Source organism: Eurosta solidaginis, chromosome 1 (assembly GCF_040869045.1).
Source record: "Eurosta solidaginis isolate ZX-2024a chromosome 1, ASM4086904v1, whole genome shotgun sequence".
Taxonomy (NCBI): Eukaryota; Metazoa; Arthropoda; class Insecta; order Diptera; family Tephritidae; genus Eurosta; species Eurosta solidaginis.
Window position 1 is genome coordinate 39,847,224 of NC_090319.1, and position 288,358 is coordinate 40,135,581.

At 37.8% G+C, this 288,358-nt stretch overlaps 3 protein-coding genes and 2 long non-coding RNA genes across 25 annotated transcripts; 3 read left to right on the forward strand and 2 right to left on the reverse strand.

Annotated features, from left to right (window-relative positions):
- Nucleotides 1–2,417: 2,417 nt before the first annotated feature.
- On the reverse strand, nt 2,418–3,077 carry Uxt (Uxt prefoldin-like subunit). Its single transcript, XM_067759123.1, has 2 exons — nt 2,831–3,077; nt 2,418–2,772 (listed from the first exon to the last, which is right to left on the reverse strand). Exons 1-2 carry the CDS (start codon nt 3,009–3,011, stop codon nt 2,519–2,521), a joined length of 435 nt encoding a protein of 144 aa, XP_067615224.1. The 5' UTR covers nt 3,012–3,077; the 3' UTR covers nt 2,418–2,518.
- A 5,423-nt stretch (nt 3,078–8,500) lies between these two features.
- Nucleotides 8,501–189,285, reverse strand: plh (pasang lhamu). 18 transcript variants are annotated; one of them, XM_067787740.1, is made up of 5 exons: nt 105,466–105,488; nt 105,190–105,352; nt 104,890–105,097; nt 8,724–8,970; nt 8,501–8,526 (listed from the first exon to the last, which is right to left on the reverse strand). In XM_067787740.1, the coding sequence occupies exons 2-5, from the start codon at nt 105,345–105,347 to the stop codon at nt 8,516–8,518; spliced, it is 624 nt and encodes a 207-aa protein (XP_067643841.1). In that variant the 5' UTR covers nt 105,348–105,352; nt 105,466–105,488; the 3' UTR covers nt 8,501–8,515. The 18 variants fall into 18 exon arrangements, with proteins under 18 accessions (XP_067643841.1, XP_067643744.1, XP_067643823.1 ...); XM_067787643.1 differs by lacking the exons at nt 8,501–8,526; nt 105,466–105,488 and adding exons at nt 185,370–185,468; nt 189,209–189,259 and having other exon boundaries at nt 8,585–8,970; XM_067787722.1 differs by lacking the exons at nt 8,501–8,526; nt 105,466–105,488 and adding exons at nt 185,384–185,468; nt 188,801–189,014 and having other exon boundaries at nt 8,585–8,970.
- LOC137236509 (uncharacterized) lies at nt 10,777–14,106 on the forward strand. Its single transcript, XM_067759255.1, has 3 exons — nt 10,777–11,255; nt 11,323–11,855; nt 12,944–14,106. The coding sequence occupies exons 1-3, from the start codon at nt 10,855–10,857 to the stop codon at nt 13,777–13,779; spliced, it is 1,770 nt and encodes a 589-aa protein (XP_067615356.1). The 5' UTR covers nt 10,777–10,854; the 3' UTR covers nt 13,780–14,106.
- Nucleotides 113,726–137,585, forward strand: LOC137252279 (uncharacterized). 4 transcript variants are annotated; one of them, XR_010953498.1, is made up of 4 exons: nt 113,726–113,916; nt 131,939–132,019; nt 135,500–135,657; nt 137,342–137,585. It is a non-coding gene; the product is annotated as an uncharacterized lncRNA (long non-coding RNA). The 4 variants fall into 4 exon arrangements; XR_010953497.1 differs by lacking the exon at nt 113,726–113,916 and adding an exon at nt 131,496–131,874; XR_010953496.1 differs by lacking the exons at nt 113,726–113,916; nt 131,939–132,019 and adding an exon at nt 134,689–135,074.
- Nucleotides 189,286–231,303: 42,018 nt separating the features above from the next.
- LOC137236567 (uncharacterized) lies at nt 231,304–232,348 on the forward strand. Its single transcript, XR_010948498.1, has 2 exons — nt 231,304–231,850; nt 231,909–232,348. It is a non-coding gene; the product is annotated as an uncharacterized lncRNA (long non-coding RNA).
- The last annotated feature ends 56,010 nt before the right edge of the window (nt 232,349–288,358 follow it).

The following is a 288,358-nucleotide window of genomic DNA, read 5'->3' on the forward strand; positions in this document are numbered from 1 at the left end:
AAGCGTTCTCTGTTGATAAGTTTATTTGTCTGTTTGCTTGATTTTGATAATTTCATTTTCTCAAATGGCCAATGTACACCCCGTCCCGAACTTTTGTACTTCAGCTAGCAAGACAAACATTTACCAAAACCAAGTAAGCAAAGATTTCAATGTCTTCTTAGAATCTTCAAGGGGTTTGCAACCGTTTCGAAAGGACTTTTAAGGATATGCGGTAATACTGGATTTTTAAAGTGATTTAGGTAAATTAGGTGGACTAAACCGCAATGCAGAGATGAATTAACAGAAATCTCTTTTTTGTTCCCAGATTTATCGAAATATGCTTGGCTTCAAAAGAACAAACGAGTTTGCTGTTGTAGCACCAGGTTATGTACCTACTCCTCCAGAAGTTAGCGAAGTAATAAACTTAGACAAGTGATATGTTGCTTAAAATTACGAGAGAGTTCAGCCAGTGTCAACTGTATCGACGTCTCGATACTGAATATTTGTAAAAATGCACTTGTCACGTGGGCTGCGGAAACGAACTAAAAGGAGAAACTAGCTATTTGAACAGGGTTGGATCATAGAGAAATTGGTGTTTACGGCATTCCATCCAGCATAGTGTTGATTCTGGATAGGTATGAGATTAACCTATTACAAAATACGAATCGAAGTTGCGCCATAGGGGCGAGCCACTAGCTAGAAAATTTGCTTTCATTTTTTACAAGAATTAGGTATTTAACTCTAAGAATTTGCCTTAACAGGCAGAGCTCGGCATAAGAACTTACGGACCGTGTGAAGATAGTGTACAGGGCCTCCCTATGATTTTCTGGATAAAAAGAGCGGGGCCACATCGATAAGCTGTTTGTTTGGATGCCCAAGTTTGTGGGACATTTAACATAAACTGTTTGTTCAGCATTCTCCTTATCTCGTTAATAGGGAGCACTTTCGCCTTTATGGGGTAAATGCTGTAACAGGTTTCATCAGGACTCCGAAGGCCGCTTATCCAGAAATATGTTCTGCGTAAAAATACTATACTATACATTTTGGAGTGGTCAAGGGTAACTTTACGGTTTTTCGGCCAATTTGTGTTAAGATAGTTGGCATTGTTCCAGTGCTGTCAGCGAGAGAATCGAGGATTTTATTGCGGCTCGGTACATTGGATACAAAGCGGTTGCTACTGTCGAACGTCAGACGGCATATTTTTTGATGATTTCAAATTGAGCGAACCAAAAAAGATTGGAAAGCGTTGTAGCGCTTACTTTAGAAGCATAACTCGTCTATGGATAGGCCCAAGAAAGAGAATATCATTTTAAGTTTTCCTTGAACACAAAACCTTCGGTAAGATAGGCGAGCACGCTACCACCACGCAATAGCGCCGACAGACATGTTGTTGTTGTTGTAGCGATAAGGTTGCTCCCCGAAGGCTTTGGGGAGTGTTATCGGTTATCGATGTGATGGTCCTTTGCCGGATACAAATCCGGTGCGCTCCGGTACCATAGCACCATTAAGGTGCTAGCCCGACCATCTCGGGAACGATTTATGTGGCCACATTAAACCTTCAGGCCATTACCTCCCTCCCTACCCCCAAGTTCCATGAGGAGCTTGGGGTCGCCAGAGCCTCGTCTGTTAGTGAAACAGGATTCGCCGCGGATAGGTGAGGTTGACAATTGGGTTTGGAGAAGCTATATATTGCGCTGGCAACCTGAAAGGTTGCGCTACACAGCCCCTTGAATGTGGTATTTTAGTCGCCGCTTACGACAGGCATACCTACCGCGGGTATATTCTGATCCCCTAACCCGCTGGGGCCGACAGACATGTCTTATCGCGGGAATATACCAAGCGCCTTTGAGACGCCAGCACGAGAGATTTATTCGTATTTCATATTTCCGAATATCATATTAGGATTAGTTAAAGCTGTTTTCTTATTTTTTTTTTTTTTTCAAATAAATTCTTTGTCATGCTTAGCTAGCACGCCTATTCAAGAATTATCATAAAAGTCAGCTAGAGACAGCCTTAGGAAATTTGCTGTATAAAAAGGCCAGCAATATTCTTTGTCCTGCCCTGCTGGCCCGTCCATTCAAGAATTGTTATCAGAATCATATAAAGATAGCATTAGAAAACTAAGTGATATAAATGGCCAGGTTAACAGTAGTATTTTATGTCTCATATAGCTGGTTCTTTGACAAGAGCTGTGTTACCGGAACGTACAGGATCTATATCCGGCAAGGGACCATCAGCATCGATAACACTCCCCAAAGCCTGCGAGGAGTGTCTTTATCGTTAATACAAAAAAAAAAAAAAACAACAAAAAGACCACTTCTTCAGTTACAGGTGATGCCTGGGTTCTAATTGCAACGCACACTAGGCGATCGATTAGTCTGGTTACGATATTGTGTTTGTGTTAGTTGCCGTTGTAATGGGTAAAACAATGCAGCAGATTCTGTGTAACAATATTAAAACTATTTTAATACTTCAGGAAAACCCAAAATAATAACATAAAATCATGAAACTACTAAGCTTCTATACAAATCTCTTCAAATTAAGTATTTCTATTGGGTATTAAATTTTCCTGGTCAGCAATGCACATTAGGGCCAATTTGATATCTGAACGGATTTTAACACTTTCTTCACGCAGCACATCGCATTCTTTCGTCAATATTTTAATTTTAAAATCTAAGAACTTCAAAGCCTCTTCCAATGTGAATTGAACGAAATATCCCTTTCCAACATCAATTAAAACCATTTCTGATAGGTTATCAACTTTAGCTTCCATGAAAATATTGCCTCCTATATCTAAAGAAAAACTAAATTATTATCATAGTATTTATTATTAACCATATTAGTAGCTTACTCATTTGTGTTTTAAATGAGCCATTTGTGTTTGCGTTAAGAGTCTGCAACGTATTTTTGAGCTGTACATATTCCATGATTTCGCCATTGTAATTATTTATGTGGTGCTCCAACTGTTTTAAATCTTCTTTTAGAAAATCGTTAACAAATATTTCTAAATTCTGTGTAGTAAATAGCGACATTGTGGAAATCTGGAAGAAATCAACTTTATTTTATTATTTGTAAACAAATAAATATTTGCACACAGCTGATTTTGACGTATGCACAGGGTGGTAACGATAAAATGAAGCAGTATTGAATTTGAAATGGCACACCCATAACCAGAGGAAAGACGCTGCTCAAAGTATTGGCATACTTTTTTCTCGCCAGCGAGACTTTTGCTGTACAACAGACACCAATAATGAGCATTTGAAGAAAAATTAATAATTTTGGCAGTTTTTATAATTGTCCTCTTAATTTTTTCCCGTTTTGCTGATATATTGAAAATAACAATTATTCTAAATTAAGAAATTCATAAAAAAAAAGTGGTATAAAACCCGAAGAACGGCATCAGCGCCAAAATTAATTTTTTTGACAATACACATTTCAAAAAGCTGAATAAATGCAGATTGTATGTTTTTATGATCCGACTGATTCAAAATATTCATTGCTGATACTAAGCCCCTACATTAAGCATGTAATTTTAATAATATACATAAAATAAACAAATAAGAACAAAATTACGAGTAGTTTACAGTATAATGCTTTGGATAACCATAGCATCAATTTCTCTAGATACGAGATAAGATAATCAAGTAATTGAAAACCTGAATATCCCGGCTAAAGAACAGAACTGTAAAAAGATTGAATCAATTGAGTATGCATTCTCTCAGCATTCTTTGAAAAAAATTGTGATTTATTGGTTGCATATTATAAATCTCCATTCCTGAATGGCTCAAAATATCTTAACTCAAATCTAAAGTGTGTGTGTTATTGAGTGGTAAATATAATTCAATATAGAGTGGAAATGTAGGAACCATTTCCAATCTTTAATAAATGTAAACTTGAAATGAATGCACACTTTTTTTCCATTCAGTACTAAATACTTTTTCCCTAGGGTTCTTTTTTTGTATACTTTCATTGCCATCAGATATGTTAAATCAATTTAGGAGTTGGGTGCAAAAAAGGCGTAAAATTTATCAATAGAAATAATAGCCCCTTCTAATTATTCAAGTAGTTCAATATTTAAGAATTCATGAGCGAACATCGGATAATAATAATTGAATATTCAATCATTATTTTTGAAAAGAAAGAAAAAATTACTGGCATACTGCGATTTTAACATTTCGAATATTCAATCATTATTTTTGAAAAGAAAGAAAAATTTACTGGCATACTGCGATTTTAAGATTTCGAAAACCGCCACATAACCATCATCAGTCAATTTCGAATGTTATCAAAGGCTTCACTGATATTCGGACCGCGAATCACACGGTGAAACTGCAGTTGCCTTAAATCATCGAAATATGCCAGTAAATGTTCCTTTCTTTTCAGTTTCTCTTCAAACTACGCAAAGGCAGTCTATTGCTTTCTTGCTATATGTTAAAATGGTTCTATATGTCCTACTTATTTTGCTATTGTAGTAAAATGGATATTGTAAATGAACACATTTTGCATTGACCAAATACAGTAATTTCCCTCCCGGCAAATCCATCGGATTACAGTTTTGACAGTGTTTGACGGAATATAAATATAGGACCCGAGTGATTGAGAAGGACCATTAGGCTCTCAGCCTATTTGCATGGCATTTGTAGGTTGAATTCTATCTTACTTGAACAGATTTGTATTCAAAGTTATTTTTCTTTGCTATCAACAAAGCTACAACTACCTATAGAGCTTACTTTAAATGACTGTAATTACAAATTATTGTGTTTAGAAGAATATTTTTCTTAGGAAATAGAGAAAAGTAGTATATTGCTGTTGGAATTTGGAAACTCACAAACCATTATATATACAGTATTTGACCATAAACCGCTAGGAAGAATATATGAAGGAACGTAAAAGCTTTTATAATATATATCTTTCTATTGTTTAATCAACAATTGAGGGCGTTCGAATGTAGATTAGTACTTTTTCCTGCAAGCCTTTTATATGCCACATTGACAACACTTATTTAGAACGATGACAAGTTTCGGAACAGTGATGTTGAAATCTTTCTCATTTGCTTTTTATACCTTTCATGAAAATGAAATGGTATATTAATTTCGCCACGAAACCGAAAATTGTAAGTCCTTAAAGGAAAATAGATAGACCCAGCATTAAGTATACCGAAATAATCAGGTTGAAGAGCTGAGTTGATTTAGCCATGTCCGTCTGTCCGTCTGTCTGTTTGTATGCAAACTAGTCCCTCAATTTTTGAGATATCTTGATAAAATTTGGTGAGCGGGTGTATTTGGGTGTCTGATTAGACATTTGTCGGAACCGATCGGATCGGACCACTATAGCATATATCCTCCATACAACCGATTTTTCAGAAAAAGAGGATTTTTGTAATATCTTACCCAATTTAACAGATTGAAGCTTCAAACTTCACCATATACTTTCGTATATTGCACATATTGTTTCCTGAAAAAATTGATGAGATCGGTCGTATATATAGTATATATCCCCCACAACCGATTGTTCAGATAAGGAACTTTTCGCAATTACTGCCCTATTTTAAGAGCTAGAGGCTTCAAATTTCAACGAATGCTTACGTATATAGCATATATTATTGTCTGAAAAACTCATAAAGATCGGTGGTATATATAGTATATATATGGTGGTATATATAGTATATATATATAGTATATATATATATATATATTTTCGCAAATTTTAGTCCCATTTTAACAGCTACAAGCTTCAAATTTCACCGAATACTTACGTATATAGCATATATTGTTGTCTGAAAAAATCATTGAGATCGGTTGTTTATATAGTATATATCTCATACAACCGATTGTTCAGATAAGAAACTTTTCGCAATTTCTACCCCATTTTAACAGCTATAAGCTTCAAATTTCACCGATTGCTTACGTATATAGCATATATTGTTGTCTGAAAAAATCATAGAGATCGGTGGTATATATATTATAACCCCATATAAACTGTATTTTTTTGCCCCTTTTTTACGGCTAGAAGCTTCAGAATTCATCAAGTTTCATCAAATAGTTACGTTTACGTCAAATATTGTTGAAATACGTGATTCGTAGTCATAGTTTTTACACGCAGACCACAAAAAACCTGAAACTTTGCATCCTCACACAAAGTACCTACCTATTTTTTATTTTATATTTATCTTAAAAATCGTTTAGGTATGTAGATCTGTTCATTATATATTTCTTATCTTATACATCCGATTATTGGAGATTACGAACGGCATAAGATTATTGTTCAGCCTCATTCATGAAAGGTATGAAGTCTTCGGCACAGCCGAAGACAGTCCCGTCCTTACTTGTTTTATTATTAAATTTTTAAGAAAATTTCAATAAGAACACTTTTCCAGTTAACTTCTTTGTGCTTTATTACCATTAAAATATCGAAAAAAAATTACGAACAATAAATAAATTTGTGTGTAGATATTTTGAAGTGGCTTTAATTCAATGCAACCATGTGATATTTGAGCGGGTGTTGTGCATATACGACATTTTTCATAACTGATTGGTACTAGAAAAGTGTGTGCACAATCAGCAAAGGCTGCATTCATTTCAATGCTTATTCTGTGTTGAAAAATGTTTGTGTTTCATTCAATTACTTCATTCTTTCTTCGAATGAGTTCAAGAGTGCATTCTTATTTTCCCACTACTGAATGAAGAATGGGTTGACTTTTAAGCCACATTCCTTAACAAGGAATGAAAGAATGAAGAAACAGCATTCTTAAATTAATGATTTAAAATTTCAAATGATTGCACACTTTTACAGCTCTGCTAAAGAATAACAAGGCGCCGGGTAATAACGAACTACCAACAGAGCTGTTTACACATGGAGGCGAAGAGTTGGTAAAGAGCATGCATTATGTGCTATGCAAAATATGTTCGAAAAATCGAATGCCTTCATATTGGAATTTAAGTGTTTTCTGCCTAATTCAGAAGAAAGGCGGTCCCGAAAGCTATGCGAAGGACTATAACCCGAACTCAACGAACTATTTTAGCCTTATCAGTGCTGCTACAGACCTGGTAAATTTACTTTTCACCAGATTTTCACGATGCGCCAGCTCCTTGAGAAGAATCACGATAAGAGAATCAACACTTGCCATCTTTTAGTTGCTACAAAAGCAACTTTTGACAGCGCGACTGGAAGTTGCTTGTATGCTACTGTGTCCGAACTGCAAAGTTGATAAGGCTCCTCTAAATTATGTTAAACAACACCAGCTCCCTAAGCATTGGGAAGGACTATCCGAGCCATTTGAAAGGAAACGAGGCCTCAGACAAGGCATCTCCATCCCGTGCGATTTTTTAATATATTGCTGTAGAAGATAATTCTAGCAACAGCACATAAGCGTGATGAAACAATCTTATTATATGAGCGTACAATTACTGGTGAATACTACTGAACGGGCCGTGAGCTCTGCCTTGTCTAGATAAAGAGCCATGGTAAATGGGGACAAGAGGAAGTACATTTTTCTTTTATAAAGATAAACCCAATGGCTTATACTACAGCAGATCGTCATCCATGAAGAAATCGGCGCATTCGAGACTGCGAATGGCTTCGTCCATCTGAGAAAAAGATTTAACATCGAGAACTCAGCTTAGAAACGGAGAATAGCTCTTGCCACTAGGTACTACTTTGGACTGAGCCCTCTCTCGGCGAAGCAAAGGCATGCGCTACAAGTTGTCCTGATGTATGGATCAGAATCATAGATTTGGTCGAGAGAAGATAAGGTTGTGCTGCCTGTGATGCTTATGGCAAATACCAAAGGTAGTATAATGATGAAAAGTGTGAGTCATTTCAAAAAAGGGGTAGCATAGCCAACGTGTCATGTTACGAAACGACCAAAATCTCTCAAGTGGTTAAATGTGGGTCCATTATTGTTCAACTGCAAGAAGTCGAGACTAATTCGAGCATTGCACCTGTAAGCAAATGACTTTTCACTGAGAACCTTTTCGTGTCCGTAAAACACTCGCAGTGCTTGCCAAATCATTGCCGAGAAAAGGCCCCTCTTCAAAAACTTTATTTTTCTAAATGAAAAAACGTTTTCTAAATTTTTGTGTTGTTTTTTCCGGGACTTGAGCCCAGGATTTTCGGTGTGGTTGGCGCAGACCGCTACCACCGCACCACATGGCCGTCAAGCAGTACAATTAAAGTACTATACAGCAGATCATATTGACATGATCCACTATGAAGTTGTCATGAGCTGATGTATTAGATTTAGAAATGCGTATAATTAAATCAAGAACATATGTACATTGGGAGGTCATTAGCTAGTGATAATAATTTCTGGTTCTGAACAAGGATTAAGCTACCAAACAAGTACTAGTTCGATAGTAACTTGATTTTCTCTAGGTCAAAAATCGACAGTTTGGACTTTCATATTTAACAAATATTTGAAAAATATGCTATCTAAAATAATGAAATGCTATTAGCTTCAAAATTCATTTAATCAATATCATAAATAATGGAGCATAATTTAACTCTTCACTTTTGTTTTTAATATATTTAAATTGTTCTATCCAATTGCTGAAAATAAATAATAAAAAATAACTTTTATTAATAATAGAAACTAATCAGATTTATTTATAACTAAATTTTACAATGCATTTATTTTTTTCGGGACTTAAATTCACCAGTAAAATTATCTATTTGTTTTTTGAAATCTTTCAGAAACACATAATCCTTGTCAACTCTTTCAGTTACTAAGCTTGCTACAGAATTACCTTCAACAAGAATGGGTACGACTTTCTCACCCAAAGTCTTGAGAATTTCAGCAATTTTTAGAATTGTAGTCGGGTCTGGTAAGCCCGGAATGCCAGCTTTTTCTATTGAATTTCCTTCGATATCCTTTTTATAGTTTTCTCCACTTGAGAGTTCAACTGACCGTTTACGACGCGTCTCATTCATATCTTCAACTGTTTCATCCGATGATGACTTCGGTTGTTCTTCCGACTGGCGGGGTGCATCATCCTTCATAGACAGATAAGAAAGTTTCCAAAATTAATATTTCGAAATAATAAAATCTGAAAGCTATTACTACTTACTTCAGCTACTACTGAAATAATGATAAAACTTAGAATTAGTCCCAATACTATAACGTTTCGTGTAGAATGCATCATTTTTTAAGTAAAATGTTGTTGATAGCTTTATTGCACAAATTTAACTAACAATGTCTTGCAATCGCTTACCATTTTATACTAATTACTACTATCGCATGTCGCAAATCGCTTGCAAATTGCGTGTAGCATCATCATCCGATTTAGTAATTTGGCAATTTGCAAAAAAGTATACAGCTCATAATGTAAAAAAGAGACATATATGTTTGTATGTATTGATGAAATCTTGATATTAAACATTTAATCAATTTACGTGTATATAAAAGAAGACCTATATGAACAAGGGAGCATATTAATTTAGCGCACCATTGGAAATATTTCCTAGTATGATAATAGCCGTGTTTTTTTACACGCGTATACGTTTACGTTTGCGCGTAAAAAAATGCTTATCCTCGCTTAGATAATGCTTAGGAGGCCCATCTAGCGGCAGTGGTTAAGCAACTAGCTACAGCACAGGGTGCACCGAGAAGCGGAGACACAACCCTCTGATGGTCATAATGTATAACATATAGCTGAATCAGTTGCTATGAATTGTGGACACGCACCATTTTAAGAGGTGATACACAGAATTAGCGTAGATGTTAAACATAGACACAAATTTCAGTTACATCTGAGTATAATGCGTATTGAAATTTAGTAGTACTAATTTTATGCGTAGCAATTTCAGAGGTATATTTAAAGTTTGAGCCGTAAGCTAAATTGAGCACAATTCACAATTTTATGTAAACGGCTCTGAAGGTTCACCACCACATTTGAAAAGATTATTGTTGTCATGTGCGGTTATATCACATACAGGGCAAACATTTCGTATGTCGGGTCTGATTCTTGACATAATGAGCCCAATCACGTAATCCATCGTAGACTGATTTTTCGGGATTCGTAACATTCGAATTCGTAACATTGCTACGATGGATTGCGTGATTGGGCTGTTTGTTTGAAATATTTTTCGCGTTTCGTAAATTTTCTCCGTTGGCAAGGAGTTGTCGTAGAAAATTTCAAATACACGCCAAAAGTTTACGTTCCGAGTGAATTCAGTGATGCCACTGTACGAATTTCGAATTTACTTATTACTTTCGAAGACGTTGGGAAACACGGTCGAATTGTATGATAGCAATTTCGTAACTTTCCCGAAAAAATAGTCTACGTTGGATTGCGTGATTGGGCTGAATATAACATATTTTCGTTGACAGAGTGGTTGCCACCCTATCTAGGCTGTCGTTTCGAAAACTCCCTATATCAGATTTTTTTTTATAAACGCCCCAGCTAATTTCAAATGTATTAAATTTGGGCCTCAGGGGACTTTTGAAAAAAGTTCTGAGATAAAGCATTCTTCATTCGAATTCAGAGATAGGGCGGTTATGAAACAAATCAAATCAAATAGGCCGTTATTCGAACGTTTTCTGAGATAGTGATAAGGTGATGTTTCACTAAGCAGTCGATCTGATGCCATATTCAAATACCAAATAGAGCTATTATTACTATTTAAATTTTTGATTTGAAATTTGAAAAATAGCTATTAACAACGTTATCTGTATATTTTCATGCAATCTATCACTTCAATTTACACCACCACATCACAGAGTGCTACTTTGACCTAGAATGTGTCTCAGTGTCACCCTTTGTTCTGTTTCTATATATTTCATTGTTTTAGTAACTGAATTATCATAGCAAAACAAAGCCAATTTTTTTCGTAATGCATTTTTAAATAAACTTGTTCAATTTGAAGATATCACTAATAATGGACTCCGACGATACTTTCGACTTAGCCATTATAACTGTACTACTGAATGAGGCTCGAAAATGCCTGGATATTATAACTGGCGTTGATTCTGAAGAGGAGGAGGCTAAGCTACCGGCAGTGAAGAGAATTAAATTGGAAGGATGCAAAGAAGAATCGAATTCAGAGGCAGGGGATGATGATGAAAATGCATTTGATGATCATTACGATTATGATAATCCTGATGAAAAATTTGATCAATATATTGAAACAATGTGCCACAACGATATGGCGGAATTCAATCAAGTTGCAAGTATTTCTAAAGAAGCGTTCGATTTGCTTTTCGATTTGGTTAAACGCGATTTGCGCAGAGCTTCACACCGTGCGATGTCTCCAAAGTGTAGACTGTTTATAACACTTGTGTAAGCTAATTAGCATGTATTAAAATTTTAAATTAAACATTTTAATTCTTTATTTTTGCATTTTTAGATACTTAGCGAATGGTGGGTCTAAAAGTACCATTTCACTTGCTTTCGGGGTGCCACCTTCAACTGTGAATAAGATCCTCAGTGAAACATGTCAATCCCTTTGCAAATCACTGGCCCACAAGTATTTGCCGAATAAAAAGAGCTCAGATTGGCGTAAAATATCAGAACAATTTGAATCTGAAGGTCTATTGCCCAACTGTGTTGGAGCGATTGATTTGAGAACAATTCAATTGAGGTGCCCTAAAAAAGATTTGGTCAGTTTTTATCAGAAAAAGGGAAAGTATATATTCTCCATATTTGGAGCATGTGATGCCAAATATAAATTTACTGGTATTGATGTTGCTGTTCATCAAAATAAAGAAGTTGGTGAAGTGTGGACTACAGGCTTCGAAAGCAAAGTTATTAAAGGTTTACTGCATTTGCCGGAGAGAAAATTTCTCCCCAATAGTAATATAAGATTTCCATATTATTTCGTTGGAGATTCAACTTGTGCACTCAAACCTAATATTATGCGACCTTTTCCAGATATAAGCTGTAAGTATATAAATTAAGTTAAACTTATGTATATACATTAATAGGAGTAGTAAGGCTTAGAAACAAAATGTTTCTAATAATATTTTTATAGTTTTTTTTAGTAAATTAGATAATGGCGGCCGCGAAAATAACTTTTCCTGCAGATGCAGCACGACGCAAATCGCAAGATAAGCTCAGGTTAAACTCCTTGAGGTATATCGCGCCCTGTGTTTTTTTTTTTATTTAAATTCGAAATGAGGGTGAAATAATTACTTAACCACTTTAACAAACCTGGGCCTGTTCATGTTATTGTTTTATAAACAAAACATTAGCCAAAGTTTGGCGGCTTAATTTTACCGAAGTTCCCAGGCTTCAGTCCAGGCTAAGGTAACAAGAAGCAATTTTGTTAAAGATGAAGCGGCCACTCGACGATAACGGGGAAGCCTTATTAGTATTTCTGTCCGGAAAAGCTTATTTGAATTTCCAGCTGCCTGGGCATTTGGAATCGGCGTAAAATTGCAGGTTGGGCTAATGTCGACAAAATTTTAAAGTTACCTCGGCACAAATTAGAAGAAAAAGCCTGGTGTTGATATTAAAGTAAAATACTGAACTCCTTCCCATATTTTTTAAAAGCAATTTTTTTTATTAGAAGGTGCTGCACTGAGCTAAGATCATACCACTTTTGTAAACATTCATTACGAATGTACATATGATCCATCCGTTAAAGGGAATATCAGTGTCTGACTCCAAACACTGCTTTTTAAAGGGCTTTCATTTTCTTAATGTCTTAAATTAAGGCCAAGGCCTTAGGGGAGTGTCCATTTCGCTACAACAAAAACAAGCTCTGACCTTTGCGTATATACCCACTGATCTCTTGATTTAGGTAATCTTGCAAGCTATCGACAGTTCTGTGCGAAAAGGCGGTTATGGTGAAACGACAAACCTTGGTCGGGGGAAAACAAGAATCACTCCGGTGAGTAGCAGCTCCTGTTATGGAAAGTTTCGACAGCTCTAGTATGAAAACCAATCCGCCCATTGCCCATGCTATATATGCCCATGTGCACGTATTTCTGCAATAAATAATCAATATATTCCCTTTCATATTTTAGCGAAATACAAAAGGGACAATATCGAAACATTTAATTGGCATTTGAATCGCACATACCAAAAAATCGATAATACCTTCGGGGTAATAGCAGCACGATGGAAGATATGGACTACTCCAATGGTTATGGCTCCAAAAAAAATGGAAATCGTTGTTAAAGCTACTATATTGCTACATAATTTCGCGCTAACACATGATACAACGTCGTATATGCCATTCGGATATGTTGATCGTTACGAAGGTGATACTTTAATTAGAGGAGATTGGCGTCACGATATTGTTCCTTTAATGAAACCAAGGAAAATATATGCAAACAATTCGACGAAGGTTTGTTTTAATCTACGTAATATATTAAGCGAATATTTGGGAAGCACTGCACGTGATGTAAATTTAAAAAATGTCGATCAAAATTCATATGATCGAAATTTAGAGTGTGCAGACGCTGAAGTGACTATAGATGATAATCCGATTTCGGGTGAAATGGTTGAGGAATCTATAGAGCATGAATCGAATATAGATGACAATGCAAATTCAGCTGACTTTTCTGAGCACGCATACCCTCAAAGAATCATAAATGCCAATTCAATTTCAGAAGAATGGTCTGAGGGCGAGGAACCTGAATCTGATATAGAAGACAATCCCAATTCAGATGAAGTCTCAGAATATGAAGAACATGAAACAATTATAGATGATTGTCAGAGTTCGAGTGAATGGCTGGAGCCTGAAACGATTACCGATGAATTAACCAAGGAAATAAAGCATGAATCGGATGCATATGACAATTTCAACCCAGATGAGTCGTCTGAGCACGTAGAGCATATAACAATATTCAAGTTGTAAACTTACAAATATTAGTTGGCAAACTGAGTTGTTAAACGGAAACTTATACTAAAAACTGCGTTATTGTAGGTTTTACTACTTAAGCTACATTCATAAGCGATCCATCATAATATATAAGAGACAGAATCAAAGTTCTACATCGTTCTTGCATGCTATAATTTAAGATCTTGCCTTGTTAGGGATCTTTTTTATCGGCAGCTGGTCTATCTAAATGTGTTAAAAAACAATCTGCGGTATTTTAATAAAAAAAGTAATTATTCTTATTTTTTTTAGCTAATTAAGAAAAAAATAAATTATTTTCGGACTTTTGTTATTTCAGTAATTCCAGTTTGCATTGTATATTATTTGTTTAGTTATTTAGGGAAAACAATGCACAATATTTGCTTTTACACACAATAGCTAACCAAAAGTCTTACGAATTCTATCCGCCATAGCCCTCCACATAGCAACAAATCGAGTTATTTCTAAACATTTGAAATCGGACTTAAAAGCATTTCTGAAATTGGTATATGTATGTCTGGCTTGTGGCCTCCCACTAACTAGGTTGCTCTATTTTCATGGAAAACTGAAAAAATTCAACGTCCGTTATGGAAATATGTTCAGAGCATTGACACGGCCCACTTTCGGCTGACTTCAGAACAAATTTTGACAGCTCGAAAAGGAGCTTTCTCGGTTCTTCATAAAGATAATAAGACATATGCCGTATTACAGTGAATGTCGAAAGTCGAAGAGCTTGCGGTCATTGCAAAAATAATCCCTGTTGACATATAAATTCGCACCTCTGAAGGATGGCGTCTATTACAACTATATGTTAGCTTGAAACAAAAGAATAAATACTCTTGCCAAAATGTGCGGGTAAACGAATCCACTCCGGCCAAGAAAGTATTCCGTTGTTGGAACAAAAGAGGGGGAGACCTCACTGCGTTGGGAGACAAGTGGGTCTTCCTCCATCCTTGGTGTTCCGAATTGGCGTAACTTATTACGAAACTGCCACTTAGACAGTTAAGTGCCAATTACAGATAAGGGCGATGATGATGAAGCGGGAATAAACTTATGTATAATGGAATGCTGGTATTCTTACTAGCTTCGAATTCATCCCTGATATTACTCAATGCGCAAAGCGCTCGAAGCAGCTCGGGTCGAGAAAGTATTTCGGAAGCAAAGGAAGGAGCAGACCTCCACTGAGTTGGAAAAGATCGGTGGAGGCAGACTTGACCTCTCTCAGTGCTCGCAATTGGAGTCAGGATAGCTGGCGTTACTTGCTACCAAACGGCCAAAATTGCTTAAGCAGTTAGGAGGTCGCTAAGATTAATGGCAGCAGTTATCCAACCTAACCGGGTTAGGCTAAAGCCTGGAAACATAAACGGACCAACTCAACAACGGCCCAAAGGGGAACTGGACAAGCCTTTGCGTCAAGTTTCTAAGGAACTTAGAATATTCTCGCGGTATCCATGTGGCCTATGGGGTTCAATGTAGGGCTGTGAACTGCATCCGGATGTTTCAACTATCCGGATAAACCGGATATTCGAATAACATTTTTGGATTCACTGTTAATTGATTTAAATGCCTCACGAATTTATTGTTATTAATGTTAAATAAACATATGGTATATCAATTTGTTGCATTCACTGGATATCCAAAAATATCGGTTATTAACCGGATCTTCATAAATACGGATAGATTCACAAACTAATATTAACCGGATATCCATGCCGTCCGGATTGAATCCCTTGCCGGATACAGATCCGGTACGCTCCGATAACACAGCACCATTAAGGTGCTAAACCCGACCATCTCGGGAACGGTTTATATGGCCACATTAAACTTACAGGCCGTCCCTCCCTCCGCATCCAAAGTTCCATGAGGAGCTTGGGGTTGCCAGAGACTCGTATGTTAGTGAAACAGGATTCGCCACGGATCGGTGAGGTTGACAATTGGGATTGGAGAAGCTATATATTGCGCTGGCAACCTGAAAGGGTTGCACTACACAGCCCCTTGAATCTGGTATTTTAGTCGCCTCTTACGACAGGCTGTAGGTTATAATTAAAAATTCTGTTTTTTAAAGAACGTTATTTTGATTATATTTTATTTTGATCTTTTTTTTAATTCTTTTATTTTATCCAACTTCAAACAATGAAAATTTTTGATAATTGAAATATCAAAATTGAAAATTAAAATATTGATAAAATATTTTAAAATTACAAAGTTCAAAGTAATTAAAATACAAAGTTAAATAAAAATAATAAGAACCCTACATTACTCCCCCTTCAAGAAAATTTAACATTAAACAAATTGAACGTAATTCTCTTTTTATGTAAATCTTTGGTGTTGTTTGTGTCTGTTGTTTCAATTATTGCAGGTTTTTATCTATCAATAGGAATAGTTTTAATATTATTATCTATTTCAAGTTTAAAACATTTTTGGTGTTTTTCCACAATTTTGTAAGGTCCTTCATATGGTTGTTGTAATGAATTTTTATTAATGACTCGAACAAATGCAAATTTACAATTTTGAAGGTCTTTTGGAACGTAAACTCCAGTATCAGAATCTTTATGATGGCTTAAATTTGATCTAACATTTCGAAAATGTTCACGTAAATTACTTAAAATTTCAGTTTATGAGAAATTTTTAGCTGATGACACAACAAGTTCCCCTGGCAAACGTAAATTCTGACCGAAAACCATTTCCGCTGGTGTAGCCGAAATATCTTCTTTGTAAATAGATCGCAAACCAAGTACATATGACAGGTAACTCGTCATACCAATTATTATTATTATTATTTATTTATTATTACGGCGTTTTAAGCCTAAAATTATTACAAATTTTTAAATACATTTTAATAATAATAGGATTCTAGCGTTTGGGGTGTCGGAATGCATGAGATTCCGATCAGCACGGGAACTGGTGGTCCCAACTGGCGAGTCTTGGAGTCATATCATTGGGAGGTTGGAAGGACGTGTTCTCAATCCTGCCCTACTCCAAGACGTATGATTACCCAGTTTTATTTGTGTCCTCTCTAGCTATTATAGTAGTCTTTGTCTATGAAACCTTTCAACCATACCATTTCCCTGAGGGTGATATGTGGATGTTGTAATTTTGTGACTACCAAGTAATTTAGTTAACTCTGAAAACAATTTCGATGTAAATTGGCTACCTTGATCAGTTGTTATCTTTAACGGAACTCCAAAACGAGAAATATATTCTCTAAAAAACTTATTTGCAATTGTAGTTCCTGAAATATCTTTTAATGCATATGCTTCAGGCCAACGGGTAAATCTTTCAATAATCGTTAAAATATAGGGATGTCCTTTTGAAATACGTAATGGTCCAACTATATCTAAATGGATGTGTTCAAATCTATTCTTGGGAATTTGAATTTTGACAACAGGGGATTTTGTATGACGATAAACTTTAGACTTTTGACAATTAAGACACTCTTTTGACCAAATATTAATATCCTTATTCATATTAGGCCAAAACTATGAGCCGTCGTGTAGCTCTTGTACCCGGATGTGCTATTCCATGTAAAATATCAAATACTGTCTTTCGCAAATTACTCGGTACAAATGACCTAGGAGTTTCTCCTAAAATTTCACACCAAATATTAAAATTTAAAATGGGTATACTAATTAGTTTTAAATTTAGATATCATTTAGAATCAGATACAAGTTGATTTAAGTCATCATCTTTTTGTTGTTCAGTTTGTAAAATTTTAAAATTCAGTTCTGTATTATATATTGCATTAACCTCAAAAGTTCTAGATAGCGTATCTGCTACAACATTGGATTCTCCTTTAATGTATTGTATGTCATCAGTAAATTGTGCTATAAATTCCAAGTGTCTCGTTTGTCTAGGACTTCGTTCTGTTTTTGAATTACAGCAGTAGTCAAAGGTTTATGGTCCGTACAAACTGTAAATTGTCGTCCTTCCAAAAGATATTTAAAATGTTTTATATTTAAGTAAATCGCCAATAACTCCCTATCAAAAGCACTATATTTAATTTCAGTTGGAGAAAGTTTTTTTAGAAAAGAATGCAATGGGTTCAATTTTATTATTGTAATTTTGTTGTATAACGCCCCCAATTGCTGTGTTAGATGCACCTACTGTTAAAGATAAATTACCATCTTTGTTAAAATGATTTAACAGTATCGTAGATGCAAATTTATCTTTAATGCATTCAAAAGCTTCATTCGAATTCTCGTCCTATACCAAAGTTTTGTCACGTTTCTTACTTACTTTGTTAATTAGATCTTAAATTTTGTTTGTAAATTCTGCTAGTTTTGGAATGTATCTATGATAATAATTTAACTTAACTGATTTTGGACGTTCGAAATTACGAATAGCTGATACCTTTTCATCAGAAGGTCGAATACCTGTTTCACAAATGTTATGTCCTAAAAACTCAATACTTGGTACACCAAAAGTACATTTACTTGGTTTAATGTTTAAACCGTACTCTGTAAGGCGTTGAAAAAGGATACGTAAATCTTTCAAATGTTGTTCTTCGTCTTTACTTGCAATAAGTAAGTCGTCGATGTAAGCATATACAAAATCTTAGTCACCTACTACCTCATTTATAAATCTTTGAAAGGTTTGTGAAGAATTTCTTAGTCCGAAAGGCATTCTCATGAATTCAAACATACCGCAAGGAGTTGTAATAGCAGTTTTGTAAATATCTTCTTCAGCCATAGGAATTTGGTGATATGCCCTAACTAAATCTAATTTTGAAAATATATTTTTATTATGAAGGTTCATATTAAAATCTTGAATGTGAGGTAAGGGATAACGATCGGGAACAGTTACAATATTCAATCTTCTAAAATCACCACATGGACGCCAATCATTCAACTCTTTTTTAGATACAAGGTGAAGTGGTGATGCTACTGAAGAATTTGAAGGCCGACAAATGCCTGTTTTAACTAAGAAATCAAACTCCGTTTTCGCGACTTTGTATTTTACCGGATCTAAGCGCCTGGGCTTAGAAAATGGAAGACTACCTTCTGTTACAAGTCGATGTACTGTTGTATGTTTAACAGGTTTAGTATAATCTGGCTCTGAAATAAGTGACGGAAATAATAATAATTTTGTAAATTTATTGTCAACCACAAATAATTTAGGTAATGGAATATCACAAAAGTAAGATACTGTATTAACTGAGAGATTGGTTAATAGATCTACTAAACGTTTATGTTTAATATCTATAAAGAAGACCATATTTACAAAGAAAATCAGCGCCAATTATTGGCTTGGCTATATTCGCGATCAAAAATGTAAATGGAAATTCACGTCTTAAACCTAAATTTACGTTTAAAAGCCTTTTCCCGTAAGTGGCAATTGTTGAGCCATTAGCTGCAGTGAGCATTATGTCTGAACGTTTCGTATGAGGAAATTTAGGCGCGGGTAATACCGAAATTTCTGCTCCACTATCAATTAAAAAAATTTTGTTTGTTTTCTCTATCAAAAATAAATAAGCGACGCGTCGAAAATTCTAAATTTCCATTGTTCGTCGCTGCAACAACGGAAGAATTTAGTTTGTTGAATCTTTGTTTTTGTTATAAGAACAAGGTTGTTCACAACTTCTAGCATTATTTCCAAATTTTTAGTGAAATCTACACAACCAATTTGGATTATTACGCGAGTTAGAACGATGCCTAAAAGAATTTCTAAAATTATTCCTAGAATTAGAACGCGATCTAGATTTATTCCGATTCACTTCTGTTTTAATTTCTGCTAACTCCAAAGAAAGTTTCTGAAAACTTTCACAAATTAAAGAAGTGGTTTTAACTAAATTTTCAACAACCAAATTTTGAACTTTCGTATCTGAATTTGTATTTACGGAGAAAACTTCGTTTTTATTCATAACTTCAAAAATGTTATCTGCTAATTTTGTTAACTCATTAATATTGTCACACTTGAGCTAGCCAAAATGGCATTTAAATTTTTGGGAAGTTTTCTCAACCAAATTCTCTTTAAAATATTTTCATTAAAATTTGAACCGGCTAATAAAATTAATGACCGGTAAAACTCAGAGGGCTTTCGATCACCCATCTCAGAATCGTTTAAAATTTTATCAAGTTTCGAATTTTCGCTAAGTGAGTGTCTTTCTATCAACACTTTTTTAAGTTCAGTAAATTTGTTATTAATAGGTGGATTTTGGATAAAATCTAAAATAGTTATTATCACTTCCTGCGGAAGTGCTGTAATGATGTATTCATATTGTAACGAATTTGCTGCAAATCCTCTTATTTGCCCTTTTGCTAGGTTCGTATCGCTAAACTGTTGAATAAATAACTCCAATATTGAATAATGGAAAAATGGCCTTTATTAAAATACTTCACAATAACACTCAAACTGTGCAACGAATAGCTTAATAACCAAACTGATAGCTTAAATGAACTGACTTTCAAAATAATACTGCTATTGCTCGCTAGATACCGTCTTAGTCGTAACTGCTTGACAACTCAAATCAAACTGAATTACAGCGCCTCTACATCTGTCGCCTTTTATACTCTTTGATTTTAACATTCGCATCTTCTAGTCGCTTCCAAAATCTACTAGTCCAGCAGCTCTCAAACTTCTCAGCTGTAACTACAATTGCACAATTTTATACATCTTCTCATTGCATACTTATAGGAGTATCTCAGATATATGCATGTGTTTGCGCATTGACTCTCCGCTGCTCGTATTCGTACATGGTACATATGTGTAGACGCAATTATTTATTCGTTTATGTAGATACATGATGATTGAATTATTGATGTGCATTCACGTCACTGCTTAGCATCGGCTTAGAGCTGGCAGCACTCCTTAGTTTTGTTAATATTCGTAACAATATTTAGTGTTTTCTTGTATAATGTTTTTAGCACTAAATTGTGTTTCGGCATGAATAAACCATGCTTCCGGACAATTAGTCCAAAATTGTGGAAGTTTGACTAATGTAGCACAAATTTCAGAATTATTTTGATTTGCATATGGATTTATTAATTCTTCTTGAGAACAATTATTCTGTAAATCAATAAGCGAATCACGTATATTTTGTGTAGAAGTGTGTGTATTGTGTCGTGGAGAATGAAACATTTTAACTAAATTGAAGGAGTTTACAAATTTAGTAAAATATTAAATATCAATATTAAAAATATTTATATTTTATAATAACTGCTTAAATAAACAATATATATATATTAGGGCGGGTTGATTTAAAAATCGCTCATTGCTCTGTGAAAATCGTATTCTAGGTATCAAAATAAGAAACTTTGCCGAAGGAACCATACCTCTAAAACGAATTCTGGTCGCCCCCCCCCTCCCCCCCTTTGGGTCGACCTTTTGGGTAGGGGCAATTTCAATTCTACCTGCTGTGTCTTGTGGTGGCCTAAAAAAAAAACAACACAAGCAATTTTACGATCTGCAATTGTGTCACAGTGATACCTTCATTTTTTAAAACGGTTGAATAAAAAACCCACACAACTATGTTTACGACATGCAAATGCATCACAGTGATGCCTTGGTTTTAAAAGGGGGTTGTAAAAACGCTAATTTCTAATAATTTTTTTTAATTTCTTTTCTATTACTAAGTTAAATTAATTTTTTCATTTACATATGTTCTGACTCAATAAATTTCTAAAGAGAAAAATAAACTCCAAAAAGAAAAAAACATAGGCATTTCAAAGTGGGATTTTTCAAAATTTGCCCCTACGAGCCAAAGGTGGGGACATCAGAATTCGTTTTAGAGGTATTGTTCCTTCGGAAAAGTTTCTTATTTTGATCCCTAGAATATGATTCTCACAGAGCAATGGGCGATTTTTTTGCCTCCCACAAATCGACCCGGCCTAATATATATATATATATATATATATATATTAATTTAGAACAAACCAATCTCAAAATTCTTCCAAAATGTTTGTTATTTTTTTTCTTCCAAATTTTGTTCCCTTTTAAATTGTGTAATTGCTTTAAAATTGATTGGTGAAATTGGACAATGTATTGTGCAATGGCAAAGGATTTCAAGTATGATAGTAGTTTTTGAAAATGCACTCTGCTGCTTTCAAAAAGTTTAGTTGTGCAGTAGTCTTTCTCCCTTTATTGAAATTTTCCAATTTTCATTATACAATGTTTGGTCATTGGTGCTCCATTAAATTCATAAAAAACTACACTCAGTTGTTACTGTTATTGGTATTTTTTAGTTTTAGTTGTTGTTGCCACTGCTCCGAATTCAATTAAATACGCGTTCTATGTATGTAGGTATATGTTAATGATTGGATCGCTGATCGAAATGTTGTTGATGTTTTTAAAGTTTATATTTTTGGTATTTTTCTTTCACTTCTGGCGAAGAGAATTTGCAATAATACAACAAGTAAAGAAGTTTAAGTTCGGGTGTAACCGAACATTCCATACTCAGTTGAGAGCTATGGTGACAACATAAGGGAAAATAACCATGTAGGAAAATGAACCGAGGGAAACCCTGGAATGTATTTGTATCAAATGAAAGGCATTAAAGAGTATTTTATGAGGGAGTGGGCCATAGTTCTATAGGTGGACGTCATTTAGGGATATAGCCATAAAGGTGGACCAGCGGTGACCCTAGAATTTGTTTGTACAATATGGGTATCAAAAGAAAGGTGTTAATGAGTATTTTAAAAGGGAGTAATCCTTAGTTCCATAGGTGGACGCCGTTTCGAGATATCGCCACATAGGTGGACCAGGGGTGACCCTAGAATTTGTTTGTACAATATGGGCATCAAACGAAAGGCGTTAATGAGTATTTTAAAAGGAGGTGGGCCTTAGTTCTATAGGTGGACCCCGTTTCGAAATATCGCCATAAAGGTGGACCAGGGGTGACTCTAGAATGTGTTTGTACGATATGGGTATCAAATTAAAGGTATTAATGAGGGTTTTAAAAGGAAGTGGTGGTTGTTGAATAGGTGGTCGCATTTTCGAGATATCGCCATAAAGGTGGACCAGGGGTGACTCTAGAATTCGTTTGTGCAATATGGGTATCAAACGAAAGGAGTTAATGAGTATTTTAAAAGGGAGTGGGCCTTAGTTCTATAGGTGGACGCCTTTTCGAGGTATCGCAATAAAGGTGGACCAGGGGTGACTCTAGACATTGTTTGTACGATATGGGTATCAAATGAAAGGTATTAATGAGTATTTTTAAAAGGGAGTGGGCCTTCGTTCTATAGGTGTTCGCCTTTTCGAGATATCGCCATAAAGGTGGACCAGGGGTGACTTTAGAATATGTTTGTACGATATGGGTATCAAATGAAAGGTGTTAATGAGTATTTTAAAAGGGCGTGGGGCTTAGTTCTATAGGCGGACGCCTTTGCGAGATATCGCCATAAAGGTGGACCAGGGGTGACTCTAGAATGAGTTTGTATGATATGGGTATCAAATTAAAGGTATTAATAAGAGTTTTAAACGGGAGTGGTGGTAGTTGTATATGTGAAGGCGTTTTCCAGATATCGACAAAAATGTGGACCAGGGTGACCCAGAACACCATGTGTTGGATACCGCTAATTTATTTATATATGTAATACCTGCCAAAATTTTAAGGGTTTTTTATTTCGCCCTGCAGAACTTTTTCATTTTCTTCTACTTAATATGGTAGGTGTCACAACCATTTTACAAAGTTTTTTCTAAAGTTATATTTCGCGTCAATAAAACAATCCAATTACTTTACCATGTTTCATCCCTTTTGTCGTATTTGGTATAGAATTATGGCATTTTTTCATTTTTCGTAATTTTCGATATCGAAAAAGTGGGCGTGGTCATAGCCGGATTTCATTCATTTTTCATACCAAGATAAAGTGAGTTCAAGTAAGTACGTGAACTAAGTTCATTAAAGATATGTCGATTTATGATCAAGTTATCGTGTTAACGGCCATGCGGAACGACAGACGGACGACTGTGTATAAAAACTGGGCGTGGCATTAACCGATTTCGCCCATTTTCACAGAAAACAGTTAACGTCATAAAATCTATGCCCCTACCAAATTTCAAAAGTATTGGTTAATTTTTGTTCGACTTATGGCGTTAAAAGTATCCTAGACAAATTGAATGAAAAAGGACGGAGCCACACCCATTTTGAAATTTTCTTTTATTTTTGTATTTTGTTGCACCATATCATTACTGGAGTTGAATGTTGACATAATTTACTTATATACTGTAAAGATATTTAATTTTTTGTTAAAATTTTACTTTAAAAAAAATTTTTTTTTAAAAGTGGGCGTGGTCCTTCTCCGATTTTGCTAATTTTTATTGAGCGTACATATAGTAATAGGAGTGACGCTCCTGCCAAATTTCATCATGATATCTTCAACGACTGCCAAATTACAGCTTGCAAAACTTTTAAATTACCTTCCTTTAAAAGTGGGCGGTGCCACGCCCATTGTCCAAAATTTTACTAATTTTCTATTCTGCGTCATAAGTTCAACTCATCTACCAAGTTTCTTCGCTTTATCTGTCTTTTGTAATGAATTATCGCACTTTTTCGATTTTTCGAAATTTTCGATATCGAAAAAGTGGGCGTGGTTATAGTCCGATATCGTTCATTTTAAATAGCGATCTGAGATGAGTGCTCAGGAACCTACATACCAAATTTCATCAAAATACCTCAAAATTTACTCAAGTTATCGTGATAACGGACGGACGGACGGACGGACATGGCTCAATCAAATTTTTTTTCGATCCTGGTTATTTTGATATATGGAAGTCTATATCTGTCTCGATTCCTTTATATATGTACAACCAACCGTTATCCAATCAAAGTTAATATACTCTGTGAGCTCTGCTCAACTGAGTATAAAAACAAGTTGCTCTCCCGTTAGTTTTTTTATACTCAGTTGAGCAGAGCTCACAGAGTATATTAAGTTTGATTGGATAACGGTTGGTTGTACATATATAAAGGAATCGAGATAGATATAGACTTCCATATATCAAAATAATCAGGATCAAAAAAAAATTTGATTGAGCCATGTCCGTCCGTCCGTCCGTCCGTCCGTCCGTCCGTCCGTCCGTCCGTCCGTCCGTCCGTCCGTCCGTCCGTCCGTTAACACGATAACTTGAGTAAATTTTGAGGTATCTTGATGAAATTTGGTATGTAGGTTCCTGAGCACTCATCTCAGATCGCTATTTAAAATGAACGATATCGGACTATAACCACGCCCACTTTTTCGATATCGAAAATTTCGAAAAATCGAAAAAGTGCGATAATTCATTACAAAAGACAGATAAAGCGACGAAACTTGGCAGATGAGTTGAACTTATGACGCAAAATATAAAATTAGTAAAATTTTGGACAATGGGCGTGGCACCGCCCACTTTTTAAAGAAGGTAATTTAAAACTTTTGCAAGCTGTAATTTGGCAGTCGTTGAAGATATCATGATGTAATTTGGCAGGAACGTTACCCTTATTACTGTATGTACGCTTAATAAAAATTAGCAAAATCGGAGAAGGACCACGCCCACTTTTAAAAAAAAAATTTTTTTAAAGTAAAATTTTAACAAAAAATTTAATATCTTTACAGTATATAAGTAAATTATGTCAAGATTCAACTCCAGTAATGATATGGTGCAACAAAATACAAAAATAAAAGAAAATTTAAAAATGGGCGTGGCTCCGCCCTTTTTCATTTAATTTGTCTAGGATACTTTTAATGCCATAAATCGAACAAAAATTAACCAATCCTTTTGAAATTTGGTAGGGGCATAGATTTTATGGCTTTAACTGTTTTCTGTGAAAATGGGCGAAATCGGTTGATGCCACGCCCAGTTTTTATACACAGTCGTCCGTCTGTCCTTCCGCATGGCCGTTAACACGATAACTTGAGCAAAAATCGATATATCTTTACTAAACTCAGTTAACGTACTTATCTGAACCCACTTTACTTTGGTATGAAAAATGAACGATATCGGACTATGACCACGCCCACTTTTTCGATATCGAAAATTGCGAAAAATGAAAAAAATGCCATAATTCTATACCAAATACGAAAAAAGGGATGAAACATGGTAAGGTAATTGGATTGTTTTATTGACGCGAAATATAACTTTAGAAAAAACTTTATAAAATGGTTGTGACACCTACCATATTAAGTAGAAGAAAATGAAAAAGTTCTGCAGGGCGAAATAAAACACCCTTAAAATCTTGCCAGGTATTACATATATAAATAAATTAGCGGTATCCAACCGATAATGTTCTGGGTCACCCTGGTCCACATTTTGGTCGATATCTGGAAAACGCCTTCACATATACAACTACCACCACTCCCTTTTAAAACTCTCATCAATACCTTTATTTGATACCCATATCGTACAAACTCATTCTAGAGTCACCCCTGGTCCACCTTTATGGCGATATCTCGAAAAGGCGTCCACCTATCGAACTATGCCCTACACCCTTTTAAAATACTCATTAACACCTTTCTTTTGATACCCATATTGTACAAACAAATTCTAGGGTCACCCCTGCTCCACCTTTATGGCGATATCTCGAAACGGCGTCCACCTATGGAACTAAGGAATACTCCCTTTTAAAATACTCATTATCACCTTTCTTTTGATGCCCATATTGTACAAACAAATTCTAGGGTCACCCCTGGTCCACCTTTATGGCGATATCTCGAAAATGCGACCACCTATACAACAACCACCACTCCCTTTAAAAACCCTCATTAATACCTTTAATTTGATACCCATATCGTACAAACACATTCTAGAGTCACCCCTGGTCCACCTTTGTGGCGATATTCCGAAAAGGTGTCCACCTATAGAACTAAGCCCCACACCCTTTTAAAATACTCATTAACACCTTTCTTTTGATACCCATATTGTACCAACAAATTCTAGGGTCACCCCTGGTCCACCTTTATGGCGATATCTCGAAACGGCGTCCACCTATGGAACTAAGGATTACTCCCTTTTAAAATACTCATTAACACCTTTCTTTTGATACCCATATTGTACAAACAAATTCTAGGGTCACCCCTGGTCCACCTTTATGGCGATATCTCGAAACGGCGTCCACCTATGGAACTAAGGATTACTCCCTTTTAAAATACTCATTAATACCTTTAATTTGATATCCATATCGTACAAACGCATTCTAGAGTCACCCCTGGTCCACCTTTATGGCGATATTTCGAAAAGGCGACCACCTATACAACAACCACCACTCCCTTTTAAAATCCTCATTAATACCTTTAATTTGATATCCATATCGTACAAACACATTCTAGAGTCACCCCTGGTCCACTTTTATGGCGATATTTCGAAAAGGCGACCACCTATACAACAACCACCACTCCCTTTTAAAATCCCCATTAATACCTTTAATTTGATATCCATATCGTACAAGCACATTCTAGAGTCACCCCTGGTCCACTTTTATGGCGATATCTCGAAACGGCGTCCACCTATGGAACTAAGGAATACTCCCTTTTAAAATACTCATTATCACCTTTCTTTTGATGCCCATATTGTACAAACAAATTCTAGGGTCACCCCTGGTCCACCTTTATGGCGATATCTCGAAAATGCGACCACCTATACAACAACCACCACTCCCTTTAAAAACCCTCATTAATACCTTTAATTTGATACCCATATCGTACAAACACATTCTAGAGTCACCCCTGGTCCACCTTTGTGGCGATATTCCGAAAAGGTGTCCACCTATAGAACTAAGCCCCACACCCTTTTAAAATACTCATTAACACCTTTCTTTTGATACCCATATTGTACAAACAAATTCTAGGGTCACCCCTGGTCCACCTTTATGGCGATATCTCGAAACGGCGTCCACCTATGGAACTAAGGATTACTCCCTTTTAAAATACTCATTAACACCTTTCTTTTGATACCCATATTGTACAAACAAATTCTAGGGTCACCCCTGGTCCACCTTTATGGCGATATCTCGAAACGGCGTCCACCTATGGAACTAAGGATTACTCCCTTTTAAAATACTCATTAATACCTTTAATTTGATATCCATATCGTACAAACGCATTCTAGAGTCACCCCTGTTCCACCTTTATGGCGATATTTCGAAAAGGCGACCACCTATACAACAACCACCACTCCCTTTTAAAATCCTCATTAATACCTTTAATTTGATATCCATATCGTACAAACACATTCTAGAGTCACCCCTGGTCCACTTTTATGGCGATATTTCGAAACGGCATCCACCTATAGAACTAAGGCCCACTCCCTTTTAAAATACTCATTAACACCTTTCCTTTGATACCCATATTGTACAAACAAATTCTAGGGTCACCCCTGGTCCACCTTTATGGCGATATCTCGAAACGGCGTCCACCTATGGAACTGTGGCGGTTTACTAACTAGCCTTTTTACAATAGTCAATGAGAGTCATTTTACTTCGCGACACGATTCACATGTCATTCAATGATAAATGTCAAAATGAGTTTTATACTCTTTCTTACTTTGTTCTTTGTTCGAGCGGCCGTGACAAGCGCACGCATTCATCATAAATTTGTAAAAACTAAATCGCAAACACTGTGGTTCATCCGCGAATAAAATCAAGAAATATTTATATAAAGTTATACAGTGTGTTTCCTTGATTCGGCAGCGATAAAGCGTTTCATTAGAAACCATCATTTGTTGGAATAATTCTGCCGACAAAGAAGCCCACAGAACTAAGGATTTCTCCCTTTTAAAATACTCATTAACACCTTTCATTTGATACCCATATCATACAAACGCATTCTAGAGTCACCCCTGGTCCACCTTTATGACGATATCTCGAAACGGCGTCCACCTATAGAACTACGGCCCACTCCCTTTTAAAATACTCATTAACACCTTTCGTTTGATGCCCATATTGTGCAAACGCATTCTAGAGTCACCCCTGGTCCATCTTTACGGCGATATCTCGAAAAGGCGTCCATCTATAGAACTTAGGTCCACGCCATTTTAAAATACTCATTAATACCTTTCATTTGATACCCATATCGTACAAACGCATTCTAGAGTCAACCCTGATCCACCTTTATGGCTATATCCCTAAATGGCGTCCACCTATAGAACTATGGCCCACTCCCTCATAAAATACTCTTTAATGACTTTCATTTGATACACATGTCATACAAACACATTCCAGGGTTTCCCTCGGTTCATTTTCCTACATGGTTATTTTCCCTTATGTTGTCACCATAGCTCTCAACTGAGTATGTAATGTTCGGTTACACCCGAACTTAACCTTCCTTACTTGTTTTTTTTTAACTCTTTTTTATACTCAGTTGAGCAGAGCTCACAGAGTATATTAACTTTGATTGGATAACGGTTAGTTGTACAGGTATAAAGGAATCGAGATAGATATAGACTTCCATATATCAAAATCATCATGATCGAAAAAAAATTTGATTGAGCCATGTCCGTCCGTCCGTCTGTCTGTCCGTTAACACGATAACTTGAGTAAATTTTGAGGTATCTTTATGAAATTTGGTATGTAGGTTCCTGGGCACTCATCTCAGATCGCTATTTAAAATGAACGATATCGGACAATAACCACGCCCACTTTTTCGATATCGAAAATTTCGAAAAATCGAAAAAGTGCGATAATTCATTACCAAATACGGATTAAGCGATGAAACTTGTAAGTTAGTTGAACTTATGACGGCGAATATAAAAATAGTAAAATTTTGGACAATGGGCGTGGCACCGCCCACTTTTAAAAGAAGGTAATTTAGAAGTTTTGCAAGCTGTTATTTGGCAGTCGTTGGAGATATCATGATGAAATTTGGCAGGAACGTTACTCTTATTACTATATGTCTGCTTACTAAAAATTAGCAAAATCATAGAACGACCACGCCCACTTTAAAAAAAAAATTTTTTTTTTAATTCAAATTTTAAAAGAAAAGTTAATATCTTTACAGTATATAAGTAAATTATGCCAACATTCAACTCCAGTAATGATATGGTGCAACAAAATACAAAAATAAAAGAAAATTTCAAAATGGGCGTGGCTCCGCCCTTTTTCATTTAATTTGTCTAGGATACTTTTAATGCCATAAGTCGAACAAAAATTTACCAATCCTTGAGAAATTTGGTAGAGGTTTAGATTCTAGGACGATAACTGTTTTCTGTGAAAAAGGGCGAAATCGGTTTAAGCCGCGCCCAGTTTTTATACACAGTCGACCGTCTGTCCTTCCTCTCGGCCTTTAACACGATAACTTGAGCAAAATCGATATATCTTTACTAAACTCAGTTCACGTACTTATCTGAACTCACTTTGTATTGGTGTAAAAAATGGCCGAAATCCGACTATGACCACGCCCACTTTTTCGATATGGAAAATTACGAAAAATGAAAAAAATGCCATAATTATATACCAAATACGAAAAAAGGGTTGAAACATGGTAATTGTATAGGTATATTGACGCAAAATATAACTTTAGAAACTTGGTAAAATGGGTGTGACACCTACCATATTAAGTAGAAGAAAATGAAAAAGTTTTGCAGGGCGAAATCAAAAGCCCTAGGAATCTTGGAAAGAATACTGTTGGTGGTATTACATATATAAATAAATTAGCGGTACCCGACAGATAAAGTTCTGGATCACCCTGGTCCACATTTTGGTCGATATCTCGAAAACGCCTTCACATATACAACTAAGGCCCACTCCCTTTTAAAATACTCATTAACACCTTTCATTTGATACCCATATCGTACAAACAAATTATAGAGTCACCCCTGGTCCACCTTTATGGTGATATTTCGAAAAGGCGTCCACCTATAGAACTAAGGCCCACGTCCTTTTAAAATACTCATTAACACCTTTCATTTGATACCCATATTGTACAAACGCATTCTAGAGTCACCCCTGGTCCACGTTTATGGCGATATCCCGAAAAGGCGTCCACTCATAGAACTAGGGCCCACTTCTTTTTAAAATACTGATTAACACCTTTCATTTGATACCCATATCGTACAAAAAAATTCTAGTTACCCCTGGCCCACCTTTATGGCGATATCTCGAAAAGGCATCCACTTATGGAACTAAGGCCCACACCCTTTTAAAATACTCATTAACACCTTTCATTTGATACCCATATCGTACAAACAAATTATAGAGTCACCCCTGGTCCACCTTTATGGTGATATCTCGAAAAGGCGTCCACCTATAGAACTAAGGCCCACGCCCTTTTAAAATACTCATTAACACCTTTCATTTGATACCCATATCGTACAAACAAATTATAGAGTCACCCCTGGTCCACCTTTATGGTGATATCTCGAAAAGGCGTCCACCTATAGAACTAAGGCCCACGCCCTTTTAAAATACTCATTAACATCTTTCATTTGATACCCATATCGTACAAACAAATTCTAGAGTCACCCCTGGTCCACGTTTATGGCGATATCCCGAAAAGGCGTCCACTCATAGAACTAAGGCCCACTCCCTTTTAAAACACTTATTAACACCTTTCGTTTGATACCCATATTGTACAAACGCATTCTAGAGTCAACCCTGGTCCACTTTTATAACGATATTCCGAAAAGGCGTCCACCTATAGAACTAAGGCCCACTCCCTTTTAAAATACTCATTAACACCTTTTATTTGATACCCATATAGTACAAACATATTCTAGAGTCACCCCTGGTCCACCTTTATGGCGATATCTCGAAAAGGCGTCCACATATAAACTAAGGCCCACGCCCTCTTAAAATACTCATTAAAACCTTTCGTTTGACACCCATATTGTACAAACGCATTCTAGAGTCACCCCTGGTCCCTTTTATGGCGATATCACGAAACGGCGTCCACCTATGGAAATAAGTATCACTCCCTTTTAAAATACTCATTAACACCTTTCATTTGATACCCATATCGTACAAACAAATTCTAGAGTCAACCCTGATCCACCTTTATGGCGATATCCCTAAATGGCGTCCACCTATAGAACTATGGCCCACTCCCTCTTAAAATACTCTTTAATGCCTTTCATTTGATACACATGTCATGCAAACACATTCCATTCCATTACCCTCGGTTCATTTTCCTACATGGTTATTTTCTCTTATGTTGCCACCATAGTCTCAACTGAGTATGTAATGTTCGGTTACATCCGAACTTAACCTTCCTTACTTGTTTTTTAATATATTTTGCTCGGCGAGCAGTTACGATCAAATGTACATGCCGTTTTGTCTTCAGTAATTCAACGCACGAGAGCGTTTCCGCTGCTTTTATTTGGTTATTGCCGTTGTGTCGGTATGTGTTAGAAAATTCTTTTTCAATACTTTTTCTTTTTACGTCCACGCTGCTCTGCTTCTTTCTCCAAAGTTAGTTGGCTTGCTTTTTCTTTCGCCTTTCACGTTGTTCAAAAAAAAAAAACTGCACACCGCACAATTTTTTAAAATAGGCAGAGATCGCCAATGTGGAGATTGAAACCACTTTTTAATTTTATATATAAAGAAACTTTTATTTAATAAAGAATACGCCTAAATGTATGCGTCAATATCTTTTATTTTTCACAACAATCAAAATTTTTGAAAATTGAAAAATCAATATTGAAACTTAAAATATTGATAATACATTTAAAAATTACAAAGTTCAAAGTAACTTAAATTCAAAGTTAAATAAAAATAATAAGAACCCTACAGCCGTCCTCTGTCTGATATAAGACTATCTGAACATCCAAACCGGCATACCCAAAAATGAAAAAACCTTCTGCAAATTGTTTCAGCTTTAATATTGGCAATAGGAAAAGCCTCCGGCCATCGACTAAACCCGTCGATACAAGTGAGTAAATAACTGTATCTCTCAGATCTTGATAGAGCATCAGCGACAACGTTGTCTACTCCAGATATATGAACAATATTAGTTGAAAATTGCGAAATAAAGTCCATTTTTCTACATTGACGTGGAGATGCTTTATTTAAATTTTGTTGAAACGCATATATCAAAGGCTTGTGATCGGTAAAAATTTTAAACTCTCGACCCTCCAAGAAATATCGAAAGTATTGCAAGCAATTCCCGATCATAAGTGCCATAGTTAACTTGAGCATTGGCAAGATTGTTAGAATAAAATCCCAATGGCTGCCAATCACGATCGACGAATTGCTCTAACGATGCTCCCATACCAAAGTTGCTAGCAGCCACTTTAACTACATGGACGGCATCTGGTAGAGGAAAGGCAAGAATTGTAGCTTGATATACTTCATTCTTACTTTCTCGAAAGCGGAAACGGTTTCCGTATTCCAAGAAACAGGTCGCATGTCATTCTTTCTTGGCCCAATCAACAAATTATTTAAAGGTGCTTAAGTTTTTGCTCCATTTGATAAAAATTTTCGATAAAAATTAACCAAAGCTAAAAATTTCCTTAAATCCTTGATTGTAGTAGGTTTCTTATAATCCACAATGGCACTAACTTTTTTTTTTGCATTGGGCCAATTCCAGAAGCTGTAATTTTATGTCCTAAAAAATTTAGCTCTGTGACTCCTAATTCGCATTTTCCAGCGTTGACGATAATACCTTACATTTTAAATCGATTGAATAACTGTCTAAGATGCTTCAAGTGCTGATCAGGATCGGACGAAAAAGCCAAAACATCGTCAAGGTAAACGACAACAAAATTAAGACCTCGGACCACTTCATCCATAAAACGCGGGAAGGTTTGCGGCGCATTACATAACCCAAACGGCATTCTCATAATTTCAAATAGACCGAATGGTGTTATAACTGCAGTTTTAGGGATATCTCAGGATTTACTGGAATTTGGTAATACGCTTTCATAAGATCAAATTTTGAAAATATATTTGCACCCGCCATTTCCATAGTAAAATCACTAAGATACGGTATTGGATGCTTATCCGACACAGTAATTTTATTGAGTGCTCGGTAATCACCACATGGTCTCCAAGTACCATCAGGTACACCGTGTGTAGTGGGTTAGCCCAATTACTGCTGCTTGAACGAATAATTCCGTTATCCAAAAGACACTGAAATTCAACTTTAGTTATGGCAAGTTTTTGTGGATCTAATCTTCATGGTCGGGCCTTTACAGGGCTACCAGGCACTGTGATATGATGGAAAACTTGCTTGCATTCGGAAGTAAATGTTTGGGCAGAATACAATTCAGGATATTCTTTAAAAAGTTCATGAAACTTGCTTTCTCCTGAAATTACCTTGATAGAAAGGTTGCTTCCTTTTAAATAACTGACTGGCGTATTTAAAAACGTTACACCATCAACTAATATTTTTCTTTTAGCAGGTAGCAGGTGATAATATTTCAAAAAATCAGCTCCTATGATTGGTCTTCAAACTTCTGCCAAAATGAAATGAAAGTTTCGGCGAAGACCTAGATCAAGTTCTAATAATTTTACACCGTAGGTAGGGTTATTGTTAGCGAGTATAGTTAGCGGCATAAAGGACAAGTTTACTGGGTTGATTAGATGAATTGCAAGGGAAAACAGAAAGTTCTGCCCCTGAGTCAATTAAAAACTTGATTTTCGTCTTACGTGCAGTGATGAATAACCGACCTGATGTATTACCATCGTCATGAGTGGTCGATAGTTCTGACGAGGGCGGAGTTAGTTTTTTGAATTTTTGAAACCACATGGCTTTATACATTTAGTTGCTCTCTCAAGAAAACGCCAGTGATACCAGCATAACCCTGAATCCTTGCGGTTACGTGACTTCGAACGAGATTGAGATAAACGATGTCTAGAAGAGCTAACGCGCTCAGAAGTACGGGATCGGTTCTCGATCACTTCTACTCTCGACAGGATCGAATATAATTTTGATGACAGTTCAGAAAAATTGGAAAGTGACGATTTCTTTCTTTCTTTCTTTGCTCTAACTCAGCAATGGACAGCTGAGAAGTAGGTGAAAATGTTTCAAAAATTGTATCAGCTAATATCGAAAGCTTGTCGAACTGATTCGTCTCAGTTACCGTGAGAATACACTTGACTTTTTCAGGAAGTCTTTCCAAAAATAACATTTTTAATACATTATCACTGACCTTAGATCCAGCTAAAGCTTTCATACGATACATGAGATGTGAAGGCTTTTGGTCACCTAATTCCAAATTGTTCAGCATCTCTTTCAACTGACTCTCTTCCGATTCAGTGAAATGTTGAATAATTTTTGATTTCATCGCCTCATAACGCCCTTGTGATGGAGGGTTCTTGATAATATCTTTCACCACGTAAAGAATCGACGGGTCAAGATGGCTCAGTAGATATTCGAATTTCGTTGAGTCTTGTGCAATACTAGCAATTTTGAAACTTGATTCCACTTGTAGAAACCAGATTTCTGGTTCTTCACCCCAGAAAGGTGGTAGCTTAGGTATGCGCGAAGAAAAAATCTCTCCAGTCCATGCTAGATGCTGACGACGTCGCCACTAAATCGGATATAGCTGCTACTGGTTGATTGTTGCCAGGAGTATCCTCTCTTGTAACCAATGTCATCTCAAAAATTGGGATCGTTCAATTTCTTGATATCGGGGTTACCAAATGAGTAACATCAGTAACAATGTTGTAACATAAAATTAAAAATTTAATATTTTTTAATCAATAAAGAATATTTTTGCATTGGCAAGAACAAAAAAGAATGAACAAGTTTTTTTCAGCAAATGACAAGATTATTTTTTAAGTACAATGTGTTCTCGATAACAAATCTTCTAACAAGTAGAAACCACAAAGTAATATTAAAACAAGTGGAGACGCCACAGTTTCGTACTTATAAACAGTGACGGAGCGGTCAGAGCGCAGATTATTTCATTGACGACGGCAGGTATTTCACCTTGCTCACGTTTACCGCAAGACCCAGTTTTTCGTGCCCTAGTCCAGTTCAGGCTGATGCCTTGAATATTACCAGCATATGCCACTACGATTTAGATCAGCTACACGAACCATTTTCTCCAGTTTAATGAATATCACATTGGGTAGTTGCCTTATCTAAAGTTTCATTAAATTTCGAATGGCTCGGCGATGCCCTTTTCAATTCATTATTTGCTAAAGCCCTATAATTTTTACGGGTAACCCTGCTCTGCAGTTTAAAAAAGATGGTGCGGGTCGATATACTCTTATCTTGGGTCTTCTTCCGTATTTGGCATAACTGCTAAGTCGGCAGTAGATTAAGCTGCTCTGATGTCGCATTAAAACTTCCAGTAGTACCTTTTATGATTAAATCTTGCTATCATCTCATTCTGACTACTGTGGTAGATATTGCAATCCCAATTGTTCTTCTACATTTCCCCGTACATCGCGTTTCCAATAGTAACTGATGTGATCCGGTGTTTTTACGAGGACATCGATACCTTCCGATGGACCAGTCGCGTACCGCTAGATACCTTTCTTTGAAATGTCTCGAATATTCTATGCCTTTGCAATCGCTTTTCGTGGTGTACAGACGTTGAAACCTTACTGAGCACTTAAGCTGAGTGAGTTTGTAAAATTTTTTGCCGTGTCCATGAACGAAATTGTTTTAAGGTAAGAGTTTGATTATTTGATTAAAAAGACTTAACTCATTTGTGTACCATCAACTTTTGCTGCAGCGATAAGCATCGGTCCCTTTTGGGATAGTCTCATTAATCACGACATTTCAATTCTTGACGGTAAAGTAAAAAAAATTGTCTTCTATCTACTAAATCTAATAGAGCTCATTTCATATCATAGCAAATATATTATGTACATAAGCCGTTTATGGCATTGGCAATGTGCATCCGCGTTGCGTCCCTCATGGTAGTTTGGTATTTTTTGTGCTAAGTTTCGTTGTGACATTGAGTAAGTCAACAATTTATTGGCGATGTAAGATTAAAATTGGACCACTTGCAGCGTAACAAAGTCCATTTATGTATGAAGAATTTTTACTATGCATTACGGATACATCATTGTTCCGCGTGGTCTATTGTATGGCTATGACTATGGAAAATGTGATGTGTAATTTCTCAAATATGTTGGTACGTTTTAAGAATGCGCAAGAACTGCTTTGGATGCGACAAAGGTGTTACGCTTTATATAAACAAAGAAGTTCTGTAAAAAAGATGCATTGCACCTATGGACATACCGCACGTGTAGATCTAAACGGAGCTAAATGAAAATTATCGTCTTTTGAGATCATGCAAACTACCGGCTAATCACGAAGAGAAGAGGGAAGCAATTCCGCACGGCAGCAGTAGAGAATGAGCGATCTTCCGGCTTGCGATGAGGGTACTTCAAATTAGACGCCATAGCGAAAGTAATGGACGAAGTTAAGAAAATCGAGACAGTGTGTCAAAACCAACAGCCTTACTGAAAATGCTGGATGTAAAAAAATGCTTTTTAACTCTGTCAAGTCTTACCTGCCTGTTATGCTTGAAAAACTAGTCATAGTACTGAAATATGTGATAGATATCTTGATGGACTGCCTTAGAAACCGATATTTAACGTACGAATCGACTATGAGTTATTTTCAAGTCAGATCAGCCCAGGAATCGGTGCTACGCCCTGATCTCGTGAATGTTACTTACTATAAACTGCTCTGCTTGGACATGCCAGAAAACAGATTTCTTCATGCTTGAGGCCAGCTTAAACTATAGCAGGTAATGTACAGTAAATAGATAGATGACCTATTAAAGTCTTCGGCTGCGGACAGTAAAAACGTTGACCTCTATACTAACCCTCACAAACTTTAACATGGAAACTGGGAACTAATAAATAGAAACACGCAGCCTAGCAAAGTATTTGAGGGTAAACCTACCTTCTCGGAGCACACTCGAAGAGAGGGCCGTAACACTATAGCGGAAACGAGTAAATTCTTAGTAAGCATTGGCGAACTCGGTGGTGTAGGGGTAGCGTGCTCGCCTACCACAACATAAAAATACGTACTTTAGAAAAAAGTATTATTTTTTATTAGAAATAAGTTGCTCTAAGTGGAGTAACCCCTCAGCAATGGGCAACGAGACGGCATGTCATATGTAGGTCCCATCCCGCCAATTTGTAGGAAGGGAAGGTGATATATAGCGCCAAGTAAATTTGCTTTATAGTCAGTCCAGGAAGCTGCCTCGGATTCTATACTCTCATACGGTGCTGAAATTCGGGTTGATGCAAAGAAGCACCGTAAGTACCGAACCGCTTCTGCCTCGATCCAAGGGTGAGAGGCTTTGCCAATTGTTTCAGCTTACTGCACGGTTTTCGCAGGAGCTTTCCTGGTCTTTGCGGGCACTGCATACCGATATATATTCGCGCTGAGAAAAGGGAAGTCATTAGAACAATTTAGATTAGGACTAAGACAGAACTAGTGCTCTTCACCATTAGGACGAAAATCCCAATTTTTAACCTTCCCACTCTTGATGGCCAGGAGTTGCGTTTTTCTGATAGGGCCAAATACCTAGGAATTGTTTCAGCTTACTGCACGGTTTTCGCAGGAGCTTTCCTGGTCTTTGCGGGCACTGCATACCGATATATATTCGCGCTGAGAAAAGGGAAGTCATTAGAACAATTTAGATTAGGACTAAGACAGAACTAGTGCTCTTCACCATTAGGACGAAAATCCCAATTTTTAACCTTCCCACTCTTGATGGCCAGGAGTTGCGTTTTTCTGATAGGGCCAAATACCTAGGAGTCTTTTTAACACCAAAACTTAACTGGAGGCTTAACACAGAGCACAGAGCCAAACGAGCCTACGGGGCTATGTATGCCTGCTAATGAATACTAGGTAAAAAGTGGGGTCTGAGGCCAGACCTCATGGCATGGATGTATACGGCAGTTATTCGACCAATTCTGACATATGGGGCACTCGTATGGTGGAAGGCGGTAGAGGTGAAATACATAATTAACATAATAGGGAAAGTTCAACGATCTGCCTGCGGAGCGATCACGGAGGCAATTAGGTCGTGCCCTTTTGGAAGCTTTAAACGTGATATGCAATGTTCCACCGGTAGATCTCTTTATCAAGGAAACGGCATCTCAAGGGGTCCTAAGACTTCGGCAGTTGGGCATTTGGAGGGAGCGTACATACGGGCCAGAGACGATATCATCAAACCTGGTTGGGCAGTGTAGGGAGAGCGCCATGATTCTGGCGAGCCGGCAGATCGTTACCCTGATATGGGTGCCGGGGCATCGAAACATACAGGGTAACGAGATGGCGGATGAGCTGGCACGGCGTGGAGCGGCTCTTGATGTCTCTGGAGCGCAGGAGGTCCTTGCACCCCTGGGACTCATCAAGGGTCGCATCTCCCAGCACTGGTTGAGTGAGGCCAACAATAGGTGGAATCGGCTGCGGACCTGTAGAGTTTCCAAGAGCATGTGGCCATTATATAACGAAAAACGATCGCCAGCTGTCCTTATGATGAACAGAAGGGATATATCCAGAGTAGTTTCGGTGCTCACGGGGCATTGGACAATTGGGGTATATGCGGCACGGATGGGACTGGAACGCAATACCTCCTGTCGCAGCTGCAAGCGTCCGGAGGCGGAGGAAACGGTTGAGCATCTGCTGTGGGAATGCCCAGCACACTGTCGAAGCAGAATAAAGTTTCTTGGAAAGCCCTTTTACGAAAGCCTCCCAGAACTCAAGGATGTTAGGCCGGGAGATCTTCTCAAATTTATAAACTCCAAGGGATGGATATAGTGGGACGGGTTTCCCTGAGGCGCGTGAAAATGTTTATTAGTCTTCTTACAACACCCTCTCATTGGTTAACTCACGAGTTTGTGGTAACAAAACGGCGCATGAGCGCTAATTGGAACTCGCCACTCCAACCAACCAACCATATACGGCTTAGGCATAAAATCGACTAGAGATTTTGTCGCCATACAAGCACAGGGAAAGGCGATGAAACTCTGTCTATAGCGGTGGGCCAGTAGCACTGCGGAAAGGGAATCAGGGAATTAATTATTACCGAACTGAACCAAGAGTTGATGCGACGACATGAAGAGGTCGTTATCTACCTGAACCAATTTTCAACCGGACATAAGTAGTTACATATTCAACGCGTTAAGGGGCTTAGAATAATGTCACAGTTGACATGTCTGTGGAAAGAGGCTAATAAAATTCACAGACTAAGGCTCAAGAGATCAAAAAACATTACCAAGAAAGTCGGGCTAATTCCCGGAACGTACTGAATTCTGTTCGGCAAAAAGCTACTCACATCCGTAACACTCGCTAAGCCTGCAGGGACCATTTTGCGGTAAAAGCCACACTACCAACAACAACCTCAGAAATTACTCCACAGAATGGGCAATACGAACTTCCTTTCTTTCAGATAAATATACGACGTACGCCAAACTTTCTTCGAATGCGAGGCGGGAAAATGGTTGCCTAACCAATTAGCGTGAGTGTTGTCAATGAGCCCACGTAGCGCGCTTTTGTTTCCAAAGTAATGCTAAATGTGGGAGGCTAGGCTTCAGTAGGTAGCACTTTGAAAGAAGGAAGAAGACTTGATAAAAAATATTATTGGTACACTAACAGTTTTCGAACGTGAAAACTTGATAAGTAGTAGATTTAAGGGAAATTTGGTTGTTTTGTTCAAAAAGTTATATCTGGACTAAAGATGATGTGCTACTGAGGCAAGAGCCCTAGTGCCCTTCGGCAGTAGTAGCTATAATTCAACTATGAATATCTTATTTTTGTTCACATTATGTTTCTCATCCTGCTTAGAACGGTATTGCCTCTTACTTCGCGCCATAGTTCTTTCGCTCATATTAGGTGCAGCAAAAGGCGGGCAAGACGAGATGGCCAATATCAGAATACTATATTGGCCATGATTTGGAAGGTAACACTATGTCCGAAATAAACAATCCTTATGACCATTTGGAGCCCGATGTGCTAAAGCCAGATTCCATGTCAACCACTTAGATCAATTGGGGTTCTCGTTTTTAACCCTAATAGGAAAAGTGTTTCTCCCATGTAGTATTTAAAACGTTTTGGCATTGGCGTAAAAAAGCTTTTGCCAATTTTTAGGGAAAATAATGCTGTATTCCAAGGAGCCACAGTAAGGGCCACTGCTGTGGCGAACGGTTCTTTCCCCGTATATAATACTGGACCGCTGAGCCCGCCTTGTTGGGTAGGTGGTCGTACGACCAAGATGAATAATTTATTACCTAATTTTAATAAGGACGATGATAAGAGGAGGATTGAGTCGCAAGCCAAGGGCGGCAAATACGCATTAAGCGATGCGTCGGACCCGGGGAGCGTGTGTAGTGCTGACTCAATGAACTCCGTGTTGGAAAAGCATACAAGTGAAAACGGAGTAGTAGAGTGGAGAAGGGTACAGAGCAGAGGAAGTAAGAGAGCTCTCTCGCAGTACTCTGCAGCACTAAGAAGTGGAAATTGAGCGCTTGGAATGGGGTCATGAGGTGGTAGAAGTAGGTCGAATGACAGAAGAGGTAACGTTTGGCGGAAGGCGACATGCCTGCAGGGACCCAGTCGCAGAGCCGCGAGGCGGGGAAGTCGTATATAGAAGACATGAAAGTCATTGAATGACATTGGATGTACTCTTTAATTGTTCTGGAAGCTTCAGTCAGCAAACTACCCCTGTATCAAGATGGCCGTTTGCCATACTTCATTCTCTTATGTGGCTTCTTAGTGTGGAGTGCACTTGACAAGAACTCGTACCTACAAAAGATGTGTAAGTCACAAAGATACTAGGTAGATCCTAGAACAAATCTTAACTAGAACGTCAGAGTGACCCCTGTGTGAAAAAGACAGTTTGAAAACGGATGGTGACATTGGAAGTGGCAAAGACTAAATTTTATTGAGCCCTTACCTCGATTTCTATACTAAAATAATAAACTTGAAAAACAAGGAGCAAAGCCCGAAATGGGAACACCATCTCCTCTTTGAAAGATGCGCCCAGGAGTCCCTTGAAAGAAAGTCAGTTCTAGCTCGGCATTAATAAAAAAAACTACACTACAGGTTGAGTCTCACCACTATTTCAAGGAAGGCCACAATAGCGCCATGAAGGGAAGGCATTTTTAGCTCAGCATGAATACAAACAAGTAAGGAAATCTAATTTCGGGTGAAACCGAACATTACATACCCAGCTGTACACTTGAAATGCTGTTGCTGTTTGTATTGTGTGCTTAATAGTGTTACAAGGCCGCGCAATAATAAATCGCTCATTTACTTAATAGTGGCATAACTCAACAAACATGATTTTTGAGTTAATAACATATAAACGTACCCAATATCATGATCCATGTTGTATAAAAAAAATCTTTGTGATCAGTTAAAAATTTATCACGTGCTATAAAAATGAAAATACGCCTTTATATGCGCAACATATGGCAGATGAAATCTTTGAATGGCTCTCCTGGAAAATTGTGTTTTTTGAATTATGACACTATTGAAGTAAATGAGCGACATATACATATGGTTCTATTCTGAACAAATTTTTCTTCGAGTTATGTCTCCCGAAACAAAGAAAATTGCTTAGTCATAAAAAGGGCAGTGTCTTTCCTATTTATTGTTATAAATCCACTTTGGAAATGAAATACTATTGATATAAAGCTTTTTTTTGCAAAAATATAGCTTATCTTATTCGTTCACGACCCCTTTAAAAATCTTTTATATATAAGTTGGCGTGGTCCTTAACCGATTTCGTTAATTTTTCTTCAAAGCATTCCTTATAGTAAAGGCAATCTCTCTGCCGAATTTTGTTACGATAGGTTTAACGATTTTTGATTTATGATTAATAATATTTGTAAAATTGATTTTATCACAAGTGGGCGGTGCTACGCCCATTTAAAATTTTTTTTTTAATTTTTTCAAGAGTCTCAATATCAGTCCACACGGGCAAATTTCAACATTCTAGGTGTATTATTTACTAAATAATCAGGTTTTTTGTGTTTTCCAAAATGTTATACATATAAAAAGTGGGCGTGGTTATCATCCGTTTTCGCTCATTTTCAATACCAATCTATTGTGGGTCCAGATAAGCTCGTGTAACAAATTTGGCGAAGATATCTCAATATTTACTCATGTTATCGTATTAACGGGCAGACGGACGAATGGGCACACGGACGGACGGATGGGACTGATGATTTTGACATATGGAAGTCTATATCTATCTCGATTCCATTATACGTGTGCAACCAACCGTTATCCAATCAAAGTTATAATACCCTGGTTACAAGTACAGCTGGGTATAAAAAGCTGCACTATAAGTGGAACTTCACAAATTTAAAGGGATAACCCACATAGTGCTCATACTGATGCTGTGAAGCTAGCCTTGAGAAACGGTGAGAAACGCCTTTGTTATCATCGAGGTTCCAAAATGAAAGCAGCCACTAAGACACTAGTTCTGTTTCATGGGACTTTGGCGACAGAGCTCTTACCCACGGTACTCTAACGTGTCATGGCGTAATCCTTGCCTTGAAGGGGGCAGCACCCCAACCTTGCCAAAGCTATTGCTTAGTTTAGTACTAATGTCATCATAGAACTTTGAAAATTTTCATACTGAAACAGTCCCTCCCTCATACTTTTTCCCATCAAAAAGTGGGGGCCGCTTTTATGTTACATCTCATTTACGCTCCGTTACTTTATTATTAAATTTTCTAGGAAATGGGTTTGAATAGAACTGAACTGAATGAATGTACTCTGCCGCATGTTGAGAATAAGTGAAATTTTATGTAGAGAGGGAAATGAATAGAAAACTAATTCAACTTCGATGTATGCACAATGTTCATATAACAAAAGCGAGCCCTCTGAGCTCTGGCATATTTCAATGGAAGTTTCAAAAACAATAGATACAATCGCGCGAAACCATAGGACGCACAAACGTTTTTGACACAAAACATCATATTGTTCCCAGAGTCCGGCATCTACGGTACAAACGATACACAAAACTATCAATGAGCTCATTGTGAAGTTCTTGGGTATCTGCACCATGTGACACGGGAAAGGCAAACTTTTTATTTTGCATTTATTTTTTTTCCTCATACTTACATAAATTTGTGATTGTGCGTCATTTTCACATCTCGCTGCATCTTCTTGAACTTTGGCACACATTATTAACACACCAAAAACGAGGTATCAACATTTACTATCGTCCGGACTGTAGCTGCGACAGAGATGGTTCTTATATAAAAGTATGTAAATAAAATGGGTTGGTTGACAAAGGGCGCTGCTGACGTTTACTTTTCATATTTTTCGCAGACGGTTCTATAGCTGTCCATACGCTTTGACAAATTTATGTAAATATGTACCGTGGCACATAAGGAGTTTGATAGTAAAAGAGTCAGTAAGAAACAAATTTAAGATTGGGCTCATGCATATTAGGTTGAATTAGAGGACCTACTTGATATTATACAAAATTGTATTAAGAGTTAATGGACTGGAAATGTTTAAAATGGACTTTATCCCATATATAAAGTACTGTCTGTCCGAAATGAACTCAGTAGGCACTTCCCGCAGTCGCCAAACCCAGGCTGAATATCACACAAGTGGCAGTTGGTTTTGTTGAAACCGTAAAAATACTCTCTGAAACATGAGGGGAATGTACAGATGTTAGGTTAGGTTGAACTGGATGGTCCATGAGCACCTCACATAGACTGAATGAGTCCGTAGTGTTACCAGAAGTTTGTTTTAACGACCAAACTGAAAAGCCCTATCAAAAACCAGGACCTTTGTTATAAAATAACTCCTTTCTCTTGGCAAATACTATAAGCTTCCTAGGACTTAAGCCACTTGCTGCTTCTAGATCTGACAGCTGTATCACTCCTAATAGCTGGAGTATTAGCCTGGCAAGCGCAGGGCACGAGCACAGAAAGTGTTCGATCGTTTCCTCCTCCAACCCGCACTTCCTACATCTGCTATCACTGACCAAGCCCAATTTAAAGGCATGTCACGCCAGAAGGCAGTGTCCAGTCAGAATACCCGTCATGAGTCTACAGTCCTCTCTTTTTAATGATAGAAGCAACTTTGTTAGTCTACGGTTGTAAGACGTACACATAATCTTCGACACTTTACATCCACGCGTTTGAACCCACGCCTTGCCCGCTTGGTCGATCATATGCACCTCTCGCCTTCGCCTAATCTCGCCCAGTCTAATTGGAACGTCTACGGAGCAAGCTTCAAGGGATGCGCCCTTTTTAGCTAGTTCATCCGCTTTTTCATTTCCATCTATTCCCATATGCCCTGGGCGCCAATATAGATGTATGCTTTCCCCTGTCTCGATTCTCTCCAGAAGCTGCTTACACTCTAAAACGCATTTAGATGCTGTGCTTTGCGAGATTATTGCCTTAATTTCTACTTGACTGTCAATATAAAAGTTAACACGGTTGCAGCTTATTCTCTTCCAAGGTTTCTATTGCTTTGGTTACGGCTAATATTTCCGCTTGGAAAACGCTGCAATAATCCGGCAGCCTGTAGGATCTGTTAATTTCCGGATCAGAACAGTATACCGCAGACCCTACTCCTTCCACTACTTTGGAACTATCTGTCTACACATGTATCGCCTCGTCCGCCATTTGAGTGGTGGCCTTAAGATCTCCCGAGAAGTGCAGATAGGAAATCAGGTAGTCTGTTTGTCTTGTGATTGATGACGCTATACTACTATGACCGTATGGTCGGCTCTAAAGCTGCCAGGAGGCACCGAGCCTGGTTGAAGTTGTTAACGCTATGTTTTTTGCTACCAGGTCTACAGGTGCAATGTGCAGAATGGCATACAGTGCAGCCGTCGGGTTGCTTTCAGGGCTTCCGTAATGCTAAGCACTGATAGTAGTGGGTATGCACCCTTTAATTTTTTGAGGTAGGTTGTTTTTTGTGTGGCTTTCCACCAAACAAGAACTCCATTATAGAATAGAGCTTAAAATCGGTGCAAAAACCCAATGATAAAGAGAGGCCGATAAGCCCCACGTACACCCCAGCGTTCTTTTACATGCATAAAGTGCCGTTGTGTTGTCTATGCGACTGCCCTGCCTCGCGGCTCTGGGACTGGGTCCTTTCTGCCTCTTGAAAGCATGCTTTTCGCCTTTCTCCTCGTACCAGTTGCAGAACCGAGGGTTTCTCGCAGCAAACCTTTTGAACTGCCTTCGACCTACTTCTACCGCCTCATGCGGCCATTCCCAGCGCTCGATCTCCACTTCTCCTATGAGGCGAAACGGCGTAGACGCCAGTCCTAAACAGCTCCGCCTCATAGTCGGGCGCTATGGAGTTCGGCTAAACCCTCACACCAACGACAAGGTGCCTACCCTAGTGAGTGTTCAGATGTAGTAGGATATGATTTCAGTACACGAAAATTTGTTGACCTGTGCCGCCATTTTCTCTAATATTTCTTCTTCTTGTTCTTGTAGTAATAAGAACATCTCCTCTGGGAACTTCAGGTCACCGAGCTTCGCCTGCTAAACAAACATGATTCGACGTAAGCTGGTGAGGTTGCCAATTGAACTGGAAAATCTTTAAACTGCGCAGTGCATTCCTAAAAGCACGTCTTTACGCTATCACCACAAATACAGAAAACGATGTTATCTTTAAAGACTTTACTCTAGGTATTTTTCTCGATATAGAGGGAGCGTTTAACAAATTCTATCCGCAAGTTGAAATCGGGGCTCTACTATATATGGGGCCTGCTTGTGAAATTTTTGAATCAAGTCTTAGATGCTCCTTCTTAATACAGAAGAAGGCCTGAAGCGTCCCGCATGGAAGTATCTTACTTCCTCTGTTATGAGCCCTAGCGGTGAATAAAGTACCTCGAAACTAGAAAGGATTGGTAATTAAGTCATCGCTGCTGGTTATTAAGGCAGCTATGACAGTTTTTACAGCGTACGTTTCAAAGTAAGTTGCTCTGCCCTGGAGCTATATCGAAATTTCTCAGGCCAGTATTCTAGAGATGATTCAAAAAAATGTATGTACCCCGATAATCTCTACAACCAGATCTAGGGTCGTCTTAACGGATGGCTTCAAACTAAATGACAATTAGGTTAGCGATATCAATTCACTCTCCTTAAGTATAACCATACTGAGTCGTTGCGTCTTTCGAACCGGCAGGTCAATAAAGACCTCACATAGACTGGATGTGCTCATAGTGTTACCAGAATTTCTTTAACTACCAAACGAAACCCCCCAAAGAGGTTGAAGAACTCCATCTTCTTGGCAAATACCAGAAGCTAGGGCTTAGAGCTAAATGGTTGCTTCGAGAAATACCAACTCTGCATGCCCTAATGCCTGGAGCCTTGATCGAGCACAGAACGTACTCTGCCATTTTTTCCTGCAGTTCGCATTTCCTACATTTCCTGTTATTGACGAAGCCTAATTAAAAAGCATATGACACCAGAAGGCAGTGTCCCGTTTACATACCTTTCGTGACCCTTAAGTCTTCCCTCTTTAGAGATATGAGCAACTTTGTGAGTGTGATATCGTAGAATTTTTTAACAATATTTGAGAAATTTGCAGCCTCGCACTTCTATCCACGTCTTTGAGAACGTTACTAAGATGTACTATGCAGTGTAAACTCTTATTTTAGCTATCTAACATGAGCTCGGGAGCTCCTAAAGTATGTACCTCATGGTCTTACATGCTCTGCAATAGTCAGCCTCACCCACACGAGGTGTATCTTCATACAAATTTAAATGTTGTAGTGGAGAGGGATATGGCTTGGACCATGCAAAGGACTATCAACATCAACAATTCTCCCCACTCGCCTGGATATGGCGTCACATTGTTGTGCGCTTAAAGGGCATTTTTCAGGACTTAATCGTGCTGATGTTGTTATTGTAGCGATAAGGATACTCCCCGAAGGCCTTGAGGAGTGTTATCGATGTTGATGGTCCTTTGCCGGATGTAGATCCGGTACGTTCCGGTAACAAACATAATTGAGGTACTAGCCCGACCATTTCGGCAACGATTTGGTATGACCACATGAATCCTCCTAGGCCATACCGCCCTCCCACCCACTCGATCCATGAGGAACTTGGGTCGCCAGAGCCTCGGCTGTTTTAGAAACAGGATTGACCACGGTTAGGTAAGGTTGGATAAGCAATTTAGTATTTTAGTTGCCTCTTATGGCAGGCATATCTGCCGTGGGTATATTCTAAGCCCCCTAACCCGCTGGGGGTTAACCGTGCTGATAAGGTGGTACCCCTCTTATTTATTATCATTAAAAAAGTTTTCCAACTGGCCGGTTATGACAAGTCTGAGCTCCTTTTGGCTGTGCAATTTAGGCAACGTGTTGCTGCTTTTATGTGCTTGGAAATTACCAACTTCCTCTAGGGCGGTGTAGTGTTACTCCATATCCAGCAGTGCACATTTTTTAATGGGATTGTTCTGGCATAACGTTCAGCTTAGATTTGGAGCCTTTTGGAAAAGTTTGCTGAGTGTTGTAACTTTGCATAAAAAAAATTAGTAGAATCAAAAGAAACGGTAGCTCTAACCGAAAAAATTCGTAACCTCTACTGAATGATCGATGCAGCGTTTATTTTAAGCTATGGGCAGCCTAAGTAGACGTGTCCACTCTCATTTTGCGAAAGTTGTTGAATACGTGTTTTAAGTCGTGCTTACGAAGTTGTTCTCCTAAAATTTTATAATTGTAGCTTTTTAAGTTTCTGAGATATTACGTTGTATCTGCATTCAATACGTATTTTTTTAAATACATACCTAGAGACAAAAGGCTCCATTACTGATACTTAGCATAGAATTGGCTTGGCTTGCGAACTGTCACTTACAGTTCAGTTAAATGAACATTGCATGTTACTGATTACTCAAAACCTAACTTGACTTAGAAGTCTGTTGAATTTTGATTTTCTATGTAAGTTCTAAGTGACGTTTACATTTTGAGATGCCACTTGTTTGATTCCATTTCATTTTGACATTTTGTCATACAAATTGACATTTATTTAAAAATAAATTTCAACGCTGACTATGATGCCAGATTTTATGCACCAAGTGGAGTATAATCGTGGCTAAGTTGCCAAGTTTACGCCAAGTCAAGTCAAGTCTATGCTAAGTATCAGTAATGGGGGCTTAAGCGTGGTTAGCTAACGCTTGGAAACTGGCAGCGTCTAGCTACTATTAATGGTTGGGGTTGTTCAATTGTGCTAGTCTGGTCTTCAATAGATGCTGAAAGTCATTATAACGTTAGACCAGCTATTGGCTTTCATATCAACGTAAGTCTAAATGTTTTCACTGCACATCTCCGATTGGTAGATCCAGGTCGAAGATAGATCCTCGAATCGAGAATAGCTTTTGGAGTAAGTAATGCATCGGATTTATTTGGTAAGTCATTCGTGTTAGATATGCGTTCATGTCTTAAAAGAGTTTGTCGTGTCATCTCTCTCATATGGGCATACCGGAATTTATAGTAGTAATAAAGAAATTTCGTCGAAAAAGACACAATTAAATAATAACAAACTAACAATACTCCGCGCAATGACAACAATACTCTCACATGTGTACAAAAACAACAACAACCAAAACAGAAGCAATTTACGTCGGCCCAAACATCAAACGAGACCCAGCAGCGCCTTCATGAAGCTGCTTACATAAATAAAGGAACCCCAACTGTGTTCATCCCATTTCCAATCAACTCAAAATGCTCAATTGTATGAGTTTCTTTTTTGTTTTTAAGTTTAAAAAGACCTAACAACAAATCAACAACCAAAATGAAGACAAAAAATAAAAAAAAAACATGTCATCAAGTGCAAACGGCACAACAAAAGCAATAAAAAAGATATTACTCTACACAATTGGCCTCCACTTGAAGTATCAGCAAAAGATCGGCACTTTTCGTAATTTAAGTCTTAAAGAGAAACCGTACACTGAAAGAAAAAGACTGGTAAAATCAACCGAAATACGGGTCAATTCAACCGAAATTTCTGTTAATAATGTTTAATAATGGATACATCGCAACAAGATGTTGAATCAACTGCGGCCAAATTGTTGATTCGTAATTGACCGTTTTAGTAGTCAAATGAACAAAAAAAGTTTTTGCGACAGCTTTGTACGAAAGTACCTCTATGTTGCGGCATTTGCAAGGCAGATGAGTTTTCACTGAGATATTTTCATGGCAGAAATGCACTCGGAGTGCTTGCCGAACAGTGCCGAGGGCGACCCCGCTTAGGAAAACTGTCTTCTAATTGAAAAACCTTATTTCTAAAATTTGTATGTTGCTTTTCCCGGGGTGCGAGCCCATGGCATACGGTGTGGCAGGCGGAGCACGCTACCATCACACTACGGTGGCACTTACTAAATAAATAAATGTAAGGCGCGATAACCTCCGAAGAGATCTAAGGCCGAGCTTCTCTTCCAATTTGCGTCGTGCTCCTCTTGATTTTCCCTACAAATTGGCCGGATGGGACACCTACATGTTTTATGCCGACTCCGAACGGCATCTGCAAGGCAGATGATTTTTCACTGAGAGCTTTTCATGGCAGAAATACACCCGGAGCGCTTGCCAAACACTGCCGAGGGGCGACCCCGCTTAGGAAAACTTTCTTCTAATTGAAAAACCTTATTTCTAAAATTTGTATGTTGCTTTGCCCGGGGTGCGAACCCATGGCATACGGTGTGGCAGGCGGAGCCCGCTACCATCACACCACGGTGGCACTTACTAACCAAACGTCAATTGGGCTACATCAAATATGCTGGCACACATTAAACATTATACACTTTATTACTTTGTTTTATTAAACGCACTTTCATCAAATTTTATATTTTATAATTTATTTAATTTATAGTTTTGAACTTCGGCTTGCAAACAAAAATTAAAATAGTAGTCACAAAACTGACTCTCAATTCTTTCAGTTGCAGCTCAGCTCATTCTCAATTTCTTCTCTCGCATGTAGTTGCCACACTTGATTATTTCGAACAAAACTTGTATAAATGCTTGACATAACATTTTAAATAGAGAACTTGTAAGTTATAGAAAAGTAAAGAATCAAATTGCAGGAAGGTAATTCACCACTAGAGTAACTTTACATGTAATTCGGCAAGTTTAATTTTCGTAACACTTTAAGTTGAAACGATTCCAAAACCACTCAAACTTTTATTTTGTGGGAAACATCAACATTAAAAAAGGATGTCTTTTTATTATCTTCTTAGATTCGTTCGCGTGAGTGAAAATTCATAAAAACTTGAACAAAATGTTACTAACTTTGGAAAAATCCTGTTCCTTCAAACAAAACTTTTGCAACAAGAGGTCACAATTTTGCATTTCGCTTGGACGAGAAGCTGCAAAATTGTACCCGATAGATATGTGTCCCGGTATCTCATAATTTTTGCACAGTAAATTCAAAAAAGTGGTTTTTCGTTTTGTATTGATAACTGAAAAACTAGTTTTTTGTTGTTTTCCTATTTTGTGTGTTTTTTCGATTTGGTGGTTTTCTTAATTTGGTGTTTTTTTTTAACAAGTGGCACCATCGTCGTAAGTACAAAGTAGAGTGCGCAGTGAGCGTAAAATTCTATTTGAAATTTGACTGTTGATTGCTGTTGAAATGACTTGTAAGATCAGTTGTGTTAACAGAAAAATCAGTTAGATTGACCAGGAAGCTGTCAATTTTACAGAATTTTGTTAACTTAAGAGCGACAATTTCTCTTCTGTTGAAATTACTAAACTAATTTGTTCGTTTGACAAAGAACTCGATAGAATTAACCATAATTCGATCAATTTCACCGAATCTCCTTTAAGGCATGAACAACAGAACCAATTTGTTGATTTAGTAGCACCATTTCTTTAAGTGTATGGACGGACATTGGTGCTTACGAGCTGAGTTGACTGTCGATATTTGAGTGCACCATGGCACAGCTCCTTTTAATTTTTCACCGTTTTTATGCAGTCAGTTTTGAATAGTAACCGGGAACATATGGCCAGGTATGGCATAAGTGCGGAGCGAAAAGACTAAGAGAATGTGTCCCCGTGCGCCAAAGTACATATAGATATTTTATAAAATTAAGCTGTAAATACAGCAGCACGGTAAAGCAACCCCAACACTAGTGAACCAGTCGAAGAAGACAGAAAATTATGGATCCGTTCTATCAATTGTGCCGAATTGAGTATACGGTAGCTGATCGGCCCGTCATTAAATTTTGCCCCCCTACATGAGCGGCGAACTCAAAAGCCAATGGTAGCTAAACGTTGCTGGGGCTGTGGTGTGAAATACACTTGTTTTATGCAGTTATGAACGTATTTATGTGCAGACAAATAAGCAGTAAATTTCACAAAAGAGGAATAGCACTTGCTTTTGGGGGAAGACAATCTAATTCTTTTACTTTGAACGCAAAGACGTGGAGTTAAAGTTTCGCACAATCTTCAAGAAATTTGGGTTTGGCCGCCCAAAAACAAAGGAACGCAAATAGTTTGGTATCTAGTTCTTCCAACGCAGTGCGGGCCTCCCACTTCCTCTCTGCTACTAAAGGCGGCTGTCAAAAATATGTAGTTTCTTCTTTTCCTGAGCATATTCTTTATTTCGCATAGCATTACTCAGCATAGCCGCTGTGTTGTCATTCGCAGGAATATATATATAAAACTCAAATAGTTCCCGCAGGGGACCATCAATTTTTATTCCAAGTATATTTGCGAACACTTCTAGAGCCTCAGCATTCCTAGGCTGACGCTGTTGTTTGGTTTAAGGCTGGTTCTCAAATTATTCATGTTCTGAGTCAACTTTATTCTCTTACCTGTATCTCATGAGTGCATCTTTAGGCATTACACCACTGAAGGCAAGTAGGAATTTACTCCCAACTGCTCCGCAAGAGCATTGCCCAAACTCCTTGTGGAAGGTTACTCCCCAAAAACCCTGTGCCTACTTTGTCTTTCGCTGTAAAAACAAGGGAAATTAAAGATGGCGAGCTAAGCGGGCTCCAATTCGGCGAGATAGTTTGATACCTCTAGCTGGCTCTTGCATAAATGCTTCTTGAAACCGTAATGTCCAATCAATATCTGAAAGAGATGGCAGTTCATCGTGCTTGACCTTTCGATTTTATTGGTGCTATAGGTGATCGCTCAATATCATTGTCGTATAGATAGGCTACTTCGCTTGCCAGAAGATCAACATACAAGGATTTTATGGTTGTTGTTGTTGTAGCGATAAAGACACTCCCGAAGGTTTTGGGGAGCGTTATCGATGTTGATGGCCTTTTGCCGGGTATAGATCCTGTATGTGCCAGTAACAAGCACCATAAAAGTACTAGCCGACCATCTCGAGAACGATTGACCACATTGAACAATTCGCGCGCTCACTGGTAGATTCATATTTTGGTTACCGTTATACAACGCATTCCTGGGAGCACCATTGTCCATCTCATGTAGCACGAAAAGACCTCGATTTCAGAGAAGCAATACTCATATTAACTGCCTGTTCAGATATTCTTGTCCAGAGCAGTACATCTGCGAAGCAAGTGTTCAAAATTCATCCCTACTTTTCCGACAAAATTTATTATTTGAAACAACCATGCGTTCTTCGTGTAGTCTTATGAGACAGTGTACCGTTAATACCCCAATCAATGGGCCTAAGGTTCAGTGACACAAGCTCCGTCGGTCGGGCTGGTATGTGCACGCATCAAGAGAAGGAGCGATATTACTCGGTCCGCTCAGTGACATACCTTGTTATCTCATCAGCAACACATTTCCCAGATACAATACTGGTACTTGGGGCCCACATCACTTATACTAACTAAGCGATTGTCTGCATCTTATTGCTCCGTCGTAGGGCGTGCTCCTGCTCTGAAGAGCCTTAATTACTGCTTGACTGTCAGAGCAACATTCCTTCTAACTGTTAGTGCGGCCTGCTAGACGCTCGAACCTTATACTTATGGAAAGTGAGAAATTTTGCGATTGTGTGTGGATGCAGAGTCTATAGTAGGGATGATGCATAACAGAGTCCCGACTTAAACAATACCGAAATATGCTTAGGGACATAATCCAGACACTAACATAATCCGGCCAAGCAAAATCCCAAAACGACCAAAATCCCGGCTATTCATGATCACGACAAGGCGAAACCCGGGAAAATCATGACTAAATAAATCATTATTTTGAAAAGTTTGACTGGATTGCCTCCTTTCTGAATTCAGAGTTGCAGTGATTTTGCATTCTCCAGATATTACCTTCTGACAATTTTGATCTGTCCGGATTGTGTCCTTTCGAAAGTTTCGAAAATTGGTCTGATTATGTCTTGTAGTATCAGTAGCGATATCATCCTATTTATGTTTTATGTCTCTCTGGGAATCTCATGGATAACTAATTGTCTTGAGAGAGGGATGGACCAAGTAGTATAATATTGATACGGAAGTTTTAGGATGTGGTCGGCAGAGTGCTGGTATAACCAAATCTGATGTCACTACAGCGCAAGACTTCATGCGTTCTAAATGCATGCCGTCTAAGGTGGTTCGTAAAGGGCAGATTCAGTTGACTTGTTCTACTTGATTCGGAAGGTTTGGTGGCTCATTACTAATTGCGCGAGACCCTTAGGTATGAAACGTTGGCCTGCAAAAGCTTCATGTGTAAATTTTAATGATTTGTAGCTCAGCAACCTTCCGTACATGAGCTAATCTTAATTCAAATCATATCAAAGGTCCATTGAAACGCGCAGTACATATCCATTTTGAAACAAATCACCCACAAATAAAACCCCGTTTTGGTCTAATCCGCTCAATCTAGTACTGTTCTCGGTCTTGTGCTTCCCCTGTTGTTGCGGTTTACTTATACTCACATTCAGAGCCTCATACCATTTCCTTAATACGAATTATTTTAGCTTCTGCATGTCATGCACGTTTCATTAATTTTTCTCGACAAAAGTCAACGGCAATAAAAAATCGTTGCTTACATTATGACGATATTAAAAAAAAGAAAAAATGTTTATTTTAGCTTTAATGACCAAAATGTAAGCTGGTGGTGTCGAAAGATACAGAATATAGATAACATTTAAAGCTACCCTCATGTAAAGCAAATGAACCCCGTCTTCTTCGATCTCCATGGTGATGCAACCGAAAATCATTAGCAACGGCACAACATGCGTCCACGTCCGCTAGAGATATGTAATTGTAATAACAAAAACAAAAAAATATTCAAGTTTGCTGTCGTCACACCACACTCCCTCATCAGCCCCGCCCCACATTGAACGCTGAGTTATCAAATTCCAAACTTCTACCTGAAATTAAAGCATTGTTAAGTTAACGTACATAATTAATAAGTTTTGTACTTATGCCGGCACGTGCTCACACTCTTCCCTGCCCTGGCATTATGCCGACTTTCAAAGCATACAAATATTCAAATGCTCATTTACATCACCCCTAGTGATACGTGATAGAATTGTGGCATATTTTTGTTGGTATGAGGATTTGCTTTGATGCACACAATTATTAGATTAATTTGAATTTAGCAAGTAATTCTGCCTCTTTCTCCTTGATTAGAACCATGGGTGTGTGTATATCAGAGAACTGCATGCGTGATTGTTATCCAGTTGTAAATAAGAAAGCGCCAGTTGGAAATAAGATTTGTAAACTACACCATTTTCAGATTAAAATGCTAAACCTTCAATTAAAAATCAGATTATTCAGTTTAAAATGGGAAAATTTCAATTAAAAATCAGACTTTGCAACTTAAAATGAGAAAGCTTCATTTAAAAACGAGAATTTTCAATTTTAAAATTGGATTGTTCACTTGAAAATGAGAATAATTCGAGTCAAAATAAGAAAAAACTCATTTATTTTGTTTTAAAATGAGAATATAATATCGTATGTGCTTAAGTTTTAAATAAAAACAACTATGCACAACAGCACCTCTTTAATGAAAAATACATCAAGTAGGCAACAAAAATTCAGAGTTACCTTTGAAAAATATGACAGGAAACGAAAATAATAATATTATTAATCGAGTAAAACAGAGCAGCAGTAATAATGCAGTTTCAGGACAATGTGCTATTTGCGTTGAAAAAATGGATAGAAGAGCGATTTCGCGTAGTCTGCCATGTAAGCAGGGATGACAAAATGTGCCCAATTTGTCGCCAAGAACTAGACTGTATGGTCAAATGTAGGCAAGCTAAAATCTTTGTATACCCATATTTATATACATACATATAATTTTTCAGATACCGAAGAATGTTCTATAAAAGTTTATAAGAAAAACTCAGACCGAAACAGAGTTGTGATCACTTCTGCACGTGGGAAAGACTGGGTGTGTCTCGCAGCACAATTAGGTGTCTCGTACAAAACTTCTTGGGGCTGCGTCCAGACTTTAGCACCAAACACACAAACCCAAACTTCTTTCTCGGTCGATGTCATGGTATAGTGGTTAGAGCAGAACTGCAGTATTACCCTTACTGCAATTTAGACGCGAGTTTGCGTTGAGTCTAACGTGTTCCTGGCTCTTTCAACGTTTAGCAATTACCTTGACGGTAAATTGTACACACGAAAAGCTGTACACCAAGAGCCAATAAAAATGAACAGTAGGGAAACAGATAGTTTTCATCGACGAAACGAATATTAATTTATTTTGTCGTCATACCAAAGGTCGCTCCAAAGTAGGACACCGTGCAATTCAGCAACTTCCTGCAGAAAGAGGGCTAAATATTTATCTCGTTGGAGCTATTTCTGCATCTGGTGTTGTTGCAATGGATAGGCAGGGGGTCCGTTTAGAAAAGAGACTTGTGGCGCATGGATAGCTAATGTGTTACAGCGAAGAGAAAGGCAAGGCAACAACTTAGCAGACTTAGTCATAATTTGCGACAATTCTCTATGTCACTCTACAATAGAGAACGTTCTAGCTAACCATTCAGGTGGACGATCGCAGATGTTACGCCTTGGCTCTTATTCGCCCATGACGAACCCAATTGAAACCATTTGGGCTAAGATAAAAACATACATATTTGACTTCAATTTTGCCGCATGCTTTTACCCAGATGTATTCTAATGTTTGGGTTTCTTTGGATCAAAATATACATCAAACGTTGTCTTTTGCGTCAAAACGGCTTGTCATACGACCTCAAATATGTAGGCTAGCCGTCCACTTTGACAGCGAATACCGACAATTGACCACTGATATAGAAAATTTGATATGGAAACTGAAATGAAACGTGAGGTGAAATAATTGAACGCAATATCAGGTTGGTAATTATCCCACACTACTTCGTCGACCTTGAATCAGTTATGTGACATAATAGAAACGCATTTGAAGTTTAGAAGTGGCTGTCGTGTCTGTTCGTGCAGTTTTTGATGTCAGCCCTTTTGGTTTAATCAAAACGACCATTAATAATTTCCTCGATCACTATTGGTGGTAACGCTTCTGACTTGACGTTTGCCAGTTTTCATGCACTTAAACGAGAGGTCCAGCCTAAGCAAATCAATTAAGTTAATACTCGCCAACACTAGATTTGTGTGCTTGTAAACGGCGTAAAACAATAATATAAATATTCACTTGATGAGTAAGAAAATGCTGCACATTGACTTCACTTATGCTGTTCTCTGGTGCATAAATTTTTCATTTTTTTCTATGACACCATAGCATTTGTATGATAATCCCAGAGAAAAGGTTGTGAGGTTCGATTTTTTCTCAAGCCATAATTTATAGTCGAACCATGACGAAATATATTTTCGCCAAGTATGCTCCTAATTATAGTGCCAGCTGACATTTGGATGAAATATATCTAACATGATAAGGAGTAAGAAAATATATTAGCTCAAGTTTAAGCAAAGTGTGGTATTAAGAGTAAGCGTATCACAAAAGTAATCAATTAATCTCAATTTAAGTAAGTTAGTAGATCCTCAGATTTGTATTCCTCTATCTCATCTGCTTTTCCTTCCCATTGTAGCGAAATACGATAAGGTATACCATAACAAGGACGTACACAGATCCTCTGAAAAATAAAGTCCATCCCTGCAGCATTAGCTCAGCGGTCATCTCTTTACCTGTTGTTGTTGTTGATGGAGCGATAAAGACACTCCCTGAATATTTTGGAGAGTGTTATCGATGCTGATTGTCCTTTGCCGGATATAGATCCGGTATGTTCCGGTGCAACGCCAACCATCGCGGTAACGGGTTAATATGGCCACAAGTACATTCCGGTCTACCATTGCTTAAGGGTACGGCTGCTGGGAAAACTTTTTTAAACATTTCCTATTTGTGATATTACCATTCCGCAATATAACCAAGGACCTCTGACATCCAAACCAGCGACTCTTTTCTGCATAACATACGCCAAGTTTTTTTCAAACCATTTAATAATTCATTTTAATGGCAGTGAGGAAGGTGAGAAACCTATTTATGATTTTAAATCATGTCAACATCACAATCGTTTTCTTTGTCTAGTCAAACTGTAACTAGAATTTCTCCTCTTCATACAGACCTAGAATTATTGACGATACTTTGAATCAAGTCATATAATCACTCTGTATTTTAGAGATTCGGAAAGAGAATGTCACCTTGACGGAATAGATTAGTAGATGCATTAGTTATACGGGTAGTATTTTGAGTTTTAGTTGTAGCCACTTCCTGCACTTTCAGTAGGCTACACTCCTACATATGCCTTTGCAGTCGGCCTTCCGGTTTTCTAATTCAGAGACAGCTAAAACAGCGTTGCACTTTTGTTCGTTGGCTCTGCAATGTATCCAGCCGATTAAGATTTTGCCTTTTTTCGCTGAATCACATTGTTTGCCCTTGTAGGTTTGTTGTGAGCACAGTCCATATCCGGTACCGTCAACTTTTTGAGCTTGGAGAGCTGCTATTTATTATTCATCAACCTCTGCTACTGTGCTTTCTATGGCTTCTCTTAATTGGCAGCTCCAGCGCTCTATTTCTATATGTACGATACCCGATTGGGTTTTTAGCACTAATCGCACCACCGTACTTGTCTGGTCGGGCCGAAGCCATGGGGGTAGCTTTTGTGTTGCATCGAGTTTACAACAAAAGTTGCAGCAGAGCTACTAATTTAAGCCATTTTTTCCCTAGTGGCTTGGAAAAAGATTGGTTTCTTATCGGGTTAAAGCCGTGCTTAGGCTTCTAACGCTTTACCGCGTATCAAGACTCCAACTGTTTAGACTGGGACCCTCTTACTTTTTCGCCCCAGTTCATCACTCTCTCCAGTATATGAAGCTCTTATAGAGCTTATGTAGTTGACCGCTTGTTCGAGCTTGATGGCAATTTCCTAAATTTAGGATGACCTCCATACCACGTATTCCACCAGCTCATCCTGATTCGTCTCATCGAGGATTGTATATAACAGTAAGACTTTTAGCGTTTGTGTTTAACTCATAGCAGGTATCCTTTCTGACGATCGGGTGCCTTGTGAAGACATTACCTACAGTGCCGCTCTCTGACGATTTATAAAACCGGCGATCCCTGCCCTTTAATCCTTTTTTTGAGTATCGCTTCATTGCCTCTTTCTTTCTACTTTTCAAAATTGTCCAGTTTCGATAGGGAAACGGAATTGGGACTAATGGAACCGATACTTACCTGCAAAGAAACTAAAAAAGGGTTAAAAAGTACTGGATCTTGATTCCAAATTAAAGAAATCGCCTACTTTTTACATATGGAGAGGCCGGTTATTGTCAGAAATTTTATTGATCGAACTAAAGATAAATTATATCCCAGATCAGGGTCGAAGAAAGTGGTTTATTTAGAGTTTGACTAACGTTTATGAGTTCTTAACTACTTACTAAGAAGGAATATTCTGACTTTTGCAAACTTTGTCTGATCGTTCAAACCAGGCTCGTCGATAGGGGGAGGGGGGAATGGGGGGATTTCCCCGGGCCGGGGTTTCTCAGGGGGCCCGCGATTTAGAGGTACTAAGACATTTTCTTTAATTCAGGAGAGTCCTTCGTTATCCCATGTGCAAATTTTAAGCCGAATTTCAAAAGCAACGAATATTGGTAATGATTTTTGCCTGGGCCAGAGGAGACAATACAAATATCAAATAAAATGTATGTTAAGTAATGTAAAGTTTTCGTGGCGACACTAATGAAGGTTCATCATCAAAATTCTTCCAACAATACCACCAACTCTGTATCAAAGTCCAGATTATTTAAACGACTTCGATATCGGTACCGTGAATAATGGGTTTTTGTGATCTGAAGAAATCAACGAAATAATTCGTCGAGGTCATCAAAAGTGTCTTGTTATTTTTCCACGTGATTGTCATGACGGGCATTTCCTACCTCGTTGTTAAACAGAATCTTACCAAATGGAGATAAAGTAGAGCGTGACTGGTTATTGTGGAGTGCCAGTAGCAATGCTTTTTATTGCTTACCATGTCGTCTATTAAGCACCAATACTTTTAATCGACCTAAAATTTGTTCTGCGGATATTCGAAATTCCAGGTATGGAAGAAGCTATACGATAAACTGCCATCACACGAATATACTCAAGATCACATTAAATGTTATATTCAATGGCGATCTTTACAAAATTTAATTCAAAAGGAGGCTACAATTGATACACTTATCAATGACCAGCTAATCACTGAAACTCAAAAGTGGAAAGAAATTTTATATAGGATTTTGGACCCTATTAAATTTCATAGGCGGAAATATATATCTTGGTCAACGAAACTATGGACATTTTTCGGGCATCTAAGATCTCATAAGCCAATATGATCTGATACTTAGAGATCATTTGGAGAAAGTTAGGATTTCACAACAGCAGCACAAACGTTTACAAGTTCACTATCTTTCCCCAGACATTCAGAACGAGTTTATAGAAATTTGTGCAAAGCACGTGAGGGAAACTATATTAGATCAAGGCAAGGAAACCAAGTATTTTGATATTATCGTTGATGCTATGCCCGATGTTAGTCACGTTGACTACGTTCATTTTGCGCTAACTCCATTTCAATTCGAAAGCAACAAATTTTATAATTCAAGAAATTCATGGAACTTTGCAAGTCCATGTACAATGGCTCAACATTCTAGGTCACTTCTTTCCTATGGAAAACTATACTAAACTCTTTTTATACTGACTTTGCGAAGACAAAGCTAAATTTGATTTAACCTGATTATCATTGAATGTCCTGCATACTTATTAGTATCGAGGTTAGACATATCCCTATTCGATTTCGGGTCTATTAAATTAAACGGCTTTAACGGTTAGGGCCACCTAACATTTAAGGTTTGCATCACTTTGGCCGTCACATATGTCTTAATGCAAACAACTTTTCTTTACAACATTCTTACAAACTATGTCCGCCTAAATCCGCTTTAACTACCTATTCGTTTATGTTGCGAGATTTAAATATTTTTTTAAGAACGAAATTAAGTAAATTTTCTTTAAGTAAGTATGTTCATGTGTAATTAATAGGTTGTGCACAGCGAATTTTTACAAAACGTTTGCTAATAACTTTTAAACAGAATTGAATGATTATTATCCGCCACCGGATTACGATCAAAACGCGTTTTCAGGTACTCCTTTGACAATTTTTGTGGTATTGTAAGATTGTCAAGTAAAAAATTACCATTTTTTATACGTGGAGTCAAGTAACCACGGTTGTAAGGAAACAGGGTGAACTTTTAAAACTTCTAAACAATTTCTTCATAGCGCCAATCAATGCGTTTTTTCATGCGGATAACCTGCCCATGCTTATTTTAGCTGAAAACTGTGTTTAATATGTCTATGACAGACCAAAATTTTAAATCCCATTTTTAATTTAGGCAAGATTTTAACCAAAGGCTATTTTAGTCAGCCACTATGATTACGGGCCATTAGCTGTAGCAGAAGTCAATCTAACCAACTCATGTTTCACTAATGGCTAATTACGCGTAGCCTGCATATTTTTATAGAAACGTGGGGTAAAACCCACGGGCAGAAGCTAGTTTCATCTATAAAACTAACATTTGTACATCGTTAGAAGCACAAGAACGTACTCTATTGAATGAAAATTTATCGAAGTATAAACAGAGGGAAAGTTATATACCAGTATACGTCTCCGGTGAGGAAAAGGGGGCCAAACCCCTTAGCCGGGACTTTGAGGGCGTATTCGAAATTCCAAAAGTGCAGATTTTCTTTACTCTACTAGACGTAAAACTTGATGTCTCGCAAATAATTCATTTTCAATATCATACCCGTACTTATGCTATAGCGTTTTAAAAAGATATTTCACATTTCGAAAATCTAAGGGTATTGGGTCTTTATTTCTCCTTCTGTTTTTCATTTAAGGAATGTAAAATCTCCCCTTAGCTTCGTTAAGTTTTGCATACTTTCACAAGCATTAAAAAATTATTTCTATTTCTTGTCTCGTCCGAACCGCATTATATATGGGTTTCCATTTTTGAGGTGCCCACAATTTCTGCTTCAAATATTGTAAATTCCGCTCAGTCCGCTGCTCATCTTCTCATTTATGCAGGTTGAAATGCGTGCGAATGTTATTTCCGTTACCATGGAGTTGCCCATTTGTATTTGCGAAGTTGAATTGGGTTATTAAGTTGGCACGTGTAAAATGAATGTATTTTTTAAGAAAAGTACACGTAATAAGTTTTGTTTCCAAACTGCTTATATTCCATCGTACACTGCGACAAAACCAGAGTTGGGAGTAGTGCACTAAATTTTGAGCAACAACACTGCTCGAACTTAAGTGGGCTGACATAATCAAAATCTGGCAATTAGTCTTAATGAGACGCCCGCACGAATAAAATACAAAATAAAACTATTGCTATATACTATACTTATATAGAACACAAGACCCACTACATAGGTCAAAATTTAATTAGGACACAGACACAAAATTTAATTAGGACACGAGACACTGGCCGCTTGGCGTGCATGCTGAGATACAGCAATTTCTGATATCAAATAAATTTAAATGTTTAAAAAGAGGTGCATAGTTTAATATAATAAAATTAGTTAAATAATTTATAGATCACGTCGTTTAGGTCTTTCTTATTTGTGGGCAAAAATATAGCTCAACTCTCGCTGCTTGTTCATCTCTCCTCCCTGTCACCAGTTTGCTTCTTTCGCTGCTAACTAACAGAGATGCCATACTCCTTTCCATAGGAGTAGGGTCTGCTGTAAACTGTGCTGGTCCGGAAAAAACGGATCCTACAAGCTGCAAGGTCACTGTAGCGTTTTTTCAAGTAGTAGTTTCAATAGCTTAAACTGCAGCCGCGTCAACTTTTATACCGACAGCCAAGAGTCGGGACGAGGAAAAACATACATTTATATTGGGTCCGAGGGCATAAGGGAATAGATGGGAATAAAAAAGCGGATTCACAAGCTAAAGGGGATGCATCCAAATCTTACATAACCATCCATGTCAATGTAATGTTGTGTCTTTTTTCTGTTAATGGAACTATTTAAAGATCATTTCAAAAAAAAGTATTTCAGGGGAATATTGGGGCCTACCTTTTTAAGAAATCCATTATTCCTTCTAATTATAACTGTGTGGTCATTTTCGCGGCTGCCATAATTTCGTGATTTGTTGGGACTTTTCAAAGATTATCTTCTGGATGGTCTCGGTACTATTTTCATGGTCATATATTAGAATATGTTACTAGTTTTATGTTGTATTTTATACGAGCGGACATCTTATTAACACTTAACGCAAGATCTTGATTATGTCAGCCCACATAAGTTCGAGCAGTGTAGTTGTTCAAATTTTGTGTACTGCTCCCAACTGTGATTTTGTCGCAGTGTACGATGGAATATTAGCAGTTTGGAAACAGATAAAACAAATTACGTGTACTTTTCTTTAAAAATACATTCATTTTACACGTGCCAACTTAATAACCCAATTCAACTTCGCAAATACATATGGGCAACTCCATTGTAACGGGCGCAACAGTCAATGAATAAACCTATAAAAAGAGGAAAACGCCGTTCTAAAATCCAGAACCACCGGACTCAATTCAAGCTTCTCATATTCTTCCTTTTTTGTTTTTGAATACGACCAGTTCTTATAGCAACAATATTGTTCTTGAACTGACACTATTTTCTTGAAAGGAGAACGGCTGGTATTAAAATTTGATCAAATGTTCTATAAATAAGGCCAATGTTCTTAAATTAGGTACAATGTCATTTTTTAATAAAAAAAAATAACTGGCTACCTATTAAACAATTATAATCTCAACAATGATCAAGCACAAACCGTTCTTGAATTGAGAAAAAAAAAAAACAGTTAGGTTAGGTTGAATTGGCCGGTCAATAAAGACCTCACATAGATTGAATGTGTCCATAGTGTTACCAGAATTTGTTTGAGGACCAAACGGATGAACCCCAATCAGGGGCCAGGACATATGTTATGGAATAACTCCGTCCTCTTGGCAAATACTAGCAGTTTTCTAGGACCCAGCTTAATTGCTGCCTCAAGAACTGGCAACTCTGCCCCCGCTAATAGCTGGAGCCTTGACCTGGCCTGCACAGGTCATGAATACAGAACGTGCTCAACCTTTTATTTCTGCAGCTCACAGGTAAATCGACTACAAATTTTCTCGAAGGGTGAGAACGAAAAATGAGCACAGGAGGTTCGCAAATCAACTCCAAACTGGTCATAAAATACGAACGGTGTGCTTTAAAAAACTGTTCTTAAAACAAGCCCATCGGTCACGACTTTGTCAACGAATATTCTTAATTTTGAACTGGTTTAGGTCTAGTCCAGTAAACAAAATCTGCATACCTGAAACTTCGAATGCGCCCTCAACGTCCGGGTTAAGGGGTCAAAAACACCCTTTTCATAAGCAGAAACGTATACTGGCATATAATTATCGCTCCGTTTATTCCTCGATACATTTCTAGATCATTCAATAGAGTACGTTCTCGTACTTCTAACGATGTACAAATGTTAGTTTTATAAAAGAAATAGAGCAAAAGTACAAAATAAATCAAAACTTTAAAGAGGCCATATATAATTTTGCGTTCAAAAACTCAAGCATTTTTGGTCTATCTGCATACATTTTAATAAGCTTTTTCCGTCTAATTCTGCCCTCTCCCCTCTACACTTTTTCCTAATCTTTGTATTCGCTCCTCCCTCCGTATTTTTCGCATCATCTATCACCATCTTCGTCTCATTCTATCTCTTTCTCAGTCTTTTCCTTCTCTCTTTTCTCTTCTCTCAAGTTTTTCTCATTCTTGGTGGTATGTATTTTGTTCCAGTCCTATTCCGAGTCTCAGTCCCAGTCCCACTCCGAGTCTCAGTTTCAGCCTCAGTCCCAGTCCTAGTCCTAATCACAGTCCCAGTCCGTCTCTGGTCTACTTCCCTGAAAAAAGCATCGTAAATACTAATATAGGCAAATTTATATACCAAATTTCAGGTAAATCGTATAGGACGTATGTAAATAGGTATGTGGGTATTATTAATTCATGTCTTTATTTCGGCTTCGCGTGCATATTTATCAGTTTTGCCAGGTTGATGCGACTAAATCGAATATCACAATGAAAATTACTTTAAAGCTCTCAGCAACAGCTTTCATTTGATATCCATAATACACACACATTCTAGGGGTATCCGGGTACATGTTTTGGACTATATCTCGAGATCCTAGTCACCCAGCGGTGTAAAACTTACTCTGTACTAAAGCACACATCAACAGCTTCAATTTGATACCCATAATGTAAAAACACATTCTAGGTGTATCCGGGTCCACGTTTTGGCCTATATCTCGAGACCCTAGTCACCCAGCGGCATAAAGCTTACTCTGTACTAAAGCACACATCAACAGCTTCAATTTGATATCCATAATTTAAAAACACATCCTAGTGTTACCCTTATCCACGTTTCTGCCTATATATCGAGACCCTGGTCACCAATAGGTATGAAAACTACCCTTTACTAAAGCACTCATCAACAGCTTTCATTTGATATCCATATTGTATAAACACATTCTAGGGGTGCCCGGGTCCACGTTTTGGCCTATATCTCAAAACCCTAGTCACCAATAGGTATGAAAACTACCCTTTACTAAAGCACTCATCAACAGATTTCATTTGATATACATATTGTATAAACACATTTTAGGGGTGCCCGGTCCACGTTTTGGCCTAAATCTCGAGACTGTAGTCACCCAGGGGTACGAAAAATACCCAGTATCAAAGTACTCATAAACAGCTTCCATTTGACACCAATACTCTACAAACATATCCCAGGATTACCAAGGGCCACGTTGTTTTGATCTCAAGACCCTAGCCAGAACGGGATAAAAAGTATCCCATGTCCGTTCTCTGGTTCTGAGCTACCTCTCCACCAATTTTCAGCCAAATCGGTTCATCCGTTCTTGAGTTATGAGTAGCGTAACTAACACCACTTTCTTTTCTAAAAAAAAAATCATAACTCAAGAATGGCTAAACCGATTTGGGATTTCAAAATCAACTAACCATCATCTCTCCTTCCTGTATCTTTCCTAAAAATTTCATGGCAATCTTTCTATCCGTTCTCGAGTTATGGAGTGACAATCAAAATGTACACTTATTTTTATATATATATAGATAGATGTAGATGTATTGAAATTTGGATAAGATATTCCCATTTAACCATTTCTAGTCGACATATACGTATGCATATATATTTTTTTATTCTTTTTTTTTCAAGCAGATAAGATTCACAAGAAAAATGCAAGCTTGTACTGCTTTCTTTTGTGTCTTCATATGAAATTGTTGGATAGACCATAAAACCTACATTAATCTTTAAAATTCATATCTTGTTGAAATCAAAACCTGTTTTAGATTTTCCTCAGATAATCCTTTGCATATATAAATTAAAAAAGAGATACAACAATTTAAATTTTCGTCATATTTTTTAAGATTTTTCTAACATTAGCAAGAATTAATTAACAGTTTATACACTGGTTAAGAGCGCAAAATACCCTCTTTCTGAGAACCAGGGTTGATTTTTATTTGAATGAATCACGAATCCAAAAAAAAAATGTATTTTTTATTTGAAAATGTTTTCCAATCAAAGATATTTTTTATCTTTTATTTGATTCGGCCTCCAAATAAAAAATACTTTTTATTTGCTATTTCGTTCTTTAGGGAAATCAAAGACAATTTTTGTTTCCGATTTGGGTCACTATCTGAATGAAAGATACCTTATGTTCCTTACTTGATACGTGTTACAAAATGTTGAATGTTTCGCGAGATTTTGAGGCAAAAACCAACAGGTCAGGAAAAGCAACATAAACTGAAAACTCCCCATTTCACCAATGCTCTACGGAACAAAATTATCAATTCATATACGAGATGCCATAACTCGTCATATGGCGCAGTAGGGGACTGTCGAAAGGAACAAAACTCTGTTCGTATACCCAGTTAAAGTGTCCTCATTTCTACTAAGAGGATACCGCTTCTTACCCGAAAAAATCCTTCAAAAAGAACTGGGGATTAGTGTCGTATATTATCCGTAGAATGAACAATACATACTAAAGAATTCTAGTATAGTCTGGTTGATGAAAACATGTTTTGTTAACACGGATTAATTATTATTAAATAATATAGTCTATGAGTAAATATTTATGATTTTTCAAACAGTTTTGAAAAGACTCTTTTTTCAAACTGTGCATCTGCCAGCCGGTTGTACTTTGGTAAATCTAATAACGTTGCAAACGAGAATAACCGTTCAACCGGCGCTGAGGAAGATAAATCTGTGTTATATTTATTTTATTAAAGGTGCATATGCTTTATATGGGGGAATCATAATGTGAGCGTAATGTAAAGATATAAGCGGAGGAAAGAAATTGAACTCGGATTCGGGTCTGCAAATGGGCCTTTTGCCATTTCGAAAGACATGTTTAAAGTGTCAGTTGAAAGCACTGCGAGGGGACAGAATAGGAAGTAGTAGACAATTATTTTATACGCTTCCCAAAGAAGTAAAAGCCAAACTTATAACTTTTTATTCGGCATAGTCTCCAAATGATTCTGAAGCCGTCCCGAAATAATCCCTACAATAATCCAGAGCGACCTGAAAGTTGTTCCGAATTTGTTCTGATGGGGTACCGAAACGGTGCCAACGTAGTCCCAAAAAGCTGCAGGAATATATGATACATTTTCATCAATTCACAATTTGATCGGAGTACGTCACACCTTTAAGGATGGACAAAGCAAGGATGTGTATCAAGTAAAAAGCATAAGGTATCTTTCATTTACATAGCGACCCAAATCGGAAACAAAAACTGTCTTTGATTTCCCTAAAGAACCAAATACAAATAAAAAGTATTTTTTATTTGGACGCCGAGTAAATAAAAAATAAAAAGTATCTTTGATTCGCTTGAAGAATCAAATAACAAATAAAAAGTATTTTTTATTTGAACGCCGAGTAAATAAAAAATAAAAAGTATCTTTGATTCGTCGGAGGAATCATATAACAAATAAAAAATATTTTTTATTTGAACGCCGAGTAAATAAAAAATAAAAAGTATCTTTGATTCGTCTGAAGAAACAAATAACAAATAAAGAATATTTTTTATTTGGATGCCGAATCAAATAAAAAATAAAAATTACCTTTGATTTGAAGTTGGATTTTAAATCAAAAATTATTTACAATCACGCAACCCTGCTGAGAACATATAAGTTTTGTTCGTTGGATAAACTTAAATAAAATTATAGGCCAATATATGGTTCAACTGATGATTACCTCTCTAATGGCCTGACACATTTTAGGCACTAATAAAAAATGTTACCCGAACTTTTCGGAAAATTTTTAGTAAACAGATCATTTAACCTCTGAAAGCTTTTTTAATTTCAAAGCAGGATCAATTTATAAAACCTCCGTTCTCCAAGTTTTTTTAATGCTAAATAAAAGTCTAGACAAAATTTTACTAAAAAAAATATATATATATATAGATCTGGGTTTCACAGCGCAACAATGTTAAGAAAGGACGTTATATTTTGTTACTAAAACATTCCAATTCGCAAAACCGATGAAGCCTTTCTTTGAAATCATGTTTGTCTGTCCAGGATGAGGAAAAGAATAAACTATTTGACTTCCACATCATACAAATATTTGACCATTAATCCCAAGTGATAGAAATAAAGTCTGACAACTTTTGATTTTCGGTTCGTAATGGCCATTATTTGGGATTCGCCCACATATAAACAAATAATTGCAAAGAAATTTTCTTTTGAAAAAGGATAGCAAAATGTTTTGTCAAAGCGGTGCTGATTTCATTTCGCAAGAATATAAAACAATATATTTTAATTTGTTGTTTTGATAGGGAGAGCAAAATATGTTTGTTCAGCTAATTAAAATAAACAAAAAACAAGTAACGGTGTCTAAGTTTGGGTGAAACCGAATATTATATACTCAGCGTGAGTTTGAATTGTAGGTACAGTTCATTTCAGATAAATTACTTTTTGGAACTTTCTTACGAGGGATTTATTTTTTTGCAGCTCTTGAAATGTTTTGTAATGCAAGATCGGAATAAGAGCGTGGCACCGTCCGTTAAAAAAGTTTCTCCTAATTTCCTCTTACAATAAAACTAGGCATGTGAAATATCATTGATACAAAACTATTTTTCGCTAAGATATTGCTTATTTTTCTAGTCTACGACCCTTTTTAACTTCTTTTATATAAAAGTGGGCGTGGTCTTTAACCGATCCCGTCCCTTTTTACTAGAAATATTTCCTGCTCTAACCAAAATATGTGTACCCTATCTTATTACGATCCGTTAATGTTTCTTCGAGCTTTGGATCCGATTATGATTTATGATTAATAAAATTTGTAAAATTGATTTCTTGCGCTGATTAAATATAGTTGGTAATGAGGAATGGAAGTAGCAATTTATCAGTCAAACAAACCACAGCTAAATGGTTAGCGCAGCGTGCCTAAAGCGTACTGATGATGAAGGCTTAGCACCCTTCGAAATGGCAGGTTGTCTGAAAAATTTTCTACTTACTATTTCAAAAACAAAATACAATTTTTCAATTATAGAAAAATTTAAAAAAGAAACAACAATAATTATTATTAAAAAAAATAATTGTTCTGGCCTTGAGCTCGACTCAAACCTTCAATCCTTTATCAATAAGCCTATAAAACAAAAACAATTTTTAAAATTGATTTCACAACAAATGGGCCCATTTCAAATTGCACCCCCATTTTAAATTTTTTTAAATTTTTATCAATAGTCCTTATATCAGTCCACACTAGAGATGTACGCCGCCGATAAACGCCGCCGCCGCCGATTTGCGACGTTTTTCGCACGCCGCCGCCGAATGTCAAAAATATCGGCGCGGCGGCGGCGTTCGGCGCGTTACTATATTTTCTACTCTGTTAAGACTGTTTAGGCCATTTATTGTTCATCTCGAAAATTGGTCCGATATGGTCGAAAGGGGTATTAAGAGATGTGCATCACTGCCAGTTATAAAAATCCAATTGCGAAATTTAACAATTTCTAACCGTTCAAAAGTTATTTGAGAAAACAGGCGATTTCAATGCCAACTTAATACGGATTTCGCATCACCGAATTCACCTAGTTATTAAAACGAAACACTTAAAGAAAAGTTATATGATAAATTTAGTGCTCACTTCGCATAATTTTTTCGAAAACTTAATAAGGTACAATGAATTTAAATAAAATGTCCCAAGTCGAACATATTTTCAAATTGCCCTCAAGTTGTTAAAAACGCAAGTTACCCGAAAAAGGTGCCGATTGGCTGAAAGAATAAGCGAAATCAGTGATGCAAAATCCTTTAGTAGGCTCCAGTGGTTTAAATTCTCCTTTGAAATGATTCTCAGCTCACACTTAAGTTGCATATACCTTCAACACGTATGAGACGGGTTTAAAAAATCACTTTATTCGCTTAACTATGAAATAGCCTCTGAAACCTTAATTTTGATTTTCACACTTCATCATTCAAAGCCCAAGTTTGACACTTCCTAAAGTTGGCGGCTGTATCCCCCACTAGTCCCTTGGAGTGAGTCACATTGGATATAACCTATCAACCATGTTTAAATATGACCACCACGTGACGGCTGCTGTTACAAATGTGAATACGTAGGCACATTTTTTAACCAGGTTAGGCCTTGTCCTTCACAAGAACACTCAAAGTGGTGAAGCAAAATCTTTCTCAAGACAGTCGAACAAATGACGGTGTGTTGTACTACCCTAACGTAGGGGATAATCAAAATAGCCTGAAAACTGAAGGCGGTCATCCATAATGAGATCTTATATCATAAGGCCGGAAACAAAGACTATTGAAGTCAATGTATCGAACACAAACGTCTGCAAATTTTGGTCGGCATTTTAAAATTTTTATCCACGGTCCTTGTAAAGTTTCAATTAGGTAGATGCGCCAAGGATTATACGATTTTCTTCCATGTGTTACGCAATGATATCCACTTTTGACTGCTTATGATATCGAGAGCGGCATCCTTGGCCGAATAGTTACTTCCTAATGTTTCAAGGTGTTTTTTGGTGTAGCTCGGAAGTTTAGCGCGACAAAAACATCCGTCACAAAGCCTTCGGAGCTACACTTAGAGCTTCTAGGAAAGTGACGTCGACGAAGGTATGAGTTCGAAGTCGCAGTCCTATAGCTTCTGTGCCGGCATATGGTATAAGGGCCAGGATGCGTGTTAGTGACTGGTGGTCGGGATTGCTACTGTTCGCAAGTCGGGAATTGTAGCCCTTAAAAACAGCCGAAAAAGCTGAAGGCGCCCTTTGGCGCGATCAACAATAAGCCAGCATTAATGTCAAACTTTAAAACTATGCCACGAGAGTCATGACTATTAATAGAAAATTAATAGCAACCGTAAGTCGCCTTTGTGCGTGACCAGCATGTAGCCACAAATGATTTTAAGAAATCGTGCCGACGCCGGGTATTAGAGTTAGCCCAGAACATCTCCTTCGGTGAAACTACGCTACAAAAGTGTGACCATTTTAAGTATTTCTCCCTCTCTCCGCAAGGAGCTACTCTCAAAATTGTTTGAAAGATCCGCGAGATTTTGAGGCAATTCCGAAAGGGCCAAAACTTCGATGTCTTTGAATACATATAAACAAAACCTCTCCAAATATTATTTTTTTTTAATTTTCGCTTTACAACCTGCCAGATACTCATTCGCAAGTTAATGATATTGTTCCAGATCGTCAAACATACCATTGACGTCAGCAGTATGTTTCCATATTCATTAGTTGTGGACAATGTGATTATTATTACTATTAATAGGTCTGGAAGCACTGCGACCTTTGTGCAGATCTATTGTGCAAGACCTTTCAGCCTAATTTTGTATCTGGAGGCTCTTGATGTATCTAAGTACCTCTTCAGATTTTTTACTCCATATCATATAGGGATTAAGAGTCCCACCACCTAGATGGGATAGTCTCAGCCTAGCTAGAGCGACGCATTCGCAGAGAATGTGAACCGGCGTTTCATCATCCAGCTCACAGAAACGACAAATTTGGGTATCAGATAGATTTAATTTACTTAGGTGATATCGTAGACCGCAGTGTCCCGTGTAGTACCCAGTAAGAGTTCTTAGGTCCTCTCTGCTTAGGTTAATGAGTTTGGCTGATACTTTCGTTGCCGGAAGTATAAACAGTTTGGCCTGCTTTTTCCCTGGGCAATCAATCCAGTGACGTCTGAATTGTTTAGTTTCCCAGTTACTTATAGTTTCCCTGGTGTGTGCTTTTGTGAGTCCACAAAAGGGCTCTGGACCATAGCACCCTGCTTTGCTAGGTAATCTGCATGTTCATTACCTTCATGTCCCTGATGTCCGGGAACCCATCCCAACAAAACCTTGTTTTTGGCTCCCAGGGCATTAAGGATTTCAGTGCATTCATCCACCAGCTTAGGTGTAACTATGCAAGGCACACAGTGCCGCCTGGCTGTCCGGCATAATGTAGATGCTCTTCGATGTTGAGCCTCTCCGCAGACATTCTCTACCACAGACCTCTATTGCATGAATTTCTGCTTGAAATATGGTGGGGTAACATCCCATTGGTATAGATTTTTTGAAGTTTGGCCCATAGATGCCAGCTCCCGTTCTTCCGTCGTCGAATTTTGATCCATCCGTGTACCAGACCTCTGAGTCAGGGTCGTTATAAGGATTCCTTATTTCCCAGTGGGTCCTGTCCACAATGGACACTTCAAAGTTCCGTGAAATTCTGAGCTTAGGGGACATTACGTCAGGCAGTTGTAATGAGGGATTTCCTATGAATTTTCTTATTACTTTCATATGCCCTATCATATTTCCTTCCTTCAACTCAGAAATATTTGGAAGTCTTAGTGCACCTAGTGTTGCCTCTTTCTCTATCAGAGTAGGGTGGGGAGGCATTCCCATTAAAGCACTAAGTGCGTCAGCAGGGGCGGTTCTCATTGCACCCGTTATGCCAACGCAAACTAATCGATGCAGTTTGCTTAGTTTAGCCGTTGCCTTTCTTTGCGTGGGCTTCTGCCACCAAACTAGAGAAGCATATGTGACTATTGGCCTTACGACATTATTAAGTGTCCAAAGTACCATTTTTGGACAAATCAATGTGATATTCTGAAGTCCAGCCATTCAATTCAGAGGTTTACGCCGATCACTTTGTCGGCGCGCCGGCATATAATAGAGCCTACGCCGCCGCCGCCGATTAAGTGACCGGCGTAAACCTCTAGTCCACAGATCAGATTTTGTGTTTTCTAAAATGTTCTATATGTGAAAAGTGGGCGTGGTTACCATCCAATTTTCCTCATTTTTAATAGAGATGGAAGATGAGCGCCAAGGAACCCGTATACCAGATTTCAATATTTTATTCTCAATATTCACTCAAGTTATCGTGTGCACCGCCAGGCGGACGGATCGACGGATAGCTAAATCAATTCCTTTTTCATCTTGAGCATTTTAAAATATGGAAGCCTATATTTATCTCGTTTCGTTTATACCGTTACGATGGACCGTTATGTTACCAAAGTTAATATACTCTGTGTGCAAAGCACGCTGGGTATAAAAAGTTTGAAATTGTATAGCTTTAACTTAAATTTATATGTATTTTTGTTATTTCAAATACCTGAAATCAAATTTTTTATTTACACGCCTCAGTTAGGTATAAATAGCGCCCGCAAAATCAATTTCGGTGTACTTTATACTTAAAAAGTGGTAGAAAACGTTTAAAACTAAAATGCATCTAAGCAATAATTTCGCGCTGCAATTTGTCCTGCTTAGCTGCTTATTGACCTGTACGAATGCGCAATTTCGCATGATAAATGGTGAAAATATAAGAATAGAGAGAAGCCCACATTCGATTGCTATATTTAATATATTTCCTATTGAAGAATATATTTGCGTTGGTGCCTTAGTCAATCTGAACTCTGTGGTTACAGTTGCGCATTGCGTAAAAGATTTTGATCGGCGGAATCTCTTCGTTGTAGCTGGTGTTGCCGATCTACGCCAAAGAAACACAGAAAGAGCACAACGTCGTAATGTGCGGCGTATATATTGTGATGATGATTATGTTGAAGAAACACGATTTATGGATGTAGCTGTGCTTAAATTGGATAGTTCCTTTCAAGATAATGATGCAGTAAAACCAATATTGCTTTGCGATGCTGAATTATTACCGTACATGCCAATGCAAGTTAGTGGATGGGGTACGTTAGTTGCAGACAGTTTCATTGGTTCTCCGCTTCTAAAAATTAAGTCCGTGCAAATATCAAACAAACAACAATGTAGGATTGCATATGCGAATAGACCAATACCGATAATTTTTACAGAAACAATCATGTGTGCTGGATGTAGTGGAGAAGATGTGTGTTTTGGAGATTCTGGAGCAGCAGGCGTTGTGTATGGAAAACTTTGTGCGGTGGTACAAGGTGGTTGTTTGGCCTCCGGTTTGCCGAGTTTATTTACTGATGTAACAAATGCAAGAGTTCTAAACTTTATAACATCCAGGATGAATAGACCATGAGGTGAAAATAAATTTGCGGAATAACGATACCATAGCCAACCTATTAGTTTTGGGTTCTCCGCCGTATCCATAATCTATAAATTTTGCGTTGAGGAATTTATTCACATTTTGGGGATTGTATATTTCGTTTTGAAATTATTTTTTGCATTTTCTATCTTATGAAATTAGGTTAGTTAGTTGTATTCCTAGATAGAATTGAACATCTATTTGACAATCGCAAATTAGGTTAAGGCACCAATAAACGATGTCAATATATATTTATCTATGATTAAATGAAAATATGTTAACGAATTGGGTGTTATGAATATGGTAACTTTTCCAGGGCCTTTAAATAGGCGATATTTTAACAAAATAGGATCTTACTCATTAGCATTGCTAAAGTGACATGTGCCGATTGCAGAAAAAAATTCAATAAAATTAAGTGGCACACAATTTTTCCAATGGCCTGACATTGTTGATGTTGAAATGTACACTTTGTACCTAATGGAGACTTGTGTCAATAATATTAACTAGTATCGCCTGTGGTCAAAATTCGACCAGTTTGTATTTTTTTCAATTTTCGATTCAGTCAAGTTGCATTTAAATAATAATAAACTAAGTTGAAATAAAAGAATATATATGGTCACTTGAATAAATGTTTATTACAATTATTGGTTCTTTATTAAAAAATTGAAAAAATGTGACAGAGTTTGAAATGAATTTGAAAATTTTAAAAATTGAAACTCGCCTCAATGATTGCTTGTTCCTCCGCTTCCCAAGGCAGTCGGTTCTATGTACCGGAGCGACTCGGGATTTTTCCCGACCAAGGACTGTCAGATGAAGCGGCTTTGGGAGTGTTTGAGAGAAAAGTTCTTCGAAAGATTTATGGACCTCTACGCGTTGGCGATGGCGAGTACCGAAGAAGATTTAATGATGAGCTGTACGAGCTATACGCAGACATCAACATAGTCCAGCGAATTAAAACGCAGCGGCTGCGCTGGCTAGGCCATGTTATGCGAATGAAAGATGATGATCCGGCCAAGAAAGTGTTTCTATCGGAACCCGCCTATGGAAGCAGAGGTAGAGGGCGGCCCCCACTCCGTTGGAAGGACCAGGTGGAAAACGATTTAAACTCCCTTGGTGTGACCAATTGGCGCCGGTTGGCGGAGCGAAGGAGCGACGGGCGCGCCTTGTTGGACGGCCATAACCGTTTAGACGGTTAAGCGCCAATTAAGTAAGTAAGTAAGGACTGTCATTTCAGTGTGACCCCATTTAATTTGTTTCGTCCCTCCCACAAATTGTCATCCTCCCAGCAGCTCCTTGCAGCAGGACTGCTACATATTCTCTTACTCCGGGAAGGTATCGAACCCAATCCGGGTCCGTCTCCTCACCCCGGTCCTGAGAAATGGTTTTGCTGCATTTGCCAGAAAAGAATCTTTTTAGGACGGTCATACTCTATTCAGTGTGTCTCGTGCAAGGGATGGTTGCATCGGACAGGTTGTTCTGGGCTTGATCCCAAAACCCGACGTCCACGTAACTTTTATAAATCTTTTGTGGCTCCTTGCTGCTCACGCCCAAGGGCGTCCCGTAGTCTACGCCTAATCGTATCCCCACTACCTTCCAGCAGCTTCGCTGCTCAGCAAGCCACAACAAGTACCCGCTGCTGCTCATACCACTCATAACTACTACCTTCGTAGTAGAGCTGGTAGCAATGCTGAGCATCAGCCCCTGCCCCCGTCTTCTTCTCCTCCCCTCTTTTCTGGCAGCAATCGTGCAGGTCAGGGAAACAGACTCTTAGTCCCTGCCTCCGTTTGCACCGTCTGCCAGCACAGAATATATAGGTTTGCGACATCCGCTCAATGCAGCTCCTGCCTTGGGTGGTGCCACTTTCCTAGATATTCTGGTCTCCGCGACGGCAACCCCTCGACGGGTTTCATCGCGCCATGTTGCCAGGTCGCAAACCCAAATCATCCGGGTACCCCAATGCTTGCCCAAGGGCGCCCAGTCCCAAGGCCACAACAGCAATTGCGTCCTGGCCTTCCACAACCTAGGCGTAGTCACCCCTCACTTACCCCTAGAGTGGCGGCGTCACCCCTCATGCACTTCAGAATTCTGCAGTTCAACTGTAATGGACTAACTGGGAAGATTACGGAGATAGTCGATTTCATGAAGCGGCACAACATCCGCATTGCTGCGATTCAAGAGACTAAACTCACAGCAAGATCTGCATTGCAGACCTGCTCTGGTTATAATGTCCACAGGAAAGACCGCGAGAGCGGAAATGGAGGCGGCCTCGCGTTTATTATACACCACTCTGTGCAATATCATATATTTGATCCTGGCATCGACCGCAGTGACAATGTCTTAGAACGTCAAGGCCTATCTGTCCGGTCAGGCGATGCAAATCTAGAAATCATCAACATCTACATCCCTCCTGTCACCTGTTGCCCCAGTGGATACCGCCCTAATATCGAGGCCTTACTCACTGGCAACAATCGCATTATCTTAGGCGATTTCAATGCCCATCACGACCTATGGCATTCAAACTTGCGGGCGGACAGTAGGGGTGAGATGTTGGCGGATCAAATAGACGAAACGACGTTCTGCACAATTAACGGAGACGCCCCCACACGTATGGTAGGAAGCTGTCATAGCTCGCCAGATATCTCAATCGTGAGCGCAGAACTCGTAAACTGCGTCAACTGGCAGCCGATGGTAACATTGGCATCCGACCACCTGCCCATACTTATTTCGTTCGAGCGTACCGCCGACTTCATCGTCACCGAAAAACGCACTTTCATAAACTTCAAAAAAGGAAAGTGGGAAGAATATAAATATGCAACAGACAGCAGCTTTGCTGCCCTCCCTATCCCGACTGATGCCCGCCAAGGGGAGCGTGCCTTCCGTAAGGTCATTGAATCCGCCTCGGCACATTTCATTCCCGCCGGGAGAATTCCCGAAATCCGGCCCACTTCCCGGCGGAGGCCGCGAGCTTAGCGAGGGAACGCGACCTTATAAGACAGCTTGATCCAGGCGACCCCCAAATAAGGGATATAAACCAACGCATCAGATTGCTTGTGGACGAACACAAGCGGGCGAAATGGGAAGAGCACCTAAGAGGTTGTAACCTCTCTACCGGTGTAGGTAAACTTTGGTCCACCGTAAAGTCCCTATCGAATCCGACTAAGCACAAAGACAAAGTTTCCATCGCCTTTGGCGATAAGGTGCTGTCGGATGCGAAAAAATGCGCGAGCGCTTTCTGCCGACAATATATAATGCATCCTACGGTCGACAAAGATAGACGGAGAGCCAATAGACGTGCACATAAACACAAACTCAGCGCGTCACCAATTACCATCACCGCTAGAGAGGTTGAGGACGCCATTGGTCGCGCTAAATCATCCAAAGCAGTGGGCCCAGACGGCATAGCCATGCCGATGCTTAAAAACCTAGGGAAAGAGGGTTTCAAATATTTAGCGCATGTCTTCAACCTGTCTCTTTCCACCTTTGTCATACCCGAGAAATGGAAAATGGCCAAGGTGGTCCCGCTACTAAAGCCTGGGAAACCAGCTAACGTAGGTGAGTCATATCGTCCGATATCTCTCCTATCGCCAGTGGCAAAGACGCTTGAAGCCATTTTGCTCCCTCATTTCCAAGCACATTTGCAGCTAGCCCCTCATCAGCATGGCTTCAGAAAACTCCATAGCACTACCTCCGCGCTAAATGTCATTAGCACCCAGATAAATTCCGGTTTGAATCAATATCCCCACCATAGAACAGTACTCGTAGCGTTAGACCTATCAAAAGCTTTTGATACGGTCAACCATGGCTCGTTACTGGAAGACCTGGAAGGGTCTACCCTTCCCCCATGTCTTAAAAGGTGGACCGCAAATTATCTGGGTGGTCGGCAGGCATCGGTGCAATTCAGAAACGAAACATCAAAACAAAGGAGAATTAAACAAGGGGTGCCACAGGGTGGTGTCCTATCCCCGCTTTTGTTTAATTTCTACATATCTAAGCTACCTTCACCACCGGAAGGAGTCACAATCGTTTCCTATGCCGATGACTGCACAATAATGGCCACAGGCCCAGGGCCAAAGATCGATGAGCTATGCAATAAAATAAACGGCTATCTCCCTGATCTCTCCAGTTTTTTCGCCTCGCGAAACCTGTCATTGTCACCGACTAAATCTTCCGCGACCTTATTTACAACATGGACGCCCCAAATGTCGACCATATTGAACATCCACGTCGATGGCACTACGCTACCGACTGTCCTACACCCCAAAATCTTGGGTGTGACGTTTGATCAGGATCTACATTTTGGTGCGCACGCAACCGCAATTGTTCCAAGAATTCAGAGCCGTAATAAAATCCTCAAATCCCTTGCTGGCAGTACCTGGGGAAAAGATAAAGAAACGCTCTTGACCACATACAAAGCAATTAGCCAGCCGATTACGTGCTACGCGTCACCCATATGGTCGCCAAGCCTAAAAACCACCCACTGGAAGAAACTACAGGCCTGCCAAAATACTGCTCTCAAAATCGCCACGGGCTGTCTTCTTATGTCCCCAGAACACCATCTGCATAATGAGGCGAGAATACTCCCCATCAGGGAGAGAAATGAGATGCTGACCAAACAGTTTCTGTTGAATACCCAGAAACCTGGGCATCCCAACAGACATCTGATTGACGAACCAGCACCGCCTAGGGGCCTAAGGAGTCATCTCCGTAAGCATTTTGAGGAAATACGGCACCTGAGAACCCAGCCGTATGAAGCGGAAAAACACAAGCAGGTCCTTGGTGAACTCCATAGACAGGCGTCGGACCTTTATGTCGGGAATTGCCCGGTGAATCCAGTACTTGAAGAAAAATATCCAGAACTCGCAGAAGAGGAACGCATACTCCCCAGGGAAACGCGTGTCACTCTTGCTCAACTTCGTTCTGGATACTGTAACAGGTTAAACTCTTACCTATCCAGAATCAACCCCGACATAAAAAATGTATGCCCTGCTTGCAATGTGTCCCCACATGACACCAACCATCTCTTTAATTGTAATGTGGAACCAACGCCTCTAACACCCCTTTCCTTATGGTCCACCCCTGTTGAAACGGCAAGTTTCCTTGGACTCCCGTTAGAGGATATTGATGACAATTTGTGATCGGTCGCGGCTATTAGGTGGGGCGAGCATTGCTACAACAACAACAACATTGCTTGTTCCTCTATTTATATCTTTTCTGTTCATGAAAATTTCAGTATCCGCTCACTCGATTACATCAAAGTCTGTACAGTGTAATACTATTGAAGTAGATTGTTCTATATTCCCACAATTCGGCCATCCTGCTATGCATTCGTCTCGAATGCGTCATGATCGTCATCGTATTCACTTGCCCATGGTTTCATGTATTCTGCACACGTTGTGGTTTACTTCGAGCCTTCACCTTCACCAATGCGAACAACGTCGTATGTGTCATTTAGTTTAACTTTGGTAACACGGTAGGGCCCCAAAAATTTTGGTTTCAATTTAAGGCCACCACCGAATTGCTTGCGTTTTATTGCTACCATTTCACCGATTTTGTAGATTTTCGATGGTTTACGTCGATGATTAAATGACCTTTTATTCTCATTTTGAATTTTATAGATTTGATCCTTTGCCGCCTTTCGTATAGCCTCACGTTCAGCGTCAAAACTTTCAATAAATTCGTCTTCTATTAGCTGTCTGATATTGTGATCGTTCTTTGTACGCATTTTGATACCCACCATAAGTTCGAAGGGTGTTTTATTTATGCTTCTAACGTACGTAGAATTAACTGCTTGCTGTTCGTCACCAACGAAACGATACCACTTTGTTGGGTCTTCCACGCTAAGTTTTGCCAAAATATTAATTATTGTCGCATTCAACCTTTCCACCTGACCATTTGCACGAGACAGACCGGTTGTTACTTGAAAATGTTTGATATTTTCTACTTCACAGTAATTTTTAAATTCGTCAGAGGTAAAAGCTGAGCCACGATCAGATATAATCCGTACAGGATTACCAAAGACAATACTTTGCATTTGCAGCTTTGAAACAACTTCTTTAGCAGATGTCGTCTTGGTAGGATAAAGCCACGCGAATTTCGTAAACGAGTCAATGACAGCCAAAATGTGCTTATACTGCTTATTTGTTGACTCCAACGGCCCAAGGAAATCAATATGATACGTTTGTAATGGATGTTCTCCCTTATCTAAAGGATGAAGCTCGCCTTCTTGCTTACCACCCTTTCGATTTCCAACTATACAAGGAATACAGTTCGCGATGTGTATTTGTATCTTACCATCGAGCTGAGGTATAAAAAATTCTTTATTCACAAGCTCCTTGGTTTTCTTTAATGCAAAATGACCTCTATCGTGCGCCAGTTTAATAACTTCTCTCTCCATTGCTTTTGGAACCACTAGCAACTCGTCGTCTTCTATAATCTTATACAATATGTTATTTTTCAAACAGTACCCATTGTATGATGGTTTATCCTTTAGTAACTCTCTTATGGTTTGTAGTTCTACATCTTGTGATTGCGCCCGTTGAATCTTAGTTAAAATATTATTATCATGTATTGTCATAACTGGATGCCTGCTTAATGCGTCAGCGTGTCGGATTTGCGAGCCCGACCTATGTTCTACTATGAAGTCGTACTCTTCTAAAAACAAAATCCATCTCGCTACTCTAGTGCTAAGGTCTTTTTTCTCTAGGGTTTTGGTAAATGCCTTACAGTCAGTCACTAGCTTGAATCGCAAACCGAGTAAGTAAACTCTAAATTTTTTCATAGCTTCAATAACAGCTAAAACTTCTAGTTCGTAACTAGTAAGTTTTCTCTCAGCATCCGTCGTTTTCTTACTCATATAATATACGGTTTGCAGTTGCTTGTCATCTGGTGATCTCTGCAACAGTACGGCTCCATAACCATCGATTGAGGTATCTGTGTGAACTTCTGTTTCGTAATGCTGGTTGAAAATTCTTAAAACAGGTCGTGTGCTTAAAACTTCCTTTAACGAATTAAATGCTTTTAGCTGTTCCTATTTTATTTCAAATTTCGTATTTAACTTTCGTAAATCCGTCAGTGGTTTTGCGATTACTGAAAAATTGGGTATAAATTTCCGAAAGTAACTTGCTAGTCCGATAAAACTTTCTATCTCTTTTAAATTTTTAGGCATATTGTACTTCATCAAAGCTTCAACTTTACGCGGAGATGGTGAAATTTGTTGGTTTTCTATTGTATGCCCCAAGAATTCTATTTTAGTTTTAAGAAAATGACATTTTTAACGTTAATTTGGAGTCCATAGTCTCTGCATAGGTTTAAAACTTCTTCTAAATGTTCTAATGCTTCATTTTCGTTACTAGAAGGAATTATTATGTTATCTATATATGGCAAAGCTATACCACGTCGCGTAAAATCTCTAAAAATTGCATTTATGTGCCTTTGAAATACACTTGGCGCATTTGAAAGACCAAAAGGAACTTTTAAAAACTGGTACTGTCCGCTATGGGTGACGAATGAAGTGTATTTACGACTATTAGGTGCTACATCGACATGAAAAAATCCATTTTTCAAGCCTATTGTACTAAAAATCTTTGTATTCTGTAGCCTATCAAGTTGATCTTCAATAAGCGGAAGAGGAAAACGGTCTCTTACGGTAACTTTGTTGATTTTTCGGTAGTCCACACATAGTCTTGGAGTACCATCGCGTTTTCGTATAAGAACAACTGGGCTACTAAACTCTGAATCAGACTCCTCTATGATACCATCTTTCAGCCACTGGTCAACTTGATCATCAACTATCAATCTTTCACTTAACGGCAATCTTCGAGGTGTACATGAAATTGGTGTTTCATCTTTTAGCACAATACTTAATTGCACGCTTGTCGATTTACATTGTCTAGTTTTAAAAATTTTGACAAGATCTCTTACCTTCTGTTTGGCATTTTTACTAACTGACTCTTCAACATTTATACAGTCATCATCTTGGTAAATTTCAATATTCAAAACAGATGCATTTTCATTATTATCACGTAGTTTTTTGATTGCAAAACCGGAAGGATTAATTGTAAGCTCGGCTTGTAAGCAAATGTCCGTACCAATTATAACGTCTACGCTTAAACATTCTCCACCACTCGAAAAAGTAAATTGTATAACTCGCCATCAACTGTTATTGTTTTCGTTAGCTCACCTAATGGTTTACAATTATTGTTTTTACCAAACCCGGTTAACACTACATTTGACTCGACCATGCGTGGTTTATTTAAAGCATTATATACTTCAATTGACACAATGTTAACTTTACTGCCTGTATCAAAAAGCGAATAACAATTTACACTTTCAATGGATATATATTTTTTCGTAACTTCATCGTTGCTTTTACTAACAACATTCACACTTTTTGTAGAGTCACTGTTAGATTTTTCTGGGCAATTCTTTGCAATATGACCAAATTTCTGACACTGAAAACATTTGGCTCCCTTGCTTTTGTTTTTATATTCAATTGATTTGTGCCCTTTCATTCCACAGTTAAAACACATAATGTCACTTTTATATTCTTCTCAAGACCATTTGATTTCTTTTCATAGTCATTTTTAACACTCTCTTTTATTTGCAATTGTTTATTTTTCTCACGCATTGTTTCATAACATTTTAATTTAAGTTTAAAGTCTTGTACATTTACCGCGCCATACAATATAGTTTTATTAACATTTATATCTTTGATTCCATCTATCACATATTGAATCAATGCACACTCTTCTACGTTACCACGCGATGCTAAGTCTTTCATATGAAAGAAATATTCATACACATTTTCGTCTTTATTTTGTTTTCTTTCAATTAGGAGTTTATGCAACTGCGCACTATTGGTTACCGATTTAAATTCGCACAACAAACTGTTTTTTAATTTCTGCCAAAAGGTTATTCCCCTTTCCGTCGATATAAAGAGCTTTGCCAACCCTTTAAGCGATTTTTTGGCAAAAATAAATTTCTGGAAGTCGTCCCAGTACATCAACGCTGCCGTTTCCACAAATTCTTCTACCCAAGTCTCAACGCACAATTTTTCAGACCCGTCAAATGATTTTATACTATCTTCAACATCGCGAAAGTTAATTGCAAAACGAGGCACAAAATGTGTCATTGCATTACCTCTAGCCATCTCATTATTTTCGTTAGCTACATTTACACTTGTTTGCTTATTTCCGTTGGCGTTATAGTTTCCGGTAATATCCGAAAAGCCTACCGCGCCTGCTACGTCATTATTATTTGTCTCTTCGACACCATTACAAGACAAATAGCAATCGTCATTTCTCTGCTGTGGCACATTCGCTCGATCCGCTCGTCGATTTACATCGCTGTTATTGATTTGGCTTACAGCACCGCTTGAACCGTCAATTGTTCTCACGCCGCCACCGTCGCCACGTTCATCATCGTCTTCAACATCGTCATCGTCTTCGTCGTTTGAAATAGCATACAGCAAATGGCCTTTTCGCAAATTTTTAAAAATATGAAATTTTAAGTTTTCTTCTCTATAATTCAATCTTAAGACGTTACATATTGCAGCAAGATCGCTTTCGCTTAGATTAGCATCGATGTATTTTATTTTATTTTCATATTCCGCGGTGTTTTCGTCAAATTCGAATCCTACAAACTCGCGTAATCGTTGTCGATTGTTTCGGTCACCTTCGAACTCAAACACGTATTTGTGCAGCGCCGCTATGCACTCTGTCTTACTGCGTTTTAAATTTTCGCGAACTTCCGGAATCGCACCTAACGACATGGTAATCTGCGACATTTCTTGTATATAGCTTTATTTTTTAGGTTGAGCCCCCAATATATGGTCACTTGAATAAATGTTTATTACAATTATTGGTTTTTTATTAAAAAATTGAAAAAATGTGACAGAGTTTGAAATGAATTTGAAAATTTTAAAAATTGAAACTCGCCTCAATGATTGCTTGTTCCTCTATTTATATCTTTTATGTTCATGAAAATTTCAGTATCCGCTCACTCGATTACATCAAAGTCTGTACAGTGTAATACTATTGAAGTAGATTGTTCTATATTCCCACATATATAACAAAATTTAATGTTATATTTTTGTAGCAAATTTATTATTTTTTGTTCAGTATAAGACGTAGTTTATCTAAAATGAGGATCAAATCTGCAAATGCAAAAACATTTTGGGGAAAATTTGCTATTAATTGTTATAAATAAATTTAGTTAGTTTCAACAAAAGTTAACTCAATATTTGTGATTTCATGTTTTTTTGAAAGCAACTAAAATAAAAAACAAAGAATCTGTTAAATAAAGACCTATGCATTTACGTGTAAGTAAAATTTGTCAAAAAAAAAAATGGGCCGGTTAAGTTATTACTTCTATTAAGGTTTTTTTGTGCGCTAACAATTATTTAGAACAACTTTGTAAGGATTTTGGTGCAGACCAATATAGGTAAGTGGCAACAGTGGGAAACAATATTTTATTTGAACTGAAATGAGTGAGGCAGTAGTTCTCTCACCGTTTGGCGCGTACGAATATGTACATATGTAGATGAAACATTTGAGCAACGCGACAATGCAGCTTTTGGAATTTCGAATTCAGGGGGATTTGTGAACATAATGGGTCCTACAGACAGTGCGCGAACTTTTAAAAAGAGAATGTTGGTAGACGAAAAATTAAAATAGTGGTAGAAGTTGGTAGATTTTTTTTTCCAAGAAAACAATAGCTACAGTTTATATTTGTACAAAACAATTCATAATTTATTGTTAAACAAATAAAGAACATTTCACGGAAATAACACTTTTAAAAAAACATGTAAACAAAACAAAAAAAATGTAAAACTGCCTATATAATACTTGCTTTTTTCCTGTATTTCGAGCTTGAAATACTGACGAAAATTTACCGCAACGTCTAATTACAACAACAATTTTCCAATGTACCAAAAATACTGCCACAAAAGAACCGACTTCGGCATATCGTTTACTTAAAAGTTTGTTTATTTTCGTTGAAAATTATTCACAAAAGACGGATGAAAATAGCGCAGGAAAATATTTGCGTGCTCATTTACTACATTTATTTTATAAACAAATTTATTTATTGTTTGAATTTGTGCACAAATTTTTCAGAATTGGTTAGTGTCACCTCTTATTGTTATTTGGGTGTGCTCGGCAATTAAATACGTTTACCTACTCTGCAAAAATCGTTGGATCATGTGGTCCACTGGAGTACTTACCATTGTACTCCACTGTAATGCAGCAATGGCCCAACTCATATTTCTTCATGAACATATTGTAAGCCGATCATTGCTCGTTTTTAACGATTGTAATCACTACACGATGTTTATTGGACTGTGGGTACTCCATGGATTAATCTGATGTAATGCGGAGCTGGATTATATGGTCCAGTCCTAGGACATCGCAATGTTAATTGGACCATATTTTTTGTATGAATTGTGGTTAATTTTGGAGCAATCGGTTGGTCTATAGCGAGTACTCCATACATGCATGCATGGAGTACTCGCGAGTTTTGCAGGGTACTGATCGCAGTATTTTGTTTCAATGCCAATATATTGAAATGTTGGTAGAGTTTTGGGCTTTGGTGGTAGAAGTGGTAGAAAATGAAAATGGGCCAAAAAGTTGGTACATCTACCAATAAAGTGGTAAAGTCCGTGCACTGCCTACAGATGGCAATTTCGATATTTGCACAGATTTTCGAATTTACAAAAAACTTTTTCTATTAATTATAAACAAATAGAGTAATATTTGTTAACAAAAATAGGCCTATGTATTGCGACTGATCCATACGAATCGATTTATATAACTTTTATATGATTTTACGTACGCTAATTATGCGAAAAAGCCTGTCAGTTGATTGTGTGGAAATTTTGTTAGCGTATTAATATATAGATTATCCTTCTGAAAAAAACAAAAAACAATCGTCTGTGCTTCCGATGGCTTGGCACTAAGCATTAATTTCGCCAAGGAAATTCGATACGTGCATATATGTATGTGTATGTAATCAAATTAACTAGTATGAATTCCAAACCAACTAGTCTAGTCTTTGTCTTTTACCCATATAAGCATGGTGTTTATACATGGAGCTTTCCTACGAGAGGTCAGTTATCAAATTTGGGGCAGTAATATCCTACCAGTCTCAAAGTTCTTATCAGGGACCCAAACTGTCATTCCTTTTATAGTAAAAGTCCTTCGGAAAATATTATTTACGTATTTTAAATTTTTTAGCTAGAAAGAAACTATTAAATCCGGACTTTTATTTTTTTAACGACAGAATAAAAGTCCTGGCCTATAACTATGGCACGGCTCATCCAAATAGAACGAATTTTTTTTTTCATACAGAATCTTTCTTGTTCCACCACAAATCCGTGTATCAAATTTTAACGCAATATCTTAAACTTTGTGGCCCAAAATCATGTTAGAAACAAACATTTTGAAGTGTCCCTACGGGTTTCAAATTCAGATACATTGATGAATCGACTGGTAAAAATTTTGTTGCGTTTGGATAAACCGTTCCATAGTTAAGGGGCTGGACTTTTATAATAACTTCTTTCGGGCTAAACAATTTAAAGTCTGGAAATAGTTTTTTCTGAAGGACTTTTATTATAAAAGAAATAACAGTTTGGGTCCCTGATAAGAACTTTTCAATCCCTCTATCTCGTTGTTCCTGTTCTTATGTAAGTTCCAGCTGGTAGACCCCTCTTTAGCGAGCGCACTGACTGCGTACTAGCATCGCTATTCGCGTCTGAATCATCGCTTATGGCGATTTCTTCTTCGCCGGCTTGCAACGCCACCACCCTTTCCTTCTCATCCTTACTTTCTTTGGAAGTTTTTGAGTTTCGCTTGGTCGTGCTAAAATCTGCCTGTCAAGGCGAGCTCAGCGGTCTAATGTTAAAAATGAGGATAAAAACTGTCCGCCACAATAACGCCCCTTGCTGTGGTTAGGCCATCATTACTTCCCAACGTGGCCCGGTATCGGGAAGGCTCTGTTCAAATACAGCCGAAAATACCCACTGGCTGCAGTTTATCCAATAGGCAAGGTCCACATAACACCCTGGATTAGTGAGTGGAAAGGTGTGCTGCGCAAAATTTTTTGGATCCCACCCGCCGTTTCAGAAATACCCGGGTCGATGTTGGAGGACGGAGAATGGAGAATGCCTGGAAATAATATCACAAACTTCTGAGAAACAAAGAGTATGTGTACACAAGTATTTAGGAATTCATCACAGGCACCATGGTAGAAGTTCAAATAGAAAACAACATTTGGCATTTCAAGAACTTTGTTGAAAATTTAACAAAGATATGTTTAAGAACATGAAGTACAATATAATAGTTGCGTTCCAATGAAACCTGCTCCAGATACCGATAAAAATTTAACATGCAACTGCAACAACAACGCTGCGATCCTGATATCTATTTGGAACAATTTTGAATCAAAAGGGTGACCTATTGATTTGGTTTTTTTGTGTAAAATGTTTGGCAGCATATCCTCTGTACTTGGTAGCACTTACAGACATACGCACTAGGGCATCCGATATTTAACAATGTTTTTCCACTAGACAACCCATACATTTCTGAAAGCAAATTATAAAGGCCATGAAATAATTACATTATATTCATTTTAAATCACGATATACACAACAATATAATTTGCAATTATTGCTTCTTGCAGAAAGCTCCTGACAGAAGTAAAATATTTACTATCAGCCTCGGGACGATAATTATTTAGTTAAAACGCTTCTTTTGGTAGCTCTCCCGACTTTTGGACGTGTTTTAACTGCCGACGGCCGCCGTGGTGTGATGGTAGTGTTCCCCGCCTACCACACCGGAGATCCTTGGTTCACGCCTCGGGCAAAGCAACATCAAAATTTAGTAACAAGTTGTTTTCAATTAGAAAACAAATTTCTAAGCGGGGTTGCTCATCGGCAACCACTCCCAGGGTATTTCTGCCATGAAAAGCTTCTCAGTAAAAACTCATCTGTTTTGCAGATTCCGTTCGGAGTCGGCATAAAATATTATAGATCCCGTCCCGCCAGTTTTTAGGAAAAATTAAAAGAGCAAGACGTAAATTGGAAGAGAAGCTCGGCCTAAAATCTGTATACACATTAGTTGAGGCTGCCAACTCTCACTAGTAATGATCCGGATCGTTCCAATGAGATTTGATCGTGATCCCGAGCTGAATGGCTCATTGAAATGCTCTAAATAACTTTGAGTTTTTGTTTTTAATGAAAACTGAAACCACGTAAGTTACTGCTGCTGGTATATAAAATTTACATATCGTTAGCTTAATGTGAAAATGTGCTAAGTCACTTTTTTTGAAAAATTGTATTTTAATGCAGTTTTAAAACTGAATTCAAAATACATCGATCATAAGAAACAATATTTTAATTTTCAATTTTTACGTGCTGTTTGCAATGATGTGTAAATGTGATAAGTCGTCAACTGTTTAAAAAAAATCTAAGTCAATCAGTCAATAATATCAATCTGAATTAGTAGTCATTTCTTTGTGCGCGCATTTTATTTACTTATTTAATTCATTCAGTCTAAAAGTACATGCTTTGTTGTTGTTGTTGTATTAACGATAAAGACACTCCCCGAAGGCTTTGGGCCAATGTTGATGGTCCTTTGCCGCATATAGATCCAGTACGTTCCGGTAACAAAGCACTATTAAGGTACAAGTCCGACCATCTGGGGAACGATTTATATGACCACATTCAACCTTTTAGGCCATCCCGTCCTCCCCACCCCCTACTTCCATGAGGAACTTGGGGTCGACAGAGCCTCGGCTGTCAATGAAACAGAATTCGCCACGGATAGGTGAAGTTGGCAATTGGGTTGGAGAAGCTATATATTGCGCTGGGAACCCCTTGAGGGGGTTGCCTACACAACCTCTTGAAATTGGTTTCACCCAATTCACATGCCTTTGGTGTTTGATAAAAGCTTTGCGCTTACCATAATCTACTTCAATTCTTACAAGGCGATAACTACATGCTTTGTTATAGACTAGTTAAAAATAGAAAAAAATTCAGCTTAAAATTATAAAAGCTGTATTAAAAATCAATAACACTACTGAATCGATTTGCCAGATGTATAGTCCTAGTTATAGGTTCATTCATAGCATAATTCGTCGTATTATTTATTTAGATAAAGAATCTATTATGCCGAAGATCACGCAGTGGAATATATGGAATGAAAAAATTAGATAAATCAGAGCAATTGGTGCTAAAATTTATTACATTATAGGCAAGCATGAGTGAGATTCAAGTTGTTCTGTCATGCAAAGCCTGAAGACCAAGCAATTTGCACCTGCTGGTATATGATGGGAGGCCAGTGAAGCATACTTACTTACTTAATTGGCGCTTAACCGTCTAAACGGTTATGGCCGTCCAACAAGGCGCGCCAGTCGCTCCTTCACTCCGTCAACCGGCGCCAATTGCTCACACCAAGGGAGTTTAAATCGTTTTCCACCTTGTCATTCCAACGGAGTGGGGGCCGCCCTCCACCTCTGCTTCCATAGGCGGGTTCCGATAGACACACTTTCTTGTCCGGAGCATCATCATTCATTCGCATAACATGGCCTAGCCAGCGCAGCCGCTGCGTTTTAATTCGCTGGACTATGTTGATGTCTGCGTATAGCTCGTACAGCTCATCATTAAATCTTCTTCGGTAATCGCCATCGCCAACGCGTAGAGGTCCATAAATCTTTCGAAGAACTTTTCTCTCGAACACTCCCAAAGCCGCTTCATCTGCTGTTGTCATGGTTCATGCTTCTGCCCCATACAGCAGAACGGGTACTTTAAGTGACTTGTAGAGTATAATTTTCGTTCGCCGAGAGAGGACTTTACTTTTCAATTGCCTACCTAGTCCAAAGTAGCATTTATTGGCAAAATTGATTCTTCGCTGGATTTCAGTGCTGATGTTGTTGCTAGTGTAGATGCTGGTTCCCAAATAAACGAAGTCTTTTACTATTTCGAAATTATGGCTGCCAACAGTAGCGTGGTTGCCAAGGCGCGTATGCGCTGACTCTTTGCTCGATGACTGCAGGTACTTCGTTTTGTCCTCATTCACCATCAAACCCAGGCCAGTGAAGCATACGTAAGCAATTTTTGTAAAACAATTTGAACTCTCTCGATTTTATAGGAGTTATATTCATAGAAAGATTCCATATTATTGAGCAATATTCAATACCACTTCTGACCAAGGATATATAAAGTGCCTTCAACGTCATAGGGTTCTTAAAGTCACTGGTGTTACGTCTACTGAACCCAAGCATTGCAACAAATTATGAAACAACGAAGCCAATGGTACTAGAAAAAGAGAGTTTGGAGTTAAAAATTACACTCAAGTCCTTACTCTCTTGACAACGATTAAGAGATTTAGTATTTAGTTTGTAGATAAAGTATGTGGCAGTTGTCTTTTTGAAATAATACACAACAGAGCATTTGTTTGAATTTAAATATAATTTATTGTCTGCGCACCATCCGACAAAAGAGTCCAGATCAGAACCGTTAGAAATAGTTTGACAAATAAATAGTATTTTTTGTGAAATATATAGTTTTAGTGTTTCAGTTCAACCATTAAAGGTGAGGAGTGATGTGAAAACATATTGAGTAAAAAGTGCCAAGTCAGGAGAAAAAATTTGTTATGAGTGCGGAAATTGTGCTAAGTCATAAAATAGCTGCTGGGTTGGCATACATGATTTTTATTTATCTTTTTCATAGCTTCTACACTCGAAAGCATTGCAATTAAGGTATCCTTATTAACAGTTTTGAAAAAAGAAGGTTATTTCAAAAGTTATTCATTTTTTTCGTCTCCTGTAAAATTCGTAAAAGTTGACTTAGCACATTTTCACATTAAGCTAACGATATGTATTCCTATTTTGTATTTGAGTGGCATATTTTGTTAAACGAGAGCAAAGAGACACTTCAGCTGAAAGAAGTATGAAATATAAATAGAATATAATTAGAAGAGGAAAGAGAAAAGAAATGAAAGTCACAATAGCATCAACAACCTGCTTCTCTGGAAATTTGATTGGGTTTAGGTTGGGTCGAACTAAAATAAATAAAATTGGAAGGCGCGATAGCCTGCAAAGAGATTTTAGGCCGAGCGTCTCTTCCAATTTGCGTTGTGCTCTTTTTTAATTTTTCCTATAAATTGGCGGGACGGAACCTGCATATTTTATGTCGACACCGAACGGCATCTGCAAGGCAGATGAATTTTCACTGAGAAGCTTTTCGTGGCAGAAATACAATCGGAGTATTTGCCAAACCACTGCCGAGGGCAACCCCGCTTAGAAAAACTTTTTCTAACAACGACGACGCCAGTTGGATCGAATTGGTGCTTCATAATCTATTTACAGCCAATTGCTCTGTATAGTCTAAAGGCGAACTTACATAAACGCTTTGATCGAATGGCTTTGCTTTGAGGCGACCCAAATGTATATGTAAATCCGCCTTAAGGCTGGTACTGCTGACAAATTCCGTGCGCTCATACCAGCGCCCTTGCCAAAATCAACGCATTGTGTTAACGCAATTGCAATAGGTGTTCTTTTGATGGTGCTCAACAATGTCATTGCTGTCATTCCCGCCGGCGGTTAGAAGACGATTTGCGAAACGATAAAATGAAATTTGTTCTGAATATCGAGAAAAGGGTTAGGGTTACCAGAGCACGTTTGACGACCAAATAGAAGAGCCCCAATCAAGTGCCAGGAAATATGTTATAGAATAACTCCGTCCAAATAACTCCGTGGCAAATGCTAGCAGTTTTCTAGGACCCAACTTAATTGCTGCCTCGAGATCTGGCCACTCTGCGGCCCCTGTTTCCTGGAGCCTTGACCTGGTGAGCGGAGGACACAGGACACGGACACAGAACGTGCTCAACCGTTTCTTTCTGCAGTTCACACTTCCTGCACTTGCTGCTACTGACGAAGCCTAACTTATAAGCATGTGACGCCAGAAGGCAGTGTCCAGTCTTCTCTCTTCAGAGATATGAGCCACTTTGTGAGTCTAATATCGTAGACTTTGCACATGATCTTAGAAATTTTGCAGCCCCTTGCTTTTGTCCACGCCTTTCCTGCTTGATGGATCATATGCAACTCCTGTCTCCTTTAGATTTTTCACACATGGATTGGGACGTCTATCGTCGACTCAATGAGTGTTGCACCCTCCTTTGCCAACTCATCGGCCGTTTCGTTACCTTCTTTTCCTTTATGACCGGTAACCCAGTAAAGAAGTATGGTCCGGCCTGAGTGAAGTTTTTCCAATGCTTCTTTGTATTCCAGAACACCTCTTGATGAAGTACTGTGTGAGATTATTGCCTTAATCGCAGCCTGACTATCAATATATATATTGTCGCGACTGCGGCTTAAGCACGCTTCCTCCAGAATATCTGCTGCTTTCTTCACTGCTATAATTTCCGCATGAAAAATGCTGCAGTAATCTGTCAGGATCTACTTATTTCTGGGTCGACACAGTAAACAGCAGACCCAACCCCTTCCATTAATTTTGAACCATCCGTATACACGTGTATACTATGTTCTGCCATGTCTGCATCCCGGCACCAAACTGCCGGCTCAGTTGTGGCCTCAATCTCTCTTAGGAAGCCCAGGCACGGGACCATTTATTCCGACCGGTATTAGATGGCGCTATACTGTTGTGGCCATAAGGCCTGAACTCAAGCTGCCCCAGGCCTTAAGCCTTGTTGCAGTTGCTAACGCTATGTTTTTGGCCGTTAGGTCTGCAGGCGGGATGTGTGGAATGGCATGCCATGCTGCTGTCGGGGTAGTTTTTAAGGTTCGGGTTATGCTTATCATTGATACTGTAATAAATTTAATACAATACCGAGTGAAAAGCACTCCTAATCTGTATAGTGCTTGTTCTCCTTTAAGTAATTGTCAGCACCTGTATAGTATCTTGTTCGTTTTCTGTCATATATTATTAATTTTTTTAGATGTTAGAATTGTAACGTGATTGTTTGGACATTTAATTTTAAAATAAATTTACATTCGGGAGAAGATTATATTTTCAGGTGTGGTGTTCGAAAAAAAACTTCGACCACGCAATCCGACAGAACTATCAGCTTAAAATTGACGCGAATCCAGATAATGGCTGCATGATTAGAATTAGGCAATTAGTCCGGATTTTTATTTTTTAAGGACGAATAAAATCCAGCCCCTTAACTATGGAACGGCCCATCCAAAGACAACAAAATTTTTACCAATCGATACACCTAAGTACCTTCTTGTTGCCCTGTAGGCATTCTTCTTCGTACCAATTGGTTTCAGTTGAATGAGACGTTCCTCCACATGGGTGAACGACAACACTTATCGACGAAGTCTCTTTCCCACCAAGAATTTGACACAGGAACTGCGTTTATTTGCATGAACTCTCCAGTAAATGTCACAATTCTTTACAGTCTTCTTCCATATATCGTCCATCGCATCTCTTGGATATCGGTGATGTCATCTTTTTCCTTCACTAGGACAACAACCAGCCGGGAATGGGCACCAGGGGCATTAAAGCAACGCACGTTACCGGTGCATGCCCTCAAGTCATACACCTTTAAATGTTTGCAAGGTTAGTCATCACAAAACTGTTGGCTTATTATCCGAGGCTTGCTTTTTCTTTTAGAGCGTGGTTTTACGTGACGGGTGCCAAGCCCTGCACACAACCCTCTTAGCGTGGATGATAGTATTACTATTCACGTCTGTAAAGCGAGCCGATCAAAGGCCTACGGCCACTGGCACCTTCTGGTGGTCGGACTCTGCCGATAGAATCTCACAGCTAGCGCTTACACCCATTATGTCGGAGTGGTCTAGCCAGGTTGTCGCCTCCTCACAATGGCTCACTACTTAACGTATGTTCAGTAGCGTCTCAGATGGTACTTGCTGCCAAATGGCCGGAAGGCCACCGCATGTAAAAGAATTGTATACCATATATGACTTTTTTATTCCTTCGACATTATTTAGGTCGGTAAATGATTTTAAGTTTCGATATATCGAACGCATTTTTGCTCCGCTGCCAATATTTCTTCAGCCAGTATTCCCTGCAAAGGAAGGACACATTTTCACTCTACACTTACGGTTCCAAAACGGATCGCCAATAGCTATAATCACTATTGGCGATATTCTACCAGAGGTGATTGTCATTCAAAAGAATCGAATGAAGGAAAATCGCCAAACACTGATATCATATTTGGATTGCAATAGCTATAGCTATTAGCGATTTGTCAAAAGCGGCGATGCAATCACCAATAGCGAAGTATCGTTCCATCACTAATTTCCACCATGTTTATACTCAGTTGAGCAGAGCTCACAGAGTATATTAAGTTTGATTGGATAACGGTTGGTTGTACATATATAAAGGAATCGAGATAGATATAGACTTCCATATATCAAAATAATCAGGATCGAAAAAAAATTTGATTGAGCCATGTCCGTCCGTCCGTCCGTCCGTCCGTTAACACGATAACTTGAGTAAATTTTGAGGTATCATGATGAAATTTGGTATGTAGGTTCCTGAGTACTCATCTTAGATCGCTATATAAAATGAACGATATCGGACTATAACCACGCCCACTTTTTCGATATCGAAAATTTCGAAAAACCGAAAAATTACGATAATTCATTACAAAAGACAGCTAAAGCGACGAAACTTGGTAGATGAGTTGAATTTATGACGAGCAATAGAAAATTAGTAAAATTTTGTACAATGGGCGTGGCACCGCCCACTTTTAAAAGAAGGTAATTTAAAACTTTTGCAAGCTGTAATTTGGCAGTCGTTGAAGATATTATGATGAAATTTGGCAGGAACGTTACTCCTATTACTATATGTACGCTTAATAAAAATCAGCAAAATCGGAGAAGGACCACGCCCACTTTTAAAAAAAAATTTTTTTTTTAAGTAAAATTTTAACAAAAAATTTAATATCTTTACAGTATATAAGTAAATTATGTCAACATTCAAACCCAGCAATGATATGGTGCAACAAAATACAAAAATAAAAGAAAATTTCAAAATGGGCGTGGCTCCGCCCTTTTTAATTTAATTTGTCTAGGATACTTTTAACGCCATAAGTCGAACAAAAATTAACCAATCCTTTTGAAATTTAGTAGGGGCATAGATTTTATGACATTAAATGTTTTCTGTGAAAATGGGCGAAATCGGTTGATGCCACGCCCAGTTTTTATACACAGTCGTCCGTCTGTCCTTCCGCATGGCCTTTAACACGATAACTTGAGCAAAAATCGACATATCTTTACTGAACTTAGTTCACGTGCTTACTTGAACTCACTTTATCTTGGTATGAAAAATGAACGAAATCCGACTATGACCACGCCCACTTTTTCGATATCGAAAATTACGAAAAATGAAAAAATGCCATAATTCTATACCAAATACGAAAAAAGGGATGAAACATGGTAAGGTAATTGGAGTGTTTTATTGACGCGAAATATAACTTTAGAAAAAACTTTATAAAATGGTTGTGACACCTACCATATTAAGTAGAAGAAAATGAAAAGGTTCTGCAGGGCGAAATAAAAAACCCTTAAAATCTTGGCAGGTATTACATATATAAATAAATTAGCGGTATCCAACAGATGATGTTCTGGGTCACCCTGGTCCACATTTTGGTCGATATCTGGAAAACGCCTTCACACCACTCCCTTTTACAACTCTCATTAATACCTTTAATTTGATACCCATATCGTACAAACTCATTCTAGAGTCACCCCTGCTCCACCTTTATGGCGATATCTCGAAACGGCGTCCACCTATGGAACTAAGGATTACTCCCTTTTAAAATACTCATTAACACCTTTATTTTGATACCCATATTGTACAAAAATTCTAGGGTCACCCCTGCTCCACCTTTATGCCGATATCACGAAACGGCGTCCACCTATGGAACTGAGGATTACTCCCTTTTAAAATACTCATTATCACCTTTCTTTTGATACCCATATTGTACAAACAAATTCTAGGGTCACCCCTGGTCCACCTTTATGGCGATATCTCGAAAATGCGACCACCTATACAACAACCACCACTCCCTTTTAAAACCCTCATTAATACCTTTAATTTGATACCCATATCGTACAAACACATTCTAGAGCCAACCCTTGTCCACCTTTTTGGCGATATTTCGAAACGGCGTCCACCTATAGAACTAAGGCTCACTCCCTTTTAAAATACTCATTAACACCATTCGTTTGATGCCCATATTGTACAAACAAATTCTGGGGTCACCCCTGGTCCACCTTTATGGCGATATCTCGAAACGGCGTCCACCTATAAAACTAAGGCCCACTCCCTTTTAAAATACGCATTAACACCTTTCATTTGATGCCCATATTGTACAAACAAATTCTAGGGTCACCCCTGGTCCACCTTTATGGCGATATCCTGAAACGGCGTCCACCTATGGAACTAAGGATTACTCCCTTTTAAAATAATCATTAACACCTTTCTTTTGATACCCATATTGTACAAACAAATTCTAGGGTCACCCCTGGTCCACCTTTATGGCGCTATCTCGAAACGGCGTCCACCTATGGAACTAAGGATTACTCCCTTTTAAAATACTCATTAACACCTTTCATTTGATACCCATATCGTACAAACACATTCTAGAGTCACCCCTGGTCCACCTTTATGGCGATATCTCGAAAAGGCGACCACCTATACAACAACCACCACTCCCTTTTAAACCCCTCATTAATACCTTTAATTTGATACCCATGTCGTGCAAACACATTCTAGAGTCACCCCTTGTCCACCTTTTTGGCGATATTTCGAAACGGCGTCCACCTATAGAACTAAGGCCCACTCCCTTTTAAAATACTCATTAACACCATTCGTTTGATGCCCATATTGTACAAACAAATTCTGGGGTCACCCCTGGTCCACCTTTGTGGCGATATCTCGAAACGGCGTCCACCTATGGAACTAAGGATTACTCCCTTTTAAAATACTCATTAACACCTTTCATTTCCCTGATCCACCTTTATAGCTATATCCCTAAATGGCGTCCACCTATAGAACTATGGCCCACTCCCTCATAAAATACTCTTTAATGCCTTTCATTTGATACACATTCCAGGGTTTCCCTCGGTTCATTTTCCTACATGGTTATTTTCCCTTATGTTGTCACCATAGCTCTCAACTGAGTATGTAATGTTTGGTTACACCCGAACTTAACCTTCCTTACTTGTTTTAGTTTGATTTCGATGGTCGTACAGTAACGAAGTGTCGGAAGCGCTCTTATAACAGAGTACCAAAGAGTGCGTGTGACACGTGCTCACCGTTCAAACATTGAAATCTAAATAAATAATTGATTTTGCTTTCGTGCACGTTACGCGTTCGTGTATACTTGTATATATTCACAATTTGGTAACCGTGTAAATGTAGTGGTGCCCACCGCTGATAATGATTCATGAATGAGACGTCATTAATTGAAGTTAATCAAATGTATTAACGTATTTTTTATAGGAGGCCGTAAGTTGCTTAGTCCCGGGCCCGGATTTTCTCTCTAGGGCCCTGGTTCAAACCATATACATATTTCATATTCAGATTAAAGAAGCAAGAGTTGCATGATGATTACATTATCGCCCAATACACTAAGAAAGTTGCCCTTATCATTGAAAAGAGGGGACTATAGACTCATGATAGTTAATCTGACTGGACATTACCTTCTGGCGTCACATGCTTCTAAATTGGGCCTTGTAAGTGATAGCAAAGCTATGAATCCAGCTATTACAAGTGGCACAACTATCGGATCTAGAAGAAGCAAGCAACTTAGGTACTATTGTTTTTGATAGGTTCTTTCAGTTTGGTCGTTGAGCAAACCTCTGATAATACTATGGACTCGTTCAGTCCATGTGATGTCGTCACGTACCAAGAAATTCAACCTAACCTCCTAACCTTATGTTAAAACGCTTAGCTAAAGCGAAGTTTCATTGATCTACATCCCTATCTACTTCCAACTTTTTAATTTTTTTTGCAAATCTATGCATTATTCATAACACATCATTTAAAAGTAAATATTTCTTCTATATTGAATGCTAATTTATAAATAATTATTACAACTTCAACTAAATTTTCGTTACATTCATTAGCATTTACATTCGTTGATTTGCTATGCAATCGAGTTGATCCCATCGGCGGTTCAATGTGTCAAATGATAATGCAAATCGACAGACGGATGTTCAAACTCGACATGAGGTATTTCCAAATATTTTACATATGTCAAAAATGTTGTCCAGCACATACTAAAGAATGATGTGAATACTACTTGGTTTTTTGGTGACACAAATGCGAAATTCACCGTTTGCACGCATGGCCAATAAATTATGCCAACTTTGTAAGCTTCGAGAAATTTATCACTAACCTGCAACAATAAAATAGATAAAACAGAATTTGAGGGCATTAATCTATAAATACACAAAGGCATACGACGACGAATGTATGTATGTACATAATAATCATAAAAATAAATAAACATTAATTACCAAATGGAAACATGTGCAACTAAACTTTGCCATATTAAGCTAATTAAAAAATTTTTATTTGCTTAAAGGATTAATGGTCAATGGGCCTAAATTTGCATCTGCTTTTAGCTATGGTGTGAAATATTACTTGCGTTTTTATACTCAGCTGAGCAGAGCTAACAGAGTATATTAACTTTGTTAGCATAACGGCAATCCGTAACGGCATAAACTAATCGAGATAGATATAGACTTCTATATATCAAAATGATCTGGGCGAAAAAAGAAATTTATTTAGCCATGTCCGTCCGTCCGTCCGTAAACACGATAACTTGAGTAAATTTTGAGGTATCTTGATGAAATTTGGTATGTGCGTTCCTGGGCACTCATCTCAGATCGCTACTTAAAATGAAAGAAATCGGACCATAACCACGCCCACTTTTTCGATATCGAAAATTTCGAAAAACCGAAAAAGTGCGATAATCCATTACCAAAGACGGCTAAAGCCGTGAAGCTTGGTAGGTGGGTTGACCTTATGACGCAGAATAGAAAATTATTAAAATTTTGGACAATGGGCGTGGCGTCGCCCACTTTTGAAAGAAGGTAATTTTAAAGTTTTGCAAGCCGTAATTTGGCAACCGTTAAAGATAACATGATGAAATTTGGCAGGGACGTTACTACTATTACTATATATGTGCTAAATAAAAATCAGCAAAATCGGATGAAGAACACGTCCACTTAAAAAAAAAAATTTTTGTTTAAGTCAAATTTTAACAAAAAATTTATGATCTTTACTGTATATAAGTAAATTATGTCAACATTCAACTCCATTAATTATATGGTGCACCAAAATACAAAAATAAAAGAAAATTTCAAAATGGGCGTAGCTCCGCCCTTTTTCATTTAATTTGTCTAGAATACGTTTAATCCCATAAGTCGAACAAAAATTAACCAATCCCTGTGAAATTTGGTAGGAGCATATATTCTATGACGATAATTGTTTCCTGTGAAAATAGGCCAAATCGGTTAAAGCCACGCCCAGTTTTTATACACAGTCGACCGTCTGTCCTTCCCCTCGGCCCTTAACACGATAACTTGAGCAACAATCGATATATCTTTACTAAACTTAGTTCACGTACTTATCTCAACTCACTTTATCTTGGCATAAAAAATGGCCGAAATCCGACTATGGCCACGCCCACTTTTTCGATATTGAAAATTACAAATAATGAAAAAAATGCCATAATTCTATACCAAATATGAAAAAAGGGATGAAACATTGTAATTCGATTGGTTTATTGACGCAAAATATAACCTTAGAAAAAACTTTGTAAAATGGGTGTGACACCTCCCATATTAAGTAGAATAAAATGAAAAAGTTCTACAGGGCGAAATCAAAAGCCCTTGGAATCTTGGCAGGAATACTGTTCGTGGTATTGCATATATAAATAAATTAGCGGCACCCGACAGATGATATTCTGGGTCACCCTGGTCCACATTTTGGTCGATATCTCGAAAACGCCGTGACATGTATAACTAAGGTTCACTCCCTCTTAAAACCCCCATTAACACCTTTCGTTTGGTACCCATATCGTACAAACACATTCTACAATCACCCCTGGTCCACCTTTATGGCGATATCTCGAAAAGGCGTACCTATAGAACTAAGGCCCACTCCCTTTAAAAATATTCATTAACACTTTTTATTTGATACCAATACAAACACATTCCAGGGTTACCCTAGGTTCATTTTCCTACATGGTGATTTTCCCTTATTTTGTCTCCAAAGCTCTCAGCTGAGTATGTATGTTCGGTTTCAGCCGAAATTAGCCTTCCTTGCTTGTTTTACGTGTATATACATATGCACTTAAACTTTTAGGGCATTTCATTGAGCCATCCAGCTCTGGATCATGATCAAATATTATTGAAACGATCCGGATCAGTACTATGAGAGTTGGCAGCACTCAAATAATAGTTTAGCTTTTCTATCATGATTTAAAATGTATACATTGTAATTATTTCATGACCTTAATAATTTGTTTTCAGACTTAAAGTAAATATGTTGTCGAGTGGAAAAAATTTGTTAAATTTCGGATGCCCTAGTGCATATGTCTGTAAGTGCTACCAAGTACAGAGGGTATGCTGTTAAAAGTTTTCCCTAAAAACCAAATCAGCAGAGCCACCCTGTTGATCTGAAATTGATCCAGCTCGATATCAGGATCTCAGCGTTGTTGTTGCATTTGCATATTAAATTTTTTTGGTATCTGGATCAGATTTTATTGGAACACAGTTTTTATATGGACTGCCAAGTGCATAACTTTATCTACACTTAAGAAATTGTTGCGCATAAAATTAGTACTGATAAATTTCAGTATGCATTATGCTCAGATGCAACTGAAATGTGTCTCTCCATTTTATCCCTACACTATTTTCCACTTCTATGACCGACGGCGGCCACTGTGGTGTGATGTTAGCGTGCTCCGCCTACCACACCGAAGATCCCACACCGAAGATTCACGCCCCGGGCAAAGCAACAATAAGAACAAGTTTTTTCAATTAGAAGAAAATTTTTCTAAGCGGGGTCGCCCCTCGGCAGTATTTGGCAAGCACTCCGAGTGTATTTCTGTCACGAAAAGCATCTCAGTGAAAACTCATATGCCCTGCAGATGCCGTTCGGAGTCGGCATAAAAACAAATAGGTGCCATCCCACCAATTCATAGAGAAAATTAAAAAAAAAGGAGCACGACGCAAATTGGACGAGAAGCTCGGCCTAAAATCTCTTCGGAGGTTATCGCATCTTACATTTATTTATTAATTTTTTACGACCGAAAAGTGTGTATGTCCACGATTTAGCTATAGGTTATAGACTATGACCAACAGCGCAAAGTATTACTTCGTCATACATAATCTGTCTCTTAGACTGATAGAAAATACCAGGTGTTAATCATCCAATTATGCCCAATATTATGGGATATGTCTAGGATACGACTAAACGGTTTAAAACCCGACCTAATACCCGACGTATACTGTAACATATCAGGAAGGAATAGTGGAAGGACTTAGACAATCGCAGGGAAGTTACAATCTATACAGCCGTTTAGCAAATTGTTTACTGGGAGCTAGGCTAAAGCTCTGCAGGTCAGGCAATTTCATCGACTTTGTAGCTCATGCAGAACTTCGAAGCGGTAACGGATTACATAAATGCTTTGGTCGCGTTGCTTCGCTTTGACAATTTGACATCGCTATACGATAATGATCAAACATCTTGACAGTTTCTTCGCAGTGAAGCGACTGGATTCGCAAGCACAGTAATATTAGAGGGGGCATTCGCTGACGTGGTAGTCTTGAAAGGTTTCAAAATGGAAGTAAAATAACCGCGAAAGGTAAGGAAGCGTAGTCCACGCTCTACACTTCCTTGAAGTCGATTCACCGTTTCCTTTGCCGATGTCTAGTACTGCAAACAAAGCGAATGTTCTTTCGATATTCTGGAGAAATTAGAAGAGATGATCCTTCACTCCCATTTAAGTTCATATTGTGCAAAGCAATTGGCATTAAAGAGGTTAAGCAGCAACTATTTTATTCAGTTGTATGTTTTTCGAAGATTTCAACGTGACGGCTATAAAGAATTTACAGGGCGTTCCTTGGCTACCCTTCACACACAGATTGATGTGCTGCAAATGAACGTTAACTAACGTCACTACTGGGTAAAAACCAAGATTGGGGCTCAATTTTATCACCGAAGTTGCACTCCTACCGAGAGGAGGAGATTTTGCGCGGCATACTATAACTGAGAGACCCAAAAAAGGGACATAAACATGAATCTTAAACGACTTGTAAACTAACACAAACGAACCAACCCAGAGGTGGCGCAGGATGGCGTCCCGTGCCCATATTGTTTTAATCTATCGAGTCTCCCTTTCCCACTAAAAGGAGTTACCATTGTTTCCTACGCCGACGACTGCACGATGATGGCAACAGGTCCTGGTACTTCCATTGATGAGTTTTGCTGCAAAATTAACAACTATCTACTCATCTTTTTATTTATTTCGCCTCTTGAAATTTGGCACTATCACCAAATCTCGGAAATATTGGACCTCCACGTTGATAGCATGGGTGCACATAGCTACCCATAAAGGAGTTGGCCAGCCACTTGTGTACTATGCATTTCCGATATGGTCGCCGAGTTTAAAAGAAACAAAGTGGAGGAAACTGTAGGTCTGTCAAGACAGCGCGCTCAGAACAGCCACGGGATGTCTTCTTATATCGACAGAATATCATTACACAGTGAAGAGGGAATACTCCCCATAAAGGAGAGAACAAACTGCTAAAGAACCATAATCTTTAATTGGCGCTTAATAGCCTAAGCGACTTTGGAATCTATTAGCTATGCCTGTTTCGCGATAACTAACGCCAATTGGAAGCAACATGGGAGGTGAAGTCTTCCTCCACCTGCCTCTCCCAACTCAGTGGCGTTCTCTCCCTTCCTCTGTTTCCAAACTGCGGTATCGACTGAAACAATTCCTTGGCCGGAATTTCTTCGTTCATTTGCATAACATGCCCTAGCAAGCGAAGCTTTGGGTTTTTATTGCTGAAGAACTAATTTCTATTAAATATGCATAAATCTAAGCATCCTAACTTACTTACTATAGGGACATAAGGAGTCATCTTCGCAAGTACTATGACGAAGTTCGGCACGCAAGAACTCAGCCGTTTGAACCAGATGAGCAAAAACAGGTCCTCAGACTCATCCACGATGTGTTGACAAATGCCAGTATCAACGTCGATATATGCAATGTATATTCTACATGTAATGTGGCTCCACATGACACCAACCATCTTTTCAATTGCAATGTAGAACCAAAGCCTCTAACACCTAAGCCTGTTTGGATCAATCCTATTGAAATTGCTAGTTTCATTGGACTTTCGATGACAACTTGTGAATGATCGCATCTATTGGAGGAGGCGATGCAGTGCTACAAGAAAAAGCCAATCATCTTAACATCTCTAAAAGTACATACATATGGTTCAACCTTGTTGAAACTGCCATTTTTCTTGGACTTCCATTAGAAGATGCGGTGAAGCATTGCTAATAAGGCAGGGACATTCGCTCTACCCTGTCATAAAATGTTGTTGTTGACAGGGCCTGCCAATAGACGATCTTGGAAATGTCGGCTGAGCAGAGTTATAACAACAGAAGTTGATATTATACTCATTTCTGGCAAATAGCCTGGTGCTTTTTAAGAAGCTAGACAGCAAATTTCACTCTAAAACATAGAGCAAGAAAGTTGCAAGAGATTGTGCGATTGATTTACAGGACATAGGTCATGGGAAGAGTACATGCCAGACATTGCTACAGATTTACACATCTAATTCGAAGGCGGACGATAGTGCACACTTTTTCCATTAGCTCAGCTTTCCGTTTATCGTGAATCCATTCTAGCCCTTCATTAAAAAAGGATGTTGTTGTAATTATTATTATTTTTTTTTTGATTGGGTCATTATGCACTGTTTGCTGTTTTCTGTGATTGTGAAACGTGACTAACATCCTAATCTACCCTATTCCAATTGCAAAGCATATCAGACCCAAGGGAATTGTATAAAAAATTGCATTGAGTTATTTCCTTTCCAACTGATTGCCATAGGCAAGCACGACTACTTCTATATGTATATGAATCTCAAATGGATCAAGTGACAATAATGTCATTAAACAAAACAACCCCAAACCTCACTTACAAAAAAAAAAAAAAAAACAGTCCCATTAACGCAACAACAATCACATCATAACTTAGCGGCTACAAAAATGACACTTTAGATTTATTCATTTACAGCTTGTTGTCAATCTACCAAAATGAGTTCACAGCTGACTATTGTTTTCTTTGCATTGGTCTTGACGCTACATTAGAAATACCTAACATATGATGCATTTGTGTCAAAGCCGTTTTCCATTCTTACTTACCTCCTTCTTAGCTTGCTGAAAACTCCCACCATCCATGAGATTCATAAAAAAGAGGAAACTACTTATCGCAAACGGATCGTAGGCCACTTGCTCGGTAAGGGCTTTGCAAAGTGATGACCTAATGTCGGTGCGGGGCCACATGATGCCGGCCAAACGTATCCACACGTAAATTGTTGGGCCCATAAAAAGAGCTCCAAATAAACTGAACCTGTTTTAAAAGCGAAATGTGGAGTTATGAGCTTACAAAATGATAGATATGTAGGTATGTGAATAAGAAAGTACTGTGGTTTGTAAACTCACCTGAGGCATTTCATCCAATCATAATCATGGTATGTGCGTTTCTCAATTATAGTCTGTTCGATGAGACAACCGCAGGGCCATAGCGTGCCATACGACAACATGCCACGCACGACTTTGTATCGACTTGTAAATTCTATTAATTGACGAAACATTTTCATGGAACCTGTGTGATGGAAAGGAGGAGATTATTCGAACGTACTTTTCAAAGTATAAATGCTGTGGATTTAGCAAATTTTAAATACTTTTGTGCCGTCAATGAACGAAATGTGTACTCACTACTTTTTATACTCAGCTGAGCAGAGAACACAGAGTATATTAATTTTGTTCGCATAACGGCACCCCGTAACGACATAAACTAATGGAGATACGTATCGTCTTTTATATATCAAAATGATTTGAGCGAAAAAAGAAATTGATTTAGCCATGTACGTCCGTCTGTCGGGAAATACGATAACTTGAGTAAATTTTGAGGTATCTTAATGAAATTTGGTATTTAAGTTCCTGGGCACTCATCTCAGATCGCTATTTAAAATGAACGACATCGGACTATAACCACACCCACTTTTTCGATATCGAAAATTTCGAAAAGCCGAAAAAATGCGATAATTCATTACCAAAGACGGATAAAGCGATGAAACTTGGTAGGTGCGTTGACCTTATGATGCAGAATAGAAAACTAGTAAAATTTTGGACAATGGGCGTGGTAAGATAATTTAAAAGTTTTGCAAGCTGTAATTTGGCAGTCGTCGAAGGTATCATGCTGAAATTTGGCGGGAACGTTGCTCCTATTACTATATGTGTGCAAAATAAAAATTAGCAAAATCGGATTACGAACAAGCCCACTTTTTAAAAAAAAATTTTAAAGTCAAATTTTAACAAAAAATTGAATATCTTTACAGTATATAAGCAAAGAGAGTAGATTAATAAGAGGGAGCATTGAAGAGTCGTTCATTCTCCACAAAGTGGGACGGCTACACCAGGAATACACCATACGTTTTGCTCCTGCTTCGTTTTCACCATCTGGATTAAAAAAGTCATGAGCCTGGGCATTCGCGCAATTTTAGTGATGTAAATTGCATGGCGCCAGCGCACATGCGGTGCCAGCTCAATGGTAACTCATTGACGCAATGATTCCAAGCGAATTTTTGACGCTACTTAGTAGTGAGTGTGTAGTACATTTCACTTGCGCTATTGAGTGAAACGACTTTTGTGTGTCAGGCACGAGTTTGGTGTTATTTGCGCTACTCGCAATGATGACACTGAGCTGATGACGGTAGCGCTGATAGTTCAGCTTTTGAATCAGAGAAAGAATTGATGACCCGTGTAAATTATTATGGCTTTGGCAATTATTGGCTGTGACTTTGAACTAAATAAATGTTGCGGCCATAACAAGCAGAGTCATTTTTGAGTTTTATATTTTAGATTTAATGCACAATTAATATGGGATGTTTGAGCAGCCAAATAATAACAGTAGTATTGCTGAAGTGCTGCCTAGTTGATGGAATGTCGCTAATTTCCTAGCGATGATCAATAGATTGTCAACATTTCATTCAACGAACGCGCGAAATTGCCACATCTGCTCAAATGTTGCTGAAGAACGTTATCCGCTGTCATAAAAAGTAACACTGCTGCAGCTCGAACACACCCTATATCGAGAAGGTAACAAATAGACAACTTAGCTTTTTTTTACAAATCGCTTGGCTGAGATTTTCATTTGTTGATTTAACTTAAGCTGTTATGCCAATATTTTTCAGCCAGCTTATTTTCAAATAGGTAATTTTTCCAAAAGCAAAATAAATTACAGAGTTATACAGCCTTAAAAAGTCAGCTATGTTGAGGCAGGCAGCATAGCAAAAGGTATGATGAATTCCTCGTACAGCCGTCCCACAATTTCCACAAAACTTTAGAACTCTATAATGTACCATCTTATATTTAGAGAGTCTTTGCCCTGGTCCACATTTTGGTCGATATCTCGAACACGTCTTCACATATGCAACTAAGGGCCACTCTCTTTTAAAGCCCTCATTCATACCTTTAATTTGATGTACACATTATACGGTCACCCATGGTCCACCTTTATGGCGATATCTCGCAAAGGCGTCCACCTATAGAGCTAAGGCCCACTCCCATTTAAATTACTAATTACCACCGTTCATTTGATACCCAATTCCTACAAACACATTCTAGAGTCACTCCTGGTCCACCTTTATGGCGATATCTCGCAAAGGCGTCCACCTATAGAGCTAAGGTGCACTCCCATTTAAAATACTCATTACCACCTTTCATTTGATACCCATATCGTACAAACACATTCTAGAGTCACCCCTGGTCCACCTTTATGCCGATGTCTCGAAAAGGCGTCCACCTATAGAGCTAAGGTGCACTCCCATTTAAAATACTCATTAACACCTTTCTTTTGATACCCATATTGTACAAACAAATTCTAGGGTCACCCCTGGTCCACCTTTATGGCGCTATCTCGAAAAGGCGTCCACCTATAGAGCTAAGGCCTACTCCCATTTAAATTACTAATTACCACCGTTCATTTGATACCCAATTCCTACAAACACATTCTAGAGTCACCCCTGGTCCACCTTTATGGCGATATCTCGCAAAGGCGTCCACCTATAGAGCTAAGGTGCACTCCCATTTAAAATACTCATTACCACCTTTCATTTGATACCGATATCGTACAAACACATTCTAGAGTCACCCCTGGTCCACCTTTATGCCGATGTCTCGAAAAGGCGTCCACCTATAGAGCTAAGGTGCACTCCCATTTAAAATACTCATTACCACTTTTCATTCGATACCCATATCATACAAACATATTCTAGAGTCCCCCCTGGTCCACCTTTATGCCGATTTCTCGAAATATAGAACCATGGCCCACTCCCTCTTATAATACTCTTTAATACCTTCCATATGATAGCCATGTCATACAAACACATTCCAGGGTTACCCCAGGTTCATTTTCCTACATGGTGATTTTCCCTTATTTTGTCTCCAAAGCTCTCAGCTGAGTATGTAATGTTCGGTTACACCCGAACTTAGTCTTCCTTACTTGTTGTAATTAAGTTAAGATTTGAATTTACTGTATGATAGATAAGCACACCTCCCACTACACCGCGGGGAGCGAAAACAATAGGAATATTTTAAGGCAAGATGTAGCCTACTTTTCCGTAAGCGAGGCGGTTTTTGGGCTCTAAGGTATGCGATGATAACATGGAGTGAGATTTTGGTGTCCAGGTGAGGGCATCGTAACATACAGAGAAGAGTAACATGCAGGAGGTCCTTATACATACTCCTGAGGCACTCAAGGGTCGAGTCGCTAGGCACTGGCTTAGCTAGGCTAACAATCGATGGGAACAATTGCAGTCCTGAAGAGTTTCTAAGAGCGTATGGTTATCGTACGATGTAAAGCTATATTTATCCATTCCTGAGGTGAACTGAGGGAATATGGACACTGAACCATTCTAGTTTATTCCGCACGGATGCGTTTGGAGCACAACCGGGGTTGTTAGAAACGAAGGAGCTTCTACTAAGCGACTGGTCAAGTAGCATTCGACAGTAAAATAATGAAGTTGCTTTGCAAATATTTTTTTGAAAGCCTTCCGGAGCTCAAGGATGTTAGACCTGGGAAGCTTCTCAAAGAAATGGATAACGTAGGGTGAATTCTCACCCAAAATAGTATTCATTAAAGTTGGCCTATCTACGTTGATAGCCAGTCAAATTTTTTTGCCTTTCCATTTAGGATAGAGACGGCAAAACATACTTTTAAGATCAATAACACCAATATTATCTCACGTTTGGGAGTACGTATATATGTAGTGTATAGACTTGAGTCGCGTGTTCAAAGAGCGCGATAGAGCTTTTCAACGCAACAAACATCTAGTTTTAAGCCTTCAGTACGAGACCTTGAAGAGAGATGTTTCTATTTCTACGAATTTTGGCATTATCATTGATCAAATATGCGGCAATTCTATCCACGTCGTGAAAGGAGTAGATGGCACAACTACGGCAATGGCCCACCGACTATCAGAAACACAATTATATTACGAGTGACGTTCAAAATTATCTCTTCATCATCTTAAGTATGGGAATATACTGATTTTAAGAACTTTAAGCGTTCTATATGAAGAAGCGCGAGGCGACCCTCAGTCTTAGCAACTAGAGGTTTACGCCCATCACTTTATCGGCGGCGGCGGCGTAGGCTCTATTATATACCGTCGGCGGCGGCGTGGGCGTCGTGGGGGGCGCGCCGGCGTACGCCGGTATCCTTACTTTAAAAAGCTTGATTTTTCTATTTAAAAAAATAGTATTTAGGAAAGGTTTTGTTTGTATGTATTTAATGAAATCAACGTGTTGGCAATTTCGGAAAGATCCGGGGTTTTTGCCTCAAGATCTCGCAGACCTTTCAAAATTTTTCAGGAGTAACTCCTTGCGGAGGGATTGCCCCTCCTTCACTTACTCCAGAGAGGCTTCGAGCCTAACCCAAGTCTTTCGAATTGGTAGTGCTGCGTCTGCTGAAAAGAAATAGAGATACATAAAATAGCCACACTTTTGTTTGCATATCTCGTGCAAAGCGTAGTTTCGCCTAGGGTTAACTCCTAATAATCGTCGCGAACACAATTTCTTAAAATCATTTGTGGCTCCTTTGCGGTCACGCACAAAGGCGACTTACGGTTGCTATTAAGGGTCTATTAATACTCATGACTCCCGTGGCACAGGGCGCCTCCAGTTTTTCGGCTGTTTTTAAAAGCTACAATTCCCGATGTGCGAACAATAGCAATCCCGACCACCAGTCACTACCACGCCTCCTGACCTTCACATCATATGCCAGCTATAGGACTGCGACTTCGAACTCATACCTTCGTCGACGTCACTTTCCTAGAAGCTCTAGGTGTAGCTCCGAAGACTTTCCAACGGATGCTTTTGTCGCGCTATGCTGCCGAGCTACACCAGAGAAACGCCTTGAAATGTTAGGGAGTGTATATTCGGCCAAGGATGCCGCCTTCGAAATCATAAGCAGTCTAAGTGGATGTCATTGCGTAATGGGTGAAAATCGTATAATCTTCGGCGCATCTACATAATTAAAATTTTACAAGGACCTTGGATACAATTTTTAAAATGCAGACGAAAGTTTGCAGACGTTTGTGTTCACATCATTTATTTCAATAGTCTTCGTTAAATCAATAATATTTTAGAATGAAAGTCGACCGATTTTAAGGTGAAAGATGTTTACTGCTCTTTTCCGGCCTTATGATATAAGAGCTCATTATGGATGACCGCGTAGCTTCAGTTTTCCGACTAGTTCGACTGTCCACTACGTTAGGGTAATAGCAAACACAGTCATTAGTTCGACTGTCTTGGGAAAGCTTTTGCTTCACCACTATGAGTGTTCTTGCGAAGGACAAAGCCTGACCTGGTAAATATATGTGCTTACGTATTCACATTTGTAAAAGGAACCGTAACGTGTAGGTGATATTTAAACTTGGTTGATAAGCTATAATCAATGTGATTCACTCCAAGGAACTAGTTTTGGATAGGGCCGCCAACTTAATAAATGTTAAACCGGGAGACTTTGGTGTTGAAGGATGAAGTGTGAAAACCAAAATTAACATTTCAGGCGCTATTTTATAGTTTCGCAAATAAACGATAGATTTTTGAATGTAAGCCCAAATGATTTTTCAAAACCTTCTCATTCGTACATATATCCTCAACTTAAGTATGAGGTAAGAATCAGTTCAAAGCTGTGTTTATCCCCCTAGAACCTACTAAAGGATTTTGCATCACTGATTTGGCTTATTCTTTCATCCAATCGCAATATACAATTTTTTTAAAAAATCGGCACCTTTTTTGCTTTTTTAACAACTTGAGGGCAATTTGAAAACAATTTGAAACGCCTTGGGTCATTTTATTTGAATTCTTTGTTCATTATTAATTTTTTGAAAAAAATATGCAAAGTGAGCATATAAATCTCTACTATATATTTGTGAAAGTATGTCTGTATGTATGTTTGGACTTGCAGCCTAAACCGCAGAATGGAATCGAACGAAATTTTGCCATGACATACCCTGAGTGCGTCAATCTATGGCAGGCTATACAAAAAAGTTTTCGACAAGGGGGCGTCGCAACTCCAATACAACTGGAATTTTTCGTAGTCAATATATCTGAAAGTATTAAGGCAAGACGACTGAAATTAGGTGAGTGGTTATATGGGACCAATCCATACCCCCTCCAGAAAAACTGGGTATAACGAAAAAGGGGCGTGGCACCTCCCATACAACTGGAATTTTTCGTTGTCAATATATCTGAAAGTATTACAGCCAGACGACTGAAATTAGGGGAGGAGGTATATAAGACTAATCCCTACCCCCTCGGGAAAAATTGGGGATAGCGAAAAAGGGGCGTGGCATCTCCCATACAAATGGGGGTTGGAATTAGTCTAATATATTAGTCTATATAGTACTGCTTTTATTTATCCCCGAACGACGTCGGGTACTCTGCTAGTTTATTATATAACTTTTCTTTTAGTGTTTTGGTTTAATAACTTGGTGAAATGGGTGATGCAAAGTCCGTGTTAAGCTGACATCGAAAACGCTTGTTTTTTAAATAACTTTTGAACAGTCAGAAAGAGTTATATTTCGAAATTAGTTTCTTATAACTGATAGTGATGCGCATCTGTTGATACCACTTTCGACCATATCCGAAATGAACAATAAATGGCCTAAACAGTCTTAAGCGAGTAGAAAATATAGTAACGCGCCGGACGCCGCCGCCGCGCCGATATTTTTGACATTCGGCGGCGGCGTGCGAAAAACGACCCTAATCGGCGGCGGCGGCGGCGTTTATCGGCGGCGTATATCTCTATTAGCAACAGTCTCGTCCGATGAATTCCGCTATCTGAGATGAATACCCGCTGATGCCCTGTGCCTTATCCATATATATTAGGAAACTCTTTGTCGACGATCCATGTTATCTGAGACAAATACCCGAGGAAGCCCTCCTTATCCAAACATAGCCGAAAAATTCCTTTGCTAAGTCATACCTGTTGAAGTTCACTATCTGAGTCAAATATCGAGACATTCAAGAGGTTGTGCGGCGTACTACAATGATAGTATGTGAAAGGTCGGACCCAACCACAACATTAAGCAGATGTACTGATTCAGCAAAAACATTAATTTCTATGCCATTTGCAGCATAAAAAATAAAATAACTCAGTATCATATATCAATTTGTCGATCCTAAAGAGTCATAGGTAGGCATTTGGTATGAGGACTTAGATCATTGCAAAATTTGACTGATTTGATTCGCACTGCTTGGCAGGCACATAGGAAAACGATAAACAATTCGACATTGAAAATTTGCTGTGAGTAGCTTTCGATACTGCAACAGGTAGAACCCTCAAGTGGGGGAAAGAAGCAACGGTAGGCGGAGAACTTCAAGATTCGGAAAGATGATGGAAGAAGGCCCAATTCATAAGTATTGAATAGGGAAAGTCATAAGAATAGCGATGACTACAGCACGTCGAGAACTGCGAGGCAGAGTGAGAGGAGAATAGGGACAGCACAGCATTTCCACACATAGAAATGAGCATTGTGGAAGTAATTGAGAAGCCAGTGGGAGATAACTGCTTTACGTGGACTCGAAACTGCATTAGGAATAGACCAAAGGCTAGGAAGAGCCATTTCCGGAGGGCCACATGAAGCGAAGAGGCAATGGAAGAAAACCCAATTCAGAAGTCGAATCGAGAGCTGCAATTAGAGAGTGACAGCACATTATTTTCGCTTATAGAAAAAAGAGATGAGGAAGTCATTGAGAAGCCAGTGAAAGATAATCGCTTTACGTGGTCCCAGTAGGCTTCGAGCCTCGATACTAAGTCAAGCAATCTATCCACAATAAAATAAAATAAAAAAATAAATAAATGTAAGGCGCGATAACCTCCGAAGAGATCTAAGGCCGAGCTTCTCTTCCAATTTGCGTCGTGCTCCTATTGATTTTTCCTACAAATCGGCCGGACGGGACCTACATGTTTTATGCCGACTCCGAACGGCATCTGCAAGGCAGATGAGTTTTCACTGAGAGCTTTTCATGGCAGAAATACACCCGGAGCGCTTGCCAAACACTGGCGAGGGGCGACACCGCTTAGAAAAATTTTCTTCTAATTGAAAAACCTTATTTCTAAAATTTTGATGTTGCTTTGCCCGGGGTGTGAACCCAGGGCATACGGTGTGGTAGGCGGAGCACGCTACCATCACACCATGGTGGCCGCCATGGCATCCATTAATTCATCATCATTAAATAGATATATCGAATTATCTAACCGTGGCCGAGACACATATGAATGTCGGAACCATTTTTGGTACCCACATTAGTTCGATGCAATCGAATTAGATTTTGTGAGTCTGAAAAAAAAAAATAATTACTAAAATACACATGTGTGCCGTGCCACTTGCAAACATTGAGACCAATAAAATATTCAATGGGCAGACGTTTACTAGAGACTACGGGAAAGGGTAGGAGGGCAACTGCTCGCCTGCTGCGGGCTAAACATTTTTGTTTTTTGTCGTCAAAAATAGTGACAGTAAAGGTGGCAAGCGTCAAAGCAAAAGAGGTAGCAAGTGGCAAAATGCCCCTAATCAGCAAACAAGTGTGCTGCTAACGAATCTTTTCTTTTAAGTTAATTCAACGAACATATGGCGAGACATGAAATGAAGAGCGACGGTAAGACGAGTAAGGGAAAAGTGTTCACATCAACTGTTGGGATAGTAATTTGGGATGATACGATGCGGCAGAAACCAAAAAACAAGTAAGGGTGTCTAAGTTCGGATGTAACCGAATATTATATACTCAGCGTGATTTTCAATTGTACAGTTTATTTCAGGTAAATTACTTTTTCGAGTTTTGTTGCAAGGGTTTTATTTTTTTGATGCTCTAGAAATGTTATGTAATGCTTGATCAAAATTGGGGCGTGGCACCGCCCATTTAAAAAAAATGTCCCCCAATTTCCTCTTACCATAAAACTTGCTCAGTGAAATATAATGATGCAAAACTATTTTTTGCTAAGATATAGCTTATTATTCTAGTCGACGACCCTTTAAAACATTTCTTTAACCGATCCCGTTCCTTTCTAGTAGAAATATTTCCTGCTATAAGGAAAATATGTGTACCCAATCTTATTACGATACATTAATTTTTCTTCGAGTTATGGTCCCCGATATATACAAAATTGCTTAGTCATAAAAGGGGCGGTGCCACGGCCATTTTCAAAGCTTTTTTCTCCTATTCCTTGTTATAATTCCACTTGGGAAAAGAAATTCCGCTGATACAAAGCTCTTTTTTTGCAAAGATATAGCTTATTTTATTCGTCCACGATCCTTTTAAAAATCTCTTATATAAAAGTGGGCGTGGTCCTTGACCGACTTCGTTAATTTTTCTTCGAAAAATTCCATAGTGAAGGCAGCCTCTGCCGAGTTTTGTTTTGATAGGTTTAACGGTTTTTTATTGATGATTCATAATATTTGTAAAACTGACTTTATCAAAAGTGGGCGGTGCCACGCCCATTGTCAACATTTTTTTTTCATATTTTTATCAAGATTCTCAATATCAGTCCACCCATCAAATTTCAACACTCTAGGTGTATTATTTACTAGATAATCAGGTTTTTTATGTTTTCCAAAAGGTTATATCTAATATATAAAATTCTTCTGTCACGGTTTTAGAGGCTGAACTCCTCCAAAACGGCTTAACCGATTCTCATGAAATTTTGTGAGCATATTGGGTAGGTCTGAGAATCGGTCAACGTCTACCTTTTTTTCGCTACGTGTCTAGGGTCTTGAGATCAAAACCTGGACCCGGGTACCCCTAGAATGTGTTTATACAATATGGACATCGAATGAAAGCTGTTGATGAGTGCTATAGTACAGGATAATTTTCATACAACTTGGAGGCTAGGGTATCGAGATATAGCCCAAAATGTGGACCCGGGTACCCCTAGAATGTGTTTATACAATATGGATATCAAATGAAAGCTGTTGATGAGTGCTATAGTACAGGATAATTTTCATACAACTTGGAGCCTAGGGTCTCGAAATATAGCCCAAAACGTGGACCCGGGTACCCCTAGAATGTGTTTATACAATATGGATATCAAATGAAAGCTGTTGATGAGTGCTATAGTACAGGATAATTTTCATACAACTGGGAGGCTAGGGTCTCGAGATATAGCCCAAAACGTGAACCCGGGTACCCCTAGAATGTGTTTTTACATTATGGATATCAAATTGAAGCTGTTGATGTGTGCTTTAGTACAGAGTAAATTTTATACCGCTGGGTGATTAGGGTCTCGAGTTGTAGGCCAAAACGTGGACCCGGATACACCTAGAATGTGTCTATACAATATGGATATCAGATGAAAGCTGTTGAAGAATGCTATAGAACAGGATAATTTTCATACAACTGGGAGGCTAGGGTCTCGAGATATAGCCCAAAACGTGAACCCGTGTACCCCTAGAATGTGTTTTTACATTATGGGTATCAAATTGAAGCTGCTGATGTGTGCTTTAGTACAGAGTAAATTTAATGCCCCTGGGCGACTAGGGTCTCGAGATATAGGCCAAAACGTGGACCCGGGTACCCCTAGAATGTGTTTATACAATATGGATAACAAATGAAAGCTGTTGGTGAGTGATTTAGTAGAGGATAATTTTCATACCCGTGGGTGAATAGGGTATGAAGATATAGGCCAAACGTGGGCCCGTGACCGCCTAGACAATGTTTTTACATTGTGGGTATCAAATTGAAGCTGTTGATGAGTGTTTTAGTACAGGGTAATTTTCATACAATTGGAGGCTAGGGTCTCGAAATATAGCCCAAAAAGTGGACCCGGGTACCCCTAGAATGTGTTTATACAATATGGATATCAAATGAAAGCTGTTAATGAGTGCTATAGTACAGGATAATTTTCATACAACTGGGAGGCTAGGGTCTCGAGATATAGCCCAAAACGTGAACCCGGGTACCCCTAGAATGTGTTTTTACATTATGGATATCAAATTGAAGCTGTTGATGTGTGCTTTAGTACAGAGTAAATTTTATACCGCTGGGTGATTAGGGTCTCGAGTTGTAGGCCAAAACGTGGACCCGGATACACCTAGAATGTGTTTATACAATATGGATATCAAATGAAAGCTGTTGAAGAGTGCTATAGAACAGGATAATTTTCATACAACTGGGAGGCTAGGGTCTCGAGATATAGCCCAAAACGTGAACCCGTGTACCCCTAGAATGTGTTTTTACATTATGGGTATCAAATTGAAGCTGCTGATGTGTGCTTTAGTACAGAGTAAATTTAATGCCCCTGGGCGACTAGGGTCTCGAGATATAGGCCAAAACGTGGACCCGGGTACCCCTAGAATGTGTTTATACAATATGGATAACAAATGAAAGCTGTTGGTGAGTGATTTAGTAGAGGATAATTTTCATACCCGTGGGTGAATAGGGTATGAAGATATAGGCCAAACGTGGGCCCGTGACCGCCTAGACAATGTTTTTACATTGTGGGTATCAAATTGAAGCTGTTGATGAGTGTTTTAGTACAGGGTAATTTTCATACAATTGGAGGCTAGGGTCTCGAGATATAGCCCAAAAAGTGGACCCGGGTACCCCTAGAATGTGTTTATACAATATGGATATCAAATGAAAGCTGTTGATGAGTGCTATAGTACAGGATAAGTTTCATACAACTGGGAGGCTAGGGTCTCGAGATATAGCCCAAAACGTGAACCCGGGTACCCCTAGAATGTGTTTTTTACATTATGGGTATCAAATTGAAGCTGTTGATGTGTGCTTTAGTACAGAGTAAATTTTATGCCGCTGGGTGACTAGGGTCTCGAGATGTAGGCCAAAACGTGGACCCGGATACACCTAGAATGTGTTTATACAATATGGATATCAAATGAAAGCTGTTGAAGAGTGCTATAGTACAGGATAATTTTCATACAACTGGGAGGCTAGGGTCTCGAGATATAGCCCAAAACGTGAACCCGGGTACCCCTAGAATGTGTTTTTACATTATGGGTATCAAATTGAAGCTGTTGATGTGTGCTATAATACAGAGTAAGTTTTACACCACTGAGTGACTAGGGTCACGAGATATAGGCCAAAACATGGACCCGGATACCCCTAGAATGTGCGTGTATTATGGATATCAAATGAAAGCTGTTCCTGAGAGCTCTAAAGTTCATTGTGATATTCGATTTAGTCGCATCAAACAGGCAAAACTGATAAATATGCATGCGAAGCCGAAATAAAGACAAGAATTAATAATACCCACTTACCTATTTACATACGTCCTATTCGATTTGCCTGAAATTTCGTATATAAATTTGCCTATATTAGTATTTACGATGCCTATATTAGTATTTACGGACTGAGACTGAGACTCGAGGTGGGACTGGAACAAAATGCATACCACCCTCTGGGACTGGCAATAAGAGATGAAGAAGAGAGAAGGAGACTGAGAAAGAGATAGAATGAGACGAAGATGGAGATGAAGCGAAAAAGACGGAGGGAGGAGTGAATAAAAAGATTAGGAAAAGTGTAGAGGGGTAGGGCAGAGATAGGCGGAAAAAAGCTTATTAAAATGTATGCAGATATCCAAATTTAGGGCAGAACAACGTCTGCCTGGTCTGCTAGTATATAATAAAAAGCGAGCGTGGTTATCATCAGATTTCGCTCATTTTAAATAGTGATGGGAGATGAGTGCCAAGGAACCCAAATAACAAATTTCAATAAGATATCTCAATATTTACTCAAGTCGTGAGCACAGACAGACGGACGGTGGGATAGACTGACGGACATTGATAAATCAATTCCTTTTTTTCATCCTAAGCATTTTGATATATGGAAATCAATATATATCTCGATTTGTTTATGCCGTTACGATCAACAGTTATGTTACCAAAGTTAATATACTCTGTGTGCAAAGCACGCTGAGTATAAAAACCTACAAAAACAATAAGAACAGAGAAGTTAAACAATCAAGCAAAACTCAGAACTGTTTTGAGTGTGACATTGTTGTTGTGCGCATTTACCGTTCCCTTGAGGATGTGAAGTTGGCGAGTCAAAAGAGCGTTCGCATGGTCGTTGATACTCGTGCAAGGGGGAAAACAGCTGCCGACCGTCCGTGTTTTTTTCGCCTGTTTTTGGAACCTTAGCCGCTGCGGTCGTCGTCGCTTTTGCGGTTTTGTGTGGCAAAAGATGTCGAGGCAGTTCGAACTAATTTGTTGCGATGACTTGAAAAAAAAATAAAAGAAAACACAGTAGCAAAAAGGGCAACAAAGAAGAATATAGAAAGTGGTAAGAGAAAAAAAAAAGCGGTGAGAAGTTGTGAGCCGAGTCAACAGAAAATATATAATCAGGCAAAAATAACCGCAACACGTATAATTGAATGGTATACTTGCTCAAAGGGTCGAAGGGACATAACTAGCAGCAAATGTAATGAGTCGATGGCACTGTGGGATGATTGTTATAATTCTTTGCTATAAAATTAATGAAGGCACAATGTTACCGAAGCTATAACCAGATACGAGCATAATACAGTGGTCACCAAAATTAAAACTGTGGCTGAGTTGGTAAGACTAAAGTGATGGTAGTGGTTTAGTTGTCGATTAACTTGCAGTTAAGCAAGACATATGCACGCACATTTGTTGACGCCCAAAAAATAATTCGCAAATATATTATAAAAATATTAAGGCAGTTCAAAGCTTTGTGAATTTTCTGACAGTTGCGAAAAATATCCACATACCTTGGCACCTTGGTACTGTGAGTCCGGGGCTTTAGTCTAAGCCCTCGGTCGGGCAAATATTCGGGCGCTATGAAGCTCGTAACAGCGACAAAGAGCCTGTCCTAACCAGGATTTTGCATAATTATACCTTTCATGAACATGAAATGGTATATTAACTTTGGTCCGATGATTGTAACGTTGAGAAATATAGAAGATAGACTCACAATTAAGTATACCGAGTTGATCAGGGCGACGAACTGGGTTGATATAGCCATGCCCGCCTGTCCGTCCGTCTGTATGTTTGAACGCAAATTTTGAGATATCTCAATGAAATTTGGCACCAGGATGTATTTTTGTATTATATTAGACATTTGTCGGATCCGGTAGGATCGGACCACTATAACATATATCTCCCATACAACCGATCGTTCAGATAAGACGATTTTGGTCATTCCTGCCGCAATTTAGAAAGTATAAACTTGAAACTTGGTGATATATATTTCAATGTATCATAGAAGATTTTCTGAAAAAATAACTTTGATCGGAGCTATATACAGTATATATCCCTTACAACCGATCGTTCAGATAGAACGATTTTTGGCAATTTCTCCCTTAATTTCCAATATAAAACGTTAAACTTGGTGATATTTATTCTAATATATCATAGAAGATTTCATGTAAAAATATTTCGATCGGAGCTATATATAATATATATCCCATACAACCGATCGTCCAGATAGAAAGATTTTTAGCCATTTCTCACTCAATTTCCCATATAAAAACGTTAAACTTGGTGATATTTATTCCAATATATCATAGAAGATTTCCTGAAAAAATCACTTTGATCGGAGCTATATGTATATAGTATATACCTATCCCATACAACCGATCGTTAAGATAGAAAGATTTTTGGTCATTCCTCCCTAAGTTTCCAATATAAAAACGTGAAACATTGTGATATATATTCTAACATATCATATAAGATTTCCTGCAAAAATCATTTCGATCGGAGCTATATAATATATATCCCATACAACCGATCGTTCAGATAAGGGGGTTTTTTGCCTTTTTTTTATATTTATCTTAAAATCGTTTAGGAATGTACATCTGTTCACTATATATTTCTTATCTTATAAAGCGCATTATTTGGAGATTACAATTGGGATAAGATTATTGTTCAGCCCCATTCATGAAAGGTATGAAGTCTTCGGCACAGCCGAAGACAGTCCCGTCCTTACTTGTTTTTTTTTTTTTTTTTGCAGTTGCTTTCAGACAGCCGTGTTTTTACAATTTGGTGAAACGAGAAACGGTATTTCAAGAGGCACGGCTCGCCTAAGGGAATGAATTTCGACTCAAGCAATTAATTTCCTATTTTTTACGCCTTCTTTCCCACTGTGCATCAGCCGGCGCGATATGGTTGCACAGCATTGGTAATCGGAATGGACTGAAGTAAAGGTGGTTACGAATTTTGTACGTAATTTAATGGGATTGTAAATAATTGCGTAAGTTCATATCAGGTCCCTGCTGCTAGCTGAAGCCACTACCGCCGCGTCACTTGCGTTTGTGTGAGTGATTCGTAGCGCGCATAAGCTAATGGTAGAACGTTGCAAGTCAATTGCCATTTGCGCCGCTTGGGCTCTTACGTCCCTTTCCCTTCCCAATATCATATTAGTATAATTTACTTAAATTCCGTGTATGTACCTACTAAGTATGCAATAATCCATTTGTTTTCAAATTCATTTCGTTACGTTTCGTGCTTATCGCTGCACGTTCTTACAATTGTTGATTAAGAGCGTTTCGTCTATTTTGAAACATTTGTACCTACCTATCTTTGTTTTTTTTTTCCTTTTTTACTGATACCCATATCTTGATGATGATATACCCCTTTCTCAATGGTAATGCAGTAATACTCAACGGACAGCCCAACAGCGATGGATGGATGTTTCCAATGACGTTGAAATGTAACGTTATGAAATGGTTTGGCGGTCAGGCACGTTCTTGCGCATTTGTATGTGTCGTTATGTTTGTATGGTCTTTTGTTGTCTATTCACGGACAGTTGCCTCAATTCTCGGCACAGCTCTTTCGTTGATTTGACGTTCTTTGATACCGTGTGACAAATAGACTTGACGTGTGTTGCAATTACTATTGAACGAGGCAAACATTTTACCTAAATACATACAGAAGGTTTGAAAAACTAAAGCATTATAGAGCAGAAGAGGGAGGCTTCGACAGGTTAAAAGAAAATTCTGTTTTTAGAGGAACTGGAGTAACAAGCAGATATTTTCTTTCATAGTTATTGATTTTCGAATTTCTTATGAGAGTGCCAAGAAAAAGCAGTGGCGTCGTGAGGGAGTGGGAAGGGGGGCATCCTCCCCCGGGTGCTACTCATAGGGGGCGCCAAATGGTCCGCAAAGCAGAACTTCCTGGATAATTTGTATTTTTATTATAACTGATTTCTGGAACAAATTTTCTATACTAAAAAATGCATGCATATATCTGCAACACTTGCGACAGGTTGTGGAATAATTAAAGGCATACATCTTTTTTTCTCACTGTCAACATTACGATGGGAATTATTAAAAAATGCCTTAACAAAAACTGTCAAACGTAAATCTGAAACACGATGGAGCGCCAGAAGACAAGCGGTTAGCGTTATGGTCAAAGGTATAGAAACTGTAGTAGAACACTTAGCAGAGGACAAGTGACACCAGAGGCGAAGCTGTAATTCTGTTGCAAAATATATTAAGTTTTAGTTTCATAACATTAGTTCATTTCTGGTATGAAATCTAAAGAAGGATTGTTAGTGTGTAGCTCAGCTTACAAGAACCTGGGATGAATTTTAGAGAAGCGTATCATGATCTTAAATCATTATCGACTGAACTATCCAAAATTCGAGACACTCTCTATGAAGAAGCAATAGAAAAAGCGGAGTCTCTTTGTGAAAAATGGGATATTGATATAGTAAAACGTGTGAGTAGGCGCCACAAAATGCCCGGAGAATCGGCTAGGGATGTTGGTCTTTCCGCAGAATATTAAATTTCTCGCGTTATGAAAAGTATTATCGATCCAATGAGAAATACGTACAAGATTTACACGACTAAATAACCTTAGTTTTAGATTGGATTTCTCTTAGACGTTGGAAATTGGTTAAACAAGGATAATAACGACTTAAAAAGAAATTGTAAGAACTTGGTTGAATTTTATAATACAGATTTCGATGAAACAGAACTTTTTATCGAAATATGTGACTTCAAAATGTTACTTCGCAGTAGAAAAGAAATTGAACTTAAAACTCCGTTGAATTACTTACTTTTATAATCTCGTATGGAGACGATGTTTTTCCAAACTTGCGAGTGGCGCTTCAAATACTCTTGACTATCTCAGTACCTATCAATTGCAAGCTGCGAACGTTCATTCAGCAAATTACATATTTACAATCAACGATGGGGCGCCAAAACAATATTTTATCCCGGCCGCAAGAAAACCTCACTACGCCACTGAGAAAAATCACTCTCGTATGAAGCTCAGGCACTTGTGTATGATAAAAAAAAATTACACTAACAATTTTACAACTAAAAATTATTCAAAAATACTATTATAGCACTGAAAAAATAAAATAGATACATAATTGACCGCGGAGCTGAAATATATGGGGCATATGACCCAAGAGTATAAGCAAAACTGTACCAAAAGAAAACAAGTAAGGAAGGCTAAGTTCGGGTGTAAACGAACATTACATACTCAGCTGAGAGCTTTGGAGGCAAAATAATGGAAAATCACCATGTAGGAAAATGAACCTAGGGTAACCCTGGAATGTGTTGGTATGACATGTGTATCAAATTGAAGGTATTAAAAAGTATTTTAAGAGGGATTGGGCCAGAGTTCTATTGGTGGACGCCTTTTCGAGATGTCGCCATAAAGGTGGACCAGGCGTCTCTCTAGAATGTGTTTGTACGATATGGGTATCAAATTAAAGGTATTAATGGGGGTTTAAAAGGGAGTGTCCCTTAGTTTTATATGTGAAGGCGTTTTGAGATATCGACCAAAATGTGGACCAGGGTGACCCAGAACATCATCTGTCGGGTACCGCTAATTTATTTATAACAGTATTCCTGCCATAATTCCAAGGGGTTTTGATTTTGGCATGCAGAACTTTTTCATTTTCTTCTACTTAATATAGTAGGTGTCACACCCATTTTACACAGTTTTTTCTAAAGTTATATTTGGCTTCAAAAAAACAATCCAATCACCATGTTTCATCCCTTTTTCGTATTTAGTATAGAATTATGGCATTTTATTCAGTTTTCGAAATTTTCGATATCGAAAAAGTGGGCGTGGTCATAGTTGGATTTCGCGCATTTTTAATACCAAGATAAAGGGAGTTCAGATAAGTACGTGAACTAAGTTCAGTAAAGATATACCCATTTTTGCTGAAGTTATCGCGTTAACGGCCGACTGTATATAAAAACTGGGCGTGGCTTGAACCGATCCCGGCCTTTTTCACAGAAAACAGCTACCGCCATAGAAGATATGCCCTTACCAAATTTCACAAGGATTAGTAAATTTTTGTTCGACTTATGCCATTAAAAGTATTCTAGACAAATTAAATGAAAAAGGGCGGAGCCACGCCCATTTTGAAATTTTCTTTTATTTTTGTATTTTGTTGCACCATATCATTACTGGAATCAAATGTTGACATAATTTACTTATCTAATATATAAAATTCTTCTGTCACGGTTTTAGAGGCTGAACTCCTCCGAAACGGCTCAACCGATTCTCATGAAATCTTGTGAGCATATTGGGTAGGTCTGAGAATCGGCCAACGTCTACCTCTTTTTTCGCTACGTGCCTAGGGTCTTGAGATCAAAACGTGGACCCGGGTACCCTTAGAATGTATTTATACTATATGGATATCAAATGAAAGCTGTTTATGAGTGCTATAGTACAGGATAATTTTCATACAACTGGGAGGCTAGGGTCTCGAGATATAGCCCAAAACGTGGACCCGGGTACCCCTAGAATGTGTTTATACATTATGGATATCAAATGAAAACTGTTGATGAGTGCTATAGTACAAGATAATTTTCATACAACTGGGAGGCTAGGGTCTCGAGATATAGCCCAAAACGTGGACCCGGATATACCTATAATGTGTTTTTATATTATGGGTACCAAATTGAAGCTGCTGATGTATGCTATAATACAGAGTAAGTTTTACACCGCTGAGTGACTAGGGTCTCGATATATAGGCCAAGACATGAACCCGGATACCCCTAGAATGTGTGTGGATTATGGATATTAAATGAAATCTGTTGCTGAGAGCTCTAAAGTTCATTGTGATATTCCATTTAGTCGCATCAACCTGGCAAAACTAATAAATATGCATGCGAAGCCGAAATAAAGACAAGAATTAATAATACCCACATACCTATTTACGTATGTTCTGTTCGATTTGCCTGAAATTTCGTATATAAATTTGCCTATATTAGTATTTACGATGCTTTTTTCCGGGAAGTATACCAGAGACGGACTGGAACTGGGATTAGGACCAGGACTGGGACGGAGATTCGCTGCGGGACTGGAACAAAATACATTCCACCCTCTGGGACTGGCAATAAGAGATAACGAAGAAGGAGAAAAACTTGAGAGAAGAGAAAAGAGAGAAGGAGACTGAGAAAGAGATAGAATGAGACGAAGATGAAGATGAAGCGAAAAAGACGGAGGGAGGAGTGAATAAAAAGATTAGGAAAAAGTGTAGAGGGGTAGGACAGAGTTAGACGGAAAAAGCTTATTAAAATGTATGCAGATAGGCCAAATTTAGGGCAGAACAACGTCTGCCGGGTCTGGTAGTATAATGTAAAGATATTAAATTTTTTGTTAAAATTTGACTTTTAATATTTTTTTTTTAAAAGTGGGCCCGTTCGGCATCCGATTTATCAAATTTTTATTTAGCACACATATAGTAATAGGAGTAACGTTCCTGCCAAATTTCATCATGATATCTTCAACGACTGCCAAATTAAAGCTTGCAAACCTTTAAATTACATTCTTTTAAAAGCAGGCGGTGCCACGCCCATAGTCCAAAATTGTACTAATTTTCTGTTCTGCGTCTAGGGTCAACCCACCTACCATGTTTCATCGCTTTATCCGTCTTTGGTAATGAATTATCGCACTTTTTCGGTTTTTCGAAATTTTCGATATCGAAGAAGTGGTCGTGATTAAGTCCAATTTCGTTCGTTTTAAATAGCGATCTGAGATGAGTGCCCAGGAACTTACATATCAAATTTCATTAAGATACCTCGAAATTTACTCAAGTTATCGTGTTTACGGACGGACGGACGGATATGGCTAAATGAATTTCTTTTTTCGCCCTGTCTATAACTATCTGGATTAGTTTATGCCGTTACGGATTACCGTTATGCGAACAAAATTACTATACTCTATGAGCTCTGCTCAGCTGAGTATAATGAGCATATTCTAACTTCATATGATATTAATTAGTTATCCTCAAGGAAAGTCAGTAACTAGTGATACAAAAATTCTGGTTTGGAACTAGACCTAGAGTGACAAATAGTTCTTTAGTAGCTAGATTTTCATTTATAAAATCGACAGTTTGGTTTTTTATACTTCGTATTCATCATACACATATGTATTTGGGAAATATGCCACTAACAAATAAACTGATACTCGCTTTAAAGAGCTGCGACTGCATATGATTATGCCTTTTTCTCAACGCTATTCCAGTAGTTCGAAACTATCGAAAAATGCGATAATATTGTAACGAATTTACTGCAATTCCGCTTATTTCAAATCTTCTACTAAGGTTAGAATAACTAAACTGTTGAATAAATAACACCACTATTCAGTAATGCAAAATGGTCTTTATTAAAGTACTTCACAATAAAAAACTCTACTATTACTCGACAGATAGCGTGCTTAAACTGATTCTCGCGCCTCTACTGTTGTCACCTTTTATACTGTCTGATTTCCTCGTTGCATACTTCTAGGCTTTTCCATTCCAGAACTTACTAGTTAGTTATCAGCTACAAAATCACCAGCCACAACTACGTTTATAGCTTCTCATATGCACGTGAGTAATGCTTGCCCAAATTATTGCCCTCTCTTGTGAGCACCTCAGATAAGATATATGCATGTGTTTGTGCGTTGCTTCTCCGCTGCGTGTACGTACATATGTGTAGACATAATGAATGAATTATTGATTTGCATCAAGTCACTGCTTAGCATCGGCTTAGAGATGATTGTATCCCTTAGTGCTGCTAATATTCGTTACAATATCATACAAGAAGCAACATGTATAATTAGTTGGTAAAATTGGGCGCTATTCTATTGGCTAGTAGCTTAAGCTCTTCAAACTTACATACGCCTTTTTGTGTCTACTTTATATTTGAAAAGACGCTCGACGTCGACTCGAAGTACTCTCAGAGAGCTGTTACCTGACTCAATGTAGGGACGTCGAATCGTGCGAGCATCTAATCTAGTTTGATTGATATTTTTATATTTATACATGGAGCTGGGTATGAACCTATTCCAGACACTGGCGAAGTGCCTATTTTGAAAATTCGAATGCCATTATTTTGGTATGGAGATGTTTTATATTTAATTATAATGACCTTTAGAGCTTTGAGATTGAGTTGTAGCCCCTTAAAGTTTGCTTCTAGTTTTTAAAACTACAAAACTTTGATTGGCTAACGGTTGGTTGTACAGGTATAAAGAAATTGAGATAGATATAGACGAAAAAAAAATTAAGCCATGTCCGTCCGTCTGTCCATCCGTTAACACGATAACTTGAGGAAACATTGTGATATCTTCACCAAATTCGATACACGGGCTTATCTGGACCTAGAATGAATTGGTTTTAAAAATGTTCGAAATCGGATGATAACAACGCCCACTTTTTACTATAAAGAATTAACGAAGAAAAATTAACCAAATCGGCTAAGAACCACGCCCGTTTTTATATAAAAGATTTTTTAAAAAGGGTCGTGGATGAATAATATAAGTTATATCTTTGCAAAAAAGAGCCTTTTATTAATGGTGTTTCTTTCCCAAGTGGAATTATAACAATAAAAAGCAAAAAATTCAAATTATTAAAATGGGCGTAGCACCGCCCTTTTTCACCAAGCAATTTTCTATGTTTCAGGAGCCATAACTCGAAGAAAAATTAACGGATCATAATAAGATTGGGTACATATATTTTCCTTATAGCAGGAAATATTTCCAGTAAAAATGGACGGTATCGCTTAAAGACCACGCCCACTTTTTTATATAGAGGTTGTTTTAAAGGGTCGTAAGAATAATAAGCTTCTTATATCTTTGCGAAAAATAGTTTTGTACAAATGCTATTTCACTAACCATGTTTTATTGTAGGGGGAAATTGGGAGACATTTTTTTTAATGGCCGGCGCCACGCCCATATTCCGATCAAGCATTACACAACATTTCTAGAGCCTCAAAAAAAAAAACAATAAATAAATCCCTTGTAACAAAATTCTAAAAACTGAACAATTGAAACTCGGGCTGAGTTCATAATGTTCTGTTACACCCGAAATTAAACACCCTTTCTTTTAATTTGTATGTATATTTTTTTTAAAGAATGCGTTGCAGATACTTCTTAGTGATAACCTGTTTCCAATACCAATAGCTGATAAACACGTTGCCAAATTATTTAGGTCTTTACCTATGTAGCTACCTTATATAAGGCTTATTTCAAATGCCCAGAAAGCTTATGGCATTAGGCCTTAATTCTATAAGAAATAATATTTGTATGGCGTATTCCTTATAGTACTTCTTATTTTTCTGTACTTAAAACGTTTACCTGAAAGAAAACCTTATACATCGAGCACAATAACCTAATTATAATGTTTATGAGCCAGGTGGCATAAGGAATAGTTTGCCATAAGAAAAAAAAAACAGTTTTCTTAAAAATATTATGAAAATTTATCGACTAAAGCTGGGTTACATTTATTACGAATCCTTTAAGTTTAGGCAACATTTATTATTATACTCAGCTGAGCAGAGCGCAAAGATTACATTAATTTTGTTTGCATAACGGTACCCCGTAAAAGCATAAACTAATCTAGATAGATATAGATTTCTATATATCTGGGCGAAAAAAGAAATTTATTTAGCTATGTCCGTCCGTCCGTAAACACGATAATTAGAGTAAATTTTGAGGTATCTTGATGAAATTTGGGTTCCTGGGCACTCAGCTCAGATCGCTATTTAAAATGAACGAAATCGGACCATAACCACGCCCACTTTTTCGATATCGAAAATTTCGAAAAACCGAAAAAGTGCGTTAATTCATTATCAAAGACGGATAAAGCGATGAAACTGGGTAGGTGGGTTGACCCTATGACGCAGAATAGAAAATTAGTAAAATTTTGGACAATGGGTGTGGTACCGCTAACTTTTAAAAGAAGGTAATTTAAAACTTTTGCAAGCTGTAATTTGGCAGTCGTTGAAGATATCAGGATGAAATTTGGCAGGAACGTTACTCCTATTACCATATGTGTTATAAATAAAAATTTGCAAAATCGGTGGACGAACACGCCCACTTTATAAAAAAAAATTTTAAAAGTCAAATTTTTACAAAAATTTGAATATCTTTACAGTATTATATACTGTAAATTATGCCAAAATACAAAAATAAAAGAAAATTTCAAAATGGGCGTGGCTCCGCCCTTTTTCATTTAATTTGTTTAGAATACTTTTAATGCCATAAGTCGAACAAAAATTTACCAATCCTTCTGAAATTTGGTAAGGGCATAGCTTTTATGACGTTAACTGCTCTCTGTGAAAATGGGCGAAATGGGTTGAAGCCACGCCCAGTTTTTATACACAGTCGACCGTCTGTTCTTCCGCTCGGCCGTTAACACGATAACTCGAGCAAAACACCAAATATATTTTTACTAAACTTAGTACACGTACTTATTTGAACTCACTTTATCTTGGTATTAAAAATGGGCGCAATTTTGTCTCCAAAGCTCTCAGCTGAGTATATAATGTTCGGTTACACCCGAACTTAGCCTCTCTTACTTATTTTTATACCTTTCATGAAAATGAAATGTATATTAATTTCGTCACGAAACCCAAAATTGTAAGTCCTTAAAGGAAAATAGATAGACCCACCATTAAGTATACCGAAATAATCAGGTTGAAGAGCTGAGTTGATTTAGCCATGTCCGTCTGTCCGCTCTCCGTCTGTCTGTTTGTATGCAAACTATTCCCTCAATTTTTGAGATATCTTGATAAAATTTGGTGAGCGGGTGTATTTGGGTGTCCGATTAGATCTTTGTCGGAACCGGCCGGATCGGACCACTATAGCATATATCCTCCATACAACCGATTTCATTTCATTTCATTTTCATTTCATTTATTAATCATTTTCTTAATGCTATGTACATATTTTAAATTTCCATATTGTATTCAACACATTAACTATAACATAGCTTAAGAAAGGTAGATGGCAATTATTATTTTAAGAATTAAAATAGTACTAATGCCATTTTCAATAATTATATATTGTTTTTGTTTTTGTGTGGGGTGTACATTAAATATTTACTAATACTAAAAAATTTTATTAAAAAAGAACTTCAGGTAAAATTATTTTTATATTTTTAATTTTTTATAATATCGCCCTTTGTTTGTTTGTGATATATTGTTGTGTCAAAAACTCATAGAGATCGGTGATATATATAATATATATATGATGGTATATATAGTATTTATATTGTATATATATTTTTTTTTTGCGATTTCGGCCCCATTTTAACAGCTAGAAGCTTCAAATTTCACCAAATGCTTACGTGTATAGCATATATTGATGTCTGAAAAAATCATTGAGATCGGTGTTATACATAGTATATATCTCATACCACCGATTGTTCAGATAAGAAACTTTGCGCAATTTCTGCCCCGTTTTAACAGCTAGAAGCTTCAAATTTCACCAAATGCTTACGTGTATAGTTTATATTGTTGTCTGAAAAAATTGTTGAGATCGGTGGTATATATAGTATATATCTCATACAACCGATTGTTCAGATAAGAAACTGTGCGCAATTTCTGCCATGTTTTATCAGCTAGAAGCTTCAAATTTCACCAAATGCTTACGTATATAGCATATATTGTTGTCTGAAAAAATCTTAGAGATCGGTGGTATATATATTATATACCCCATATAAACTGTATTTTTTTGCCCCTTTTTTACGGCTAGAAGCTTCAAAATTCATAACATTTCATCATATAGTTACGTTTACGTCATATATTGTTGAAATACGTGATTCGTAGTAATAGCTTTTACACGCAGACCACAAAAAACCTGAAACTTTGCATCCTCACAAAAAGTACCTACCTATTTTTTATTTTATATTTATCTTAAAAATCGTTTAGGTATGTAGATCTGTTCACTAGATATTTCTTATCTTATACATCCGATTATTCGGAGATTACGAACGGGATAAGATTATTGTTCAGCCCCATTCATGAAAGGTATGAAGTCTTCGGCATAGCCGAAGACAGTCCCGTCCTTACTTGTTTTGTTTTGGTTTACCATCCCTAAGGTAGTAGTGCAAATAAGCCTTAAATAGCGTTACTATAAGGCGCATCACGGACTCTTTTTACCTTCTTCTGAGGTTTATCTATCAGCAGTGAAACCAATATTCCTCATTGCTTACTGCTTAGGCCAGTTTTTGCTGGGTATGTATGTAGGTTCGTATGTACATATGTTTGAAAATGCAAATACGTACTGCATAGGAAATGCAAACAATGCAAAACAATATAGAATATGCACAAAAAAGTGTGAACAGCAAAAAAACGAATTCACAAGAAATAAATAGCATTCATTTACATACATCCAGATCTATGTATGTATGTAACATGAATGTACGAAAATATCAAAATTGTTTCGGCTTAAATACGTACCTTACATATACATATGTATGTACATATCGCTCATTTACTTCAATAGTGTCATAACTCAAAAAACATGAATTTTGAGTTAATAACATATAAACGTACCCAATAACATGATCTATGTTGTATAAAAAACTCTGTGTGATCCGTTAAAAATTTACCACGTGCTATACAAATGAAAATATGCCTTTATATGCGTAACATATGGCAGTTAAAATCTTTGAATGGCTCTTCTGGAAAATTATGTTTTTTGAAGTATTACACTATTGAAGTAACTGAGCGATATGTATGTGAACATATTCCCAGTAAACGAAGTAGATTGGCACATTTTTTGCATTTCTCTTTAGGTTAGGTTAAACGGGCCGGTCCATGAGGACCTCACGAATGAGTCCGTAGTGTTTTTAGAATTTTGTTTAAAGACCAAATTGAAAAACTCTATCAAAAACCATGACCTATGTTATAAAATAACTCCGTCCTCTTGGCAAATACTAGAAGCTTCCTAGGACCTAATTAAATACGGAAGAAGTGATTATATTTTATCCCACCTGTTCACAAAATTAACCAAGCCTGCCTTATGGCGCCTAGCCAAGGTTATAGTCAAGTGTGTCACTTTTGCAACTAATCAATTACCCCGTACTATTCTTACTGGGAGCGTACATATTTTGGGAGCAAAAAAAGCATCTATTAAAAAAAGCTTAATTACTAAACAAAGAATGTTAAAAGCAAACTGCGCAAAAATCATTAAATGAAATTTATTGTAATATTAACAAATGTATTTACATTGATTATTTATTGTTTGTTTAAAATTTGTAATGTCATTACTCATTAACCTCACCCCACCGCGCGTACGTTTATTACCCTCAGTCATATCATACTAGTACGTACAAAAAAGCATAAAGAACCAAAGGCCACAGAGTACGAGTAACATTCCCAAAAAAAAACACCCGAAAAGTAGATTAAAAGTAAAAGAAAAACAATAATTTAAATGAAAAGTAAATAATTAATGAGTTGACTTTTAATTTATAGGCCGCCAAGTAATTGCTACTCTAGGCGAAACGGCGGGAACAGAGGCGTCTCTATAAAATTATTGTGGGAAGCAGTAAAATTGTAAGTTACAAAAACACACACAACAACACACACAAAAAAAAGTAAGCAAAGCTAAGTTCGGGTGTAACCGAACATTACATACTCAGCTGAGAGCTTTGGAGACAAAATAAGGGAAAATCACCATTTAGCAAAATGAACCTAGGGTAACCCTGGAATGTGTTTGTATGACATGTGTATCAAATGAATGGTGTTAATGATTATTTAAAACGTAGTGGGCATTAGTTCTATAGGTGGACGCCTTTTCGTGATATCGCAATAAGGGTGGACCAGGTGTGACTCTAGAGTGTGTTTGTACGATACGGGTATCAAATGAAAGGTGGTAATGAGTATTTTAAATGGGAGTGGGCCTTAGCTCTATAGGTGGACGCCTATTCGAGATATCGCCATAAAGGTGGACCAGGGGTGACTATATAATGTGTACATCTAAATAAAGGTATTAATGAGGGCTTTAAAAGAGAGCGGCCCTAAGTTTCATATGTGAAGACGTGTTCGAGATATCGGCCAAAATGTGGACCAGGGTGACCCACAGCATCTTCTGTGGGGTACCGCTAATTTATTTATATATGTCATACCACGAACAGTATTCCTTCCAAGATTCCAAGGGCTTTTGATTTCGCCCTGCAAAACTTTTTCATTTTCTTCTACTTAATATGGTAGGTGTCACACCCATTTTAAAAGTTTTTTCTAAAGTTATATTTTGCGTCAAAAAACCAATCCAATTACCATGTTTCACTTCTTTTTTCATATTTGGTACAGAATTATGGCATTTTTTTCATTTTTCGTAATTTTCGATATCGGAAAAGTGGGCGTGGTCATAGTCGGATTTCGGCCATATTTTATACCAAGATAAAGTGAGTTCAGATAAGTACGTGAACTAAGTTTAGTTAAGATATATCGTTTTTTGCGCAAGTTATCGTGTTAACGGCCGAGCGGAAGGACAGACGGTCGACTGTGTATAAAAATTGGGCGTGGCTTCAACCGTTTTCGCCCTTTTTCACAGAAAACAGTTATCGTCATAGAATATATGTCCCTACCAAATTTCACAAGGATTGGTAAATTTTTGTTCGACTTATGGCATTAAAAGTATTCTAGACGAATTAAATGAAAAAGGGCGGAGTTACGCCCATTTTGAAATTTTCTTTTATCTTTGTATTTTGTTGCACCATATCATTACTGGAGTCGAATGTTGACATAATTTACTTTTATACTGTAAAGATATTAAATTTTTTGTTAAAATTCGACTTTAAAAAAAATTTTTTTTTAAAAGTGGGCGTGTTCGTCGTCCGATTTCGCTAATTTTTATTTAGCACACATATAGTAATAGGAGCCTACCAAATTTCATCATGATATCTTTAACGACTAATTTGGCAGCTTGCAAAATTTTTAAATTACCTTCTTTTAAAAGTGGGCGGTGCCACGCCCATTGTCCAAAATTTTTGTAATTTTCTATTTTGCGTCATAAGGTCAATGCACCTACCAAGTTTCATCGCTTTATCCGTCCTTGGTAATGAATTATCGGACTTTTTCGGTTTTTCGAAATTTTCGATATCGAAAAAATGGGCGTGGTTGTAGTCTGATTTCGCTCATTTTAAATGGCGATCTGAGATGGAAGGAACCAGGAACCTACATACCAAATTTCATCAAGATACCTCAAAATTTACTCAAGTTATCGTGTTTACAGACGGACGGGCATGGCTAAATGAATTTCTTTTTTCACCCAGATCATTTTGATATATAGAAGTCTATATCTATCCCGACTAGTTTATGCCGTTACGGATTGCCGTTATGCGAACAAAGTTAATATACTCTGTGAGCTCTGCTCAGCTGAGTATAAAAAGTAAGAAAGTCTAAGTTCGAGTGAAACTGAACATTACATATACAGCTGTGCACTTCAAACGCTGTTGTTGTTTGCTTTGTGTGGTTAATAGTGTTATAAGGCTGCGCAATAATACTTATGTATATGGTTTTATTCTGAACTCATTTGTTGCTCTTAGCTCAACCATACCACTACTGAGCTAGAATATCAGTCAAATGTATGGAATGAGTTATTGCAAACTTTGGGAAGGTTAGACCTTTAGGAAAAGTGGGCGTGGTCTTTAACCGATTGATTATCTTCACTCCGTCTATATAATCTGACATGGATACTGTCTCTGCCAAATTTCAGTGAAATATCTTTAACGGCTTTTGATTTACGGGCTGTTAAACTCCCAAATTTTCTTCTTCTAAATGTGGGTGGGGCCACGCTCATACACGCCGGCGTGGTTATCGTCCGATTTCGCTAATTTTCGGCACAAATTTATTCTGGGTCCAGATAAGTCTGTATACCGAATTTTGTGAAGATATCTCAATATTTGCTCAAGTTATCGTGTTAACGGAGAGACGGACGGACATGCCTTAATCAAATTTTCTTTCGATACTAATGATTTTAATATGTGCAGGTCTATGTCTATCTCAATTCCTTTATACCTTTACAACCAACCGTTATACAAGCAGTGCAGCTGGGTATAAAAAACGCTGTATCGAAACAGAACAATGTCAGTAATACAAATATGATTTGTTTGCACAAATATTGAAAGACAAGATTTTGTTGTTATTCATACTACCAGGTACAGAGTGTGGGGGTGTTGATTCACGTTGTCCAATTTCGAAAAGTGAAAAAAAAAAAAACACCTTCAATAAGTGGAAACAACGACAATGCCCACATGAGCAATTAAATAAATTTTACTGTATCAGCTGTGCAATAATTTTTAAGCAGAATATAAAAGCAATACAAATATTCTCACAGTCTTAGACATAACAAGAAACAGTTTTTTTTTTTAACAAACAAAAAAAAATTTGAAATATCGTAAATTAAATAAAGTAAAAATTTGCCTGTACGTAAAAAAATTGTATTACATTTGTTTGCTGTTGATTTTTTGCTCAGTATTCAAAGTGTAGGAAAAGAAATGTATATGAATTGGTATATTTTTATTTGCGCAGAGTTCGTGTTTAATTTTAGTTGTCATATTTCATTGCGCAATTGACAACAGCCGCATTTACGCCACAATAACAAAAGGTTAGATAGCAAATATAAACGAGAGCTTACGACCTCTTCTCGACAACAAGCGAGAATTTCGAGACTCGAGAAATCGAGATCTTGGCTTCTCGCGAGATTCTCAAATCTCGAAATACTCGTAAAGATCACGAGATTCTCGAGTCTCCGAGATTCTCGAATCTCGAAATTCTCGTTAAGCTCGAGAGCTTCTCGACATAGAATTTAGCCGCTGTAATAGTATTATATGTACTCTGTTGGTTTTTTCTTGGGATTTTTTTCACTTTATTGCGTTGGCTATGACATTTCAATCAACTCGTACGGGTACAATTTTTTTATAACATTTTTATTTTCCAACTCAGAGGCATAATTCATACCTACATACTTATCCATTTTTTAGAATAACGCGTACAATATTTAATATTTAATAATATTTACAATGCCTACAGAAAGAAGCTGGGTATGGCAGTATGCAACAAAGACGAATAATGGGGCCAATTGCTATCTGTACAATGCAGCCCATTGCCTGTAAAGGAAGTAGCACAACAAGAATTATACGGCATATTCAAAGTATTGACAAAATTTCAAGCGATTTTAGCCGAGATGGGTAAGTTTTCTAGAAAGGGTGTTGTTGGAACTCTTGATTATAATATGTACATACATACATATTGTAACGAATTTACTTGCAAATCCTCTTATTTGCAATCCTCTGCTAAGTTCGAATCACTAAACTGTTGAATAAATAACCACAATATTGAATAATGGAAAATGGCCTTTATTAAAGTACTTCACAATAACACTTATAAGCTGGAGACATTGGTGCTTTATCGGTAACCGTATCGGTAACCTTTTAACAGCTGATTCGACCAACCTCATGAGAATCAATGCAATCGATTATTGGTGCCGCTAAAGTCGTAACCGTATCGTAGCCAACCAATTGGGTTTTGGTTTACCGTCGTAACGATAAACAGCTGATTACGTTAGGGATACGGATACAGCGATACGACATACGGCACCAATGACTCCAGCTATACTTTGCTACTCGCTGGCTTAATAACCAAACTGACTGATAACTCAAATGAAACTCTACTATTGGCCGCCAGATCGCGTGCTTAATCAAACTGATTGATAGCTCAACTCAAACTGAATTACTTCTTACTCGCTTGCGCCACTTTTATAGTTTACGCTGCATACTTCTAGGCCCTTCGATTTCCACAACTTACTAGTTATTTTCGGCTACAAAATCGCCAGCCACAACTACGTGCACAATTTATTGCTCTCTCTTCCCTTCAAAAAACGCGAGTGCTCTATAAATAATGTAAGGATTACTCCTTTGGGAGTATAGGACTGCTCCAAATCTAATCTGTATTCATACAAAAAATGTGCTCCAATTAACATTGCGATGTCCTAGGAGAGGGGTAGGTGATCCCACTCTCGCTTTGTTTATGAGTATTCCATAGAGTACATACGTGAGAGTACTTTCCAAAGTACTTTCACTGTAGTACTCCATGGAGCACCCACAGAGGATCATATGCCAAAGTACTAAAGAGGAATTATGTCGGAAAGAATTATCGAAGTGAATTTAATTTAAAATGGAAGTAAATGAAGAGGGGCAATACAACTTTTATATTTTATACTACGAATATTCTTATGTTATTTAGCATTTGCGTGAATAAAGAAACTAATATTTCTCTATACATACTTTAGTATGTATACATAAAACCAGTGCGCTGTTGCATTTTATCAGAGTTGCCAATGTAAAATTTTATTATTAGTTATTTGCATGCAATATTTTACTTTTGGCAACTCTGTTCGATCGTCATCGTGTCGTGATCACTGTCGTTAAAAACGAGCAATGATCGGCTGATGGTGGTCCGCAAACGCATTGCAAAGGAGTATTGTTAGAGTACTCCAACATGAAGAAAATGGAACACGTAATCCTACAATTTTTGCAGGGTTGTGACAACTCAGATAAGATATATGCATGTGTTTGTGCATTACCGCTCCGCTGCTCGTATACGTACATATGTGTAGACGCAATTATTTATTCGTTTATGTAGATACATAATGATTGAATTATTGATGTGAATGTTTGTAGTTTACAGTCTCTCACGCATCCATAGGCGTATAAGTAAATGCATCTGTGTGTGACATCTCCCGGCTGCCTTATATATGTGTATACATGATTTGATTAATGACGTAAATTCTGCTTATCGTGGCCTTAGCATCGCCTTAGTGATGGTATAACTTAGCGATGCTAATATCCGTGACAATATTTTTATTATCACTAGCCACAAATCGAATACCCGAGCAGTGCCTTACAAAAAAAAACCAAAAGAACACATTCCCAGTGAAAAAATGGAGCATATACACGGTGCAGAGGCTAAGCTTATAGTACGTAACCAACTACCTAATTCATTTGGGTCGAGCACTTGATTTGAAAAATTTATGAAAGTGGCGGTGCCCAGCTACAAAAAATATATTGACTAAAATTTAAAACAAATAACATACATATTAATAATCTAAAACTAATAACCCATATGTGGTGCATTCCATTTTTTAATTGCTAAATAAATGAACTCTGTTTATTACTTGTCTCGGAAATGCTTGCGAGAATAACGATACCCGAGATTGAAACGAGAACTCGAGTTCTAGAGTCTCGAACATCTTCTCGTTTCTCGATAGATTCCAGCTCTCGAGTCCCGAAATTCTCGATTCGTGAGTTCGAGAAGAAATCATAATATATAATTCTGTCAATTCAGCAAATAAGATAAATGTCGAGAATCTTGCGAGCCTTACGAGTATTTCGAGATTCGAGAATCTCGCTAGAAGGCGACACTCGCGAGAAATCTCGTCTCGAACAAGTTCGAGAAATCGTATGCTCTAATATAAACAATTACAATTTCATTGTCGCGCAACCGCCTTGAAACCCATTGAATGATTTCAATAAATAAAAAATAATCGAATAAATACGTATGCCATTATTCACAAAAATTAAATAGGATTTTAAAGCTCTTATAATGGAAAATTTGCATGTCAGGAATGTAACTTTAAAATTCTTCAAAAATCTATTGTACATTGTGGATAAAACAAGTGTGATATCTTATCCGTCAACTGCCTGACAGGATGTTCAATATGGCTACGTTTTTAGCGTTTTGGCAGGATGTTCAATATGGCGGCGCATAGGTCCGGCTATCTTCAGCGGGTGATAGAAAGAGATACAGAATGAGGTGATCGGTTCTATTTATAATTTTGACGTCTATGCAGAAGTTATCATTCTAGTCTTTTATCCATAATGATTTTGTTATATCAATACCCACTTCTTCATAAAAAAAACGATTTATGAAGAATTTTAAAATGACATTCTTATCGTGCTAATTTAAAATGTTAAGACCTTAATGAATCTTTTTAAACGGTTTTATTTAGCTTGACTCGACAGGCCGGCCGCACGGCTGCACATGCATGAATAGAAATCGAGCTATAAAAAAAGTCGCCGCTAGATGGCGCAAGGATCGAGATATTAAAAAAAATCCTATTTGTGGTCCGATTGGGCTCATGTTTGGAACGCATAATACATACATGAATAGGAAGCGAGTTATGAAAAAAAGCGCCGCTAGGTGGCGAAGGATCGAGATATTCGAAAACAATGTATTTGTGGTCCGATTGGGCTCATATTGGGAACACATAATACATACATGAATAGAAAGCGAGTTATGAAAAAAAATCGCCGCTAGGTGGCCCAAGGATCGAGATATTAAAAAAAAACGGTTTGGTGGTGCGATTTGGCTCATATTTGGAACAAATATTACATACAGTCCGGTAGAAGTGACATCAAAATATTTTGTAGTTCGAGGAGGGACAAGCATACGTGGAGCAGAGTCGAGTAAAGTCTTTGGAAGGATTATGTATTGAGGACTTAGATTGAAACAAATTGTCAAGAAAGAGTCCGTGTAATAATGAGGCAGTAAATGAACTAAAAACTTGAAAATTAAAAAAAAATTTAAGTTAAACGGTTTTATTGAAAACAGTACTTACATGAAGTAATAATAATACTAAAAGCTAGAAAATAATAGGTAGGCCCTAGGTACAAGTCATCACACTCCTCATCAATCTAGGACGTTGATCAGACAATTAAATAAAAGCGTTGGACGCGTCAAATTTCTATTGATAGTCATATATAAGACCAACTGAACCTTAATAAGGTTATGCTACGCCTCACATTTTTAAAAATTTCACACGTCCAACGCTTTTATTTAATTGTCTGATCAACGCCCTACATTGATGAAGAGCTAGTCACCACACTCTACCTAGGACCTACCTAATTATTTTCTAACTTTTAGTATTATTATTACTTCATGTAAATATTGTTTTCAATAAAATCGTTTAACTTGAAATTTTTTTTAAATTATTTTATTTATTCCAATAATTTTTATGATAATTATTGTTCATTTTAGGTGATTTGCAACAGATGGCGCAACGCTGATAAAATGTAAATCGATCTATCTGCGCATCTATGGCGGGTGTCTGAAAAATGGCTACAATAGGGGAGTTGAGAAGTTTGTGGAAATGGTCTATATATAACAGACGCCCGCTTACAGCCGTATCATGTACTAAACAGACGCCGCCGATGAAATTCCCCAGCTATCCCTTAAACCTATTATGTAAAATTGGCCTAGCCAGGTTGTCAGCTTCTCACATTTTTTATCAGATAACAAATAATTAAGGCACAAAAAACTTTAAAGAAGAACGGACTCTTTAGATGTCTTCATTTTTCTTAAAATTGGATGCATAGATGTTTCAAGAATGCAATTTAAAGCTTGAAGTCAATAGTTTCTGGCTACGAAAACGCAAAACTTTCAACTGAATATGGATAGAACAATCAATATTCGATTATTTCACATTCTTTTAAACGGGTTTCAAATTATCCGAAATAGTTAAATTTTATAAAAATCGGTTTTAAATTATGAAAAAAAAGCCGTATAAGCTATTAAAAAAAATGAAGCAATTATAGTGAACGAAGTTTGTTATGTTCGATGCAGATACTATATATTAATGTGCTAACAAACTGTGACATAGTTTATCTTTTTTGGAATTTTGTGCATTTTTGAAGTTTAAAATTCAAACATAAAGTTCCCATTGAAAATCATGTTTTGGTAAAAGTAAATCCAAGTGAAAACCATTTGAATTTTATTTTTATTCGACATTGCTATAGTTGGAATTTACCTTGGTTTGGCTAAAACTCAAGAATTGGCAATCTGTCTTATATGTCGGTTTTATCAAAGAAAAAAGCTATTCCTGTTCCTGAAATCTGAGAAAGAAAAGTAAGAGTTTTGAAAATCGGTTGAAAATATAGATATTTTTAGTTCTTTTGCAGTGAACTATAACGCTATGACAAACCGATCAGAGATATGGTTGCCGCTCTAAATGGGCTAAGCATTAAACAGATACTGTTTTATCATACAATGAAGTTTATTAGAAACATGGTTTTGTGCCGCGTAGATCAACCACTACCAACTTGCTAGAGTTCACTTCTTTTGTAATGGATAGATTTTTAAACAATAGGCAAACGGATGTGACCTATACGGACTTCAGTAAAGCGTCTGACTCTGTCAATCACGAGCTTTTAGTTTACAAACTTGATTTACTAGGTTTTCCGAAGCATTTACTTGTATGGGTCGAAAGCTATCTCGCGCATCGCACTCAACAAGTTGTGTTTAAAAACAGTCTTTCAATGCTGTTTGATGTAACATCTGGTGTACCTCAAGGTAGTCATTTGGGTCCATCACTTTTTACCTTGTTTATAAATGACTTACCACAAACTCTTATACATTCCCGAACTCTTATGTATGCGGATGATGTTAAACTTTGCCACTCATACTTGCCTTCGGAGTTTTCCCGCGTGGAGTTTCTTCAGGCAGACTTGGATTCATTTCAATGCTGGTGTACTGCAAGTCTACTAGTTTTGAACTGCTCGAAGTGTAAACTAATGAAATTTCACCGAGTAAAGCCAAGTTTGACATCGTATACGCTAAACAGCACGCCTTTGGAGCGTATATCTATTATAAGTGATCTGGGCGTTCTTTTTGGGGCAAAACTGACTTTCAGTACGCATATTTCATCAATGGTAAGCAAAGCAACGGGTATACTCGGTTTCGTGAAACGATGGGCTAAGGAGTTTAATGATCCGCATCTGACTAAGACGCTCTACACATCGTTGGTATGACCAATCTTATAGTATTTTTCGCGTGTCTGGTGCCCAGGGTATCAAAACTCTATAAAGCGTATTGAGTCGGTACAGAAGCAATTCATTATATTTGCACTACGTGGTCTTAACTGGGATTCAAGTGTGCATTTGCCACCATATAGAAATATACTTTTCCTTATTAATCTGCCAACTTTAGAAAATCAAAGAACTGTACTAGGGGTAATGTTCATTCATAAGCTCATTATGGGCGAGATTGACTCCTCTGATCTTGTTAGTCGACTAAATTTTGCTGTGCCTGGTAGAACGTCCGTGCACTTTGTGCCTTTTAATTTACCACTTTGCAGGCAAAATTTTGCCAAAAATAATCCAATGCGTAACTGGTGTTCGCACTACAAGAATTTGTATAACTGCATCAGCTTTGAATGTTCGTTTACCGCGTTGCATAATTCATTACTCTCACGTCTGGCCTGATATTTTGTACTTTCTTTCATATGTATGGTTGAATTTAATATATACATCTGTTATTTAATTATTTTTAATTGTAACATTAATTTATGTTAATATTATCTTAGTAGTCCACCGCTTTGTGTCTGTGTCGACTTAAATCCAAATAAATAAATAAAATAAATAATAGAAGGAAACTTGCCTGATTATTTGAAAAGTAACATAAAATATGTAAGAAATATTCATTCCGTAAATACAAGAAGGAGTGATTTTAATTTACCAGTTTATAGAACAGAAGCAGACAAATGTAATTTGTACTATAAAGGACTAAAATTCTACAATGAATTACCAAATGAAGTAAAATCTAATAACATAAAGGAATTTAAACACAAATTGTTCAATTACTGTAGAACACTGCCATTCTAGTGCAAGGTGGGCAAACTTTCGAATCACCAATAGCATATCATTGCATACATCCCAAGTACTCTACGCTGGCACTAGGAAGCTTTCCCACGTATGCAAAAAATAGCCGAAGCTCATACTGTAACGCATCACTCAACCTAATAAGTGCATCGCCGTTCAGATGTTGCCTTCGCACTTTAAATACTGTAACGATTTTACTGAGATTCCTCTTATTTCCCACCTTCTACTAACGTTCGAATCACTAAACTGTTGAATAAATAACTCCACTATTCAATAATGCAAAATGGCCTTTATTAAAGTACCTCACAATAACACTTCCACTTCTCGACAGATAGCGTGCTTAAATCAAACTGAATCCATGATTGCTTAGATTGCGCTCTTTTATACTCTTCGATTTCCTCGTTCCATACTTCTAGGCGCTTCCAGAATTTACTTAGTTACCAGCTATAAAATTATAACTGCAGATGGACGTGTATAGCTTCTCATATGCGCGTGTATATGTGAGTGATACTTGCACAAATAATTGCCTACTTTTGGGAATATCTCCGATAAATGCATGTGTTTGTGCGTTGCTCTCCGCTGCTTGTATGGACATATGTGTAGACATAATGATTAATTTGGTTATGTGCATACAAGTCACTGCTTAATATCGGCTTAGAGATGATAGTATCCCTTAGTGTTGCTACTATTCGTCACTATACGTTAACAGCGTCAGATACAACTGGTACAATCCTTGCGTTGGTGATAGTCCCGGTCAAAAAAATGTATTTATATACATACCTATGGACGCAAAGAACATAGCGTTAACAACTGCAACGAAGTTAGTGCCTCAAAACAGCTTCAGCGTAGGCCGAAGTAGTAAAGCGTCATCAATTATATGACGAACAGACTACCTGATTCCCTATCTGTGCTTCAAAGGAGCCCCTGAATCCATAATAGATGTGGATGGTTGGCGCAAGGAAATGCCATGGACGAGGCGATACATGTGTGTACGGATAGTAGGGTAGGTAGGTAGGTAGTAGGAAGGAGTAGGGTTCGCTGTATACTGTGCTGATCCGGAAATAAACATATCCTACAAGCTGCCAGATCACTATAGCGTTTTCCAAGCGGAAGTATTAGCCATAACCGAAGCAGAAGAAACACTGGAAGAGAATAGCTTAAGCTGCAGCCGTGTTATCATTTTTTATGAACAGCCAAGTAGCAATTAATAGCGTTTTCCTTTCTGAAAAAAATTGTTGCCTAAGTAAATGGTAAAGCCTTAGTAGTGTTACTCCTACCCCAGAAAATTGTCAACATTTATAGTGCATACAAAGAACATTTCATCTCACCACATTCACTCGTATCACAAATCACACAAGAAGATTGCGCATTGCGCATGTAAACATTAGATCATCTCTTTTTTGTGGGCAATTCTTAAGTCATCTTCCTTTAGCTCTTGTTTTTTTTCTCTCTTTCTTTCATTCGCTTAAACAGTCAACTGTGACGTAGAAGCGCAGAACGAAGCAATTTTGAACTCGTGAATGCGCAATCTGGTAGGTGATCTGCACTCATATTAACAGAGTATATGTGGAACTCAAGAGTGAATTTAGAGTTCCACAGAGTTGCACTGACACACCGCCATTTTATACAGGGTAAAAAAAAAAAGTGTAACGCTTTTGCGTTGCGAGCAGGCAATAATTTTCACAAAAGAACGAAATACCCCGTAAAGGCGTTGCCTGTTTTTTAGAATAGAACAACAACCCTTGCGTGGCGTACAAAAATCGTAACACTATAGCCAGAAAAGAAAACGCTATAAGGCAATAATCTCGCATGGCACAGCAACTAAAAGTGTGTTAGAGTGTAAGCAGTCCCTGGAAAGAATAGGGGCGGGAAAGGCATACATCTATATTGAGTCCCAGGGCATATGGGAATAAATGGCAATGATAATCGGATGAACTAGCCAAAAAGGGCGCATCCCTTGAAGCTTGCTCCGTGAACATACAAACTAGATTGGGCGAGATTAAGAGAAGGCGAGAGGTGCACATGATCGACCAAGCGGTGAAAGGCGTGGGTTAAAGCGCGGGGCTGTAAAGTGTCGAAGATTATGTGTAGGTCTTACAGCCTTAGACTAATAAAGTTGCTTCGATCATTACAAAGAGAGGACTGTAGACTCATTACGGATATTCTGACTGCACACTCCTTTCTGGCGTCACATGCCTTTGAATTAGGCTAGGTCAGTGATAGCAGATGTGGCATAAGTCCTGGAAAGCTTCTAGTATTTGCCAAGAGGACGGATTTATTTTATAACTTAGGTCCTGCTGGTTTTTGATAGGGGTTTTCAGTTTGGTTGTTAAATAAACTTCTGGTAACACTACGGGCTCATTCAGTATATGTGAAGTCCTCATGGACCGGTCAGTTCAACCTAACCAAACCATACCTATGGACTCTACATATACGAAAATATAAGAGCATGTATATAAATAGTTAGTACATATGTATATAAACCCATTAATTGGAATCATTCATAACAATACCTACATACAGCGTATGAGTGAATTCAAATGTGTTAAAGTAATGCTTATTTTGCATTTGCATAAGGCAACAAGCCGAGAGTGCTTTATTGCTCAACAATTTACAAATCATATACATACGTACATACATACATACGAACAAATAACCAAGGTTATATTCATCGCAGCGAGAACTTAAAGCCCCGTCACATAAGCAATTTTTCACATAGATGCGTTTTATCTTATCCATCACACTTTGCAACAGCCTGCTGGGTACTGGACCAAACTCACTTTTTTGTAGAGATTGAGGCTTAAGTAGACAAAGAACTATCTCCGTTTTTCGAAGTTAGCCTCCAAAAATATATATATATCGGATTTCGAAGTTCGAAATTTTATTTTTTATGTTAAATAAGTAAAAATGTGGTCGTGGTCCGCCTTTTTCTTCTATTTGAATGGACGAATTGTTTTTTTGAAAAATTTTGTATAACAGCTGTTATACAAGGCGAAAAGTCAGAACTTCGAAAATATGAAAAACCTGATATTTCCGAATTTTCGCAACCCTTGTCAAAAATCTTAGTATTGCTGTGAAGGTGGTTAAATGGCATTTATTTTGATATGTATATTTTTAAAGAAAAATTTGGCAAAGCCGCTGTTTAAGCGAAAAAATGCGTTTTTTACCATACATTTATCTTAACCAACACTATTTCTAGCTGGTAAGACTATTGAATATTAAATAAATCATAAAATTGCATTAAATATGCTATTTTCAAATCAAAGCACTGCGTTTTTATACTTTTGAGCTCTTCAGTACTTATGTCCACTGTGCTCCCCAACAAATTATGACGATCACCTATGCCATAATTTAAATGTGTGTAAAAACGACAACTAAAACAGTCCCTACATAAAAATTTTTATTTTTAAAGCTTGGCTACACAGTAGAACTGCAGTTAAACTTGTGTTTTGTTAAGCTAAATTTATTAAAAGGTATAGATATGTGACCCGGTCTATGAAAAGGTTCCAAGGTTTTCCACTTTTTTTCTGGTTTCGATAGTTTTTGAGACGCTCTTTCACGTGGTGAAAACTAGAAAGTCCTAACTTGCTTAGAAGCGTACTAAAAATGGAGAGAAAAAAGAGCACAAATGAAAGACGATGAAGCCTTTGGTTCCTTCGATGCCACTTTGGTGGCTGGTGAAGCATCCTCAAATTTTTTCGATGGCAATGGAGCCAAAATATCGGTCAGAAACTGGTTTGTGCTTTGCCTTTTGGGCATGACTGTTCATAATGCAAAAGAAAAACTACTAAGAAACTGAAGAAATGCATTGTTTATCTTTAACAGCTGTTTCTCGCAACATATTTTTTGAGTCATAAGCCACCTTTTCATAGGCCGGGACACATATTGCAAATGATTTTACATATTGTTTGAAACCAGATTATTTTCTTAATCTACACCGTTAAGGCCTTGGTTTCCTCAGAAATCTTTAGCCACCAACATATATCAGTTATCATGGCGTCTAGCTTTTTGCCTTTGCATCGATTTCCATTGGTAAAGCTGTTTGGTGGAAGCGTTCTTCCTGTTCATCGGATTAGGTAGAAAGTTGTCTCTCTAACCAGTCGAGATGAGCATGCATCAAATACACTTTTAAAGACATATGCATGTGTGCTTTGAAAAGCTTCCACTAGGTTGTTGACATACTCTCGAAATTTGTCATAATGCTGATTAATGGCTCGGACCGTTAAAAATACCTAAAAATACTAGACATTCGAAAGATGATAAAAAGCGAAGGTTTCACTAAAACCTTAGATACTAATGCTGCGATTGCTCGGGGTACTGTTAAGATCTCAAAAGTATAAAAACGCAGTGATTTGATAGCATATTTAATGCAAGTTTATGATTTATTAATTATTCAATAGTTTTACCAGCTGGAAATTGTGTTGGTTAAAGTAAAAATTTGGTAAAAAAAGGAATTTTTTCGCTTAAACAGGGGTTGTGCCAAATTTTTTTTCATAAAGATTAAAGATATGCATATCAAAATAGAGGCCATTTAACCACCTTCACAGAAATATTAAGATTTTTTATATGGGTTGCGAAAATTCGGAAATATCAGATTTTTCATATTTTCGAAGTTTTGACTTTTCACCTCGTATATCTGCTGTTATACTAAATTTCTCAAAAAAAGAATTCAGACCTTCAAATAAGGAAAAAACGAACCACGACCACACTTTTACTTTTTTAATTTGCTAAACGCGTTAACAAAAAAAATAAAATTTCGAAATGTAGAATTTCGAAATTCGAAAACCGATATCTATTTTTTGGAGGCTAAATTAGGAAAACGGAGATAGTACTTTTTATACTTCAGTCTCAATCTCCTCAAAAAAGTTGGTTTGGTCCAATACCTAGAAAAAAAGTTGATTTTGTCGCATAGTGTTATGAGTAGATTGCACGTATTTTTATTGAGAACGGTAGATTGGGCGATACTGACGCCATCTAACATGAAAAAGTAGCCAACTTGCAACTTTTGTTGGAAGCTAAAAATAATAAGAAGAATTTGACATTTGCTTTGGCTAAGGGTGCTGGCACACTTTGAAAGTGAAATTATCTTTCCCACTCGTTGATAACTTTTCTAACATTTTAAACAATGAATACGACACAAAATATATTAGCAAGTATTGTTGTTGTATAGAGAGAATGTTTATAACAGTGCTTAGCGAAATTTTGTATGTAAATTGGCAAGGCGAAATAAACTTCGATTGCCAAGTCTGAAGTTCCTTCATATTTATAAACGCAACATCTTGGATGATCGTGGCGATGCTACTGGAAGACATACATAAGCTTGTGTTAAACGCATATACATGCAAAATTTTATTGTGCCGCGGCCTTTAATGAGTTTCAACAAAGACCAGCAGATTCCAAACAATAAAAATACCCAAAAAATGCCTCAAAGCGTGTGCAAATTGCAATTTATTTAGTTGCGAATTTTTGTTTAAATTTACATTTGAATTTCACAAACATAAATATTATTGGAATTACAAAAATTTTCAAATTAATTCCAGACACGAATTCATTCAACTACTACGTTCTTTATACCCCGCATACAACCCCCCCCCCCCCCCCCCCCCCCCCCCCCCCCCTCACACAGTCCAGCGTAATGAGCTCATGATAATAATGGTATGCACAAAGGGCGTATACTCTCTAGGGCTGTCTGTTAATTTATTATTGATAACAGACAAAATTATGGATAAGAAACGTTGAAGGGCGGCAGCTGTGAATGAACAAACACGTTTCCCATTCATTTCGATTTAAATTGATTGAAATAAATCATGCACAATGACACGTGATTTAATTTTAGAATAAATCATTCAAACGTACTTCCCGCTTTTTGTTTGACTTAAGGTATCTACGTATGTATATATATATATATATATGTATATGTGAAAAGACAGTGGTGGTTCCATCGAGGGGTGGTTGGGGAGCTGGGAGCTTTAGAATAAATCATTCAAATGTACTTCCCGCTTTTTGTTTGAGTTAATGTATTGTCACGGATATTAGCATCACTAAATTATCCCATCACTAAGGCGATGCTAAGGCCATGCCAAGCAGTATTTACGTTAATAATTAAATCAAGTATACACATATATAAGGCAGCCCAGAGAGATGTCACACACAGATGCATTTACTTATATGCCTATGTGCGCCCGAGAGACTGTAAACTACAAACATTCACATCAATAATTCAATCTTGATGTATCTACATAAACGAATAAATAATTGCGTCTACACATATGTACGTATACGAGCAGCGGAGCGGCAATGCACAAACACATGCATATATCTTATCTCAGTGGTCACAAGAGAGGGCAATAATTTGTGCACGTAGTTGTGGCTGGCAATTTTGTAGCCGAAACAACTAGTAACTTCTGGAAATCGAAGAGCCTAGAAGTATGCAGCGTAAACTATAAAAGCGGTGCAGGCGAGTAAGAAGTAATTCAGTTTGATTTGAGTTGTCAAGCAGTTGCGATTAAGACGATATCTAGCGAGCAATAGCAGTATTATTTTGAATAGTAGAGTTTCATTGAGCTATCAATCAGTGTGGTTATTAAGCAAGCTATTCGTTGCACAGTTTGAGTGTATTGTGAAGTACTTTAATAAAGGCCATTTTGCATTATTACAAATTGGAGTTATTTATTCAACAGTTTAGTGATTCGAACTTAGCAGAGGATTGCAAATAAGAGGATTTGCAAGCAAATTCGTTACAATTGGTGTCAGAAGAGGAATTGTTGAATAAATTCTAGAGGACAACAAGGACATGGCAAAGTTAAGTGAATTGAAGATCCCGCAACTGAAGAAGGAGTTGGAGAGCCGTGGATTGAATACAAGCGGCGTTAAACTCGAACTTCAGGCACGGCTACGAGAAGCAATGGAAGCAGAAGGAATTGATGTGGAAGAGCATGTCTTTCATCTTGATGGCGAGGAGACAACAAAAATTGAAGAGAAGAACGAAACATCGCAGACGGTTACCAGTACAGACTTGAACCTGATTTTAGCTGCAATATCTGCTCAAACATCGACAGTGTCATCTCAACTGGCGGAACAGAAGACATATATGGCATCACAACTAGAATCGCAGGAGACACTTTTAACATCCAAGATGGAAGCACAAGAGGCACGTATAACAGAAATGTCATCACAAATATCCACAAATATGTCATCACAGCTGGAAGAACAAAAGACATATATGGCAACCCAACTGAAAGAACAAGAGACACGCATAACAGTACAACTAGAAGCACAAGAGGCGCGTATATCATCAAAACTCGAAGCGCGCATGGACGAAAAAATAATGCAGTTTGAACAAAAATTCGAGGCAGAGGTGGATGCGTTGAGAGGTCGTATACAGGAATTGCAACTTAATCGGCCGGCTGCTTCAGCGAGTAATACAAAGGTAAAAACTCCATCTTTTGACGGTTCTGTTCCTTTCCAGGTCTTCAAGCTTCAGTTTGAGAAGACCGCAGCAGTGAACAACTGGAATGCGGAAGATAAAGTTGCTGCATTGTTCGTGGCATTGAAGGGGCCAGCAGCGGAAATCCTACAGACGATTCCCGAAGGAGAGCGGAACAATTATGAAGCATTGATGGCTGCTGTAGAACGACGTTATGGAAGCGAGCATAGAAAACAGATATTCCAAATTGAGTTGCAAAACCGCTACCAAAAAGCAAATGAGACATTGCAGGAGTTTGCTTCAGATGTTGAAAGGTTGGCTCATCTCGCAAATGCGGACGCACCCGTGGAATACACCGAGAGGGTAAAAATCCAGAGTTTTATAAATGGCATACGAGACGTGGAAACGAAGCGAGCTACATACGCGAACCCAAAACTGACATTTGCTGAAACGGTATCACATGCATTGACTCAGGAAACTGCCTCCCTATTAAGTAAACCAGCATATAAGGCTCATCGTGTAGAAGTAGAAAGGCCAGAATGGGTAGACACAATTTTGGAAGCACTGAAGGGATCACAACAGAAAAATGCCGGAGTTATTAAATGTTTCAAGTGCGGCAACCCAGGTCATATTGCACGACATTGCAGCACCGGTCCCAATAGCTCCAACAATGTGGGTGGCCGTAAACGCAGAGCTGAAGGAGATGAGCAAATCTCCAAGTCCACTCAATCGTTAAACTAAAGCGAGTCAGCCGCAAGGGGCGTCAGCTGGCTCCCTCAATTGAATGCCCCATAATCTCTATCTCACAAATTGGAAGAAGGTCAAACAATCTTACTGTCGGAGGACATGTGGATGGAAAGGAACGTTTACTGACTGTAGATACGGGTGCATCTCATTCCATCATTCGAGCGGATTTAGTCAACAAGAAGATAACACCATTGCATGGAGCAAGATTGCGTACAGCCACTGGAGAAGACAGCACGGTTCTAGGAGAAGTATCATGTGAAGTCGCAATTGGGAACGTCACGGTAGTACACAATTTTATAGTGGCAGAGATTGTTGATGAAATCATAATTGGAGTGGACTTCTTAATCGACCAGGGCATCAAGATCGACATGCAAAGCGAGACGATGCGATATAAGAACATGGATGTACCACTTAATTTCGGCTACGAGAGAGGCTACAGCAGTAAACGAGTGCTGGTGGAAGAGAGTCAGCGAATACCACCAAAATCCGAAGCAGTCATCTGGGCAAAGGTTGATGGAGATTGTGGGACAAACAAATTGTGGGTTGTCGAAGCAGCAAACAAATCAGCACTGAACATACTTGTAGGAAAAACCCTGGCTATGACAAAACAAGATGGACGTGTTCCGGTAAGAGTACTCAATGAGTTCAATTCACCACTCAAACTGACTAAAGGAGCTATTTTGGGAAGATGCCAAGAGGCTGAAGTAGTTATTAACTGTGAACAGCTCCAGGAACACATTTCAGCTAGTAATACTAACCTTTCAAATGACATCACGGCATGGACGCAGGGGCTGGAGGAAGCATATCAGAGTAAGGCAAAACAACTGCTCCTAAAGTACGCGAACATATTTGACCAGGATGGTTCTAAACCAGGCCGCACCAACGTTGTGAAACATCAAATTGACACTGGAGATGCGAGGCCGATCCGTCAAGCTCCACGTAGTGTTCCACTGGCGAAGCGGCAAGTTGTGAGTCAAATTATACAAGAAATGAGCGACAGCGGCGTCATCGAACCATCAGCTAGTCCCTGGAGCTCACCGGTAGTACTTGTAAAGAAGAAGGATGGAAAAATGAGGTTTTGCGTGGACTACCGGAAGTTGAATGACGTTACGAAAAAGGATAGCTACCCATTGCCAAGAATTGACGACACTCTGGACTCGCTCTCTGGTACGAAATGGTTTTCCACACTGGACTTGAAAAGCGGCTACTGGCAAGTGGAGGTAAAGGAGGAAGACAAAGAGAAAACAGCCTTCAGCGTCGGAGATGGTCTTTGGCAATTTACAGTGATGCCTTTTGGACTTTGTAATGCACCAGCTACTTTTGAGAGACTCATGGACCAGGTACTGAAAGGACTACATTGGAAAACATGCTTGGTGTACCTGGACGACATCATCGTATTGGGCAAGAACTTTGATGAACATCTTAAGAACTTGGAGGAAGTTTTCCAGAGAATAGCTGGCGCTGGTCTGAAGTTAAGTCCCAAAAAGTGTGCGCTGTTTAAAAAGGAAGTCAATTATTTGGGTCACAAGGTAACGACAGAGGGTATCTGCACTGCGAACGAAAAAATAGAGGCTGTAAAGGATTGGCCAAGACCACAGAACCTACATGAATTGAGAAGTTTTCTTGGGCTGTGCACATATTACCGCCGATTTGTACCAAATTTTTCCAGTGTAGCCCATAGCCTCCATGAGCTTACAAGAAAAAACAAAGCTTTTGAATGGAAGAAGGAGCAAGAAGTGGCTTTCCAAACATTGAAGGAGCGTTTGTGCACTGCCCCAATGTTAGCATATCCGATTCCAGGAGCAACATTTATTCTGGATACAGATGCGAGTGGATATGCTATAGGAGGCGTTTTATCACAACTGGTCGATGGACAGGAGAAGGTAGTTGCATATTACAGCCGTTCGATTGGAAAACCAGAGAGGAACTACTGTGTTACGCGGAGAGAGCTGTTGGCATTGGTAGACTGCATTAAACATTTTCACAAATACTTCTACGGCCAGCGATTCCGTGTCAGGACAGATCACGCAGCGTTGAAATGGCTTCTGCAGTTCCGTAATCCGGAAGGACAATTGGCACGGTGGATCGAGCGACTACAAAGCTACGACTTTTCCATTGAGCATCGAAAAGGTAGTACCCATGGAAATGCTGATGCAATGTCACGAAGACCATGTAGTTTGGAATGCAAGCACTGTTCAAAAGCCGAGGCTAAAGAAGACATTATAGATGTCCGGCTAATGAATATAACATGTACAGATGAATGGGACAAGGAACAGCTAAGAAAGTGCCAGCTAGAAGATGCAGATCTGTCACGTGTTATGCAAGGGCTCGAACGAAATGAAAGACCAAACAGAGAAGAGATGTCAGCAGAGAGTCCCATTGCGAAGTCATATTGGGCACAGTGGAACAGTTTAGAATTAATATCCGGTTGCCTTCATCGAGTATGGGAGAGTGAGGATGGTAAATACAAGAATAAACTGATAGTTGTTCCCAGAAAGAGGATTCCTGATGTGCTCAGCGAGCTGCATAATGGTCCAAGCGGAGGTCATCTTGGAATCACGAAGACGCTCGAGAAGATTAAACAGAGATTCTATTGGGTTGGTTGCCGTCAGTCGGTCACTGAGTGGATTGCGAACTGCGAGGTTTGCAGCAGAGCGAAAGGGCCCAGAACACGAAGTCATGGCCAGATGAAGCAATATAACTCAGGTGCGCCATTTGAAAGGATCGCTATGGATGTCGCCGGTCCATTTCCTACTAGCAACGGCGGAAACAAATATGTACTGGTAGTTATGGATTATTTCAGCAAATGGCCAGAGGTATACCCAATCCCAAATCAAGAAGCGGAAACGGTAGCAGAAGTGTTTATAAACAATTGGGTTGCAAGGTATGGTGTACCAATGGAGTTACATTCTGACCAAGGCAGGAATTTCGAATCAGCTGTGTTCCAGGAAATGTGTAAGTCATTGGGCATTCGAAAAACACGGACAACTGCATTGCATCCTCAATCCGATGGTATGGTAGAACGATTCAATAGAACATTGGAGGAGCACTTAAGGAAAGTAGTGGACAAGTACCATAAAGAATGGGATACCCGCATACCATTATTCTTGATGGCTTACCGATCAGCAGTGCATGAGACAACGGGCCAAACCCCTGCAAAAGTAATTTTTGGCAATGACCTTAGACTGCCAGCTGATTTGAAGTTTGGGATAGATGCCAATGCGGAGAGAAATGTCAGGAAATCCACTAGTGATTTGGAAGAAGAGCTAAGAGAAATACATGATCTAATAAGGCAACGAACAAAGATTATGAGTGACAAGATGAAAGCCAGATACGATAAAGCAATTAATTCAGAAGGTTTTCAGGAAGGAGATTTGGTGCTGTTATACAACCCACAACGTAAAAAAGGTTTGTCCCCGAAATTGCAGTGTAATTGGGAAGGCCCATACAAAGTTGTAAAACGGATCAACGATGTAGTGTACCGCATACAGACCATCGGTAAACCACGAACCAAAATGAAGGTGGTCCATTTGGAAAGGCTAGCAACATTTAGATCGAAAGATTTGTCTGATCGGGACGATCAGACTTAGGTGGAGGGCAGTGTCACGGATATTAGCATCACTAAATTATCCCATCACTAAGGCGATGCTAAGGCCATGCCAAGCAGTATTTACGTTAATAATTAAATCAAGTATACACATATATAAGGCAGCCCAGAGAGATGTCACACACAGATGCATTTACTTATATGCCTATGTGCGCCCGAGAGACTGTAAACTACAAACATTCACATCAATAATTCAATCTTGATGTATCTACATAAACGAATAAATAATTGCGTCTACACATATGTACGTATACGAGCAGCGGAGCGGCAATGCACAAACACATGCATATATCTTATCTCAGTGGTCACAAGAGAGGGCAATAATTTGTGCACGTAGTTGTGGCTGGAAATTTTGTAGCCGAAACAACTAGTAACTTCTGGAAATCGAAGAGCCTAGAAGTATGCAGCGTAAACTATAAAAGCGGTGCAGGCGAGTAAGAAGTAATTCAGTTTGATTTGAGTTGTCAAGCAGTTGCGATTAAGACGATATCTAGCGAGCAATAGCAGTATTATTTTGAATAGTAGAGGTTCATTGAGCTATCAATCAGTGTGGTTATTAAGCAAGCTATTCGTTGCACAGTTTGAGTGTATTGTGAAGTACTTTAATAAAGGCCATTTTGCATTATTACAAATTGGAGTTATTTATTCAACAGTTTAGTGATTCGAACTTAGCAGAGGATTGCAAATAAGAGGATTTGCAAGCAAATTCGTTACAGTATCTTCGCATGTATGTATGTATATTTGAATAAACACTGGCGCTTCATTGCAGGGCTGGGGGAGGGGGGGGGGCTGGGGAGAGTTCCACCCCCAAAGCCATCGTAACTTTACAAATCTATGACCAGATGTCAATTGTCCCCTTAAATTTTATTTTTACTCCAAAATGGAAATGGTTTTTTGCCACAGGATTTTCTTTCTCAAAATTAAGGCGAATTCAGTAGCAGGTTTTGCTATCCCAACAACCGATTGCTTCTTCTTGATTATTTTCCATACAACACCATGTAGGTACAACAGTATGTCAGTTAATCGAAATCTATGAAAATTTTCTTCTGACTTGAAATTCTTCTGGAGGACGAATTGGTTGAATTCGCTTATATGGATTCGCCTTGTTCAAAGTAATACTAAAAATTTGATTAAAAAAAAAAAAAAACAAGTAAGGAAGGTTAAGTTCGGGTGTAACCGAACATTACATACTCAGTTGAGAGCTATGGTGACAACATAAGGGAAAATAACCATGTAGGAAAATCAACCGAGGGTAACCCTGGAATGTGTTTGTATGACATGTGTATCAAATGAAAGGTATTAAAGAGTATTTTAGGAGGAGTGGGCCATAGTTCTATAGGTGGACGCCATTTAGGGATATCGCCATAAAGGTGGATCAGGGTTGACTCTAGAATTTGTTTGTACGATATGGGTATCAAATGAAAGGGGTTAATGAGTATTTTAAAAGGGAGTGATCGTTAGTTCCATAGGTTGACGCCTTTTCGAGATATCGCTATTAACCCTAGACTAGTAAACATATTTTTTTGAATGGTAAACATAGCCTGTGAGGCGCATTTTATAAAAACGCATTATATCGCCTTTATAAAAACAAAGCTTTATTAAAACAAAAGCAAAAATATATTCCTTATATCTTTCGTAACAAAAATAAACAAAAAACAATTCATTTTCTTAATCTAAAAAATATTGTATAGTCGTATAAGTAGATCACATTTTTTAAGTGGTGGTATACAGAGATCGTTTGGAAAAAAAAACACAATACTTCCATTCGAGAAAATTGTGTAAATCTTCTCTGGCTTATAGATATTATATCAATTTTACATCCTAAATAATAATATGAACTTCTATGTAAGAACAAATTGTGCACAGTAAAAAAAAATTGTGTGTTTTTTTCACCTAGTTTTTCCGTCACATTGCCAACAGTTCGGTGATCTGTGCTCTAAACAGTAAGTTTTTTTGCATTTTGCGCAGTAATATACACTCATACGCTTCAACTTCAGATCACAGAAATCGCATCTTGATCTTTTACCCTCTTTTATTCCATCGTCTGAATCTGCTACGTAAGTGGGGTCAGCCAAACTGTCATCCGAATCGAAATCTACTTCTAAGTCGTCCTCCAACTCACTTCCATCTAGCGATATCGCCTCCAGCCATTTTATTAGTTGCGCTTCAGAAGTAGCCATCTCTAAAAGTATAAAATTATATACAAGCCCTAACTTTTAGCCACAAAAAAAAAAATAGGCAAATAAAAACCTACAAAAAAATTACCTTTATTGCTAAAGAGTGCCTCGCAGGCGACGCATATACATATGTTTCAGCAGCGCAACGGAGCAAAAGCAAAAAACTACTTCAAACAAGTTCGTTCAACACTTAACTGTTTTGGCACGAACGCATGCTTGCTTGGAATCAGCGATTCGGAAATATCGAAAAAAAATAATATTTATGCGCCTGATAGCCGATGTTTACCGTTCTAGGGTTAAGGTGGACCAAAGGTGACTCTAGAATGCGTTTGTACGATATGGGTATCAAATTAAAGGTATTAATGAGAGTTTTAAAAGGGAGTGGTGGTAGTTGTATAGGTGGTCGCCTTTTCGAGATATCGCCATAAAGGTGGACCAGGGGTGACTCTAGAATGCGTTTTTACAATATGGGTATCAAACGAAAGGCGTTAATGAGTATTTTAAAAGAGAGTGGGCCTTAGTTCTATAGGTGGACGCCTTTTCGAGATATCGCCATAAAGGTGGACCAGGAGTGACTCTAGACTTTGTTTGTACGATATAGGTATCAAATAAAAGGTGTTAATGAGTCTTTTTAAAAGGGAGTGGGCCTTAGTTCTATAGGTGGTCGCCTTTTCGAGATATCGCCATAAAGGTGGACCAGGGGTGACTCTAGAATATGTTCGTACGATATGGGTATCAAATGAAAGGTGTTAAGGAGTATTTTAAGAGGGCGTTTGTACAATATGGGTATCAAACGAAAGGCGTTAATGAGTATTTTAAAAGATAGTGGGCCTTAGTTCTAAAGGTGGACGCCTTTTCGAGATATCGCCATAAAGGTGGACCAGGGGTGACTCTAGACTTTGTTTTTACGATATAGGTATCAAATAAAAGGTGTTAATAAGTATTTTTAAAAGGGAGTGGGCCTTAGTTCTATAGGTGGACGCCTTTTTGAGATGTTGTCATAAAGGTGGACCAGGGGTGACTCTATCAAATTAAAGGTATTAATGAGGGTTTTAAAAGGGAGTGGTGGTAGTTGTATATGTGAAGCCCTTTTCCAGATATCGACCAAAATGTGGACCAGGGTCACTCAGAACTTCACCTTTCGGGTACCGCTAGTTTATTTATATATGTAATACCACGAACAGTATTCCTGCCAAGATTTCAAGGGTTTTTTATTTCGCCCTGCAGAACTTTTTCATTTTATTCTAATTAATATGGTAGGTGTCACACCCATTTTAAAAAATTTTTTTCTAAAGTTATATTTTGCATCAATAAACCAATCCAAATACCATGTTTCATCCCTTTTTTCGTATTTGGTATAGAATTATGGCATTTTTTCATTTTTCGTAATTTTCGATAACGAAAAAGTGGGCGTGGTCATAGTCAGATTTCGGTCAGTTTTTATACCAATACAAAGTGAGTTCAGATAAATACGTGAACTGAGTTTAGTAAAGATATATCGACTTTTGCTCAAGTTATCGTGTTAACGGTCGAGCGGAAGGACAGACGGTCGACTGTGTATAAAAACTGGGCGTGGCTTCAGCCGATTTCGCCCTTTTTCACAGAAATAAGTTATTGTCCCAGAGTCTATGCCCCTACCAAATTTCAAAAGGATTGGTTAATTTTTGTTCGACTTATGGCGTTAAAAGTATCCTAGACAAATTAAATGAAAAAGGGCGGAGCCACGCCCATTTTGAAATTTTCTTTTATTTTTGCATTTTGTTGCACCATATCATTACTGGAGTTGAATGTTGACATAATTTACTTATATACTGTAAAGATATTAAATTTTTTGTTAAAAGTTGACTTCAAAAAAAATTTTTTTTAAGTGGGCGTGGTCGTTCTCCGATTTTGCTAATTTTTATTAAGCATACATATAGTAATAGGTGTAACGTTCTTGCCAAATTTCATCGTGATATCCTTAACGACTGTCAAATTACAGCTTGCAAAACTTTGAAAAAACCTTCTTTTAAAAGCGGGCGGTGCCAAGCCCATTGTCCAAAATTTTACTAATTTTCGATTCTGCATCATAAGTTCAACCCACCTACCAAGTTTCATCGCTTTATCCGACTTTGGTAATGAATTATTGCGATTTTTCGATTTTTCGAAATTTTCGATACCGAAAAGTGGGCGTAGCTATAGTCCGATTTCGTTCATTTTAAATAGCTATCTGAGATGAGTGCTCAGGAACCTACATACCAAATTTCATCAAGATACCTCAAAATTTACTCAAGCTATCGTGTTAACGGACGGACGGACGGACGGACATGGCTCAATCAAATTTTTTTCGATCCTGATGATTTTGATATATAGAAGTCTATATCTATCTCGATTCCTTTATACCTATACAACCTACCGTTATCCAGTCAAAGTTAATATACTCTGTGAGCTCTGCTCAACAGAGTATACAAAAACTATCTAATATGCATGGCATTTTTTTTTTGAATATTATAAAAAATCTTTTAAAAAATTTACGAAACAAATTCTATTGACTATTGTAAAAGTCCCTTAAATATTCACGTTCTGAGGAATTAACACACACTGCCCATCATGCGAAAGAGTTATGTCACCATATCTCCAATCCTAATACGGAGCGAGAAGTACCAGGATTGGTGACGTATACCAAAATGGAATGGTCAATAAAAACATTTGCCAAGCTCAAATTGCCAGGTACAATGGGATATTCCCTGATATGCTGCCTATGGCCGGTGGAACGATTATAGAATGTGTTAGAATAATCTTTGAGGGTTGCATAAAACTGAACCACGTTCCGCAATCTTGGCGAATAGCTCGAGTAGTCTTCATACCGAAAGCGGGAAAAGCCAATCACCCGCACCCAAAAGACTACAGGCCTATTAATTTGACATAGTTTCTGTTTAAACTCTAGAGAGATTAATAGATGTGTATATAAAATCAAATATGAACGAGGAATTCTTCTCTTTAACACAACATGCTTGCACCAAAAGCAAGTCAGTCGATACTGCATTGTATAGGGTGGGCATGAATATAGATAAAGCCCTGGAACACCAGTACTATGTGCAAGGTGTTTCTCTGGACAAAGCCGGAGCTTTCAATAATGTCTCGAAAAGAGTAATAACAGACAGTCCCAACTCGATTGAAGTTCATCCAGCTTTAGCAAATTGGATTGGCTCCATTTTAAGCTGTAGAATGATCACATCGCAATGGGGTTTGTGCAAGGTAACGAAATCTGTAAACAGAGGAACGCCGCAGGGTTGGGGTTTATCACCAATACTGTGGACGCTGGTTATAAACCAATTGCTTAGGCGGTTCGACGGAGGACCAGTCAAACTTACGGCATATGCAGATGACATTTCAGTCATCATAAGTGGCAAAGTTCTAACAACAATTAGCTCTCTGATGGGTCAGGCACTTCGGCATGTACATGCCTGGGCATATGGAGTCGGGTTAACCGCCAACGCGGAAAAACAGATCTAGTATTATTTACAAGGAAGTATAAGGTCCCTAATTGGACTAAGCCTAAGCTTGGAAGGGTAACCCTGCTAGAAAAGTGTAGAAGTTATACTTACTAGATAGTAAGTTGTCGTGGAAACTCCATGTGGAAGAGAGAGCGAAGAAAGCCTCCGCGGCACTTTATGCATACAAGAGGATGCTAGGATGCATGTGAGGCCTATCACCTAAACTCGCTCATTGGGTGTTTACTACAAATGTAAAACCTATACCTTACAATGGAGTTCTTGTTTGGTGAACAGCCGCACAAAAAAGTGCGTTTACCAAAGAGTTTGCAGAGTATCAATGATAAGCATAACGGGAGCCCTAAATACTACCCCGACAGCAGCACAACACGCCATTCTACACATCCCGCATGTAGACCTAATGACCAAAAACATCGCTTTACCAACTACAAAAACGCCTAAGACCTGGGGCAGCCATATGACCATAGCAGTATAGCGCCATCTAATATCGGGCAAACGGAATATATGCTTCCGTACCCGAGCTTCGAAAGAGATCTTGGGGCCACAATTCAGCCGGAGGGTTGGTGCCACGGCGCAGAAATGGCAGAAAATACTATACATGTGTATATGGATGGTTCCAAATTAATAGAAGGGGTCGATGGCCGATGAGTTGGCAAAGGCGGGGCAACGAAGAGTTTGTAAAAAGCAGGCATCACCTCCAGATTTGAAATTAAGTGTTAGGTTAGGTTGAACTGGCCGGTCCATGAGGACCCCACATAGAGTGAATAAGTCCGTATTATTACCAAAAGTTTTTTTTTAACGACCAAACTGAAAAACCCTATCAAAAACCAGGACCTTTGTTATAAAATAACTCCTTCCTCTTGGCAAATACTAGAAGCATCCTAGGACTTACGCCAATTGCTGCTGCTAGATCTGACAGCTGTATCACTCCTAATAGATGGAGTCTTATCCTGGCAAGCGCAGGGCACGAGCACAGAACGTGCTCGATCGTTTCCTCCTCCAGCCCGCACTTCCTACATCTGCATTCACTGACCAAGCCTAATTTAAAGGCATGTGACGCCAGAAGGCAGTGTCCAGTCAGAATACTCGTCATGAGAATACAGTCCTCTCTTTTTAATGATAGAAGCAACTTTGTTAATCTAAGGTTGTAGAACCTACACATAATCTTCGACACTTTACAACCCCGCGCTTGAACCCATGCCTTCTCTGCTTGGTCGATAATGTGCACCTCCCGCCTTCGTTTAATCTCGCCCAGTCTAATTGGGGCGTCTACGGAGCAAGCTTCAAGGGATGCGCCCTTTTTAGCTAGTTCATCCTCTTTTTCATTCCCATCTTTTCTCATAGGCCCTGGGACCCAATATAGATGTACGCTTCTCCCTTTCCCGATTCTCTCCAGGGGCTGCTTACACTCTAACACGCATTTAGATGCTGTGCTTTGCGGGATAATTGCCTTAATTGCTGCTTGACTGTCAATATAAAAGTTAACACGATTGCAGTTTGGGCTATTTTCTTCCAGGGTTTCAACTGCTTTGGTTACTGCCACTATTTCCGATTGGAAAACGCTACAGTAACCCGGTAGTCTATAGGATCTGTTTATTTCCGTATCAGCACAGTATACCACAGACCCTACTCCTTCCACTACTTTGGAATCATCTGTGTACACATGTATCGCCTCGTCCGCCATTTGAGCACCCTTGCGCCAAGCGTCCACCTCTATTGTGGCCTTAAGATAGCCCTCGAAGAGCAGATAGGGAATCAGGTAGTCTGTTCGTCTTGTGATACTACTATGGCCGTGTGGTCGGCGCTCAAGCTGCCCCGAAGCACCGAGCCTGGTTGCAGTTGTTAACGTTATGTTCATTCCTACCAGGGCTATAGGTGGAATGTGCAGAATGGCATACATTGCAGCTGTCGGGGTTGTTTTCAGGGCTCCCGTAATGCTAAGTATTGATAGTCTGCATACCCCCTCTAATTTTTTGAGGTAGATTGCTTTTTGTGTGGCTTTGGACCAAACAAGAACTCCATAGTATAGAATAGGGCTTTCAATCGCTGTAAAAACGCAATGAGAAAGAGAGGGCGGTAAGCCCCACGTACAACCCACCATTCTTTTGCATGCATAAAGTGCCGTTGAAGTCTTCTTCACCCTCTCCTCCACGTTGAGCTTCAATTACAGCTTACTGTCTAGAATGGTCCCTAGATATTTTGTACAAGGTTTCTCCTGTAGTGGTCACCCCTCCCAACTTAGACCTGATCCTTGAACCTCTTTGTTAACAAGACCATATCCGTCTTATCTGCGTTGACTTTCAACCCGACATTTGATGCTCACTTATGAATATCCCGAAGCGCCAGATCCATGAAAGAGCTAATCGTTGGAAGGCACTTTCCACTTATGACAATTGCAACGTCATCTGCGTAAGCCGTAAATTTTACGGGTCCCTCATCGAATCGCATGAGCAGTTGGTTGTTGACCAGCGTCCACAGCAGAGGTGATAGCACCCCTCCCTCGGCGTTCCCCTGTCCACTGATTTCGTGGCCTCGTACAATCCCAATTGTGACGTAAACTTCTTGCAATTTAACATGCAGCTGATCCATCTCGTTAACGCTGGATATACTTTAATGTAATTAAGACCATCCATAATCGCCCATTTAGAAACATTATTGAAAGCCCAGACAATGTCTTAGAAGACATCTAGAGCATATTCCTTATATTCCAAGGCTTTCTCTATGCTTATACCCTATGCAATGCGGTGTCTGTCGACTTGCCTTTGGTGTACGCATGTTGTATCGTGGAGAGCAGCTTTTCATCCACATTGGACTTTATGTACACATCTATCAGCCTCTCAAAGTTTTGAGCAGAAATGATGTTAAGCTAATGGGTATATAGTCTTTGGGATATACGTGACCGATCTTCCCCGCCTTTGGTAGGAAATCTACACGAGCAGTTCTCCAAGAGTGCGGTACATGATTCAGTCTTATGCACCCATCGAATATTATTTTAAGCCATTCCACGACCGCCCTACTTGAGACTTGTAGCATGGCCGGGAATATACCATCTGGGCCCGGCGATTTAAACTTAGAAAATGTCTTCACTGCCCACTCTATCTTGGTATCGGTCACCAAACCCGGCACTACTAGCTCCGTGAACGAAGTGTGAGTGATGTCTGTTGGCTCTTCTAAACCATCTCCCGATGGGAAATGTGTACCGAGAAGCACCTCAAAGGATTCCTCACTATTACGTGACCATTCCCCGTTCTCTTTCTTTATTAGTCCCTGGACTGTTTCCCCTTCCTAGGACTTTTCTCAACCGTGCTGTTTAGCTGGAGTACTCTATGTTCGTACAGAAACTTTTCCATTAGATTCCCTTCGCCCTGGAAATTTCATGCATGTAGATACTAAGTAGATCCCTGTACTCGTCCCGATACGCTTCTCTTTCCGCGGTCTTTGCTAGATTAAACATTTCTTTTGCCTGTATTCTTAGAAGATCCAGCTCCACCATGGCGGCTTTGCTTTTGCTCTTAATCTTCGTAGAGGGCAATCTTTATTATATGCAGTCATAAGCGTCCTTGTTAGGAATTCATTGTTGTTGTTGTTGTTGTAGCAGTGCTTCGCCCCATCCAATAGGTGCGACCGATCACAAATTGTCTTAAATATCCTCCAACGGGAGTCCAAAGAAACTTGCTGTTTCAAGAGGAGTGGACCATAATGAGAGGGGTGTTACAGGCGTTGGTTCCACATTACAATTAAAGAGATGGTTGGTGTCATGTGGGGACACATACATGTGGGGCATACATTTTGTATGTCGCGGTTGATTCTGGATAGGTAAGAGTTTAACCTGTTACTGTATCCAGATCAAAGTTGAGCTAGAGTGACTCGTGTTTCCCTGGGGACTGTGTGTTCCTCTTCCGCAAGTTTTGGGTACTGTTATTTGAGTACTAAATTCACCGGGCAATTCCCGGAATAAAGGTCCGACGCCTCTTTGTGGAGTTCACTGAGGACCTGCTTGTGTTTTTTGGCTTCATACGGCTGAGTTCTCAGGTGCCGTATTTCCTCACAATGCTTATGGAGATGACTCCTTAAGCCGCTGGGTGATGTTGGCTCATCAATCAGATATCTGTAGGGATACCCAGGTTTCTGGGTATTCAACGGGAACTGTTTGGTTAGCATCTCATTTCTCTCCCTGATGGAGAGTATTCGCGCCTCATTATGTAGATGGTGCTCTGTGTACATAAGAAGACAGCCCGTGGCGATTCTGATAGCAGTATTTTGGCAGGCCTGTAGCTTCTTCCAGTGAGTAGTTTTAAGGCTTGGCGACCATATAGGGGACGCGTAGCATGCAATCGGCTGGCCAATTGCTTTGTATGTGGTAATGAGCGTTTCTTTATATTTTCCCCAAGTACTGTCAGCAAGAGATTTGAGGATTTTATGACGGCTTTGGATTTTCGGTACAATTGCGGCTGCATGCTCCCAAAATGTAGATCCTGATCAAACGTCAAACCCAAAATTTTGGGGTGTAGGACAGTCGGTAGCGTAGTGCTATCGACGTGGATGTTCAAAATGGTCGATATTTGGGACGTCCATGTTGTAAATAAGGTCGCGGAGGATTTAATTGGTGATAATACCAGGTTTCGTGCGGCGAAAATACTGGAGAGATCAGGGAGGTAGCCGTTTATTCTGTTGCAAAGCACATCGATCTGTGGGCCTGGCCCTGTGGCCATTATTGTGCAGTCATAGACGTAGGAAACGATAGTAACTCCTTCTGGTGGCGAATGTAGCTTTGATATGTAGAAATTAAATAAGAGTGGGGATAAGACACCACCCTGTGGCACCCCTTGTTTAATTCTTCTTGGTTTTGATGTTTCGTTTCTAAATTGCACCGATGCCTGCCGACCACCCGGATAATTTGCGGTCCACATTTTAAGATGTGGGGAAGGGTAGATCCTTCCCGGTCTTGCAGTAACGCGCCATGGTTGACCGTATCAAAAGCTTTTGATAGATCTAGCGCAACGAGTACTGTTCTACGGTGGGGGTTTTGATTTAAACCGAAATTTATCTGGGTACGAATGGCATCTAGCGCGGGGGTGGTGCTATGGAGTTTTCTAAAGCCATGTTGATGATAAGCTAGCTGCGAATTTGCTTTGAAGTAGGGGAGCAAAATGGCTTCAAGCGTCTTGGCTACTGGCGATAGGAGAGATATCGGGCTCTCCTATGTTAGCTGGTTTCCCAGGTTTTAGTAGCGGGACCACCTTGGCCATTTTCCATTTTTCGGGATGACAAAGTTGGAAAGAGACAGGTTGAAGACATGCGCTAAATATTTGAAACCCTCTTTCCCTAGACTTTTAAGCATCGGCATGGCTATGTCGTCTGGGCCCAGAGATTTGGATGGGTTAGCATGACCGATGGCATCCTCAACCTCTTTGGCGGTGATGGTAGATGGAGGCGCGCTGAATTTATGTTTACGCGCGTGTCTGTTGGCCCTCCGTCTATCTTTTTCGACCGCAGAATGCATTATATATTGTCGGCAGAAAGCGCTCGCGCATTTTTTCGCATCCGACAGCACTTTATCGCCAAAGGCGATGGAAATTTTGTTACTGTGCTTAGACGGATTCTATAGGGACTTTTCGGTGAACCAAAGCTTACCTACACCGGTAGAGAGGTTACAACCGCTTAGGTGCTCCTCCCATTTCGCCCGCTTGTGTTCATCCCTTATTTTGGGTTCGCCGGGATCGAGATGTCTTATAAGGTCACGTTCTTTCGCTAAATTTGCGGCCTCCGCCGGAAATTGAGGCCGAATTTCGGGAATTCTACCGGCGGGAATGAAGCGAGCCGAGGCGGATTCAATGACCTTGCGGAAAGCACGCTCCCCTTGGCGAGCATCAGTCGGGATAGGGAGTGCAGCAAAGCGGTTGTCTGTAAAGGATTTGTATTCGTCCCACTTTCCCTTTTTAAAGTTTCTGAAAGTGCGTTTTTCTGTGACTATGAAGTCGGGTGCGCGCACGAGCGAAATAAGTATAGGCAGGTGTTCGGATGCCAATGTTACCATCGGCTGCCGGTTAACGCAGTTTACGAGTCCTGCGCTCACGATTGATATATCCGGGAAACTGTGACAGCTTCATACCATACGTGTGGGGGCTTCCCCGTTTTTTGTGCAGAAAGGCGTTTCTTCTATTTGATCCGCCAAAATCTCACACCTACTGTCTGCCTGCAAGTTTGAATGCCATAAATCGTGATGGGCATTGAAATCGCCTAAGATAATGCGATTATTGCCAGTGAGTAATGCGCTGATGTTAGGGCGGTATCCACTGGGGCAAAAGGTGGCAGGAGGGATGTAGATTTGATGATTTCAAGGTTTGCATCGCCTGACCGGACAGATAAGCCTTGACGTTCTAAGACACTGTCCCTGCGGTCGATGTCGGAAGCAAATAAATGATATTGCACTGAGTGGTGTAAGATAAACGCGAGGCCGCCTCCATTTCCACTCTCACTATTTTTTTTGTGGACATTATACCCAAAACAGGTCTGCAGATCAGAACATCTAGGAAAGTGGCACAGTCTAAGACAGGAGCTGCATTGGGCGGATGTCGCAAACATATATATTCTGTGCTGGCAAACGGTGCAAACAGAGGTAGGGACTAAGAGTGTGTTTCCCTGACCTACACGATTGCCGGCGGACAAGAGGGGGAATAGACGGGGGCAGGGGCTGATGCTCAGCATTGCTACCGACTCTACTATGGAGATAGTAGTTATGAGTGTTTGCAGCCGTTTGAGTTGGTGGCGCCGTGGTGCGCGAGCAGCAGCGGGTACTTGTTGTGGCTTGCTAAGCAGCGATTTATAAAGTTATGTGGACGTCGGGTTTTGGGATCAAGCCCAGAACAACCTGTCCGATGCAATCATCCCTTACAAGAGACACGCTGACAAGAGTATGACCGTCCTAAAAATATCCTTTTCCTGCAGATGAAGCAAAACCATTTCTCAGAACCGGGGTCAGGAGACGGACCCGGATTAGGTTCGATACCTTCCCGGAGCAAGAGAATATGGAGCACTCCCGCTGCAAGGAGCTGCTGGGAGGATGACAATTTGTGGGAGGGACGCAACAAATTAAATGGGGTTACACTGAAATGACAGTCCTTGGTCGGGAAAAAATCCCGAGTTGCTGCGGTACATAGAACCGACTGCTTTGGGAAGAGTTAGGAATTTATTCGACTCCTCCAGTTCCTCCAAATTGGCAACCTTTTTGGGTTGTCCCAGTTTTGTTTCTACCTGTTTCTGGAATTTAGTCCAGTTCGTTGACCTAGGGTTTCTGAAGGTTCCTCCCTTCTCTGCCCTCCTTAGAGGGATGCTAAAGCTGATATACGCATGGTCGGAGAAAGATGGCCTATAAAGAACCATCCGATCATACCTTGATATATCCCCTTCGGAGCTCAGTGTAATATCCAAAACATTGCTGGATGTTGGGCCAATGTATGTAGGGACATTTCCCCTGTTGGCTATCTGCAAATTGGTTTACAGGATGTAACAAAATAGAGATTCGCCTCTCTCGTTCGTATCTGCTCCTCCCCACGCATTGTGGTGCGCATTTGCATCCGCGCCTATGACCAACCGACATTTGCGCCCTTCGTCCTGTACTGGCAACTTGCACTGCATCCGTGGAATCTCCACTGGATGGGCTATGTAGCAGGATGCCAGGATACATGTCTGCTTATTCCTTTGCTCAACGGCCACCACTACGAGGTCCTCAGTAGCGTAGTTAGGCAGCATATATGAATGCAGCTGTTTCCTTACCATTACTACAGCTCGCACCCGTCCTTCCGTTTGCGCAAAGTAAACGCCAAATCTGCGCGCGCTAAGTCCAGAAACCTTTCCTCCTGACGAGAGCCACGGCTCCTGGATCAGCGCCACGTCAAACGAACCCTCCTCAAGGGTTAGGAGGAGTTCGCTCGAGGCGACTTTTTTGTGTTGGAGGTTTATCTGTAGGACTCCCAGCAACATTGCGCTGTTTGTCCCCCTCCAGCACCTTCGTCGTGACGTCATCGTCCTCCCCTTGCCCTTTTGGTTTAGAGTGTTCGAAGCCCGCTTCAGCCTCCTGTAATAGTTTTGTTTTGTGTGTGCGACTCACAGCACCATCTGGCTGTTGGTCCTCTTCTAACACCTTCGTGGTGACGTCGGCTACCTCCACCTGTCTTTTTCCCCTTAGGCTTTTGAGGTCTTTTCGACTTCGCCCACTTCTAGCGTGTTAGGATTTTTATCCTCGGGACTTCTTTTGCTGAGTCGCATATAAATTTTGCCTGTACCAAAGGAAATTTTCCAAACTGCGTGTACAATATATAATCCGCCTGCTTGTTTATTTGGAAGATGTAGAACTAACCTTCCTCCGCAGGCCGAGATACAGTATGTACTTTCCAATCCTGTGTCGGTATGTTCGGATTCTGATTCTGCAGAAGTCGCAGTGTATCCTCCGACTTCATCGCGCATGGTATCCATACCTTAACTTTTGGTACCGTGGGGATTTGCGCTTTATCCACCACCTCAAGCCGCACGTTCGTGCCTTGCCTTTGGAGGTTTGGAACCTCTTCGTCCAGCCACCGCAAGCTCGCGATATTGTCGCACGCTATCATCTTAGCGTTATCCCCCTTTGGGTTATCTCCTATTTCCGCAGTTGGAACTTCCCTCTGACTCGCAGATTTCGAGGTAGTTGCTACCTGACTAAAGGGGCCCATCTGTCTTACAGCTTTGGGTCTACTTGTCTGGTCTATGCGACTGCCCTGCCTCGCGGCTCTCGGACTGGGTCCTTTCTGCCTCTTGAAGGTAGGCTTGTCACCTTCCGCCGAACGTTGCTTCTTCATTCTGCCATTCGACGCTTATTCCTCCTCGTACCGGTTGCAGAATCGAGGGTTTCCCGCAGAAAACCTTTTGAATTTCATTCGACCTACTTGTACCGTCTCATTGGCCCATTACAAACGCTCGATCTCATGTTGGGTCGACCACTGCTCCCAGGCGTTGGACAATTCTTGGTGCTGCACGGTACTGCGAGAGAGCTCTTATACTTCCTCCGCTCCATACCCTTCTCCACTCTTCTACTCCGTTTTCATTTGTGTGCTTTTCCAACACGGAGTTCATTGAATCAGCACTACTCTCGCTCCCCGAGTCCGACGCATCGCTTAATGAGTATTTTGCATCCTTGGGTTGCGACTCTATTATTCATACACCTAAGCGTGTATAAATGTACATAAGCGTGTACCTAAATAAATATTCGCATTATTTGTTTTCACGCTAAATAAAATTTAATGAGTTGCTCTGCACTTGCTAGCAAAAATGGGAAAAACCGGTAAGAATGTCTAAGTTCGGGTGTAACTGAACATTATATACTCAGCGTGAGCTTCAGTTGAACAGTTCATTTCAGATAAATTACTTTTCCACATAGCACGTGGCACAACCCGTCTCCCCATTTCCTCTTACAATAAAATTGAAATATCATTGATACAAAACTATTTTCCGCTAAGATATAGTTTATTATTCTAGTCTACGACCCGTTTAAACATCTTTTATATAAAAGTGGCTGTCGTTGTGCTCTATTTTAAAACCAGAAGTTTATACAAGAGTTAAATTCTTAAAATATTTTGTTGTTTTGGTAAGAAGTTAATCGCTTTTTTTATTTCTTTTACATATATTAAGTCGGTTGAATGTTTGTTCGCATATTCAATACAAATCTTGCAATCGATTTTTGAAAAACTTTTCATTGAGCTACAAACGTGAACTTCACACATGGTTTAAGCCACTGAAACAATGCAACCAAAGGGAAAAAATTCCGTTAGGTTGCGCAGGGATCGAAATAATTAAATGAGAATTTGGAAAATTTAAACCGGCTTTTAAGTGACTTCTCGATGAGCTAGAAACTTGAAATTTCGAACTTATTTCGAGATATTTAGAAATCTTGTCCGAATTTGGAAAATTTTTCGGTTGAGTTTTAAATAGCTTCCATATGAGCTAGAGACCTGAAACTTTGAATAAAGCTTAAAGCCCAATGAAGATTCAATACCTAGCATTCAAAATTCGACGTAATGTGCCAGGGATAGAGATACTTAGAGATGGAACTAAACAAATTTTCTATTCGTTGCGCTGGGACTGAAATATCTACATTATTTTAATTGATGGTATACTTTCATGAATTATAAATTTTATTAAAGCAGCGTAAATCTGCACAGTGGTTAGTTATAGAATTGATTCCGAGCCGACATCTTTAATTCGGTAATCGAAAGTTTCTCCTTGTCAATAGCTTCCGTGTATATAGAGATCATTATTTAACTAGATCCAGTATTATCATAACAAACGATTGGCGGGGTGCCCTATGAGACATATGTATAATAATGGGAAGAAATATCGTACAACTGCATTTTAAAATAAAATTATCAGTCTCTCTGAAGAAGATTTTAAAGCGTCGAAATGCGTAAAAGATGTAAACTTAACTTTGTCTTATCATTTCTCGCCGTAAAGCTCCATCAAAGCAAAAATTTATTCCAAGTAATAATTTCTTCTCGCTTTAATGCATTTACCACTCTGCTTACCTACAAGTGTACTAAATACATCAATGTTGCAGAACTCATTGTGATATTTATTCTACTCCTTTTGGTCTCTATAGTACGTTTAATGATTTCAAGTCTCTAACTCCCCGTGAAGCTACTTATAAAATTTAACGCACGATTCCAACTTATGAACTCTCTAATTATTTCCAAATAATTCTAAATGTCGAAAGAACTTTGTTATTACCGTGATCCATGCGCCACCTAGTGGAATTTTTTCTGCTTTTGTTGCATAGTCTCGGTATCTGAACTATGTGCGAGGTTTTTAGTTTGTAGCTCAATGGAAAGTTTTTTGGAACTTCATCGCAGGATTCCCCCGTTTGGGAAGACAATTCTAAATATTCGATCTAACAATTTACAAATTCGAACAAGTTTTTCAAATATCACATTACCTGCGCCACCTGGCGAAAGTTCTCCCCTCCTCTTGCACTCTCATTACTCTAAAAGCCGCCTTATCTAATGTTGAGTTCTGAATTAAAATCCAAGTTTCATATTTCGAGCCACAAAGGAAGTTTCTCAAAAATCCAATGCACGGTTCACTAATTTTGTATTGTAACTCGCTGACAAACGTAACACGAAATTAGTAGGATAGAAGTCATAAAAAGCCGATTGTGGAGGCTGACCAATGTAGTTTTATCCAGACAAGCAAATGACTGTCTCTCGCCTAAAACTGAATTTGCCTCACGATTTTTTAATGGGAAGAGAGATGCCTATTTGCAAGAAAAAACGAGAGGAAGAACGGCGTGAGTACGAGGAGCTTCGACGCTTTCTGATAGGAATAATGCCCAAAAATTCTACCAAAAAATCTGGTGGATGACGGAAGGTATCAAGACCGGGGCAAATTCCTGCAGGAACGACAATGGCGACCTGGTAACTGACGTACAGAGTTTGCTTTAGTTGCTCATTGCTGGCTAGCGAGGCAGAAGACGAACCTTATACCTCAATCGCCGATGATGGAAAACTCGTTCCGGCACCCGACTTTGACGAAGTGAGGATTGCAATATCCCTACTAAAAAATTACAAGATGGCAGGTAATGACGGAATACAGGCCGAGCTGTTTAAACACGGTGGCGAACAGCTGATAAAAAGCAGGCATCACCTCCAAATTGGAAATTAAATGTACTCTACCCAATCCACAAGAAGGGCGATCCCGCACCGAGCCAATACCGCGGAGTCAGCGTGTTTTGCGAAAGAATGAAGCCTATAGTCAACAAATTGATTGGACCTTATTAGTGCGGCTTCAGACCTGGTAAATCGATCAAATCATCACGATGCACCAGATCCTGGAGAGAATCGACTCTCACCATCTTTTTGTCGACTTCAAAGCAACAGTTGACAGCCCGAAAAGAAGCTGCTTGTATGCTGCTTTGTCTGAATTTAAGTTCCCTGCAATGTTACTAAGGCTATGCCAAATGACGTTGAGCAACACCTGCAGCTCCGTAAGGATTGATAACGACCTCTCCGAGGCATTCGAAACCAAACGAGGCTTCAGACAAGGCAGCTCCCTTTCGTGCGATTTCTTGATCATAATGCTGGAGAAGATAATCCTAGCAGCAGAGCTAGAATATGATGGTACACTCTATTATAAGAGCGTATAATTACTGACGTATGCTGATGATATTTATATTGAAGCGAAAAAAGTGGGCCTTGCGGTAAATGAGGACAAGATAAAGTACTTGCTGTCGTCCAAGAAAGAATCTTAACATTCGTGCCTTGGCAGCCACGTCACAGCTGACGGATACAAATTCGAAACTGTTAGTGATTTTGTCTATTTGGGAACCAGAATTAACAGCAAAAATATCTCGGCACAGAAATCAAATGGAGAATAACTCTTACCAAGAAGTTTTACTTTGGACTGAGAAGGCAATTAAAAATTAAAGTCTTGATGTATGGCTCGGAATCATGGACGGTGTCGAGAGAAGATGATTTATGGTCCTGTCCGCGATGCTGACGGCGAGTATTCGAGGAGGTATAATGAGCTGTACGGAGGTATAGCTATAATGCAGCAAATAACAACCCAAAGGCTTCCCTGGCTAGATCATATTATGCGAATGGACGAAGATGCCACGGTTAAGAAAGTATTTCAGTCGACATCGCAGTTGGGAAGCAAAAAAAGGGGAGAGCTCCACTAAGTCCCTTGTAGCTCCCAACTGGCGTCAGTTATTGCGAAACAGGGAAAGCTGGCGTGACATGTTTCGAAATGGGCAAAAGCGCTTAGGCGGTTAAGCGCCAATTAATGATGATAACTGACTATTGTTTGCCAAAAAAATTAAAAAAATGCTATTGGTGAAGAAATTGAGACTTCTACTTTTATAAAAGAGCTCAGATTATAAAAAATAATCCAAAAAAAAAAGCTTATATGTCAATGCGTCGACATTGGTTTTGGACCCATAGTGTCGCAAGCAAAGTTGCACCCAATGGTTCGTAGAGAATTTTACGCATATGCGATTATTCCTTGTTTTCGAAGCCCCAAGAATGGACCCGCTCTATTATTCATACACCTAAGCGTGCACCTAAATAAATATTCGTATTTTTTGTTTTCATGCTACATAAAATTTAATGAGTTGCTCTACACTTGCTAGCAAAAATGGGAAAAACAAGTAAGGATATCTAAGTACGAACATTATATACTCAGCGTGAGCTTTAATTGTACAGTTCATTTCAGATAAATTACTTTTCCATATAGCACGTGGCACCGTAAAAAATATGTCTCCGCATTTCCTCTTACAATAAAATTTGGTAAGTAAAATATCATTTATGCAAAACTATTTTTTGCTAAGTTATTCTAGTCTACGACCCTTTTAAACTTCTTTTATATAAAAGAGGCCATGGTCTTTACCTGATCCCGTCCATTTTTACTCATGTTTTTAGAAATTTCACGCGCCCAACGCTTTTATTTATTTTTGTGATCAACGCCCAAGATTGATGAGGACCTACCTAAATATTTTCTATTTTTATACTCAGTTGAGCAGAGCTCACAGAGTATATTAACTTTGATTGGATAACGGTTGGTTGTACATATATAAAGGAATCGAAATAGATATAGACTTCCATATATCAAAATCATCAGGATCGAAAAAAAATTTGATTGAGCCATGTCCGTCCGTCCGTCTGTCCTTTAACACCATAACTTGAGCAAATTTTGAGGTATCTTGATGAAATTTGGTACGTAGGTTCCTGATCACTTATCTCAGATCGCTATTTAAAATGAACAATATCGGACTATAACCACGCCCACTTTTTCGATATCGAAAATTTCGACAAACCGAAAAAGTGCGATAATTCATTACCAAAGACGGATAAAGCGATGAAACGTGCCAGATGAGTTGAACTGATGACGCTGAATAGAAAACTAGTAAAATTTTGGAAAATGGGCGTGTCACCGCCCACTTTTAAAAGAAGGTAATTTAAAATGTTTGCAAGCTGTAATTTGGCAGTCGTTGAAGATATCATGATGAAATTTGGCAGGAACGTTACTCCTATTACTATATGTATGCTTAATAAAAATTAGCAAAATCGGAGAAGGACCACTCCCACTTGAAAAAAAAAAAATTTTTAAGTCAAATTAAAAAAAAATGTAATATCTTCATAGTATATAAGTAAATTATGTCAACATTCAACACCAGTAATGTATGGTGCAACAAAGTACAAAAATAAAAGAAAATTTCAAAATGGGCGTGGCTCCGCCCTTTTTCATTTAATTTGTCTAGGATACTTTTAATGCCATAAGTCGAACAAAAATGCACGAATCCTTGTGAAATTTGGTGGTGGCTTAGATTCTAGGACGATAACTATTTTCTGTGAAAAAGGGCGAAATCGGTTGGAGCCACGCCCAGTTTTTATACACAGTCGACCGTCTGTCCTTCCGCTCGGCCGTTAACATGATAACTTGAGCAAAAATCGATATATCTTTACTAAACTCAGTTCACATACTTCCCTGAACTCACTTTGTATTGGTATAAAAAATAGCCGAAATCCGAATATGACCACGCCCAAAAAATTGCCATAATTGTATACCAAATACGAAAAAAGGGATGAAACGTGGTAATTGTATTAGTCTATTGACGCAAAATATAACTTTAGAAAAAAACTTTGTAAATGGGTGTGACACCTACCATATTAAGTAGAAGAAAATGAAAAAGTTCTGCAGGGCGAAATCGAAAGCCCTTAGAATCATGGCAGAAATACTGTTCGTGGTATTACATATATAAATAAATTAGCGGTACGCGACAAATGATTTTCTGGGTCACCCTGGTCCAAATTTTGGTCGACATCTCGAAAACGCCTTCACATATACAACTACCACCACTCCCTTTTAAAACCCTCATTAATAACTTTAATTTGATACCCATATCGTACAAACAAATTCTAGAGTCACCGCTGGTCCACTTTTATGGCGATATCTCGAAAACGCGTCCACCTATAGCACTAAGGCCCATTCCCTTTTAAAATATTCATTAACACCTTTCGTTTGATACCCATATTGTACAAACAAATTCTAGAGTCACCCCTGGTCCACCTTTATGGTGATATCTCGTAAACGCGTCCATCTATAGAACTAAGGCCAACTCCCTTTTAAAATACCCATTAAAACCTTTCATTTGATACCCATATCATACAAACAAATTCTAGAGTCAGCCCTGGTCCAGCTTTATGGCGATATCTCGAAAAGGCGTCCACCTATAGAACTAAGGCCCACTCCCTTTTAAAATACCCATTAAAACCTTTCATTTGATATCCATATCATACAAACAAATTCTAGAGTCAGCCCTGGTCCACCTTTATGGCGATATCCTTAAATGGCGTCCACCTATAGAAATATGGCCCACTCCCTCTTAAAATGCTCTTTAATACCTTCCATTTGATACCCATATCTTAGAAACAAATTCTAGAGTCACCCCTGGTCCAGCTTTATGGCGATATCTCGAAAAGGCGTCCACTTCTAGAACTAAGGCCCACTCCCTTTTAAAATACCCATTAATACCTTTCATTTGATACCCATATCATACAAACAAATTCTAGAGTCACCCCTGGTCCAGCTTTATGGCGGTATCTCGAAAAGGAGTCCATGTATGATACAAACAATGTATTTTTTTGCACCTTTTTTATTTTGCATCAAATTTAATTAGATTCACAAGCCATAAGTTTCAATTGGTCCGGGATTTGAGTTTGAATGCAAAGGCGCGTATTTCATCTGCGTTGTAAACATTTATTAGTTTTACTATTTTCTCACTTTCACGTTTACCGGAAGTTGTTTAAGACGAAGATGTTTAATGTTTACGCTAAGATTTCTAACTAAAAGAAATTGACAAAATTTTCATTTTCAATGTCAATGACAGCACAAAAATGCAAAGAGAGCGAAATTCTTAGTAATTAACTAAACGATAAATAGTTTTCCCAATGCGATGTAATGAGTTTTCGCACATTTTATTTTTTATTATAATTATTCAGACTGTATGGTTAGAGACATATGTATGTATTTGTGTATGCAAAGTTAGGGCGTCTGAGATTTTTTTTAAGATTAATTTTTTTGTTTTTCGTTACGGCGACAAATGGTTGGTTGGTTGGTTGGAGTGGCGAGTCCCAATTGACTCCAATTAGCGCTCATGCGCCGTTTTGATACCACAAACTCGTGAGTTAACCAACGAAAGGGTGTTGTAAGAATACTAATGAATATTTTCACGTGCCTCAGGGAAGAACTCGTCCTCCTATGTCCATCCCGTGGAGTTTATGAATTTGAGAAGCTCTCCCGCCCTAACATCCTTGAGTTCTGGGAGGCTTTCGAAAAAGGGCTCTCCAAGAAACTTTATTCTGCTTCGACAGTGTGCTGGGCGTTCGCACAGCAGATTTTCAACCGTTTCCTCCGCCTCCGGACGATTGCAGCTGCGACAGGAGGTATTGTGTTCCAGTCCCATCCATGCCGCATGTACCCCAATTGTCCAATGCCCCGTGAGCACTGCAACTACTCTGGATATATCCCTTCTGTTCATCTTAAGGACAGCTCCCGATCGTTTTTCGTTATATAGTGGCCACATGCTCTTGGAAACTCTACAGGTCCGCAGTCGATTCCACCTACTGCTGGCCTCCCCCAACCAGTGCTGGGAGATGCGACCCTTGATGAGTCCCAGGGGTGCAAGGTCCTCCTTCGCTCCTGAGACATGAGGAGCCGCTCCACGCCGTGCCAGCTCATCCGGCATCTCGTTACCCTGTATGTTTCGATGCGCCGGCACCCATATCAGGGTAAAGATCTGCCGGCTCGCCAGAATCAATTGTGTAGTTTGTGTCGAAGACTTCCTTTGGACATATGTAGTCCGTTTTTGCCAGAATTCGGGAGTCGTTAATATTGAGCATGATACGGCTGTGCCCGTATGTACGCTCCCTCCAAAGGCCCATTGAAATTTCCCTAGCATGTCAGTTATGTATTTCACCTCTACCGCCTTCCACCATACGAGTGCCCCATATGTCAGAATTGGTCGAATAACTGTCTTATACATCCAGGCCATGCAGTCTGGCCTCAGACCCTACTTTTTACCTTCCATTCCTTTGCAGGCATACATAGGCTCGTTTAACTCTGTGTCTGTGTTAAGCCTCCAGTTCAGCTTTGGTGTTAAAAAGACTGCTAGATATTTGGCCCTATCAGAAAGACTTAACTCCTGGCCATCAAGAGTGGGAAGGTTAAAACTTGGGATTTTCGTCCTAGTGGTGAAGAGCACTAGTTCCGTCTTTGAGGGGTTAACGCCTAGTCCGGCGGTCTCCGCCCAACTGCTCAGCTTTCTCAGTGATCCCTGCATGATCCCACTAATCACATTGGGACACAGACCAGATACCAGTATTACTACGTCATCCGCGTAGGCCACCACTTTAACCCCATCCTTGTTGAGTTGACGAAGTACGTTGTCTATAACGGCGACAAATATCCAATTAAAAATTGTATTGCCTCAAATTATCCTACGCGGAATTAATATTTTATTTTCCGTAAAGAGTTTTATCTATTGCCTCAGAGATCGTAAAAGTTATAAAATATTTTCATAAAAAAAAGCTTTTTAATAACAATTTTTTTAGTTTTTTATTTCGCTGAGAAACTAACAATTATCATTTGAGTTCTTTATTTCGCTCGGAAGAAGAAACAATTTTGCCAGATTTTTTGTTTTGCTCGGAGAATAACAGTTATTCATTAAATTTTTTGTTAATTTTGTAAAAAAAAATTTTTTTCAAGATTTTTATTTTGTTCGAAAAATAAAAGTAATTTTTTGAGACTTTTACTTCGTACTCAGGAAAATAAAAGTTACTTTATTGAGGTTTTATTTCGCTTCAAAAATAAAATTTTTCACTTAATATTAGAGCTTACGATTTCTCGAACTTGTTCGAGACGAGATTTCTCGCGAGTCTCGCCTTCTCGCGAGATTCTCGAATATCGAAATACTCGTAAGGCTCACGAGATTCTCGACATTCAGCTTATTCGCCGAATTGACAGTATTATATATTATAATTTTTTCTCGAACACACGAATCGAGAATTTCGGGACTCGAGAGCTCGAATCTCGCGAGAAATGAGAAGATGTTCGAGGCGCGAAAACTCCAGTTCTCGTTCCAATCTCGGGTATTGTTATTCTCGCAAGTATCTCCGAGACAAGTAATAAGCAGTATTCATTTATTTATCAATTAGAAAATAGAATGCAACACATAACACATAGCTTTGGTGATTCGACGGGCGAATAATTTTTGTTATTATATTATTTTTTATTTAAGTGGGCTGTATATTATTTTATTTAGAGAGAGGTCGCTATGCGCCTGTTACACCTTGTATGTATTCATTGGGGGCGAGCACTGGGGGCTCCAAGGTATTGTCTGCGGGTTGAGCCCCTTGTTTTGCTTTGAAAAACCTCCTTGGGATAAAAAATTTAAACTATGTCTTTAGAATATTTCACTAACCAGTTGAGAATTACAAGCACACTCAATGGCTAATGAAACAAACGAACGAAAAATGTTCATAGTTTAAGTCACTTAAACAATAACATTTGATAAATATGCATATATATATGTATAAAGCTTTTTGTAAAATGGGTTTGTAATATGGGTTATTAATTTTAGATTATTAATATATATATAATTTGTATTAAATTTTAGTCAATATATTTTTTGTAGCTGGGCACCGCCACTTCCATAAATTTTTCAAATCCTGTGCTCGACCCAAATGAATTAGGCAGTTGTTTACGTACTACAGGCTTAGCTTCTGCACCGTGTATATGCTCAATTTTTTCACTGGGAATCAGTGGCGGATCTAGGGGGGAACTATGGGGGCTAAAGCCCCCCCTCCGTTCGAACTAAGTCATTACGTGCAAGGTTGAGGTATCATACGTGCGAGTTACGTGCAATTGCACGTAACGGCATACTGAGGACACACGTGGTTTTAAATTTTGTATGCCAAAAATTGTCTACTGTGAATATTTTTACCGAATGCATCTCGCATTTTTTACAGAAATTGAATTAAACTCACTTTCTTACGGTTAGGAAGCTCTGAAAGTTGAAATAAGTGGCATAGACGGCTCTACTCGTTGAAAACTTAACAGCATATTGTCAGCCCCGTCTTTACTTGTTATTATTCTATTTATATTTTTTAATAATAAAAATAAGTAAGTAATAAGTAAGCAGTAATTACTTTGTTCCGCCAAATATAAGAAAAACTCACTTTCATCGCTTTTTTCATTTTCGAAGTTTTCTGCTGTTGCTAGCACTTGCTTTTTTATTAAATATCTAATAAAAAAATTCTTTACAGGCGTTTTATGCAAAATATTTCCTTGCCTTTTCATTTCTACGTTGTGTAAGTGATGACACTTGACAATCCATTAATGTTTTATTATGGCCCACTCCCTCTTAAAATGCTCTTTAATACCTTCCTTTTGATACCCATATCATACAAACAAATTCTAGAGTCACCCCTGGTCCAGCTTTATGGCGATATCTCGAAAAGGCGTCCACCTATAGAACTAAGACCCACTCCCTTTTAAAATATCCATTAAAACCTTTCATTTGATACCCATATCATACAAACAAATTCTAGAGTCAGCCCTGGTCCAGCTTTATGGTGATATCTCGAAAAGGCGTCCACCTATAGAACTAACGCCCACTCCCTTTTAAAATATCCATTAAAACCTTTCATTTGATACCCATATCATACAAACAAATTCTAGAGTCACCCCTGGTCCAGCTTTATGGCGATATCTCGAAAAGGCGTCCACCTATAGAACTAACGCCCACTCCCTTTTAAAATATCCATTAAAACCTTTCATTTGATACCCATATCATACAAACAAATTCTAGAGTCAGCCCTGGTCCAGCTTTATGGCGATATCTCGAAAAGGCGTCCACCTATAGAACTAACGCCCACTCCCTTTTAAAATATCCATTAAAACCTTTCATTTGATACCCATATCATACAAACAAATTCTAGAGTCAGCCCTGGTCCACCTTTATGGCGATATCCTTAAATGGCGTCCAACTATAGAAATATGGCCCACTCCCTCTTAAAATGCTCTTTAATACCTTCCATTTTATACCCATATCTTAGAAACAAATTCTAGAGTCACCCATGGTCCAGCTTTATGGCGGTATCTCGAAAAGGAGTCCACCAATAGAACTAAGGCCCACCCCCTTTTAAAATACTCATTAACACCTTTCATTTGATACCCATATCGTAGAAACAAATTCTAGAGTCACCCCTGGTCCAGCTTTATGGCGATGTCTCGAAAAGGCGTCCACCTATAGAACTAAGGCCCACTCCCTTTTAAAATACCCATTAAAACCTTTCATTTGATACCCATATCATACAAACAAATTCTAGAGTCACACATGGTCCAGCTTTATGGCGGTATCTCGAAAAGGAGTCCACCAATAGAACTAAGGCCCACGCCCTTTTAAAATACTCATTAACACCTTTCATTTGATACCCATATCGTAGAAACAAATTCTAGAGTCACCCGTGGCCCACCCTTATGGCGATATCTCGAAAAGGCGTCCACCTATAGAACTATGGCCCACTCCCTTTTAAAATAATCTTTAATACATTTCATTTGATAGCCATACCTTACAAACACATTCCAGGGTTACCCTAGGTTCATTTTCCTACATGGTGATTTTCCCTTATTTTGTCTCCATGGCTCTCAACTGAGTATGTAATGTTCGGTTACACCCGAACTTAGCCTTCCTTACTTGTTTTAAATTATTTTATTTTGTTTTTTAAACTATATTTATTTCTAGAAACATTTTCACAGATGTGAGTTTTTTCCTATTTCTTGTTATAATTTCACTTGGAAAAGAAATATAATTCATATAAAGCTATTTTTTGCAAAGATATAGTTTATTTGATTGGTGCACGACCCCTTTAAAAATCTTTTATATAAAATCCGCGTGGTCCTTAACTGATTTCGTTAATTTTTCTTTGAAGTATTCCTTAAAGAATAGGCAAGCTTTCTGCCGATTTTTTATACTCAGTTGAGCAGAGCTCACAGAGTATATTAAGTTTGATTGGATAACGGTTGGTTGTACATATATAAAGGAATCGAGATAGATATAGACTTCCATATATCAAAATAATCAGGATCCAAAAAAAATGTGATTGAGCCATGTCCGTCCGTCCGTCCGTCCGTCCGTCCGTCCGTCCGTTAACACGATAACTTGAGTAAATTTTGAGGTATCTTGATGAAATTTGGTATGTAGGTTCCTGAGCACTCATCTCAGATCGCTATTTAAAATGAACAATATCGGACTATAACCACGCCCACTTTTTCGATATCGAAAATTTCGAAAAACCGAAAAAATGCGATAATTCATTGCCAAAGGCGGTTAAAGCGATGAAACTTGGTAGATGGGTTGACGTTATGACGCAGAATAGAAAACTAGTAAGAGTTTGGACAATGGGCGTGGCACCGCCCACTTTTACAAGAAGGTAATTTAAAAGTTTTGCAAGCTGTAATTTGGCAGTCGTTGAAGATATCATGATGAAATTTGGCAGGAACGTTACTACTATTACTATATATGTGCTAAATAAAAATTAGCAAAATTGGATGAAGAACACGCCCACTTTTTAAAAAAAATTTTTTTTAAATTCAAATTTTAACAAAAAATTTAATATCTTTACTGTATATAAGTAAATTAAGTCAAAATTCAACTCCAGTAATGATATGATGCAACAAAATACAAAAATTAAAGAAAATTTCAAAATGGGCGTGGCTCCGCCCATTTTCATTTAGTGTGTCTAGAATACTTTTAATGCCATAAGTCGAACAAAAATTTACCAATCCTTTTGAAATTTGGTAGGAGCATAGATTCTATGACGTTAACTGTTCTCTGTGAAAATGGGCGAAATCGGTGGAAGCCACGCCCAGTTTTTATACACAGTCCACCGTCTGTCCTTCCGCTCGGCCGTTAACACAATAACTTGAGCAAAAACCGATATATCTTTACTAAACTTAGCCCACGTACTTATCCGAACTCACTTTATCTTGGTATAAAAAATGGCCGAAATCCGACCATAACCACGCCCACTTTATCGATATCGAAAATTACGAAAAATTAAAAAAATGCCATAATTCTATACCAAATACGAAAAAAGGGATGAAACATGGTAACTGGATTGGTTTATTGACGCAAAATATAACTTTGGAAAAAACTTTGTAAAATGGGTGTGACACCTACCATATTAAGTAGAAGAAAATGAAAAAGTTCTACAAGGCGAAATCAACAGCCCTTGGAATCTTGGCAGGAATACTGTTAGTGTTATTGAATATATAAATAAATTAGCAGTACCCGACAGATGATTTTCTGGATCACCTGATCCACATTTGGTCGATATCGCGAGAACGCCTTCACATATATATCTAAGGGCCACTCGCTTTTAAAACCCTCATTAATACCTTTAATTTGATATCCATATCGTACAAACACATTCTAGAGTCAACCCTGGCCCACCCTAATGGCGGTATCTCGAAAAGGCGTGCACCTATAGACCTAATGCCCACTCCCTCTTAAAATGCTCAGTAACACCTTTCGTTTGATACCCATTTCGTAAAAACATTCTAAGTCACCCCTGGCCCACCCTAATGGCGATATCTCGAAAAGGCGTCCACCTATAGACCTAATGTCCACTCCCTCTTAAAATGCTCAGTAACACCTTTCCTTTGATACCCATATCGTACAAACATTCTAGAGTCACCCCTGGCCCACCCTAATGGCGATATCTCGAAAAGGCGTCCACCTATAGACCTAATGCCCACTCCCTCTTAAAATGCTCAGTAACACCTTTCGTTTGATACCATATCGTACAAACATTCTAGAGTCACCCCTGGCCCACCCTAATGGCGATATCTCGAAAAGGCGTCCACCTATAGACCTAACGCCCACTCCCTCTTAAAATGCTCAGTAACACCTTTCGTTTGATACCCATATCGTACAAACATTCTAGAGTCACCCTTAGTCAACCTTTATGGCGATATCTCGAAAAGGCGTCCACCTATGGTCCTAATGCCCACTCCCTCTTAAAATGCTCAGTAACACCTTTCGTTTGATACCCATATCGTACAAACATTCTAGAGTCACCCCTGGCCCACCCTAATGGTGATATCTCGAAAAGGCGTCCACCTATAGACCTAGTGCCCACTCCCTCTTAAAATGCTCAGTAACACCTTTCGTTTGATACCCATATCGTACAAACATTCTAGAGTCACCCTTGGTCCACCTTTATGGCGATATCTCGAAAAGGCGTCCACCTATAGAACTAAGGATTACTCCCTTTTAAAATACTCATTACCACCTTTCATTTGATACCCATATCGTACAAACACATTCCAGAGTCACCCTGGCCCACCCTAATGGCGATATCTCGAAAAGGCGCCCACCTATAAACCTAATGCCCACTTTCTCTTAAAATGCTCAGTAACACCTTTCGTTTGATACCCATATCGTACAAACATTCTAGAGTCACCCCTGGCCCACCCTAATGGTGATATCTCGAAAAGGCGTCCACCTATAGACCTAGTGCCCACTCCCTCTTAAAATGCTCAGTAACACCTTTCGTTTGATACCCATATCGTACAAACATTCTAGAGTCACCCTTGGTCCACCTTTATGGCGATATCTCGAAAAGGCGTCCACCTATAGAACTGAGGATTACTCCCTTTTAAAATACTCATTACCACCTTTCATTTGATACCCATATCGTACAAACACATTCTAGAGTCACCCTGGCCCACCCTAATGGCGATATCTCGAAAAGGCGCCCACCTATAAACCTAATGCCCACTTTCTCTTAAAATGCTCAGTAACACCTTTCGTTTGATACCCATATCGTACAAACATTCTAGAGTCACCCCTGGCCCACCCTAATGGTGATATCTCGAAAAGGCGTCCACCTATAGACCTAGTGCCCACTCCCTCTTAAAATGCTCAGTAACACCTTTCGTTTGATACCCATATCGTACAAACATTCTAGAGTCACCCTTGGTCCACCTTTATGGCGATATCTCGAAAAGGCGTCCACCTATAGAACTAAGGATTACTCCCTTTTAAAATACTCATTACCACCTTTCATTTGATACCCATATCGTACAAACACATTCCAGAGTCACCCCTGGCCCACCCTAATGGCGATATCTCGAAAAGGCGTCCACCTATGGTCCTAATGCCCACTCCCTCTTAAAATGCTCAGTAACACCTTTCGTTTGATACCCATATCGTACAAACACATTCTAGAGTCACCCCTGGCCCACCCTAATGGCGACATTTCGAAAAGGTGTCCACCTATAGACCTAATGCCCACTCCCTCTTAAAACGCTCAGTAACACCTTTCATTTGATTCCCATATCGTACAACTAGAGACACCCCTGGTCCACCTTTATGGCGATATCTCGAAACGGCGTCCACCTAGGGAACTAAGGATCACTCCTTTTCAAAATACTCATTAACAGCTTTCATTTGATACACATATCGTACAAACACATTCTAGAGTCAGCCCTGGTCCACCTTTATGGCGATATCCCTAAATGGCGTCCATCCATAGAACTATGGCCTACTCTCTCTTAAAATACTCTTTAATACCTTCCATTTGATACACATGTCATACAACCACATTCCAGGGTTACCCTAGGTTCATTTTCCTACATGGTGATTTTCCTTATTTTGTCTCCATAGCTCTCAACTGAGTATGTAATGTTCGGTTACACCCGAACTTAGCCTTCCTTACTTGTTTTATTATAGGCTTAACGGTTCTTATTTATGATTCGATTTCTTTTCTACACAAAAATGTCGCCACTTTCAGGGGCAAACATTTTTAAGATTCTCACTTCGCCCTGTGAAATTGTAGCCAGTTAAGATGTTCAGTGCCAGCCTGCATGACTTGAAAAGAACAAAATTTTAACAATTTTTACAAAAAAATGCAGTTCGTGTGGTTGTTCGCTGTCAACTGTGATCGCAAATTGCCTTTGAGTGAGGCATGGGGCTTCAGCTTCGTGTGATTCATCAGCTAATTGACATGGCTGTTTTCTGCATCGTCAATGGCAGCGAGAGCAAGTAATGTTGCATTTTTGGCTATTTTTAGGGGTAGGTTGTTGAGAAAAGATAATGACACCCTCTATTGAGGCTAAACTGATTTTACAACAGAAGGCGACATTTTCGTGTAGATAAGAAATCACCAATAGTTATTGTAAAATTGATTTTATCACAAGTGGGCGGTACCACGCCCATTTTCAAAAATTTTTCCAAATTTTTATCAAGAGACAAGAGTCAAACTTTAAATTATAGGTGTATTATTTACTAAGTAATCGTTTTTTTTTGTGTTTTCCAAAATGTTATATATATAAAAAGTGGAGTGGTTATCATCCGATTTCGTCCATTTTCAATAGCAATATATTCTGGGTCCAGATAAGCCTGTATACCGAATTTGGTGAAGATATCTCAATAGTTGCGCATGTTATCGTGTTAACGGAAAGTTTTTTTCCAATACTGATTATTTTGATACGTGGAAGTCTATATATAGATATATCTATGTGTGTCGATTCCTTTATACCTGTAGATACAACCAGCCGTTATGTTACCCAAGTTAATAATCAAAATCACGCTGAGTATAAACACACAAAAGCCAGAATTGTCAATAACGATTTCCGAAAATACACATAAAACATATTTATATGATAACATACAAATGTAACATATTTATGCAATTAACGTTATTTACCAATAACTAATTACACAATTAATCGGATAAAACATCCATTTAATTCATGTTTAATGACGCTGCACACATTGGCTGGTGTCGAGTGTCGTAGGCGTATTCCTAATTATAAAAAAAAAAAATTATTATCACATTTGGATGTTTGTCTGTATGTGCTTAACATACATACATACAGTCTTGTGCAAAACAAAAGAAAAAAAATTCAATGCAGATATATGATGGGCTTCACGCTAATAAATTTAAAGCAACTTTTTTTTTTTTTAATATGCAATAATCATTGACGGGTCAACTATATATAAAATATTTACTAACTCAATGCAGTTACAAGTGAGCACAACAACAAAAATGTGTATTTTGCCTAGCATAGAGCTGCGTAAAACTAAAGCAACAAACCCCTATTTTGGAAACGAACCTTTCTCTCTTAGTTGGTTAGTGTAGTTCCAACCTTATGGTACGATTGGGCTTCGAGTAGAGTGATACTCAGGGAGTAGCTATAATAAGCTTTAACTGGGAATATTCCTTTTTAAAACCCCGATGAGGGTCTCAAAGGTATTCAAGGCATCTTCTGGGTCAACAAATAAGAGACTATAAGCCCGTTGATTTCTTAATGATAATTTATTACTTAAACAATTAAACAATTCTTGCATGGCGCATAATCCACTGCTGCTTCAAATTGATTTTGTTTTAAATCTTATTATACCCAGCTGTACTTGTACAGTATTATAACTTTGATTGGATAACGGTTGGTTGTACAGGAATAAAGAAGTCGAGGTATATACAGATTTCCATAAATCAAAATCATTAGTACGTATCGAAAAAAAAAAATTGATTAATTGTCCGTCCGTCCGACTGTTAACACGATAAGGTGAGCAAATATTTTGCTATCTTCACCAAATCCGTATACGGGCTTATCTGGACCCAGAATAGATTGGTATTGAAAATAAGCGAAAACAGACGATAACCACGCCCACTTTTTCGATATCGAAATTTAGAAAAAATGATGTAATTCAAAAACGATTTCCGCAAAGCTAATGAAATTTGGTGGGTGGATTGGTTTTATGACGCAAAACATAAATCACAAAAAAAAGTTGGAGCATGGTCCAGATTAAGAAGAAGAATATTTGGAAGTGTAACAACCCGTAAATCAGAAGTTGTTAAATATATTACACTGAAATTTGGCAGAGACCTATCCCTTTGCAAATTATACAGACTGAGTGAAGATAATCAAAATATGTAGATTAAATATGTAGATAAAAGGCCCACTTTTCCTAAATGTCTAACCATTACAAAGTTTGCAATAACTTTATGCTATTTAACTACATTTGACTAATATTCTACCTTAGTAGCGGTATTTTTGAGCTAAGAACAAAACTTAAACAAATTTTATTATTATAATTTGTTGTGTTCAAGACCAATTTTATTATTTTTGTAAAAATTATATTTTACAAGTTATATTATATTAAGTAATTATACATAGAAAACGAGTAGATTAAAAAAACAAGGTTCATAGACCGTATAGCCGTCTATTTCAAAACCCATGACGGTTTATCATCAGCGATTCACGCATTGAAGGCTTGACGTTTTAACGCATCAGGCCATCAATGCACTTTTTGCAAGTTTCTATTTATAACTCGTTTTCTACTCTTTGTTGTTTATATTATTTACCACCGTCAATTGAGTACGCTATTATCTCTTTTGACGGGGATTTTTTTTGCAGTCCATATGGTTTTCCTTCAAGCTCTTGCTTTTGTTAGGATTCCAGGGTGCTTTTTCCGTAGACTGAAAGTATTGTGACCAATATTAGCAACACTAAGGGATACTATCATTTCTAAGCCGATACTAAGCAGTGACTTGTATGCACATGACCAAATCTATCATTATGTCTACACATATGTACGTACACGCAGCTGAGAGAAACAAAAACATGCATAAATCTTATCTGAGATGCTTACAAAAGTATGCAATCATTTGTGCAAGTATCACTCACGTATACACGCGCATATGAGAAGCTATAAACGTAGTTATAGCTGGTAATTTTATAGGGGTGACTAACTAGTAAATTCTAGAAATAGAGACGCCTAGAAATATGTCAACGAGGAAACCGAACAGTTTAAAAGCAGTACCAGCTGAGGCACGACCATTCAGTTTGATTTAAGCACGCTATCTGTCGAGCAGTAGAAGTGTTATTAAATAAAGGCTATTTTGCCTTACTGAAGTGGAGTGGACCAATAAAACCAAAACATAACATTATATACTTTCAGTCTACGGAAAAATCACCCTGGAATCCTAACAAAAGCATGAGCTTGAAGGAAACTCATATGGGCTGCAACAAAAATCCCCGTCTAAAGAGATAATAGCACCTGATTGGCGCACTCAATTTACGGTGGTAAAGAATATAAACAACAAAGAGTAGAAAACGAGTTATAAAGAGAAACTTGCAAAAAGTGCATTGATGGCCAGATGCGTTAAAACGTCAAGCCTTCAATGTGTGAATCGCTGATGATAAACCGTCATTGGTTTTGAAATAGTCGGTTATACGGTCTATGAAGTTTGTTTTTCTAATCTACTCGTACAAATTAATATAATAATTAATTATTTACAGACTAATAAAACCAAAACATAACATTAAACAAATTTTGAAAATGGGCGCGACCCGCCCCTTTTTTGCTGCGCTTTCCAAAATACTTTTAATGACATAAATCGAACAAAAATTCCCCAATCCGCACGAAATTGGAAATAAAAATTTTTTTCATAGCTACAACTGTTAAAATGCATTTTTACGCGCTCAAGTTCATCAGTGGCAGCTTCTGTATACTTTTTGCTTATTTTGAACGAAAATGAGTTCAGAATAGAACCATATATGTATTATTGCGCAGACTTATAACACTATTAACCACACAAAGCAAACAACAACAGCATTTCAAGTGCACAGCTGGATATGTAATGTTTGGTTTCACCCGAACTTAGACAATCTTAGTTGTTTTTATAATAAAATTGGGGAGTGATATAATTTTTTTCTTATAGAAGGGTCACTCAAAGGCAGAACACCTAGTTGGTATCATTATTTGCCTACCCCCGGCAATAACTATTACATATGTATTTTGAGAAAAACAAATACGTTGCCCTAAGTCTATCAGCGTGAAAAATGCAGCACATTATATATCAATATTGAATTTGTGGCTTTTGTTTTGCACAACACTGTATGTCTGTTTGTATGTCCCATAATGACCAAAAACGAATGCGCAATCCATCAAATATCGCATAAGTTGGTAATTAAGAAAAAAAAAAAACAAAACAAAAAACAACAAGAACAAAAAATCATCAACGAGCCGATTTCAATGAAATATGCATCGAGAATTGATGGTCAATTAGTCGTATTTGCGTCAGAGGTCATTAGTCGTGGCCGTTGTCAAAGCAAAGTATTACATATTTACAGTTTTCATAACGATTTGTCTGCTGATAAATTAAAGCAAGGTGGCGCAGCACGGGTCAGCTGATTTGTACTTTTTTTATTTGATTTGATACATCAACTTCCGGCGCAGTACTATTTTGACATGAGTCCATCGAATTTACAAAAACAAAGGAACTTTTATTTATTTTATTTGTAGGTATGTCCCCATGCTGCCACCTTGTTTGGTTCCTCCATGGTACGAGCTCATCAAGAAAACTTACCCAATTTTTTTGTATTATTGATGTATTTTTTTTGCACTTTTTTTATTTTGCATCAAATTTAATTAGATTCACAAGCCATAAGTTTCAATTGGTCCGGGATTTGAGTTTGAATGCAAAGGCGCTTATTTCATCTGCGTTGTAAACATTTATTAGTTTTACTATTTTCTCACTTTCACGTTTATCGAAAGTTGTTTAAGACGAAGATGTTTAATGTTTACGCTAAGATTTCTAACTAAAAGAAATTGATAAAATTTTCATTTTCAATGTCAATGACAGTACAAAAATGCAAAGAGAGCGAAATTCTCAGTAATTAAATAAACGATAAATAGTTTTCCCAATGTGATGTAATGATTTTTCGCACATTTTATTTCTTATTATAATTATTCAGACTTTGTGGTTAGAGACATATGTATGTATTTGTGTATGTAAAGTTAGGGCGTCTGAGATTTTGTTTAAGATAAATTTTTTTTGTTTTTCGTTCAGGCGACAAATATCTAGTAAAAAAATGTATTGCGTCAAATTATTCTACGCGGAATTAATATTTTATTTTCTGTAAAAAGTTTTATCTATTGCCTCACAGATCGTAAGAGTTATAAAATATTTTCATAAAAAAAAAGCTTTTTAATAACAATTTTTTTAGTTTTTTATTACGCTGAGAAATTAACAATTATCATTTGAGTTCTTTATTTCGCTCGGAAGAAGAAACAATTTTTTTCAGATTTTTTGTTTTGCTCGGAGAAAAACAGTTATTCTTAAAATTTTTTGTTAATTTTGTAAAAAAAAATTTTTCAAGATTTTTATTTTGTTCGAAAAATAAAAGTAATTTTTTGAGACTTTTACTTCGTACTTAGGAAAATAAAACTTACTTTATTGAGGTTTTATTTCGCTTGAAAAATAAAAATTGTCACTTAATATTAGAGCTTACGATTTCTCGAACTTGTTCGAGACGAGATTTCTCGCGAGTCTCGCCTTCTCGCGAGATTCTCGAATCTCGAAATACTCGTAAGGCTCACGAGGTTCTCGACATTCAGCTTATTCGCTGAATTGACAGTATTATATATTATGATTTCTTTCCGAACTCACGAATCGAGAATTTCGGGACTCGAGAGCTCGAATCTAGCGAGAAACGAGAAGATGTTCGAGACTCTAGAACTCGAGTTCTCGTTTCAATCTCGGATATCGTTATTCTCGCAAGCATTTCCGAGACAAGTAATACGCAGAATTCATTTATTTATCAATTAAAAAATGGAATGCAACACATATGGGTTATTAGTTTTAGATTATTAATATGTATGTTATTTGTATTAAATTTTGGTTAATATATTTTTATTAGCTGGGCATCGCCACTTCCATAAATTTTTCAAATCCTGTGCTCGACCCAAATGAATTAGGCAGTTGGTTACGTACTATAAGCTTAGCTTCTGCACCGTGTATATGCTCCATTTTTCACTGGGAATGTGTTCTTTTGTTGTTTTTTTATAAGGCACTGCTCGGGTATTAGATTTGTGGCTAGTGATAATAAAAATATGTATGTATGTACATATTATAATCATGAGTTCCAACAATACCCTTTCTAGAAAACTTACCCATCTTGGCTAAAATCGCTTGAAATTTTGTGAATACTTTGAATATGCCGTATAATTCTTGTTGTGCTATTTCCTTTAGAGGCAATGGGCTGCATTGCACAGACAGCAATTGGCCCCAGTATTCGTTTTTGTTGCATACTGCTTCTTTCTGTAGGCATTGTAAATATTATTAAATATTAAATATTGTACGCGTTATTCTAAAAAATGGATAGGTATCTAGGTATGAATTATGCCTCTGAGTTGGAAAATAAAAATGTTATAAAAAAATTGTACACGTACGAGTTGATTGAAATGTCATAGCCAACGCAATAAAGTGAAAAAAATCCCAAGTAAAACAAGTAAGGAAGGTTAAGTTCGGGTGTAACCGAACATTACATACTCAGTTGAGAGCTATGGTGACAAAATAAAGGAAAATCACCATGTAGGAAAATGAACCGAGGAAAACCCTGGAATGTGTTTGTGTGACATGTCTATCAAGCGAAAGGCACTAAAGAGTATTTTATGAGGGAGTGGGCCATAGTTCTATAGGTGGAAGCCGTTTCGAAATATCGCCATAAAGGTGGACCAGGGGTGACTCTAGAATTTTTTTGCACGATATGGGTATCAAATGAAAGGTGTTAATGAATATTTTAAAAGGGAGTAATCCTTAGTTCCATAGGTGGACGCCGTTTCGAGATATCGCCATAAAGGTGGACCAGGGGTGACCCTAGAATTTGTTTGTACGATATGGGTATCAAATTAAAGGTATTAATGAGGGTTTTAAAAGGGAGTGGTGGTAGTTGTTTAGGTGGTCGCCTTTCAAGAGATATCGCCATAAAGGTGGACCAGGGGTGACTCTAGAATGCGTTTGTACAATATGGGTATCAAACGAAAGGTGTTAATGAGTATTTTAAAAGGGGGTGGGCCTTAGTTCTATAGGTGGAAGCCGTTTCGAAATATCGCCATAAAGGTGGACCAGGGGTGACTCTAGAATGTGTTTGTACGATATGGGTATAAAATTAAAGGTATTAATGAGGGTTTTAAAAGGGAGTGGTGGTAGTTGTACAGGTGGTCGCCTTTTCGAGATATCGCCATAAAGGTGGACCAGGGGTGACTCTAGAATGCGTTTGTACAATATGGTTATCAAATGAAAGGTGTTAATGAGTATTTTAAAAGGGTGGGGCTTAGTTCTATAGGTGGACGCCTTTTCGAGATATCGCCATAAAAGTGGATCAGGGGTGACTCTAGAATGTGTTTGTACGATATTGGTATCAAATTAAAGGTATTAATGAGAGTTTTAAAAGGGAGTGGTGGTAGTTGTATATGTAAAGGCATTTTCCAGATATCGACCAAAATGTGGACCAGGGTGACCCAGAACTTCATCTGTTGGATACCGCTAATTTATTTATATATGTAATACCTGCCAAGATTTCAAGGGTATTTTATTTCGCACTGCAGAACTTTTTCATTTTCTTCTACTTAATATGGTAGGTGTCACAACCATTTTACAAAGTTTTTTCTAAAGTTATATTTCGCGTCAACAAACCAATCCAATTACCTCACCATGTTTCATCCCTTTTTTCGTATTTGGTATAGAATTATGGCATTTTTTCATTTTTCGTAATTTTCGATATCGAAAAAGTGGGCGTGGTCATAGTCGGATTTCGTTCATTTTTGATACCAAGATAAAGTGAGTTCAGAAAAGTACGTGAACTAAGTTCAGTAAAGATATATCGATTTTTGCTCAAGTTATCGTGTTAAGGGCCATGCGGAAGGACAGACGGACGACTGTGTATAAAAACTGGGCGTGGCTTCAACCGATTTCGCCCGTTTTCACAGAAAGCAGTTAGCGTCATAAAGTCTATGCCCCTACCAAATTTCAAAAGGTTTGGTAAATTTTTGTTCGACTTATGGCATTAAAAGTATCCTAGACAAATTAAATGAAAAAGGGCGGAGCCACACCCATTTTGAAATTTTCTTTTATTTTTGTATTTTGTTACACCATATAATTACTGGAGTTGAATGTTGACATAATTTACTTATATACTGTAAAAATATTAAATTTTTTGTTAAAATTTTACTTAAAAAAAAAAGTTCTGTTAAAGTGGGCGTGGTTCTTCTCCGATTTTGCTAATTTTTATTAAGCGTACATACAGTAATAGAAGTAACGTTCCTGCCAAATTTCATCATGATATCTTCAACGACTGCCAAATTACAGCTTGCAAAACTTTTAAATTACCTTCTTTTAAAAGTGGGCGGTGCCACGCCCATTGTCCAAAATTTTACTAATTTTCGATTCTGCGTCATAAGTTCAACCCTCCTACCAAGTTTCAACGCTTTGCCTGTCTTTGGTAATGAATTATCGCACTTTTCCGATTTTTCGAAATTTTCGATATCGAAAAAGTGGGCGTGGTTATAGTCCGATATAGTTCATTTTAAATAGCGATCTGAGATGAGTGCTCAGGAACCTAGATACCAAATTTCATCAAGATACCTCAAAATTTACTCAAGTTATCGTGTTAACGGACGGACGGACGGATGGACGGACGGACATGGCTCAATAAATTTTTTTTTTTTATCCTGATGAAGAATTTTGGAAAGAATAACAAAAAAGTTTTGTTTTGTTTTGTTCTTAACTCAACCATACCACTATTGATGTCGAATATCAGTCAAATGTAGTTCAATACCATATAGTTATTGCAAACTTTGTTATGAAAAGTGGGCGTGGTATTTAATATATTTTATTTTATTGTCTTCACTCAGTCTATATAATTTGGCAAGGATAGTGCCTCTGCAAAATTTCTATGTAAAAGCTTTAACGACTTTTAATTTATGGCTTGTTAAACTTCCAAATTTTCTTCTTCTAAATGTGGGTTGTGCCACGCCGATATTTCTAAATTTTTTGGAACTTATGTTTTGCGTCACAAAACCACACACCAAATTTCATTAGCTTAGCGATATTCGTTTTTGTATTATCTCATTTTTTGCATTTTCATAAATTTTCGATATCGCAAAAGTGGGCGTGGTTATCATCCGATTTCGCACATTTCCAATACCAGTTTATTCTCCAGTTAAGCCCGTATTCCGAATTTGGTGAAGATAACTCAATATTTGTTCAAGTTATCGTGGTAACAGATGGACGAACGGACAGACGGGCGCGGCTTAATTTTGATATAAGGAAGTCTATATCTATCTCGATTCCTTTATACCTATACAACCAACCGTTATCCAATCAAAGTTATAATACCCTGTGCACAAGTTCAGCTGGGTATAAAAACATTTACAGGCAAATTCGTAAACTCTGGCTTAGGTTTACATATTTATGTTTGTATGTGCTTTCTTTTCAGTTTCTCTTAAATAAAAATAATAATTGAATATTCAATTATTATAAGCCGGTGTAAAGCTCATGATTTCTTAAACACTAAGTAAATATTGAACACACCATTAAAAAAACAAACATACATTTTTTTTTTACTTATCTTGTTTTGTTGATTTTCCGACAGGGTGGATAAATGATGTATATTGGAACGATTTTCCGTCATCCCTTGTCAAATTTGGTTTTGAGGCAAACCGCTTTCGGCGTTGTGCCATCATCAGTGTCGATTTTCGTTTTCCTTTCTCTTTTTTTACTTTTTTATTTCACTCAGAAAATAACAGTTAATTTTTCAGTTTTTAAATTCGCATTTTTCTGAGTTTTTTAATTCGTTAAAAATCGAACAGTTATTTTTGCGTTTTTTTACTTCGCTCTGAAGGAAGTTTTTTCCAGTTTTTTTATTTCGCCCGCAAGGTAACAGTTGTTTTTAATCTTTTCTCTTTTGCTCATAAAATTACAGTTATTCTCTGATTTTCTTAATTCGCCAGAAAAAAAATAACTTTTTCCAATTTTTTTTTTCTCACTCAAGGCGAATTCAGTTCAGTGTAGATTCGCCTTGATTTCAGTTTTCCTAGTTTTTTTTTTAACATTTTTCCTTATTGAATTTCTTATTTCAATTATCATTAAATTTTTTTCTTTTTTGCTGATGAACTTTTATTTTCCAACAAAGGTGTCTTCCAGTTAGGACTGCATATACATTTAACGGCTTTCTAATGCATATATGACACTACTTTATTCATGTATTTTTTCTTAAATTTTTTGTCGTGTGTGTAGACTGTATTGCAAAAAACCAACTGAATACAAGAAAAACACAACCTAGTTCATCTAAAACAAACGAGCCAGTTTGCATTTCGATAGGTTTTTTTGGCATTACGGCGTTTTTATACTCAGTTGAGCAGAGCTCACAGAGTATATTAACTTTGATTGGATAACGGTTGGTTGTACAGGTATAAAGGAATCGAGATAGATATAGACTTCCGTATATCAAAATCATCAGCATCGAAAAAAAATTTGATTGAGCCATGTCCGTCCGTCCGTCTGTCCGTTGACACGATAACTTGAGTAAATTTTGAGGTATCTTGATGAAATTTGGTATGTAGGTTCATGGGCAGTCATCTCAGACCGCTATTTAAAATGAACGATATCGGACTATGACAACGCCCACTTTTTCGATATCGAAAATTTCGAAAAACCGAAAAAGTGCGATAATTCGTTACCAAAGACGGATAAAGCGATGAAACTTGGTAGGTGAGTTGAACTTATAGCGCAAAATAGAAAATTACTAAAATTTTGAACAATGGGCGTGGCACCGCCCACTTTTGAAAGAAGGTAATATAAAAGTTTTGCAAGCTGTAATTTGGCAGTCGTTGAAGATATCATGATTAAATTTGTCAGGAACGTTGCTCCTATTACTATATGTATGCTTAATAAAAATTAGCAAAATCGGAGAACGACCACGCCCACTTAAAAAAAATTTTTTTTAAAGTCAAATTTTAACAAAAAATTTAATATCTTTTCAGTATATAAGTCAATTATGTCAACATTCAACTCCAGTAATGATATGGTGCAACAAAATACAAAAATAAAAGAAAATTTCAAAATGGGCGTGGCTCCGCCCTTTTTCATTTAATTTGTCTAGGATACTTTTAATGCCATAAATCGAACAAAAATTTACCAATCCTTGTGAAATTTGGTAGCGGCTTAGATTCTAGGACGATTACTGTTTTCGGTTGAAGCCACGCCCAGTTTTTATACACAGTCGACCGTCTGTCCTTCTGCTCGGCCGTTGATACGATAGCTTCACGTAAGAGAACGAGAACGAAAATCGACACTGATGATGTCACAACGCCGAAACCGGTTTGTCTCAAAACCAAATTTGACAAGGGATGACGGAAAATCGTTCCAATATACATCATTTATCCACCCTGTCGGAAAATCAACCAAACAAGATAAGTTAGTTCACGTACTTATCTGAACTCACTTTATCTTGGTATAAAAAAGGCCCAAAATCCGACTATGACCACGCCCACTTTTTCTATATCGAAAATTACGAAAAATGAAAAAAATGCCATAATTCTATACCAAATACGAAAAAAGGGATGAAACATGGTAATTGGATTGGTTTATTGACGCAAAATATAACTTTAGAAAAAAACTTTGTAAAATGTCTGTGACACCTACCATATTAAGTAGAAGAAAATGAAAAGGTTCTGCAAGGCGAATTCAAAAGCCCTTGGAATCTTGGAAGCAATACTGTTCGTGGTATTACATATATAAATAAATTAGCGGTACCCGACAGATGATGTTCTGGGTCAAACTGCTCCACATTTCGTTCTCTATCTCGAAAACGCCTTCACATATCCCACTACCACCACTCCCTTTTAAAACCGTCATTAATACCTTTATTTGATACCCATATCGTACAAACAAATTCTAGTGTCAGCCCTGGTCCACCTTTATGGTGATATCCCTAAATGGCGTCCACCTGTAGAACTATGGCCCACTCCCTCTTAAAATACTCTTTAATACCTTCCATTTGATACACATGTCATACAAACACATTCCAGGGTTACCATAGGTTAATTTTCCTTCATGATGATTTTCCCTTATTTTGTCTCCATATCTCTCAACTGAGCATGTAATGTTCGGTTACACCCGAACTTAACCTTCCTTCCAAATGAAAATTTTATTTTCATTTTGGAAATTTTTTACACAAATATGTAACCATGATTCAATAACTAGAGGTTTGTTTTCCAATGATGACAGAGATTTGTCACTTCCAAATTTAAAAATCTGGACGGCTTGCTTTTACGAAGTAAAAAGTACCCTTAGAAAAGTATCCTTAGTAGCATATTGGTAGTGATATAAATTTGTAAATGGAAACATGTTTTGGGGGAAACAATTCATTTTCTACTAAATATTTCATAAAGAGTTATGTTGGTTTGGTCGTTCCTTCAGAATTTGTTTGAAGGATGCCGTACGTTAGAATTTTATTCAAAATAACACTATCTCAAAATTTGTTTCAAAATCTCGCTATCTGAGTATAAGTTCAATGCATTCTGACACACGTGGGATTAAATGAAAAGCATTCTGAGATTAGGTGTTTTTCAATCGAATTCTAATATAGGGCGATTTTGTGACAAATGCTGAATTGGGAAATTTTTAAAAAATATTTTGAGATAGGACGATCTTGAACAGGCAGCGAAATGTCGCGATACTCGACTCAGCAGCCGCATTGAACTGACAAAGAAAAATAAAAGAAAATGGCTTATTGTTATAATACTTTATACTCCGGCCTTGACTTTGACAGAAGAGTTAACCGTTTTTGCCGTCCTGCTACACAGGGACTATTCACCTTTTTATTCTGAAATTTCGGTGAGCTCTTTTCAGTTGTTGAAATCTTATTCTGTGTACTTTCTTGTATTTCGGCCTTTTAGTTAATATATTCAAGGTATGTTTGAGCTCTAGGCCAATATATACATACATATGTTTATTAAAAGACAGCAAATGTGTTTAAACAATATATATATATATTTGTCGAATGGTTTGTCTTGCCGATATTTCGTTTCAATCTGGTCGACTGGTGCAGTCATTAGTTCCCGAAGATGACTTCAGATTGAAGTCGAAATATCTGCAAGACAAACCATTCAACAAATATATATATATATTGTTTAAACACATTTGCTGTCTTTTAATAAACATATGTATGTATATATTGGCCTACAGCTCAAACATACCTTGAAAAAAAAATTTTTTTGTTAAAAACTGAAGGACAAATTTGAAACATTTTTATGAGGATGTATTTGAACATAAAATCAGATAAACTTATGATTTGTGTGAAGGAGTGTGGCTCTACCCACTTATGATTAAATATTTTGTCTTAGTACCACAAATATAAATATCCACCAAACTTGACCATTAAATAAAAAATAAATGTAAGGCGCGATAACCTCCGAAGAGATCTAAGGCCGAGCTTCTCTTCCAATTTGCGTCGTGCTCCTCTTGATTGGGCAGTCATCTCAGACCGCTATTTAAAATGAACGATATCGGACTATGACAACGCCCACTTTTTCGATATCGAAAATTTCGAAAAACCGAAAAAGTGCGATAATTCGTTACCAAAGACGGATAAAGCGATGAAACTTGGTAGGTGAGTTGAACTTATAGCGCAAAATAGAAAATTACTAAAATTTTGAACAATGGGCGTGGCACCGCCCACTTTTGAAAGAAGGTAATATAAAAGTTTTGCAAGCTGTAATTTGGCAGTCGTTGAAGATATCATGATTAAATTTGTCAGGAACGTTGCTCCTATTACTATATGTATGCTTAATAAAAATTAGCAAAATCGGAGAACGACCACGCCCACTTAAAAAAAATTTTTTTTAAAGTCAAATTTTAACAAAAAATTTAATATCTTTTCAGTATATAAGTCAATTATGTCAACATTCAACTCCAGTAATGATATGGTGCAACAAAATACAAAAATAAAAGAAAATTTCAAAATGGGCGTGGCTCCGCCCTTTTTCATTTAATTTGTCTAGGATACTTTTAATGCCATAAATCGAACAAAAATTTACCAATCCTTGTGAAATTTGGTAGCGGCTTAGATTCTAGGACGATTACTGTTTTCGGTTGAAGCCACGCCCAGTTTTTATACACAGTCGACCGTCTGTCCTTCTGCTCGGCCGTTGATACGATAGCTTCACGTAAGAGAACGAGAACGAAAATCGACACTGATGATGTCACAACGCCGAAACCGGTTTGTCTCAAAACCAAATTTGACAAGGGATGACGGAAAATCGTTCCAATATACATCATTTATCCACCCTGTCGGAAAATCAACCAAACAAGATAAGTTAGTTCACGTACTTATCTGAACTCACTTTATCTTGGTATAAAAAAGGCCCAAAATCCGACTATGACCACGCCCACTTTTTCTATATCGAAAATTACGAAAAATGAAAAAAATGCCATAATTCTATACCAAATACGAAAAAAGGGATGAAACATGGTAATTGGATTGGTTTATTGACGCAAAATATAACTTTAGAAAAAAACTTTGTAAAATGTCTGTGACACCTACCATATTAAGTAGAAGAAAATGAAAAGGTTCTGCAAGGCGAATTCAAAAGCCCTTGGAATCTTGGAAGCAATACTGTTCGTGGTATTACATATATAAATAAATTAGCGGTACCCGACAGATGATGTTCTGGGTCAAACTGCTCCACATTTCGTTCTCTATCTCGAAAACGCCTTCACATATCCCACTACCACCACTCCCTTTTAAAACCGTCATTAATACCTTTATTTGATACCCATATCGTACAAACAAATTCTAGTGTCAGCCCTGGTCCACCTTTATGGTGATATCCCTAAATGGCGTCCACCTGTAGAACTATGGCCCACTCCCTCTTAAAATACTCTTTAATACCTTCCATTTGATACACATGTCATACAAACACATTCCAGGGTTACCATAGGTTAATTTTCCTTCATGATGATTTTCCCTTATTTTGTCTCCATATCTCTCAACTGAGCATGTAATGTTCGGTTACACCCGAACTTAACCTTCCTTCCAAATGAAAATTTTATTTTCATTTTGGAAATTTTTTACACAAATATGTAACCATGATTCAATAACTAGAGGTTTGTTTTCCAATGATGACAGAGATTTGTCACTTCCAAATTTAAAAATCTGGACGGCTTGCTTTTACGAAGTAAAAAGTACCCTTAGAAAAGTATCCTTAGTAGCATATTGGTAGTGATATAAATTTGTAAATGGAAACATGTTTTGGGGGAAACAATTAATTTTCTACTAAATATTTCATAAAGAGTTATGTTGGTTTGGTCGTTCCTTCAGAATTTGTTTGAAGGATGCCGTACGTTAGAATTTTATTCAAAATAACATTATCTCAAAATTTGTTTCAAAATCTCGCTATCTGAGTATAAGTTCAATGCATTCTGACACACGTGGGATTAAATGAAAAGCATTCTGAGATTAGGTGTTTTTCAATCGAATTCTAATATAGGGCGATTTTGTGACAAATGCTGAATTGGGAAATTTTTAAAAAATATTTTGAGATAGGACGATCTTGAACAGGCAGCGAAATGTCGCGATACTCGACTCAGCAGCCGCATTGAACTGACAAAGAAAAATAAAAGAAAATGGCTTATTGTTATAATACTTTATACTCCGGCCTTGACTTTGACAGAAGAGTTAACCGTTTTTGCCGTCCTGCTACACAGGGACTATTCACCTTTTTATTCTGAAATTTCGGTGAGCTCTTTTCAGTTGTTGAAATCTTATTCTGTGTACTTTCTTGTATTTCGGCCTTTTAGTTAATATATTCAAGGTATGTTTGAGCTCTAGGCCAATATATACATACATATGTTTATTAAAAGACAGCAAATGTGTTTAAACAATATATATATATATTTGTCGAATGGTTTGTCTTGCCGATATTTCGTTTCAATCTGGTCGACTGGTGCAGTCATTAGTTCCCGAAGATGACTTCAGATTGAAGTCGAAATATCTGCAAGACAAACCATTCAACAAATATATATATATATTGTTTAAACACATTTGCTGTCTTTTAATAAACATATGTATGTATATATTGGCCTACAGCTCAAACATACCTTGAAAAAAAAATTTTTTTGTTAAAAACTGAAGGACAAATTTGAAACATTTTTATGAGGATGTATTTGAACATAAAATCAGATAAACTTATGATTTGTGTGAAGGAGTGTGGCTCTACCCACTTATGATTAAATATTTTGTCTTAGTACCACAAATATAAATATCCACCAAACTTGACCATTAAATAAAAAATAAATGTAAGGCGCGATAACCTCCGAAGAGATCTAAGGCCGAGCTTCTCTTCCAATTTGCGTCGTGCTCCTCTTGATTTTCCCAACAAATTGGCCGGACGGGACCTACATGTTTTATGCCGACTCCGAACGGCATCTGCAAAGCAGATGAGTTTTCACTGAGAGCTTTTTCATGGCAGAAATACACCCGGAGTGCTTGCCAAACACTGCCGAGGGGCGACCCCGCTTAGAAAAATGTTCTTCTAATTGAAAAATCTTATTTCTAAAATTTTGATGTTGCTTTGCCCGGGAGTTGAACCCAGGGCATACAGTGTGATAGGCGGAGCACGCTACCATCACACCACGGTGGCCGCCATTTTGACCATTGTTAGAAGAAAATCATGCTTTATGGTAATAACATTCCCGTCTTCGATTTCAATTATTGTTGGTTCCAATTTTGGGATTTGATTTTTTATATCACACACTGTAGCTTTTATGAGTTCCGAAGACTCCTCATATTTAAATAACATCGGCCGGCACAATTTAACTGTTGGCAGCCGTGGACTTTTCCAATATTCTGAAGATTCATCTTTTAAACGGAGGGGAACAATAGAAGCCATAAACATGTTACCATCTGTAATTGTTCCATCGTCTACATTTATTCGTTGTTTATATGCGCTTTGTCCTGATGATCCATCACAGCCCCATTTATTTATCAATGTTAGGCTTTTTGGCGGTGATTTCAACTTTTCTTGAGAAAAACTTTTCAAGAGTCGCATAGACGTATGATCCATTAAGTTTGGGAGCTCAACTTCAGCTGATACTTCGGTTATCTTGGCTCTTGGAGGAACTGCTGCTTTCTTGGCTTGTGTGATTTGTTTGTATCCAGGGAAAAGATCGGCATTATGTCGCAATAATGACTCACGCAATACATTATATTTATCCTTCGATAATCCGAGTTCTATAAACAGCGCCAAAGACTCTTCACGAGTGTATCTCCTAGGTAGCGCATTTGGGAGTGTGGGAAAGCTGTTTTTGATCCTTCTCAGTCGCACTGGACTTGCTAACGCAACTGCTCCTATGATATGAGACTTGGCGTTTTCTTCATCCTTTTTATATTTAATAGCCAATGTTTCTGAAAGATGAGTCGTGGCGATAGTTCTAGTATAATCTGCCAGCTTCCTTTTCCTTGTGTAGGTCGAACATTCTTCTATGTGATTTGTTGGTCTTCCTCTAGTTCGATTTGTCGATGTGCTAAGCATTTCTTCGTCCAAAAAACGTTTTCCAGCTAGCCAGCTTTCATGCTTACTTATAAACCTTGAAGTAGAACGACCGACTGCTTGCCATTTTCTTTGTATTGGAATGTAGAGGAAGCCAATTTTTTCTTTCAAGTCTTCGTCTTCTTTGTTGCATGCTTCATTTGGTAATTCTGTCATAATAGCCTCAACGAAGTTCGCTTTTGTCTTTGAAGCTTTGAACATCTTAAATAGTTTGGAGTTTTCTAGAGACATATTAAAATTTGCCATCGAGTATATCTTACTAAAAAACAAGTAAGGACGGGACTGTCTTCGGCTATGCCGAAGACTTCATAACTTTCATGAATGGGGCTGAACAATAAACTTATCCCGTTCGAAATCTCCGAATAATCGGATGTATAAGATAAGAAATATCTAGTGAACAGATCTACAGACCTAAACGATTTTTAAGATAAATATAAAATAAAAAATAGGTAGGTACTTTGTGTGAGGATGCAAAGTTTCAGGTTTTTTGTGGTCTGCGTGTAAAAACTATGACTACGAATAACGTATTTCAACAATATATGACGTAAACGTAACTATTTGATGAAATGTTTTGAATTTTGAAGCTTCTAGCCGTAAAAAAGGGGCAAAAAAATATACAGTTTATATGGGGTATATAATATATGTACCACCGATCTCTATGATGACAACAATATATGCTATATACGTAAACATTTGGTGAAATTTGAAGCTTCTAGCTGTTAAAATGGGGAAGAAATTGCGCAAAGTTTCTTATCTGAACAATCGGTTGTATGAGATATATACTATATATACAACCGATCTCTATGATTTTTTCAGACAACAATATATGCTATATACGTAAGCAATCGTTGAATTTTGAAGCTTCTAGCCGAAAAAAAGGGGCAAAAAAATATACAGTTTATATGGGGTATATAATATATGTACCACCGATCTCTACGATGACAACAATATATGCTATATACGTAAACATTTGGTGAAATTTGAAGCTTCTAGCTGTTAAAATGGGGTAGAAATTGCGAAAAGTTTCTTATCTGAACAATCGGTTGTATGAGATATATACTATATATACAAACGATTTCTATGATTTTTTCAGACAACAATATATACTATATACGTAAGTATTCGGTGAAATTTGAAGCTTCTAGCTGTTAAAATGGGGCTAAAATTTGCGAAAAAAAAATATATATACTATATATATATACTATATATACCACCATATATATACTATATATACCACCGATCTTTATGATTTTTTCAGACAACAATATATGCTATATACGTAAGCAATCGTTGAATTTTGAAGCTTCTAGCCGAAAAAAAGGGGCAAAAAAATATACAGTTTATATGGGGTATATAATATATGTACCACCGATCTCTATGATGACAACAATATATGCTATATACGTAAGCATTCGTTGAAATTTGAAGCCTCTAGCTCTTAAAATAGGGCAGTAATTACGAAAAGTTCCTTATCTGAACAATCGGTTGTGGGGGATATATACTATATATACGACCGATCTCATCAATTTTTTCAGGCAACAATATGTGCAATATACGAAAGTATATGGTGAAGTTTGAAGCTTCAATCTGTTAAACTGGGTAAGATATTACAAAAATCCTCTTTTTCTGAAAAATCGGTTGTATGAGATATATACTATATATACAACCGATCTCTATGATTTTTTCAGACAACAATATATGCTATATACGTAAGCAATCGTTGAATTTTGAAGCTTCTAGCCGAAAAAAAGGGGCAAAAAAATATACAGTTTATATGGGGTATATAATATATGTACCACCGATCTCTATGATGACAACAATATATGCTATATACGTAAGCATTCGTTGAAATTTGAAGCCTCTAGCTCTTAAAATAGGGCAGTAATTACGAAAAGTTCCTTATCTGAACAATCGGTTGTGGGGGATATATACTATATATACGACCGATCTCATCAATTTTTTCAGGCAACAATATGTGCAATATACGAAAGTATATGGTGAAGTTTGAAGCTTCAATCTGTTAAACTGGGTAAGATATTACAAAAATCCTCTTTTTCTGAAAAATCGGTTGTATGGAGGATATATGCTATAGTGGTCCGATCCGGTCGGTTCCGACAAATGTCTAATCGGACACCCAAGTACACCCGCTCACCAAATTTTATCAAGATATCTCAAAAATTGAGGGACTAGTTTGCATACAAACAGATAGACGGACAGACGGACATGGCTAAATCAACTCAGCTCTTCAACCTGATCGGTATACTTAATGGTGGGTCTATCTATTTTCCTTTAAGGACTTACAATTTTGGGTTTCGTGACGAAATTAATATACCATTTCATTTTCATGAAAGGTATAAATATGGGAGCTATATTTTTGTTTATTTAAATAAACAGAATACTTTATTCTATAGAGTCCTGATTTTGGGCGATGTATGAAACATTGCTTTATATACTCAAATTATGGAAATGAATTCAAGGTATATTATGCAGCTTTTAACCGAAAAATTTGGTTTTATTAACAAATTCCAACAACAAAAGTGACTGTACTAAATTCGCCACCTTCTTACCTATACCTGCTCAGGCGTGTATTTATACACAAGGTTGCTTCACTTTATTTGATGTAAAAAGTGAAATCGCAGCTGGACGCAAGTATACCTTATGAATTCATGTAACTGAATATTTAGCAAATACCTACTGTAAATTTCACGGATACCTTTTTTGTCCTTTTTTTATTTTCCATCACAGTTCGAAAAAGGTCCTAAAAATAGGCTTTTCGAAAAACACGTAGATTTGACAACTTTTATAAAAAAACAAATTTTATGTTTTGCTTCAACCTAGAATTAAATATGTTTTTGTTATAATACAAGAAAGCAGCAGCAGGCCGTTTTATTTAGAGACAAAACAATTTTTAAACAAAAAAGAACAAAAACCACACATTTTTCTAAGTGTTAAAAAGTAATCAACTTTGAGGGGCTCTACCTCCTAAAATATCATTTCCTGTTTAATAAGAGTTATAGATTCGTAATCCTTGGAAAATTCTCTATTAAATACATGTATTAGGTTTATCGAACGCTTTATGAAATGTTTGATTTTTGCCAGGCTTTTCGGGCAGAGGCGCCATAGTGCGACGACGCAATGAGGTGTCCTCATTATTTATATACATACGTAAACTTCAATTCTACATTATTTGTTTGAAAATTCACAAATCCCCCACTTGGCATTCATCTATATTATGTACTATCTATATATCACATTGCTTAAATGCTCGTGTTGGTTCATGGTTAATGCCAAATGTATGAGACCGCCGCACAGTGGTCTGGATTTGGCTTTCAGTTAGACTTAGGGAAATGAAAAAAATATTTGTTAATAACACAAACACTTTGATGGGGATCGATTTTAAATGTCATTACATGACGTTTTTATATATGAATATTTTTTCATAAAGTCTTAAAAAAAAAGTTATAGCAAATAAAAAAATTTATGTATGAGAAAAATCACATATTTACCGTTAACTCAGTTTCCTCACATTTCCTCAAACCTTGATTAATTTATTTATATAGTAAGGGTTATATACTATGCAATGTACTCTTTTTCATGGTTCGAAAAACTTCGCGTTTTTTTTATTTATTTATTTTTTTTTTTTTTTATTTTTTTTTAGTATTGCGAATCACTTTTCAATTTGGGTAGAATTTTAAAACAAAAATTATTTTTTTTTGTTTTTTAGTTTTTTTTTTTGTTGTTTTTTATTTTAGTATTGCGAATCACTTTTAATTCTGGGTAATATTTAAAACAAAAATATTTCATAATTCATATTATACATTTAATTTTTATACTCAGTTGAGCAGAGCTCACAGAGTATATTAAGTTTGATTGGATAACGGTTGGTTGTACATATATAAAGGAATCGAGATAGATATAGACTTCCATATATCAAAATAATCAGGATCCAAAAAAAATGTGATTGAGCCATGTCCGTCCGTCCGTCCGTCCGTCCGTCCGTCCGTCCGTCCGTCCGTCCGTCCGTCCGTCCGTTAACACGATAACTTGAGTAAATTTTGAGGTATCTTGATGAAATTTGGTATGTAGGTTCCTGAGCACTCATCTCAGATCGCTATTTAAAATGAACAATATCGGACTATAACCACGCCCACTTTTTCGATATCGAAAATTTCGAAAAACCGAAAAAATGCGATAATTCATTGCCAAAGGCGGTTAAAGCGATGAAACTTGGTAGATGGGTTGACGTTATGACGCAGAATAGAAAACTAGTAAGAGTTTGGACAATGGGCGTGGCACCGCCCACTTTTACAAGAAGGTAATTTAAAAGTTTTGCAAGCTGTAATTTGGCAGTCGTTGAAGATATCATGATGAAATTTGGCAGGAACGTTACTACTATTACTATATATGTGCTAAATAAAAATTAGCAAAATTGGATGAAGAACACGCCCACTTTTTAAAAAAATTTTTTTTTAAATTCAAATTTTAACAAAAAATTTAATATCTTTACTGTATATAAGTAAATTAAGTCAAAATTCAACTCCAGTAATGATATGATGCAACAAAATACAAAAATTAAAGAAAATTTCAAAATGGGCGTGGCTCCGCCCATTTTCATTTAGTGTGTCTAGAATACTTTTAATGCCATAAGTCGAACAAAAATTTACCAATCCTTTTGAAATTTGGTAGGAGCATAGATTCTATGACGTTAACTGTTCTCTGTGAAAATGGGCGAAATCGGTGGAAGCCACGCCCAGTTTTTATACACAGTCCACCGTCTGTCCTTCCGCTCGGCCGTTAACACAATAACTTGAGCAAAAACCGATATATCTTTACTAAACTTAGCCCACGTACTTATCCGAACTCACTTTATCTTGGTATAAAAAATGGCCGAAATCCGACCATAACCACGCCCACTTTATCGATATCGAAAATTACGAAAAATTAAAAAAATGCCATAATTCTATACCAAATACGAAAAAAGGGATGAAACATGGTAACTGGATTGGTTTATTGACGCAAAATATAACTTTGGAAAAAACTTTGTAAAATGGGTGTGACACCTACCATATTAAGTAGAAGAAAATGAAAAAGTTCTACAAGGCGAAATCAACAGCCCTTGGAATCTTGGCAGGAATACTGTTAGTGTTATTGAATATATAAATAAATTAGCAGTACCCGACAGATGATTTTCTGGATCACCTGATCCACATTTGGTCGATATCGCGAGAACGCCTTCACATATATATCTAAGGGCCACTCGCTTTTAAAACCCTCATTAATACCTTTAATTTGATATCCATATCGTACAAACACATTCTAGAGTCAACCCTGGCCCACCCTAATGGCGGTATCTCGAAAAGGCGTGCACCTATAGACCTAATGCCCACTCCCTCTTAAAATGCTCAGTAACACCTTTCGTTTGATACCCATTTCGTAAAAACATTCTAAGTCACCCCTGGCCCACCCTAATGGCGATATCTCGAAAAGGCGTCCACCTATAGACCTAATGTCCACTCCCTCTTAAAATGCTCAGTAACACCTTTCCTTTGATACCCATATCGTACAAACATTCTAGAGTCACCCCTGGCCCACCCTAATGGCGATATCTCGAAAAGGCGTCCACCTATAGACCTAATGCCCACTCCCTCTTAAAATGCTCAGTAACACCTTTCGTTTGATACCATATCGTACAAACATTCTAGAGTCACCCCTGGCCCACCCTAATGGCGATATCTCGAAAAGGCGTCCACCTATAGACCTAACGCCCACTCCCTCTTAAAATGCTCAGTAACACCTTTCGTTTGATACCCATATCGTACAAACATTCTAGAGTCACCCTTAGTCAACCTTTATGGCGATATCTCGAAAAGGCGTCCACCTATGGTCCTAATGCCCACTCCCTCTTAAAATGCTCAGTAACACCTTTCGTTTGATACCCATATCGTACAAACATTCTAGAGTCACCCCTGGCCCACCCTAATGGTGATATCTCGAAAAGGCGTCCACCTATAGACCTAGTGCCCACTCCCTCTTAAAATGCTCAGTAACACCTTTCGTTTGATACCCATATCGTACAAACATTCTAGAGTCACCCTTGGTCCACCTTTATGGCGATATCTCGAAAAGGCGTCCACCTATAGAACTAAGGATTACTCCCTTTTAAAATACTCATTACCACCTTTCATTTGATACCCATATCGTACAAACACATTCCAGAGTCACCCTGGCCCACCCTAATGGCGATATCTCGAAAAGGCGCCCACCTATAAACCTAATGCCCACTTTCTCTTAAAATGCTCAGTAACACCTTTCGTTTGATACCCATATCGTACAAACATTCTAGAGTCACCCCTGGCCCACCCTAATGGTGATATCTCGAAAAGGCGTCCACCTATAGACCTAGTGCCCACTCCCTCTTAAAATGCTCAGTAACACCTTTCGTTTGATACCCATATCGTACAAACATTCTAGAGTCACCCTTGGTCCACCTTTATGGCGATATCTCGAAAAGGCGTCCACCTATAGAACTGAGGATTACTCCCTTTTAAAATACTCATTACCACCTTTCATTTGATACCCATATCGTACAAACACATTCTAGAGTCACCCTGGCCCACCCTAATGGCGATATCTCGAAAAGGCGCCCACCTATAAACCTAATGCCCACTTTCTCTTAAAATGCTCAGTAACACCTTTCGTTTGATACCCATATCGTACAAACATTCTAGAGTCACCCCTGGCCCACCCTAATGGTGATATCTCGAAAAGGCGTCCACCTATAGACCTAGTGCCCACTCCCTCTTAAAATGCTCAGTAACACCTTTCGTTTGATACCCATATCGTACAAACATTCTAGAGTCACCCTTGGTCCACCTTTATGGCGATATCTCGAAAAGGCGTCCACCTATAGAACTAAGGATTACTCCCTTTTAAAATACTCATTACCACCTTTCATTTGATACCCATATCGTACAAACACATTCCAGAGTCACCCCTGGCCCACCCTAATGGCGATATCTCGAAAAGGCGTCCACCTATGGTCCTAATGCCCACTCCCTCTTAAAATGCTCAGTAACACCTTTCGTTTGATACCCATATCGTACAAACACATTCTAGAGTCACCCCTGGCCCACCCTAATGGCGACATTTCGAAAAGGTGTCCACCTATAGACCTAATGCCCACTCCCTCTTAAAACGCTCAGTAACACCTTTCATTTGATTCCCATATCGTACAACTAGAGACACCCCTGGTCCACCTTTATGGCGATATCTCGAAACGGCGTCCACCTAGGGAACTAAGGATCACTCCTTTTCAAAATACTCATTAACAGCTTTCATTTGATACACATATCGTACAAACACATTCTAGAGTCAGCCCTGGTCCACCTTTATGGCGATATCCCTAAATGGCGTCCATCCATAGAACTATGGCCTACTCTCTCTTAAAATACTCTTTAATACCTTCCATTTGATACACATGTCATACAACCACATTCCAGGGTTACCCTAGGTTCATTTTCCTACATGGTGATTTTCCTTATTTTGTCTCCATAGCTCTCAACTGAGTATGTAATGTTCGGTTACACCCGAACTTAGCCTTCCTTACTTGTTTTATATTGAATTTACATTTAACTATCCAAAAAAGGTTCGAATCAAAAATTTAGCTATTCCATCTTGTTCGTTATTATACTCAGTTGAGCAGAGCTCACAGAGTATATTAAGTTTGATTGGATAACGGTTGGTTGTACATATATAAAGGAATCGAGATAGATATAGACTTCCATATATCAAAATAATCAGGATCAAAAAAAAATTTGATTGAGCCATGTCCGTCCGTCCGTCCGTCCGTCCGTCCGTCCGTCCGTCCGTCCGTCCGTCCGTCCGTCCGTTAACACGATAACTTGAGTAAATTTTGAGGTATCTTGATGAAATTTGGTATGTAGGTTCCTGAGCACTCATCTCAGATCGCTATTTAAAATGAACGATATCGGACTATAACCACGCCCACTTTTTCGATATCGAAAATTTCGAAAAATCGAAAAAGTGCGATAATTCATTACAAAAGACAGATAAAGCGACGAAACTTGGCAGATGAGTTGAACTTATGACGCAAAATATAAAATTAGTAAAATTTTGGACAATGGGCGTGGCACCGCCCACTTTTTAAAGAAGGTAATTTAAAACTTTTGCAAGCTGTAATTTGGCAGTCGTTGAAGATATCATGATGTAATTTGGCAGGAACGTTACCCTTATTACTGTATGTACGCTTAATAAAAATTAGCAAAATCGGAGAAGGACCACGCCCACTTTTAAAAAAAAAATTTTTTTAAAGTAAAATTTTAACAAAAAATTTAATATCTTTACAGTATATAAGTAAATTATGTCAAGATTCAACTCCAGTAATGATATGGTGCAACAAAATACAAAAATAAAAGAAAATTTAAAAATGGGCGTGGCTCCGCCCTTTTTCATTTAATTTGTCTAGGATACTTTTAATGCCATAAATCGAACAAAAATTAACCAATCCTTTTGAAATTTGGTAGGGGCATAGATTTTATGGCTTTAACTGTTTTCTGTGAAAATGGGCGAAATCGGTTGATGCCACGCCCAGTTTTTATACACAGTCGTCCGTCTGTCCTTCCGCATGGCCGTTAACACGATAACTTGAGCAAAAATCGATATATCTTTACTAAACTCAGTTAACGTACTTATCTGAACCCACTTTACTTTGGTATGAAAAATGAACGATATCGGACTATGACCACGCCCACTTTTTCGATATCGAAAATTGCGAAAAATGAAAAAAATGCCATAATTCTATACCAAATACGAAAAAAGGGATGAAACATGGTAAGGTAATTGGATTGTTTTATTGACGCGAAATATAACTTTAGAAAAAACTTTATAAAATGGTTGTGACACCTACCATATTAAGTAGAAGAAAATGAAAAAGTTCTGCAGGGCGAAATAAAACACCCTTAAAATCTTGCCAGGTATTACATATATAAATAAATTAGCGGTATCCAACCGATAATGTTCTGGGTCACCCTGGTCCACATTTTGGTCGATATCTGGAAAACGCCTTCACATATACAACTACCACCACTCCCTTTTAAAACTCTCATCAATACCTTTATTTGATACCCATATCGTACAAACTCATTCTAGAGTCACCCCTGGTCCACCTTTATGGCGATATCTCGAAAAGGCGTCCACCTATCGAACTATGCCCTACACCCTTTTAAAATACTCATTAACACCTTTCTTTTGATACCCATATTGTACAAACAAATTCTAGGGTCACCCCTGCTCCACCTTTATGGCGATATCTCGAAACGGCGTCCACCTATGGAACTAAGGAATACTCCCTTTTAAAATACTCATTATCACCTTTCTTTTGATGCCCATATTGTACAAACAAATTCTAGGGTCACCCCTGGTCCACCTTTATGGCGATATCTCGAAAATGCGACCACCTATACAACAACCACCACTCCCTTTAAAAACCCTCATTAATACCTTTAATTTGATACCCATATCGTACAAACACATTCTAGAGTCACCCCTGGTCCACCTTTGTGGCGATATTCCGAAAAGGTGTCCACCTATAGAACTAAGCCCCACACCCTTTTAAAATACTCATTAACACCTTTCTTTTGATACCCATATTGTACCAACAAATTCTAGGGTCACCCCTGGTCCACCTTTATGGCGATATCTCGAAACGGCGTCCACCTATGGAACTAAGGATTACTCCCTTTTAAAATACTCATTAACACCTTTCTTTTGATACCCATATTGTACAAACAAATTCTAGGGTCACCCCTGGTCCACCTTTATGGCGATATCTCGAAACGGCGTCCACCTATGGAACTAAGGATTACTCCCTTTTAAAATACTCATTAATACCTTTAATTTGATATCCATATCGTACAAACGCATTCTAGAGTCACCCCTGGTCCACCTTTATGGCGATATTTCGAAAAGGCGACCACCTATACAACAACCACCACTCCCTTTTAAAATCCTCATTAATACCTTTAATTTGATATCCATATCGTACAAACACATTCTAGAGTCACCCCTGGTCCACTTTTATGGCGATATTTCGAAAAGGCGACCACCTATACAACAACCACCACTCCCTTTTAAAATCCCCATTAATACCTTTAATTTGATATCCATATCGTACAAGCACATTCTAGAGTCACCCCTGGTCCACTTTTATGGCGATATCTCGAAACGGCGTCCACCTATGGAACTAAGGAATACTCCCTTTTAAAATACTCATTATCACCTTTCTTTTGATGCCCATATTGTACAAACAAATTCTAGGGTCACCCCTGGTCCACCTTTATGGCGATATCTCGAAAATGCGACCACCTATACAACAACCACCACTCCCTTTAAAAACCCTCATTAATACCTTTAATTTGATACCCATATCGTACAAACACATTCTAGAGTCACCCCTGGTCCACCTTTGTGGCGATATTCCGAAAAGGTGTCCACCTATAGAACTAAGCCCCACACCCTTTTAAAATACTCATTAACACCTTTCTTTTGATACCCATATTGTACAAACAAATTCTAGGGTCACCCCTGGTCCACCTTTATGGCGATATCTCGAAACGGCGTCCACCTATGGAACTAAGGATTACTCCCTTTTAAAATACTCATTAACACCTTTCTTTTGATACCCATATTGTACAAACAAATTCTAGGGTCACCCCTGGTCCACCTTTATGGCGATATCTCGAAACGGCGTCCACCTATGGAACTAAGGATTACTCCCTTTTAAAATACTCATTAATACCTTTAATTTGATATCCATATCGTACAAACGCATTCTAGAGTCACCCCTGTTCCACCTTTATGGCGATATTTCGAAAAGGCGACCACCTATACAACAACCACCACTCCCTTTTAAAATCCTCATTAATACCTTTAATTTGATATCCATATCGTACAAACACATTCTAGAGTCACCCCTGGTCCACTTTTATGGCGATATTTCGAAACGGCATCCACCTATAGAACTAAGGCCCACTCCCTTTTAAAATACTCATTAACACCTTTCCTTTGATACCCATATTGTACAAACAAATTCTAGGGTCACCCCTGGTCCACCTTTATGGCGATATCTCGAAACGGCGTCCACCTATGGAACTGTGGCGGTTTACTAACTAGCCTTTTTACAATAGTCAATGAGAGTCATTTTACTTCGCGACACGATTCACATGTCATTCAATGATAAATGTCAAAATGAGTTTTATACTCTTTCTTACTTTGTTCTTTGTTCGAGCGGCCGTGACAAGCGCACGCATTCATCATAAATTTGTAAAAACTAAATCGCAAACACTGTGGTTCATCCGCGAATAAAATCAAGAAATATTTATATAAAGTTATACAGTGTGTTTCCTTGATTCGGCAGCGATAAAGCGTTTCATTAGAAACCATCATTTGTTGGAATAATTCTGCCGACAAAGAAGCCCACAGAACTAAGGATTTCTCCCTTTTAAAATACTCATTAACACCTTTCATTTGATACCCATATCATACAAACGCATTCTAGAGTCACCCCTGGTCCACCTTTATGACGATATCTCGAAACGGCGTCCACCTATAGAACTACGGCCCACTCCCTTTTAAAATACTCATTAACACCTTTCGTTTGATGCCCATATTGTGCAAACGCATTCTAGAGTCACCCCTGGTCCATCTTTACGGCGATATCTCGAAAAGGCGTCCATCTATAGAACTTAGGTCCACGCCATTTTAAAATACTCATTAATACCTTTCATTTGATACCCATATCGTACAAACGCATTCTAGAGTCAACCCTGATCCACCTTTATGGCTATATCCCTAAATGGCGTCCACCTATAGAACTATGGCCCACTCCCTCATAAAATACTCTTTAATGACTTTCATTTGATACACATGTCATACAAACACATTCCAGGGTTTCCCTCGGTTCATTTTCCTACATGGTTATTTTCCCTTATGTTGTCACCATAGCTCTCAACTGAGTATGTAATGTTCGGTTACACCCGAACTTAACCTTCCTTACTTGTTTTTTTTTGTTTATATGATGCTTACTATTCCAACTTGTTCGTTAGTACCAAAAAAGTAATTAAAAGCAAAAATTATTCGATCTGTCAATAGTTCATGAAATCTCCAAATGTACATATAGGTATATGACCAGAAAAAAAAAACAACTAAAAAAAAAAACAATTTTTATTATTTTACGTAAATGTTGCGTTTCATATTAGCATGTATATTCGTACCCAATTAAAACTGAGAAACTAAAATATGTAGTTTTCTGTATCATAGCCGAGGTTTTGTGGTAGGAGTAGTAGAGATTTCACTTATTCGGACATTTCCTCATGCTTACTAGGTAATTCCGATCTCCTCGATGAAATAAATGGGACAGAAGTAACTAACAAATTATTTAAAATGTCCTCATTTGTGGCTATGCGGCTAATTTTTCTTGCATGGTCACGACGATATGCTCTAAAATCCTTATTTCTGGATTCAGCGGCTTCTTCGGACAACTTTCCAATAGGAATGGAACCAAAATGCTCTATTATTGAAGCTCCGTGTACTAAAATTTTATGCACACTTGAAGGCATGTAATACCATTCATATAGTTCGACGTAAACTCGAATGGTTTCTCTGGTGTACAGGTTGAACTTTTGTAAATCTATTGGATACCCACATGAAAGTGCCCCTAATATTGTAGGGCATTTTTGAATGAGATTTTCACCAACACCAGTTATAGAGGCGATAGTTTTAATGTCAGCGAAAAATCTTCTAGCGGTATTTCCATCATTCGTTGCACTGTGTCCTTGCTTTACCACGTCTACCAATAAACCAGCCTGATTTCTGAAAGAATCCTGTACTGCTCTCCGCTTTTCTTACAATTTAGATTTATTATCTCCGTTCGCTATCCATGATCTAAATTCTAATCGGTAAGATATATGAAGAATACACTCCATAAACCGAATTCTGGCATGCAGAGTTGACATGCCATATTTGTAAATGTCAGTATCAACGTCTATTTTAAAAATTAAAGTGAGGTCATTCAACTCTTTTGGTGTAGCCTTACATATGTCACAACGTTGCGTGGACTTTAACTTTTTCACATTTTGTTTCCGTTAAATTGTCGTTTTCGAATTGAATCGCACTCATTTCTTGAGTGATAGTATATTTTTTTTCTTCAATAATTTTCTTAACTTTTGTTTCATGGCCTACTATGAACTCTTTGTAACCTTTTTTTATAGCAAGTAAATCTAAGCGTCACTTTGATTTTATGACCAACTATTGACTCTGTATAACCTCTAAGATTCGTCGAAATTTCGCGAATTTTTCACACATTTTTAAAATAAAATTTAAAGCTTCTGGGTTAGACCTTAATACATATTTTTATTGAGAAATAGTAAAAATTATTTTAGTGAAGCGAAAATTGCTGGAGATTGGAGAAAATACCTAGATGTACACATATGCTCATTAGGGTAGGTCGTTATGAAACCCGGTTACTAAAAGTGTCATAACTTGTTTAAATTAGGTTTTAGGAAAAATTTTTTTATAACAATAAATTATGGAAAAAGATTACAGAATACGAAAATGTACATTTAAAGTCCTAAGTCCCAATTTTTCAATTTAGGTCCACTGTGCGCCGTAGTGTAATGATAGCGTGCTCCGCCTACCACACCGAAGATTCTGAGTTCACGCCCTGGGAAAAGCAACATCAAAATTTTAGAAACAGATTTATTCAATTAGAAAAACATTTTTCAAAGCGGGCCGCCCCTCGGCAGTGTCTGGCAAGCACTCCGAGTGTATTTCTGCCATGAAAAGCTCTTAGTTAAAACTCATCTGCCCTGCAGATGCCGTTCGTAGTCGGCATAAAACAAGTAGGTCCCATCCCGCCAATTTGTAGGAAAAATTAAAAGGGGAACGATGCAAGTCGGCCTCAAATCTCTTCGAAAGTTATCGCGCCTTACATTTATTTATTTATAAATATATGAGAATTCGCCTTTCTTTTACCTAAATGAGGACCAGCGAAATTTGTATGTCCATATGTGGGTTTGGACAAAGAATGTGATCATATAATTACAGTTCAAGATCATATAATTTGCCATTCAAGTTAACGGGGTATAGGATCAGTTTTGCGTTCCATACCAGAATAGGTGTTGTGCGAGCGTCATCTCCGAGCCAATGGTTGCACAGTTTCCATCCTTTTAAGAGTGGGAGCAGACCAGTTCCTCTAAGAATATAATCTATTTAACGCCAACTACCATTGAAGAGTACCCCCACTAAATTACCATCGAAGCCCTTTTAAAGTGTAATTCCGAGGTATTTAATCCCGTCAAACAGTAATTTCAAGTGAAAAAAAAACAACAATTCGAGTATGTTGAAGAGGTAGTTTTTATTGCAATTCTATATACATACTTGTATACATATATTTATTTATTTATTTGAATGAATGTCATTAGGTGAGTACCATAAAGAATTGAGTTTATGAACTTGAAGGTAAGCAACCCTCAAGGGAACAATATGAATGCAGTAAATGCGATGTGTGCTCCCCAAACTGAAAAATCATAAAAAGATATTTTATTATTTTTATGACATCACATAAAATCATACATACTAATCTACTGTTGTTAGCTTATAATGTATAGTTGTATAGTTGTTGAAAATTGTATACATTACTAGCGCCCAGGGATCTACATGGGCCGCTATGTAGAAAGCCACTTACAATAAATAAATGAATAAATACAAGACGCGATAAACTCCGAGGTGATTTTAGGCCGAGGTTCTTTTCCAATTTGCGTCACGTGCTTCTTTTAATTTTTCCTAAAATTTGGCGGGACGGGGCCTACATGTTTTATGTTGACTCCGGACGGCAACTGCAAGGTAGATGACTTTTCACTGAGAAGCTTCTCATGTCGGAAATACACCCGCAGTGCATGCCAAATACTGCCGAGGGGTGACCCCGCTTTGACAATTTTTCTTTTAATTGAAAAAAACTTGCTTCTAAAATTTTGATGTTGCCTTGCCCGGGGAGTGAACCCAGGATCTTCGGTGTGGATGGTGGAGCACGCTACCATCACACCACGGCGGCCGCTTCCATATTTAAGGTGATATAGCCATACAAAGACATTCAATCATCCCGTCTAATAAATGAAACGCACTTTATATTCAATTTGGTATGTAGGAAAATATTTTGCAAATGGGTTGCCTGGCAAGGATATTTTTAATTAATTTTTGAAAAGTTTCATTTGTTTTCAATTTTGCACCCATCTGTTCAAAGAACAAATTATAGACCAATCGAAAGTATAAAGCCTATGGAGTAGAGATATACGCCGCCGCCGCCGATTTTAGTCGTTTTTCGCACGCCGCCGCCGAATGTCAAAAATATCGGCGCTGCGGCGGCGGCGGCGGCGTCCGGCGCGTTACTGTATTTTCTACTCGTTTAATACTGTTTATGCCATTTATTGTTCATGTCGAAATTTGGTCGGATATGGCGAAAGTTGTATCAACGGATGCGCATCAGTGCCAGTTATAAGAAACAAATTGCAAAAATTAACTCTTTCTAACTGTTCAAAAGTTATTAAAAACAAGTTGGAATAGTAAGCATCATATAAACAAAAAAAAACAAGTAAGGAAGGTTAAGTTCGGGTGTAACCGAACATTACATACTCAGTTGAGAGCTATGGTGACAACATAAGGGAAAATAACCATGTAGGAAAATGAACCGAGGGAAACCCTGGAATGTGTTTGTATGACATGTGTATCAAATGAAAGTCATTAAAGAGTATTTTATGAGGGAGTGGGCCATAGTTCTATAGGTGGACGCCATTTAGGGATATAGCCATAAAGGTGGATCAGGGTTGACTCTAGAATGCGTTTGTACGATATGGGTATCAAATGAAAGGTATTAATGAGTATTTTAAAATGGCGTGGACCTAAGTTCTATAGATGGACGCCTTTTCGAGATATCGCCGTAAAGATGGACCAGGGGTGACTCTAGAATGCGTTTGCACAATATGGGCATCAAACGAAAGGTGTTAATGAGTATTTTAAAAGGGAGTGGGCCGTAGTTCTATAGGTGGACGCCGTTTCGAGATATCGTCATAAAGGTGGACCAGGGGTGACTCTAGAATGCGTTTGTATGATATGGGTATCAAATGAAAGGTGTTAATGAGTATTTTAAAAGGGAGAAATCCTTAGTTCTGTGGGCTTCTTTGTCGGCAGAATTATTCCAACAAATGATGGTTTCTAATGAAACGCTTTATCGCTGCCGAATCAAGGAAACACACTGTATAACTTTATATAAATATTTCTTGATTTTATTCGCGGATGAACCACAGTGTTTGCGATTTAGTTTTTACAAATTTATGATGAATGCGTGCGCTTGTCACGGCCGCTCGAACAAAGAACAAAGTAAGAAAGAGTATAAAACTCATTTTGACATTTATCATTGAATGACATGTGAATCGTGTCGCGAAGTAAAATGACTCTCATTGACTATTGTAAAAAGGCTAGTTAGTAAACCGCCACAGTTCCATAGGTGGACGCCGTTTCGAGATATCGCCATAAAGGTGGACCAGGGGTGACCCTAGAATTTGTTTGTACAATATGGGTATCAAAGGAAAGGTGTTAATGAGTATTTTAAAAGGGAGTGGGCCTTAGTTCTATAGGTGGATGCCGTTTCGAAATATCGCCATAAAAGTGGACCAGGGGTGACTCTAGAATGTGTTTGTACGATATGGATATCAAATTAAAGGTATTAATGAGGATTTTAAAAGGGAGTGGTGGTTGTTGTATAGGTGGTCGCCTTTTCGAAATATCGCCATAAAGGTGGAACAGGGGTGACTCTAGAATGCGTTTGTACGATATGGATATCAAATTAAAGGTATTAATGAGTATTTTAAAAGGGAGTAATCCTTAGTTCCATAGGTGGACGCCGTTTCGAGATATCGCCATAAAGGTGGACCAGGGGTGACCCTAGAATTTGTTTGTACAATATGGGTATCAAAAGAAAGGTGTTAATGAGTATTTTAAAAGGGAGTAATCCTTAGTTCCATAGGTGGACGCCGTTTCGAGATATCGCCATAAAGGTGGACCAGGGGTGACCCTAGAATTTGTTTGTACAATATGGGTATCAAAAGAAAGGTGTTAATGAGTATTTTAAAAGGGTGTGGGGCTTAGTTCTATAGGTGGACACCTTTTCGGAATATCGCCACAAAGGTGGACCAGGGGTGACTCTAGAATGTGTTTGTACGATATGGGTATCAAATTAAAGGTATTAATGAGGGTTTTTAAAGGGAGTGGTGGTTGTTGTATAGGTGGTCGCATTTTCGAGATATCGCCATAAAGGTGGACCAGGGGTGACCCTAGAATTTGTTTGTACAATATGGGCATCAAAAGAAAGGTGATAATGAGTATTTTAAAAGGGAGTATTCCTTAGTTCCATAGGTGGACGCCGTTTCGAGATATCGCCATAAAAGTGGACCAGGGGTGACTCTAGAATGTGCTTGTACGATATGGATATCAAATTAAAGGTATTAATGGGGATTTTAAAAGGGAGTGGTGGTTGTTGTATAGGTGGTCGCCTTTTCGAAATATCGCCATAAAAGTGGACCAGGGGTGACTCTAGAATGTGTTTGTACGATATGGATATCAAATTAAAGGTATTAATGAGGATTTTAAAAGGGAGTGGTGGTTGTTGTATAGGTGGTCGCCTTTTCGAAATATCGCCATAAAGGTGGACCAGGGGTGACTCTAGAATGCGTTTGTACGATATGGATATCAAATTAAAGGTATTAATGAGTATTTTAAAAGGGAGTAATCCTTAGTTCCATAGGTGGACGCCGTTTCGAGATATCGCCATAAAGGTGGACCAGGGGTGACCCTAGAATTTGTTTGTACAATATGGGTATCAAAAGAAAGGTGTTAATGAGTATTTTAAAAGGGAGTAATCCTTAGTTCCATAGGTGGACGCCGTTTCGAGATATCGCCATAAAGGTGGACCAGGGGTGACCCTAGAATTTGTTGGTACAATATGGGTATCAAAAGAAAGGTGTTAATGAGTATTTTAAAAGGGTGTGGGGCTTAGTTCTATAGGTGGACACCTTTTCGGAATATCGCCACAAAGGTGGACCAGGGGTGACTCTAGAATGTGTTTGTACGATATGGGTATCAAATTAAAGGTATTAATGAGGGTTTTTAAAGGGAGTGGTGGTTGTTGTATAGGTGGTCGCATTTTCGAGATATCGCCATAAAGGTGGACCAGGGGTGACCCTAGAATTTGTTTGTACAATATGGGCATCAAAAGAAAGGTGATAATGAGTATTTTAAAAGGGAGTATTCCTTAGTTCCATAGGTGGACGCCGTTTCGAGATATCGCCATAAAGGTGGAGCAGGGGTGACCCTAGAATTTGTTTGTACAATATGGGTATCAAAAGAAAGGTGTTAATGAGTATTTTAAAAGGGTGTAGGGCATAGTTCGATAGGTGGACGCCTTTTCGAGATATCGCCATAAAGGTGGACCAGGGGTGACTCTAGAATGAGTTTGTACGATATGGGTATCAAATAAAGGTATTGATGAGAGTTTTAAAAGGGAGTGGTGGTAGTTGTATATGTGAAGGCGTTTTCCAGATATCGACCAAAATGTGGACCAGGGTGACCCAGAACATTATCGGTTGGATACCGCTAATTTATTTATATATGTAATACCTGGCAAGATTTTAAGGGTGTTTTATTTCGCCCTGCAGAACTTTTTCATTTTCTTCTACTTAATATGGTAGGTGTCACAACCATTTTATAAAGTTTTTTCTAAAGTTATATTTCGCGTCAATAAAACAATCCAATTACCTTACCATGTTTCATCCCTTTTTTCGTATTTGGTATAGAATTATGGCATTTTTTTCATTTTTCGCAATTTTCGATATCGAAAAAGTGGGCGTGGTCATAGTCCGATATCGTTCATTTTTCATACCAAAGTAAAGTGGGTTCAGATAAGTACGTTAACTGAGTTTAGTAAAGATATATCGATTTTTGCTCAAGTTATCGTGTTAACGGCCATGCGGAAGGACAGACGGACGACTGTGTATAAAAACTGGGCGTGGCATCAACCGATTTCGCCCATTTTCACAGAAAACAGTTAAAGCCATAAAATCTATGCCCCTACCAAATTTCAAAAGGATTGGTTAATTTTTGTTCGATTTATGGCATTAAAAGTATCCTAGACAAATTAAATGAAAAAGGGCGGAGCCACGCCCATTTTTAAATTTTCTTTTATTTTTGTATTTTGTTGCACCATATCATTACTGGAGTTGAATCTTGACATAATTTACTTATATACTGTAAAGATATTAAATTTTTTGTTAAAATTTTACTTTAAAAAAATTTTTTTTTTAAAAGTGGGCGTGGTCCTTCTCCGATTTTGCTAATTTTTATTAAGCGTACATACAGTAATAAGGGTAACGTTCCTGCCAAATTACATCATGATATCTTCAACGACTGCCAAATTACAGCTTGCAAAAGTTTTAAATTACCTTCTTTAAAAAGTGGGCGGTGCCACGCCCATTGTCCAAAATTTTACTAATTTTATATTTTGCGTCATAAGTTCAACTCATCTGCCAAGTTTCGTCGCTTTATCTGTCTTTTGTAATGAATTATCGCACTTTTTCGATTTTTCGAAATTTTCGATATCGAAAAAGTGGGCGTGGTTATAGTCCGATATCGTTCATTTTAAATAGCGATCTGAGATGAGTGCTCAGGAACCTACATACCAAATTTCATCAAGATACCTCAAAATTTACTCAAGTTATCGTGTTAACGGACGGACGGACGGACGGACGGACGGACGGACGGACGGACGGACGGACGGACGGACGGACATGGCTCAATCAAATTTTTTTTTGATCCTGATTATTTTGATATATGGAAGTCTATATCTATCTCGATTCCTTTATATATGTACAACCAACCGTTATCCAATCAAACTTAATATACTCTGTGAGCTCTGCTCAACTGAGTATAAAAAGGTGCTTTCGACACACGGACTTTGCATCACCCAATTCACCAAGTTATAGAAACAAAACACTAAAAGAGAAGTTTTATAATATATTGATATTGATAGACACTCTGGAGCTAAGGAACGAATATGCAATAGCTAACACAACAGAACTAATAGAGAGACTCGAGACCGTAGAGCTAACAAGAAACAGCAAATTGGTATCTTTTGACATAAAAGATCTATACCCATCTATACCACTATCGGAGACTTTGGACATAGTTAGCTCAACAATAGTTCATAACACAAAAAACAAAGTGAAAAGTATGCAAATCACAAATACGCTAAGAACCACTTTACGTCAAAACTATTTTAAATTCAACAATAAAATATATAGACAAACAAACGTTCTTGGAATGGGAAGCCCCACATCAGCAATTCTTATGGAAGCGTTCATGCAAAATCTGGAAGAAAAGTACATACAGGAGCTGAAGTCCAAATTAGGCGTGTCATTTTATGCTAGATACGTGGATGACATAATATGCGTTTTAACTACTAATAACGAAGAGCTCGTACTGGAGTACCTCAACAAACAGCACGGCAATATAAAATTTACAATGGAAACCGAAAAAGACGGAGGAATCAACTATCTAGACCTCACGATAAATATTGATAAAGAAGCCAAAAGATTTAACTATGACCTATATAGAAAGTCAACGGCCACCGACACAATAATACACAATACCTCAAATCACCCTCAACATCATAAAAATGCAGCATTAAGGCACTTGGTAGAACACCTCTTACACAAGAGGCATATAAGAGAGAACTTGAGGTCATATATAATATCGCTGCAAACAACGGATATAAAAAAGCACTAGTAGATAAGCTCAGAAGGACAAATGGAGAACCAAAAAGAAATAATGAAAAAGAAAATAATAGCTGGACGACTATGACATATACTGGAAAAGCAACATATAAATTGGCAAATTTCTTTAAAAAATACAACATTAACACAGCATTCAAAACATCGAACAATCTAGGGCGAAAACTAAAAACTAACATTAACTCAGAGGATCCGTTTAGCAGCCACGGCGTATACAAGCTTACCTGCGGATGCCAGCATAGTTACATAGGACAAACAGGACGGCAAATAAGAACGAGGTTCAGAGAACATATTAGAGATTACAACAAAAAATACGGAATCCAAACATTATACCCGAGTCTAACTTCGCGAATCACATGGTCGAGAATGAATGTTCCCCAGCAAACATCAATAAAACAGTTAGGGTTCTTCACATACAAGAAAAGGGCCGACGTCTCAACGTACTCGAAAACATGGAAATCTACAAACAGAAAACATTCGACGGTAGAATAATAAACGAACAGATAAACACCATTTCTGACACAATATTCGAGCCTTTAAAACTTGTTTACAGGAAACAACTTAATCACACAGGTACAACAGACAAACGCACAACAACAAATAAACACAAAACAATTAACACACCAAAACAAAAAACCGACAAAGAAGGTCAAACGACTAAAATCACAGATTTCTACCTACCCCAGTCAGCCACACAAATCGATTAGTAAACCACCCTCGGTTCTGAACGAACACACAGCACATACACATAACTAAATATACACAAGCATCAATTTGACAATACCTGCTCATATACCTACGAACTATAAATACAGGACAAATGACAACAACAGATCAGAACGAAAATCGACACTGATGATGGCACAACGTCGAAACCGGTTTGTCTCAAAACCAATTTTGACAAGGGATGACGGAAAATCGTTCCAATACACATCATTTATCCACCCTGTCGGAAAATCAACCAAACAAGATAAGTCATATATTTATATGTTCACTTTGCATGTTTCCATTGCGATTGGATGAAGGAATAAGCGAAATCAGTGATGCAAAATCCTTTAGTAAATTCTAGGGGCATAAAAACTCCTTTGAAATGATTCTTACCTCATACTTAAGTTGAGGATATATGTACATATGAGAAGAATTTGAAAAATTACTTGGGCTTACATTTAAACACCTGTTGTTTATTTGCGAAACTATACAATAACGTCTGAAATGTTAATTTTGATTTTCACACTTCATCCTTCAACACCCAAATCTCCCGCTTTGACATTTCCTAAAGTTGGCGGCCCTATCCAAAACTAGTCCTTGGAGTGAGTCACATTCTTTATAGCCTACCAACGAAGTTTAAATGTAACCTACGCGTTACGGCTCCTTTTACAAATGTGAATACGTAGGCACATATATTTTCCAGGTGAGGCTTTGTCCTTCTCAAGAACACTCAAAGTGGCGAAGCAAAAGCTTTCCCAAGACAGCGAACTAATGACTGTGTGTGCTATTACCCTAACGTAGTGGACAGTCGAACTAGTCTGAAAACTGAAGCTACGCGGTCATCCATTCTAAAATATCGTTTTGATTTAACGAAGACTGATACTAATTTGATTAATCTGATGCTAAATAAATAAAGCCACAACAACAATAAAGCAGGCAGGCACTTGTATCTATATAAACGAATCAATCATTATGTCCACACATATGTACGTACACGTAGCAGAGAGAGGCGCACAAACACATGCATATATCTTATCTGAGATACTCCCAAAAGTAGGCAATAATATGTGGAAGAATCACTCACATATACACGCGCATGGGCTATGCGAGAAGCTATAAAAATCGTGAATCTGTAGTTATAGCTGAGAAATTTATAGCTGGTAAACATATAGTAAATTCTAGAAACAGAAACGCCTAGAAATGTGTCAACGAGGAAACCAAAGAATATAAAAGCAGCAGCTGAGGCACGACGAATCAGTTTGATTTAAGCGCGCTATCTCTTGAGCAGTAGAAGTGTTATTGTGAAGTACTTTAATAAAGGCCATTTTGCATTACTGAATGTTGGAGTTTTTTATTCAACAGTTTAATGATTCGAACGTTAGTAGAAGGTTGCAAATAAGAGGAATTGCACTAAATTCGTTACAATATTTATATTTCATATTAACGAACTGCGAGAACCACGGAGCTGTAGCAATTCCATGCCATTACTACGCGGGTATGGGATTCACCATGCTATTTTATATGAGCAAATTTTCTTACCAAGTGGTGAATCCCACGCTTACTTCAATGTTCTTTGTTTAGAGGGATGGTGAATAACCTACAGCGGCTCAAGAACGCATGTAACTTCACTCTGTTTGTGTATACAACGAACGTAGAAGTTAGGCTTTTATCGCTAAATGTTGCATAATTTTCTGCGCACTTGATTTTGTTTTACAGATTTTTGGCGATAGAATTTTAGCTAAGCGAAAGTTGGAATTTTATTTTAAAACAGATTTAACCCACAGAGCAGAGATCTGGAATGAGTAGTTGTAAACTGAACGCGACATGGGCAAAGTCACAACAAAATATGATTTTAAGTTAGCTAACACTGTTTGAAACAATTTTATATGTGCTCTCTGTCAAAAATGCTTCAACTAACTTAGCCACATTTTATTTCGATTTTCGAAGGCTTTGGGGAGTGTTACCGATGTTGATGGCCCTTTGTCGGATATAGATCTGGTACGTTCCTGTAACAAAGCACTATTAAGGTACTACTAGCTCGACCATCTCGGGAACCATTTATATGACCACATTAAACCTTCTAGGCCATCCCGCCTTCCCCACCCCCTAGTTCCATGAGGAACTTGAGTTAGCCAGCGCCTCAGCTGTCAATGAAACATGATTCGCCACGGTTAGATGAGTTGACAATTGGGTTAGAGAATCTATATATTGTGCTGGCAACCCCTTGAAATTGGATTTACCCAATTGAGACATGCTTTTGGTGTATGATAAATGCTTTTCGCTGACTATAATCTACTTCAATTCTTACATGTCGATAACTACATGCTTTCTTACAGACTAGTTAAAAATAGAAAACAATTCAAGCTTAAACTTATATAAGCTGTTATTAAAATTAATAACACTACTGAATTGATTTGCTAGATGTATATTCCTAGTTATAGGTTCATTCATAGCATAATTCGTTTTATGCGTTATTTCGATAAATAATCTATTATGCCGAAGATCACGCAGCGGAATATATGGAATGAACAAAGTAGATAAATTAGAGCAATTTATGCTCAAGTTTATTACATTATAGGCAAGCATGAGTGAAATAAAAGTTCTTCTGTCATGCCAAGCCTGAAGACCAAGCAACTTGTGACTGCTGTTATATGATGGGACGCCGTCTTGCCATTGAAGCATACGCAAAGCAATTTTGTAAAAATTTTTGGAACTTTCTTAATTTTATAGGAGTTAGATTCATAGAAAGGATTCCATATTTTTGAGCAATATTCAATACCATTCCTGACCAAGGATATATAAAGTCATAGGGTCCTTAAAGTAACTGGTGTTAGGTCTACTGAACCCAAACATTGCAACAAATTTTGAAACAACGAAATCAATGTGACTAGAAAAAGAGAGTTTGGAGTAAAAAATTACAACCAAATCTTTACTCTCTTGACAACGGTTAAGAGATTTAGCATTTAGTTTGTAGATAAAGTATGTGGCAGTTGTCTTTATGGAATAAGACACAACACAGCATTTGTTTGAATTTAAAAATAAGTTATTGTCCACTCACCATCCGGCAAAAGAGTCCAGATCAGAACCTTTGAAAATAAAATAAATAAATAAATGTAAGGCGCGATAACCTACGTAGAGATTTTAGGCCGAGCTTCTCTTCCAATTTAAGACGTGCTCCTTTTTTTTAATTTTTCCTACAAATTGGCGGGACGGGACCTACTTGTTTTATGCCGACTCCGAACGGCATCTGCAGGGCAGATGAGTTTTCACTGAGAGCTTTTCATGGCAGAAATACACTTGGAGTGCTTGCCAAACACTGCCGAGTGGCGACCCCGCTTAGAAATATTTTCTTCTAATTAAAAAACCTTATTTGTAAAATTTTGATGTTGCTTTAACCGGGGTGTGAAGCCAGGGCATTCGGCGTGGTAGGCGGAGCACGCTACCATCACACCACTGTGGTCGCCAATAGTCAGAAACAGTTTGACAAATAAATAGTGTTCTTTGTGAAATATATATTTTTAGTGTTATATTTCAATCATTAAAGGGGAGGAGTGATGGGGAAACATATTGAGTAAAAAGTTCTTAGTCAGGAGAAAAAATTTGTTTTGACTAAGGAAATTGTGCTAAGTCATAAAATAGCTGCTGGGTTGGCATACATGATTTTTATTTATCTTTTTCAAAGCTTCTTCACTCAAAAGTATTGCAACTAAGGTATCCTTATTCACAGTTTTGAAAAAAAAGGTTATTTCAAAAATTATTCAGTTTTTTTCGTCTCCTTTAAAATCCGTAAAAAGTGACTTAGCACATTTTCACATTAAACTAACGATATGTATATATGTATATATGACGACCAGAAATAGATAAATGGGAATATGTTATATGCATGTTGAAATGCGTACGAATGCTGCGTCCGTAACCCAGGACTTGCCCATATGTATTAGCGAAGTTGAATAGTGTTATTAAGGTGGCACGTGTACAATGAATTTATTTTTAATGAAAAGTACACGTAATTCGTTTTATCTGTTTCCAAGCTGCTAATATTCCATCATACACTGCGAAAAAACCAGAGTTGGGAGCAGTGCACTCAATTTTGAGCAATAACACTGCTCGAACTTAAGTGGGTTGAAATAATCAAGATCTTGCGTTAAGTGTTAATAAGGCGTTCGCTCGAATAAAATACAACATAAAACTATTACCATATGCTAAGATATGATCATGAAAACAGTACCGAGACCATCCAGAAAATAATCGTTGAATAGTCCCAACAAATCACGAAATGTTCGCAGGCGCGGGAATAACCACACATTGATAATTAGAAGGAATGCTTCCTTGAAATACTTTTTTTGAAATTATCTTGAAATAGTTTCGTTAATATTCATATTATGTATTTGTTAATGTAACCGGAGCATTAAGATTAAATTGTGCTAAAGATACAAAATTGCATTGATATGAGTGGTTAGGTTAGTTTGGGATGCGCCCCTTTTAGATAAAGCAAAGAACGAAGCAAACTGATCATATATTGGTATATCGCAAATGTTGTATTTTCTTTGTGCGGACTGGCCCGTGTGTATTGGCTTGATTTACGAATACGTGAAAGATGAACCGACGTTTAAATCCATAACAAATTAACATCTCATTAATATTTAAGGCAAGATCTTGATTATGTCAGCCAACTTAAGGTCGAGCAGTGTAGTTTTTCAAAAATTAGTGCACTGCACCCAACTCTGGTTTTGTCGCAGTGTACGATGGAATATTACCAGCTTGGAAACAGAAAAAACTAGTTACGTGTACTTCTCTTAAAAATACATTTATTGTACACATGTCAATTTAATAAGACACACACTTCGCAAATACATGTGGGCAACTCCATGGTAATGGACGCAATTATTCGCACGCAATTCAACTTGCATAAAAGAGAACATGAGCAGCGGGCTAAGCGGATATTACAATATTTGAATCAAAAATTGTGGGTACCTCAAAAATGGGAGTACATATATATATGACCATATATAATGAGGTTCGGACGAGACAAGAAATAGAAATAATTTTTAATGCTTGTGAAAGTATGCAAAACTTAGCGAAGCCAAGAGAAGATTTTACATTCCTTAAATGAGAAACAGAAGGTGAAATATAGACCCAATGCCAGTAGATTTTCAAAATCTGAAATTTCTTTTTAAAATACTGGATATAAGCATAAGTACGGTTATGGATGCGAAATAATTTAGGGTACAGTGTTTTCTCAATTCAAGGTTTTCATGTTCTTACTTTTTTGTTCTTGAAAAACGAACGGCCAGTTCTTAGAACAACAATCTTGTACTTGAGCTGACACCATTTTCTTGAAAATAAACGGCTGGTCTTAAAATATTACAAATGTTACATAAATGAAGCCAATGTTCATAAATTAAGCACAATGTTCTTTTTTGTCATGAATAAAAAATTATTATTAATAAAAAACAAAATAATTAGGTACCTATTAAAAAAATTACCTTCCAATCAATGATCAAGCACAAACCGTTCTTGAATTGAGAACGAAAATAGTTAAACTGACTAACTGACTGACTCGCAGTGTGAGAACGAAAAATTAGCACAGAAGGTTCGCACATCAATACCAAATAAAATACGAACGGTGTGCTTGAAAAAACTGTTCTTAAAACAAGCCCATCGGTCACGACTTTGTCAACGAATATTCTTAATTTTGAACTGGTTTCATTCGTTGAAGAACGATGAATGAGTGTATGACATTGAAAATATATTCTTTGTGAGACATACCTCAATTTTAGGTCCAGTCTTGGTTCAGTAAAGAAAATCTACTTACATACCTGGAATTTCGAATACGCCTTCAAAATCCGGGTTAAGGGTTAAAAACCCCACTTTTCATAAGCAGAGACGTATACTGGTATATAACTTACCCTTTGTTCATTCTTCGATACATTTTTAGATCATTCAATAGAGTACATTCTCGTGCTTCTAACGATGTGCAAATGTTAGTTTTATAAAAGAAATAGAGCAAAAGTACAAAATAAATCAAAACCTTAAAGAGGCCATATATAATTTTGTTGACAACGCTTGATTACTAGCGAAATAACAAGGATAAGGGCAGGACTTCCGTTTAAAGTATTTTTAATGCTAAATAAAAGTCCAGACAAAATGTTATTAGAAGAAAAAATATAGATATGGGTTGAACAGCGCAACAATGTTAAAAAATGACGTTATATTTTGTTAGTAAAACATTCAAATTCGCTAAACCGGTGAAGCCTTTGTTTGAAATCATGTCTGTCTGTCCAGGATCAGGGGAAAGAATAAACAATTTGATTTCCACATCATACACATATTTGACTACTAATCCCAAGTGATAGAAATAAAGTCTGACCACTTTTGATTTTCAGTTCGTAATAGACATTATTTGGGATTCGCCCACATATAAACAAACAAGTCCAAGATAATTTTCTTTTGAAAAAGTATAGCAAAATACTTTGTTAAAGGGGTGCTGATTTCATTTCGCTAGAATATCAAACAATACATTTTAATTTGTTGTTCTGATAGAGCAAAATCTGTATGTTCAGCTCATTAAACTAAACAAAAAACATGTAAGGCTGTCTAAGTTTGGGTGTAACCGAATATTATATACTCAGAGGGAATTGTACAGTTCATTTCAGATAAATTACTTTTTCGAATTTTGTTAAGAGGTATTTTTATTTTTTTTTTTTGAGACTCCAGAAATGTTTTGGAATGCTTGTGTGTGTACCCAATCTTATTACGATCCGCTAATTTTTCTTCGAGTTAATGCTCCCGAAACATAGAAAAGTGTTTGGTCGTTATTTTTGTTATAATTCCACTTGGGAAATGAATCACCATTGATATAAAGCTATTTTTGCAAAGATATAGCTAATTTATTCATCCACGACCCATCCACCGATTTCGTAAACCTTTCTTCCAAGCCTTCTTTATAGTAAAGACAATCTCTCTGTCGAATTTTGTTATGATAGGTTTAACGGTTTTTGATTTATGATTAAAAATATTTGTAAGGGCGGTGTCACGCCCTTTGTCAAAAACATTTTTTAATTTTTATCAAGAGTCAATATCAGTCCCTACATCAAATTTCAACAATCTAGATGAATTATTTACTAAATAATCAGGTTTCTGTGTTTTCCATAATGTTATATATGTAAAATGTGGGCGTGGATACCATTCAATTTCCCTCATTTTTAATAGAGATGGGAGATGAGCGGTAAGGAACCCGCTTATCAAATTTCAATATTTTATTCTCAATATTTACTCAAGTTATCGTGTGCACCGACAGATGGAGGGACATGGCTAAATCAATTCCTTTTTTCATCCTGAGCATTTTGATATATGGAAGCCTATGTTTATCTCGATTCGTTTATGCCGTTACGATGAACCGTTATGTTACTAAAGTTATAACACTCTGTGTGCATAGCACGCGGAGTATAATAATATTGACGTTGTATAGCTTTACCTTAAATTTGTATGTATTTTTGTTATATCAAATTCCTAAAATCTTGATTAAAAGTGTTTTGTTTATTTTTTATTCACACGACTCAATTTGGTATAAATAGCGCCCACAAAATTTATCTCAACGTGGTAGAAAATGTTTTAAATTAAAATGAAACCACGCAACCATTCGACGCAGCTATTTGTCCTGCTTAGCTGCTTTCATATTGAATAAGGAACCAACGCACACATAGTCGCCTTCAGGAAATATTACTACCAAATATGGGCTGTCCTCTATTCTTATACTTAGTCCGTTTGCAACGCGAAATTGACGCATACGAATGCGCATACGAATGTGCAATTTCGCGTTGTAAATGGCCTAAATATAAGAATAGAGGAAAGCCCATATTTGGTAGTAATATTTCATGAAGGCGACTATGTTTGCGTTGGATCCTTAATCAATATGAACTCTGTGGCTACAGTTGCGCATTGCGTAGTAACGGCAGAACGGGGCAAACTCATCGTTGTAGCTGGTGTTACCAATGTACGTCAAAGAAACACAGGAAGAGGGAAGCGTCGCAGAGTTCATCGTATACATCATGATTGTGATAGCTGTGGTTAAAGTGGATAGATCTTTTGAAGAGAATAATGCACTAAAATCAATATTATTTTGCGGTTATCAATTAGTACCGTGCACGACGTTGAGGATGAGGTATGAAAACTCAAACTAGTATGGTTCATTCTTATCATCCCAAAGCTACGTTTTTAAGACACGCTAGAATTTAAGACTGCATATGCGAGGGTATATTCGTTATATTAGCAGAAACAATTATTTGTGCTGGATGTGGTGAAGAAGATGTGTGTTTTGGAGATTCTGGAGCAGGTGGCGTTCTGAATAGCCAACTATGTATGGTGGTACAAGGTGGTTGAAGGGACCCCCATTTGCCGGGTACATATACGGATGTAACAAATGAAAGAGTTCGAAACTTTATAACATCCAGGATGTAACTGGAGGGTGCTATAAATCGACTTTTGCGTGGAATATCACCCTAACTCGACTGAACGCGAACATTTTGAGATAAGGCGTTTTCGAAACAGCAGTTGAGATATGCTGATATTCCGCTCAGCAGTCGAAATGGCGATATTTTTTTATTGTATCATGTATAAATAAATTATTGTGATTGTGAGTAAATAAATGTTTTTTATTGTATGCAATGTCTTTCTCTTTTTCTGCGTCTCTTTCCCCTCTCCGTCTTTTCCCTCACTTCTTTTCCTCTCTATCTATCCGTATCTCCGTATCTTCGTATAAATCTACATCTTTCTCCTTCCCTCTTCTCTCTAGTTATTCTTGTTCTTTTCCATTTTTTTCCCAGTCCAAGTACCGCCTTAAATCCACCCAATACCATTCGGTGCCTAATGCAAATCCCGAAAAAAGTGCATAAATATTAATGTAGGCAAGGGGCTACCTATATGCCCAATTTCAGGTAAATCGGACCAAGAACAGAATTTGTTTGAAAAGCAGGGACCGCTTCCTTCCCGAAAAAAAAACTTCACAGCAACTTCACGGTGTGCAAATATGATTGAAATCGGTTGAGTATCTTAGGAGTCCATCGCGGAGAAACAACGTGACACGAAATTTATATATATTAAAACTACAATTGGGAAATAATTATTTTGGTGCTATCAAAAGCGTTTTGGTTCGTTTTTTGGTACGAAAAAAAATATGTGAGCGGCAGCACTGGCTGCATAGGAAAAATTTAAATTTACTTTACTTCTTAGCATATACGAAATGGAGAAATGTTGCATATACGAAAGGGTTGTACGAGCGGTTATATTAGTTTAATTAGCTAGAACATTAAGTACTTGGGCGACCGAGCTTTGCTCGGCAATCTTCGTTCTAAATGTCATCAAACTCTAATTTTTTATATGTACATATATTATATATTTTTACTTACCAATATTTTATTTCCTCAAAATAGATTTTAAAAAACATATCAAACACTAACCGTAAAATGAACTGGAATGAAAAATTTGAAATGGCTAATTCCAGCCTATAGTATAAGGGATTGTTATGACAATTAGTGAAATCGGAAACTAAGTTATTTAGGTCGAGTATCTTCATGCGCACAATTATTAATTTCAAACATTTTTTTAGTTATACACTATGAAAGTCTCACAATTTTATTACATTCCAAAAACTTGTAAATTTCACGAATGACAACTATCAGTTAGTTTAGTTAAATGTCAACTTACTTCCCTAAGCGCCATCTGTTGGTAAGTAGTTAAATGGTTAGATGTCGTTTTCACATTGAACATATGCCTCTAGTGTTCAACGGTAGCAAATTACCATGGTGAGATATCTTTTTGCTATGGTGAGAAATCCTTCTAACAGTAATCAGTGAGAAATTGCAATTATTCATTTCATATTTGCCAAAAATATGCATTTAAATGTATTTTGCTAGAATTTGGCACGGTGCCTTGATATTGCATTTCAATTTTATTAGCGTATGTGGAATTAAGAAAATTAAGTCGAATTATGCGTAAGATTTTTTTACGAAGATTTTTAACTTTATTGTTCTCCTTTAAAGCTTTCATAGAACATGAGTAAGTAGAGTACTATTTCGTCTAACTACCCCAACCCTAAATGGCAACCCTACTCAAAAATGTCCCTATTGTAATGCGGAGTGAAATACCTTTAATTTGATACCCATATCCGCATATCTAATGCAATTTTTTTTAATTTCGGATAGGTGGCAACCCTACTGAAAAATGTCAATATTGTAATACGGAGTAAAATACCTTTCGTTTGATACCCATATCGGCATATCCCCTGAAATTTTTTTAAATTTCTAATAGGTGGCACCCCTACTCAAAAATGTCCCTATTGTAATGCGGAGTGAAATACCTTTCGTTTGATACCCATATCCGCATATCTCATGCAATTTTTTTAAATTTCGAATAGGTGGCAACCCTACTGAAAAATGTCAATATTGTAATACGGAGTGAAATACCTTTCGTTTGATACCCATATCGGCATATCTCATGCAATTTTTTTAAATTTCGAATAGGTGGCAACCCTAAATGGCAACCCTACTCAAAAATATCCCTATTGCAATGCGGATTGAAATACCTTTCGTTTGATACCCATATCGGCATATCTCATGCAATTTTTTTTTAATTTCGAAGAGGTGGCAACCCTACTCTAAAATATCCTTATTGTAATGCGGAGTGAAATACCTGTCGTTTGATACCATATCGGCATTAGAGATATACGCCGCCGATAAACGCCGCCGCCGCCGCCGATTTTTGTCGTTTTTGACACGCCGCCGCTGAATGTCAAAAATATAGGCGCGGCTGCGGCGTCCGGCGCGTTACTATATTTTCTACTCGTTTAGGACTGTATAGGCCATTTATTGTTCATGTCGAAAATTGGTCGGATATGAGCTAAAGTGGTATCAACGGAAGCGCATCACTGCGAAACTAATTGCGAAATTTAACTCTTTCTAACTGTTTAAAAGTTTTCTTTCAATTTCAATGTATTAATTTAAGTGTCAATTTTATATATGTATGTAAACATGTATAAAATATTGTGATTTGAAAGAAAATGAATAAATCTAATCTATTTAAAAGAAGGGGTGCTTTCGATGTCAGCTTAAGACGGACTTTGCATCACTTAATTCACCAAGTTATTAAAACAAAACACTAAAAGAAAAGTTATATGATAAATTTATATTCTCACTTTGCATATTTTTTTTTTTTTTTTCAAAAAATTAATAATGAACAATGAATTCAAATAAAACAAGTAAGGAAGGCTAAGTTCGGGTGTAACCGAACATTACATACTCAGTTGAGAGCTATGGAGACAAAATAAGGAAAATCACCATGTAGGAAAATGAACCTAGGGTAACCTTGGAATGTGGTTGTATGACATGTGTATCAAATGGAAGGTATTAAAGAGTATTTTAAGAGAGAGTAGGCCATAGTTCTATGGATGGACGCCATTTAGGAATATCGCCATAAAGGTGGACCAGGGCTGACTCTAGAATTTGTTTGTACGATATGGGTATCAAATGAAAGGTGTTACTGAGCATTTTAAGAGGGAGTGGGCCTTAGGTCTATCGGTGAACGCCCTTTCGAGATATCGCCATTAAGGTGGACCAGGGGTGACTCTAGAATGTGTTTGTACGATATGGGTATCAAATGAAAGGTGGTAATGAGTATTTTAAAAGGGAATGGGCTTTAGTTCTATAGGTGAACGCCTTTTCGAGAAATCGCCATAAAGGTGGACCAGGGGTGACTCTAGAATATGTTTGTACGATATGGGTATCAAAGGAAAGCTGTTAATGAGTATTTTGAAAAGGAGTGATCCTTAGTCCATAGGTGGCCGCCGTTTCGAGATATCGCCATAAAGGTGGACCAGGGGTGTCTCTAGAATGTGTTTGTACGATATGGGAATCAAATGAAAGGTGTTACTGAGCATTTTAAGAGGGAGTGGGCATTAGGTCTATAGGTGGACGCCTTTTCGAGATATTGCCATTAGGGTGGGCCAGGGGTGACTCTAGAATGTTTGTACGATATGGGTATAAAACGAAAAGTGTTACTGAGCATTTTAAGAGGGAGTGGGCAATAGGTCTATAGGTGGACGCCTTTTCGAAATGTCGCCATTAGGGTGGGCCAGGGGTGACTCTAGAATGTGTTTGTATGATATGGGTATCAAATGAAAGATGGTAATGAGTATCTTAAAAGGGAGTAATCCTTAGTTCTATAGGTGGACGCCTTTTCGATATATCGCCATAAAGGTGGACCAAGGGTGACTCTAGAATGTTTGTACGATATGGGTATCAAACGAAAGGTGTTACTGAGCATTTTAAGAGGGAGTGGGCATTAGGTCTATAAGTGGACGCCTTTTCGAGATATCGTCATTAGGGTGGGCCAGGGGTGACTCTAGAATGTGTTTGTACGATATGGGTATCAAACGAAAGGTGTTACTGAGCATTTTAAGAGGGAGTGGGCATTAGGTCTATAGGTGGACGTCTTTTCGAGATATCGCCATTAGTGTGGGCCAGGGGTGACTCTATAATGTTTGTGCGATATGGGTATCAAACGAAAGGTGTTACTGAGCATTTTAAGAGGGAGTGGGCATTAGGTCTATAGGTGGACGCCTTTTCGAGATATCGCCATTAGGGTGGGCCAGGGGTGACTCTAGAATGTGTTTGTACGATATGGGTATCAAATGAAAGGTGGTAATGAGTATTTTAAAAGGGAGTAATCCTTAGTTCTATATGTGGACGCCTTTTCGAGATATCGCCATAAAGGTGGACCAAGGGTGACTCTAGAATGTTTGTACGATATGGGTATCAAACGAAAGGTGTTACTGAGCATTTTAAGAGGGAGTGGGCATTAGGTGTATAGGTGGACGCCTTTTCGAGATATCGCCATAAAGGTGGACCAAGGGTGACTCTAGAATGTTTGTACGATATGGGTATCAAACGAAAGGTGTGACTGAGCATTTTAAGAGGGAGTGGGCATTAGGTCTATAGGTGGACGCCTTTTCGAGATATCGCCATTAGGGTGGGCCAGGGGGACTCTAGAATGTTTGTACGATATGGGTATCAAACGAAATGTGTTACTGAGCATTTTAAGAGGGAGTGGGCATTAGGTCTATAGGTGGCCTTTTCGAGACATCGCCAATAGGGTGGGCCAGGGGTGACTCTAGAATGTTTGTACGATATGGGTATCAAACGAAAGGTGTTACTGAGCATTTTAAGAGGGAGTGGACATTAGGTCTATAGGTGGACGCCTTTTCGAGATATCGCCATTAGGGTGGGCCAGAGGTGACTCTAGAATGTTTGTACGATATGGGTATCAAACGAAAGGTGTTACTGAGCATTTTAAGAGGGAGTGGGCATTAGGTCTATAGGTGGACGCCTTTTCGAGATATCGCCATTAGGGTGGGCCAGGGGTGACTCTAGAATGTGTTTGTACGATATGGATATCAAATTAAAGGTATTAATGACGGTTTTAAAAGCGAGTGGCCCTTAGATGTATATGTGAAGGTGTTCTCAGGATATCGACCAAAATGTGGACCAGGTGATCCAGAAAATCATCTGTCGGGTACTGCTAATTTATTTATATATGCAATACCACTAACAGTATTCCTGCCAAGATTCCAAGGGCTGTTGATTTTGCCTTGTAGAACTTTTTCATTTTCTTCTGCTTAATATGGTAGGTGTCACACCCATTTTACAAAATTTTTTCCAAAGTTATATTTTGCGTCAATAAACCAATCCAGTTACCATGTTTCATCCCTTTTTTCGTATTTGGTATAGAATTATGGCATTTTTTTCATTTTTCGTAATTTTCGATATCGATAAAGTGGGCGTGGTTATGGTCGGATTTCGGCTATTTTTTATACCGAGATAAAGTGAGTTCAGATAAGTAGGTGGGCTAAGTTTAGTAAAGATATATCGGTTTTTGCTCAAGTTATTGTGTTAACAGCCGAGCGGAAGGACAGACGGTGGACTGTGTATAAAAACTGGGCGTGGCTTCCACCGATTTCGGCCATTTTCACAGAGAACAGTTATCGTCATAGAATCTATGTACCTACCAAATTTGAGAAGGATTGGTAAATTTTTGTTCGACTTATGGCATTAAAAGTATTCTAGACAAACTAAATGAAAATGGGCGGAGCCACGCCCATTTTGAAATTTTCTTTTATTTTTGTATTTTGTTGCATCATATCATTACAGGAGTTGAATTTTGACTTAATTTACTTATATACAGTAAAGATATTAAATTTTTTGTTAAAATTTGAATTAAAAAATTTTTTTTTTTAAAAAGTGGGCGTGTTCTTCATCCAATTTTGCTAATTTTTATTTAGCACATATATAGTAATAGTAGCAGCGTTCCTGCCAAATTTCATCATGATATCTTCAACGACTGCCAAATTACAGCTTGCAAAACTTTTAAATTACCTTCTTGTAAAAGTGGGCGGTGCCACGCCCATTGTCCAAAATCTTACTAATTTTCTATTCTGCGTCATAACGTCAACCCATCTGCCAAGTTTCATCGCTTTAATTGCCTTTGGCAATGAATTATCGCATTTTTTCGGTTTTTCGAAATTTTCGATATCGAAAAAGTGGGCGTGGTTATAGTCCGATATCGTTCATTTTAAATAGCGATCTGAGATGAGTGCCCAGGAATCTACATACCAAATTTCATCAAGATAGCTCAAAATTTACTCAAGTTATCGTGTTAACGGACGGACGGACGGACGGACGGACGGACGGACGGACGGACATGGCTCAATCAAATTTTTTTTCGATCCTGATTATTTTGATATATGGCAGTCTATATCTATCTCGATTCCTTTATATATGTACAACCAACCGTTATCCAATCAAACTTAATATACTCTGTGAGCTCTGCTCAACTGAGTATAATGACCCGATGCGAAAATGTTTTCATTGTAAAAAGTTGTTAAAAAAAAAGCAAATTACCCAAAAAAATGCCGATTTTTTTAAAAAGTTTATATTGCGATTGGCTGAAAGAATAAGCGAAGTCAATAATGCAAAATCCTTTATCCTTAATCCTGATTCTTACCTCATACTTAAGTTGAGGATATATTTACGTATGAGAAGGGTTTGAAAAATCACTTAGGCTTACATTTAAACACCTCTTGTTTATTGCGAAACTATACAATAGCGTCTGAAATGTTAATTTTGATTTTCACACTTCATCCTTCAACACCAAAGTCTCCCGGTTTAACATTTACTAAAGTTGGCGGCCCTATCCAAAACTAGTTCCTTGGAGTGAATCACATTGATTATAGCTTATCAACCAAATTTATATATCACCTGCACGTTACGGCTCCTTTTACAAATGTGAATACGTAGGCACATATATTTACCAGGTGAGGCTTTGTCCTTCGCAAGAAGAAGCTCAAAGTGGCGAAGCAAAAGCTTTCCCAAGACAGTCGAACCCTAACGTAGTGAACAGTCGAACTAGTCTGAAGGCTGAAGCTATGCGGTCATCCATAATGAGCTCTTATATCAAAAGGCCGGAAAACAGCAGTTAACATCTTTCAACTTAAAATCGGTCGACTTTCATTCTTAAATATCGTTTTGATTTAACGAAGACTATTGAAATCAATGCTGTGAACACAAACGACTGCAAACTTTAGTCTACATTTTAAAAATTTTATCCAGGGTCCTTGTAAAATTTTAATTATGTAGATACGCCGACGATTATACGATTCTCACCCATGAGTTACGCAATGACATCCACTTAGACTGCTTATGATTTCGAGGGCGACATCCTTGGCGGAATAGTCACTCCCTAACGTTTCAAGGTGTTTCTCTGGTGTAGCTGGGCAGCATAGCGCGACAAAAACATCCGTTAGAAAGTCTTCGGGGCAATACCTATAGCGTCTAGGAAAGTGACATCAACGAAGGTATGAGACCGAAATCGCAGTCCTATAGCTTCTGTGCTGGCATATGTTGTGAGGGCAGGAGGCGTGCTACCGCCTGGTGGTCGGTATTGCTACTGTTCGCACATCGGGAGTTGTAGCTCTTAAAAACAGCCGAAAAAACTGGAGGCGCCCTGTGCCACGAGAGTCATGAGTATTAATAGACCATTAATAGCAACCGTAAGTCGCCTTTGTGCGTGAAATCCAAGAAGCCACAAATGATGGGGATGAGTGCAGAATTGATTGAAGCTTTTTATGAGAAAAAAATGGCGAAATTTGAAAAATCTCGAAAAACTGAAAAATTAAAAAAAAAAACTAAAAATTTTTTGGTATTTTTTCCGAAAAGTACATTTAAAAACAAATTTAAAAAAAAAAGATCCTAAGCGGTCAATTTTTGAAAAAGTTATAGCATTTTGAAAACAAAAACGGTGTGTTTTTAAAAATTCATAACTTTTTTTGAGTTGGATGAAAAAATTTGAAAAAATTCTGAAAAACGTCTTTCGTAAGCTAGAAAAAGAAAAACACCTTTAAGCCAATTCTAAAGCGGTTGGATTCAAAATTGGTCGAAATGGGATGGAATACCCCATATATATAGATTAAGTAAAAATATGTTTATGAATATGGCAAGTTTTCAAAGGCCTTTAAAGAGGCGATATTTTAGCGAAATAGGATTTTACCTTGTCAAATACTTTGCGCGATTTACCTCCAAGGAAATTTAAGCGTAAACTTCGCTTCCGATTTGCGTTGTGCTTCTTTTTAGTTTCTGCTACAAGTTCTAAGGATGGGATCTAGATGTATAATGCCGACAGAAATACACTCGGGGTGTTTGCAAAACCTTAACCGTCCTTCTATTTCGTGGTTTCCCAATTGTTTGCATGCGATAGACGACATTACTGATCCGCTTCACAATTTTGTACGGGCCTTCCCAACAGAAATTTGGATGGAACACCTTTACGCCGGTGAGCGCTGTATAACAGTACCAAATGTCCCTCCAAGAAACCTTCCGAAATGTTGTTCTCGTCGTAGCTGTGTTCCATCTAACTACTCATTATTCTAGTTTGTTGCCTCACACTCTGTTGTTTGGCCACTGGACTACTTCGAAGAGCTTGAGCTTGACGTTTCTTGACGTTCTGACGTTTCCCTACAGTAGTGTGCCCTGGCATTCTTTCTGGGAAACTCTTTCCTTCGTTTTAGTGCGTCCTTTAGGATTTGTCAATGCCATTGCTTTTCTCGGAGGTGCCTTCGGTTTTGATTCGTTTCGCGTTCGTTCCATCAATCTTTGCCCGATCTACTGCCTTTGATTTTGGTGGTCTTCGTCGAATCTCCTCCACCAGTACTCTCTTACTGCAAACCCTTTCTCCAAGCTGAAGTTAAGTGGTACATCTTTGTTTTTGTAGCGCATAATCCTTCTTTGCATGTCGATTCTGATGCCATGGTCAACTAAGAAGTCCACTCCCAATATGGCTTCATCAACAATTTCTGCCACAACGATTTTGTGCAGAGCCGAGACCTTCCAAATTAAGACTTCATATACCACTTCTCCCTGGACTTGGTTATACTTGCCAGTAACCGTACTCAACCTTGTTCCAGGTAATGGCATTACTCTCCTGTTGCCCAAATCATATCGGATTAAGGAATGAGATGCGTCCGTATCTACCGTCAGTACATGCTCCTTGCCGTCTACATTTCCTCTAATGGTAAGACTGCTCGATTATCTTCCGATTTGTGATACAGATATCACAGGGCGTTCAATAGCTGGAGCAAGTTCTCGATCTTTATATCTGGCTCGCTCTTGCTCATCTCCTCCAGCTTTGTACTTAAGACCACCCATGCTGTTAAAACCACTAGGATCAAGATCGCAATGACGTGCAATGTGACCGCGCTTCCCGCATTTGATAACGCTTTCACTCCGCTTTTGCGATGCTTTCAGTGCCTCCAGTGTTCACCCAGTCTGGCCTTTCTATTCCCACACGGAGTACTTTAGAAGCTGGCTTACATTGAAGCGATGCTGTTTCCTGAATCAGAGCATACCGTTTCTGTGAATGTTGGTTTTGGATTCGCATATGTAGTTCGTTCCCTTTCGACATCCCGTATTCCATTTATAAACCTTTGAACTTTAATCCTCTCTGTGTATTCCACGGGTGCGTCTGCATTTGCGAGATGAGCCAATCTTTCAACATCCGATGCAAACTCCTGCAAAGTCTCATTCGCTTTTTGGTAGCGGTTTTGCAACTCAATTTGGTATATCTGTTTTCCATGATCGCTTCCATAACGTCTCTCGACAGCGGCCATAAATGCTTCATAACTGTTCCGTTCGCCCTCTGGGATAGTCTGTAAGATTTCAGCTGCAGGCCCTTTCAATAACACAAACGGTGCAGCAACTTTATCTTCAGCATTCCAGTTGTTCACTGCTGCGGTCTTCTCAAATAGTAGCTTAAAGACCTGGAAAGGAACAGAACCGCCAAAAGATGGAGTTTTTACCTTCGTATTACTCGCTGATGCAGCCGGGCGATTAAGTTGCAACTCCTGGATACGTCCTCTCAAAGCATCCGCCTCGGTCTCGATTTTTTCCTCAAACTGCATTATTTTCTTGTCCATCGCGTTTAAAGCTTTGATGATATATGCGGCTCTTGTGATTCGAGTTGTACTGTTATGCGAGTCTCTTGTTCTTTCTGTTGTGTTTCCATCTTGGTTGTTATACGAGTCTACCGCGATTCCAGTTGAGATGCCATATATGTTCTTCCAGTTGAGATATTATACGTGCTCCTGCGATTTAAGTTGGGATGACATGTTTTTGGATATTTGTGATGACATTCTTGTCGATATCTGTGATAACAAAGCTAATTTCGCATTAGACACACCGCTTGCGACTGGATTCGGACTTCCGTTCTTCTCTTTCAATTTTGTTAATTTCTCGTTTCCATTGGGATGGAAGACATACTCGTACACATTAATTCTTTCCAACTCCATAACCTCTCGTTTTATTCAATCCACGGTTCTCCAATTCCTTTTTTTAGTTGCTGGATCTTCAATTTACTTAACTTTGCCATGTTCTAGTTATACAACTCGAAATCTTTGGAATTTATTCTGACACCAATTGTAACGAATTCTAAAAAATTCCTGGTAATTATACAACTTCTGCTAACGTTTCAATCACTAAACTGCCGAATAAATAATTCCAATATTCAGTATTGCAAAATGGTCTTTAATAGACTCCTTTGGGATTAGTACAATTGTACTTCACAATTAACTTCACTTCACAACTAATAGCGTGTTTAGATAAAACTGATTAGTTATTCCTCAACTTTGTGCTGCTTTAACACTCTCTGTTGCCTCGTTCGCATATTTCTCCTAAGGTCTAGACGTTTCACCTTCTAGAACAGTTGTATCTCATGCCTGGTTACTTAGCTATATATATGTATGTGTGAGTAACAACTTCTTCTCTTAGCTGATGACTACATATGTGTATGTGAGATATTCTTCGTCGCCTTCTATGTACGCAAGTGGTGCCTGCTTTAATGTGTACATGTACATAAGAGTGGCTGCTTGCTGTTTTTGTTGTTGTGATTGTTTACTAACAGCATAGTGATGCTAATATTCGCCACAATATTTTCTATCATCGTGCCTGTAAGTTAGTGGCTTTATTCGAGCCATAGATGAAGAGTTCCAATCAAAAACGTTCGTCTGCGGTTTCAATATCATTAAACCTAGGGACACATTAAGCCCATTTTTAGTAATATATGGGGAAATGCGCGAAACTTTGGTTTTTTTGGAGAAAACAATTTTTTTTTGAAACATGGTAACACGCAAATATCTTCTTGTTAGGAACATTGAGGGGTAAATTGGAGTTATAGTGCATCGCCGTTACTCGTCTTACATAATGCCTCAAAAAGATATAGTCAAAAGATCGAGCAAAAATATATAAATTGAGGTCGCAATGTTAAATATACATTTATTTCAACACTTCTGTACCGATTATATCGAAATTTTAATAAAAAATATGGAAATATATGCAGCTGTTAATTGTGTAAAATTTTTTTGATATACGAGACCCGGTTTTGTAGATAGATATCGGTAAAAATATAAAACCGAATAACCGCCAAATATTTTTTACTGCAAAGTTTGCAACACATTTGTTTTAACACCTTTCTACCGATTCTTTTGAAACTTTAAAAGATATAGATATGCGAACAAAGTATGTTTAGCTAAAAAAGTTTTAATACTCGAGATCCGGTTTTGGAGATATTTATAAAAATATAAACCTGGAAAACCTTAAATTTGTTTACTTATTTAAACACTTCTTAACCGATTGTGTTAAAATTTTATCAAGATGTACATATCCAAGTGGGGTATATTTGGGTAAAATTTTGTTGATACCCGAAACCCGGTTTTAGAGATATCGACAAAAATATGAAACCGGGTAACCGTCAAATAATTTTTACCTGCAATATGGATATCAAACAAAAGGTATTTTGAAGACATCTAAATTACTGTAGTTGTCATATCGATATTCCCACATCTTAAGGCTATTACATGAAAAAAGTAATGTAAGCACAGAACTTCATTAAAACATTAATATTGTACACAGAGCAAAGTTAATTGATTTTTTTTTATAATATAATTTTTGTACCAAATTTGTGTTTCTTTTCATTTACTTTTAAATGAAACCTGGTTTAAAAAAAAATGTCTACACTTTTTGACGATTGCCAATTTGTGTCGAAAATTTCGTATATTTGCCCAATGTACAAACATCAATAACTTTCCTTGCGTGAATATTCCAAGATGAGGCAATTGATGGTATACTACTACGGTGTAGAGGAAAAATTAACAAACGGGTATGAAGTGATACAAGTAAAATTGTAGCTGTGCCCACAAAAAGCATGCACCTGAAAAAAATTTACGCAACCAAGCGCTTCCACTTTTCTGCCTCTAACTTCAAAACTAAAACGGGCACATCGGAATTTGAAGCCCCAGGTATTTTTGATCCCTGATAGGCTATTATCGTGTATAATCCAAATTTCAATACTCAGTTGCCTCAAAAAGCTATAAGCAAAAAACTGTCAATATTGAAAATGACAACAAAAAAAGTATCGCTAATTTGATTGATGATAGTTTGGAGTATTGGAGGGGCACATTATTTTTGCTCATACTTTTAGAATCTCCGTCCCAAAAACAACATTCAGTTTAAATTCCATAGCGTTTCAGCGATGCCTCAAAATGTTATCGAAAAAATTAAAAAAAAAACAAAAATCAAGTGTATCGCTTGAAAAAGTGTAAAAATCGACGTTTTTTACGTTTCGAAGTTCTGCGAAAACTTATTATCAACTCTCTTGATTTTTAAAATCATCAGATCGGATAGTCAAAAAAAAAAAAAATAAAAAAAAATAAATGTAAGGCGCGATAACCTCCGAAGAGATCTAAGGCCGAGCTTCTCTTCCAATTTGCGTCGTGCTCCTCTTGATTTTTCCCTACAAATCGGCCGGACGGGACCTACATGTTTTATGCCGACTCCGAACGGCATCTGCAAGGCAGATGAGTTTTCACTGAGAGCTTTTCATGGCAGAAATACAATCGGAGCGCTTGCCAGACACTGCCGAGGGGCGACCCCGCTTAGAAAAATTTTCTTCTAATTGAAAAATCTTATTTCTAAAATTTGGTTGTTGCTTTGCCCGGGAGTTGAACCCAGGGCATACGGTGTGATAGGCGGAGCACGCTACCATCACACCACGGTGGCCGCAAAAGGTCAAAAGGTCAAATTTAATGTCCTTGTACTTTTTTCTGGCCTTAAATTTTTTACCCGTGTGTAAAACCCGAGTATCCAAAAAAGTAAAAGTTTTTGGGATTTGCCCATATGCATAAATAAATAAAAACAAATGCAAAGCGCGATGACCTCCGAAGAGATTTAGGCCGAGTTTCTCTTCCAGTCTCACTAAAATGCTTTTCATGGCGAGTGTTTGCCATATCACTTTTTTGCTGTTGACAAAACTTGTTTCTAAATTTTTGATATTTGCTTAGTTTGATTCATTATTAGCTAAGTCCGCTTATAACAGATCAGCGGAAGCATATATTGCGGTGTAATACATATGTACATTGAACAATGTAAAATTGTTTGTATGCCCGCTGTACTTGTACACAGGGTATTATAACTTTGATTGGCTAACGCTTGGTTGTACAGGTATAAAGGAATCGATATAGATATAGACTTCCGTATATCAAAATCATCAGTATCGAAATAAAATTTGATTGAGCCATGTCCGTCCATCCGGCTGTCTGTCTGTCCGTTAACGCGATAACTTGAGTAAATATTGAGATATCTTTACCAAATTTGGTACACGAGCTTATCTGGACCCAGAATAGATTGGTATTGAAAATGAGAGAAATCGGATGATAACCATGCTCACTTTTTATACACATAACATTTTGGAAAACACAAAAAACCTGATTACTTAGTAAATAATACACCTAGAAAGTTGTAATTTGACGTGTGAATTGATATTGACATTGGCACTTGATAAAAGTTTGAAAATTTTTTTTAAAATGGGCGCGGCACCGCCCATGTGTGATAAAATCAATTTTACAAATATTATTAATCATAAATCAAAAATCGTTAAACCTATCGTAACAAAATTCGGCAGAGAGGTTGCCTTTACTATAAGGAATGCTTTGAAGAAAAATTAACGAAATCGGTTAAGGATCACGCCCACTTTTATATAAAAGATTTTTAAAAGGGTCGTGGACGAATAAAATAAACTATATCTTTGCAAAAAAGAGCTTTATATAAATGGTTTTTCATTTCCCAAGTGCATTTAATATTTCTAGAAAAATAGACGAGATCGGTTAAAGATCACGCCCACTTTTATATAAAAGATAAAAAATAATAAGTTAAATCATAGCGAAAAATAGTTTTGTACCAATCGTATTTTTATTGTTCTGTTATATGTTCATTTTATAATAAACAGTAGGAAAATTCCCAATATCTGAAGGAAAACAGCATTGTTACCCGCTCAAGGCATTGGTGTTCGCCTCTGTATCCTTTTTGCTTCTTTTAAACGAAAATGAGTTCAGAATAGAGCCATATATGTATTATTACGCAGACTTATAACACTATTAATCACACAAAGCAAACAAAAACAGCATTTAAAGTGTACAGCTGGGTCTTGATTTTATTATTATTGTTTTCGAATATACTCAGCTGAGCAGAGCTCATAGAGTATGTTAATTTTTTTCGCATATCGGTAACCCGTAACGGCATAAACTAATCGAGATAGATATAGACTTCTATATATCAAAATGATCTGGGCGAAAAAAGAAATTCATTTAGCCATGTCCGTCCGTCTGTCCGTAAACACGATAACTTGAGTAAATTTTGAGGTATCTTAATGAAATTTGGTATGTAGGTTCCTGGGCACTCATCTCAGATCGCTATTTAAAATGAACGATATCGGACAATAACCACGCCCACTTTTTCGATATCGAAAATTTCGAAAAATCGAAAAAGTGCGATAATTCTTTACCAAAGATAGATGAAGCGATGAAACTTGGTAGGTGGGTTGACCTTATGATGCAGAATAGAAAATTTGTAAAATTTTGGACAATGGGCGAGGCACCGCCCACTTTTAAAAGAAGGTAATTTAAAAGTTTTTCAAGCTGTAATTTGGCAGCTGAGTATGTAATGTTCGGTTACACCCGAAATTTGGCTTCCTTATTTGTTTTCAACGATTTTTGGTTCCAAATGAAAACATGGTGTGGCAACCGTGCTCGTTACCGACAGGCTTGTTTTAAGAAGAGTTTTTCCAAGCCTACCGTTCGTATTTTATGATCAGTTTGGTATTGATGTGCGAACCTTCTGTGGTCATTTCAAGCACTATTTGTGCTTGATGTAAGATATTTTGTTCTCACGCTTCGAGAACGATTTGTAGTCGATTCAACAGTTTTCGTTCTTAATCCACGAATTATGCTCGGTCATTGGTGGGGTTGGGAAGGTAATTTTTTCAATAGGTACCCATTTATTTTTTTTATGAATAATAATTTTTTTGTCATTAATAAATAACATATGTAAATAACAAAAAAATTAATTAAATTAAAATCCAAATGCATAATATACATTATTTCACATATTTCTCTTGTTGAGAAATTATTCTTATTTGATGATGTAATCTGCATATATACTTAAAATATTTCATAACAAGTTTGAGAATTACCTGTGCATATATGAATGGAAAATCGAATTCAACGAAAAATAAGAGTTAAATTCCAATTAGACTGGGCGATATTAAGTGAAGGCGAGATGTGCACATGATCGGCCAAGCGGGCAGGGTGTGGGTTCAGGCGCGGGGCTGTAAAGTGTAGAAGATTATGTGTAGATTTACAACCTTAGACTAACAAAGTTGCTTCTATCATTAAAAAGAGAGGACTGTAGACTCATAACGGGTATTCTGACTGGTCACCGCCTTCTGGCATCACATGCCTTTAAATTAGGCTCGGTCAGTGATAGCAGATGTAATAAGTACAGGCTGCAGGAGGAAACGATCGAGCAATTTCTGTGCTCGTGTCCTACGCTTGCCAAGCTAAGGATCCAGCTATTAGGAGTGATACAGCTGTCAGATCTAGAAGCAGCAAGTGGCTTAAGTCCTAGGAAGCTTCAAGTATTTGCCAAGAGGACGGAGTTCTTTTATAACATAGGTCATGGTTTTTGATAGGGGTTTTCAGTTTGGTCGTTAAAACAAACTTCGGTAACAATACGGACTCATTCAGTCTATGTGAGGTCCTCATGGACCGGCCAATTCAACCTAACCTAAGAGTTAAATTCTTTTTTCTTTAACTTAATTTAAGAACATTGTTTTCATGAATAGAACATTTTTTCATATTTTAAGACCAGTAGTTATCTTTTCAAGAAAATGGTGTGAGTACAAGGTTGTTGTTTTAAGAACGGATTCGTTTTTCAAAAAGTAAGAGCACGAAAACCTTGCATTGAGTACGGCGTTGCTGGATTTTAGAACGGCGTTTTTCTCTTAGTGAACGTTTCTTTATTATAATTCTAATGTAGTTTTCTAGTCCATCTCTAATCGAGAAATATCAATAAAATATGACACTATGGCAGCATTGCCAACAAACAAGTCCAATTTTCACAGCCATTCTGCAACAGATGTCGCAGTGTTGTGAATATCAATTGGCACGAACCAGAATAGAAGTAGGATTAATGAAGACAAACAAAAAACCGCTGTGATGGCTAAATGGTTATAGCAGCGGCGCCTAAACGTTGCCGATGAAGGAATTTAGCAGTTCCCGAAATGGATCTATACAACGAGCTTTGGCAGTTGTCTAAATTTTTTCTTTCTTCTATTCTAATTTAAAAATTTTTTCAATTAAGAAAAAATTTATCATAACAATAATAATGATAAAAAATTATTGTTGGGCCTTGAGCTCGATTCGAACCCGCGATCTCAAAATGTTTTTAGTAAAAAATAAAAAAATAAAATGAGATTTGTCTTATAATGACGTATTTAAGCACTAAATAAGATAAACTAATAATTTTGATAAGATAGCGAGGCACTTCCCACTTATGATAAAAAGTTGTATCTAAGTAGACACGTAATCAATAACTACCAAAATCGATAGATTTTAAAGGGCAATACTCTTATAAAACTCAAATTTTCGTTTTTGGTGCCACAATAACAAGGTGCTTCAAAATTCATAGTAAAATTTTACATGTTTTTTTTAATTTACAACCCAAATATGTATTTTATTAATAACCAAAAGTTATTGAAAGTGGTTCAATGAAATTTTATTTGAGCTCAAGATTAACAGCCAACGAATTTTGGAAAAGGGGAGTGGCACTGCCCATTTATGCTAAAAAGTTTGATCTTAGTAACCGCTTTACCAATTTGTACCAAACTCGATAGACGTGTTAATTTCTATAAAAATTTAATACTCGTTTGAAGGCGAAATGCCTAAGCTTTAAAATAAATTTGGTAAACTTTAGAGAAATGCAATAACGAAAAGTATATATTTATAAATTACTAAATTAATTAATTCTTTTATTTGAAATAAAAAATTATCTTGTAACAAAATTGATTAGTAAATCTGTTTTTCATTGTTGTGATAAGAAGTGAGAAACTTATTTTATCTTAACATAGTTTTATCTTAACAAAGCAACCATTTCTGAGCATCTGTAAGATCTTTTTGTGTTCTTACATACCTCATAGATGATATGACTGGATCAGAAGAGATAGCTAACATGTTGAAAAAGTCTTCGTTTTGTCTAACTCCTGATACTTTGCAGGTGTTCATACATCTATATCTTTTGTAGTCCTTCTTCTTAGATTCTTGAGCTTCTTCAGACAGTTCTCCTAATGGTAAGCACTGGTACTCTATTAAATCTTTCCATGTGCTAAAATTTTATGTACCGTTGGTGTAAGTTTCTTCTCAGGATACTTTTGATGCAGCATCTCTGTAGTTTTAGATGCATATTCTCCAAATTTGGGTCCATTAACTGGTTCATGGCAGTTTAAAATATTTAAAATTACTCCCAATCTTTTCACAATATCTCTATCAACTCCTGTTATGCGAGCAGTCACTTCATCGCTTTCAAAAAATCTTCTTGAGGAGTTACCATCATTTGTATTTCCGTATAAATACTTTGGATAGTCAATTCTAAGGCCAATCTCTTTATAGAATGCATCCTGAATTATTTTTTTTCTCCTGTTTTGTTTCTCCTTACATGTTGTATTTTCGTCGAAAACTTCTCCTTGTTGTGGTAGTGTATAAGCCAACTTCAAAACAAATTCCATTCGTCTTATCCTAGCATGTAAAGGAGATATTCCATACTCATAATTTAGTTCGTAAATTATTGAATCATCAAGATTTTCAAAGTCCTTTTGGCTCTTCTTACAAATTGAACATTTCATTTTAGATGTCGTATTTGTTATTAAGTTCAAAACTTTTCCATCGATCATTGTTAGAAGAAAATCATGCTTTATTGTAATAACATTCCTCTCTTCAATTTCAATTAATGTTGGTTCTAATTTGGCAATTTGATTTTTTATATCACTCACTGTAGGTTTTATGAGTTTCGAAGACTCCTTCTCGTGTTTAAATAATATCGGGCGGCACAATATTGTTGATAACGGACGTGGATTTTTCCAATATTCTGAAGCTTCATCTATTAGTCGTAATGGAATAATAGAAGCCATAAACATATTACTATCTGTAATTGGGTCATCGTCTACATTTATTCTTTGTTTAATTGCGCTTTGTCCTGATGATCCATCACAGCCCCACTTAGTTATCAATGCTAGCTCCTTTGGCAGCGATTTCAACTTTTCTTCAGTAAAACTTTGAAGGAGTCATGTAGACGTTTTGTAGCTCAATTTCAGCTGATGCTTCGGTTATTTTGGGACTTAGAGGAACTGCTTCTTTCTTGGCTTGAGTAATTTTTTTGTATCCAGGTAAAATATCGGCATTACGTTGCAGTAATGACTTACGCAATATAATATATTTTTTCTTCGTTAAACCGAGATCTATAAACAGCGCCAAAGCTTCTTGGGGAGTGTATTTCCTAGGTAGCGCATTTGGTGGTGTAGGAATGCTGTTTGTGATCCTCATCAGTCGCACTGGACTTGCTACCGCAACTGCTTCTCTTATATGAGACTTCACGTTTTCTTCGTCTTTTTTATATTTAATAGCCAGTGCTTATGAAAGTTGAGTCGTAGCCATAGCTTTTGTGGTGTCAGGTAGCTTCCTTTTCCTTGCGTAGGTAGAACACTCTTCTATGGGTTTTGTTGGTCTCCCTCTAGTTGGATTGATTGACGTGCTAGGCGTTTCTTCGTCCAAAAAAGTTTTGTCAGCTAGCCACTTTTCATGCTTACTTAGTAATTTTGAATTGTTACGATAGACGTCCTTCCATTTTCTTTCTATCATAATGTATTGTAAACCAGTTTTTTCTTCCAGGCCTTCCTTTTCTTTAATGCTTTTTCTAATTCTCTCATAATTCTCTCATAATAGCCTCAACGAAGTCCCGTCTTGACTTTGTAGATTTAAACACCGCAAATAGTTTCGAGTTTTCTAGATACACATTAGAATTGGCTTCGAGTGTATCTGACTAAATACTAAACTGTGAACTATATTTAAAAATACTATTCACTTTATTTAAGTAAACAGAATACTTAGTTCCTGAATCTCCAAACGACGAATGATAATGTGCATTGTATGATGGATAGCTTTATATACCTACTCAAATTATTAAAATTAATTTCAGGTGTACAATTCGTAACTAAAAAGACGTATGTTGTTAACAAGTTCCAATAACAAAAACGACCTTACGGCCGTACTGAATTATATATACCTGCTGAGGCGCGTATTTATGCCCAAGGTTGTTTAACTTTATTTGATGTAAAAAGTGAAGTTGCAGCTGGGGACAGGTAGACTTTATGAATTTAGGTAACTGAATATTTCACAAATAACTACTGTTAATTTGACGGAGCACATATTTTAACATTTTTTTATTTTTTCCATCAAAGTTTTAAAAAGGGCCTAAAAATAGGCATTTCGAAAAACATGTATATCCGCCAACTTGTACCAAAAAAAAAAAACAATTTTTTTGTTTCAATCCTAAATTAAATTATCTTTAATAGCTATACAAGAAAGCTACAACCGGCTGCCCTCTTTACTCACAAAACCATTTTAAATACAACGAAAAAGAAGAAAAAATTCAAATTTTTCCCAATGTTGAAAATTGGTCAACTTTGAGCGGCTCTACCTGGTAAACTATAATTTTCTGTGAAAAAAGTTGTATATTCTTTATCCCAGGAAAATTCTCTATTAGAAACATGTATTAGATTTAGCGAACGCTTTCATAATTTTCTTAATTTTTGCAATGCTCTAACGGCAGAGGCGCCACTGTGCGTCCGAAGACAAACAAACATTTATATAGACCACCCTTACTCCCATTCTTACTCTCACTCTTGCTCTCTTGACTTTTCCGTCTTCCTTCTAAATTCCTACATTTTTCCTTCCCATTTCTTCTGTTTTCCATTCTCTTTTCTTTCATCTCCTTATTTCCAATGTGAAGATATATCGAATGTGGCTTTTCTTCGCACATCACATTACCACGATAGTACAAAAGTGGCAAAATAATACCAAAAATTTTCCTTCCCTACTACTTTGACATTCATGACTGGATTATAAGGGCCGTCAAATTGTTATTTTTGTACTACTGGCTTCATCTGTCTGGTTTTATTACGTCATGGGTTAGGCTTTAAGTTATTATAAGAAACCATTCAAGGTTCGAATCGAGCTCAAGGCCAGAACAATAATTTTTTTCTAATGATAATTATTGTTATTTTTTAATTTTTCTAAATTTGAAAAATTGTATTTTGTTTTTGGAATAGTAAGTAGAAAATTTTTCAGACAACCTGCCATAGCTGCGCAGATAGATCCATCTATTGTTCTGGCCTTGAGCTCGATTCGATAAAAACAAAAACAATTATTATAAGAAACCTTTGAAACATATTCGTATCAAGTGTAAAATCTTCTAACCCATTAAAAGTTATTGATATAATAAAACAATGAAACTGTAATTTATTTTAAGTAGTTAAATCACCTTTGAACTTTTTATACTCAGCTGAGCAGAGCTACGGTAATCCGTAATGGCATAAACTAATTGCGATAGATATAGACTTTTATATACCAAAATGATCTGGGCGAAAAAAAGAAATTCATTTAGCCATGTCCGTCCGTCCGTCCGTCCGTCCGTCTGTAAACACCATAACTTGAGTAAATTTTAAGGTATCTTGATGAAATTTGGTATGTGGGTTCCTGAGCGCTCATCTCAGATCGCTATTTAAAATGAACGAAATCCGACTACAACCACGCCCACTTTTTCGATATCGAAAATTTCGAAAAATCTATAAAGTGCGATAATTCATTACCAAAGACGGCTAAAGCGATGAAACTTGGTAGGTGAGTTGAACTTATGACGCAGAATAGAAAATTAGTAAAATTTTGGACAATGGGCGTGGCACCGCCCACTTTTAAGGGAAATTAATTTAAAAGTTTTGCAGCCTATAATTTGGCAGTCATTGAAGATATCATGATGAAATTTGGCAGGAACATTACTCCTATTACTATATGTACGCTTAATAAAAATTAGCAAAATCGGATGACGAACACGCCCACTTTAAAAAAAAATTTTTTAAATTCAAATTTTAACAAAAATTTAATACCTTTACAGTATATAAGTCAATTATGTCAACATTCAACTCCAGTAATGATATGGTGCAACAAAATACAAAAATAAAAGAAAATTTCAGATTGGTCGTGGCTCCGTCCTTTTTCATTTAATTCGTCTAGAATACTTTTAATGGCATAAGTCGAACAAAAATTTACCAATCTTTGTGAAATTTGGTACGGGCATAGATTCTATGACGATAATTGTTTTCCGTGAAAATAGGCGAAATCGGTTGAAGCCACGCCCAGTTTTTATACACAGTCAACCGTCTGTCCTTCCGCTCGGCCGTTAACACGATGAAAAAAAATCGATATATATTTACTAAACTTAGTTCACGTACTTATCTGAACTCACTTTATCTTGGTATAAAAAATGGCCGAAATCCGTCCATGACCACGGCCAATTTTTCGATATCGAAAATTACGAAAAATGAAAAAATGCCATAATTTTATACCAAATATGAAAAAAGAGATTAAACATGGCAATTGGATTGGATTGGTTTATTGACGCAAAATATAACTTTACAAAAAACTTTGTAAAATGGGTGTGACATCTACCATATTAAGTAGAAGAAAATGAAAAAGTTCTGCAGGGCGAAATCAAAAGCCCTTGGAATCTTGGCAGGAATACTGTTCATGGTATTACATATATAAATAAATTAGCGGTACCCGACAGATGATGTTCTGGGTCACCCTTGTCCACATTTTGGTCGATATCTGGAAAACGCCTTCACATATACAACTAAGGGCCACTCCCTTTTAAAACCCTCATTAATACCTTTAATTTGATACCCATATCGAACAAACACATTCTAGAGTCCACCCCTATGGTGATATCTCGAAAAGGCGTCCACCTATAGAACTAAGGCCTACTCCCTTTTAAAATACTCTTTAATACCTTCCATTTGAAACCCATGCCGTACAAACACATTCCAGGGTTACCCTAGGTTCATTTTGCTAAATGGTCATTTTCCCTTATTTTGTCTCCAAAGCTCTCAGCTGAGTATGTAATGTTCGGTTACACTCGAACTTAGCCTTCCTTACTTGTTTTTTTTATTTTTTAATTTTTTTTTGATATTTAATTTACTTCATTGCGCGTATATATTAATACTGGATGAAGGTCGAATAAGATTCGAATTATTTGGCCAGCTCGAAAGCTACAACGCCATCGTCAATTCTTTAATGTACTTTTATAATTGTAGTTTCAATTTTCTTAGTTAAGGAAATTTCGAGAATTTCCTTCTATATGAATTGTATTGTTTTCCATATGTGGCTAGATGCCGTGTTTTTTCAACGAATTTTTGATTCCTGTTAGGAATGCAAGAATATCCGCTTAACTACGGCCAGAGAGGTATCGCATCTCCTAACTCCGCCAAAATGCCCGAGGGGAACACCGAAGCCAACCTTGAGGCCTATTTTAATTTTCCACTCAACGCAAAAAAGCCCGAAAATTGACTTTGAGCCGAGGATGACACAGCACGACCACTCACGCGAAAAGACAAGATCGGAATCTTTGAGCTTTTGGAAAATGGTTTTTTCCTCGAAATTCTACCTTAAGAATACACAAAGTAGGTTAATGAAATGTTCATTGCAGTCTGACGAGAATTATGCCCACTACACTGCGTACCGGTTGTACTTGACCTGTTGGAGAGGCTTTGTTCAATTGACTGTAATGACGTTATTTTTACATTCAAAAATTAGAAAAATTTTTAATAAACATACCAATGTATACTTATTGCAGCAATTGTTATGAATTTGCTCAAAATTCCTTTAAAAATGTCCCTAATATATGCAATGTGTTTTGATCATGAAGGTGGCCTAACCTCTTAACTAATTGCATCTAATTACGTCTTAACTAATTGCACCTAATTACGTTTTAATTGTAAATTTCTCTTAGAAAATAAAAAATAAATATCTATCACGATTTACCTTCCAAGAGATTTAGGCCGAGCTTCTCTTCCAATTTGAGTGGCGCTCCTTCATCATTTTCCAAAAATGGCATCTGCAGGTTAGATGAATCTTCACTGATAAGCTTTTCATGGCTGAAATACACTCGGGGTGTTTTCCAAATCACTTCCTTGGGACGACCGCGAATATAAAAACTTTTTTTTCCAAATTATTGATGTCATTTTGTTCAGGAGTTGAACTCAGGACTCTCGAGGTGATAAGCGGACCACGCTACCACCACACCATCCACCAATTGAAAACTGTTGTTAGAGTTATAATAGAACTTTAAGCCTTTTCTCGAGATAGAGAACAAAGTTCCCTTCTTGTCGGGCATGATATAATTCTCGACAGTTTCGCAAATCGTCTTCTAATTTTCAGTGGGAATGGCAGCAAACACATTATTGAGTACCATCGAAATACCACCTAGTGCAATTGCGTTAACACAATGCGCTGATTCTGGCTATGGCGCTGCACAGTGTTTCGTGTAGAACAAGCTAGCTGGACAAAAACAAAGTTCTTATTCCAAGAAAAGTGTAATGAGAAATGAAAGAAAACAAACAAAATAATGGAATTTTTGCTTTTTTTTGATATTTTTGCTCATATACATATATTGAGTAATTGAAGTAAGAAGGCAGGTGTGGCCGTAAAATGCATTGATTAATTTGCAAAATTCTTGTTGAATATTAAGCTTCATATTTCTTTTAAGTGAACACTTTTATATAATTTTTTTGATGGATTCTAAGCTCTAAGGTAATTAAATTTTTTAATAGTAATTATTTCGCAATTAGAGTATTTTAAATATATTTAACATTCCGTTATTAAGAAGAAAAGGTATTTCTTCTCTATATTTTTAACTTTAGGGACAAAAAGTTACATACATCCGCGAACATCCGGGCTAAATTTTACATATGTTATAGTAGCAAGTATTCTCTAATAGTCGAAAGAAAAAACCATTGCGAACTCTTTGCACATCTATTTTAATTTTTTTTTTTTTGTAGATTTAGTTATCTCTACATATAAAATAGCAGGTATGTACGTACCAGCTCCGACGAGATATTTGAACCTTTAAAGCTGATCTACAAACGGCAAGACCAATTCCCAGGTACAGGGAACAAACACGTAGCCATAAAACACACAAAAATAAACGCGCAAGGTCAACAAGGGCACATCAAAAGCAAAAAGGCGAAGATCACTGACTTCAACCTGCCACAACCTACCGCACCAGTCACCAAGGCATAAAAACAGGTACATACAAAGCAATCCTAATGCAGGTATAACCACACAGGAACGCTACACAAAACAACCCCATTTGGTAGCATCTACGCCAATACCTGAATGTAATATAAAACTTGGATTGATAGTAGATAAACCAAAACCAGGTTTCGGCAATACTAATGACGGCAACATTGCTCGTAGGTTTTTCGAAAATTCTGAGGCTGGTGCTGAGATTACGGGACTGGATATTACGCCCATCAAAAGATTCGACACTCTCCTTCACGCATTAGCATCTGGGTACAATATAAATATCCAAAGATTTGAAAAGCTTGCGGTCGAGACTAAAAAACTATACATAGATCTCTATCCATGGTTTAATATACCTGTTACAGTTCATAAAATCTTAGTGCATAGTACTGATATTATAAAATCAGCAATTTTACCTATTGGTCAACTTCCTGAGGAAGCACAGGAAGCCCGTAACAAAGATTTGAGACGATTCAGGGATGATAACATACAAAACCAGTTGCGTGAAGCCACGAATAGAGATCTTATGAATATGTTGCTTATAGCATCGGATCTTTTAGTTAACAGTTTTAGGGAGATACCTAAGAAAAATTTAAAAGTCTGACTTCAGAAGTCCTAAACTTACTGTCCCCCGATAATGTTGAGGAGTCAATAAATACCCCAGTTGTTTCAAGCTTTCACAGTAGTGTTGCTGATGCTCATGACTATGCCACAAGTGACTCAACGAATGAAAGTGATGATAGCGAATAATAACATAATTATAAAAGATAAACTACTCTATAACTTTTTCTTGGATCAGGTTTTATTTAATTTAAATCTATTGTTTTTGTACTTTGTATGATACTTTACTTTTAAGTTTTTGTAATAAGTAATTTTCACATAATTAATTTAATTATTTACATTGTTATTATTATTATTGTAATTCACTTTTACATTCCTGACTGGTACTATAAAATAATTTTGTAAAAATTGTAGTGCCAGGATAAATACTCAAATAAATACAAAATATGTATGTACATATGTACAGTCACTCACATAAATAAGTAGACACCCTTTTTGCACAATTGTTACAATTTTCGCTTTCGCAAATTTATTTTAACTAATTCCCATTTGTCACGATCTATAACAAAAACTAAATTATATTTAAAAAATGCTTGAAAAATTCGACGAATTTTCATAAAAAGTTTAAATTTTTTTTCCGAATTTTTAGAATTTTTTAGAGTATTGAGATTTGTAGTCCATTCAATTTAAGTACAATAAAGTAATATTCTTAAGTCCTTTAAATTTTTTTTGGATCTATGTCACTTATTCACATGAGTTACTGTATATGAGTTACTGTATATGAAATAAGCAAATGTATGCATATGAAGTAAAATTTTGGAAAAAAATAAAAAAAAAGAACATATGGCTAAAAAAAATGACGTAGTTGTAATAAATGACTGCATATGAAACGGAAAATCTCATAAAATAATTTTGTCCAGCTAGCTTGTTCTACACGAAACACTGTGCGCTGGTATGAGCGCAAGAAGTTTGTCAGCAGTATACAGCCCTAAGGCGGATTGCATATATATTTGGGTAGCTTCAAAGCGAATCAACGCGATCAAAGCATTTATGTTAGTTCGCCTTTAGAGGATACATAGCAATTCTCTTCGGAGGCTATCACGCCTTGCAATTTTATTTATTTTAGTTCCACCCACCCTAAACCCAACCAAACTTGCAAATAAAGAGGTTGTTGCAGCTACTATGACTTTCACTTCTTTTTTTCTTTCCCTTCTAATTATATTCAATTTATGTTTTATACTTTTTCAGCTGAAGTCTCTCTTTGCACTCGTTAAACAAAATACACAATAGGAATACATAAATTTTATATACAAGCAGGAATAACTTACGTGGCTTCACTTTTCATTAAAAAAACTCAATGTTATTTAGGGCGTTCCACCGAGCCATCCAGCTCTGGATCACTATCAAATCTCATAAGAACGATCCGTGCCAGTACTATGAGAATTGGCAGCACTCAACTAATGTGCACCCTATGTACCTGCTAATTTCAAAGTTACCATATCGAATCGCTCCATAAAATTTCACTTAAAAAATTAAAAACAAATTATCAAACTACTTAATAACTACCCTACACCTTGAGCCTAAAGACGTCAGCTACCATACGCATGTTTTCTACTTGTAGTTTTTGTCTTTGTCTTTTCTATTGCAGAGTAATGAAGGATCGAACTTACTTAATTGTCGCTTAATCGTTTAAGCAGTAATGGCCGTCACTTCTTCGCTCTGCCAACTGGCGCCAATTGGCCACACCACTTGGTACTTAATCCTTAATACCAGCCATAAGTATGGCATCCATAAAATGCATATCGCTATCACCGCGCTTAATGCAATGAACACCCTTATAAATTGCGAACTGAACCACCAAACTCCATCATAAGACTGTGCTCGTGGCGCTTGACCTGTCGAAAAGGGGTTGGCAAGCGTCGGCTCAATTTAAGAGCGAAACCTAGAAACGAAATGGTGGTGAAGGGTGTCTTGATATGTATAAATTAAATATAATCGGGGATAGGCCACCACCAGTCACCACCGCTTGTTTAATGCTCCTAGGTTTCTAGGTTTCGCTCTTAAATTGAGCTGACGCTTGCCAGCCCCTTACATAATCTGTGGTCAATATTTTTAGGCAAGTGGTGAGCTTTCTATGTCTGGGAGTAGTGCGCGGTGGTTGACTACCTATCCAAAATCAACCCCGACATACAAAATGTATGCCCCGCTAGCAATGTGTCCCCACATGACACCAACCATCTCTTTAATTGTAATGTGGAACCAACGCCTCTAACATCCCTTTCCTTATGGTCCACCCCTGTTGAAACAGCAAGTTTCCTTGGACTCCCGTTAGAGGATATTGATGACAATTTGTGATCGGTCGCGGCTGTTAGGTGGGGCGAAGCATTGCTACAACAACAACAACAACCATAACGAGATAACAACATTTTTTTTTGTTTTTCCTTCGCGCGATCTGAAACTATTGCCGACCAAGTCCACGGCAACTCTGTTTTAGACTTTTAAGGAACAGATGACGTAAATATTTGACATTCACGTCGATGGCGTAACGCTACCGTCTGTCCGTCACCCAAAGATCTTAGGGGTGACATTCGATAACATTCCCACCTTCAATACGCTTGTTTCCGAAATAGCATCTAAAGTACAAAGCCACAACAAAATCCTCAATTCGGTTGCAGGCAGCACAACTCACAAAGCAATTAGTCGACTTCTCATTTGATACGTGTCACCGGATTTGTCGCCTGACTTTAAAATAACACACTGGAAAGGTGGTGAAGTTCATGAGATCGTCTAAAAACGGGCACAAAACGATGTACTTAATTACAAAATACATTGAAAATATTGATCACAAATAAAAAGATGAGATTAAATAAATAAATAAATGAAATTAAATAAATAAAGTAAGGCCCGATAGGCTCCGAAGAGATTTTAGGCCGAGCTTCACTTCCAATTTGCTCCTCTTAATTTTTCCTACATATTGGCGGGACGGAACTTCCTTGTTTTATGCCGACTCCGCACGGCATCTGCAAGACAGATGAGTTTTTACTGAGAAGCTTTTCATGGCAGAAATACACTCGGATTCTTTGCCAAACACTGCTGAGTCGCGACCCCGTTTAGAAAAATTTGTTTCCAATTGACAAAAGTTGTTTCTAAAATTTTGATGTTGCTTTGCGCGGGGTGTGAACCGAGGATCTTCGGTGTGGTAGGCGGGGCACGCTACCATCACACCACGGCGACCGCCGGCAGCTAAAGCACGTGCCAAAATGTCGGGAGAGCTACCAAGAGAAGCGTTTTTAAGTAAATAATTATCGTCCCGAGGCTGATAGTACAAATTCTACCTCTGTCAGCATCTTTGCGAAAGAAGCAATTGCACATTGTATTGTTGTGTATATCATGATTTAAAATGTAATTATTTCATGGCCTTAATAATTTGCTTCAGAATTTAGGTAAAAATGTATGGCTTGTCGAGTGGAAAAACTTTTGTTAAATAACGTATGCCCTAGTGCATATGTCTGTAAGTGCTACCAAGTACAGATGATATGCTGTCAAAAATTTTACACAAAAAGCCAAACCAACAGGCCACCCTGTTGATCCAGATAGATAACAAGATCACAGCGTTGTTGTTGCATTTGCATGTTAAATTTTTATAGGTCTCTGGATCAGGTTTCATTGGAACGCAACTATTATTATTATTACAAAGTTCTATGAAATGCCAAATGTTGTTTTGCATTCATGGTGCCTGTGATGAATTCCTAAACACTTGTGTACACATATTCTTTGTTTCTTAGAAGTTTGTGATATTATATTTAGGTATTCTCCATCCGCCAACAATCCATCATTCATCGCCGCAATAAAATTCTAGTTGGAGCGATTTGAATGGAGTTAAGTGCTAACTTATACTTATACTTACTTAGCCATATGTCTCCATTTCTTTTAGAAGTCCGAACAAAAGTCCAGCCCCTGGAACGGCTCCTCCAAACGAAACAAACTTTCTACCAAACGATTCACCTAAGTATCTGAATTTGAAACCCGTAAGGGCCCTTCAAAATTTTTTTCTAACATGTTTATCGGGCATAAAGTTTAAGATATTGCGTTAAATCTTGATACAAAAAAGATTCTGTATGAAAAAATGAAATTGTTCCATTTAGATGAGCCGTTCCATAGTTATATGGCAGGACTTTTATTCTGTCCTTAAAAAATAAAAGTACGGATTTAATAATTTCTTTCGGGCTAAAAATTTAAAATCCGGAAATAATTTTTTCTGAACGACTTTTATTATAAAAGGAATAACAGTTTAGGTTTCTGATAAGAACTTTGAGACTGGTAGTATATTACTGCCCAAATTTGACAACTGACCTCTCATAGAAAAAGTCCATGTATAAATACCATGCTTATGTGGGTAAAAGACAAAGACTAGACTAGTTGATTTGAGATTGATACTAGTTAATTTGATTGCATACAATCTTTGTACGTATCGAATTTCCTTGGCGAAATTTATGCTTGGTACCAGCCTATCGCAAGCACAGACGATTGTTTTCTTTTTCAGAAGGATAACTAATGTTATTGACACATGTCTCAATTGCGTACAAAGTGTATATTTCAACATCAACACTGTCGGGCCATTGAACAAATTGTTTACCACTTAATTTTATTGAATTTTTTTCTGTAATAGGCACTGTGTTACTTTAGCAATGCTAATGAGTAAGATCCTATTTTGGTAAAATATAGCCTATTTAAAGGCCCTGGAATACTTGCCTTATTCATATATCCCAATTCGTAAACATATTTTCATTTAATCATAGATAAATGTATATTGACATCGTTTATTGGTGCCTTAACCTAAAAGATGTACATATATGTAACTTCGTAAGATAGAAAATGCAAAAAAATTTCAAAACGAAATACACAATCCCCAAAATGTGAAAAAATTTACCAGCGCCAAAATTTATAGATTATGGATATGGCGTTATGACTAAGGCGTTATTCTTCACTTGACTTGACTTCAATAACCGATCAGATTGTCTACATAGAATTTGTTGGATCAGCTGTTTTACACCGAGTTATTTCGCAATATTCTTTTTATCTTATGATCTATTCAGGGAACTTTAAAGTTGTGTTCAAAGTTTGGGTCCACAACTTAAGACATTTTCGTCACACATTCATTGCATACAATAAAAAATATTTATTTACTGACAATCCTAATAATTTATTTGTACATGATACAACAACAAAATATCGGCATTAAACTGCTGAGCGGAATATCACCATATCTCAACTGGTGTTTCGAAAACGCCCTATCTTCTAGTGTTTCGCATTTTGCCGCTCAGTCGAGTTAGGGTGATATTCTACTCAACAGTTAATTTATAACGACACCATTCAGTTACATCCTGGATGTTACAAAGTTTCGAACTCTTTCATTTGTTACATCTGTATATAAACCCGGAATATTGCGGTAGCGACAACCACCTTGTACCACCGCACAAAGACGTCTATTCAGAACGCCTGCTGCTCCAGAATCTCCAAAACACACATCTTCTCCACTACGTCCAGCACAAATAATTGTTTCTGCTAAATTTATCGGTATTGGTATATTCGCATATGCAGTCTTACATTGCTGCGTGTTTGCTATTTGCACGGATTTAGTTTTGAAAAGAGGAGAAGTAGTTCTACTGTTTACTTCTAACCAACCCCATCCGCTAATTTGTATCCTTAAGCCCGGTACTAATCGATAATCGCAAAGTAATATTGGTTTTACTGCATTATTCTCTTGAAAGGATCTATCAACTTTAACCACAGCTACATCCATAAATCGTGTTTGTTCGTCATAATCACAATCATAATATACATTCTCTACATTGCGTTGTTGCCCTCTTCCTGTTGCACGTACATTGGTTACACCAGATAGAACGACGAGATTCCGCCCATCTATATTTATTACGCATTGCGCAGCTGTAACCAGCGATTTAATACTGACTAAGGAACCAACGCAAATATAGTCGCCTTCATTAAGAATTGCTACTGAATGTGGGCTATTCTTTATATTTATATTTTGGCCATTTATTATGCGAAATTGCGCATTCGTATAGGTTAATAAGCAGATAAGCAAGACAAATGGCAGCACGAAATTATTGCCTAGATGCATTTTAATTTAAAACTTTTTCTACCACTTTTTAAGTATAAAGTACATCGAGGTAAATTTTTTAGGCGCTATTTATACCTAACTGAGTTGTGTGAATAAAAAATAAACAAACTTTTTATTCAAGAACTCAGGAATTTGATACATATGGGCAAATCCCAAAACTTACATTTTTGGATACTCGGGTTTTACACACGGGCAAAAAACTTAAATCCACAAACAAGTACAAGTACATTAAGTTTGACCTTTTGACTATCCGATCTGATGATTCTAAAAATTAAGAAAGTTGATAGTAAGTTTTTGCAGAACTTCGAAACGTAAAAAACGTCGATTTTTCCACTTTTTCAAGCGATACCTGTGATTTTTTTTGAATTTTTTCGATAAAATTTTGAGGCATCGCTGACACGCTATGGAATTTAAACTGAATGTTGTTTTTGAGACGGAGATTCTAAAAGTATGAGCAAAAATAATGTGCCCCTCAAATACTCAAAACTATCATCAATCAAAGTAGCGTTACTTTTTTTTTTTTGTCATTGTCAATATTGACAGTTTTTTGCTTATAGCTTTTTGAGGCAACTGAGTATTGAAATTTGGATTATGCACGATAACAGCCTATCAGGGATCAAAAATACCTGTGGCTTCAAATTCGATGTGCCCGTTTTAGTTTTGAAGGTAGAGGCAGAAAAGTGGAAGCGCTTGGTTTAGTAAATTTTTTTCAGGAGCATGTTTTTTGTGGACACAGCTACAATTTTACTTGTATCACTTCATACCCGTTTGTTAATTTTTCCTCTAAACCACAGTAGTATACCATCAATTGCCTCATCTTGGAATATTCACGCAAGGAAAGTTATTGATGTTTGTACATGGGGCAAATATACGAAATTTCCGACAAAAATTGGCAATCGTCAAAAAGTGTAGAATTTTTTTTTTTTTTTTTAACCAGGTTTTATTTTAAAAGTAAATAAAAAGAAACACAAATTTGGTACAAAAATTAAAAAAAAAAATTTTTTTTTCTACACGTTTTGACGATTGCCAATTTTTGGCGAAAATTTCGTATATTTGCCCCATGTACAAACATCAATAACTATCCTTGTGTGAATATTCTAAGATGAGCCAATTGATGGTATACTACTGTGATGTAGAAAAAAAACCCGTTGCAAAAAGAGCTAAAAGTGTATGTTTATTTTTCAATGTAAGTTTTCACATTTATTTCAAATTAAACCTTAACAATGTTATAAAAAAGGTACAGTAAACTAAAAAAAAAGAATAAGGTACAAAAGAGGTATATAAATAATACTGCTTCTATTGTTCATTTTATATTTTTTATTAACAAAAATACGTTTTTTTTAACTTTTGTTTTGCCATTTGGCGGTAAGGTATCGTTAAAAAGTAAGAAGTATTTTTCACACTACTACAACGACGGCACGGCTATAGGCTCGCCAAACATACGACTTGCCAAAATGTTGGCCAATGAAAATTAATTAAAATTTTTTATCAATTTTTAACGTCCTACGGGTGTACGAATCACCATTAAAATACACGTGTGCGATATTCATGTTTATATTGGGACGAGATATATTTGAAGGGCCTTAGACTTCAAAATCTATGATTTCGTCCTCAGAAGATAAATTATTATTTTTGCTACACTCATAAATATGTTTTGTGTTCATTAATTTTAAGAAATCGTTGTTTATTTCAAAGTCAAGACAGCATTTATTCAGCCGTTTAAGACCATTTCTTATTGTCAGCAACGAATTCAACATAACTAAACTCATTTTGATTCTGTATTTGCTTTTAATCAAACTGATGTTTGAAAACATTCTTGCAACTTCAGAATTACTTAGTGGCAGCACAAAATGGACAAGCTTTTGGAATTATACTGTTTAACATTAAACCAAAAACTTAATGTTGAAGTCACATTTTTCCAATTTTGGAGATAGATATTTTTCCACTGCATTTGTAAAATCGTTATTTCATCACTGATATACTTGTTTTTTTTTCATTTGTGAAATATGAAAACCTTTGAGGTTTTATAATTCTCAATGTGTTTTCAACCGAAAAGAAATATGTTTTGCTAAGCTTTTCTATATTGTGACCAGGGCGAAGAGAAACTAATGGAAAAGTTTCTGTACGGACATAGAGTGCTCCAGCGAAACAATACGGTTGAAAAAAGTCCTAGCAAAGGGAAACATAGTCCTGGGCCTAATAAAGAAAGAGAACGGGGAATGGTCACGTAATAGTGAGGAATCCCTTGAGGTGCTTCTCGATACACATTTCCCATCGGGAGACGGTTTAGAGGAGCCAGCAGACATCACTCACACTTCGATCACGGAGCTAGTAGTGCCGGGCTTGGTGACCGATACCAAGATCGAGTGGGCAGTGAAGACGTTTTCTAAGTTTAAATCGCCGGGCCCAGATGGTATATTCCCGGCCATGCTACAAGTCTCAAGTAGGGCGGTCGTAGAATGGCTTAAAATAATATTCGATGGGTGCATACGACTGAATCATGTACCGCACTCTTGGAGAACAGCTCGTGTAGCTTTTCTACCAAAGGCGGGGAAGATCGGTCACGTGTATCCCAAAGACTATAGACCAATTAGCTTAACATCATTTCTGCTCAAAACCTTTGAGAGGCTGATAGATGTGTACATAAAGTCCAACGTGGATGAAAAGCTGCTCTCCATAACACAGCATGCGTACACCAAAGGCAAGTCGGTAGACACCGCATTGCATAGGGTGGTAATAAGCATAGAAAAATCCCTGGAATATAAGGAGTATCCTCTAGGAGTCTTCTTGGACATTGCCGGGGCTTTCAATAATGTTGCAAAATGGGCGATTATGGATGGTCTTAATTACATTAAAGTACATCCTGCCTTAATCAGATGGATCGGCTGCATGTTAAATTGCAGAAAGATTACATCCCAATGGGGATTGTACGAGGCCACGAAATCAATGGACAGGGGCACGCCGCAAGGAGGGGTGCTATCACCTCTGCTGTGGACGCTGGTCATCAACCAACTGCTCAGGCAATTCGATGAGGGACCCGTAAAATTTACGGCTTACGCAGATGACGTTGCAATTGTCATAAGTGGAAAGTGCCTTCCAACGATTAGTTCTTTGATGGATCGGGCGCTTCGCGATATTCATACCTGGGCATCTAATGTCGGATTGAAAGTCAATGCGGAGAAGACGGATATGGTCTTATTTACAAAGAGGTACAAGGTTCCAAATTGAACCAGGCCTAAGTTAGGAGGGGTGATCTTACAGGAGAAACCTTGCACAAAATATTTAGGAATCTTCCTAGACAGTAAGCTGCCATGGAAGCTCAACGTGGAGGAGAGGGTCAAGAAGGCCTCAACGGCACTCTATGCATGTAAAAGAATGCTGGGGTGTACGTGGGGCCTATCTCCCTCTCTTTCTCATTGGGTTTTTACAGCGATTGTAAGCCCTATTCTTTACTATGGAGTTCTTGTCTGGTGGAAAGCCACACAAAAAACAACATACCTCAAAAAATTAGAGGGGGTGTGCAGACTATCGATGTTTAGCATTACGGGAGCCCTGAAAACAACCCCGACGGCTGCACTGTATGCCATTTTGCACATCCCACCTGTAGACCTGGTAGCAAAGATCAAAGCGTTAACGACCGCAACCAGGCTCGGTGCTTCGGGGCAGCTTTAGCGCCGACCATATGGCCATAGTAGTATAGCGTCATCAATCACAAGACGAACAGATTACATGATTCCCTATCTGCGCTTCGACGGAGATCTTAAGGCCACAATAGAGGTGGACGGTTGGCGCAAGGGTGCGCAAATGGCGGACGAGGCGATACATGTGTACACCGATGGTTCCAAAGTAGTGGAAGGAGTAGGGTCTGCGGTATACTGCGCTGATCCGGAAATAAGCAGATCCTACAGGCTGCCGGATTACTGTAGCGTTTTCCAAGCGGAAATATTAGCCGTAACCAAAGCAGTAGAAACCCTGGAAGAGAATAGCTTAAGCTGCAACCGTGTTAACTTTTATATTGACAGTCAAGCAGCAATTAAGGCAATAATCTCGCATAGCACAGCATCTAAATGCGTGTTAGAGTGTAAGCAGTCTCTGGAGAGAATCGGGACAGGGAGAAGCATACATCTATATTGGGTTCCAGGGCATATGGGAATAGATGGGAATGAAAAAGCGGACGAACTAGCTAAAAAGGGCGCATCCCTTGAAGCTTGCTCCGTAGATGTCCCAATTAGATTGGGCGATATTAAGCGAAGTCGAGAGGTGCACATGATCGACCAAGCGGGAAAGGCGTGGGTTCAAGCGCGGGGCTGTAAAGTGTCGAAGATTATGTGTAGGTCTTACAACCTTAGACTAACACAGTTGCTCCTGTCATTAAAAAGAGAGGACTGTAGACACATGACGGGTATTCTGACTGGATACTGCCTGCTGGCGTCACATGCCTTTAAACTAGGCTTGGTCAGCGATAGCAGATGTAGGAAGTGCGGGTTGGAGGAGGAACCGATCGAGCACATTCTGTGCTCGTGCCCTGCACTTGCCAGGCTAAGACTCCAGTTATTAGGAGTGATACAGCTGTCAGATCTAGAAGCAGCAAGTGGCTTAAGTCCTAGGAAGATTCTAGTATTTGCCAAGAGGACGGAGTTATTTTATAACATAAGTCCTGGTTTTTGATAGGATTTTTCAGTTTGGTCGTTAAAACAAACTTCTGGTAACACTACGGACTCAATCAGTCTATGTGAGGTCCTCATGGACCGGCCAGTTCAACCTACCTACCTACCTACCTCCGCATCACTTGCTGATTCACCGACCGCTCTTCAATTATGGGCATAGACAGTTCCTTGGCGAGCTGGCGAAGAAATCTCTTACGCTTCGCATTGGTGCATCTGATGTTGGGATTATTCTCATAATATATGATGTACGCTGCCAATGCGGTCAAATCAATCATATTGAAGAATAGGGACAACGGCTAATGCTTTGTCATCCTTTGGCAAGTATATTCTCCAAGCAATTGGTCCATCACGTCCACTCCTCCTATTGTCTTGTTATAAAACTCGATTATTTCTGGTTTGCCGCTTTCGCCAATGTGATCATCGTCATGCATTGATGATAGAAATATTACTGCCTTGTTTTTTTTCGGCACATAGGAGCAAATGGATATGTTGGGCCTAAAACCGAATGTACTTAACCTCTCTGCACGATCTTTGTATGCCAACATCTCCTTTGGTATGTAGGGCTTATTTTTCCGCAGAGTTCCAATTGTCGTCAAATTCATGGATGACAAGCTTTCTAATATATTTAGGGATGTAAAAAAATTGTCCAGCGTTATATTTCGGCCGGTTCCATGAAAGCGGCTTATTAAATCCTTGACCACGCGTTCACCCTGGTTAGTTTCCCGTCCCGTAGGTGCTTGGCCAGTATATATTTGTCCATGCAGTGGATATGCGTTTTTGGCATCACATACCCACCACACTTTGATGCCATATTTTGCCGGTTTCGATGGGATGTATTGCGTGAAACGGGTGCGGCCACGATATAAATATATGTTTATAACTACTTAAAATGTTTGTAAGACAGTCAGCTACAACATTGCATTAAAAAAAATAACTTGTTTCTCAGAAAAAATTAGAAAAAACGGGTAAAACAGGCTACTGGCCACACCTGTACCCGGGTATAAGAAGTCGTAGTAAAAGTTGGGTATAAGTCCTAGGGCTAAAAGATGGTATATTTTGTCTATAATTATTAAAGTTACGACTTTGATTTTGAAAGTTTCGACCTCGGTTATTACTTTGAAAATTTCTAAAATTGTTATTGTTCCGAGTCCTAAATGCTAAAACTTGGCGTTCTTTTATTTCATTTGATTGCTCTACAATCAGTTTAGCTACTACGTCCTTGGAATCAGAAAAATTGGTTGAAGCGAGGATTGATTTGACTAAACTTGTTTTTGCGTTCAATCGGCAAACGTTAACTGTTTGCTCGATGGCCATTTCATGGGCTTTGGTCTGAGTAATCCCTTCGATAATGAGCGAACGCTCTAAAGAATCAGGCAATTCCTCGACGCGTTTTGCAAAATCGGTGTAATTATTATTATTAACTTACAAAGCCGCAATTTTTCCGCCCACAACTTTGGAGTTCTCGGGTTTTATACGGTTACGTAGTGCTATTTTTATATCATTAACTGAAAGTATTTGAGTTGGTATCGCTTCTCGAGCTTTACGATCGAGTTTGGATTTAATATATGAAATACAAGTGCCAGTTAAATTTTCGTCGACAAATTCTTCTATTAACTCAATTTTATTAATGAAAGATTCAAGACCCAGGGGCTCGCCGCTATAATTTTCACGCATAATACCAGCACACATGCTAATAAATGATCTTTTTTCTTCAGGAGTTGCCATATTTGTATCGGAATTAGGAGGATTTGAAATATGTGTTTCGGGCAATTCCTCGAATCCGTGAAATTCTCCGGACAAAGAAAGTCTAACAACAAGGTTTTTGATTGTACTGGGCGAATATGTGGTTGAGACTTCGGAAACTGGGCTTTTAAAGTCAAGATTTTCGGAATCGGAACTTTCGGAATTAAAATTTTTGGAATTGGAATCTGAATTTTCGGAATCTGAGTCTTGCTCTGAAACTCTTGGAACTACTTTTTTGTTTCTAAGAAACATATATAGTAGGAAGCAAAGAAGAAATATTTTAACTGATAAAAGTCGAATTTGTAGAAATTGCTTACGAAAATTTAACAGAAATTGAAATTGAATTGAAGGTTGATGTGAAATTGAAAGAATTATCCGGCAATTTAATGAAAGACTGAATATTTAATGATAAACTGAATGTATATTGAAGTAATTTAATTTAAATTGATTTCAAAGGAAAATATAATATTTTGGTAAAAGGACTTGGCTGTTGATAACGGACGCACCGCTTTGTTAAAATTGTATAGTTTTATTTTTATAGATACGGGCGCACCGCATCTTTTCGAATTTGTAATATGAATATCCTCGGACGCACCGGGATTAAAAAAAAATTCCGTTAGTTGTTCACGGAACCACCGTTTACACAAAAAAATCTTTTTGGTTAATTACGGAACCACCGCTTTAAATAAAAATTGGAATGGTTTTTTTTTTTTTTGTATTGTTTTTGATGGAGCCCACTGTAGGGCAGAGTGGGACTAAAACCGAAAAATTGATAAAAATTATTTAATTTGTTTTTGAAGATGGCGGATGCTTTTAATTTTTCTCAAAAATTTACCAGTTGAACTGGTTAAAGAAAACTCAAAAAAATTGTCGGTGTTTTTCCAACTCTGTCCCACCGTGCCTACCCGTAGGTTCACACATATATATATGTATATGTAATTGGATTAATTAAAAGCTTTAGGTAAAGTGATTAAAACAGTTTTATATATATAATGTAAAGTATTTTGTAATAATTGTGAAGGTAGAAAAGTGAGAAAATATATGTAATATAACTGTTTTAATTTTAATATTTATAAAACGTATGAAAAATGCAATTTTATATAAATCTTTATGTATATGAATTTAAAAATGATTTTCGCACACTGTGCGTCATACCGACTTCTGCTTTGTTTGGTTTGCCGCTTGATGCTCTGTTGCTGTGCTTTGAGTTCTGCTACTGCATCTGATGTTCTGCTGCTGCAGTTTCTGTTGTCGATGGCGTGGCTAGTGCCGTTTTTTTTCCACTAGTTATTTTGGTACAGTTTCAGTTTTGATTTTTACAGTTCAAAATTACAGTTTTTGTATTACTTCTTCTGCCGATTAGTTTGATATTTTATTACAGTTTATATTTTTCTAATTATTTCCGTGCTTTATTAAGTCTTTTTATTATATTTTTATATTAAATGCTTCTTTTTCTAATTTTCCTGCACTAGCCACGGACAAAGAAACCACCACCACTGCCATATTTATGATGGATCTTTGAAAATTTAAATTTTTAATGTAGGTTGTTGTTTTTTTGTTGAAAATGTTTAGATATTTATATGTTTTAATAAGCTTTATAATTTTTTGATTTTGTACTTTTATTTTTGTAGATTTTTTAAATATTTTGTAATTTTTTTTGTAATGGTTTTTTTTGAATTTTATAATTTTTTTTGTAATTTTTAAATGTTTTTAATTTTTTTTTGTAATTTTCTCCATATATGTAGGGTTTTTCTAAGTTTTTGTATATTTTTTTTGTAGCTTTTATAGTTTCTGTTTTTAAAGACGATGTTTTTTTGTGTAGTTTTTAGTTTTTAAATTTTTTTTGTAAGATTTTGCATTTTTATAATTTTTTTGGATTTTTATTTGGTTTTATGATTTTTGTAGATTTTTAAATTTGTAAATTAAATTTTAATTCTGGAAAAATTTTTGTAATATTAATATTTTTTTTTTTTTTGTTTGTTTAATTCTTTTTAAATTAAATTTTTTGGGTTTTAAATTTTTAGGTTTTTTTCTTTTTGATTTTTAGTGCCTCTTCACCACTATGGTTGCCATTCCGAGGCCCGGCGTCACGGTCGCCATATAAGGTTGGCTTTTGATCGCCAACCATTTTTATGAGATTATACTCACGCTTGTGGGTATGCAGCCCACTTGCACACCTACACACACACAACGCTTCTTTACCTTTTCTTAGTTCCAAATTATTCAGTTTATTTTTCATACACAGTTTATTTAAATTATGTCCATAGATCGGGAACTTCACACCTTAGTTTTACCTAAGTTATTTTAATCTCTATTTATAATTTAAGTTCTACTGTTCTTAGTCTTTTGCGTTATTTTTATATTCACAACTTTTGCTTTTAGTTTTTAACTTATACAATAAAAATACTTTTTACTTTCAACTTTAATTTTCAAAGTTTCTAAGTCTTAAATTTTTTTGTTCTGCAACTTTTTATTCACGACCGACCAATTCAAATATCCAAACGAAACTCGCTCGTGTTCGTTTTTCACCCACGCTCAGCGGCCATCATTTTTCATTGCTGAATGCAATTGGTCCTGCTGAGTGTAATTGGCATTGCTGTTCAGCAACAGCTGACAGCGATGCCATTTGCACTCAGGGATGTGTTTAGTGCGTAAAGGCGGGTAACGCAGTGCGGTTATATTAGATTATAAAAAATAATCCAAAAAACAAGCTTATATGTAAATGCCGACAAGTTAACTGTGTCTTGAACAGTGAGACGCCGATATTGGATTTGGACCTATAGTGTTAACTACTTTGTACTCTTTACTTTAATTTTTAAAATAATTTTAATTGAGTTTTCGTGTTAACTTAAAATTTTGAATAACTTCAAAAAAAAGAAAATTCTAATTAGTTTGAAAATATTTAAACTCAAAAATATACAAAAATAAATTTTTAAAAATAAAATAAATATTTGGCTTATTACCAAATATATTGGCGATTCTACCAACGGACCTAAATGTTTATATAAGTCTATATGTGATACAATCACTGAATGTCACGCTTTACGTATCACAAAGCTATTGACCAATAAAATACCGCAAATAAAAGTGCAACTAAGTGACGTGCTACCAAAGAAAATTTGTTTAAAGTTACCTGGACCAATTACAAGCTATCTACCGGTCAAATATTTGTCGCAAGCAAAGTTGCACCCAATGGTTCGTAGAGAATTTTACGCATATGCGATTATTCCTTGTTTGCGAAGCCCCAAGAATGGACCCGCTCTATTATTCACACACATAAGCAATAAGCTTGTATAAATGTACATAAGCGTGCACCTAAATAAATATTCGTATTTTTTGTTTTCACGTTAAATAAAATTTAATGAATTGCTCTAACAAGTGTAGAATATGCAAATATGGAAAAAACAAGTAAAGCTGTCTAGGTTCGGGTGTAACCGAACATTATATACTCAGCGTGAGCTTCAATTGTACAGTTCACTTCAGATAAATAACTTTCCCACATACCACGTGGCAGCACTCGCTTAAAAAATAAATGTCTCCCCATTTCCTCTTACAATAAAACTTGATAAGTGAAATATCATTGATTCAAAACTAATTTTTGCTAAGTTATAGTTTATTTTATTATTCTAGTTTACGACCCTTTTAAACTTGTTTTATATCTACGTTACCGTGGTCTCTAATCGATCCCGTCCATTTTTACTAGAAATATTTTCTGCTATAAGGAAAATATATGTACACAATTTCATTACGATATGTTAATTTTTCTTCGAGTTATGGCTCCCGAAACATAGAAAATTGCTTAGTCATAAAAGGGGCGGTGCCACACTCATTTTAAAAAATTTTAGTATTTTCTAACTTTTTGTTATAATTCCATCAAGAAAGTAAAATAACATTGATAAAGCTCTTTTTCACAAAGATTAGCTTATTATATTGGTCTACGACCCTTTTATATATAAATGTTGGCGTGGTCTGTAACTGATCTCGTCCATGTTTAACCCGCTTATATTATCTTTACTTGTATGTATGCTTGTTTGTAACATAGTACAGGTTTACAAGCAGGATATGTGTGAGAAGGAAACAATTCCATACTCTTTCTAAAACACTGCGGTCCACGCAGGTTCCACGGTGTTCCACGCTAGTTTGACACTGAACGAAGTATCAAAATTACCGGGGTTGCTGTCGTCGAAAGCGAAGCAGGCAAATAAAAAAAAAGGAGCCTTGAAAATGGAAAAAATCGATTTCGACCAAAACAAGTCCCAAAAACCAAAAAAAATTTTTTTTTTAAACTGTTAACACCAACGTTTTTATCCCATAATTTTAAGTGGGATAGAAACTATGAGACAAATTCGTTTTCATCGGCAACACTTTTGCACGTTTCTGAAGAAACCCTTAAAAAAAATGGCGAAAAAATAAATTTTTTCACCAAAACACTTCTCAAAACCCAAAAAATATTTTTTTTTTTTCAAAAAACTGTTATCGCCAAAGTTTTTAGCGGCAATTTTGAGTCTATACATGAAAATTTTAAAATCAAATGAAAATTTTTTAAGTAGGTCATGAAAAAACCTTAAAAATCAAAGAAAAAAAAGTCAAAAAACTCAAATTTTGCAGGCTCGGAAATTATTCTTTTGGGTATGCTTAGTGATACTCTTTTTTCCTGAGCCCAAAACTTATCGAAAAATCGATGGCGCGATATGGGTTAACTTTCGTCCATGCAAATCGACCCAGCTTACTGTTTAGGCCATTTATGGTTCATGTCGAAAATTGTTCGGATATGGTCGAAAGTCGCATCAACGGATGCGCATCAGTGTCAGTTATAAGAAACTAATTGAGAAATTTAACTATTTCTAATTGTTCAAAAGTTATTTAAAACAAGTAAGGAAGGCCAAGTTCGGGTGTAACCGAACATTACATACTCAGTTGAGAGCTATGGAGACAAAATAAGGAAAATGAACCTGGGGTAACCCTGGAATGTGGTTGTATGACATGTGTATCAAATGAAAGGTATTAAAGAGTATTTTAAGAGAGAGTAGGCCATAGTTCTATGGATGGACGCCATTTAGGGATATCGCCATAAAGGTGGACCAGGGCTGACTATAGAATTTGTTTGTACGATATGGGTATCAAATGAAAGGTGTTACTGAGCATTTTAAGAGGGAGTAGGCCTTAGGTCTATCCGTGTACGCCTTTTCGAGATGTCCCCATTAAGGTGGACCAGGGGTGACTCTAGAATGTGTTTGTACGATATGGGTATCAAATGAAAGGTGGTAATGAGTATTTTAAAAGGGAATGGGCTTTAGTTCTATAGGTGAACGCCTTTTCGAGAAATCGCCATAAAGGTGGACCAGGGGTGACTCTAGAATATGTTTGTACGATATGGGTATCAAATGAAAGCTGTTAATGAGTATTTTGAAAAGGAGTGATCCCTAGTTCCATAGGTGGACGCCGCTTAGAGATATCGCCATAAAGGTGGACCAGGGGTGTCTCTAGAATGTGTTTGTACGATATGGGAATCAAATGAAAGGTGTTACTGAGCATTTTAAGAGAGAGTGGGCATTAGGTCTATAGGTGGACGCCTTTTCGAGATATCGCCATTAGGGTGGGCCAGGGGTGACTCTAAAATGTTTGTACGATATGGGTATCAAACGAAAAGTGTTACTGAGCATTTTAAGAGGGAGTGGGCATTAGGTCTGTAGGTGGACGCCTTTTCGAAATGTCGCCATTAGGGTGGGCCAGGGGTGACTCTAGAATGTGTTTGTACGATATGGGCATCAAACGAAAGGTGTTACTGAGTATTTTAAGAGGGAGTGGGCATTAGGTCTATAGGTGGACGCCCTTTCGAGATATCGCCATTAGGGCGGGCCAGGGGTGACTCTAGAATGTTTGTACGATATGGGTATCAAACGAAGGGTGTTACTGAGCATTTTAAGAGGGAGTGGGCATGAGGTCTATAGGTGGACGCCTTTTCGAGATATCGTCATTAGGGTGGGCCAGGGGTGACTCTAGAATGTGTTTGTACGATATGGGCATCAAACGAAAGGTGTTACTGAGCATTTTAAGAGAGAGTGGGCATTAGGTCTATAGGTGGACGCCCTTTCGAGATATCGCCATTAGGGCGGGCCAGGGGTGACTCTAGAATGTTTGTACGATATGGGTATCAAACGAAGGGTGTTACTGAGCATTTTAAGAGGGAGTGGGCATGAGGTCTATAGGTGGACGCCTTTTCGAGATATCGTCATTAGGGTGGGCCAGGGGTGACTCTAGAATGTGTTTGTACGATATGGGCATCAAACGAAAGGTGTTACTGAGCATTTTAAGAGGGAGTGGGCATTAGGTCTATAGGTGGACGCCCTTTCGAGATATCGCCATTAGGGCGGGCCAGGGGTGACTCTAGAATGTTTGTACGATATGGGTATCAAACGAAAGGTGTTACTGAGCATTTTAAGAGGGAGTGGGCATTAGGTCTATAGGTGGACGCCTTTTCGAGATACCGCAATTAGGGTGGGCCAGGGTGACCCTAGAATGTGTTTGTACGATATGGGTATCAAATGAAAGGTGGTAATGAGTACTTTAAAAGGGAGTAATCCTTAGTTCTATAGGTGGACGCCTTTTCGAGATATCGCCATAAAGGTGGACCAAGGGTGACTCTAGAATGTTTGTACGATATGGTTATCAAACGAAAGGTGTTACTGAGCATTTTAAGAGGGAGTCGGAATTAGATCTATAGGTGGACGCCTTTTCGAGATATCGCCATTAGGGTGGGCCAGGTGTGACTCTAGAATGTTTGTACGATATGGGTATCAAACGAAAGGTGTTACTGATCATTTTAAGAGGGAGTGGGCATTAGGTCTATAGGTGGACGCCTTTTCGAGATATTGCCATTAGGGTGGACCAGGGGTGACTCTAGAATGTTTGTACGATATGGGTATCAAACGAAAGGTGTTACTGAGCATTTTAAGAGGGAGTGGGCATTAGGTCTATAGGTGGACGCCTTTTCGAGATATCGCCATTAGGGTTGAACAGGGGTGACTCTAGTATGCGTTTGTACGATATGTAAATCAAATTAAAGGTATTAATGAGGGTTTTAAAAGTGAGTGGCCCTTAGATGTATATGTGAAGGAGTTCTCGCGATATCGACCAAAATGTGGACCAGGTGATCCAGAAATACATCTGTCGGGTACTGCTAATTTATTTATATATGCAATACCACTAACAGTATTCCTGCCAAGAGTCCAAGGGCTGTTGATTTCGCCTTGTAGAACTTTTTCATTTTCTTCTACTTAATATGGTAGGTGTCACACCCATTTTACAAAGTTTTTTCCAAAGTTATATTTTGCGTCAATAAATCAATCCAGTTACCATGTGTCATCCCTTTTTTCGTATTTGGTATAGAATTATGGCATTTTTTTCATTTTTCGTAATTTTCGATATCGATAAAGTGGGCGTGGTTATGGTCGGATTTCGGCCATTTTTTATACCAAGATAAAGTGAGTTAAGATAAGTACGTGGGCTAAGTGTAGTAAAGATATATCGGATTTTGCTCAAGTTATTGGGTTAACGGTCGAGCGGAAGGACAGACGGTGGACTGTGTATAAAAACTGGGCGTGGCTTTCACAGAGAACAGTTACCGTCATAGAATCTATGCTTCTACCAAATTTGAGAAGGATTGGTAAATTTTTGTTCGACTTATAACAGTAAAAGTATTCTAGACAAACTAAATGAAAATGGGCGGAGCCACGCCCATTTTGAAATTTTCTTTTATTTTTGTATTTTGTTGCATCATATCATTACTGGAGTTGAATTTTGACTTAATTTACTTATATACAGTAAATATATTAAATTTTTTGTTAAATTTGAATTTAAAAAAAAAATTTTTTAAAAAGTAGGCGTGTTCTTCATCCGATTTTGCTCATTTTTATTTAGCGCATATATAGTAATAGTAGTAACGTTCCTGCCAAATTTCATCATGATATCTTCAACGACTGCCAAATTACAGCTTGCTAAACTTTTAAATTACCTTCTGGTAAAAGTGGGCGGTGCCACGCCCGTTGTCCAAAATCTTACCAATTTTCTATTCTGCGTCATAACGTCAGCCCATCTACCAAGTTTCGTCGCTTTATCTGTCTTTTGTAATGAATTATCGCACTTTTTCGGTTTTTCGAAATTTTCGATATCGAAAAAGTGGGCGTGGTTATAGTCCGATATCGTTCATTTTAAATAGCGATCTGAGATGAGCTCTCAGGAACCTACATACCAAATTTCATCAAGATACCTCAAAATTTACTCAAGTTATCGTGTTAACGGACGGACGGACGGACGGACGGACGGACATGGCTCAATCAAATTTTTTTTCGATCCTGATTATTTTGATATATGGAAGTCTATATCTATCTCGATTCCTTTATATATGTACAACCAACCGTTATCCAATCAAACTTAATATACTCTGTGAGCTCTGCTCAACTGAGTATAAAAACAGGCGTTTTCAATGTCAGCTTAACACGGACTTTGCATCACCCAATTCACCAAGTTAATAAAACAAAACACTAAAATAAAAGTTATATGTATAATAAACTTATATGCTCACTTTGCATATTTTTTTCAAAAAATTAATAATGAACAATGAATTCAAATAAAATGACCCAAGGCGAACATGTTTCCAAATTGTCCTCAAGTTGTTTAAAAAAGCAAAATACCCAAAAAAGGTGCCGATTTTTAAAAAAAAGTTATATTCCGATTGGCTGAAAGAATAAGCGAAATCAGTGATGCAAATCCGTTAGTAGGTTCTAGGGGCATAAACTCTCCTTTGAAATGATTCTTACCTCATACTTAAGTTGATATATACGTATGCGAAGGGTTTGAAAAATCACTTGGACTTACATTCAAACATCTGTTGTTTTTTTTTTTTCAAAACTATACAAAGCGTCTGAAATGTTAATTTTGATTTTCACACTTCATCCTTCAACACCCAAGTTTCACGGTTTGACATTTCCTAAAGTTGGCGGCCCTATCCAAAACTAGTCCCTTGGAATGAATCACATCGATTATAGCCTATCAACCAAGTTTAAATATCACCTACACGTTACGGCTACTTTTACAAATGTGAACACGTAAGCACATATATTTACCAGGTGAGGCTCTGTCCTTCGCAAGAACACTCAAAGTTGTGAAGCAAAAGCTTTCCCAAGACAGTCGAACTAATGACCGTGTGTGCTACTACCCTAACGTAGTGGGCAGTCTGAAAACTGAAGCTACGCGGTCATCCATAATGAGCTCTTATATCACAAGGCCGGAAAACAGCAGTTAACATCTTTCAGTTTAAAATCGGTCGACTTTCATTCTAAAATATCGTTTGAACACAAACGTCTGCAAAATTTGGTCTACATTTAAAAAATTTTATCCAGGGTTCTTGTAAAATTTTAATTATGTAGATGCTCCGAGGATTATACGATTTTCATTCATTGCGCAATGACATCCACTTAGACTGCTTATGATTTCGAGGGTGGTGTTTCTCTGGTGTAGCTCGGCAGCATAGCGCGACAAAAGCATCCGATGGAAAGTCTTCGGAGCTACGCCTAGAGCTTCTAGGAAAGTGACGTCAACGAAGGTATGAGTTCGAAATCGCAGTTCTATAGCTTCTGTGCTGGCATATGGTGTGAAGGTCAGGAAGCGTGGTAGCGACTGGTGATCGGGATTGCTACTGCTCGCACATCGGGAATAGCTCCTAAAAACAGCCGAAACAACTGGAGGCGCACTGTGCCACAATAGTCATGAGTATTAATAGAACATTAATAGCAACTATAAGCCGCCTTTGTGGGTGGCCGCCAAGGAGCCACAAATGATTTTAAGAAATTGTGTTCGCGACGATTATTAGGAGTTAACCCCCCTAGGTGAAACTACGCTTGGCACGATATATACAGACAAAAGTTTGACTATTTTATGTATCTCTATTTCTTTCAGCAGACGTAGCAGTAACAATTCCAAAGACCGGGGTTAGGGTCGAGCGTCTCTGGAGTAAGCGAACGAGCGACAATCCCTCCACAAGGAGCTACTCTTGAAAATGTTTGAATAGTCTGCGGGATCTTGAGGCAAAACCGCCGGATCTTTCCAAATGGCCAACACGTTGATTTCCTTAAATACATACAAACAAAACCTTTCCTAAATATTATTTTCTTATACCTAAAATATGATTGTAGCGACCAGGTTTTTCAGAAAGATTGCAGGGCTCAGACATTTATGACAAGGAGAATATAAGAATTGCACACAAACCATCACATATTTTTTAATAACATGAAAAGCAAAATAACAAATTCAGACAAACATAATGTAATATATAAGATTACATGTGCGGGAAATGAAAATAGTAACTGTGGAAAAGAATATGTGGGTACAACAAAGAACAAATTAAAAACAAGAATAGCAGGACACAGATCGGATATTAAATGTAGATCATCTGGCAACATTCATAAAACAGCACTTGCGGCCCACTGTACAGAGAACGGACACCAACCAGATTTTAAAGCGGTGAGCATACTAGAGCAGGAGACAAATTATAGCAAAAGGTTTACGTTAGAAATGCTACACATAGCAAATACACCATCAAGCAAGAGACTAAACTACAAAACGGACACAGAAAATTGCTCACATATTTATAGACACTTACTTGACTCACAAAAAAACAAAAAATTAGTTCTGAACTGCATCGCGAACCATAGTGTACAAGTACAAGTGTGTTGACTTATCTGTCAAGCATACTGACAGGCACTCGCTGGATTCGGAATGACAGCGAATTCAAAATGGATACCATTACCGAGTGCGCCGAATGATTGAAAAATTGAAAAAGTCGATACGATTGGTAGTCAAAAATGTTGTCGTTCAGACCAAAAATGCGACTCTAGACCTGAGATTTCCATCAGGTGAGCGAGGCTGTTTGTAGTTTTGACGTTTATCGCTTAGTGAACACACTTGTATAGGTACACTATGTCGCGAACTAACAAGTGTCGTGTATCCAACAAGAGAATTAATGTATGTATGTATGGAAAAATTGTATCCCAATTGTATTCAGTTTTATATGTGAATATTTGTTTGTTATTGTTATAGCCCCTGAAGACGATCTCCGAAGGAGATTGAAATATATTGGGAAATATTTAAAAAAGTGTTTTATTACATTGGACCTTGAGCCGGCAAAAATCACAGTTTCTTATACTATTTATAAAGCAGCTTTTCGTGTTTGAAAGTATTTAATTAAAGTTCCGATTTCTTTTTTAACTAAAATTGCCAGAAATATTAATTTCGTGATTTTTAACGCAACCAATTTACTTGCTGTTTATTTACCAACACAGCTGACCGTGTCGATAAACAAATATCGATACAAAGTAGTTACTCAATAACGAAATCGTTATAGTTATCGATTCGCAAATAAATCAATGGCAAATGTGGTTAAAAAAGTTAGTGAATTCCACTACAGTTCGTTGATTTGCCTTCGTATTTAATTTTTATTTCGTCTTTTAGTTTTCTTAATCTAATATTTATATTACTGATATTTATTTTCAATGTATTTAGTAATTAAGTGCTTATTTTTTGACGTTCTAATAAATTCCACCACTTAAATTGAAATGGACTCATATGTCTAGTTAGCTCTTAATTCCATTCAAACCGCTCGAACTAGAATTTTATTGCGGCGATTAATGACGCAGAGTTTGATTTCTCTAAATTTAACAAGATGGCACAAAAAAGATTAATAAATGCCTGGTTTTCAGTTCGAGTTTAAACTCTAGTTAAAGTTGACTAGAGTTTAACCTTGTCACTTTGTTCGATAACAAAAAATTTGGGGAATTAGCCTGAATATAACATCACAAACTTTTGAGAAATAAAGAACATGTGTACACAAGTGTTTAGGAATTCATCACAGGCACCATGGTAGAAGTTCAAATGAAAAACAAGTAAGAAAGGCTAAGTTCGGCTGTAACCGAACATTACATACTCAGTTGAGAGCTATGGAGACAAAATAAGGGAAAATCACCATGTAGGAAAATGAACTTAGGGTAACCCTGGAATGTGTTCGTATGACATTTGTATCAAATGGAAGGTATTAAAGAGTATTTTAAGAGCGAGTGGGCCATAGTTCTATAGGTCGACTCCATTTAGGGATATCGCCATAAAGGTGGACCACGGCTGACTCTAGAATTTGTTTGTACGATATGGGTATCAAATGAAAGGTGTTAATGAGTATATTAAAAGGGAGTGGGCCTTAGTTCTATAGGTGGACGCCTTTTCGAGATATCGACATAAAGGTGGACCAGAGGTGACTCTATAATGTGTTTGTACGATATGGGTATCAAATTAAAGGTATTAATGAGGGTTTTGAAAGGGAGTGGTGGTAGTTGTATATGTGAAGGCGTTTTCGAGATATCGACCAAAATGTGAACCAGGGTGATCCAGACCATCATCTATCGGGTACCGCTGATATATTTACATATGTAATACCACGAACAGATTCCAAGGGCTTTTGATTTCGCCCTGCAGAACTTTTTCATTTTCTTCTACTTAATATGGGAGGTGTCGCACCCATTTTGCAAAGTTCTTTTCTAAAGTTATATTTTGCCTCAATAAACCAATCCAATACCATGTTTCATCCCTTTTTTCATATTTGGTATAGGATTATGGAATTTTTTTTCATTTTTCGTAATTTTCGATATCGAAAAAGTGGGCGTCGTCATAGTCGGATTTCGGTCATTTTTTATACCAACACAAAGTGATTTCAGGTAATTACGTGAACTGAGTTTAGTAAAGATATATCGATTTTTGCTCAAGTTATCGTGTTAACGACCGAGCGGAAGGACAGACGGTCGACTGTGTATAAAAACTGGGCGTGGCTTCAACCGATTTCGCCGTTTTTCACAGAAATAAGTTATCGTCCCAGAATCTAAGCCCCTACCAAATTTCGCAAGGATTGGTAAATTTTTGTTCGACTTATGGCATTAAAAGTATCCTAGACAAATTAAATGAAAAAGGGCGGAGCCACGCCCATTTTGAAATTTTCTTTTATTTTTGTATTTTGTTTCACCATATAATTACTGGAGTTGAATGTTGACATAATTTACTTATATACTGTAAATATATTAACTTTTTTTTTTAAATTTGACTTTAAAAAAAATTTTTTTAAAGTGGGCGTGGTCGTGCTCCCGTTTTGCTAATTTTTATTAAGAATATATATAGTAATAGGAGTAACATTCCTGCCAAATTTCATCATGATATCTTCAACGACTGCCAAATTACAGCTTGCAAAACTTTTAAATTACCTTCTTTTAAAAGTGGGCGGTGCCACGCCCGTTGTCCAAATTTTACTAATTTTCTATTCTGCGTCTTAAGCTCAACTCACCTACCAATTTTCATCGCTTTATTCGTCTTTGGTAATGAATTATCGCACTTTTTCGATTTTTCGAAATTTTCGATATCGAAAAAGTGGGCGTGGTTATAGTCCGATATCGTTCATTTTAAATAGCGATCTGAGATGAGTGCCCAGGAACCTACATACTAAATTTCATCAAGATACCTCAATATTTACTCAAGTTATCGTGTTAACGGACGGACGGACGGACATGGCTTAATCAAATTTTTTTTCGATACTGATGATTTTGATATATGGAAGTCTATATCTATCTCGGTTCCTATACCTGTACAACCAACCGTTATCCAATCAAAGTTAGTATACTCTGTGAGCTCTGCTCAACTAAGTATAAGAATATTTGGCATTTCAAGAACTTTGTAGAAAATTTAACAAAGAAAATGAAGTACAATATACTAGTAGCGTTCCAATGAAACCTGATCCAGATACCTATAAAAATTTAACATGCAAATGTAACAACAACGCTGTGATCTTGTTATCTATCTGGATCAACAGGGTGGCCTGTTGATTTTGTTTTTTTTTGTGTATAATTTTTGACAGCATATCCTCTGTAGGACTGGTAGCACTTACAGACATATGCACTATGACTTACGATATTAACAAAGTGTTTCCACTCGACAACCCATACATTTTTACCTAATTTCTGATAACAAATTATTAAGGCCATGAAATCATTACATTTTAAATCATGATATACACAACAATACAATGTGCAATTTCTCTTGCCCAAAGCTCCTGACAGAAGTAAAATTATTACTATCAGGCTTGGAACGATTATTATTTAGTTAGAATCGCTTCTTTTGGTAGCTCTCCCGACATTTTTGGACGTGTTTTAACTGCCGGCGGCCGCCGTGGTGTGATGGTAGCGTGCCCCGCCTACCACACCGAAGGACCGAGACCCCCGGGCAAAGCAACATCAAAATTTTAGAAACAAGTTTTGTCAATTGGAAGCAAATTTTTCTAAACAGGGTCGCCCTACAGCAGTGTTTAGCAAACACTCCGATTGTACTTCTGCCATGAAAAGCTCGTCAGTAAAACCTCATATGTCTTGCAGATGCCGGTCGCAGTCGGCATAAAAAAAGTAGGTCCCTTCCGCCAATTTGTAAGCAAATTCCAGTGTGTTATTTTAAAGTCAGGCGACCAAACCGGCGACGCGTATCAGATGAGTAGTCGAATGCCACCCCTACTATCTTTTGGTGATGGACAGTCGGTAGCGTTACGCCATCGACGTAAATGTTTAATATTTACGTCGTCTGTTCTAAAACAGAGTTGCCGTGGACTTGGTCGGCAATAGTTTCAGATCGCGTGAAGTGAAAAAAAAAAATGGGTAGATTAATTTTGGAAACTAATTCATCTATTGAAGGGCCAGTTGCCATTGTCGTGCGGTCGCCGGTATAGGATATGTTGGTATCTCGTACTGGTGGTGAAGGGAGTTTTGATACGACGTATGAAATAAATATAATCGGGGATAGGCCACCACCATGCACCACCCCTTGTTTAATGCTCCTAGGTTTCGCTCTTAAATTGAACCGACGCGCCCATACATAATCTGCGGTCAATCTTTTTAGACAAGGGGTGAACTTTCTACGTGTGGGAATAGAGTAGTTGACTGTGTCAAACGTTTTCAACAATTTATCAGGGTTCTAATGGCGCTAACCGCGGTGGTCACCGTGGTGTGATGGTAGCGTGCTCCGCCTACCACTCCGTATGTCCTGGGTTCGCACCCCGGGCAAAGCAACATCAAAATTTTAGAAATAAGTTTTTCAATTAGAAGAAAATTTTTCTAAGCGGGGTTGCCCCTCGGCAGTGTTTGGCAAGCGCTCCGGGTGTATTTCTTCCATGAAAAGCTCTCAGTGAAAACTCATCCGCCTTGCAGATACCGTTCGGAGTCGGCATAAAACATGTAGGTCCGGTCCGGCTAATTTGTAGGGAAAATCAAGAGGAGCACGACGGAAATTGGAAGAGAAGCTCGGCCTTATATCTCTTCGGAGGTTATCGCGCCTTACATTTATTTTTTTTTTAATGGCGCTAAACGCGGTGGTAGCGACATGCATTCTACGGAAGCGAATGCTGATGGCTGGAATTAAGTGGGATTAAGGATTAAGGATCAAGTGGAAAACGATTTAAACTCCCTTGGTGTGACCAATTGGCACCAGTTGGCAGAGCGAAGAAGAGACTGACGCGCCTTGTTGGACGGCCATAAGTAAGTGGGATTATCCGTTCGCTCCTTCATTATTCTGCAATGGAAAAGACAAAAACTAAAGTAGAAAACATGCGTCAGGTAGCTGATATCCTTATGCTCAAGGTGTTCTACCATCCCCTTAGCTATTCCGTCTGGGCCTATTGATTTAGAAGGTTTGGCTTTTTAATGGCTTCATTAAATAATAATAAAAGTATTAAAGAGTGTTTTAAAAGGGAGTGGCCCTTATTTGTATATGTCAAGGTGTTTTCGAGATATCGACCAAAATGTGGACCAGGGTGACACAGAACATCATCTGTCGGGTACCGCTAATTTATTTATATATGTAATACCACTGACTAGAGGTTTACGCCGATCACTTTATCGGCGGCGGCAGCGTAGGCTCTATTATATACCGGCGGCGGCGGCGTGGGCGGTGCGCCGGTGTTCTTACTTGATTTTTCTATTTAAAAAAATAGCATTTAGGAAAAGTATTGTTTGTATGTATTTAAGGAAATCAACATGTTGGCCATTTCGGAAAGATCCGGGGATTTTGCCTCACAATCTCGCAGACTGTTCAAAAATTTTCAGGAGTAGCTCCTTGCAGAGGGATCGTCCTTCGTTCACTTACTCCAGAGAGGCTGCGAACACGGTCTTTGGAATTGGTACTGCTGCGTCTGTTGAAAAGAAATAGAGATACACCAAATAGCCACACTTTTGTCTGTATATCTCGCGCAAAGCGTAGTTTCACCTAGGGGGATTAACTACTAATAATCGTGGCGAACACAATTTCTTTAAATCATTTGTGGCTATTTGGCGGACACGCACAAAGGTGACCTACCGGTGCTATTAATGGACTATTAATAGTCATTACTCTCGTGGCACAGGGCGCCTCCATTTTTTTCGGCTGTTTTTAAGAGCTACAATTCCCGATGTGAGAACAGTAGCAATCCCGACCACCAGTCGCTATCACGCTTCCTGACCTTCACACCATATGCCAGCACAGAAGCTATAGGACTGCGACTTCGAACTCATACCTTCGTCGACGTCACTTTCCTAGAAGCTCTAGGTGTAGCTCCGAAGACTTTCTAACGGATGCTTTTGTCGCGATATGCTGCCGAGCTACACCAGAGAAACACCTTGAAACGTTAGGGAGTGTATATTCGGCCAAGGATGCCGCCTTCGAAATCATAAGCAGTCTAAGTGGATGTCATTGCGTAATGGGTGAAAATCGTATAATCTTCGGCGCATCTATATAATTAAAATTTTACAAGGACCTTGGATACAATTTTTAATATGTAGACCAAAGTTTGCAGACGTTTGTGTTCACATCATTGATTTCAATAGTCTTCGTTAAATCAAAACGATATTTTAGAATGAAAGTCGACAGATTTTAAACTGAAAGATGTTAACTGCTGTTTTCCGGCTTTATGATATAAGAGCCCATTATGGATGACCGCGTAGCTTCAATTTTCAGACTGCCCACTACGTTAGGGTAGTAGCACACACGGTCATTAGTTCGACTGTCTTGGGAATGCTTTTGCTTCACCACTTTGAGTGTTCTTGCGAAGGACAAAGCCTCAACTGGTAAATATATGTGCTTACGTATTCACATTTGTAAAAGTAGCCGTAACGTGTAGGTGATATTTAAACTTGGTTGATAGGCTATAATCGATGTGATTCATTCCAAGGGACTAGTTTTGGATACGGCCGCAAACTTTATGTCAAACCGGGAGACTTGGGTGTTGAAGGATGAAGTGTGAAAATCAAAATTAACATTTCAGACGCTTTGTATAGTTTTGCAAATAAACAACAGATGTTTGAATATAAGGCCAAGTGATTTTTCAAACCCTTCTACCTTCAACTTAAGTATGAGGTAAGAATCATTTCAATTGAGTGTTTATGTCCCTATAACCTACCAAAAGATTTTGCATCACTGATTTCGCTTATTCTTTCAGCCAATCGGAATATAACTTTTTTTTAAAAATCGGCACCTTTTTTGGGTATTTTGCTTTTTTAAACAACTTGAGGACAATTGGAAAACATGTTCGCCTTTGGTCATTTTGTTTGAATTCATTGTTCATTATTAATTTTTTGAAAAAAATATGCAAAGTTAGCATATATATTTATTATATAACTTTTCTTTTAATGTTTTGTTTTAATAACTTGGCGAATTGGATGATGCAAAGTCCGTGTTAAGCTGATATCGAAAAGGCCTCTTTTTTAAAATAACTTTTGAACAATGAGAAAGAGTTAAATTTAGAAATTAGTTTCTTATAACTGGCAGTGGTGCGCATCCGTTGATATCACTTTCGACCATATCCGACCAATTTTCGACATGAACAATAAATGGCCTAAATAGTCTTTAACGAGTAGAAAATACAGTAACGCGCCGGATGCCGCCGCCGCGCCGATATTTTTGACATTCGGCGGCGGCGTGCGAAAAACGACCAAAATCGGCGGCGGCGGCGGCGTTTATCGGCGGCGTATATCTCTACCACGAACAGTATTCCTGCCATGATTCCGAGGGCTTTTGATTTCGCCCTGCAGAACTTTTTCTTTTTATTCTACTTAATATGGTAGGTGTCACACCCATTTTACAAAGTTTTTTCTAAAGTTACATTTTGCGCCATTAAACCAATCC

Coding starts and splice junctions, on each gene's coding strand:
- Uxt (XM_067759123.1), bottom strand. CDS start 3,011: ATGTCGCTATTTACTACACAGAATTTAGAAATATTTGTTAACGATTTT. Junction 2,773..2,830: donor CTCATTTAAAACACAAATGA/GTAAGCTACTAA, acceptor GTTTTTCTTTAG/ATATAGGAGGCAATATTTTC.
- LOC137236509 (XM_067759255.1), top strand. CDS start 10,855: ATGGACTCCGACGATACTTTCGACTTAGCCATTATAACTGTACTACTG. Junction 11,256..11,322: donor AGACTGTTTATAACACTTGT/GTAAGCTAATTA, acceptor TTGCATTTTTAG/ATACTTAGCGAATGGTGGGT. Junction 11,856..12,943: donor ACCTTTTCCAGATATAAGCT/GTAAGTATATAA, acceptor TTCATATTTTAG/CGAAATACAAAAGGGACAAT.
- plh (XM_067787613.1), bottom strand. CDS start 105,541: ATGTCGTTACGGGGTGCCGTTATGCGAACAAAATTAATATACTCTGTG. Junction 105,098..105,189: donor GATTGGATGAAATGCCTCAG/GTGAGTTTACAA, acceptor CTTTTAAAACAG/GTTCAGTTTATTTGGAGCTC. Junction 8,971..104,889: donor TTCAGCAAGCTAAGAAGGAG/GTAAGTAAGAAT, acceptor CTGTCTATGAAG/GATGATGCACCCCGCCAGTC.